Source organism: Marmota flaviventris, chromosome 13, assembly GCF_047511675.1.
Source record: "Marmota flaviventris isolate mMarFla1 chromosome 13, mMarFla1.hap1, whole genome shotgun sequence".
Classification (NCBI taxonomy): Eukaryota; Metazoa; Chordata; class Mammalia; order Rodentia; family Sciuridae; genus Marmota; species Marmota flaviventris.
The window spans coordinates 100,166,824-100,445,023 of record NC_092510.1 but is presented as its reverse complement, the minus strand read 5'-3'; the positions used below and the strand labels follow the sequence as shown (position 1 = coordinate 100,445,023).

The 278,200-nt window shown below is 49.1% G+C and overlaps 1 protein-coding gene across 1 annotated transcript; it reads left to right on the top strand.

Annotated features, from left to right (window-relative positions):
- The first annotated feature begins 64,267 nt into the window (after positions 1-64,267).
- Positions 64,268-247,691, top strand: Med27 (mediator complex subunit 27). The gene is made up of 8 exons (XM_027942550.3): positions 64,268-64,500; positions 66,663-66,807; positions 124,157-124,287; positions 185,315-185,408; positions 219,759-219,866; positions 228,125-228,166; positions 245,409-245,486; positions 247,301-247,691. Exons 1-8 carry the CDS (start codon positions 64,298-64,300, stop codon positions 247,433-247,435), a joined length of 936 nt encoding a protein of 311 aa, XP_027798351.2. The 5' UTR covers positions 64,268-64,297; the 3' UTR covers positions 247,436-247,691.
- The last annotated feature ends 30,509 nt before the right edge of the window (positions 247,692-278,200 follow it).

The window sequence follows — 278,200 nt, the reverse complement described above, 5'->3', positions numbered from 1 at the left end:
AGAGCCCTTGGGAGGCAAGTCTGCGTGGGCCTGGGATGCTGGGTGAGGCCAGCCTCTCTGTGGGGGAGGCAGGGCCACGAGCACTGGGTGAGGACTCTAGAGCTTGACTCCCTGGGTTATGCCTCCACCGCTGATTAGCTGTGTGACTTTGAGTTAGCTGTTTTTCTCTCTGTCTCAGTTTGCCCAAATGAAAAATGAGATTGCTAATTGTCTCTTCCTGACGTTATTGTAAGAATGAACTGAAAAGATGCACACAAGCACTTAGCCTGTGGAACATAGTAAGTGCTCAATAAATATGAGCAGCATTTGTAGGAATTTTTTTCTGGTTCTAACAGTGGCAGCTCTGTAACTAGATCAGTCTCTTCTCTTCTCTGGGTCTCAGTTTTCTCAGTTATACAATGGGATGATGAGCCAACCTCAAGTACTCCTTCCAGATCTGAATGAGCCCTGATGACAGTGACAGTGGGCGCTGCAGGTCCCAGAGTTGTGCATCCTTGGTCTCACATTCCTGCTCACCTTGGCCTATCGCTGTGCCCTTGAGCCAAGGATCCAGCTTGCCGAGCCTCAGTTGTTCCACCTGGAAAGTGGAGATTGTAATGGCATCCAAAGACCTAGGGTGGCGTGAGAATTTCATGAGCAAATGCTTGAGACCTATTGGGCATCCTGGAGGTGATTGCGCAGCTTCGTCCACCTGGGCGTGGTGCACAGCGGCTTGCTGAGGGGCTCCCCTTCCCATGTCGCTACCTCTTGGTGAAAAATGCGCTTATTCTCCCCATCGCTCAGATGAGAACGCTGGGGTGGACTCTGCCCGGGGTCGTTCCGTCAGAGCAGGGCCCCTAGTTTGACCCCGGACTCACTGTCTGGTCTGTCCGACCCTGGGAGGGAACTGGCATTGCAGGCTCCACTTGAGAGCAGAAGACACCAGGGCCAGAGTGTGTGGCGCCGTCCGAGGGCACATGGCAGGTGAGGCTCGAGAAGGTCCCATGGGCTCTGGTGAAGGGTGGCAATGCCACTGGCCACCCTGCCTTTGCCTGCTGGGTCTTTTCCCCCAACAGCCTGGTCAGGATGCCCCCATCTGTGGGGGCCTTGGGAGGCCTCCTTCCCGAGTCCCAGGCAGCATGAAACCAGGGGAGCTCAGAAGAACCCAGAGGCAAGCTGCCTGTGTACCTCACAAAAGTTTACTAAGCACCTACTGTGTGCCAGAGAGGTCAAGCCAGAGAGGCAGTGCAGTCTGAGAAAAGTGGTAGTGTGTATGTGTGTGCGCGCAAACACATGCATCTTCAGGCTGAGTGCAGGTGTGGCCCCCAAACACTAGACACCCCAAAGTTAACTGCAGAAGCAAGTCCTCCCTCAGGCTGGGGACGAGGAAAGCTCACCTGTGAACACCACCAACACCACCCAAGCTGCCTAGAGGACCAGACTTGGGCTCCTACCCTGCTGAGACGAGGTTTCCTCATCTGTCAAGTGGTGATAATAAGAGCACTGGCCTCCTGGTGTTGCTGGGAGGATTCACTGAGGAAATGTGTGGGTCACTCCATTGGGGACCTGCCAGTAGACGGTGTGTGCTTGGCCAGTGCTGCCTCTGACCCCTCACATTGGCCAGGGGCTCCTGTTCTGTGATGGCGGGAAGCCCACGGCTCCCCTGTGCTGTGTCAGAATCACAGACCAGTCAGTCACATCTGCCCGTGGAGCCCAGGGGTAGTGGGGAGACCAGTCCCAGTGATCCTACTCACAGACCGCCCTCCAGAATCTGCTCTGGGATCTGAACCCCTCCCCACACTCCCTCCCCTTCCTCTCCCCTCTGGAAACTGTTTCTTGAGGAGCAGGAGAGGGCCCAGAGGACCCACCGTCCCCCCCTCTGGCCACCCTGTAATGGTGCTGGTGGATGGGCAAGGGGCGCACCGGCAGGTTGGAGGACTGCCGAGAGGGGGCAAGCAGAGGGGACCGCGTCCTCAGCAGGAGGCCGCCTCCCCCGCCCGAGACTTCTCACCTAGAGGAAAACATTTTTCTTCCTTGTGGAGCAGGTGATCTGGGCCTCCAGGATGCACAGCAGATGTGGCCTTCCTCTCAGACATGTGCTGATCACAAAATAATTGACCCAGTTATGGAAATACCCGCTCCGCGCCCCAGCCCTCCTCCTGCTCTCCCAGGCCGCCCCGCGCCCCGCGCCCCCCTCGGCCCTTCCACGCCCCCAGTCCTCGACATCATTCAGAAAGAGCCCAGGTAGGCCCAAGCCCAGAGCACCCGCGTGCAAGAGTCCTGAGCGGGAGAGGGGAGCGTGGGCCAGCTGGGGGGACCGTCCCTCTAATGAAAGGCAGCGAGAATTCCAAAAGACACCACGGTGACAGGAGCCAAGGCCTTCCCGCGACTCCCTTCCTGGTCTCGCCCGCGTTGCTCCCCACAGTCTCCTCCCTCGGCTGTCCCTGGGGTCTCTCAGATCATTAGAGCTCTGTGACCTTGGCCCCGCCTTGTGCTGACTCCTGCCAACAGGGCACCAGGTGAAGCCCCAAGCAGCCCATCGTCTATGCCTCAGGCCACCCTGACCGTGAGGTGCAGTGGGACCTGTCCCCCCTCCCTGTGCTCCCTGGCTCTTGCCCAGCTGCTCTGCACAGAGAGACCCAGGATGGTGCTGTCTAGAGGCTGCGGGGCCGTGGCTCTTGAAGCTCGGCTCTCCATCTTGGGAAGAGCTTCCATCTCTCTTCAGCGGCACTTGGCCTAATGGATGGAGACAGTTCCCGATGCCACTAGTTCTCCACTCTGCTGACTTTGCTGGCCACAGCCAGTGACCTCTCCATTTTCCATACTTGACTCACACAGCCGCCATGTCCAGAAGGGCCCCCCGGCTTTGTCTTCACCTTGGACTCTCCGTGGAGCCTGGAGCCTCTTCCTCCCACCCTCTGTCCCTTGTCACTGAGCAAGTGCAGATGTGCATCAGGAAAGGGCTGCCAGGGGTCCCTGGACCAGGTGCTTTGCTCTTCATGTTGTCTGAGAGTTGGAAGAACAGGGCTTCAAATGCCCCACGCAACTGAGGATTCCCAGAAGCTTTTTCCTGTCAATCTGGGGACCCAGAAACTCTGGACTGATTCCTTGTATTCTTGGCCTAACTGATTCCAGAATCCAGCTTCACAGCGTGAGGCAGCTACCTGCTCTTCCTGCCCCTTTTGCCCCTGTGCAGTGGCTGGCCTGGGACCCTCTACATAGCTCTGATGACCTCAGCTCCTTATGCTGCTTTGGGAGATCACTGTGGGGCCCTCGGGGTCCTGAGCCAAGCATCTGTGGGGTTGTTGCTGGAGAAGCTGAGATGGCCCGGGCATGGTTCTCAGATGCCTGGTGTGCAGAAAGCCTGGTGTTCATAAGCTTGGGGTCCAGACCCTGACAGCCCGATCACAGAGCAGTCACCAGTATTAGAAATGCCTGCTCCAGTGCCTCAGCCCTCTCCCTCCGGCTGCCCTGGGGAGCCCATCCACCCTGGGTACAATCCCTGCACTACCACCTGAGTCTGGGGCACCCTCTCATCTTGGTTGTCCATCTGTGCAATGGGAACAATAATGACACCCCACCCCCACTGTAATAATGACACCGCGTCTGCAGAGTGCATACAGGGGCGTTAGCACCCCCGTGTGATCAGGCTGCAAGGGTCAGGCTGACCTTTGACCTTGGAGGGTGTCCGCAGTCTGAGTTGACAGGTCTTTGATTTGGTGACAGGAAGTGCTCACCCACTTCAAAGGGGGAAAGGCCACCTCTGGCTTTGCACTAAGAGACGTGAACTGGGGCAGCTCTGGAAGCCAAAAGAAGGGTACTCTCCCATCAGATAGGGTCCAGACTTGAGCTCTGTCCAGGGGACTCCTTCCCCAAGGTCAGCTTGAATCACCCACCCATGGTGACACCAGAGGCACAACCCTCTCTCCTCTGGTCCCTCTCCACATGGCAGACAGGGTCAGACCTTGGTGCAGTGGTCCCCGCCGCACAGACGTAAACCAAGGCTTGGGGAGGGGAAGGTCTTGCTCCAAGACCACTAGGATTCAAACCCAGACCTTGGCCCTGGCCCCACTACCACACTGGTTCTGAGTTTCTTGCCCCAATCAGTCCCCTGCAAGCTTGGGGACCCTGGCTCTGTCCCGGTCACCCTCTCGGCCTCGGGTCTTGCAGGCCCAGGAAGTGGGGCGAGCTGGAGTCCCCGCCTTGGCCGGCATTTTCGGCTGCTCGGTGCGCAGCCTGCCAGGCCCCTTCCCAGCGCAGGAGTCTGAGCTCGCCCAGTACAAATGTCTCAGGAAGGGCCAGCAGAAGGACAACTCCCCGAGGAGAGCAGAGACTCGGCCAGCAGGCTCGTTAGAAGCCTGACATTCACAGGTGAGACCCGAGCCCCGCAGCGGCCCTGGGGAACACTGGGCCACAGGCAGGCAGCCTGGCTCTCAGAATGGCTTTTAGTTTCTATTTTCCAAGTGGGCTCCAGAAATGTCTTTAAAAAATGTCGTGGGGCTCCTCTTGTGGAGCTGACTGGACAAGGAACTGCTGGGTCGATGCAGGGTCTTGAGCAGCAGAGGTGAGCCTGGGACTCCTGAGCGGTGGGGACCCCTTAGCACCAGGACTGCCACACTGTGGGCTGACACATCAAGACGCTTTGTGCAGCTGGTAGTTGGTGAAGTGCCACCACCCTGAGGCCTCCGGGCTGCCCCCACTGTTCCGTTCCTCAGGCTACCCAGGACCTCTCCTTAGAAACTTCTGGGTATCTAGACCTCCTACAAACCCACGCTCCCTGGGCTGATACTGCTCAGGACCTCCAGGTCACAGGGTCGAGCTCACCTGGCACTGCCTGTATTGGTCTGCACCTATGGCTTTCAGGTTGTTATCTGTTCTGACTATCATTGCTGGTCACACACACACACACACACACACACACACAGAGCCCACTTTAGGGTGGTGTAGTTCTCCACTGTCCACAGGACCCCCTGCATGTGTGCATGTGGCTTCAGGAACACCCTGCTCCCGAATTCGGGAGCAGCCCCCTTGGGGTGTTCCTATTGCAGAGCAAGAAGGTGACTTCTGATTCTCTAGGCACCTCAGTACAGCAGCCACCCGTGGAGTGGGTGAGTCCAGGTGGCCTCCAGAGCCCATGCGATCCCGCCCCAACCTGTCCCCCAGCCTCTCTTCAGGCAGGCCACGCCCCACACTGCATTTTGTAACTAGAGGAAGGAGCTGGTGGAGGAAGGCATTGCCCGCCGGCTGTGTGCACCTGCTCTCTCAACCCCACTACAGAATGGAGAAGTGCAGGGTGAAGAGGGGCTGATCCAAGCAGTGGCACCGACTACCCCAGGGGTTGCCTTGAGTGGGACCCCAGAGGAACAGGACAGAGTGCTGAGAGTGACTGGCCGTGAGTGTCGATGTTTCTGGCCTGTCTGGGGTGGGGGATGGCGACGTCGGGCCGTTCTGTCTGTGCCAGAAGGTGGGAGTGAGCCTCTGCCCACCCGTGGAGAGCGCAGGGCCTCCCAGACACAAACAGGTATGTGCAAATGCTGTGAATGGAGGGCAATATTAAACACGGACCAAGCTTTAGAGACCACACACTACGCGCAACCGCCTCGATGATAAAGTAGGAGAAACTGGAAGCTCAGGCCATCATTCACCCAGCCACCGTTCATCTCCTGCACAGTTATTTATTGAGTGACCACTGTATGCCAAGCTCTGTTGGAAGTTGGAGATACAGATGTGGGTCGGCTCCAAGGAGCTTCCAGGGAGCTCCCTGTGTGGGGAGACCCCCCAGGTGGGCACAGGTAGTGCATGAGCGGCCACGGTGGCAGCAGGGAGCAGGTAGAGCCCTGCTGTTCTCCCTGGCAGAGACGCCCCCCCCCCCAGGACCGCCAGGGTTATTAATATCCTGCTGAGTCAGGGGCTCTTGAGTTTCAGCATTGCAAGATGCACAGAAGAGCGAGTTAGATATCCTCGACTCCCGCCTGCCCTCGCCCTCCTCCTTCCCACCTGCCCCTCGTTGCCCAGCCTCTGCCTGCCTCTGTCTAGAGAGAAGACAGACAGCAGATGTTCATGGAAAGAGTCTGGTTTTAGAAGCAAGGGGTGGGGGGCCTGGGACCTTAAGCGGGGACATTGTTGGCTGGATGGCCTGGTGTGAGTAACCTCACCTCCTGAATCCTCTCATCTGCAAACAGGAGCAAAGACTAGCAAGCCAGCAGTATTAAAGGCCGAGGGCATTGCGCTTGGTAGCCCAGGGTAGGGGTTAAAAGGGATGGCCTCTCCTCCCACAGGTACACGTTGGGGCTGTTCCCTGGGCCTTATCCAGAGGAGTGACAGAGAACAAGATTGGCAGAGTTCTGCCCTCATGCACTTCACAAGGGGCAGGAGGCAGATGGTCGGATGGGCATGTGCAGGGGACCACAAGACTGAACACTGCCACCTGGTTCCTGAGCCCCTGGTGGAGGACCCTGCCCTCACTGTGCTGTGATTTCCTGTCCAGGGTCCCTTCTCCCCATGCTCCTGGGCTGTAAGCTCCATGCGGGAAGCCTCCGCCTGGCTGCTCGGATGCCGACCCCCTGGGCCTGGCCCAGGGCACGGGCTTAGTGAATGCTGGCCAGCTGACGCAGTGGATGAGAAGGACGAGGGGGGCAGTACTGTGGGATTTATATGATGCCCGTGCAGTCAGGTAAAGCTGAGTAATTGGTGGGTTAATAGGATCAGCAGAGATACTAATTGGAATGTTTCAAATCAAACTTCCTTCTAGCCCTTGCTAAGGCACAGGCTCGTCTCCCACTCCCCAACAGGATCGTCTTAACTGTCAGCTGTTCCCATGCGCATCACACCTTTGAAGGGGACGCCCGGGTGCCACTCCGTCTCACTGCTACCCAGAACAGTCCTCCTGACCTCTGCCCCTCTGCCTCTCGGCCTGGAACTCCCTCGGCAGGTCCATGGCTCCAGGAACTCCTGCCTGGCTAGTCAGTGCTGCCCTGGCCCTGGAGGGGAGCCCAGCACACCGGGGCTCCTCTCATCCTGCCTTGAGAAGCTCCTTGGGGCTTCACCTGCCTGGGAGGAGGTGACGTGGAGAAAGGAAGGCAGGAGGCGGTAGTGGCAGCAGGAAGGAAGGGCATGTCCTGATGCACAGGAGGGTGACCACAGAGAAAGCACTGTGCTCCCAAAACAGCTGCAAGAAAGGCTTTCCATTGTTCTCACCACCAAGAAACGACGTTTGAGGAGACTGGTATGCTCACGATGACCTGAACACCAACCACACAGTGTACACATGTACCAAACATCATGTTGTATGTACAGTGTTTATGGGTTGATCTAACTGCATGGCCTTGCCACCCACCCTCCTGTGCTGTAACCACTCGGGTGCCCTAGTTTAGAAGTCAGAACCCTGAGCACAGCCTCCGGCCCAAGGTCACCTAGCTAGTCGGAAGGGGAGCCCAGTCTGCTGATCTGAAGCCAGGACCCTGACCAACATGCACAGTGTGGCTCCAGAGCCTGGTGTGCCTGCCGAGCCCACCACCCCCGAGCCCAGCGCTCTCTTCCCAGACACTCTTTCAATCAAGTTCTAACAAGAGCTAAGGGGAGCAGAGGGGCGGTTTGGGGACCTGTGTCCTGTAGCAAAGGAGCTGACGTCTGGCAGGTTGGACCCACCTCCCTCTACTCCGGTTCTCTTCACACAGGGGGTCCCCATGACTGCCTCTCCCCCGCCCCCGGGGGGTCTGACTCAGCCGGTCATTCAGGAGCCAGTCCTCCAGGGACTGAGGTGAGGACAGAGGGAGAGGGAATTTGGCTGAAGGGAAGAGTGCCGAGCGCTTCTCCGGCGGCACTTGTGCTCGGGTGGAAGGCTGCGGTCCCTGGCAACAGCGCTCACACTTCTCTAAAATAAAAGCTTCTACCAGCTGGGCCGGCTGTGAAGCGGAGCCCCGGGATCAGCATATTCCCAGCGCGTGACACCGAGCGAGGCCGCCCTATCAGTGACCCCCTGGCCCTGCTCAGCCTCCCAGGACAGACCAGGGTGATGGAGGACGGCCAGGTGTTAGCCTGGGACCAAGTGCAGGAGGGGTGAGAGCTGAGTGCAAGCCCCTCGGCTGATGACCATGTGCTTCCCTGGACCGCGCTTCCCATCCATAGAACGGGTAGGATGGCCCACCGAGCCGCCGAGCCACCGAGCCACCGAGCCACCGAGCCACCGAGCCACCGAGGGCTGCGCACCGGCCAGATGAAGGAAGCGCAAGGTGCTCAGCACAGCCCGCGGTGGATGTGTGGTACTTTCTAGAACATTTCTCCAGAGAAGCACAGGTGATTTTGTAGGAATCCTCCCGTTGGATGAAGTAAGGGACTCTTCTAATGTTTGACACAATGTTGAGACTTTTTATGTCATCCAGTTCCCAAATATGACCAGAAGTTTTGTGAAAGAGGGGAGAGAGAGAGACCTCAGTTTCTGCTTCTTCCTGGGATGGGGACAAACGCCTCTGGACATTGTTGTGGAGGAAGTTAAAGCTGACACCTGCCTATCAAGAGCCCAGGTTGCTCAGTCTCTGGGAAGATAAGAAACAGCCACAGAGTGAGACCCTGGGACCAAAAAAAGAGCATTAGTGGGAGAGCAGACGACACCCAGAGTCCAGAGGAGTGTAGCTGACAACACAGCCCCAAGGCTGATGTCTTAGCTGTGACAGATGTACCGGGGCTGCATTGGATGCCGGCGGCAGCAGGGGATGCTGGGTGGAGGGTGTACCACCTTTGCAACGTTTCTGTAGATTAAAATCTCCCCCAGATGAAAGATGTGCCTGCGCACGTGACCCCACGCGCCACGGAACCATGATGTGATTCGCAGTGGACCACGTGCAGGGAGGTGCTCACCTGAGATTGCAGTGGCCTCTCACAGTCCTGCTCAGGAGAGGCACAGGTCCCAGCTGTCATAGTCCCGCTGGGCACCGCACTGTCACCTGCGCTGGGCATGCTGGTGCAGATGTGCCCACTGCGCTGCCAGTCATAGGGGACGTGGCCTCTGGGCATTAGGGACCTGCAGAGTGCTTGACGACGGTGGTACAGGACCTCGTGCAGGCGTGTGCATCTCCTGTGCTGTTCCTCTGGTCATCATTTTAGGCTGTACCTACTTCCACTTCTAAAGAAAAATCACTGTCAAACAGCCCGCGCCATGTCCCGCCGGCCGCACGCGCACTTCTTGTTCACGGAGTCTCCTGATGGAGTGAGGGGCCGCGCCCTCTGGGCAGGTGAGTACAGGCCAGGGCATTCACACCACCACAAAATCGCCCAACGACAGATTTCACAGGCCACGCCCTGCCACCAAGTGACCCAGGACCCTATACGTGGGCTGAGGAGCTGGTCCAGATGAAGGAGTCTAAAGAGGCACCGCTGGGGTCTTGCCCAGGCTCCTCGTCAAGGGAGAAAATGAAATTGCTGAAAAGAACAGAACTGGGGAAATTAACCCAGGAGCTTCCGGGCCACACACGGGACAGAGTATCCTGTCAGTGCAAAGTACCCCGACTCTGACCGTCCTCCGAGGCCGTGAAAGACAGAGTCCTGCAGGTGCAGGCCACGAGTAGCGATGGGGGCCCACGCCTGCAGGTCACCTCAGGGACTTGGTCAAACAGTAACACCTACCGTGGATTACGTGTAGACGGAGAGTGACAGGGAGACAGGTCGGCCATTGCTGAACCAGGTGAAAGGCCCCAGAGTGAGTTTGACTGCTCCTGAACAGACTTTGAGTTTTTTTGAATTAAAAAGTGAAAAATAAATACACCTAATTTCAAACAAACTAGAGCTTGCTACATAGAAGGCTCGTCCCATAAAAGGATGCGTAACTACCTACGCCCACACGACGAGAATCTTATCTTCATAGTTATCAATTATTTTCACAAATGGGCCTCGAACCCTTCTCCAGACAGAGGTGCAGGTGAATCTGCCCGCTCCTGCCCTTGGTCGGGTGAAGGCCCTGCCTGGGCACTGTGGCCGGGTGACAGCACAGCTTTTGTGCCCAGCTCCTGGGAGATGCCCAATCATGGGAAATGGCCACCAGAGAGCCACAGGACAGACTCCAGAGAGACACAGCCCAGAAATGGACCAGCAGATGTGGGAGTCAAACACCGGAGGCGTCCATAAAGTTCCCAGGGGCCTGGCCAGTACAGTGGGGGACTCCAGGGCGTCCCCTCCCTCCAGGCTGTGGTACCCTCCCCACCCCTGGCAGCCAAGGCCATAACCAGGGGTTTCCATTATTCTGCCACCGTCTGATCAGCGCTGTGCCTGGCCCGGGCTGGGGAGGGAGGGGAGGGGCACTGGTTCCCACTGAGCCCGTCCGCAGGGCTCGCCCAGTCACCGTGCCAAGGAGGCAATCAGGTTAGAAGGGCATAATTGGATAACTCATCTGCTTCCTTAGAGAGTTGCTGCTTAATTAAAGGGGATGGAAGAACGAGCCGGGAGGTGGGGGACCGGCCTGATCATCTGGAGACTGGGGCGATCTGGCAAGATGGGGGCTCTGAGGTAGACCCCTGTCTGGCAGCTGGCTCCACTCAAGGGCTAGGAGTGGATCATGTGGTAGCAAATTGGAAGGAGAGGCTGTTCATTTGCCTGAGGAGATAATAGGATCCACTGGAGTAAAGTGGCCTCAGAATCAAACGGCTTCAGATCAATTTGCATTTACATGAGCACCATGTCTCCCAGCTTGCTAGTTTCTAGCTGCGTGACCCCAGGAAGTTACTTTGCCTCTCTGGGCCTCAGTTTCCTCATCAGCATAAGGCTAGGAGTATACCTGTTAGTAAGTGAGCTATTCATTTTCGCCTTTCAGAAGCTTTTTAGCTGGGCACAGTGGTGCACGTCTGTAATCCCAGCAGTTTGGGTGGCTGAGGCAGGAGGGTGGTGTGTTCCAAGCCAGCCTCAGCAACAGTGAGGTGCTCAGCAACTCAGTGAGACCCTGTCTCTAAATAAAATACAAAATAAGGCTGGGGATGGGCTCAGTGGTCTAGTGCTTCTGAGTTCAGTCCCCAGTTCCCCTCCACCAAAAAAAGAAGCTTTTTAATATTAGCCAATTGCTGAACATGGCCGTGGAGTTCTGGGCAGTGTGTGTGTGTGTGTGTGTGTGTGTGTGTCCACCACCATGTACATAAGGGAGCAGGGATGATTGTCTATTATTTGGGATGGACCTGGTTAAATCGTGTTCTCGGTGCTGTGGACGGGGCTTCCCCACGCTTCCCCACCAGAATCTGTGAGCTTTCAGCCCTCGGGCGGGCCCCTGCGCAAGGCCAGTGTCTCCTAAGCATCTGTTATATTTAAAGAAAAAAACAGACTTAGCACATTAGACCTGGAGAAAAAGAGTTCTGCAAAATACCTAATGACCCCAGAAACCCAATCCCCAAACAGATACAGAAGTCCCCACGCTCTCTTGGTCTCCTCCAGATCAAAGACAATTGAGAGTTGGTTCTAATTAATTAGGGATGAGTAACTCGGTTATCATTCAGGAGTGAGTGGTGAGCACCTGCAGGGCCTCGCTCCATGCTGGACCCCAGTGAGCAGGCAGACACACTCTGCCTGGACCTCGGGGGTCCAGACGGCCAGGCGTGGCCCTAAGTGGTGGGAGACCCTTCTTGGGGGGCAGATGGGGACAAAGGAGCCGCAGGGTCCAGAAACAGGCAGAGGATGCAAGAGAGGGGTGTCTGTCCCCCCAGGGACAGGCAAACCAAAGAGCAAGGCCACATTCTCTCCACTTTGTCCCCTTCTCTTGCAGGCTGTCCCCTACGTCTTCCTCAAAGCACAGAGCAGCTGCTCCTGCCGTGACCCGTGCTGGGTCCATGAAGGTAATTTTTTAAAAAATGTGTTTATTTTTTGCCGAGCTGGGGACGGATCGCGGGCCTTCCACATGCTGGACAGGTGCTCTGCTGAGCTGCACCCCAGCCGGGTTAAGGTCTTTAATTGGCGCTTTCCGGCCTGGTCAGAGTGCCCCAGCTGGGGGCCGCGGGAGCCTGCCCCTGCGGGCTGCTCACTCTGCCTTTCCCGGCAGTGATTTTCTTTCAGTGCCCAGCTGAAGCGGCCCCTTCACTCCATCTGTGTCACCTCTCTGCTGCCATCTTATTAGGGAAAGCTGAGCCCTCTTCCCTGGGGTTCCACATTGTCCTCCTCCCCCCAGAAACCACCAGGCGTTTAGCCACAAAATAAACCTGTCCAAAGGCACATTCTGCCCGTCCTGGCTGGGGGCTGGCTGGGGCGGGCAGAGAACAATGGGGTCAGCTCTGCAGCAGAGGAATGGCGGGACCCTGGCCTGCTGCCCTCCAGGCGGACAATTTGGGAGAGAATCCACGCTTTGGAGAGCTTAGAGGAAAAGGCTAAAATGATGCTGTGGGGAGCGACATGCCCCCCACCCCCAGGAGTGTTTTTAAGGCTCATTAATATTAATAGTGTTGCTCCAAAAAGGACGGGAGCAGGGCCCTGATTAATCATGTAAGGGCAGCCTCGTGCCCGTTTTCATGCTGTATTTTAAACATCAACACATCTCCCAAGGGCCTTTGCCTTTGGAGTAAGAGCTGGAGGGGGCCGTTCCCGCGTCCAGGAACCCTGCCCAGCCTGCGATCTGCCCGTCGCTCCCTGGCCAGAAGACCCACGAGAAGACCCAGCAATTGCAGAGCTGATGGCCATGAAAGCATTTAAAAATACCTACTGTATACCCAGTACTGCCCGAGGCTCTAAGGACTCAAAGGTGGCCAGAGCAGCCACAGCCCCAGTAGCTGCCCAGGGCCCATCCAGAACCAGCCCCAGGATGGTCATGTATGACCAAAGCTCGAGCAATGACCAGCAGGTGCCGAAGGGCTTCCCTGGGGTGGCCAGGGAGCACAGGCAGCCAGGGAATTCTGGCTTTGTCCACCCGAGCCCAACAGCACAGAAGTAGCAGGGAGCTGAGCCCTGAAGTATGGACAGGAGTCCACCAAGGTGATAAGGGGAACAGGGCACAGAGAGGCACATGCAAAGGCCCAGAGGTGGAGGGTTTGAGAAATGCAAGTCTGACTGCAGTGCAAATCAGGTCTTCCTGCTGCACACTCATGTTCGAAGCACCATTGGCAACAATAGCCCCAAAGTGGAAGCAACCCAAGTGCCTGTCGTCAGAAGACAGACAAGCAAAATGTGGCCTGTCCATACAAAGGAATATTATTCAGACATAAAAAGGAACATCCATGCTTCAGTGGAGGAGCCTGAATTGGGACTGAGTGAAAGAAGCCAGACACGGAGGGTTCCGTACTGTATGGGCCCACTTCGGTGAGATATCCAGAATAGGTAAATCCACAGGAAGCAGAGTGGGGTTTCCCAGGGGCAGGTGAGGAGGAAGTGGGGAGAGAGTGCTAATGGATACGGGTTTGTGACGATAGCAGTGGTGGCAGTGTGACACTTGGAATGAGCTCAAGCAGGTGCACTTTCAAGTGGCTAATATAACGTGAATTTCACCTAAAAGAGAGTGGGGGAGGGAGAGAAGGAGCAAGAGGACATGGCTGCCTGTGGCCCGTATCCTTGTGGGTCCCCAGCCTGGGTCTTTAGAAGCCCGCAGGTTCGTCACCTCCAGCCTTGCCAGTCAGAACCCCAGTGTCGACATAGCCAGGTTCTTGGAACCACAATGCGCTCTCTAGAACCGCCGTGCTGGCTCGAGGTCCAGTGAACCAACCTGCACACAGTGCTGAGACAGAGCCCGGCTTGGCTCTGTGAGGTCCGCTCAGGGCAGCTGGGCCTGCTCCCAGGGCTGAGCCAGACCCTTCCCCTGTGTCCTCTCAGTTGACATCGGGCACTGTTAGCCTGACTCACCGACGCGGACACCAAGGCTTAGAAATGTGGAGTCACTTGGCCCAAATCACCCCGCTAAGTCAGGGACCCGGGTCTGGACCTCAGACCCATCCAGCTCCGAAGCCTCTGCTTGTCACCACAAGGCTCTGTCACTCCCTAAATTGTCAACTACTAAAAACACAGTTTAGGCTCCCTTCCCCGGGCAGCTCTGCCCCCGGGGCTATGTCATGGGGCACTTTCCTTCTGCTTCAAAGGCTGGGTTTATGGCCTGTCACCGTGCGCTCTGTGTGGACGCACAAGCCCAGGCCTGTGGACAGTCGTGTTCCCTTCCAGCCTGCCTCAAAAGCTACCCTGGGGCCTGTCCGATGTTGGAGTGACCGTCTTTACCACTTTATTGATGGCCCAAGGAGGGGGCTGCTGGGGCCTATGAAGTGGGGCTGGCGGCCGACAGAGGACCCCTGTATGGATGGCCATGGAGTGCTCGGCCTGGCTGCCCCCAGCACGGTCTCTCCCCGGCCAGCCAGTGGCGGGCGGTCGGCTTCTTCTGGGTGCCGTGCGTCTCTGTTTTGAAGGTGCCCCCTTGGGGTGGTCACAGAGGGTATCACACCCAGTCCCTGATCTCCAGGGCTGGTCCAGCACAGACCAGGGGCCACCATGGACTGCTTGTGACAACGGGTGTCCCTTATCAATCAGGACGAGGCTCAGCCACACAGTCCCCACCAGCACGGGAAAGGCACCCACGAACGGAACCGCCACAAACATAAACATGGAGGTCGTAGAGCTGAAAGAGGTCGCTGGACGAGGACAAGCTGGGCTCCCGTCACCTGCCCTTACGGCCCGGGGCCCTCCAGCACCAGCCCTTTTAGTGCCACACTTTTTAGCAACTCATTGGAGGGTAATCGACAGGCTTCGGGGCTCTCATTGATCTGAAATATAAATACTAAGAAGACGAGGGCGAGGGGACACTTTTATGGACTTGATTGTAAAGGAAGTCGCAGGACCAAAGGCAGGCGGCCCACGCACGGCTACAAATTTTGGATTCCATGGTAACCGACCAGGAAACCCACCGTCCCCCAGGTCCAGGAAACGCAGGAACCTGGTGGTGGATCACTCAGAGGTGACACTTTGTGGGGAGGAGAGGAGGGCTCTGGCGCTCAGGGCCACCCACACATGAGGGCCAGTTTGCCTGGACCCTGAGGGGAGGACACCAGGCTGTGGGGACTTAAGCGGGGCCGAGGATCAGGAGGGGCCCAAGGCCTCAACCCCAACACAGGCAGCCAGGAAGTGGCCAACGGAGCCTTGGGCACAGGAGCTCACAGCCGGCCACCTTTGCAGTGGCGGTGGCTCAGCTCCGGACCCCAGGGAGAGCAGCTGGTTCCTCCTGGCTGCCTCTCCCTGCAGAGCTGAGAGGCTCGTGGCTCTTGGCGTATCACTCAGAGGTGGAGGGGGGTGGGCAGAATCATGGGGGCTGGGGGGCGAGGCGGCTGGAGCACACAAGAATTCCATTAAGGACCCAGCGGATCAATACCCCGGCAACCAGGAAGGTTTAAAAGCTTTGCACAAAGGCGCTCCTTCACCGGGGAGAGGTGGCCGCCGAGCTGCCTGGGCCCTGCTCTGGGAATCAGCACCTCTCTGGCAGGGAGGGGACCTGGGGCGGGGGGACAGTCTGCAGCGGGGGCTGGGGAGCCAGCCCAGGCGTCTTCACTGGGAGGGATTTGGAAATCACCTCAAGGCCCTTCTCTCCCATTTTGCAGGTGGGGATGGGAGGCCCATGGGAAAGGGCTGCCTGAGGTCAGAGTGACGACTGGGTTCCCATAGTGACTCCACTTCAAGGCCTAGGGCGGTCCCCCTCACTGTTCCTTGTCTCCATCAACAGCACCAGCCATCTTCAAGCCCACAGTTCAGGGACCACAGCTGCACTAACTGGGGGCTGCCCCGATGGGCCTCGGCATCACCTGGAGTGAACCCGTCGTGGGGGCCCTGGGAGGCGGGGCGAGAGCAAAGAGGGCTGAGCCGTCCAGACACCGCGACGCTGGCCGGTCCTCTGGCTTGTGGAAAGCAAGAAGTGGAGACTCGGGGTTACAAGACCCGCCAAGGTCGTGCTGCCCTGTGGTCGAATTCCAGCTCCCATGACTCTGGAGCCCAGCGGCTACTAGAGGCTGCACAGTCACTGTCTTCGGGGGCCAACATCCAGTCAGAGGGGGTGCGGCAGGAAGGCCAGGCCAGCAGCAGCCCTCACCCATGCTCCCTGTGGCTCCAGGGTTTGCCGGCCAGCCTGATTCAGCCACCCCGGCCGCCTCTCTCGGTGCTGTGGCCCCTCGACACCTGGAGGTAGCAGAAGGGGGAGGTTTTCTGGCCAGCACGTCAGCCCTCCTCTGCCACACACTGTCGTGGCCAGGGCTGCTGGGAAAGAGTGCAAGACCCGTGACCTGGTCATCGTGTAGGTCGACCGGCAGGTGTTTGTGTCCCCCTTGGACAAGATGGTCTCCAAGGTTCTTTAGCTGTGTCACTCTAGGATTTGGTCTGTATGGTCATTGTCACCTGAATCCCAAGACCACTTACGAAGGGTGACCACTTACTTATTGTGGGCTAAACCCTGGCCCAAGAATGTGAGTGTGTTATCTCATTGAACACCCCTGACCTCTCTGAGAGGTAGATCCATCATTATTCCCATCTGACAGAGGATCAGACGGAAGCACAGAGGAGTTAAGAGCCCAGATGTCACACTAGCAAGTGGCAGGGCCCCGGGTGAGTGTGATCTCAGCCCTCGGTATCACCAAGAAAGAGCAGGTGTGGGGTTTGCTGATCTTGAAGCAGCTTAGGAATGGGGAGGCAGGAGGGGGAGAGAGTTCAAGGTTGCTTGAGAAGACCATGGTGGACTCTACGTCTTCTCTAATCCTCGGCCTCCCAGATGTGGCTCAGCAAGGGCCACCGGCATCCCACTGCGGGTGAAGAGAGGCCAGACCGGCATCCCAGAATCTGTTGGCACGTGTGCAGAGGAACAGGTGTTGGAACAGGCAAAACAGAGGAGGGGAAACGGCCTCCGTGGGCCTTGGTGAGAACAGCACATGTGATTTCATGTTATGCCACGTGGCACCGTGTGCTACTGAACATCACCGTAAGAATCAACCCCCGGGTCAGTCTGGCTCCCCTCAACCCTGTCTGAACATCATTTCACCATTATTAAAAGCTGTGCAGGTAAAAGCTTCACAATCCACTCTCTGGGAGAGGGAAAAAAAAAAAACACAAAAGCTTTGTACTGTTGGCCGATGTCTGTGGTATGAACGTTGCAGTCATGGCTGGTCTTGGCCTGCCCACACGATGATGTCGTCCAGCGTGGGGCTAGGAGGAGAAGCAGTATCTCCCCATGCAGACCCAGTGGATGCAAATGACCTCCAGAGCACAGGTAACGGCAAAGTACAATACAATAATTAGAAAGGGGTGAGTTTCGAGTATTGATTGCTTTTGTTTTTAATATAATTTGTTTAATTATAGTTTCATATAATTTAATTTTTAATAATGGCTGTGTTTAATCACTACATTAGTCAGGGATCTCCAGAGAGACAGAACTAACACACACACGCACACACGCACACACACACGCACCAGGAGACTAACTAGGGCACCTGGCTCACAGGATGATGGAGCCTGGACATCCCACGGAGGCCATGTGCAGGCTGGAGAGGCAGGGAGCCTGGTGGCCGGGCTCAGTCCAGGTTCAGAGGCCTCCGGGCCAGGGGAGTTGATGGCGTCACCCCCAGGGCAAGGCTGAAGGTCTGAGAACCAGGGAGACTGCTGGTGAGTCCCAGAGTCCAAAGTTGGCAGAACCTGAGTTTTCTTGATCAAGGGCAGGAGAAGAAGGGCGTCCGGCTCCAGAAGAGAGAGCGAAAGCACCAGTTGGCCTTTCCTCTGCCTTTCTGTTCAGGCTGGGCCCACCCAGGGGCTGAGGATCTTCTCCGTCAGTCCATTGACTGAAACACCAATCTCTTCCAGAAACACCCCACAGACTCACCCAGAGGTGAGATTTCCCAGCCATCTGGATATTCCCTAACCCAGGCAGGTTGACACCAAAGATCTCATCCTGATAACCACCACAGCAGGTTCTCAAGAATGCAGCAGTCAGGCCTGTCCAGCCGATCATAGCGGACTTCAGTACAGTGCGGACGCTCCCTAGTTACCGGAGCCTTCCTTCCTTCACGGTGGAGCGACATCTCTCTTTCCACAGGAGGAACTTGGTTTAAGGGTCCAGGGACCCTGGGATACACTGACTCAGGGCAGACTTGGCTCATGAGCTGACAAAGCAGGAGGCCACGGGAGCGGGGGGCCTGGCAGGGGAGGCGTCAAGTGAGGGTGGGGGCTCTCGAGATGAAACTCCTCCACGATCCTGTGCCCAGCTGGCAGTAGCAGGGGCCACTTGAAACCAGAATACCCACCTACAGACCTCTGATTTTGCTGCTCAGTTTCCACCCACAATGACCTCATGCTGTTTGACAAGCTGCGTCACAGCCTGGTGGCTCGGACAGCATCCAGACGTCACTGTGTTCCGCCATGGTGGCAGGGCTGGCAGGGCTCAGCTGGGCGGTTCTTTCTTGGGGTCCTGAGGGGTGCTCTGGGGCTCAGGTGCCTCACACAAGCTGGCCAGGTTTCCCGGTGAGCCTGCCCTTCCCTGGACTGAGGCGCCGACAGGAGGGACCCCCACCTTCACGGACAGGAGCTTTCACGTTGTCCAACCTGGGAGTTGCCGCAGTCTGGCTGGGCACAATCAGGAGCCACTTGTCAAAAGAAACTAACTTTATTTTTAGAACCACACACGCCAAACAAAACAGCCTCTCAGGAAAAACCCTCAGAGCCTCAACTGCCACCACCGGCTTTCCACAAGCCTCTCTCTCTCCCACCCCAGCTTCTCCCCACCTCCCACAATCCTCCTGCTCTTGAGGCCGATTGGCTGGGTCACGTGGGTGGAGCCAAAAGAGTCCCCCAATGAGCAGCTCCGTGGTCTGAAAGGGCAGGGAAACAGCCCAATGAGCATCACCACAGAGGAGCCAATCAGCTAGATGTTGCTGGGGCCGCTGTGAGCCAATCATCAGCCGGCAGCTGGAAGTTTGCTGGCAGCTGGAAGTTTGCTGGGGCCCCTTCGGCTGTGGCTCTCAACACTTTGTGGGGCTTCTGACCAGCCCTCTTGAAAGTCCACCCCTTCAGCTTCTGACATGGGCCACCTTCTCATGACACCTCGGGAGTCTCACTGCCTCCTGGCCCCGTTCCCACCCTGGGTCTGTCCCCGACTCTTCTCTTTCCCCACCCCTCACCTCCACCTCTGGGCCTCTGCTCACACCTCCTTTTGCTCGGCCCTCAGAACTCTGGCCCTCGGTGCCTTCCAGCTGGGCCCTCCCAGCCTGCCCCAGCACAGCCCCAGCTCCCCCGACGGTGCCCGCCCTCCACCTCTTCTCCCTGCGTCTTTGGCCTCCACGATCACTTCTCATCACCGAGGTCCCCAGGCTTAGGCCTGTCTCAGTGACCCCTGATTCTCCCCTGGAGTCTCGGCAAGGACTCGCTGACACCTGGGTTGTATTTCCAGCAAACTGATTTTGGATCTTTGACCTTCAGAATGGTAAGAGAACGAACGTGTGCTGTTTGAAGCCACTGAGTGTACAGTGGCCTACTGTAGCAGCAACAGCAAACTGACGTGGGTCCAGAATAGGTGCTTAGGAAAAGCTGGGTTCCTTCTCTCCTGCCTTCTAGAACCCTCCACCTGAAGCACCACCTTGTCACTCTGTCTCAGCTCACCCGCCCCCACCCCACCCTTCCATGGGGGGCCTTGTGCCCTAAGGCAGGGCTTTCTTGGTTTCTTTGTTCCTATGGAGCTGGGGATGGAACTCGGGGCCTTGTGGGTGCTAGGCAAGTGCCTGCCACTGAGCTGCACCCAGCCCCACGAGGCTGTATTTGGACACACAACCGTGACTCTGCCCTGTGGCTGCACATTTGCCCTACTGTCCCTCTCCCTCTGTCCCCCTCCCCATCTCCCCATTCCCTGATTCCACCCAGGGTCAGATGCCATAACCCTCCAGGAAGCCCTCTCTGCCCTGCTGGAAGCTGGGACTCTGGGGCCTCTGTCCGCACCTCTCTTGTGACTCAGGACACTTGGCCCAGAGAGAAGCCCCTTTCCCCCTGCCTGGCCTACCAGGAGCCAGCACTTCCAACTGGAGACCGCCTCTGTCCATGCCTTGCCTTCCCACGACACACAGCGCAGCGTGCAGAGGATGTTCAGTGAGTGCTTGTGGAGTTGTCCCAGGAGGAGGAGCTGGGAGGAGCCACTGGGGCAGTTTCCAGGGTCATGGTTGGTCACCGTCCTGCCCAGTTACTCATCTTCCTGGGAAGGAACAGAGCCAGAAAGCTAGAGAAAGGGCGCTGCCAGCGCTGAGCCCTATGAATACTTTATAACCAGAGCTACACAAATCAGCGGAATCCCAATCCAAAGGGAGGAGAGGGAGTCCATTTGTCAACGGAAAGGAGATCTGCTAAGTGCAGGAGAGAAAATTCTAGAAGGGCCTAGGGAGCTCCAGACACAAAAAGTCCACGCAGAAATCAGCCAGACACCTGAGCAAACAGAAAAAAGCAGGAGTCAGCTGTTCAGGGGGATGGCTCTGGCTGCCCCCTTGACCTAGCTCTGCTCAGGAACCCGCCACAGAAGGTGGCCCAGAGCCTGGGCCAGGGGAGTGGGTGTGGCCCCTGCCGGAACTCAGTCATTCAGGTCAGTGAGCACCCCTGGCATGTGCCCTGGAGCTCAGCTACCGGGGTTGTGAGAAGATGGGGACCTCCAAGATGAGAGGACAGTAACTAACCAAGAGGGACAGCAACACTGCACGTCCCTGGCAGATTGCAGCTGCCCTGGGGGGGTGGTTGGAAGCTGAGTGGGAAAAAGTTTTCCAAGATGAAACCACCTCTGCAGGACTCAGCCTCAGGGGCTGGCGAGTGGAGAGCACTCCCAGCCTCACCCCAAAGGGGGTCCCTGAAACCAAGGCCCCTGCCAGGCAAAATCTCTCCGGATCATGTTGGGAGAGGGCTGCGGAGCATGGAGGGAGGCCCGTCCCTAGGTTTGATGGGTGGAGGACAGTCCTGCCTGCTTTCAGTCCGGCACTAGAGCAGCCTCCTTGCCCCTGCAGGTGGTTCTCAGAGCGTTGCTGGTGGGAGAAACCATTTCCCCCTCATCAGGCCAGCCCCAGAGGGAGGAAAGCCAGGGTTAGCCTATAAGAGACTGATCTGGGGCAAAACCCTTCATGTCTTAGATCTTGGAACTAGAAGGAACCAAAAGAGATTCTCTGGCCCATAGAGGGCAAACATCCTGCCACCATTGCTTCTGCTATTACTGCAGCCACCGCTGCTATGGCCACGACTACGGCCACTATTGCTATAGCCACTGTTGACACCGACACTAAGCTACTATTGCAGCAGCCACCATCAGCCACCGACTACACCCGCTATTACTATTACTAGTACTACAACCCCCGCTGCAGTAACCACCGTGACTACAGCCACTGTTACCACAACTGTGACTACACTCACGATAACACAGTTACCAGTCCTACAACCACTAGGGCTACAGCCACGGTTGCTATAGCTACTGGTACTACAGCTACTGATATTGACGCTCTTATCATATAACCAGTAACAACAACGACAGTTAAGGAGGAGGACAGGGCACCAAGACCTCCCTCCCTGGCCATCTGTAGGGGGAGGGAGTCTGTGTGTTTCTGGGAAGACGCCCCCCAGCACTCCCACCACCGCCCACCTCCAGACCACAGACTGATCTCATTACACCCTTTATCCCCGCCTCCATCAGCTGCCCAGCAGCTCAGGGCTGCTGGCCCACCCTCAACCCTGGACCATAATCCCCCAATGGCTCTGGGTAGCCAGGCAACCCAGACCCGCCACCCCTCACCCCCACCTCCCGGGCCCTCTCCTGATGGATTCCCCTCGACCACACTTAACATCTGACAGACCACACATTTCACTTGTTCATTATGTCTTGTCTGTTAGTCACTGCTGTGTCCCAGAGCCCGGGACTGTGCACAGCACCTCTCAAGCGCTCAATAAATAGACTGCTCGTCTCACACCCGGCATCTCATCAGGCCCTCACCAGGTCCCCCGTGTCCCCCACTTTCCTGATGAGGAAATAAAGATTCAGAGAGGCTAAGGGACTCAACCGAGGTCACCAGCTAGTGAGTGGCTCTGGCAGGATTAAAATCCAAGCTCTCCTGAGCCCATCACTGTGGAGCAATTGACCTCACTTACAGCTGGACGCCGACGGATGCTACAAGTGTTTGTCCTGATTGCCAAAGGCAGATAAAAAATACCCAAAGAGGGATAGATCGGGGTCAAGGTTGCCCAGGTGCACCCTGGGAAGAGGGTGGGGTGAGGTGCAGTGACAGAGTAGGGGGCAGACAGGGAGCGGTTTCTCTCCTGCATTCCACGGTGCCCCGGGCAGGACGGGCGGAGTCCCACAGGCACCAGGGGAAGGTGTGCTAATTCTGGGAGCTGGTGGGAATCCTCCCTGGGTGCCCCCAGCCTGACCTCACCATGGCCTCCGGCCAGCCTGGCACACCCCACAGGAGAGGACCCATGTGAGTCTGCTGGGCTGCCCTAAAAAGTACCACCACGGCTGGCGACCTAAGCCACAGAAATGAGCAGTCTCGTGGTCCTGGAGGCTGGACGTCCAAGAGTCGGTTCTTCCTGAAGCCCCTCGTCTTGGCTTCTCCCTGTGTCCTCAATGGTCATCGTTCCGTGTGTGTCTCTTTTATGGGTCCTAGCATGTTGGCAAAGGGCCAGCCTAATGACCTTGCTGTAACCTGATCACCACGCTGGAGACCCCATCTCCAAAGGCAGTCACATTTTGAGGCGTGGAGAGTAGGATACCAACATACAAATCTGGGAGTCACAACTCAGCCCTACAGAGTCCGGGGGGCTCCTTCCACTGCTTGAGTCTCCGAGCAGGCCCTGAGGCCTGGACGTGGGGGCAGTTACAGGAGGGCAGGTCCCTGCTGCACACAGGGTGATACTGTCCCCTTGGACAGTCTGTGCCAGGTGACCTGAGAGTGAGCAGTGTTTACTGTGCTCCATTCTGGGCACACTGCCTTGGAATCCCCGCCCGTATGCCTGGGTGACTGTCCTCAGCAGCTGCCCCAGGCATGTCTGAACGATTTGCAGCGGCGCCCTGCCACCCACCTTTCCTAGCCCGAGGTTTCCAGGCACGAGTTGCAGCTGGCACTATTGTGATGCCCCCTGGAGTCTTTCTGGGCAGCTTGCTCCTTTCTGGAGTGGTCAGGACAAGACGAGGAGGGACCTGCACCTGGGCCCCGGGAGAGCACGGGACCTGCCTCTCAGGCGCTCTGTTGTGGGAGGGCATCTTCCTGCACCCACAGCCCACCCCCTCTATCCTCACCCTCCTCTCTGACCTTCATTGTTCAGCACGGCTGTGGGTACGGTGACTTCTCCAACAGCACTGACCAGGGCCAGCCAGGAGCCACTGCTGACCCAGGCAGGGCAGGACCTGCTCTAATGAGCTGCCCTCCTTCGCACTTTCATGCGGTCTGCACCCCCCTTCCCCAGCCAGACCCCTCTGACATGTGGTCACTTCTGGTAAAACAGAGATGCTCCCTCCTCCACAGACCTGCTCTCAGCAGAGCCGTCCCATGCTGGGCTTGGAACCCCACAGGCAGGCTACGCTCTGCAGGCCAGGGGAGCCAGCAGGGTTCCTGGGTCGCCCCCTCTCACTGTCACTGAAAGAGCAGCCTAGCTCCCTCGGAAGCATGTTGAAGGCCCTGTGGCTCCAAGCAGGGGAAAGGACCTGGCGCGGCCCTGAGCACTTGCTGGGCTTGCCCTGCACACGGGCTCCTCAGGACACAGGGAGGGGCCTCCGACTGGCGTTTCCCAGATGACTAGGGACCGCCCCCCCATGTGGAGTCGACGCCAGAGCAGAACACACCTGGCCCTCTGCTGAGCTGTCCCTGCCCTCTGGGGCCCCCAGCCCCCCTGCTGCTGTCAGAATTGGACATCTTGGTGCCACACAGGTGGCCCTTCCTACTGGAGAGGAGGGCACAGTCAAGTCCAAGGTCCACTGCCTGGCCCGGCATTGCTTCTAGTCTTTTGGCCATTCATCCATCAGCTGCAGTGAGCCAGGCATTATGTCCAGAGCTGGGGTCCAGCCAGGAGGAAGGTGGGCCTGGCCCCAGCTGAGGGACCTGACATTCCCGTGGGCAGGGGTAGAACAAGAGAAGTGAGCAAATAAAATGACGGCTGGTGACGAGGCCCAGCCAGGAAATGCCACCTGCAGTCTCTGACCCTGAAGATCTGCTGCATCAACCCTGAGAGGGGCACTGCTCCCCCCACAGGGAACTCTGCTGCCCAGGACAATCAGCCCAGTAATTACTCCTCTGACCCAACCATCCCCCATCTGAGAATCTACAGGTGTCCTTGCACAGGTAGGAAATGACAGGGCAAATGTCTTTTTTTATGGCACTGTTTTAAGAGCAGAAGATTAGAAATATCCTAGTGTCTAGCAGTGAGTGTCTAGTTGCTACACTTACATGGGGGAATACTATGCAGCTACAAAAAATAACGTGGCAGATAGTTATTGATATGGGGAACTCTCCAGAATACATCAGTAAGTAGAACACCAACAATGATGAAGATGTAGTTCAAAGCTAACATCTACTCCCTTCTGTAGAAGAAAGGGTAGGAAGACACTCATATCCACTATGATGGCTAATAAAAAAATGACAAATGTTTATGAGGATGTGGAGAAACTGGTACCTTTGTGTACTATTGATGGGAACATAAAATGGTGCAGCCACTATGGGAAACAGTATGGCAGTTGCCCCCCCCAAAAAAAAAATAAACTGAGAATTATCATGTGACACAGAAATTCCATTTTTGGATATGTACACCCAAATTGAAGGCAGGATCTCAAAGAGATATCTGTATATACCTGTTCATAGCAATTTATTCAGAACAGATAAAACGATTCAAGTATCTGTTAAAGCAACTCGAGTAACAGATAAATGGATAAACAAAATGCAGTATAAACGTACAGTAGAATATTATTCAGCCTTAAAAAGGAAGGGAATCCTGACACCTGGTACCACATGGACCATCCCCAGGACACCATGTGGAGCAAAAGGAGCCTGTCACAAAAAGACTGACACTGTGGGGTGAAATGGCAGCATGTCCCTGGTACAATGTTGGGTAAACTGGGCAAACAGAATGGGCCCCAGGATGTGACGGGGCTATATGTGCACATGCGCGTCTCTAGTAAAAGATGGTCCACTTACAAGGATAAAGTTAAAATAAATTTGTGCCTCAAGCCATACAGACAAAAAACTAACCCAAACCCACCCACAGCCCTCTTGACAAGACCCCCCCATGGCACCCATGTGCACTTGGAACCTTGCCTGGCCCTGGGGACAGTAGGAAAGCCGATGTTGTCTCCCACCCGCCGTCCGCCATCTGTAGGAAGTAGCACTTCTATTGAACATAGTTACATCTTACTCAAACTGCTGACAAGGAGCTCACCAAACAGGCCGCTTAGAAATAACACGCCAATTAACGCACCAACGACCGGTCCCCTGCCTCGGTTTCCTCTTCTATAACATGGGGCGATCTCACTCCAGGGCCTCCCAGGATCCAGAGACAGAGTACAACAACTAATGACAGCTAGCTAATGGCACAGCCAGGCTGTGTTGGCGTCACAGGGGAGCCAAGGGGGGCAGGCCCTGCTTCCTCACCTGGGCACAAGCGAAGACGACCCCATCAATTGCCAGTCTGGGTAGGAGTTGAACTCAGGCCCCGGAGTGATGGCCGGGCAGGGTCGTTCCTGAGCACCATCCTGACGTGAATGCCCCCTGTCTTCAGGAGCTGCTCCCCCCTCACCCATGACTCTGGAGTTCTGCGAGCCGCGCTCAGAGCCAGCCATTTGTTATTCCTGGTACTGGAGCGGCACTTTCCCACCAGTCTCTCCTGGGCTGATCCTTCTTTCCTTCCTCCTTATCTGTATGTTTAAATTATTTTTTTAAATATTTTTTTAGTTGTCAGTGGACCTTTCTTTAATCATCTAAATGTGGTGCTGAGCATCGAACCCAGTGCCTCACACATGCTAGGCGAGGGCTCTACCACTGAGCCCCAGCCCCAGCCCTGTGTGTTTAAATCTGTGCCGAATAAAAGATTGTGGTGACAAGGGTAAGAGCCACCAAGTCTGCTCTCTGTAGAGGAGGCCATGGAGGTTCAGAGGAGCCCCCACTGAGGCCGTCGGGGCCAGTAGCTGGCAGAGTCCAAGGAGGTGACCCAGCCAGCCTTGAGAGCTGAGCAACGCCTGGCCCCGAGCGGAGTTCGCGAAGAGGTGCGCGTGGCTCGCAGAACTCCCAAATGACGCCGTCTCCCGATTAACACCACCCACAATCGCTGTGTTAGAGCTCCTTTATCAAATAGCTTTACTGAGACATAATTCACATACTGTGCGATCCCTCCACTTAAACTGGACCTCCAGTGGCTTTTAGTATATTCCCAGGGTTGTTAATCCATCACCCCAATCAATTGTAGAGCATTTTCATTATCCTAAAAAGAAACCGTGCTCCCCTTAGCCGCCAGCGCCGTCCCAGTCACCCCCAAGTGACCTCTCCCACCCCTCCAGCCCTGGGCAGCCATTAATCCACCTCTGACTCTTCAGATTTGCCTGTTCTGGGACCCACAGAGGGTGCTTCTCTGTGACTGGCTTCCTTCGGGTACACAGCGTGACGTTTCCAAGATCCTCCGTGTTGAAGTGTGGGTCCGCCCTTCATCCATTTGGTCGTGGCTAGGCCCTGCCCTCTGCTGTCACTCCACTGTTGATAGACGGGTGAGTCTGAGGCCCGGTTTCTCCGTGTCCTCACCAACACTTAACTGTTACTATCATCCGCCTTTCTGATTCCTGCCACCTAGTGCGTGCGAAGAGCTTTCTCCCTGCAGTTTGGATGTGCGTTTCCCTGTTGACTAATGAGCTCAGGTACCTTATGATGTGCCTGTTTAATCAGGGCTCTTGTAGATGAAGGCACAGAAACCTCCCCCAATCTGCGTGAGCACCACAGCATGTGTGGTCTAGAAGAGCAGAGGGAGAAGTTGGTGGGAGGCCCCCGGGACCAGGCCCTGCAGGGGACCAGGCTGCTCTTCCCGCCTCCCTCTGTGGCTCAGCTCTGTGGTGGGTGCGCCCCATTCACCCAGCCGGAACAGCTACGGGCCAACGCAGCCTTAGGACTCCCTGCAGAGAGGAAAAGAAGACCTCCCGGGTTCAGATGGAGACTGCCAGGGAAGGGTTTCTACTGGCCGGCCTGAGTGAGGGGCCACTCTGGACAAATGATTGCCATTTCCTGAAGGCGGGGAGGTTTTGGTTCTGTGGAAGGGTGGAGGGTGCTGTCTGTCCTGTGTCTGCTGTGGCCCCACCTGGTGCTGGGAGGCGGGGAGCCAGGGCAGGAGGGAGGCCTAGACTGCTGTGGTCCTGCCCTGCCCCATCCCATTCCTTCTCCTGGTACCACTGGGGACGGGCGTGGGCTGCAAGCTCTCAAGGCCCATCTTCCACAAGTCAGACTCGGGTTTCCTGACTTCCCAGCGTCCCTTCATGTCCCTTGATGTATCCACGTACCAGTTGGACGCTGGAGAGCAGGGCTGCTGCTTGTGGAGGCTCCGTCTTGCCTTGACTGTGGAGCCTTCCAATGTTTAGCTTAAATATATGTTCTTTAAAAGGAAACTGTACGTCTCCATGGCAAATGGAAGAATCAGCACAACTTGCTACAACACAAGGTGATGATAGAAATGAGCATGGTGACAACCCAGGGTTGCTGTCTTTCCAGCGCCCAGCTCCTGTGGGAGCCCGGCAGCCTGAGGGCAGGGGCTGGGAGAAGGAGGAAGTTGGCCAACAGCAAGGCCACACCTCAAGTGTCCCTTCCAGCAACACGAGGCTTGAAAGGGAGGTGGAAAATGGAGTCCCTCTGGGTGTGTGATGTGATGTTAGGCCGCTCCGACCCCATTCCACATGCCATGTGCCCCCAGGGCCAGACATCCCACGGGTCGACAGAGAGGAATGACCGAGGAGGGGATTCCATCTGGGGTCCAGGTGCTAGATTTCAAAAAGCCAAAGTACCTGTACCACCCACCCGCCCTCCACTCTCGGTTCCTGGAGGGTGTAACCCATCTGAGATCTGAGTCGGAGCCAGAGTCTCCCCTGAGGGTCCTGGGATAGCCAGGGGCAGAGGACAAAGTCAGCCTGGTTTCCTCCTGCAGAGATTCCCATTCGGGCAGCGTTTCCCCTGTTATTTCAGAACCACACAACTTTCAGAACCTTCTGACACACCATCAGCAAAGGCTGATTAATCGGTAGCATTAGTATTTTGATAACTTGAGGCCCTGAATCCACTCACCAGCAGAGCCAACCCCACCCACGGCTAAATTATTAATAAAATAACGATGCGATCGGAGAAACTGGAATGACTCCTCTGTGGGCCTCCCCTCCAGGGCAGGAGCCGGTGTCACTGAAGGTCTTCATGGAGACAGTGGGCTGAGCTGGCCGCCACTGATCTCACTCCTTGCAAAGACATCAGTTCTCTGTCGCCTGTTTCCTATTTTATATTTCAGTAGTAGGGGGTCACTAGCAGGGCCGGAGGAAGTCCCCACTCGCAGAAACGCAAGTCAGTTTTGAGAAGACGGGAGCCGTAAGCTGGGGGCAGCTTAATGGCCGTCTAGGTTTATTTTGGGGGCTTGTGGAGAGAAGGTGGAATATGAGCCTTGCTTATTGAAAAGAAGGTATCGATTGCTGGAAATCGATAGCAGTAAAGAGCTCTGTCTGAATCGCTGGCTTTGAAGGACTCAGAAATCACTTCCTTTCTTGCTTTCTTTCCAGGCCAGGACTTGGACAGCGCTGTCCAAACAGGGAGCCTCGTGCAGACAGCAACCTTGCCCTCGGGCACCCAAATGGGTGGCCTTCCTTCTGACATCAGGTGGCACAGCATCCTTTTCTGGATGCAGAAGACTTTCCCTCCCTCAGGGAACCGAACACTGAGTTTCCTGATGAGGACCTTTGTGATGGGGCAGGGGTCTAATGGGCCGGGAAGCTGTGTGGTGGATCTGGAAGCCCAAAGCGCAGTAGAGGAGACCAGAGGAGCCAACTGTTTGCTAAAAACAGGGGAGGCGCTGTGCCACGGCTCCTCGTGGAAAGAGCTGCCCATCCTACCTCAGCAGCAGGCTGAGCGACCCGAGGGGAGACTGCTGGGCGCCCAGGAAGGCCGATGAAGGCGAGGAATCGCAGTTGGGCCGGTCACCACGCCCCAGATGATGCCGGTCGGCTGCTGTGCTCTTGCCTTCCTTTTCCGGCTTTCAACTTTCCTCTCCGGGGAGGGCCCGAGGGCTGGCGGGGCAGGCAGGGCCTTCTCTCTTGTCCTGCGGGCCCGGCGTGGTAGAGGCACTGGCTTCCCAAGGGGTGTTGGAGGCTGGCTGCGGAGGCGCCGGGAGCTGCCCTCACCTGGATCCCTCTGGGTAAACAAGTGACCATCAGCACAGTGGGCGCAGCAGCGTGCCAGGGCTCTGGAGGAGTCACCTACCTTCTTAGAATTTGGGGAAAATTATAAAGATGAAACCGGAAATGCAAAATGATCTGCATGTGGTACAAATATCTTGGAAAGGCCACAAGAGCCGCTCTGAGATTCGCTCACTCACACCTAGAGCTCCGGGGCTAAGGCCACCTCCCCACAAGGCCAACTGATTGGCCTGCTCCCTTTTTTCTGCTTAGGCCAATGTTTTAGCCACCCCTGCCCCCTGTCAGCCAGTTTAAGAGCCAATAGATTTTGGTAGATTTGATTGATTTGACAGATTTTCCCAGTGCAGTGACCATCTGTGGGGCAGAACAACAGGTTGTCTGTCCAGCCTTTGCAGATAGAGCTTAGTCCACCTTCAGACAAGACACCAGCTCTCCCCAACAGAGCCCGGGCCGTGTGCCAGACCCTGGGTGGCCTGTCCTCTTCCTATCTTTGGGCTTCCTGCACACAGTGACCCTGGAGATGGGAGTCATCATCTCAGGTCACTGAGGAGATTCAGGCTCAGAAAGTTAAGGCCAAACAGAGGCAGGATTTCCACCAGATGGGTCTGATCCCGAGTCGTTCTGTGTCAACTGGGTACTCTGCCACTTGATCTGGCTTCTCTCTCTACTCCAATGACCCACCAAGTTTTAGATGCAGAAGAGTTTAGAGGTGACACCTTGGTGTGGTGGCTCACACCTTAGTCCCAGCTCCCAGGGAGGCTGAGGCAAGAGAATCGCTTGAGCCCAGGAGTTTGAGGCCAGATTGGGCAACACAGTGAGCCCTGCCAAAAAAGAAAGAAAAGGAAAAAAACTGTGGGTTGCGGGGCCTCGTGTTAGCCGTCTTTTGCCCACTGCTCTGACCTCCTGACCACCTCTGATTCCAGCTGGGGTTTTCGTGAGTCTCTGGACGCTCCTTTCGTTCTGTTTTTGACTTTCTTCCCCTTCTCCATCTCCCCTTCTCTTTCTCTTTTTCTACCTTCAGGGCCTCCCAGGCATAGCGCATTTGGGACAGCAGATATTCACTGTCGATCTGCACAGACATTTTGTAATCGTCACTAAGTTGGATAATAATTTTTTTTATCTGCATGAGAATGACTTATATCAAAGTGATATAAGTGCAAAGTGACGGGGCAGGACATCAACCAGGCTACTGCTGATGAGGCTCTGTGGGGATGGGGAGGGAGGCAGGGACCGAGTTTGTGCAAATACCTCCTAGGCTTCCCTCCAACTTAGAGATCCCGTGTTTCAATGTTTGGGCATTCCTCGCCGATCTAACTTTATCTCCTACTCTATCTTCTTGTGTTCATATTTTAGATGAGGAATGTCTTTTAAAATGGACCACATTGAGAATTCTGCAAGATAAGTGCCTTAATGTTGTCCACAAACAAATGACATTTTAAAAAAGTGTGCGTTAACAGGTTAAGAGATTGAAGAGGTATGTCCAGAAAATACAACGTCTGGTCCCTGGGGAGGTCCTGATGCCAACCCACCAAACTAGAAAAAAGACACCTTTTACACCATCAGGGGGAAAGTTGAACCAGGACCAATTAACAGATCCTATGTCACAAGGAATTACCATTAATTGTGTTGGATGTATCCACATCCAACATGGTGTTTCTGTTTAAAAAGAAAGTCTTCAGGGCCGGGGCTGGGGCTCAGCGGTAGAGCACTTGCCTAGCATGTGTGAGGCGCTGGGTTCGATCCTCAGCACCACATAAAAATAAATAAATAAAATAAAGGTATTGTGTCCAACTACAACTAAAAAATATATTAAAAAAAAAAAAGAAAGTCTTGATCCCTTGGCGGTGCCTTCTAACATAATTGCTGGTGTAGTCATATGATGGCGGGCATTCGCTCTAGAGTGCAACCAGAGCAAGGGGGAAGGAAGGGGGGGATGCAGTAAGCTTGGAAACGCCGGCTGCCCACGCTGGGTAATGGCTGCTGGAGACGCGTTTCATTTGTCAGTTGGAAACTTTCCATAATAAAAAGTTAAAGTTTTCAAACACACGCCACGCGTCCATATTTCAACGTGTATCCTGCACCTGTCGGCACGTTGCCTTCCTCGGAATCCTCGGCTGCTCCTGTCTCCGCGTGCCGTGGGCATGTGGGTGGGAACGTCCTCTCTGCTCAGTTGGATTGTGGGGTTCCTGAGGACAAGGGCCACTGCTACGGCTATGGCTTAAGTGTGTCCCCCAAGAGTTCATGTGCTAAGCTTGGTCCCCAGTGTGGCAGGCAGGCTTGAGGTGGTGGGCCTTTAAGAGGTGAAACCTAATGGGAGGTGGTGAGGTCGTTGGGGGCCACTGTGCTGTCCTTGGAAGGGACTAAGGGAGTTCCCACAGGATGCTTCCCGCAAGCGTGAGTTGCTATAAAGGAGCAAGCCTGACCCCTTAATCTCTCTGGCTTCCCATCTTGCCACATGGTCTCTCTTGCACATGCTGCCAGCATGATGCCATCTGCTAGGAGGTATTCATCAGAGGTCAAATCAATGGAGCTGCCTGGTCTTGGCCTTTCAGCCTCCCAAGCTGCGAGCTAAATAAGCTGCTTTCTTTATAAGGTATCCAACCTCAACTACTTTGTTATAGCAGTGAAAGATGGACTAGGAACCTATACAGTCACCTTTTCCATTTTGGCATCTCTTCCCAGCACAGAGAAAGTCTGAATTCAGTAGAAATTGAATACATGTTCTTGACTGGCAAACCTAGAGGTGCAAATAGTCAAGGAAACACAGAAGAAGAGGAAGACCTTGAACTCCCCAGCAATGTGAGTTCCTATTGAAAGCAGGCAGGTCACCCAAGCTTATTCATTCTTCTGCTGAGCCCACAGATGCAGGGGTACTATGGATCAGATTAGATTATATTCCAATCATTGCCACTATATATTATGCAACTTTCCTTATGAAATGAATTCCAACCAGGGGGAAAGAACTCTGCAAATGGGAGGGAGCACACGGGCACAGCCCAAGACAGACGGCCGAGCACGTCCCTGTGGACGGTGTGTGCCATCGGGGTCCGTCCGACTCCCATTTAACATTTTTAATAATGATCTGGAAGATGGTGTCAATAGCATGCTAATGAAATTTGCATACGATCCTTAATTGGTTGCTGTCACCAAGAAGGGCAGAGAAGTAATGTAGATGCCTCAAAGGGGGCTAAAGACAAGGATGGAAAATAACAAAATAGGATTGGGCTCCAAGGGAGAAAGGCAAATTCAGTTGGGAGGGAAATCTAAAACAGGGCATTCCCCGGAGAGAAGAACAATGTGAAACTGATGCCAAGAGAGGTTCAGGCAGAAAGCAGTCTTAGCGGGGGGCCAGGGGGTACTGGCCAAGGTGATCAAGAAGGAGGAGCATGCAGTCCAATGGTGAGATCCCAGCCCCCACGGACCCCCTTGGAGATCCCAGGGACTCTATCTGGGACCATACTGGTCGCTAGGGCCTGGACCTCTGCCTGGGAAAAATGTGCAAATTGCCTTTATGAGATCCTCTTGGAGGCTAGAAACTTCTTCCTTGGGGTGGGCACTGTGGGCCAGGAAAGGATCGTCCCCAGAAGGCCTCTGGGCTCAGGACAGTCAGGATAACCCAACAGATGGGCCCTTTGTGGTTTTCTGGAAACAGGAGATTTTGGAAATGCTTGTCAAGACCAGGACACCAGGGAGACCAGGCTGTGCTGTGTTGTGAAAGACTCTGCCTTGCCTGGGGACATCAATGCCATTTCTGCCCCATAGAAATGCATTTTTGAGGACCCACAACAGTGTGGGTGTCCAACTTGAAGGTCCCTGTCCTCTTGGACTTCACACCCCAGCGAGTATTGTACTGGCCTTGGAGGCCACCTGCCTCCACCACGGGAGCCAACAGGAAGGTGGTGCTGTGACTGAACACTTTTCTAGAGAGCTATCCTCTAGGTGATCACATGAGTCCAAAAAAATTATGAAAAAATACAGGACACAGAGTAAAAAGCAATCAAGAGGTTAGCAGGCAACAGGCAGGGATTACAACATATTCCCAGTGGGGGCTCCCGGGGCGATGACATCGGAGGTCTCGTTTCACAATTCAGTGAGAGGACAACCCATCTATGACTCGGAGTTAGCTGGTTAACTGTGAGTTAATGGACTTGACGGGAGTCTGCAGACGGGAGTCTGGAGTTCAAGCGTTAACACTCCTGGTTATGTGACCTTTGGGAAGTCACTTAACCTCTCTGTGACATAGTTTCTCCTTTGCAGAACGGGGCTATCAAGGGCACCTGCTTCTTGGGAGTTGATGTGAGGTGTAAATGAAAGGATGCACTTCAGTAGTGGGTGTCTGACCTTGATGAGTGTTACGGTCTGCGTGTCCCCCAAAGCACGTGTGAGACAGTGCAGCAAGATTTAGAGGAGAAATGATTGGGTTATGAGGGTCTTAACCTAATCAGTGGATTGGTCCTCTGATGGGATTAACTGAGTGGTGGCTGAAGGCAGGTAGGGTGTGGCTGGAGGAGGGAGTGGGGGGGCGTGCTTTGGGGGCATATAATTTGTATCTGGAGAGTGGAGGCCTCGCTCTCTGTTTCTGATCATCAAAGTGAGCTGCTTCCCACTGCCTCACCTCTGAGCCCCGAGAAATGGAGCAGACCAAGACCTCGGGAACCATGAGAACCTAAGTAAACTTTCCTCCCCTGAAATTGTTCTTTTCAGGTCTTTTAGTCACAGCAGTGAAAAAGCTGACTGAAACAGCGAGCATTCAGTTCCTGTGACCTCACGACTATGCACAAGACAGCTGGCAGCACCAGTGTCCACTGCACCAGGTGCCAATCACAATGAGTGTTGCAAGAGACTCGGAGCCTGTTCACCAGGCAGGCACATGAGAGTAGACAGGAAACACGACTCCCAAATCCGCCTCCCCGAGGAGGGGGCTGGGTGCTCACGGGCTGAGGGTGGGCAGGGTGATTCAGGTTAACTGAGAACAGCGAGGCAGGGGACATCTTGGGAGCTGATTCGGGGTTCTTCTCGGTTTCAACAGCATTTTCTGAGTATCTTGGTGTAAAATCGCAGCCAGCATTTATAATTTCTGTCTGGCTGATGTCAGTGCAGCCACACCCTCCCAGGTGTGCACTAGCAGAGGGACACGTGCTGTGACATGCTTTCCATGTGGCACGCCGCCGCCCCTCTTCCTCTGTAAGGTCACGTCCCACAATCTTTATTTATTATTCACCAAACGCTTATTGAGCGCCTTCTCTGTGCCAGGCGCTGCGGGTACAAAGAAGCAGCAGCCCCATCCCTGTCCCGGGGATGCTCCTGGGGCAGAAGAAGCAGCTCCACCAACTGCCGGGCCCCTTATTTCCTGGGCGCCTCGGCCAGTGGCTTGGTTCCTGGAAACAGCACTTTGCCCTCCCTTTCCCCATCTTGGAAGCTGAGCTCCTTGGTGCTTGGTGGCCACCCTCCTGACTTCAGATTGCAAATGTCGTCAAGAGGGAATAGATGGGCTTTGAGTTAAAAAGGCCTGGGTCTGAAATCCAGCTCTGCCTCTAGCTGGCTCTGTGACCGTGGAGAGGGTCCTAAACTTCTCTGAGCCTCTGTCTTCTCGGCTGGGAAACGGGATGGTAGCGCCTCAGAGAAGTACTGAGAGGACTGAGTGAGATAAATCATTAGCCTGGGGAAGCCCACTTCCGGACCCGTGGGGACCTGCTCATAACAGCATTAAGCTGTGACTAAGCTCATAACTCTGGTCAAATGGCCTTAACCAAGACAGTGACATGCATTATTTTATTTACTAAAACTCAAGACTTGTTTCATTCTAATTAATTGCATTTTTTACTTATTTCCAAAAGGCTAGACTATCTCCTACCTATTGACCTGGAGCCCTTGTTATGGTCATGCCCTCTCTGGGCATTTGTAAAACGAGAGGACAGGTCACTCAACACTCTCTAAGGTCCCTCCTGTCCAAAGTCTAGGTGTTCATGGCTGGGCCAGGACAGGGAATGAGACCCCCGTCTCCTGACTGAGGTATCAGAACCGGTGTCGTTGGGAAGAGCGGATGGAGTGGCGGGAGGCGGGGAGGATGGCTGAGCCGGGTCGGAGGAGGCGAGATTGATGAGTTAGGAGTAGCAGATGTAGACTAAATATCAAGGAAGCCTCTCTGACAGTGAGAGATGGGCCTTCTTAGCAATTCTCAGCATTTACAACCCGGCCATCCTGAAGCAGGCTGTGTCTTCTGCAGAACATGAGACCGTGAAGCCCGTGTCGGCTTTCAGCAGGGCAGTCTGGGGGGGTAGGGTTGGGAGCCCCTATTTCAACCAGCAGGTAGCTCGGCAGGGGCGGGTGGGGATCCAGGCCCCCAGCCAGGCACCAAAACTCGTTCGAGTGGCTCTGGTCTTGGCTGAGCTTCGAACAGCCATACTGCTGGGCTGACCCCCACCCCACAGGGTCATCAAGTCCCGTAGCCACCCAACGAGGCAGAGGCAACCACCTCAATAGTACAGGTAAGGAGACTGAGGGCCGGGAGGTTAAGGGACTTGTCATGGCAGGATTCAAACCCACGTCTCTGTCCCTGAAGCCCAGGACTTTCCCTTGCAGAGAAGACACATCAGTGCCTCACCGAAGTGAGCAGGCGCCCCGAGGAGTAGCCCCGGGTGCCCTCATCCCAGCATTCTTTCCAGTTACTCCATTTTACAGGTGAGGCCGGCGGGGCCTGCAGAGGCTGAGCAGCAAGGTCTCCCAGTAGGCTCCGGCAGAGGCCTGGTGTGGCCTTCCTGTCCACTCCCGGGCGCTCGTCTTCTGCTCTTTCTTCTTTGGCTGTATCTGCTGTCATTCTCTCTAAACGGGAGCTTCAGGTCTGGTGAGAACCCCTCCTAACAGGGAGACTGTTGGGTCTGGAGTTGACCTTGAAGGAAAATAACCCACGAAGCGACCACCAAGGGGATAAGATAGAAGGAAACCACCAGGGAGCCAAAGGTGGGTGGTTCGGGTGGGACCTTTAACTCTTTGAGGTTCAGCCTTCTCTGTAGAATGCAGGATGATGGCCACTGGCACCGCCTCCGCTCGGACAGTCCCCCCGCTTTGCTGGCCCCTGTTGTAAGAAGGCAGCATGGGAAATGTCCACTGTGGCCCGCAGGTTGTGCCCTGGTAAGAAGAGGGCAGAGGGTGTGGCACCCCAGCGCAGCCACCTCCTAAATGGGGAGCTGCTGACCCCCAGCTTTGGGGAAGAGAGTCCAACTTCAGGAAGGCTGAAACCCACATCTGCATGGTTTTAAGAAGCCTCCGGACACAAAGGACACCAGGGGGGTTTGTTCCCCACTCCTCAGGGGCTTCCCATGATGACTAAACGGCAGGTCACTCACCAGGCCTTTAATGGCCAGCCTGCCCAGGGCCAACTGGCCGAGGACCTCCTGGGAACATGCACCTGGTCTCTGGTAGAGCTGAAAACCAGGGGCAGGGTCCCCGACGGCCTCCCATCCCCCGCCCCTCATGTGCCCCTTGATTTGGAGCCAGGTATATTTGCAAACAGCCGCAGCACACAATCAATATCACAAAAGATAAATCTGCTGCAATTGACTCCAGGCTGTCCTGTCACTAAGTGACGGTGAAAAATGATCAGCGCTTGAATACATTGCGTTTTCATCTTTAAATCTTTCTACAGAAGTGGTGTCAATACCCGAGCACTAAATAATCTCTAGATAGCAGGAAGATGCAAGAACATTTTTTTTTTCCTCATAGAAGATAGATGTAGCTTTTTCAGAGGCCTTAAATACTGAAGCAAGGAATTAGCTCTCTAAATGCCCTACACTGACTGGCCGCCTTGTGGGTCCTCCGAGGACGATTTGAATACCCAGCTCCACTCTTCCATCAGTGTTCTTTAAATAACAGTGCTTGGCTCTGAGGACCAGAGGCCCTGTCCAAGTCCTAATGAATGCATCAATCAGGGCTTACTGCATCTCCTTCCCCCAGCCAAGCTCAGCCAGCCAAAGGGAGAAATTGAGGCAGGGGGACGGGAACTTTTAGAGTCCTATCTAACCAAAGTCACTTTTAGTTTTCTGCCAGAGTCTACATCTACTATCCTTAGTTTTCTGCCAGAGTCTACATCTACTATCCTTAAAAAGGGCACAGTCTTACTTGAGGTCATAAGATGAAACTTATATACGCAGTCAGAGAGCTGGTATCGTCACCGTGCTTGCAGGGCCCTATGAAGTGTAAGACACCAGTAGATGCTAGAGGTGCTGAGAAGCCATCCTTGCTTTGAACTTATGAGGTTTCAGAGCGGATGGGCATTTGCTTAGAAACAATCAGCACCAGACATTGGGCACCAACAGCACCAGGCGCCACGCTGAGGGCTCTAGACACACGCTCCCAGCTAAGCGAGGCTCAGGAGGTGAACATCTCTAACCCTACTCAACAAAGGAGGCAATGTTGCCAGGACAGCTCCAGGGAAGGCCAGCAGACCCAGGCTCAAGTCCCAGCTCTGTGTGAGCAAGTCACGATGATGCTCTTTGGATAGCTTCCGCTTCAGTAGAGTGAGGAGAGTTGGAGTCCCTGATCCCCAAGGACCACAGCCTTTACAAGTAGTGGTTCTGTGAATATTCAAATAGATGGGCAGACTGTGCCCCAACTCCCAGCGTTCACTGGGTGCCTGCTGCATGCCAGGGCACAGGAAGTTAGAGAGAGCAGGTGCAGAGAAAACACATCTCCACCTGTGAGTGCTCTGGTTTGCAGACTGGCCAGTCAGCAGTACATGTCCTTGCTTGACAGGTAGAGAGAGAGGGATTATAAATACCCATCTCTTCCCATAAAGTTATTTCAAAAATAATTAATCAGCTCCAGTATGCCTGGCACTGTGGGGGGTTGATATAGAACATACAAAGGAGGAGGGAAAAGCAAAGTTTCTGTCTTGAAAGATTTAGCAATTATGCTGGAGAGAGGAGCCCAGTGCCCAGAGTAACATCCTGTACTACCAAGTGTGGGGACGGGTGGTGGAGGTGGGGCAGCACTGAGAGCCCCAGAGGTGGAGTCCAGAGTCCTCTGCGCTATGGCTGGTCATGAGGGAGCTGGGGCCATCACTCTGGTTTTGAAGCAGAAGCCCCTCTTACAATGCAGATGTAGGAAGAATCAGCATAGAACCTGTGAACTCAGACATGGCTTACGAATACCTTTCTGTCTTGGGAAATAATCAAGTCTAATCAAGGTGATCTGAGGACAGCCCTGGGACTGACCAGGAAAGTGGTCACCTAATGGATTTGTTCAGGGAGGAACTATTAAGAGGAAAGTATTGGTCAGCATCAAGCCTAGAAGGCAGGAAGGTGGGCATCTGGAGTTGGTCATTGTTTATCAAGTACTTCCCAGGGAGAGGGACACTGGCCAAGCAGCACTTTCCAATGTCCTTCTGCTATACATTTCCCTGTGATGCTCTAGAAAGATCCCAAGAACGGTGTATGTGGGAAGACCACATACCCCAACCCCTGAAGGCCAACAGGAGCACTGGACCCTTCCAGGACCCTTGCAGCCAAGAGAGGGTCTATGGTAAAGCAACCTACCAGCCTTGTTGAACCTGGCAATTTCTAAACCTAAGTGGGTGTGGGGTGATGGCTAACTTTAGGTGTCAACCAGACCATATTAAAGAACACCCAGAGACCTGGTGAAGTTGTTTCTGTGAGTATCTGTGAAGGTGTTTCCAGAGGAGATTGGCATGTGAGTTTGTGGACTCAGTGACGGAAATCACCCTCAGTGTGGGTGTGCACCAACACACAGACCCATACAGAGCAAAAAGACAACTTCCTCTATCCACAGTGTAGCTGGGATGCACTCTTGTCCTTGGGCCCCAGAATGCCCAGCCTTGAACTTGATGCTTTATGCTAGTGGTCCACCAGGCTCTCAGACACCATCAGCTTCCCTGGTTCCCAGGCATTTGGACTTGGCCTGAGTCGTGATACTGGGTCTCCAGCTTGCAGCCAGCCAATTGTGGGACTTCTTAGTCTCCATAGTCATATGAACCAATTTTCCCAATAAATCCTTTCAGTATGCATGTATGCATGCATGCATCCATCCTATTTGTTCTTTTTCTCTGGAGAAACCCTGAGGTGTTGTTCACCTGTGTTAAGGTGGAGTGAGGAATGTCTGGGAATATGAGACACGGTTTAGAAAAGATTTGGACCTGGGGTCAGGGATGGAACCCAGTAATGGAGCACTCACTGGGATGCATGAGGTTCTGGGTTTGATCCCCACCATGAGAAGAAAGAGAAGGAGGAAGAGGAGGAGGAGAGGAGAAGGAAGAGGAGGAGGAGAGGAGAAGGAAGAGGAGGAGGAGAGGAGGAGGAAGAGGAGGAGGAGGAGGGGCAAAGAAGTAGCAGAAAACAGTTTTTGGGTGGATGAAATATCTTAAATGCTAAACCAAAATATATGGTCATTGCTGACAGATTCCCCATATATACTGTATTAGATTTTTAAAAGCTAGGTACAGAAGAGTGTATAAAGCTTGCATTCATTATTTTTTAACAAAAAGGATGGGAAATATTTATATATGAATGTATATTATATACAAATATATATAAATAACACATAAGCTTTATAGGTACGCGCATCCCTGCACATATGAATATGAGATTAATAACACGGATTGATCACTTGAGGTAAGACAGAGGGAAAAGATAGGCTTTTCATTGACTGCTTTTTATTTTGACCCATGTAAAAGTGTTAGCAATTAAAAAGTATATTGATATCATTAAATGTGGATGAATTTTACAGTGTCTCTTACTAAGAGTCATTGCTTCTCTTAAAGTACTTCGGCGGTTTTTCACGCCCCTTGGGGTAGTCTTGCACAGTCTGCTCCCACGTCTCTTCTCCTGTCCCAATCAGCCTTTCCACTGCAGCCACAGTGAGGTTGTTGCAATCAGCTCCTGCTCCTGGAGTTTGCACAGAAGCTTTCCACTGGGGTTTGGGTAGGAAACCTGTGCTCAGCCCTGGGTCTCTCACTAGGTAATTCTAAACCTGCTGCTGCACGTCCCTGCGCTGAGCTCGGGTGTGCTGTCCGTGGTGCTGAAGACCCTAAGGCAAACTGAGCAGTCAGCTTGCTACAGTGAGGGAAACTGAACACACACATAAATAAGCTCACAATGCTTATCAATGTTCATTTTCACATTTATAGTGTCATTTGTACTATGACTTATACTGTCATTGTAACTATGAAAAAATAAAGCATGCAAAAAAAATGCATTGTCATTGCCTTGTGCACCAAGGTTTCCTGTGGCCCTTGAATTGACTGTGAAAACCAGACAACCAGAAACAGAAAATAAAGGAAAGGGGGTACATTAAAGCCCACTGGTGGGCCGGGGCTGTGGCACAGTGGTAGAGTGCTTGCCTAACATGCATGAGACACTGAGTTTGATCCCCAGCACCACATAAAAATAAACAAATAAAATAAAGGTATGGTGTCCATCTACAACTAAAAAAAAAATTTTTTAAAACCCACTCCTCTGAAAGCACAGTCTGTCCCTCTTGGGGATTACTTCTGCTCTTGGCCACTTTCCATAGAGGATATCTCTTATCCTGGCTCTTTCAACAGCCACAGGAACACTGAACTGCCACCAAGCCGAACCTTGATCCAGGCACAGTGGAAGTGGGAGTTCCCATCTTGGGGGTTGTCTTTGTCAGCTTTTAATTGCTGTGACAGAGCACCTGGGAAGATCCACTTGAGGGGGCATGTTCTTGGGCTCAGAGTTCACAGGGTTCAGTCCATGGCTCCACTGCTGTGGGCCAACGAGGGCTCCTCGAAGTGGAGCTGCTCGCCCCACAGCAGCCTGGAAGGAGAGGGAGGGAGGGAGAGAGAGAAAGAGAGAGAGATGAGGGGGTCAGGGACAAGATAGAGACCCAAAGGGCACAAGCCCAATGATCTTTCTCTTCCAGCTGGGCCCCACCTCCTCTAGTCTTCATCTGCCAAGAGTTCATTCCATTACGAATCCATCCATGGATTAATCCACTGATGAGCCTGAGCCCTCATGAACCAATATCACTTTGCAAAATTCCCACATATGAACATTTCACTGGGGACCAAGCTTTTGATACATGAGTTTTGGGGGACACTTCAGCTCCACGTCATTACAGAGGCGAAGATACTTTACATGGCTTTCTGTACGTGGGTGGAGAGTGCTGCTTTGGAAGTCTGGATGCAACGACACAGCTGGGGGCTAAGAGGCTGTCCTCTGGCGGCTTCTCTCCCTACCTTGTGAGGATGCTATCACTTTCAGTAATTGACGAGCCTGGACAAATGTCTTTCCACAGCTAGTCTTTCGCCCATTTTTTTTTCTTGTTTATTGCTGTGGTTAGGATCTGGAGCTGGTTGTTTCTTTTAAATTTGGGGGTGATGCCTCACAGGAGTGGGGAACATTCATTTCAGGGGGTGAAACTGAAAGATTCCGTGGCGATCAAGGGAGACATTCTATTTGTGTAACTGAAGGTCTTAATCATAATCAGGATCCCAGCCTGCAGGAATATCATTATCAGCCACAGTTCCTCGGGAGCATGTGCCTCCCTTATAAATACACGTGGTTCCTGATGTGGTGCCAGAAGAGCGTTTTGGGACAGTGTTTTCTCTTCCTCCCTGTCCCCGGAAGCTGCAGTTGACAGGCTGCGTTTGAGAAGTGAGCTGAGATGCGAATCTCTGGGCTGAGCTGTCACGGACAGCTTTCGCCCAAGCCCTCACCCACGACCCGCAGGTGACATCGAAGGTTTTAAGCACCCAGTGTCGACAGCCATCGTCTCTAGAGACCTCCTTGGTGTCATTGTTGTGACAGGGTGGGCTTTCGGTCGTTGAGTTTGGGCTCAGCTGTTGGTTGTCTTCAAGATCACTTCGTGAACACGGTGCACAGCACAGAGGTTTCTGAGACTTTGACGAGGAAAGAAACCCAGTGGAAGGAGAGTAGGCCCTGAGGTCACCCCCTGACCGTGTGGCCCTGGGCAGCAGAACCGCCCTGCCTGGAGGAGCTGCCTGGGGGACCACGCGTGGCGCAGGGCCGAGCTGTGCCCCAGTGCCCAGAGGCCGAGCTCTGTGCTGGCTTTTCCCTCGACTGTTGGGCCTTGGGCAGGTCATTTAACCCCCTGGGCCCAGTTTTTTCAACTGTACAGTGAAGGCCTTGGACTGGTTTCTGAGAGGCCCCCATCCCCGTAAAATTTTGTTTTTTTCTTATTTTAGGATTCTCAGATTCTGGAATTCTGCCATTTAAGATTCTCTGAAAGTCATGCTGTACGTCAACAATAATTTCATAATAATCCTTATGTTTAAAGAATGAAAAGAAAACAGACTTGGGAAGTTAGCTGTTTTAGATTGAGTAGTCAGACCCCTTTCTGAAGAATATGGAGAAAAGACTTGAGCTGCTCAAAGATTTGTGGAGAAGCATCTCTAGGAGAAGGAGGAGCATGTGCAAGAGCCCGGTGGTGAAGAATCACCTTGGTGTGTTCCAGGAACGATGAGTAGGCCAGCAAGGCTGGAGCAGCTTGAGCCAGGGGGGAGTGGCAACAGGTGAGAGGGAGGGGTGGGCGCGGCTGCTGTGCAGACTGCCAAGTTTGGGTTCTACTCTAAACGCAATGAGCAGCCACAGCAGAGTGATGAAAGGACCTGATTTATGGTTTTAAGAGATCCCCTTGGCCTCCATAAGAAGGGAGTACCATAGGAAGGAAGAGTAGAGATGAAGAGACCGAGAGGAAGGGGTAGCAGCACTCCAGGTGAGGGAGGACCATGACGCGGACCAGGAGGTGTCAGGGGAGGTGGTAAGAGGTGGTGAGATGAGAACACGGCTCCATGGATGACTGATTGGACGACAGGCCACACATACGAAAACACTGCAGCCATAGAGAACCAAGAGCAAGTTCTAACACTAGCCTTAAAGGTCAGCAGGGTGATCCGCGGAATGTCAAGGCAGACCGCAGCTGTGCTGCTTCTCCCGAGGCAGCTTCAGGGTGCTGCTCTGGGTGCAGAGTACCAGGACGCACTTATAGGCCAGCCAGTGCAGGTGTAAATAGAAATTAACAGGATATATATTAATAGTCCATGCACGTCGAAAGTGGAATTGTGAACGGTGTTCATTTTTCCCCGTGCACTAAGTTGTCTTTAATAGGTAAATAGGACTTTATAATAAGAAAAAAATCCAACCCAGTCCTATTACAGAGCTGTGTGTTGGGTAAGGGAGGTACCATACTTATTTCCCTTGCAGCTTTTGCTCTCTGCCCAGTTCCCAGTCCTCAGCTCTTAAAAACAGCCATTGGTGGTTTACCCGTTGGTCAACAGACTGCCCCGCCCTGGCGGCCCACCCTATGCTCTGCAGCTCTCCCTTGGGTGTGGGCTTTGCTCATCCCTGGGAAGTACCGAGAGGCTCCGGCGCTGACACAGAGCTAGGCACAGAGCTCGGGCAGACGCCACACTTGGCTGCCTGATTCATTCATTAGCTTAATGGTGACACATTGTCAGGAGGCTACGTTTTTTCCATTTCCCCGAAATGTTTTTAAGTTTTCCTCCTGACAACAGCTCTCATAGCAGACACAGTAAAAACAACCACATGACAGGGGCCACACGATGCTAAACACGCAGGGAACCTGTGGTTTCTCGCGGCTGTCCCCACAATCCTACCCACAGTGGAGGAAAAGGCAAGGCAGGCGGAGCAGCCCAGTTTGGCTTGGAGAGTGGGGCGAAGGTGGGAAGCCCAGCGCTGGGTGGACGGATGCCAAAGGCCTCAGTGGGTGTGGCGGCCACAAGACACAGGACCGGGAGGAGGTGCAAAGGTCACGATGTGTAAGTCCCTAGCCAAAGGCCTGCCAGGTCCAGGAGGAGGCCACTGTAGGTCCCAGGGCAGAGATGATCACTGTGGGGCCTCTAAGGCTGGGGCCCCCGGGCGGGGGACCTTCCTTCACAGCACAGCTGACAACGGCTCCTGGCTGCCATGGCAGCTCTGTTCATTCCAGGCCACGTGAGGCAGCGAGACTGAACGATGCGTGATCTTAGAGGAGACAGAATCAAGTTTTCTGGAGGTTCCTTTGGACCGTCGCGATTCCCAAGTGGGAAGAAGGGGTGCCCTAGAGAGCTTTTCTCATCTCCTTTCCATCCCACCTCCCACAGGTTCTAATTCTGCTGCCTTAGGGAAAAGTGGGCCCCACTGCCAGAGACAGCTACTATTATTGGCGGAAGTACATTAGTCATTCATTCAGGAGCCTCTCACTGGGCACAGGCCCCACAGCCGCGGCCCTCAGGTGCACTCGGGTGCCACAAAAGCGTCCTGAGCTTTGACTTGTGGGGGAAGCCTTGGTGGCAAGAATCAGGGAAACGTTAGAGCTGAGGTTTTGTCTAACAGGTTTTCTCGCTTTCCACCATATTTACTTTTTAAAAGGTGGAGGACAGATATTAGGGGCCACGAGGGAGGGAGTCCTTCCAAATGTGCCGGAACTCATCCACTCACATGAGTCTAACACAATGTCCAGTCGTGGATGTTGTTCTGTTTTGCAAATAAAAAAGCCAAGGCAAGATAAAGGTGAATAACTATGTGGCGTCGCACAGGGAGAACATGCAGAAGGACTTGAACTCAGATGTCCTCATCCCGAAGCACTGGCCCTGAGTGACCAGCTGCTGGACATCACTTGGGCTCTCCTTAGAAAGGCACTTACTCAGTCATGGTTTGCAATTTAATAGCTATGGAGGTGATTCATTTACACATTAACATTCGAGAAGCACTGAGCCGGGGAGCTCACACTCAACACACAGCCTTACTCTCAGACACGGGCACACCTTGGAACCCCAAAAGATTCATTACACTTCTCCACTGTCTTCCAGGGGTCCCTCAAATACTGCAGGACGAGTATTCCCCACACCCAGGCTGAGGAAACCGAAGGAAAGTGGTAAAAAGCGGCCGGGTCACCTTCACATGCTGTTGATGGTCCCATGTTACCTCCCTGTACCAATTAAGAGGGATTAGCAGTTGGAAGGAGGGTGGCAATCTTTATTTGCAAAGCTGAGCAGCTGAGAATGAACGTCCCAGCTCCTCTTTCTCACTTCTCAGAGGAGCGAGTGTGGGCCTGCTGGCCTTCATATGAGTCCAACAACCACTCAGCTCCATTTTGGGATTCAAAGACCCCAGTAAAAAAACCCAGAAATCATTGATATGAGGTTGCTCCCAGTTAATCTAATCTAAAGGCTGGCACCTTACAGGAAGTCAGAACTGCTCTTGACACACAGCAGCCCCTTTATGCAAGTTAGGAAAAGGGGCCTTTCCCCAACCCCATGTCAGTATAGCCCCGAATCATGTCATTTGACTCAGTGCTATGGATTCAGTGTGCCTTCTCCAACATCCATGCATTGCCAGTGAGGTGCCATAAATAGGTGGGCCCTTTAAGAGGTGATTAGGCCCCCGGGGCTGCTCACTTGCAAGTGGCATTAGGGTCTGTATAAGAGGCTTCACCCAGCCTTGGGTTTCCTACCCTTCCACCTTCTGCAATGTGAGGACTCAGCATTGCTCCCTGCGAAGGATGGCGCCATCTTGGAACCCGAGAGCAGTCTTCACCAGACACTGGACCTGCTGGCACCTCCATCAGAAGTCCCAGTCCCCAGAATTGTGAGAAAATAAATTTCTGTTGCCAAAAATTACTCAGTTACACGTACCTTATTGTAGCAGCACTAACAGGCTAAGACACTTGGTGGATGGATGGACTGAGGGGTGGATTTCAGCTCCCATGTGCCCCCTTGGCCTATGGTCCTTGTGCAGGGATTGCCCTGCATGCCCATGCATGGCAGCCTGGCAGGAGGGAGTCCCTGATGATGAGTTATGAAGTTGGATTGTCAGCTCCTCAAGGGCAGAGATGACATCTGTCTTGATCACCACTGTCTCTAAGCATCTAGCTCAGAGCCTGACTCAGAGTTGATACTTACTTAATTAAATATATGTTGGACAGATGGATGAATAAATGAGGAAGATGGGGTTAATGACTCACCAGGCTTCAGTGTGCAGAGCCAATGAGCTTGGAGAACATGGATGCCGGTGAGATCACCATTGTCACCAGCAGCTTGGCCTGGCTGCAAAGGCTCCAGGACTGCATGAGAAGCCCCTGTTGCAAGCTGGTCCTGACATTCTTTTAAGAAGGCAAAGGGGCTTTTGATGAAACGGTTGCATTAGGGTTGTTAATAAATACATCATTTGAGATTTGAAAAACGACTCTAGGAACAGAGTCAGGGAAACTACTTTTATTCTCTGGGTGGGGTGTGGCCTAAAAATTCTCATAATAATTTTTTTGAAAGTTGAAGAGAAACCCAAGAATTCAAAAAAGAATCAGAAGAATTGGGTGACCTAAGGTTCTATTTTCCACAACTCTTCCCCATGTCAGGCCATCAATTAAAAACAAGACACCTTCTACACATACCAGAAATCACATGACTGATACATAAAGAAAAGAAGGAGTCTGTCCTTCAAACACTTTGGGATTTCCAGGTTGGGCAAAGGATTGGGGGAGCCAGGAAGAGCAGAGATGTGTCCTCTGACCAAATAAGTTGCAGGGAGGTGTGAGGATACCCAAGCCCTTGGGACTCAGGGCACTTGGCCAGTGTTTTCCAAAGTGTGAGCATAGGACTCTAACCCCAAGTGTGGCTTCCTGAAAAAAGGCTCAACTTCCAGAAGGTATAACCTTTGGGATATTTACAAGGAAAATTCAAGTCTGAGCTGGGCTTGATGGCACACGCCTATAATCCCAGTGGCTCAGGAGGATTGAGAGTTCAAAGTCAGCAAAAGCAAGGCACTAACGACTCTTTATTAGAGACCCTTTCTCTAGATAAAATACAAAATAGAGCTGGTGATGTGGCTAGGTGGTTGAGTGCCCCTCAGTTCAATCCTCAGTACTCATTCCCTCCACACACAAAAAAAAATTTCGAGCCAGGGGTATTCTTGCCCATTTTCTTTGTTTAACCAGCATTTTCCAAATGATTTGATCCTGGAGACGTACTGTGACAAGCACACACTGCTTTTTAACATGTTACCCACAAAACCCATTATATTCTAGAACATGGGTTTGGATCCGGTGGAGAATCTGGGGAATCAGTACTTTTGGGGTTCAGGAGGGAGGAGTCTGCCATTCAAGGCCTCCACTCTGATTTTCCATCTGCTTTAGATTGTTTCTCCTTTGAAATGTGCTGTATATGCCTGAGCTTAGCATAACTTAATGGTGATCATCACCTTCAAAAGATGGACAGAGGAACCCACCTGGGGTCCCCTGCCATTCTCCTGTCCCCTGTCCATCACCTTTCTTTGTGACTATACTGAGCTCCAGACTGTCAGAGTTACACAACCAACTCCTGTCAGGGGCCAGCTCCAGTCCTTCCTGGCTCTGGGAACCTGGAATCCTGGCCTGCTGTGGCCCCACGTGACTGGGGGTGCACCAGGAGTTGACCCTTAGGAGCCATGTGCCTTATGGAGACAGCAACCACATTCCTTTGAGTTCCCCACGTCTCCCTGCCAGGGGCTGCACCCCCCTCGAGGTCTCTTCCCAGAGGGTGGCTGGACAGCCAGTTCAAGACTTTAGAGGACAGAGTGCCTCTGGCAACTGTGTCCAGACCCCGCTGGGGTTCAGAGGGTAGAGGACACGGGGTTCCATATGCAAAGAAGTGTCCTGTCCCTGCACACCTCCCGGCCCAGGTCTGTCCCAGGGAGCTTTGTCTCCCACACTGACCCCTTCACTGGGGCCACCAGGCCTGCTGGGAAGATTCTGAGCAGTGACAGGTGCCTGCCGCTCGTAGGGCCCTGTCCACCACCCCACCTGCTCTCAGGGTGGCAGCCAATGTGATTGCTGGAGAGAGCAGAGGGCCACGTGGCCTTTCAGGACCTCCCGCAGGTCTGATGTCCTTTGCTGAAATCATCTCCCACCATGACTTAATGAGGCTGAAGTCAGAGAAGACCTGGAGGGCGGGAGGGGCTGCCTCTTCCAGAGCCACCACCTTCTCCTCCTTCAGGGAACCTTAACTCCTTCCCTTTAAAAATTTTAAGTTAAACTGATACATGTACAGAGTGTAAAAAGTCAAACAGTCGTGTCCAGCTTGTGTGTCAGTCTTGCTCCCTGACCTGGTTCCTTGTTTCAGAAGCGGCCACCTGCAACTCATAGCTTGATCTTGATTTTTCAGCCTTAGGCATTGTCCAATTGGTGTCCTGCTCTAGAAAATGAAGATTTAACTCTCTTACACACACACACACACACACACACACACACACACACACAGTCTTACATTCCCCCCTCTGCTTATCGTCCCAATTTCATAAGTTCCAGTTAAATTAATATTCAGTATAAATATTGCTTGCCTCTGATCACCCAGTGCATGATGATTGCAATTTTTGGTCAATTATATTTTTCTGCCAGTAATTGGGGGTGTTCTTTAGTTTTCTGTGTAACTATAATTTGAATCTAAACTCTGTCATAACTCTAAAGTTCTTGTGAAAATAATGAAAACCTCAGAAGCCTGTCAGTGCCACATTTTGCTCTGAGCCCTCCTGCCTGGGCCCTGTCGTGCCTGGTTGCTGTGCCAGACCCCATGCGCACCTGTGGGCCAAGGCGCACCTGTGGGCCAAGGTACACCTGTGCTCTAGATTTCTGTGTTATATATGCCTCTCTCTTGTGTTATATCTTGTTTTCTATATTCTCAGTCCCCCCACCCCCTTCCTTCCTTCCTTCCTTCCTTCTCTCCTTTCTTAACAACTAAGCCATATCCCCCAACCCCCCCCCCACCTTTTTTGAGACAGGGTGTCACCAAGTTGCTGAGGCTGGCTTTGAACTTGCAATCCTCTTGCTTTGGCCTCTGAGTCTACATTGGCCAGTTTTCCATTTTCTGATTTACTTCCTCTTTTTGATGAAGCTCATCCTCAGGAGCTTTTGAGAAAGGGTGCCTGGGAGAAAGCACGCTGAGACCCAGGTGTCTGCAGTGGAGTCAGTCCATACTTACACTTGATTAATACAATTATGAAAGAATTCTAGGTTGAAAATGTTTTTTCTTTGAGATCATGAAAATTCCACCCATGTCTTCCAATTGCAAATGGTGATGTTAGAAAGCCCTCTACCTGACCCCGGAAATTTTCTCTTTGGAAACTTTTGATATAGTTCTGTGCTGAGCCCCAGAAGGCTCTTATAATATGGAAATGTGTGTCCTACAGTTTTGAGAGGTCACCTTGCTAAGACCTTGGGGTAGGAGATTGTCTTGGATTGGGCCGGAGGCCCCATGGAAACTTAAACATCCTCACAGGAGGAAGGCAGGAAGGTCAAAGTCAGAAGAAGGAGGCAGGACAATGGAAGTGAAAGTTGGAGCAACTGAGCTTTGCAGAGGGAGACAGGGGCCAGGAGTCAGGAATGCAGGTGGCCTCCAGAAGCTGGGAAAGGCCAGGAAATACCTCTCTTGAGCCTCCAAAGGGAACACAGCCGGGCGTCTTGCTTTTAGCCCAGCAAGAGCCATTTCAGACTTCTGACCTCTGCAACTGTACATGATAACTGTAGGTTATTTTAAGTCATTCGTTTTGCAGCAATTTGTGACAACAGCCGTAGAACACGTGCACAGGAACTTATAAGCACCCATTGCATTCATGACCTTCTGCTGAGGCTTTTCTGAGCCTTCAGGTCCAGCCCCACTTGGTCAAACCTTCCTCCTCACCTTCACTGCATCCGATGAAATCATCATGTCTGTGATCACTCACCTACCTCTCTGGTTCTCGAGGGCTGGGATGGTGGATCTGTTGATTTTATGTACCACTTTGTCCTTCAGATAAACATATGCTGGGTGAATGACCAAATGATTCAAATGAACCATCCCTGGTGACCCTCGAGGTAACCCTGGGAAGTGGGAAAAACGGTCCATTTCCCAGACAAGGAAATGAGGCACAGCCAGTCCCCGCCATTTTTTCAAAGAATGTATGGATTAGATAGGACAGAGCAAGGGTTTGAAGCCAGAATTGTCTGGCTGGGCCTAAAGCCCATGAGCTTTAGGTCTGAACATGTCCCCCAGAGTTTGTGTGCTGGAACTTAATCCCTAGTACCGCAGTGTTAAGAGGTGGGACCTACCGGGAGGTTTTTAGATCCTGCCCTTGTGCATAGGTTACTGTCATTATTGAAGGAGTAGGTGTGTGTAAAGCTAAGCGTGGCCCGCTCTTGCCTATGTTCTCTCCCTCTCTTGCCCCTCTGCCTTCCACCATGGGATGAGGCAGGAGGAAGGCCTCGCCAGATGCTAACTCTTCATCTTGCACTTCCCAGACTCTAGAACTGAGAGACACAGATCTCTGTTCTTCATAAATTACTCATACTTGGGTATTCTGCTATAGCAGGACTCTGACAGACGCTAAGCTAAAGATGTCCCTCCAGGCTGTGTGCCTCTGGCCTCTGCACCTAGATGGTCCCTAACCCCTTGCTGACTTCTGCCCAGAGACCTGACACTCTGGAGGCAGGAGCATCTTAATTAGGCCACTGTGCAGCTGTTAAGGGAGCTGCCTGGTCCCCCGTGGAGGTGGAGGTGGAGGTTTCAGTGACAAATCCCGCGCTCAGCTATGCTGGGGGCTAGGAGCTATAGGATTTGCCAAGTCGCTCTGGGATCCTCCAGAATGGGCTGTGTTCCAGAATCATAGTGTCATCATCGTTATTATTGTTTTATCTAATCTGTTCTGGAGACAAACCATTTGAAACTGGGCAAAAATACAGCCTAATATATTTAAACATATATATTTTTATTTTTATATAATTTAAAAATAAACGCTTTGATGTACATTTTCCATGTGCCTGCCTGCTGAATTCCTAATGTAATACAACATGACTCAGAGCTAAATTTAAAGAGAGAAGCACATATGTTTAAAGCAGGCACCAACTTTCAATCTGGGGAGAAACAGAGTCAAAAGTATTTTTTTTTAGCGTGTCAGTGGACTGAGTGCAGAGTGAATTATCTCCAAGCCATCTGGGAAGTCTGGTGTTTTTCGATGCCTTCACGACTCTAATTTTAAGCCGTTATTTGGCCTTTAAATAACAATATCTTTTCTTTCCATTGGAATTTGCACCAGATTCCGCATTTATTGCGCTATCGACTCCAAAAAGAGACCTATCTTTGAGAGCAAAAAGAGCAAAAGTTATTGAACGCATTACTCTGCAGATTGGCTCTGGGAAAAGAAACAGCAGTCTGATATTTTGCAAATGAAGTTTGACATATTCTGGGACGGCATATTGCACTCACCAAAAACAAGCTGGCTGTGCCCGGAGGGGAAAGCTTAATTAAAGCCCCCTTAACAGCATACAACTCTAGGAAAAAGACTCAGGGCGTCCTGTCCATGACCTTCAAGTTGTTCTTCAGGGTTCTCAGTCACAGTCTTGCTTTTAACCTACAAGAACGGCAATACAATCAATGCAATATGATTACAGGACCTTAGCTCTGGGAGGGCCCTGGTCCAATCTTCCAATCTTCCAAACAGTGCAGGGATCTCATGCATAGAGGCCTGAATAAATGCCCATTTGATTTCTGCTTGAATACCCGAGTGTCGGGGAACTCACTGTCTTTCTGACTGCAGGAAGTCCTTTGCAACATTAGGCTGAAATCTTCCTCCTTACAGCTTTCATGTTTCTGGTTCTTCTTGCTGTCCCTGGAAACCCCAGAAGGACTCTTCTCCCATTGACATGAAGGTGAGTTGAAGGTCACTGGCATGACGTTTTTCCTGCTCTCATCTTCTTTGCTCTGAGCTAAGCACGCTCAGCCCCTCTGAGGAGAGAACAAGAGGACTTTGGGCAGGTGCTTTCTTTGTTTGGGGTGGGGGGACCACCCACACTGAAGGACAGAGAGACAGGAGGACGGATGTCTTGTCTCGGTTTTGCTGGAATCTCAGCCCTTCTCTTGCTTCCACCACCTCTGTGCCACGCAGCTCTCTCAGAGGGAGGACTTGGCTGAGCACCAGATTCCAATTAGTGGAGAGGCTCTCAAGGGGAACGGGCTGCGGGCCATGCCCACCCCACCGCCCTCCAAGGAGCCCTCAGACCTTCTGCTCCAGCCATTTCTGCTCTCTATGGAAAAGAGACAAGCCCCAAACCTGTGAGAACCAACGTGCAGGGATTGAGATAATGGCTTCATGAGCTGAGGCAGCGCAAAGCCATGGTGGCCCAGGGGTGATCGGGCCATGGTATGCAGTGGCCCGAAAGCTCCCTCCGTGGGACCTGGCTGCCCACCACTTTGTCAGTCTGTCCTCAGCTCCCTCTCCTCTCGCTCCCACTCTGGGCTGCAGCCTCCCTGCTCTCCTTCCTCATCTTGGGCCCCTTCCTCCGGACTTTGCACCTGCTGTTCCTTCGGCTTGGATGCCCTTCCCGCAGACAACCCCACAGCTCAGTGGACCCCAGCGTCACATGGATGGCTACCGGAAGGTCTCCTTATCAGAACAACTTACGGAAATGGCCAGCTCCTTGTCACTCCTCCCGTCACCCTGCTTTCCTCTCTCTCTAACGTGCCTCACTCCCGGACACATTATAGACACATCTATTCTTCCGTATCGGCTGCTTTCCCTCAGTGGGATGTGGGTCCCGTGAAGCACTGACTGTCTAATTAAGTGTCCTGCTGCGTCCCTGGGGTCCGGATCGTGCCTGGCATGGAGAATTCAATTAATCAATATTTATTGGATGCATGTTTGAGGATCAATCTGTGGATCCTCAGATTGTGCTGCGGAGGATGAGAATGGCTGAACTGACCTCAATGCCACCTGCTCTGTGAGTCCTCTCCGACCCGCTCACATCAGGCGACTCTCCCTCTCCAAGGCCTCCTCAAACCCGGGCTCAGCACTCGGGGCCTCCACCTCCTAGCGCTTGAGTGTGGGTTGACGTGCGCTCATACGTCTCCTGGTAGGTTCCAGGGAGCAATGGCTCAGCCAGGTGCCAGCAGGGGCTCAGAGCACCCTAGGTTTATACAGGAGTGGCGTCCCCTCCTCCTCTGTCCTCCGTAATGGAAAGGGTTTGGAGATACTTGGAATCTGTTTTGTTCATGATGAAAATCTGTCATATCAGGTATCGTCAGTAGAGCGCCGGTTAGCATCTGGGTAAAGGGCAGTATCATCCATATCTCAAAGAGCTTTCACTTTCTGCTTGGTCATGCTCATTGGGATATCAGGTTCCCTTTAGAACTCCTAGAAGGAAGTCCTTTGCAACTCCACAATAAAAGTACAAATAACCTAATTTAAAAACAGACAAAGGATTTAAATAGACGTTTTTTCCAAAGAACGCACACAAAGGGCTGATAAGAAGAAGAAAATATGCTCAGCCTGATTAGTCATTGATCAGGCAAATCAAAACCACAATGAGCCGGGTGCAGTAACCACACCTATAAACCCAGGGAGCAACTCAGGAGGCTGAGGCAGGAGGATTGAAAGTTTGAGGCCAGCCTCAGCAACTTAGCAAGACCTTAAGCAACTTAGTGAGACTCTGTCTCAAAATAAAATAGAAAGGGCTGGGGATGTGGCTCAGTACTTGCCTAGCATGAGTGAGGCCCTGGGTTCAATCCCCAGGCCTGAAGAAAGAACAAAACATACAATGAGGTTTCCAGTTCACACCCACCAGGATGGGAGTACTTTTAAAAGGAGATAATAAAAAGTGTTGGGGAGGGTGTAGAGAAATAACCCTTATGTGCTGCTGGTAGGAGTGTGAAATGGTACAGCTACTGTGCAAAAGAGTTTGGCAGTTTATCAAAAATATAAGCAGTAACCATATGACCCAGCAATTCCATTTCCAGATAGATATCAAAGAAAATTGAAAATGTATGTCCTCATAACTTGTACACAAATGTTCATAGTAGCATTATTCAGAATAGCCAAAAAAGTGGAACCGACCCAAATGTCCATCAGCTGTAGAGTGGAAGAACACCATGTGGTCTATCCATGCCTTTCAGCCACAAAGAGGAGTGAAGTTCTGATCCATGTTACATGTAGAAGAAACTTGAAAACCTCTGCCAAGTCAAAGAAGCCAGACCCAAAAGACATATCGTAGATTTCCATTTATATGAAATTTGCAGAATAGGCGAATTCATAGAGACACAGAGTTGTGGTTTCCACGGACTGAGTAGAAAATGTTCTGGAATTAGATAATGGGGATGGTGGCACGACTTTGTGAATCTCATTATCCCTTGAAGCCATTGGTACCAGGATCCTTGAACACCCAAACCTGCAGGGGCTCCAGTCCCCTCCATAGAATGGCACAGCATTCGCATACAGCCTAGGCAAGTCCCCTGTGTACTTTAACTCATCTCTACCCTACTTATGACGCCTAGAACAATGTGATGCTAGCATAATGTGAATGCTATGTAAAGAGTTATCATGCCGTATCATTCAGGAACAATGACAAGGAAAAAGGACCACAAGGCTTCAGATATTTTTTACAAAAATATTTCCTATCTGGGTTTGTTGGATCCACGGAGTGGGGACCTATGATGCAGATAGTCAACTCTGTGCTGAAGCACCCAATTGCACACTTGTAAAAGGTGAATGTTGGCCGGGGCTGGGGCTTAGTGGTAGAGCGTTCGCCTGCCATGCCTGAGGCACCAGGTTTGATCCTTAGCACCACATAAAAATAAATAAATAAAATAAAGGTATTGTGTCCATCTACAACTTAAAAAAAAAAAGGGTGAATGTTGTATCTCAACGTGCCTGCTATTTGTTAAAAATAAACATTTTGAGTAACTAAAAGTGTGATAAATAGATCCCCATAGTTAGCTCTTGTATATTCAAATCCACTATGAATCACACACACACACACACACACACACACACACACATACACACCTGGCTGTTGGATAGTCAACCACCACTGGACGATCGTCAACTATCCCCTCCCAGCACAGTGACAAGACTAATGTTTGGGGCAGAGATCAAACACAAGTCACTTTCTCAGTGATGTTTTAAGGGACATGAAGTGATTGTTGGTGATACAGGACTATCTTCTTCTTTTTTGGTGAAGACCATGGTAGAGGACAAGGTGCAAGCTACTTCTGGTGCCCACGAGGCGACCTGAACCATACATTTCTACCAAGCAGTCACCAGAAACCAACACATTCCCCCAGGGACCTAGGAGCTGAAAAACTCAAGGCAGGTCCAAAACCCCATAATAACCTTTTAAAAAAGCACCCAAACTTTTAATTATGGAAAATACTGAACATGTAAAAGTAAAACCCCAGTATAACGAACCCCAGTTCCAACAATTTCACCTTTCTCCCATCTGCCTCTGCCCCTCCTTTATTATTCTGAAGCAAAGCCCACGTGTTGTATAACCTTACAAAGGTCTATGTACCTCTAAAACACGACTCTCTTACAGAGACACCCCTCTTGGAGCTAGGGTTGTGGCTCAGAAGTAGAGCGCTTGCCTTCCACTTGTGAGGCACTGGGTTCAATCTTCAGCACCACATAAAAAGAAAAATAAATAAACAAAATAAAGATATTTTTTGAAAAAGAAAAACACCCCTCTTTTATTACGAGCTTTTAAAAAAGTTTGTATGATATCCTTTTTGTTATTATCTCTATTCTCCATGGACACATGGCAACATGAATAGCCATTGATTGCCACCATCTACGAAAGCAGCTACCGAGAGCTGGATCATTTCCTGGATGCTTGCCACGTACTATCCAATGTAATATCTGCATCAATAACGGTGGGTTTATCGTTATCACCTACCCACCCCACCTCCCATCTCAAGGAGGTGAGAGGCCCTGCCCTGCTGGGGCAAACATGTCCATCACTGTGAATCTGAGCACTTGGAGGCCTCTGGCCCCACCTGTTTCCCGCTCACTCACACTTCTTTCTTCTCGGCCTTGACTACAGGGCTGCCCTGTCCAGTAGTGTAGCCACTAAGTGCATGAGGACACTGGGCACAGTAAGTAAAAAGTAACCGATGTGGCAGCCCAATTTAAGATGCCCTGTAAGGTACATAAAGAATTTCAAGGACTTAATTGAAAAATGTCAACATTTCATTGGCAATTTTAATATTGATTGCATGGGAAATTATAATGTTTTACATGCACTGATTCAATAAAATATAGTTTTAAAATGAATTCCTGTTCTTCCTTACTTTTTAAAAATTGTGGTCAAATAAACATGACATCAAGTTGACCCTCTGGACCTCCTGTTTTTTGGCTTGTTTAATGGTACAGAGATTGGACCCAGGGCCCTGAGCATGCGAGGGGAATGCCTATGGCTGAGCGTCAGCCAGCCCCGGACGACCTGGAAGTGTAGGGTTCGGCAGTATTAAGCACAGTGACTTCATTGTCACCATCCATCTCCAGAACGCTCCCGATGTCGCAAAGTGGACATGCCGTCCCATTAAGCAACTCCCATTCCATGAGCTGCTGGGTCCCTGGCATCCCCGGCTTTACTTTCTGTTGCAATGAATTGGACTATTCTAGACACCTCTTGGAATCCTGTAAAGCCAGAACTGGACGGTATTTTTATGGGTTTTGGTTAAATCTCCAAACTTTTCTTGCTCCCACGACCTCTGTGCTATGCGTCTTTGCCTTGAGGCGTGGCCTACACTGCAAGCATCCCCTGGCGGTTCCATTCCACTTCCGGTCTTTATGGCGTATTCTAGATGCTGCAGGTAAGGGCTGTCTCTGTCCCTTGGTGACTGGCTCATTCCACTTCTCATAATGTCCTCAGGGCCGTCCCTGTTGTAGCAGGAGTGGAATTTCCTTCTTTCTGAAGGCTGGGCAGCATCCTGCTGTACAACTGAAGCTCGTTTTATTTATCCCTTCATCATTTCATATTCCCACCAACAGCATACAAGGGTTCTGATGTCTCCACAGCTCAAGTCATGCCATTCTATGAATTCAAAGTAGCCATATATTTTGAAATTAGGAAAAGTAAAGCAGCATGTTAAAAAAATTGGACTCCAGCTTCAAAGTGAGTGACTTGCTTCTTTGCTGGGAACCTCATGTGCTTTCTTTGGTTGTTTTACTAAGAGTTGGGGATGGGGGAGCAGAGGGGTGTTGGGAGGTGTAGGGGTGCTGAATGGCAGCTCCAGAGATTAAGGTCCTGGTGGGCTGCTGCCTCTTGTGCCTTGGCCTCCCCTGGGAGCCTGGACACCAGGCCTTTGCCTTGGGCTCCCAGGTTCTGGGTGAGGGTTTCAGGGTTAGCAGTCTCTGAAGCTGACAGTGCAAGCCCCTCTTGATTAAAACGCACCTTCCCCATAGCTTAGGCATAGAGTCAGAGGCAGGTCCTCCCTCACATGGGCTGTGGTTGCGGCTGTACCAACAACTGTTTCTTCCACTTTGATTTGGCCTAATGTGTCGGTAAAAGGGTCCACTCCTCAGCTGTCTGGTACTTAATTACGTATGAACATGGCAGAAACTGGAGGCCCTAACAACACGGCTCAGTGGTTGATTAAGTGGGCATCCAAATAGGCAATCAATAATTTACTAAGATATTTAAAACACCTCCTGGTTTCCTGTGATGGGAAGAATACAGCTGGTGTGTGGTCCTCTGCCTGCTGCTCTGCAGGTGATGGTCTCCCCAGCTCCCCTGGTCGCTCTGCCTCTCAGCTAGGACCCTTCCACACACTCCCCTCACATCCAGAAGGGGACTTTCAGAAACAGATCTGATGACATGGTGCTGCCACTTAAAGCCATCTGTTGCACCTGCCTGGCCTCCACCTACTCAAGAGAAGCCACGTGTGAGTGTTACATTTATTTATTAAAAGCTGCTATAGTTGGGTCTGGAATGTCTCCCAAAGCTGGTGTCTTGAAGGCTTGATCCCTTCCCTAGTAAGAGGCCGTGGAAGCTTTAGGAGATGGGTCACTGGGGGTGTGACTTGAAGGAGCTGTCTGGAGCCTGACGCTTTCTCTCTTTGTGCTTCCTGGCCACCATGAGGTGAGCAGCTTTGGTCTACCACATGCCCCCCACCATGATGTTCTGCCTCGCCACAGCCCTAAAGACAGCAGCACCAAGTGACCATGGACGCAAGCCCTCAAAACCAGGAGACTAGCTGGGCGAGGTGGCCATGCCTATCATCCCAGTGGCTAAGGAGGCTGCGGCAGGGGGGTTGCAAGTTCAAAGCCAGCCTCAGCAACATCGAGGTGCTCAGCAACTCTGTGAGACACTGTCTCTAAGATAAAAATATAAAAAAGGCTGGGGATATGGCTCAGTAGTCAAGTGCCCCTGAGTACAATCCCTAGCACCCCCCAAACAAAGCAAACCATGAACCACAATAAACCTTTCTTCCTTTAAGGTGATTATCTCAGGTATTTGGCCATCACAATGGAAACCTGACAACACAATGCTGCCCACGGCCTTCCTGGGTCTTTGCCGCAGCCTCCACTACTTTATACACCATGCTGCTTCTTACTTGGGAGACCACTCAGTCCATCAGTCCTCCCGTCCCTCTACCCCACTTCATCTGGTTAGCCCTCTACCTCAGCAGAAAGGTCTCAGGCTTCCCCTCATTAGGAGGATATTCTGACCATCCTCTCCAGGGGTCCAAATTTCTCTCTGCATTTCTCTTACCTTGCACTTGAACCTCATTGGGTTCCTTGCTCCATTTGTGTCTGCCTCTCTTCCTAAGCTGTGGGTGAACATGTTTGATTTGGATTCTTATTTAATCCTTCTATTGGGTGGACGCCACTGAACAAATTTGGGAGTGCAGAAATCCTGGCACAGTGGTTATGATTAATGTTAATGCCTAATGATTCCCTCCCCGTTCTCCTCCTTGAATTAGCACAGTCCTTGGAATCTTAGACTATGGAATCCACTTCCTCCTTCTCTAGATGCAAGAACACAGATTTGGAAGAGCTGAGATGGAGACTCTTATCTAGGCTGATTTCTAGGACCCTCTTTTTTTTTTTTTTTGTGGTGCTAGGGATTGAACCCAGGGCCTTGGGCATGTGAGGCAGGCACTCTACCAACTGAGCTCTATCCCCAGCCCTCTAGAATCCTCTTTGGCTTTGGATGAGTCATCATAACCAGAATCAGCATCACATCAGAATTATGATGAGCAGGAAACAAGAGGAAAAGGTTCAGAGAGCCAAACAGGACTCTCCACCAGACTTGTTTTAGATTGATTATAATAGACCTATTCTAGGCAATTTAAACATAAATTGATGCTCTGAACCTTAACCAGGTAATCATGGGGGAGCATGTGACAAACCTCAGACAGCTTCAGTGATATTTATCAGGCTCAGCTGGACCCCTGGCTTCCCAGCTGTTGGCAAAATGCTGGTATGTTTATCGAGGGACTGATTGTGAGCTATGTCCCCAGGACTGTGTGCCGCCCAAATCCAATCCTCAGTCTTACCTGCACTGTCTTAAGTGTTATGCTGTGCTGATTACAATAGGTGGCTTAGCTACCTTGTAGGTTATCCATGGCAGATTTTGTTGACTCTGTCCAGTGACATTGTGCCCAACCATCAACACATTGTTCTGCATCTAGTGAATCCTTAATAATTATTAATTGATGAGGGCATTTTCTCAGTCTGAATGTTTAAACCACATGTTCTCTGAATATGATATGAGTTGCAGCATATTTTAATTAAATACTGACAATTTTAATTCTGATTGCTTATTCTAATACTCCTGAGTTGATAGCATCGAGCTAATGGCTTGTTCAGTTTGGAAGATATTAGCAGCAGGGTGCTTCCAATTACCCAAACATAAGATCATAATAATTAAAATCTGATATTGCTCAAAATGAACTCCTTTAAAACAATTTATATCCCACAAACACACACAGATGCAGGCATGTAAGTGCCAACGTTCTCAAGAATTTATAGCACCTTAGAGAAACCTTGTCCATTCCTTTCCAAAATGAAAAGTTTTCTGTTGATGTGATAAAAGACGCCTTACTAGGTTCAGGGGAAATGTGTATTTCCACTGATCAATTTCTGAGTTTCCCAGAAGAGGGGAGCCACAGAGAAATCCTGAAAACTAATGACTGTGGAAGCAAAGTCTATTTGTACTTTATTGCACCAATCAGAGTCTAAACCACTGAATCAGAGAAGGAGACAAAGGGAAGTCTCGTGTGTACTGGCTGGGAGCTGGGGTGGGGGGCTGGGGATAATGGAGAGAAGAGATGAGCTCTGAGCGTGCAGAGACGGAACAATTTGGAAAGAGGATCCAAGAAGGCAAACACACCATATTGCACCCATTCATTGCTTCCACAAATGAACACTGAGCATCTATCATGCCCCAGGCATTAGAGACCCAGGGTGCTTGCAGCAGAGCCTGATCCTATACCAGACATGCATGTGTGGGCTTTACTGGGCTGTGAGACCCCTCAAGTTCTATGCAAAATCTCATGTGCATGGGTATATATGGGTGAGAACAAAAATAGATGGGCACTTATTTTTTTTCTCATGGGGACAAGGTACACAACATGGATCACATTTTCCAATCCTCCAGGGACCCTTAAAAGGTAAGTAAACATGATAATAGAATATGCCTTCTCTAGTCTTTCTCTAGAAAGAATAAACAAACCAAGATAAATCCAAACAAGTCAACAAACATTGATGTTTTCCTTTCTTTTTTACTTTGGTAAAGTTAAAAAATATTTCCTATAGAACCTCTACATCCCAAAGGAAATATAAAGATCCCTCCCCCAAAAATAGAGCATTAGAGGACACAGTTGATTGACATGCTCTTGGCAACAGAGTTGTGTCACTGGAGATGATTTGAACGAACGGCCCCAGTACTAATCCTTGGTTGGTCGTGTAAAGAACCCTCCAGTGGACAGGCCAGGAGCCCCTTCTCCTAACAGCTGTGACTTCTGAGTGTTTGTTACATTCCAAGCCAATGTCAAAAGCTTTACCTGCACAGCACTGCTCCAGCTAATGCTACTTGATGACGGTAGAATCATTACTAGTCCTGTTTTACAGAAAAGGAAACAGGTTCAGGGACAATCAGTAACAGGTAAAGTTCTACAGCTGGAAGTTTTCTGTAATCCCCCTCAAGAAAAGTTATTCACAGCAACACCATGAAGCTGAGGTTGATGTTAGGAAACGAAAGCCACCGTAGAAACCCAAGTCCACCAGATAGTTTTCTCTCACATGAGACTATGAATTAATTTAAAGAGTGTTTAAGAGTTGTCTCCTGGAAAGCAATATCAGGGCTCAGATTTTGTGCAGAATTATTTTTTTAAATATTTTTTTTTAGTTGTAGTTGGACACAATGCCTTTATTTTATTTATTGCTATGTGGCGCTGAGGATCGAACCCAGTGCCTCGCACGTGCTAGATGAGTGCTCTACCGCTGAGCCAAAAACCCCAGCCCCAAGAATTGTTTTTCGTTTGTTTCTGTTAGTGGTAACTGAATACAGGAGCCCTCAACTACTGAACTGCATCCCCAGCCCTTCCTTATTTTTTATTTTGAGACAGGCTTTCACTAAGTTGTCTAGGGCCTCCTAAGTAGCCCAGGCTGGCCTTGAACTCGTGACCCTCTGCCTCAGCCTTCCTAGTTACTGGGTTTACAGGTGCGCACCACTGTTCCCGGTCTCAGAATTGACTATAAAGGTTCCAGAAAAAGTGGATTTGAACTGAGATGGTACCGTGGAGTTGTGGGGAAGTGGGGAATTCTTGAGGATGTAGGACTGAGAACTTCACAGTTTCAAAATCCTGGTCAGCATAGCCTGGCAGCATGGAAGCTTTTCTTACCATCTGGACTGTATTTATGCTTCCCCTGCTCCTTAAAACATTAAGTCACTTAAAACAACGTATTGTGACATTATTTCAAACCTACAGTTGCAAAAATAGTACAAAGAATTCCTGTACACCCTTCACCCAAATCCCACGACAGCTAACATTTTACCACATTTGCTCATCTTTCTCTCTCTCAGTAAACATCTCATCTTCTCATATTTTTTCAAGGAGACAAAATGATGCTCTTTTGCCACTCCTGGGTGTATTTCCCCCAAACAAGGATATCTGCTTCCATAACCACAAAACAACTGATCAAATCATGAAATGATCACAGGTAAGATACTAATTCTCCTACAGACCTTACTCAGATTTCACCAGTTGTCCCAGCAGAAGAAAATCCCAGTCACCCGTGGCATTTGGTTGTCATGTCTCTTCAGTTTCCCTCAGCGTGGAATAGTTCCTTGGCCTTCTTTGTCTTTCATGACACAGATATTTTTTTAAAAACAACAGGTAAGTGATTTTGTTGAATGTCTTTTAATTCGAGCTTGACTGACGTCCTCATTAAATTTAGATTTTGCACTTTGGGCAGGAGTATTGCAGAAGTCACTTTGTGTTCTTCTCAGTATGCCATTTTGGGGGTACATAAAACACCTCTCCACTCGTGATATCGACCTTGACCCCTTTGGTAAGCTGGTATCTGCAAGGTTTCTCTGCTGAGAAGGCACTGTTAAGTTACTGTCCCCCATCTTTTTTTTTCACTATTGTGGATTGAAATGAGGCCCACTCTACACTTCATCTATACCTCAGCTCCCTAAGACAAGGTCTTGCTAAGTTGCCCAGGATGGCCTTGACCTGGGATCTGCCTGCCTCAGCCAAGTAGCTGTCATCACAGGAGTGCACCACAGTGCTCCACCACTGCCCCTTTTAACATTACGGATTTTTAAAAAAAATTGTGGTAAAATACACAAAATTTACCACTTTAACTATCTTGGGTGTCCAGTTCCGTGGAATTACTACATTCACACGGCTCTGTGACCACACCACACCCACCTACAGAACTTTTCCAAGTCTGCATCTGCCAATATTGTGCTGCAATATTACATGGAAGCCCTTGTCCTTATGACTCATGTTACTGCCTCTAGGAAACCCAGAAAACTCTCCTCCCCGAGACACAAAGGCAGGCCGAAGGTCACCATCACAGTGTAACTCCTGTTCCCACCTTCTCTGCTCCAAGATGTGCAAGCTCAGCTCCTCTAAGGGACAAACACGAGGATTTGGGCAGGTGCACTCTAGTAACAAAGGACAAACACTTTCACAAACCTGTCCATAGTGGACAAGACCAAGAAAGAAGATGGCTTCACCTTCCACAGAGCCAAAAGTGTATTGTTGGTTTTGTTTAAACCCCAATCTTCCTTCTACAACCTATTTTTTTTTTCCCAAAGGTGTAGGCTTCACTGAAAACCAGTCCCTGGTGGCCACCAAGTTACTTTTTATCCACATGATTGTGACAACTCTAAGCTCTTCTTGTAAAAAAGTCATAGAGCATTTGTGTTTTTGTAACTGCCTTATTTAACATAACCTAATGTTCTGAAGTTTCATTCATGAATATCCCTGATAAAATACTATCAACTAACATACGGACCTGAGATTTTCATCTGATTAGCTTGTGTCCAAATTTCCTTCCTTAGTAAGGCTGGATAATGTTCTATTGGATGGAGATGCCACATCTTATTTACCGGCTGGTTGATGGACATTTGGGTTGCTTCCACTCTTTGGCTATTGTGAGCTATGCTGTCACGAACATGGGTATACAATGACCTCTTAGAGATCCAGTTTTTAATTCTTTTGGGTATATGTCCAGAAGCAAATTATTGAACCATTAATTCTCCTTTCTTAATTAATATGTATTTTGAGACTATGCAAATATACTGTAATTTTTGTCACACTTTTACCCACGAGTTTTAGCATCTGTTGATTCCTGAGTTGATTATTTGAACGACTGCCAAGTGGCGATTTTTTAATTTCAAAATTCCTTTGACATTTATTATTTTAGCATACCACAATAGGGAGAACCCCATCACCACCTTATTTATGAATATGGACTCATTTTATCCAGTGGGTTATAATCCTTGACTCCGGGACTTCATTCTTCCGAGCAATTCTTTTCTACGTGACTACCCAAAGCACAAGCTTGGGGAAACGCACGAGCTCACCCCGCGGCTCACCAATGAGCAAGTGCAGCCCGCCAGCCCTGAGCCCTGGCAGCTCTCCCGGCCACGCCCCAGCGGAGTGGGCGGGGCCCTCGAGCACTTCACTTCCCGGCGGCCCGGCGACGTCATCAGCGCGCGCGGCGCGCGCAGCCGACCGGGAGGGCCCGCGGGGGCGGAGGCATGGCGGACGTGTTGAGCGTCGGGGTGAACCTGGAGGCCTTCGCCCAGGCCATCAGTGCCATCCAGGCGCTGCGTTCCAGTGTGAGCAGGGTGTTCGACTGCCTGAAAGATGGCATGCGGAACAAGGAGACGCTGGAGGGCCGGGAGAAGGCCTTTATCGCGCACTTCCAGGACAACTTGCACTCGGTCAACCGGGACCTCAAGTAGGTACCGGCCGAGGGGCCGGCTCGGGCACCCGCCCCATCCCCAGGCAGCGCCCACCCCTCGCGAGTCCTACGGGTCAGGGCTGTTCCCCTTCCGTTTGCGCCGTCCTCTCCGGTCTCTGCCAGCCCCTCGGGGACCCCCTCACCCCGGGCCCCGCCTCCCGGTCTCCATTCTCCGGGCTCCCTAGTCCTGGCTGTTTCCCGCCTCCCTCATCTCGGCTGTGGTGGTCCGTTCCTGAAGAGGCGGCGTGCTCTTCGCAGAACTTCCACCTCTCCTCCGAGCTTAGCAGGTTTCCCACCTGTAGGCCCTCTGCTCCCGGTGGTGTCTGGTCAGACTGTGCTGAGAGTCCGCACAGGACCTGACCAGCACTGCTCAGACCCAGGTGAGTGCATTGGAACTGATTGACCCAGTTGCTCGCCCCCGAACTCATCAGTTGTACCTCACCTCACTCCCAACATGACAAAACAGGCCCTGATCTGTCGTTCTTTCTTCCTCTGCTCCTTCTCAACCATCTGCCCAGCACTGTCACTGCTCCTTGATTGGTCCTGTTCAGCAGATCTTCTTCAGTAGCGACCTGATCTGTAATTGTTAGCCAGCCTGTTCACTTAAGCGAACCCCTGCCCCCAGCAACTCTTAATTTGTGGTCCTTTAGGGCTAGGGATCGTAAATGCCCGTCTTTCTTAAAGTCAACTTCTGCTTCGAGTCTTAATTCATAAGAATTAAATGAGTAGATGTTTGTAAAATGCCAGGCACATGGTAGGTACTTGATGCTTAGGTCCCTAGGTCCCAGACTTACCTTTCCTTTTTTAAGGGAGTTAGTGCTTCCCAGGAAGATTCTTGGCTGGATTATTTTTTATTTGTTTTGATGGTGCTAGGGATCAAACTAAGGACCTCAAGCATGCTGGGCAGGTATTTTACCATTGAAATAATCCTCAGCCCAGATTTTTTTTTTTTCAATTTGGTCTCCTTAGTAACAGAGCGAAAAGAGTTGGGATAGAAGGTGGCCAAATGAAGGATACCTTTACCCCATTCTCAGTAGTTGCCATAAATCATATCCCCCTCCTCAGCTGCCACATCCACTTCTTGTTCTTAGGTGTGGTACCCAGCGCCAGTTAATACTTTCCCTACTTGAGGGAATTTCCTGGTTGGTGGTTCTTTGCTTCCATTTCCATTTTCTCTGATTTGCTTTCCTTTGCAATTGTCAAGGTATTATAACCCTTCACCATTTTAGAAACTTTAAAAATGTTAACATTACCCTTTTGCTTTCTTAAATCTTTGTACAGTAGTGTCAAGGAGAAGGAAGCTGAAGATTCTGGAAAGAATGTAGTGTGAGAAGCTGTGTGCTAAGTCTTTTGTTGGCAGTTGGGGACTGGCCTCTAAGAACATGCTCCTGTAATGTGCTTTTGCTTTTGCTGTTGGCTCATTTTCTCGAGCTTCTCCAGAGTTTTCCTGCTAGACTGAAGTGTGTTTGTTTGACATGGCCCCCTTTGTGGTGTCTTCCCATCTCATTTGTTTATTTTATCTCTTCTTTGTTTTGCTAAGTGTTACCATCTGTGAAGCATCATGTACAAATCTATTCCTATGTGAATGATAAATAATCATCATTTATTCAGGTACTTGCTGTTCTGCCAAATGCAGGGATCTGCACGTGGGTCTTAAAACCCTTAGTGAGAGGCAATGTTGTACCACATTGCAAAATTCCAGAAAGTCTCCTCCTACCGCGGAGACTTAATTCGAGTCGTTAAATCCTCATTTCAGCAGTCTTGCTGATTTTTGTGCCCTTAACCTTTTTTCTCCTTTGCAACAGCACCAGGGAGCCCTTTTTAAAATTAAGATAAAATCCCATAATGGGGTTTTCTTGGTTGTCCCTAATTTTTTGTTTTGTTTTGGTACCGGGGTGCTTAACCACTGAGCTACTTCTGAGCTCTTCTTTTATTTAGAGAGAGGGTCTCGCTGAATTGCTTAGGGCCTCTTCAAGTTGCTGAGACTGGCCTGGAACTTGTGATCCTCCTGCCTCAGCTTCCCCAGTCTCTGGGACAATAGATGTGCCACTGCCAGGCCCTCTGATGGATACTTTGGAGAGCAGCCTTTAGCCAGTGTGGTCAGCTTCTCTGGAGTTAAGTGAACTCAGGTTTATTTGCTTTATTTATTTATTTTTCAGTGAATTGGAACGTCTGAGCAACTTGGTAGGCAAGCCATCTGAGAACCATCCTCTTCATAACAGTGGGCTGTTAAGTCTGGATCCCGTGCAGGACAAAACTCCCCTCTATAGTCAACTCCTGCAAGCATATAAATGGTCCAACAAGGTAAGGAGACATCATAAATGGAGTTAATAGAGCAAAAGCCAATCGTTCTTGTCTTTCATAAACGCAGAGAGTGAGGATAAGTTTTTATTTTTTTTAAAATTTTGATTAACATAGTGTTATAGAGTTGGAAATTTTAGAATTTTCCTGTAAGCTATTTTGTAGTCCTTTTAAATCTGAGGACTAATAGTGATGCCCAGGTGATTGATTACATTTAATCAGCTTGAGTGTAGGCTGCAGCTTTCATAAGCTTTTGGTATTCTATGAGTGAATGTTGGGGTGTGTGCATTCTTGCCTGAGGAAGGTATTGTAGTGTTCACCAGATTCTTAAGAGGAGTTTATGACACCCAGAAGGGTAAGGACTGGGGTCTAAATGTTTAGCCCCTCACATTGTTTTTGTTCCTGTGTATCATTGTCTGGTCATGGATGGAACAACATCTCTAGCATGCTGTTTGTTAGATTATTTGCTAATTGTTTTAAATAACTGTAAAGGGAAAACTGAACTGTAGTCTAAAAATAACAGGAGCAGTTAGGCTCATAAGCTGGGAAACAGTTTGTTGACGGATGAGTTCCTTTTGTCTGCTATGTGTTATTGCATGTGTTTGTTTTCCTGTTGATAGGGAGCTAGAAAACAAAACAAAAAAACAAACTCTGCAAAAAACCTGAGGTTTGGAGAAGGCTTTATTGGGTAAGGGAACCAAAATGTTCAGGGAGTTTGTGGTATTAGGCTGAGCTCATGAGGAGCAGGGTGTGCAGGTGGTGTGGCAGGAATCTGCACACTCTTTCTTCCTGAAGGCCTTCTCTACTGTTGGTGTGATATTCTTCAGGTGCTGGAAAAGATGGCCTGGCGTTTTAGGTTTGAGCAACCCTTAAACCTGAAGATCTCCCAGAGCCTACATCAGGTCTTGAGAAAGGATCCTTGCCCTGCTTGGTAGGTGTCCTCAGAGACATGCGTTGAACCCTGATGGGCTTCTCAGCTTGGATCTCCTGGAGGACAGGAAGTGATACTCCTTGGGATTGGAGTTGGGAAGTTACCAAAAAGACAGTCGATTAATTCATTTTTCTTTTTTATAGTGAAATACCAGAAGCAGGCCAACTTTATAAAGAAAAGAATTGTGTTTAGCTTTCAGTTTAGGAGCTCAAGGGCAAGGTGCTGGCTTTGGCCTGACTCTGGTGAGATTCTCAGGGTGAATGGCATCATAACAGTGGGAACACACATGAGAGAAATAGATCACCTCATCAGACAGAAAGACACAGAGAGGCTGGGCTCCATAGTCTCTTCTGAGGGCATGTCCTCAGTTGGCCTGAGGACCTCCCACTAGGCTCCCACGTCTTAAAGGTTCCACACCATCATTGCCGCACTGAGGACTAAGTTTGAAACACTTGACCCTTTGGGGGGCACGTTTGAATATAACCAAACCATAGCAGAGGGGATCATGCAGACAAAAAAATTATAGATGTCTGTGTAGTTGTTGGGACATGGCACTGTTCTAGCCAATAGCCCTGCCCTCAGACTGTTCTGGGAGAGCTTTCTGCTTCTCCCAGGTGTGCTCTTGGTCATCTGCATGAGTTTTCCTGGTGATTGGTGCAATCTGGTCAGTAGGTTCATGGTGTGGATTTATTTCTGGTTGGATTCCTTATAAAATGTCTTGATTTTTGGTGTTGGGATAAGGAAGTCACTTTGATGTGTCACAGGGGTAAAGTTCTTGAAAGATGTTTAGAGTGACGAGGACTTTTCAGTGATGGGAAGATGTAGGCTGATATCAGAAGTATGAGTTACGGGGACCTACATGGGAAGCAACTGGTATTATGTTGACATGATGACACTGAACATTTGAGTGAAGGTTGTTTAATTATTTTTATTCACTAATTTTAATTGCTCAGCTATTAAAATAGAAGTCTGTGATCCTCACCCTTGCCCCAAGGTGGAAAAGAAAAAATATTATGTATATGGAACCTCTTGCCTTAGATGCTACAGGTTAAAAATACAGGTGATGAATCCTATACCAATGTGAGCACATGTGGAATTTTAGGCACGTCTCCAGTCTGGTGAGGTGATGCTCCTACAAAGTAAACTGTATTCTTTCACCAGTTTCCTAGTGCCACAAGCAGAGGAGTATAGTCAGAAGATTGAGCCTTTTGGGGAGGGCCCAGAAAATGGAGGCCCGGTGAACTGCCTCTTCCCAGCTCCCCAGCTGGACTAAAATTTGGGTTTCCTAACTTAGTTTGCTGTCATTTCCCCGCCCCCCCCCCCCCCCCCCCAAACTTGATGGTTAGTCTTATTTGGTTTAAGGTTTTCAACTATAGAAAACAATTTTTCCCCTTTTGGTTGCATCCAAGAAAGAGTTCACCTTACATTTTATTCATTCAGTCTGTGTGTTTTTTCCTAATTTTCAGTGCTTTAACAAAGAATGGAGATGACAACAAATGCATGTTACCTAGGTCCTCAGGCTATTACTCTTTCCAGGACAGACATCACTGATCAACCATTGCTTCTTTCCTGCTGATACTGTGTGTTGGCTCAGAATCCTTGCAACTCTGGTCATTGCCAGTTACTTATAGGAGGGCTGCAGGGAAAGCCTGTTTGTTATTTGTGTTACAGTAGGTAATTTCCTATGTGACTGTTGTTTATGCCTTACCTTACACTGGGAAGGAATTAAGGTGGATTATAAGAATCCATAAGACCCAGAAAGAAGAGGAAGAACAGGACAAGGATTCTGTATAGATAAACTCAAGAAATAGCCTGGAGAAATAAGCTAGCATTCCAATTTCCAGCTGGCGACATAAAGAGGCAAACAATTAATTATGTGTGTTTATCTTCTCTTGCAAATGAAAAGAGCTTTTTAATTGCTCAAGCTTTCACCATTCATCATTTTACCCTCAAAGATTTGAAACCAGTAAGTGCATTAATATATTAAGTGAAGTTTGGGGTAACTTGCCAATGTCAGCTTTCTGCGCTATTGGCTAAGAATTGAAGGAAGTGTGGGGAAGGCTTTGACACTGCCCGTTATGTGGTGAACTTTCTGTTTTATGTGCTGTTGGCCATAGAAAAGTCTGATGCATGCCTAATGACTAATTATTTTCTTTAGGGGATTTTTGTAATTTTTGTAAAGTCAGTTGGAATAATAATTACATGGAGTTGGTATAATTGTTAGAATAACACATTTAAAAATTAATCTAATTTAGTAAATGATGTCAAATAGCTTTGAGCAGCACTTTTCCTGTGCTGAACTGGAGAAAGAATTTAGCTTTTAACTATTATGCACCTATAGATAATTGTTCTGTGGAAGGATAACAAGCTCTCTTGACTAGGGCAAAAAATAATTGGCATCAACACTACTCTTGCTGTAAAATAGTTGGTGCAGCCTTTGTTGCTTATTATGTTCCAACTTGCTCAGGGTTAGGCCAGATTTACCATGAAGGTCCCTTTCTCTTGTTCCCAGTGTCCTGTCACCAGGCTTTAATTTCAGCCTTGACTTTATTTATTCGTGGCAATAGGCTAATCATATAAAGTTGTCCCTTGGTGTCTGTGGAAAGATTGCTTGCAGGAGTCCCCCAATCTCCAGGATGCCAAAATCCTCGGTTGCTCAAGTCCCTTATATGAAATGGTTATATTTGCATATAACATATGCATATCCTTCCATATGCAGTGTTGCCCAGACTGGCCTTGAACTTGAGTTCAAGTGGTCCTCCCACCTCAGCCTCCCCAGTAGCTGTGATTATGGGTTGATGCACCATTGTATCTGGCTCCTTCCATAGGCTTTAAATCCTCTCTAGATGACTTATAAAGCTTAATACAATGTATGGACTATGTAAGTAGTTGCTATGCTATATTGTTTAGGTGATGATGGAAAAAAATTTGAACATTTTTAGTACTGATGCAGTATTTTCCATTAGCAGTTTCCCAAGTCTTCAATGGGCAGACCACAGATAGGGAGCCAACCGCATTTGCCTGGAAAATCAGACTAGGTCTTTGCATTTCCCTAGTGATGCTGGGAGCAACAAAGTCCCCCAGAGCATCACTTTCTGCTGGGGTTAGCATGGGCCCAGTGCAAGATACTGTTGCTATCCCTTTTATTTTTACTATGCTTTTTTTTTTTTTTTTAAATTAAAGAGAACCTTTCTTTTTCAGATATAGTTGCTTGAAACTCTGAAGATATTTGCTTCATTCTATCCTCCTGAACTGTTATCAGCATCTAGTTACTCCGGAGCTATATGTTACTGTGGTGTTTGTTTCTCCATGTTTAAAGGTGCTCTTCCTGTTTTTGCATCCTGGAGTGGACAGGGTTGGAAGTGTTCTACAGTGCAGCACTGAGCTTTTCCTGTAGGGACCTTGTCCTCTTTTAAGGGTAAGCTAGAGAAGAAGAGAGGTACCGTGGCCCCCCTCTTGTTCCTTGTTTGGAGTTGCTGGCATCTAGTAAGACTACTGTACACAGTAAGCATGAAATTAAAATTAACTGAATGAATGAAAGAATAAATAAAAGATTTTTGTGTTGAATTTTTAATTTATAGCCCCTTTGGTGGCTTGTGTGCTTGTATTTTTGATGAAGTACGGTAAGGGCATTTCCATTTTCAGCCATTACTGGGAAGTCTAATGCTGTTGATAGATGAGAAAAAACTCTGAGTTGGTGTGATGATGACCAGGGCTGGCTTCCAGGATGGTAATTTGGAAGGATAGGGCTAGGTTGATGGTGATGCTAAGCTCTTTGAGGGCTGAGGTTGGCAGTTTCATCCATGTTGTTTGTCACTGTTGTGCCCTGCAAAGTGAGCCGAGTCAACAGCCAGTGCTTAGGAGGGGATGGGACTTGGTAGAAGTCTCTTGGAGTTGACTAAGTCAGGCTGATTTGAGCAACTACACCTGATACCAGGTGTTCTGTGGCAGCTGTCGCATTGACAACAATGAAAACACTGTCTAGAAAGGGCAGAGTTGACGCCATTGCTCTTGGGGTTGTTTCACTTTGTGAGTACTGAGAACTCACTTGTGTTCCTGTTGTTTTCCTGGCCACCAGGCCCATCTCTAACTTGTTCTCTCTGCATAGCTGATCCATGTTTAGGGAACACTGATCCATTCAGGATGTAATAGAAAAGAAAGTCACTTAGATGCTTTCAAAGCTTAGTCATCAAGACTTTAGGACCAGTCAGTGTTCTGGATTATCTTTGTTCAGGTACCATTCTTTCTTTTTTGGGGAGTAGTAGGAACTGAACCTGGGATATTCTATCACTGAGGTATATCCCCAGACTTTTTATTTTGAGACAGGGTCTTCCCAATGTGCTTAGGGCCTCACTAAATTGCTGGGGCTGACCTTGAACTTATGATGCTCCTGCACCAGCCTCCTGAGCTGCTGGGATTTCAGTTGTGCACCACCACACCCAGCTTCAGGTACCATTGTTACAGGTGCTCTTTCTCCTAAATCCTTCTTGATAGCTCCCACTCAGAGTGGACTTGCTATAGTGTCGTGGTTTGACTGCAGTATGGGCTGCTCTGGTAAGCCTTGAACCCCAAACCTTCCTCTTTCCTCCCACCCTCAAACCCTGACACCCCGGGAGCCATTATGAAAATAACAGAGTAAAACAAACAAATAGAAGAAACAATGAAATGAAACACGTCTCCTGGACTTCTAGACCCTGTAAGATTGAGACAGGTAACGGCTTAGGTGTGCATTCTGCAGCCAGTCTGCAGAAGGATGTGGTCCTTTCCGCAGAAAGACTGGCTGGAGGCGAGGGAAGCCTGGCTGGGAGTGACTGGGAGTTTTGGTGGGGAGTTGGGAATTGAGGGCAGTAAAGATGGGGGAGGGCCCTAGGAGAACTGCAAGGTGGGATAAGAAGACTGCAGAGGAGGGGAGAAGGGCACATCCACTTCAGGCAGATCATCCCTTCGAACTGAGGAGGATAAGACCTTCTTCCCAGGGATTGGAATTCTGATGGGTCCAGTAGTCCTTTACCTGGTGGGAAAAAGTGCTGTGGACCCTGTAGGATTTTTAGGTTTTTGTTTGTTTGTTTGTTTCTTTAGGAAATGGTTTGAGCATAAAACCCAGTTTGGATCATGTCCATGGTGTCACTTGGGTGCCTTTTACCAGCAGGGCGGTGGAGTCAGCTCTTGAGCTTTGTGATGGGGTGAAGGATGCCACCTGCCTGTGCTTAGCCTCTCCAGCTGTTGCAGGTGGGCCATGGCACTTCTTCCTGTGGGTGGTTTGGGGTGAGGGAGCCTAGCACATTCGTGGTGCCTAGAGCAGTGCTTGCGGGTGAACATGCAGTTTGATCCCAATGGCAGCACTTCTGTCAGGTCGTGTGTGTTCTGGGACACTGGGCAGAGTATTCCGGAGACTGATGTTTAGTCTTGGCCGTCCCTGGCCCAGCTGGGTGACTTCATGCCAGTCGCCTTACTCCTCCAGGTTCTACATCCTCGTTGGTGGACTGAAAGGTTGGACTGGATGACCTCTCAAGGCCCTTTTAGCTCTGACTTGGGAAAGTCCATCTGTTAGCGATGGATTCCTCTGGGGACAAAATGAAAGCCACCCAGGACCTGGAGGGAGTCTTTCCATTCCTTCTTGTCCAGGAACATTTTTGAAATCTGTTCTCCAGAGCATCTCATTGTGGCAGAGCAGAGCAGCTGCCCTCAAAGACTTCAGTGGAAAATTACCTGGCAAAGGTTCTCCAGCAGCCCTGGCCTCTTGTAATGCACCGGGTGTGAATGTTGATGAAGATCAAGTGACACCCTGGTAGTTTAAATGGTTTCCATTTCAAGGCTTTGAAGTTTTACTTATTAGTGGTGGCTTGTGAGAATCGTTAGTTTATTGTTGCTGGAATCAGGTTGGAACCCCCTCCTTGTCTTTCTGGAAGGGAGAACGGAGCTCTCCCTAAGCTTCAGTGGCCTGACCCTGCGCAGCTGCAGAAGCAGCTGACAGCCCTGCAGGACTTGTTCTGTTGTGGGGGCTCTTTAGATACCCTCTTTGGCTCTCTTCCGTTTAGCTTTTTTTGGACTGGTGAGGTTTGTGTGGTTTGTCCAGAACCTTCTGTAGACTTCAACTAGAGCCTCAAAAGGGTACTATCTCGTCTTTTCCCGGAATGTTAGGTAGAGAGGAAGACATTTTTCTTCATGCTTAGCTGCACGAGGCTAGTGGGAAGGACGCATGCCACTGTGTACAGGAAGAGTCTCTTGTCCTGCCTCTTGTCACTTGTCTTTTCTTCTTGGTGGTTTGGGCTAGGATTAGAGCTGCAGGGATATCAGTGCTTCTGTGGCTTCACTTAGCAGCCATGCAAGATGACAGCTAACTGTCACCAGCCTAGATCTCTCCTGAGATCCAACCTTTGTATGAAACTGCCTGCTGGAAACTCGCCCTTAGACGCTCACGGGCCTTATGGACAGAAGCAGCCCAGAACTAAAATACCCTCACCCCTATCTACTCCGTGTGGTGGGTGGCCCTGTCCAGCCACATGCCCAGACTCCACTGTCATCCATGGCCACCGCGCAACCTTCAGACCCACTGACTGAGCTCTGCTCTTCCCTCCTCACAGCCTCTCAGCTCCTCCTTCGTTCGGCCTGCTGCTGCCCAGGCGGAGCCTCGGTGGTCCTCGCTTGAGGCCATGCTCCAGGCTCCCCATCTGCCCTTCTTCCCCGCAGCTCTTGAGGGATCATTATAAAGTCAAAGTCTGATTTTGTGGCTCTTTGGCGACTCCTTCCATCTCTTGGGAGGCATTCTAGCAACAGTGCTCAGGAAGCTGGGTCTGGAAGCTGTGGCCAGATGACCCACCTCATCTGTGGCATGGGGCCAGCAGTCCTGCCTCTTCGGGTAGTTGTGCAGGTACCCGATTAGCTGCCCAGGTGAGTGTGTGCATCACCTGTTGATCATTGGCAGTCTCAGGGAAGCCCAGGCTCTCTTCACTAGCTACCTCTCTCCCTCCCACCCTTCTCTCCTCTTCCTGAGGAAACAGAAAAGCTAAAACTTCCTATGATGGACCATTTCAGATACACACGAAAGTAAGGGCTGGATAGTGACCCTCACATCCCCTGCTTCAACAGCCAAATGCATTTTGCCCATCTTGTTTCCTTATCTCCCTCCCCCTCCTGCTCTCCTTGTTGGGTGGGGTGGTAGGGTGGGGGCTGGAGTAATTTAGGGCACTTTCCAGATGTGGTGTCATTGTCTGCAGATATTTCAGTGTGCAGCTCCCTCCTTCCCACTCTCCCTGTGCTTCTTTTGCCAATTGTGTTCCAAAAATTAATTGCAGTTCTCCAAGGGGCCATGATCTGTTTGTCCCAGGGACTTTGCACATGTCCTCCCTCCTTTCTCTCTTAGTTATTCAGGGCTCAGCCTAGTTGCTACCTCCTCAGCAAAGCCTTCTAAGATGTGCCTCTGTTGTTGCTTTTACCCACTCGTTTATTGGCCTGTTTCCCTCACAAGGTGAAGCCTTATTCTGTTAGGACTGAGACTCGGGCCAAGTTATCAAATACCTGAGGGCCTCAGTCTGTTGAACCATCCAGTGGGCACAGTACTGATCTCACAGGATGGTTCAGAGCGTCTGATTAGGAAAGTACCGTTCTAGTCCCAGAAAGGACGCTAGTGGCATTTAGTGAATAGTAATTATTTGTGTCAGTTAGTTCTGTGTGTGCAGTATAGCAGTATTTGAACCCAGTTAAATTGAAGCCCTGGCCTCTCTTCCTCTCTCCTTTTTAGATTGTGTTTTTCCCTTCGGAGTCTGTTCAGATTGCTTCACCTTGACCTTTCGCAGACTGTGTGTGCTTGTTAGGTAAGGAGAAGTGAGAGGAAACAGGCATGGGCTGGTGCCAAGTCCGTCCCTGTTCTCTAGGCTGCCCTGGGCTGGGGTCAGGCTTTCTGCTGGTGCAAGGGAGGCCAAGCCAGGGCATCTGTTTTGCCTCCTGCTCACTGCGCTGTCCCTTGGCTTCTGGAAGCTGCATTCTGCCTTCCCTCTGTGCGGCCAGCTTTGCTGCAGTCACTTATTTGTTTTTGGAGGCCCAGCTTGCTGCAGTTTCTTGCTTGGTAAATCTTTTGCTGGGCTGTTCTGCTTGCTTTTCCTTGTTGACTTGACAAAGTGAATGGAACTCCTCAGGACCCTCACTTGGCCCCAGGAACAGTTTGCTCAGTTAGTACGTTCTGGCAAGTCAGTGACTTCTTGTTCGTGGTGCCCTGCTGCCTGAGGAACCTGAGCAGCTGCCTGTCCCTGCTGCCTGCCACCCTCTGCCTGGTGTGCCCTGTAGCTTTATGAGCACATTCTTTCCTGCTTCCTCCTCCAGTCCCTATAAAGCGTTCTTCAGAGCTGACTGAAGCTGTTTTTGCCCCCCAGTCTCTGGGTGGATGTGCTGGCCATGCTGTGCTGTGTGCTGTCTGAGGTCTCTTTTTCTCCAGGGTTGGGACTGTGGAGTCAGCTTTGGGTGACTGGAATCTAGTGCGTAGTAGCACTTAGTGATTGAGCACCACCCCACATATTTCCAGACACATTCGTCCTTGGACTGAGTTAGAGCTCACAGGAACCTCAGCTGTCAGGTTATCACACCTCATTTTCTAGAGGGAGTGACTAGTGTGTGGCCACACTGCTCTCCCTCTTAGTGGGACCAGCAGTATCTTGGCAGCTTGAAAAGAGAATGCCAGGTGGGTGTCCAGAACAAAAGAGGTTTCTTTTACTGTTGAGGCCTGTTAGATACTGCCCTTTCCCCTTGAGGGACCCACTGTGAGGGAGGCAGGAGCAGTGGTCCATACATAAGACATAACAGAATCTCCAGGGACAGGTGGGATGCATGACAGCTAAGTGTGTGGGACCCAGCCCAGGCTTGGGCATGGCCCGGGGGAATTGCCTTATGAGCAAAGTAGATTCAGGCCCCTCGGCCTCAGGAGAGACAGGTGTCCTCGCCTGCTTTAAACTCAGGACACCACAAATTGGGATCTTAGCAGGTAATTTGCATCTTTGCTGGCCAACTCATCAGAGAGAAAGGAACTGCCCAGGAGTTCCTGACTGCCGTCTCTGGCATTGGAGGGGCAACAAAGAATGGCTGTGTCAGGATAGGTGTCACCCCCCCCACCGTGCCTGCCCAGCTGCCTTCCTTTCTTTTCTGTGGTATGGGGATTGGGTCTAGGGCTGCTCTAGGTATATCCACAGCCCTTATTTATTATTTTTTGAAAGTAATAGGTCTTGCTAAGGTGGGTCTTGCACTTCTCCTACCTCATCCTCCTCAGTTGCTAAGATTATAGGCATGTGCCACTGTGTCCAGCCCCTTTGTCTTTCTTTTAAACAGGAATGGTGCTTAGTCCTGCATTGGGTTCGTGAGCTACTCTTTTCTCCATTTGTCTGTGTTAGGATTAGAGAGCTGCATTGTGCTATGTGTTACTTTCAGTCGGTAGGCTTCTCTGATTATAGACCAGTGTCAGCAGTTGCCACCACTGAGCATGTCCTCAGTGCCTCTCACATTGTTAGAGTTTGGGGGATGAGTGTGCAGCCTGAATGTGTGTGTGTGTGTGTGTGTGTTACACGCGCACGCGCATTCCATTGTGAAAAAATGGTTGCTGTTTTTGTCAGGTGCTCAGTTGTAATCATTTCCAAACTGGTTTTGGGTGCTGTGTTGTTGGCTAGGACATACCCAACCCATCCATTCAGTATATATTTGTTGAGCACATACTGTGTGCACTGTTGTAGACACAGTGGACAGAGCAGATGAATTCCCACCTTTGTGGGCCTAGCTTCATTCAGTTCTCTGACTTGATCAGAGGAGTCCAGTGCCCAAAGCACCTGGTGTTAGTAATTCCTGGGTCTCCTGCTGGTCCCACCCATTCCTTCACCAGTGGCCTTAAATGCCTCAGCTTACTGTTCCTTGTTCTCAGAAAGAAACGTAACTCACAGAGGACTGGGTGACATAACTGGCACATGCAGCTTAACTAGAAAAGTGTCTGAACATAAAGGCAGTTGTGCCTCGGCTGTCCAAGTATTTTAAATATCATCCTGTTTTATAGCTTGCTGCATTTTAATTCTGTCACACTCTGAACACAAATGCAGATTTCTTGCTAGCGATATACGGTGTTCTGGTTTATTTGTCCTTGGCTTGTCACTAGTTTGCCCTTAACTCTGTTCCAGCCCAAGACTGTGCTGGTTTGTTGTTGATTTCAAGACAATACATAAGAATACATCTGATATTTGTGTGTGTGTGGGGGGGGGTGGATGATCACTTGATCAGCGTGAGGGCGCTGACTTCCTTGCTGCTACTGACCTAAGACCTGACCCAGTTGGTCTGTTTCTGTCATAAGAAAATGTTCCTCATCTTGTGTGCAGCGAGTGGCGGGCCCTTTACGTCGTCTTCCCTCACCTGCAGGGGATGCACTTCAGGACTTCTTTGGAGGCCTGAAACTGCAGATAGTACTGGACCTGATAACTTAATCCCGTTTTCATCTTAACAGTACTGCACTGAGGTTGTAACTTTTGCAGTTTGAGATCCGACAGCAAAATGGCATACATTTCTTTTTCCTTCATAATTTCACGAATAGAAGATTTGTTCTTATGGTGGACCTTAGCAACTTCAGCATATGATTTTTTTTTTTCTTTCTTTATTAAGCTGAGAGCTTTTGCCTTTTTACTTATAGCTTGCACTCACAGCCCCTCTTGGGCATATCTGAATTGTCAGCATCACTGCTTTTGTGCTTCGGTCCATTATTAAGTAAAATAAGGGCTCCTGGAGCACAGGCACTGTGGTGCCCCCGTCAGTCTGATCACATGGCTGACATCCTCATGCTGCTCAGAATGACACTCAACTTAAAACTTGCAAATGGTTCATTTCTGAAGTTTTCTATTTAGTATTTTCAGCCTGCTGTTGACTGCGGGTCACTGAGACCGTGGAAAGCTAAGCTGCAGATGAGGACAGCTGTGCTTCCAGCTGCATCTGCTTAAATATCCTTGAGATCTGGGAGCCCGAGGCCTTTCTCGCTCCTGTGTGAGGTTTACCTTCTGCACCCACCTTGTGCCTCTCGGGGGTCAGCTGTGGTCCTTGTGTTTCCTCCCTTTGCCTGGCTGCCCACCTGCTCTTTATCCAGTTGTCCTGTCAGCAAGATTTGTCTACCTTGCCTTTTAAAACCACATTTTATAATTCAATATGTTTCCCTGAGTTGAACACATTGATCAAAAATAGTGCCTCCTATGTGGTGCTTGTGATCGGAATCACAATGATCCAAGTTTCTAGGTAGACTGGACCTAGTGAGCAGGAAGTGATTAAGTGACCACCAAAGGGCTCCGTTTGGTGATGGAGGGAGTGCATTTTCCTTCTGAAGTCTCTGCCATGGCTCTGTGTGCTGTGGTTCCTCCCCAGGTTTCACCCTCTTCACCTACAAGATGGGGTTGAGGACCTTTCTGTTTCTGGCAGTGAGTGCACCTGGCACGGGGCGGGCACACGGGAGGTACTCCTTGGGTCTTTATCTAGTCCCCTCTCCTGTGCCCCGTCCCCCAGACACTTCACTGAGCTGGTGGAGACTTTCCTGCTAACTGGATCACCTTCAAGCTTGATTTGGATAGCAAAAATGCCAGCTACAAGCGTCTTTAAAATGTTAAAAACCCAGCAACAACAAAACAAAACAGCAGTAGGTTATGGAGGCCACCACTCCCTGTCCTTTGTTGTTCCTAGTCTCAAACAGAGACTGTGTTAATTTTCATTCCTTGGATGCACTCAAACATTGAGATTTGAATGCATTTTCACAGTAGCTCAGACAGCGTGACCACATTATCTTGCAGGCAGTTTGTTGGAATCCTCGGCCAAAATGTTGTGCTGGGGACCTCATCTTGCAAAGCTGGAGTGTAGTAATTTCCAGCAAGATGTCTTGGGGGAATGTTGCCTTCCTGTTGAGACTTCCTCCTGACACTGAAATGTCCTCCGCAGTCACACAGCGATGTGCTCATATTGCTTTCGAGGAAGGATGGTGGAGGTGTCTCCGCAGAGTTGCATTATTCTTAGAAGTTGCGGAGTGGAAAGGGCCTGGCTGAGCTGCCTGGGTCCTGGAGGAACGGGACACTTCCTGCACCCTGGTGTAGTCTAGAGGGCGCTTCCCAATGACTGCATCTCCCATGGTTGACTCCATGCCTCTGTTAATAACAGGTATTTGTTGCCAAATTACTGAGCTGCCTCCCTTCACCAGGACATTGGCAGCAGCCTCCTCCCTGGCCTCCCTGTCTTTCCACTGCTAGTCTTCTGCCTGCAGTGTCAGAGTGACCTTTCAGATGCAAGTTTGATCACATAGCCCTCCTGCTGAGATGTGTTTCTGACTCCCTGTGCTCAGGATGAAGGCAAACACCATGGTTCTCTGGGGCTGTCTCCCATAGAGCACCACTCTGGCACCTTGTCACCTTGAGGTGCCACATGGTCCCGGTGCCACATCCTGCCAAAATAGGCCTTACCCTCTCCCGAATATTGCTTGACTTACTCCCTCATTTTTGCATATTTGCTTCTACTCACACATTCAGGAGTCTTTTTTACTCCTCCCAAATTAGGGTGAGGTGTTCCTTCTGAGCACTGCTGCAGCCTCCTCCCCACATTGCCCCATTTCCCATTGCAGCAGAAGTCCAAATTGCCTGGCCTGAGGAGAGGGCCCATGCTAGCTGGGCCTGTTCTCAGTGTAACAAACTAACCAAACACTTTTAGTTCAGTAAGTAGCTTATTAGTCCTCAGAAACAGTGTTATAACTTCAATTCCATTTGTGTTTGGGAGGAGGGGTCAGGGACAGAGCTGGGATTCCAAGTCCCCTCTGCTGAGGGTTGGGGAGGAGGTGGTTCTTCTGTGCCATTTCCTGCACGCAACTGTAGGAAGGTCTCACTGTGGTTCATGATTCTGCTCATGATTTGGCTTACTGAAGGATAATGCATATTAAGGTGTTTTTTTTTTCTTTTTAAACTAGTTTGGGGATACGAACAGAAGGCAAATTAATCTTGATTATTTTGAGGCAGATAGGAAAAGGGCAGAGAAAGGGTACTGTGAAAGTTTCAGAGGCGCCTTGTACTCATTTTAGCACTTTACAGTTCTGAAGCAGGGACACACCCACCATCTCCTCAACCAGGTGAGGCTCAGTTGGTGAAGTTAAGTCATGCTCCGGTGCCTGGGTTCAAGTTCGGCCTCCCCTTACTGGCTCGTGACCTTGGGCAACTTACTCCTTCTCCCCATCTATGAAATGAGGCTGATGACAGTATCCACCCTACAGTTATCAGGCACGTCAGGAGCTGCGTGTCTGAGGGTAGAGTGGCTGGCTCACATTAGCTGTTGGGATGCTCCTTGGCTCTCTGGGAGCTCTGACGGCTGGGGTGGGCTTGGCCTTAGTTTATTGGGGAGGCAACCGGGGTTCCTAAATTTAAGGTGACCCCCATTCACAGGCTTTAGATGGTTAAGAGTCACAGAGCTCTGCCTTCAGCCCCTTCTGCTCTGTTCTCCTCTGCTGCTTCCACAAGGGCAGGCGCTGTGCAGCTGCTTCCCGAGAGTATGTTACAGCTCCAGGATGAGGACATGGTCTGAGAATGGCTGTATTTTTGGGTGGAATTTCAGAACGTTTCCTTAATTTTGTGCAGAGTGTCTGGGTTCTCGAACATTGATACAAATCACAAGGATTACTGTCAATATTCTTATTTTAAGTATTCAGGTGGGTAGGTTATATGAGGTGCTGGCAAAGGAGAACCTCTAGATAAATTGTCATTTCTTTTTTTCTTTTTTTAAAGAGAGAGAGAGAGAGAATTTTTTTTTAATATTTATTTTTTAGTTCTCGGCGGACACAACATCTTTGTTGGTATGTGGTGCTGAGGATCGAACCCGGGCCGCACGCATGCCAGGCGAGCGCGCTACCTCTTGAGCCACATCCCCAGCCCCAAATTGTCATTTCTTAACATATCTATATCCTATCATACTTTTAGTTTCTTTTTTCTAAAAATTTGAGTTATTGAAGCATGCCTTAGCTCCCTAAGTCTTTAGGGCCATAGAAAGCATTTAGGGTACACTTGTACATTGCTGGTGGGACTGCAAATTGGTGCGGCCAATTTGGAAAGCAGTATGGAGATTTCTTGGAAAGCTGGGAATGGAACCACCATTTGACCCAGCTATTCCCCTTCTCGGACTATTACCTTAAAAGAGCGTACTACAGGGATACTGCTACATCAATGTTCATAGCAGCACAATTCACAATAGCTAGACTGTGGAACCAATCTAGATGCCCTTCAATAGATGAATGGATAAAAAAAAATGTGGCATTTATACACAATGGAGTATTACTCTGCACTAAAAAATGACAAAATCATGGAATTTGCAGGGAAATGGATGGCATTAGAGCAGATTATGCTAAGTGAAGCTAGCCAATCCCTAAAAAACAAATGCCAAATGTCTTCTTTGATATAAGGAGAACAACTAAGAACAGAGCAGGGAGGAAGAGCATGAGAAGAAGATGAACATTAAACAGGGACGAGAGGTGGGAGGGAAAGGGAGAGAGAAGGGAAATTGCATGGAAATGGAAGGAGACCCTCATTGTTATACAAAATTACATATAAGAGGAAGTGAGGGGAAAGGGAAAAAAAAACAAGGGGGAGAAATGAATTACAGTAGATGGGGTAGAGAGAGAAGATGGGAGGGGAGGGGAGGGGGGATAGTAGAGGATAGGAAAGGCAGCAGAATACAACAGACACTAGTATGGCAATATGTAAAACAGTGGATGTGTAACCGATGTGATTCTGCAATCTGTATACGGGGTAAAAATGGGAGTTCATAACCCACTTGAATCAAATGTATGAAATATGGTATGTCAAGAGCTATGTAATGTTTTGAACAAACAATAATAAAAATTAAAAAAAAAAAAAAAAGAAAGCATTTCTGATCTAGGTGATCCCACCAGAACTTATCTATTCCTATGGCTTCAACTAGCCCTTGGCAGAGACCTCATAGAAGTAACTGAAGCATTGGGTACTAATTGTGTGTCTGTGGTTGGGCCTTTGTTGGCCCATGAGTCTGTGGGCATACCTTTTCAGGGAGTAACCCCAGCATTCATCAAGGTTCTTTCATGATTTGTGACTTTGATAAGTGAGAACCATTACTGTGAAGGGAGAAGCATCACTAAGTTTATAAACAAAGAATTTGATTAATAAAATGTTTATACCCTTCTTAAAATACAACACATTTTGCGGTGATTAACATGATAAACTCTATAAAGGTTTATTTTCAAATATTTAAGCCAAAATGATAAAGTCCAAAATACGCCAAATCAGTTTCATTGCAAATTACTACTAGCATAAGGATGAAAAGAAAAATTTTAGAACTGAAAGCAGTAGACCTAGAGGGATGATTATTTTATACCATGGAATCGTCTCCAGTTCTAACTGTGTTGGGCTGCATGGACCCTCCTGGGTAGCACAGGAGGTGTGTGCCGCAAGTGTGGCATCTTGGTCTTCTGGGCTCCGATTTCACTTTCCCACAGAGAACTTATTTCCAAAGTTGAGGTTCAGCTTGCCTCCTTCAAGGCTTCCTCTGTGTGTCTTTGATCCCACCCTTCTGCCTTTTCTATAATGCCTATTAGTGTTTCAGAAGTGGTTGTGTAAGCGGGTCTTGTATCAGTCCTTCAGTTGGTGAAGGGTGACTGTGTTATTATGGAGAGCTCTCAGAACTTGGGACTCCTTGCTCTGAAAGGATAAAGGGAGGCATTTTGAAACATTTTGAAAATTGAATTTTACTGCTGAGCAACATAGTGTGGTTGGAGCGTATGTAGCTGGGAGAGGTGGTGCGTTAGGAAGGTTCCACAGATATGTGTCATTTACTGGGCTGGTGCAGTCCCTGACCCTGTGTGCTTGTGCAGGAAGGCCTTCAGGAGTTGGTCTGACAACAGCCTGGCTGCACCCATGGGTGTGGATCAAGGGTGTGTTCTGCAGCTTTTCCCGCTAACTTGCATTGGCTCCCTTGGGCCCAGCTTCTGCTGTGTCTGTGTGCGGTGAGACAGGTTCGCACTGTAACAGGGTTGTGCTTCCGCCACTGTGCCTCCTGCCAGGGACCTGCTTATTGTTCTACTGCTGATCTTTACACATGGGGCCTGTTTATGCTCATGGGTCCTTTTCATAAGGAATGGCAGTTGAGTCTTGTTAATTTGTTCTTTTTGTTTTTTTCACCATCTTCAAATGGGGATGACAGTGAGCTCACGCTGGGGAAGAACTGGGCTCGTGCTCAGGGCGTGTTGGCTCTAGTGAGCACTGACACGGAGACAGCCTTGCTGCTGCCCTTCCTCCAGTACCAAGAGGGGAGGTTGGGCAGGGCAGGGCAGATCCTGCGTCCCAGCAGCTCCTCTCTGCAGACCAGGCTCTCGAGCTGTGTGTTGGGCGAGGCCTGTCAGTGGTGGCTTTCCTAAGGGTTTATTTCCAGCCGTGGTGTACAGATGACAGTGGGTGTTCAGGCTGTAATGGATCTTGTGTTTAAGGTTTCCCTTGTCATGGCTTAGCAGAGCCCTCCCTCCGCCCGCCCCTCAGTTTGCTGCCTCTGACTCCGGAGAGTAACTGCATCTCTTTGGCCCCATCGCCTGCCAGCTCTGATTTGGTGGCTGTGAGCTGCAGCCTTGGAGCTGTTGGCAGGTTGGTCTTAAGAGAAGCGAGGCACTGGAGCTTGCCAGCACAATTTGTACTCTGATTAATTTATTTAATCTAACTATCTTGTATCAACCTGCGAGGATAATTATGCACAAATTACTATTTAAACTTGTAGCTTGTCTCCCTTTCACCAAGCCCCATGCCTGTCCATCGCTTTTCCCCGAAGTCTTTCTAAGAATGATGTTTTTCCTCTTGCCTCCCTGAGGTACCAGACTCTCCAACAGCACACTCTGATTTGAGTTAAAAGCTTTTAAGAAAGGAAAAGCACTGGTTTGGATTCTGATCCCATATGTCCCATTTCACAGGTGGAGACCTGGCCCCTTTTATCTTCACATGTGAGTTAAATTTCATTTCTCTCAGCAGTGAGGTTCTGTAGCTGGCTGCCACTGCTGCTTCTGTCTTTCAAGTCAAGTGGGATTTTCAGTATGGGGCTGGAGAGGTGCATGAGTCCTTGAGGCAGGGGAGGTGGTGTGAATGGTGTGGCGGGCACCCTCACCAAGTGGTTTCTGCTCTATTGAGTGTAAGATGCCGTTGACTGGAAGGTGCGTCGTTCTTCTTTGTCCCACTGCAAAACTGTCAAACTAACATTGTCAGAGATAATTTTCAGACACTGTGATTGTAAGATGTGTCAGGATTTCAGAACATTTTAAAATAAATGAAATATGACATTGGTAATGGGGCTAACTGTAAAATCCTTAGCTTTTGAGTTTCACTGAAACTGTAGAGATGTGGATTTGGAAAGCTTGGACATTTTCATCATTCAGTGACCTTCATTGACCTTCCAAGTTACTGCAAAAGGAGTAATGCACCTTGTCTCTCTGTGAGGTGGGAAGAGGGGGACCAGTAGCCTTATATTATGTATGAGAAAACTGGAACACATGGGCGGTTCCTGTTATGTCATGTTTTTTCTGACTTTCAGATGATAACACTCAACGTGTTTTCACAATCTGAAGTTTTTACTTTTAAAATAGGTGACCAAATCTCATATAATTCTTAGTGCTTAAAAAGATAGTACTGTCACTTGACAGTATTTTTCTCTTGAGGACAGAAAATTGTACTGTGCTTATTACTGTCACTTTGGGCCACATGGTGAAGTCTCTGTCGTCATCACCACCATCTTCATCATCAAGGAGGGCATTGACAACTCGAGAGTCTTGAAGGAAGGTCAGCTCAGGAAGTCTTTTCACTTGCATGAATGATGCTTGGGACCACCTGCTAGACAGTCACAGGCACAGACTTTCCAGGCACTAGTTCATTTAGTATCTAGGAAAATGGAATTCTGCTCTCTCACTGGCTTATGTTTATCTTAGAGAAACTGAAGTTTAGTGAGCTCCTACCTCAGTTATCCCTGGTTATTTTAGGCAGAAGGATGGTGGCTACAGATGTAAGAGAATATTTGAATGCCACACTGGGTGTGCCTGCAGCCCAGTTGGGATCCCTCTTAAAGGTACACTGAGCGCTTTCACACCTTCATCAGTGCTGTCCCTATGTGTGACACCGCCCCCTCCCCGCCTCCTTATGGAACAGGTCCTTTGAGCATGGTAGTCCCTCTTGGCTTGTCAGATGAGGACATCAAGACTCAGGGAAAGGAAATGCCTTGCCTGAAACCAAAGAGCTCTGAGGTGGTCGGCACTAGGCTCTTTCCACAGTGTTCTCTGTCTCTGCCAAGGTCCAGGCGACCAAACAAGCCCAGCCCTTTAAAATCACCCGGTTGGATGAAGCAGGCTGAGGATCTCGCCAGGTGATGCAGGCTTGCTTTAGTCTAGGCTCTTTGAGACATAAGGAAAACATTCACTTAGAGTTAGCCAAAAAGGAGCTTTTGGACAAAAGGGCAAACGCTTCCAAGGACAACTTCTTTGTGAGTCTTGGCATTCCAGGCCCCATGGTCCCTTGTTCCTGCCTCATTGTGCGTCTCTGTTGGCTCTGGCCCTTCTGTTTGTAGGTAGGAGCACTTGGAGCAAGGTGGACACCATACTCCTCAGCTTAGGTGTGCAATTGCTCTGTTTCTCAGGAGATAATCTGGATCCAGCTGTGTTGGTCACTGTCTGTGGAGTTGGGGTGGCACTCCTTAGAGATTGGGGTCATGGGGCTGGGGTTGTGGCTCAGCGGTAGAGCTCTCGCCTAGCAGGTGCCAGGTGCTGGGTTTGATCCTCAACACCACATAAAAATGAATCAATAAAATGAAGGTATTGTGTTCAACTACAACTAAAAAATAAAATATTAAGAAAAAAGAGAGAGAGATTGGGGTCATGCTAAGCTGTCCACGGCTTCTGCAAGGTCAGTGGTCCTTTCTTATGGTATGTGCACTTTCCCTGCTCCTTGGAAGTCCGAAAGTTGCTCTTCTGGAACAGCTCATAGCTGATCGGAAGTTGGCGATGTTTCCACCTGGCTGACGTCATCTCATTGTGGGGGTGGAAATTGTTGCTGTGTACATACCATGCATCAGCCTTCGGGTTTGAGCTTTGCTCTTCCATTTCCCTGTCATGACTGCTGCGACTAGGCATAGTGCCAGCACTTACTCTACTTAACAAGGTTACCAAAATGAAGACACGAAGTAGACAACATGTCTTGATTATTGTGGTGGCAGTTATGTTAGTTCTATCTGAGGGTAAAATCACAAGTGTAGGTGTGGAGTCTTGGGCCTTGCCCGATGCCATGTTCCAGCTGTTTTTGCCACTTGTTCCTGGTGTTCTGGACTGAGTTACTTAGTCTCTTGGTACCTCGCCGTAGCAGCCTGGAACGTTGTGAGGGTGCAGAAAGCAGTTGCTATTGCCAGGGTCGTCACTGGCCCCGCAGGGCTGGGGTGGAGATGTTTGTGTCATCTGTGGATGTCCGATCTTGGCTGCCGTGTGGGCTCTGGGGAGTGGACCGGTGATGGGGAGTACTCTGTACATTGATGTTAGCCCACATGCTTTATCCTTCCTAATGTTCTGTCTTGGAAGCAACTTATCAGTGCCGAGAGTGAGTGTGAGGCATCTTAATAGCAGATTTCATTTGTGGTTTGGAGTATGAGTTGACCCACATCTAAATCCTTCTTGATCTAATCGTCTTTGCTGTCCTGTTTGATCTTGTAAATATTAATTTAGTCTGTTTGTACATGTGGTTTTCAGCGGTCCCAAGGTTAATTACTGTATTTTGCTTATCAAGTACTCATAAGAGGCTGGGCACACGTGGAGGACTTAGAACGGACTTGTAGACTGCGCTAAAACCCGACGAACATGGGAGAGAGAAGGATGTCCAGCTCCGTATAGATTGAGCTGAAGAAATTCCTGCTCTAGTTCTTCGTTTTGAGAAATAGTTGGGGCATAAATAGCTGTTTGATACCTTTTGTCATTTGTTGGCAGAACTGAGGAATGACAGATCTTGTCTCCTCATGAGAATGCTCAGTGGAGTCCCAACATGGTCATTTAGGATTATGTCTCAAGGGCCCACTGTATGCAGAGCTGTGTGCTTGACCTTGGGGGACCTAGAATGGGACAAGGCCCTGCGGTCACAGTGCTTTCAGGACAGTGAGAGAAGGCAGCGATGCAGGTCCACATGGCACAGGGCAGAAAGTAGTAGGGACCCTGGGATAGCTAAAGAGAGGGCCCTGCTGAGCTTAGCAGGAGAATCCTGGCAGCCCCAGAAGGGTGTGTGGTGATCCTGAAGGGCACACCCAGGGTGCAGGAAGAGGGTGGGAGAACATTTCAGGTGGGAGAGCCAGCCTGAACAAAGGCTATAAGAACAAAAATCCCCAAAATACAGGGTTCTTAAGTTTCCAATCTAAGAAGTTTGATTCCATGTTACCATTTTGATCTTTTTTGCCATATTTCCATGCTGTCTTTATTTTTTGATTACTTAATATCTCTAAAAATAGATAAATGTTTTTGAATATATTTCCTTTAAAAAGGAAGCTTTATCACTATTAATTACAGATGTGTACATATATATTTTAAATACATATTATAACAAATGTATAGTCACTAAAATGAAACCAGAATTCCCCTGGGAACCACCCAGGAATGACCTGGTAGTTACTACTGGTGCATCTTGCACACTTTGGTGAACTCTGAATTTAGCTAATGAGACTTGACTGTTTTGCCTAGATTGAAAGGTACACGAAAGAGGAGGCCGAGCAGGAAGGTGGGGAGTAAGGCCCAGGATTAGGAACCTGGGTCTGCATATAGGCTGTGGGTCCAAGGCCTGCTTCTGCCATTTCCTAGCTTTGTGACTTCAGGTGTGTTATTTGGTGTCTTTGTGCCTTCGTTATCTCATGTAAAATGGGGTTGGTAGCAGTGTCTTCCTCGGGGTGATTATGAGGCTGAGGTGGTGTTGTAAATTGCCCACTCCATGAGTGGGCGCTTGGGAAACTAGGTTTCTGAGGAGAAAGGCACCCCGTGCTCCGACCCTTTCTCTCTGGGGTGCTGTATTCAGAGCCTTGGTGCCCATCCTGAAGAAATCAGCACCTTCCACCCAGGTGCTGTCTTTGTCCTTACGTGCTTTTCTCTGTAGTCAGGCCACCTCAGTTACCGAGCAGCCCTGCTGTGGAATCTGTAAGGAGCACACTCGAGAACAATGGAATGGACAGGTAATTGCGGCTAATCTGGAGTGCGGTGCTGTCTCTCCGTACTTGGGTTTGGTTGGGTTTTCCTGTGGAGAGCTTTTGTGTGTGTATGTGCATTTAAGTTCTGCCTTTGAAATGTGACTTCTATGAAGTTATTAGGCTTCATCCCGAAAGCTGTTGAATAATACTTCAAAATATGCAGCTTGCATAACTACCAGGTAGCCACTGAGTGGAATTAATCTTACTATTAAACGTCAGAATAGAGGCTATTTGCAGGTTAGACAGATCTTCTCCAAGATGCTTTGTTTGCTCCTGAAGCAAACAAATAACCAACCTCTTGAAAAGGAAACATAAAAGAGTAAAATTGCCTTAGGCCACTCTCTCAGAGTCCAGACCCCCAGGGCCCTGCCCATGCTGTGTTCCTGGGTGTTCCCTTTCTTGTGGGTGCCCGCCTCTGCTTGTAAGAGTCATGTTGCATCCTGCCCTTGTCACATAAAAGCTAATGTTTGGACTATGTGAAATAAGTCAGAAATTTGAATGGTAGCCGTGTCATTTTATCCTGTTGCCCTTTTCCCTGGACCATAGTTTGTTTTATTACTCATCTTTGGTGCAATTGATCATAAGCGCTCTTATCATAGTTAAAATGGCAAGAAAAGGAACCTGCTTTGGTACCCTAGTCTCCTGCAATGGGTTTCCTCTGGATTTAGTGTGGCATGTGACATGTTTATTTATCAGCAGAACCTTCTGTGAGTATAGATGTGTTCTGTAGCCTCACAATCCAGTATGGAAGCCACTAGCCAGCCATGTGTAACCTTGGTGCACTTGAAATGTGACTGCTATTACTGAGGAAATGAAACATTTAATTTCATTTAATCTTCGTTAAGTTTAAGTAGCCATATGGAGCGAATGATCACTGTATTAGCACAGATTTGGAGGCCAGAAAGAAACCTGGGGCACATTGACCAGTTTTACTCAGGTTTTTCATTGCTGTGACCAAAAGACCTGACAAGAGCAACCAGAGGAGGAGTTTATTTGGGGGTTCATGGTTTCAGTGGTCTCAGTCATAGATGGCCGATTCTGTTGCTCTGGGCCTGAGTGAGAACAGGACAACATGGTGGAAGAGTGTGGTGAAGGAAAGTGGATCAGGACAGAACACGAGGAAGCAGAGAACAAGAGGGAGAGCGCTCTCATCAGGGACAAAATAACCCCAAAGGCATGCCCTTAATTACCCACCTCCTCCAGCCACTCTCTACCTACTTACAGTTATCCCCCAGTTAATCCCTATGGGGGAGTTATACACTGATTAGATTAAGGCTCATAACCCAGTCATTTCGCCTCTGAATTTTCTTACATTGTCTCACACATGATCCTTTGGGGGACTCTTAATATCTAAACCATAACACCTGTATTTGCCATTTTCCACTTAGCTTTGCTGTTCCACAATCTTCATACCCAGCTCAGGTGGGAGTTGGAGGCAGAATAGAGCTTGGAAGGCTGTGGCTATGATGATGAGATGAGAGTCTCAGCCCGTGACTGAGACAAGGCCTCTTTCTTGGTTAGATTTTAGATAGTACATTTGGCATTTGAGTTAATCCTTTCAGAAATTCACATACCAGCTATCTATAATTCTTCCCCTTTCTTTCCCATTTAGGAGAGCATACTGAAATGCAAATGAGTGGTGGAAATAACCTTGAATCTGATTTATTAGTAAATAGTTGACAGTCTTTTTTTTTTTTTTTGTACCAGGGATTGAACTTGGCAGCACTCAACCACTGAGCCACATCCCCAGTCCTATTTTTGTATTTTATTAGAGACAGGGTCTCACTGAGTTGCTTAATGCCTCACTTTTGCTGAGGCTGGCTTTGAACTCAAAGTCCTTCTATCTCAGCCTCTTGAATCACTGGTATTACAGATGTGTGCCACCACACCCACCTGATAATCTTAACTGTTATCAGAAACATGTTATTTGGGATGGATGTACCTCACAATTGATTACAAAAACGCTGTTTGTTGACATTTCTGCTGAAAAAAAAAATCAGTTTGAGCATTTACAGAAAGCTCTGTGTGATGCGCAGTTGTGTGTATAGGTGTGTTGAGCCTAGGGTTTCCTGGACAGGTGATGATGGGAGAAGCACTGATTGAAGCCATCGCCTGCTCGTTTCAGTCATTGGCATTTACCAAGTGCCAACCAGATGCTCAGATACTGGCATTACGTAATATAGAGGCAAAGTCAGAGTCCTTGCCTCCCTCATGGGGCTTGCATCCATCTAGGGAGACAGAAGTGTAGAATTCGCATCAGGTAGTGATGTTTGGTCCTTTGAAGGTAGAGTCACGCATGCCGAAAGACCAGGGAGCTGGGGAGGGCACTTTAGATGGCTTGGGGGAGGCCTGGCTGAGGGGAGGTAGAGCCTGCGTGCAGGGGGCCAGCCAGCAGCCCTCTGAGCACAGGCAGCTGTAGGAAGTCTGGCTTTGGTGTCTTTGAAGGCATTATGCTAGAGTTGGAGCTCTTAGCATCTTTTAGTGTCGAAAAAGATGCTCTTTAGTCTATACTGGTTTCTTCCTATTCTTTCCCTTGTGAATAGAAGAGGCCTGGACCGGGTCTCCAATAGAGTGGCTTTGCTTGGTGGGCACATTCAGCCACAGTCAGGTGGTTAACTGCAACCACAGCCCTGTGGACTGGGCAGTGGTAATGCTGCTGACAGCCACCCTCCTTGCCTGGCACCCTGACTGCCTCTTATTTCCATCTGATGCCTTCTCTAGTCAAACTGCCCCATTTTCTGTCCTGGGGACATGGCTGTACTTTCCAAATTCCCCTTTTGCTGATCGATGTTGTGCCTCTTTTCCAGGATACCATTTTCCCCTCATTCCTTTGCAGATCCTAACATCCTTAAAGGCCTGCTTGCCCTCTCTTCTTCAGGGACATTTCTCGTGTCACCTAGTTGTAACTAGAACCGTACCACCTGATTGGCAGTGAAGTGCATTCTGTTACATCTTAAATAATGTCTCGGCATTTGTTAAGTTGGTAACAAGTATGATTAGGCCTTTTTCACAGTGTAAGAAATAGTTTACTCCTCCAGTTTCTTGGGGTTGAACTCCAGGACTCTAATGTTAGGATTGAGGAAAAAAAAAATTAAAACACTGTAAACACACACACACCCCTCCACACAGTCTGATTCTGGATTCTTTAGTAGAAATTTTACCTTGTTTGATTCTTTGAATTTCCTTTGTTTCTCTTTGGCAGTGTTTTCAATTTTCTGCTTTAGAGAGCTCAGATTGCTTTGTTTTTTCCCTCAGCCCTTTCTGGCTGGAAGGTCCAAATGTCCTGGATCCTCTGCTGTTTTCCTGCTTGGGCTGACCTGGTACTCTGCTAGATGTGCAACCACATCTTACCATCTTGCCCCTGAGACCTGCAGGGAGCAGGTAGGCGTTGACTCTGGCTGTCCTCCTGCTCCTTGTATGCTGCCTGCCCCACTCAGGGCTCAGGGGTCACCACGGTGCTCTTGCTTTACATCTGGTTCCAAATACAAGCACATGCATACAGAATCTCACCTCAGAAACACTGAAGTTTTTCCTTGATTTTTTTTCCCACCGTCTGCAGAGCCTGACTTAGGGCCGCACCAGGATTAAGTAAGATTACCAGCATCTCCTTTCCATCTCTCTTGTGGATCTTGTATGAATGTGTCCTAATAACTATTGATATCAAGTTCATCCCTCAAGAAGCCAAGACCGACCTTTAGTGTCCTGCTGAGGTTGCAGTTTTCTGATGTGTTTTTCTTGCAAGTAAAATCAATGGAGATAAATCTCAGGAACTTTTCCTGCACCGGGAGATGGGCAGGCCCCGCTGCCACGGTAGACTCCTCCATCCCCATGTTGCGGGCAAGGCCGTTGCACCCGCGTCGATCGGCTGATCCACTGCTCTTAAAGGTCACCCTTAATCACATTTCAGGAAGATGAAGAAGATGCCCTGCTGCCCAGGTTCCATGGTGACTTTGTGCTCTCCTTTGCTGCTATTTACTTTTAACAACACATCTCTAATTCACTAAGCAGTTACGCTGTGCTTAAAGGGCAAAAACTCAGTGTGCATTTATTATCCTAAAAATTAGTTACAGCTAGTCAGCTGTGGTTTAGAAATGGTGTAGTTAGCCCGTGGAATCCTAACGCGAAGGGGATGACACCCCAGGATGCTGCCAAAGCCCTGTTCTTCACCCCTGTGACATGGGTGTTGGATGAAGGATGGGCAGCGGCCAGAGTGGGTTGGCTTCTCCGAGTGGTTGGTGAACCGAGCTGACAGGTCCAGAGGGTTCTGCTGTTGGCCTTTCATGTTAGGCATGGTGCTATAGAACAGATGGAGTAAGGGGCCTCTTTGACAGTTTGGGAGGGTGGGGACCTTTAAGTTACGAGGAATCAAAAGAACAGTTTAGTTATTAGTGGCGCTCTGTGTGACAGCTTGACATTCTGTAATTGTCCACAGAGACCAAGCCGCTTTGGAGTGGTGTTCTTGCAAATGTGTCATATTAATTTTTTCTCTAATAAGGAGGAATGGTCTGATGTGAATAGTTGTGAACAATTTCACATTATTTATTAACCATCAGCTGTAGGAGCATTCCTCCCAGTGGCTGTGGAAATGAGAGCAGCTATGATTTCTGCACTCAAGAAATGCTTTTTCCCACTTTCTGAGAGAAAACTTTTACTTGAAAAATCTATATCATTACTTAGTATCCTAAGAGAGAACCTTGAGAATGTTACAAGATAGAAACAAATTTAACTTTTTGATTGTGAGGGTAGTTGATTGGATCTGCAAAGCAGATCTTGCCACTTACATACTCTTGACTTTTTACCTTTCCTTCTAGTCCTCTTTTCCTGGTAGATGTATATATGCTTAGCTTTGTTGTATTCATTCTTCATACACAATGACAACTGTCCCATCCCATTCCCTACTATATCCTAAGATGTTTTTAAGGATGTTATATGATGTTGTTAGATGGCGTTCAGATTTTAAATTAAAAAACCAGTATGGTTTCCCATACTTATTCTCCTGATGTTGGAAATTTTATTTTCTACTGTTACAAATATCAATGGGATAAATATCTTTATTTAGGAGAATTTCTTAAGGATAGAGTCCCAGAATAAATATTGGGTCAAGGAGTATTTTTAACCCCCACCCCCCCAGGATTTAGACAAGCTTTACTACATAATTATAGATTTCCCCTTAAATCACTGCAAGGTGCTAGATGGACCAAGACATGTGGGGAGTGTGTGTGTGTGTGTGTGTGTGTGTGTGTGTGTATTTCCAAAACACACAAAGTCAAACATTTTTAAATTGTTTTTTGGTTATCTTCTGCCATTTTGCAGATGGGTACCCATCATCATCCTAATGATCTGTATCTTATGTCATTTACCTCCCACTCTGCCTCACCTTTGAAGCTCAAAGTATGTGACATGCCATGGAGTTTTGTTTCTGTCATTTTCTCTGGAGGTGAGATGCAAACCTCTAAAGGAACTGAGATCCCTGCAGCAAGTATAATCTCAAGACACACACACACACACACACACACACACACCCCTTTATTTCTTTATGCTATATTTCAATCCCAATACTTTCTAAACTGTGCTCTGAAAGGTACTTGGAGATGGAGTTTGGTCTCTCTAGTGCTCTAATTACATGAAAGCAGTGCTCAGAATCTGGAAGGGCAGATGTGAAGGTGTTACATGGACACGAGGCTTTGCCCCTTCTATGCCAAGCATCCATGGGATAAATAGGCATTAAGAAAGCTCAAAGGTGATGATGTTGATTCTTCACTGCAGAATGGAAACCTGAGATGCCCTGTCTTCTTATCATCATATAGATGCCAACATGGTAGGACTGTAAGATGGTCACCTGAAGTAGCTTTAAAAAGTTCCATTCAAAAAGTTGATGGACATTTTGCTTTTATTTCTACACACAGTTCTGTGAATTTGAACTCGTATACAGATTCATGTAGATACCTATTGGGATCTGGAACACCTCTGTCCCCTCAAAAAATTCCTTCATGCTCTGCATTTGTGGGCATACCTTCCCCTCATTCATAATCCCCTGAACTATTACCTGTTCCTCAAACTACATTGTTGTCTTTTGGAGAATGTCATGAGTAAAATCCTTTTGAATCTGGCTTTTTCCCCACAGCACAATGCCTCTGAGATCTTTCCAGGTTGTGTTTGTCAGAGGTTGATTCCTTTTTATGTTTACAAGTATCCAATTTTATGACTGTACCACAGATTGTCCTTTACCCGTTGGACATTTGGGTTGTTTTAAGTTTATGGCAATTTTAAATGAAGGTAATATAAACATTTGTTTTTGTGTATGTGTGATTAAGCTTTTTTTTGTGTCACGTCTAAGAAATCTTTTCCTATTCCTAGGTCACAAAGGTTTTCTAAAAGTTTTATAGTGTACATTTTACATTTAGATCTTTGATCCATTTGAGTTAGTTTTTGTGTAAGGTGTAAGAATCTGACTTCATCTTTTAACATTAGAATATCCAGTTGCCCCTGCATCATTGTTGGAAAGACTATTTCTTCCCCATTGAACAGCCTTGATGCCTTTGTCCCAATCATTTGATCGTAAATTTAAGGATTGATATTTCTGGATTCTTAATTCCATTCTGTTGCATGTCTTCCATTGATCTATATTTCTACCTTATTTTAGCTTTATAGAATGTTTTGAAATTGTTAAGTAAGTTCCTTCCCTCCCTCCCACCCTCCTTTTGTCCTTCTCTGACCTTTTCTTTTTCCCTTCAGTTACATCATGAATCACTTTAAAAATAACACTTTAAATTATCAAAGTGGCAAGTTTATTATAGAAATTTTGGAAAATATAGCAAGTATGAGGAAGAAGTAACGCCACCAATTGGCGTGCGACCACAGTGGCTATGTCTTTGCCTGTGCCTGTGGGCTGGGTGGCTTTTTCAGGCCCCCTTGTGCATGTCACTGGCCTCATTTTGCCCTGTCCTCATTGGGTGGCTAGTCACTATTCTTACAGATCAGTCCCCTAGAGCTTTGACTTTTACATCCCGAGAATCATTTTTCATGAATGGTAAATTAAGTTACTGACCATCAGAATTCCTGTTTATATTTGTTAACAAGAAATTTTAACAAGAGATTATTTCTTAGCTGGGTGCAGTGGCACACGCCTGTAATCCCAGTAGGTAGGGAAGCTGAGACAGGAGGATTGCAAGCTCAAGGCCAGCTTCAGCAACTTAGCCATACCCTAAGCAACTTAGTGAGACCCTGTCTCCAAATAAATAATAATAAAAAAAAATGGGCTGGGGATGTGGTTCAGTGGTAAAGCAACTCTGGGTTCAATTTCTGGTACTCCCCCCAAAAAAAGAAAGGGAAAGAAATCATTTTTTTTCTGTTTACTCTTATAGTGTATATTTTCATTTGGTCTTCATAATAGGGGAATCAATGTTTTTTAAATAGTATTTTAGTTGTAGATGGACATAATACCTTTACTTTATTTATTCTTTTTTAATATTTACTTTTTAGTTGGACACAATATCTTTATTTATTTTTTATGTGGTATGGAACCCAGTTCCTCACGCATGCCAGGTGAGTGCTCGACCACTGAGCCACAACCCCAGCCCCTAATTTTTTAAAATTAGAGGTTTATATATAGAACTCTATAGATCACATATATGGAATATTAGTAATGGTGGGGTGAGTCCCCTCTGCTGCTGCCAGCCTCAGAACCACAGCAGGCAGTGTCCTCTGCCAGTTGCTGTGCCCTCCTCAGCAGAGCCCTCTTCTCCAGTTCCTGCGGCAGACCCTATCAGACGAATTCTGAATTTTGAGTTTATTTCTATTTTCTGAAGGCAGGTATCTATTCCTTTAAGTTTTATTTTTTTAGTTGTTGATGGACCTTTGTTGTATTTCTTTATATGTGGTGCTGAGAATCGAACCCAGTGCCTCCCATATGCTAGGCAAGTGCTCTTCCACTGAGCCACCACCCCAGCCCCTCTCTCCTTTTTTTTAATGGGAAAATTGAAGCCTTAGAAGGTTAAATAAGTTGCCCAGGCTCTGGCAATAAAAACTCTTGATTCTAGCACCTAACCCTTGGGCCAAACCCTCCTCCTCTGGTGCTCATGGGATATTCTCCTTGACCTTTACCCTCTTAATGAATATTTCTGAAGAGCAAGCTGAACTGTTTGCAAGCAGAGCTTTTATTGCTGAGATTCACATTTGCCTCCTCCTGATGTTATTGGAAAGCCTACCCATCCCTCAGAGGCTGGACTGACTGACAGTCCATGGAAAGCATGTAGTCCTGGCTGGAGCTGGTAAAGGTAGCATGCACGTGACTAAAGGGGGCATGACCATTCCTTTTCAACAATCAATACCATTGTTCCAGATGAATAAACATATCTTGGAAGGTAGCTAGCCTTTCCAGAAATCGAAGGCTGGGATTCTCCACTGGATCTGGTTCAGCCTTTTCTACTCTGCAGCTCACATCAGCGTTGGGATTCAGCGGAGAGTTAGCAGTAGAGCCCAGTGGAAGAACCTTGCAGTAAGCCTCCGTGCAGCAGAGCCCCTCCCAGAGCGAGTCCAGCCTAGAAATGCAGGGCGCTCAGTTTGTCTTTAGCTGTGGTGGTGACTCACAGTGAATGCAGATTGCAGCCACTGAGGATCCTAGGGACAGTAATCACAGGGATCTTGAGTCCCATAGGCCTCTGGGCAGTCTGTCATTCTGGTTACCAATACAAACTGGAGTCACACATGTCTTGACTCTGCTGCTCCTAGCCATGTGACCTGGGGCAAGTTACTTCACCTCTCTGAGCCTGGTTTTCTCATTTGTAAAATGGAGACAGCATTAGTACACACACTTGTGCAAAATGAGTTTAAACAAGATATAAACAGAGCATAAATGGGCTAATTTCTCTCTAGCCCTTATCTCAGTGCCTGGCACATGGTATGTGTTAACAATTGTAGTTGCCAATACTGATTACCGTTGTTATCGTCATCAAATCTTTAAGCCAGCCTCATTTTGCAGAGGTGGAAATGGAATTCCAGATCTTACGGCCCCTGGGACTAGTCAGTGGCCGAGCAGGGAGGATAGTGCCAATCTTTGGACTTCAGTGCACAGCGCTTTCCAGCCTGCCACCTGCCTGTCTCCCTACATCTCCAGATCACGTACTTGTCACCTCCTCTGGTTCTCTACAGTGCCGGCAGATCCTAACAACAGATGGTGCTGTTTTGAATTAAAACAATTTAACTCAAGATCCATCAACTGCCAACATCAAACACCCTTAAAAGAAGGAAAGAAACTCATTATCAAGAGTATTTAAGCAAAGTAGGTATTTAATCTATCTTAATCATTTGCATTCTTGAGAAGAAGAAAGCCAGTGGCAGCTGCCACCACAGGCCAGGCCCTGCGAATGCGCTTGCTCGTAATTGCTGCAAACTGAATGTGCCCCTTTGCTTCTCTGCCCCCTGGAACTCATTTGGACTCAGGTCCTGAAGAACAAGTTTTTAAGCCACACTGAATATTTAAAAGTAATCTTTCTTTTTTTTTTTTTTGCACATAAATCTGGGGCTGTACATCTTTTGATAGAACTTTGATTGAGCTTTGCCAAAATGCACATGTGCAAGTATTTAATAGTTGGGGTCATTTTGACATAGTCATGTGGAGTTGTGATTGCAGTGCTGGGCAGTAAGTGTGTATTAGTTCATTTTTTGTGACTATAATGAAATTCCTGAGGCTGGGTATTTATCAAGAAAAGGGGTTTATTTTGCTTATAATGTTGGAGACCAGAAGTCAAAATAGCATTGTGCCACCTCTGGTAAGCACTCCCATGGCTATATCACCTCATGATGGATGGCACCACAGTTGCAGGGGTGCCTGCTGGAGGGAGAGATCATATGGTCAGACAGAAAGCTAGAGGGCAGCTGGGGAGTCATCAAGCTTGTTCTCTTGTGACAGACATCTCTTGAGGGCCGACACGGGTCCCACCAGAGCTGCCTTAATTCTTTGTAAGGTACTTTCAGTGGCGTCCCTCTAGGCTTCATCTCTTAGCACCTCCCAGCACTTTCCAGCAACTCCACGCTGAGGACGACTCCGGAACCCTGGCGGATGTGCTCATGTTGCATCCAAACCATCGTGGCAGAGAAGCAGGTGGGCTCTGTGGACACTGCTCCTGTAGAGCAGGGTGGTTACAGCCCTGCCTGGAGCCAGTTCCTGTGGGTTCAATGTGCCATTGGTGCTGCTCCTCCTACATAGGCCACATAGAGTTTTCCCCAAGCCCAGGGACCACAGCATTGGCCCTCGTGTCCAGATCTCAGAGCCCACAGTGCAAGAGGTTGTGGAGGTGTGAGCGAGGGAAGAGGCCAATGAGCCTGTGGTGCCCCCACTGCTCGGCTGAGTCTGCTGGAGCCGACCTGGCCAACTGGGCCCACCTGCTCCCCTCTCCTCTGCCAGGGAGCCAGCTTCTCTGCTGCCCCCCCTAGGCTCCAGGGACTGGAGGACAGGAGGCAGTCCTCAGGGGCCCTCTTTCTTTTTACTTAGTAGGTTTAGCTGTATATGATAGTTGGGGTCATTTTGACATAGTCACGCATGCGTGGAATTTAATTTCCTTCCCTTCAGTCCCAGTCCGCCTACTCTTTTGTGTGGTGCTGGGGATTGAACCCAGGGCTTTGTCCCCGTTCTCTTTTAGCCTGCCTTTGTTCTCTTTGTTTCTCCCTCCAGCCCTCTTCGACTTTGTGTCCTCTTGCTTTTCTCTCCCTTTGTCCTCTGGCTGGGGATGCAGTTTAACTCCCCCCCAACCCCCATGGAAGGAAGCATCAGTGGTCTGTGATCTGAAATGAGCAACAGGAATGGGAAATAAAACTGCTGCTCAGCCTTTCTGGAAGATCCTGCAAGTGAAGGTGGGAGCTGAGCGCACATGTGTGGCACGTGCCAGTGCAAGAACCAGAGTGCTGAGGGAGCATCATACTTGTCACCTTTAATGCTCCTTGTTGGGACTTTGTGTCCTTGATCCAGATTCCAGACTGATGAGCTAAAAGGTCCGGGTGTGGAGAAGCTCCACCGTCCTCCGGGCTGAGTAAACACGCTGCCTTCGTATTGGCTTCTGCGCCATGCTTTCGCCACTGTAGAGATCTGAAGCCCTATTTATAGCTTTCCCATGACATTTGTATGGAAGCTCTTGTCAGGTGACGATGCCTCGGCTCTACCAGCGTCTTCCCCATGGCCCGTCTCTCAGCCCGACTATTGGGTTCGTGGGTCTTATAAACAGCTGTTCTTAAGGAACCTGCCGTGAGGTTTCTACCTAGTTTGGTTTAAACTGCTCTCCCACAGGGAAGTAAAGCCAAAAGGTGACGGCATTTGCTTTTTAATCTTTCAATAATTCATCTCCCTGCTGCAGGGAAGAGACTGAGGCTTCCAGTGGCTTGGAAGGCGGGGCTTTGTTTGGTATTGGTTGGCCCCTGTGTGGGGACAGTGGCACAGAGCGGACCAGATGAAACTAATGGGCAATCAATTTGTAGCTGACAACATTTTGAAAAGTGATGTGTAAGTAGATGATACTGGTGCGTAGCGTGATTGAGATTTATCATATCATAAAGTCTGGGTGAAGGGGAATATTGTATATTTTCTCTTTATCAAAATGTCCTACTTTTTTATTGACATTTTTCACCCTTCTGTGATACTGTGAAACAAAACAAGCAAGAAATGGAATGATGAAATTTCAAAGCAGTGAGAAAGACCAAGAGGTGCTGTCTTTTCTGAGAGAGGAGCCTGCGGTCACAGAGGTGAAAGGTGATCCATCTCCAGTGAAAGCCCCTAGAGTCAGGACCCAGTTTCTGGTGGTCTTTCCCCCTTAGGGCCAACATTGGGTACGGTGGGTGTCATGTGGCAGCTGCACATTGGGGAGCATGAGCAGGGGCACATCTTTGTCTCCAGTTCCTCTTTTGTTCATTCTTGGGACATGGCATGTCCGTTAAATCTCTGTGTGACTCATTGAAGTAAGTCTTTTATAAAGTATTCACTGGACTTGGGCAGCCTCTGACATCGGCTGGATGGGGTGGGGCCCAGCCTGAGTGCCTTCCTCTGCACTGTGGGATGGAGTAAGTCAGAGAACTGGGCTGTGCTGTGCGCCGTTTCCCTGCTGGGTGCTCCTGCCCTGGCCTCCACCACAGCCCCAGGCCTGGGCATTGTTGTTACCGTTTTCATTTAGAGGTCAGGAAAGAAAGGTGCACTGAGCTCAAGTTAGTGGTGCACCTGGCCCCAGCGCCTTCCTTGTCACCAGCTCCTGAGCTCTCACATGGGTAAATGACAGGCTGGGTGCTACAGTAAAGTTCAAACGTTTATTCGTTGGCTCTGCTGAGTGTTCTTTGTGATTTCTTGGCTTTGAAGCTTGGAAGGTTCCTTTCCATTTAGAAATCATTAATCGAGTATTCTGTCAGAAGATACATTGGCATGTGACATTCCTCCCCATCTAGAAGTCCAGGTTGAAGCCCTACGGACTAGAATCACACTATTTAATTGCACATGAAACGAAACCAGATTGGCCTCCATGTTCTTGTCCTGGCCCTACCATGGACTTGCTGGTTCTCCCTGCTCTGTGCTCGTTCTTGGCCAGCAGGCAGTGTACTTTAGTAAGGACACTTGAGTCTCCTGTCACTCCCCTGCAGTGGCGACCGTCTTGCTCAGAGTGAAGTTGGTGGTGGCCGTCCCTAGCCCCTCGGGGCCTGTCCTCTCCCTGTGCCCTCTCTGCTCTGGCCTTGGCCTCTGCTGACTTTCCAGGCAGGCCCGCCTCTTCACCAGGGGGCTCTGTGCTGACTCCCCTTTCTCCGGCTAGCCCAAATATTTGCACCCTCGTTTTCCATCTTTGCTTGCCATCTTCTCAGCGAGCACTGCGTGTGACCTCGCAAGTTCCTACTCTGAGTCCCCCTCCCTACATACCTCAAAACCCACGACACACTTCATCTTCTGATACACCGTGCACTTACTTTCAGGGAGCTCATCTGTGGTCTTTTGCGAGGAGGTGCGCATTGTTTATTTCACTGGTGTTTCCCAGGAGCTTAGAAAGATACTAGGCCCATTTTAGGGAGTGGCCCACAAGTATTTGGTGAATGGATGGATGGAAGTATAGCCTTGGTGAAGCCATTTTCTCTTTGGGCCTTACAAAAAAAGTTAGGTAAAATAGCCGCTTGTACTAGATGAAGTGTCATAACCTCCTCCTGAAACTCCTCTCCATCTGCATCTGGGTTGTGGTACCACGGCTCTCAGCCCCTCTCACCCTCCCCAGGATGTGGGCTTCTCCGAGCAGGGAGGATCCAGCTGGTGTTGAGAGGCAGGTGGCGTGTCAGTGCTGATCTGGAGCTCTCTGTGCTCATCTCCTTTTCGGGGTGGGGATGTGCTCTGGGGCAGCCACAGCTTCCACAGGAGAGTCACCTTGGCCTGGGCTGCGCTGCTCGGCAGAGGCCTGCCTGTTTATCCATTTCGTTTGGTGGTGGTCCCTGAGAGGCCGTGCTGCTGTCCTCTTCCCATCGCTGTGAGAAGCCCAGGTTTTCTCTGGGTGCCTCTGGAGCCCGCGGAGCCATTGCTGCTGTGGGTTTGTTTGCACATCGCGCTGCCATCTGTTCCTCTCCCGTCCAAGCTCTAGACTCGGAACCATGAACTGCCAGCCGTGCCACGCGTGTCGGTGGCTTACTGTTTGTTTTGTATGCCAGCAACTAGTCTTTCAGCTGTTAGAACCAGTGTCTGGGAAGCCTAGTTGACGCTTGGCTTGTGTGGGCGCCTTGGGCAGGTACTTGCCTAGGGAGCAGTCCCAGGGGTCTGGCTCCGCCGTGTCCTGCAGACCTATCAGGTTTTCATCCGAGGGGATGCCACATCAGAGGGTGGTTTGGCTAACCCCAGCACAGTGGCGCCTAGCTCTGGGTGCCATTGGTTTGCTCTGTGACTCCAGCCTAGCTTCTCTCTGGTGAGGGAATGTGAGTGGGGCAGTAGCCGTGGATGCTGCTCATCCCTGGTGGCATCTCCTGCTGCCTCCCTCCTTCCTGGCTGCAGGACCTGTCCCTGGTGCTGTGGCGAGAGGTTCACCTTTAGCTTCTTGGGCCTTCTTCAGCATGTCAGATTCCAGCTGACCTCTGCTTCACATGCTGCTCCTTCTGCCTGGCACTTCCTGGTGTGGATTTTTCGCACGTGCCTTCCCTTTGTGGCATTTGTCACAAAGGTTATTACTTTTTAGTTCAGGGCTTATTTGTTTAATGCAGTCTGTACTTAGAGGCAGAAGTTCCACGAGGTTTAAAGCATATCCCTGACACCCAGCACCACTGGCCTACACATGGAATCTCAGCATTTCCTCAGTGGACAGTGTCTTTCACAGACAGCCCTGTGAAGCATGCTCTCTCTCTCTTTTTTTTTTTTTTTTTTGCTACTGGGGATTGAACCTTGGGGCTCTTAAGCCACATCCCTAGCCTTTTTTTAAAAAATATTTTTAGTTGTAATTGGACCTAATAACTTTTATTTATTTATTTTTCTACGTGATGCTGAGAATTGAATCCAGTGCCTTACACATGCTAGGCAGTCGGTCTACCACTGAGCCACAACCCCAGCCCCCCATAGCTCTTTTGAAAATATTTTATTTAGAGACAGTGTCTCTCTAAGTTGCTTCGGGCCTGGATAAATTGCTGAGGCTGACCTTAAATTGCAATTCTCCTGTTTCAGCCTCCTGAGCTGCTGGGATTTTAGACGTGTGTTACCATGCCCAGTATTTAATTTCTGTTTTATATGCAAGGAGTCTGAGGTAGAGAGATTTAATACCTGGCCAAGGTCTCCAGGTAGGAGGTGGTAGGGTCAAGCCATTTAATTGTGCTCTTTCTCAAAAAGTATGGTGTTAGTGACACATTAATTTACTCAAAGAGCCAACAGAACATGTGGCCCAAGAGGGTGGGGCCTTCCTACTCACTAAACAGAGAATTAGCCAGAGATTACTTCTGTCTTCCAGCTCTTTCAGGTACTTCCAGACTGTCTGTTTCTCTAAACAACCCAGTACATGAATGCAGTTAGTCTTTTGTCTGTCTGTCTTTCTGAAATCAGCAGTCATCATTCAGAATGTCAGCTCACGTGGGACTGGATTGGAAAATGGTTAAGTGGGAGTGTGGGACAAATCCTGCCCTGGGACTCATGCAGAATTGCTTTATTGCCTCTGGCTGGTCAGGTGACAACGGCTAGTTGAGTCCTGGCTAGCTGAAGTTTTGGCCTTGTGGTGGCCATATGGGTGCTTAAGTCTTCTCCTTGCCCTTGCCATCTGGTACCAGTACTGAGGAAGCTGGGGTGCTGGGCTGTCCCCTGGTGAGTACTTGCTTCGGCCTTCACAGTTTTCTTAAACATTATTTTGAAAATATTTTCAGCTTTCAGAAATGTTACAAGAACAGTTCCTGAAACTCTAAACTCTTCACATGGCTTTACCACATTTGCTTTGTCTTTGTACTCGTGACAATTTTTTTCTAAGCCATCAGGGGGTAAATAGCCTGCATCCTGACCCTTTACTCCTATAGAACAAAGGCATCTCACCCACAGCCACAGAACACTGGCCAGACTTTTTCGAAAGGCCAGAATTTCATCCTTACTAGTCTTGTTTTTTAAGATGAACATAGTACATTTGCTTTATTTATTTATTTTTACGAGGTGCTAAGGATTGAACTCAGTGCCTCACGTGTGCTAGGCAGGTGAGCTGCTGCTTAACCACAATCCCAGCAACTCATTCCTTTTTAGTTTTATATGTGGTGCTGAGGGTGCCAGGCAGGTGCTCTGCCAGCTGTCTACACCCCAACCCAACTTGTTCTTTTTAAGCCTCTGCTTGGAGTCTGCCCCATGACCAGGTCCCCACAGAGGAAGTTTAGGTCACCTGCAGTCCTTATGACTACAACATGGTGTGGTGAAGATCTTGGCATACAGGTCTTTTGTCTGGGTATAAATTACGTTTTAGAGGAAGAAGCAAGGGTGGCTGCACTCACCATTTTGATGGGTATTGTCTATCTGCCCTTCAGAACAGTTGTACTGGCGTACACTTCCAGTATGAGAATCTGCCTGCCTATTTTTCTGTTTATCCCGTGTTTTTTATTATGTAGTTTTTAGACCTTTGTTAATCTAACAGGTGAGCAAAAACACATCACCATGTTTTCCTGTGTGACCAAGTGAAGGAGTGTATGTGTGGAATGAGGACTGCCAGAGGAGATACCTCTTGTGGTGTATCTTTTGTAAATTGGATTGGAGAAAGCAGAGGCCCAGGCTTGGGACCAACCAGGGCCACCCAGTGTGTAGAGGCAGGAGAGTTACTCTCCCACCCAGTGGGACCTGAAGGAAGAGAGGTGGGTGGCGTGGTGTGCCCTGTCCCAAACAAGGCTCCAGGCTCTAGGTCTTGCAGATGTACTGTGGAAAGTCCTCTGTGCACGTCCCCTCCTCTGTCTGCAGGGCTCCTTGGCTGCCTCTCAGCTGCATCTGCAGACTCCTGCAGGGGAAGCCTTCCCTGGCACCCTGTTTAACAGGATAGCCCTCTCTCTGCCATGGGCTTCTCCCTGTTCTCTCTGGACTTCTGACCTCCCGTACCATTTGCTAACGCCTTTTGTTTACTGTCTGCCTTGTTCCCCTTCAGGAATGTGTCCTCCACAGGATGGGGGGCTAGGTTTTCTTGTTTATTCTCAGCGCTGTCCTTAAGGCAGAGCTAGTGTTTGTGTGTTTTTACTCATATTTGTCTATTTCATAATTATTACTTATTACTACTCATCATCGAAAGAATGAAATCTAGAATGAAACTTGTGGGTTTGGGGCTCATTGGAGTCAGAATCAGCTCCGTGTCTTTGGGAAGTGACGACTTCTCCAAGGCTCTTTCCTTGGTGAAGTGGTCTTGTAAGGACCCTCCCTGCATGTGTCATGAGGATTTGGTACCTGGCACAAAGCAGAACCTTCTGAGGCCACTGTTCTTGTACTGTTTCATGAGTGACGTCATCTCTTTTGTTTACACACTGCTCATTGGAGGCAAGTGTGTACAGTTGTGTGCTCTGGTAAATCCAGAGTGACTGTGCCACTGCCACAGACTCAGTAGCGAGCTGAGTCTCAACATAGTCCTACTTGTTACTCAGGACATTTCAACGTTTTAAAACAAAGGCCTGTATGTCACCTCCTCCTGCCTTTAGCTTCTTTGTCCTTAACCTATACTTAGAGCCAGACAGAAGGAGGGCCACATTCAGGTCCTCCACCTGAGTTTGCTTGTGCCAGGAGAGGAGCTGTCCTGAGTTAAGCAGTATGAGAGACTTTCTGCAGCATGTCAGAAGCCAGGCTCTCATTCTGAAACTTGGTTCCTCATCAAACGTTCATCCTTAGCCATCTTTCAGACCTGAAAGTGAGCTGTCCCCTGTGATTCTTCTATACCATGTTTAGAGAATGTTTCTCAGGTTACCCTTTGTCCTTGGACAGAGCACGATGATGGCATCAAAGGCCAGGACAGGCTTTATTAGGAAGCCAGTTCTTGGAGAAGTGAGAAGTGAGTTTGTTCTGCTGTCATAATAGGTGACTTCAGTGACCCTAAATCCTTGAATCTGATGTGCTTTGATGAATATACAATCTTGATGTGTCTGTGAACACTTTTAAATTCTTCTTTCTTTTTTCCCTTGAATCTAATAAAGGTGATCACTTGTTTTTTGCTTCAGATCTGTTTATATTTATGAGAGTTAATGATATGGTGTGCCTTTGGGGAAGGAAGGAAAAATTCCTTGGGATTCTTGAGCGTGGAGTGGGCGGGGCTGTAAGCCGCATCTTCTGTTCCCATCTATTTAATAAAGATTGCTGTGGCTCGTGCTCCTGGTCTATTCACGTGGGGCTGCGTGGTGGCCTGTGTTGCTGCTTCTGAGGTTTGCACTGTTATATTATTAATAGCACTGATCACACATGCCTTGCATTTCATATAGAACATAAGAGGCTCACCTAGCATGAATGGAAAATCTCAAATTGAAAGTACAGATGTTATAAAATTTTTAAAGAAGGGAATGTGTTATGGTTGAAATTGTGAAATAAATATAGCGTATTTTTTATCACCAAGCTATGAATGACCTTGGATTCTTGGGTGGTGGGTTGGGGGAAGGACGGAAAGCACCTTCCTCTTACCAGTATGCCAGATAGGATTGAGACTGAAAACCAGGGATCTAAGTTACCCTGACAAGAGTGAAAGAAAGCAGCCTCAGAAAGCTAGTGCTTAGGAGGCGCGGTCGTCACCAAGCCCCCCAGCTCACAGAGCACGCGGAGATGTCGGGACACAGCTGAGGCTCCACACTCTGATGACATTTGATGGGGCAACCTTTGATGATGAATTTTCTTGCCCTTTTTAGGGGCGTAAAAGGAGAGGCGGGTAGAGTTTCACAAGACTCTAAATTTACCATTTTTTTTTTTTCAGATTTTAATTTTCTTAGAAAAAATGTCAAATGATTGTAGATCCAAAAATGCCTTTGCTGGCATTTTAATGGCGCTTTTGAGCCCAGTATGGAGTGCAAGTGAAAAGAAAAGCAGTTTCTTTCCGAAGCCCAGGACCAAACAATGTCCCAGGAATCGTCATGATTTATATATTGTATGTGATCTTTGCTTAAACATTGTTAACCTGTGCCCTTTACAGACAATGCTGGGTCAGAAAATGTCAGGGGAACTTTGGATTGCTTTCATAATCGTGTAAAGAAAATTGTTGTCCTCAAAAATCCAGAGACTGTGATGGGCATTCCTAATAGAGATGAACACAGCTCCGTGCCTGAGCCTGCTTTTGCCTGGTGGAGAATGAAAACTATTTGAGTGAGGTTCTTACTTCTGTTCTGGACCAATTGTGAGGAAGAAAATAGGTTGCTACCCGTCAGGCTGCTGTAGAGTCTGTTTGATTTGTTTGGAAGGTGAATTCTCAAGGTAGGAGGCCTTTGAAATGCTTACTCACACCCAGACAATTTATTGCAGACCTAGAGGAGGGCTTGCTGTGGAGGGCAGGCCAGGCACTGCCCAGGAAGAGAGGGTGGCTGGGTCACCTGCTGTGAGTAGAGGGGACAGGGGAGGCCAAGGAGGAGGGCAGGAGAAGACTCAGTCTTCCTTGGAGCCAAGGGGACCAGGAGAACTGAGACAAGTGGCCCCTCTTCCCTCCTGAGACTTGCCACCACCTCGTGTTTGCATAGGTGAATGTCTTCTTGTTCATCTCATCATTTAGGTCATTAAAAAAAGAGCTTAGTGTAAAGGAAGAAAGAGACAGTTCTTTGGCAGGACAGGCACAACATGACTATTTTCAACTCCTGTGTTTTGAAACAACATTGGTTACTTCACTTCAGCTCTTTCAGGAAGAAGGAAAAAAATCAAATGTGTGGGCTTGGTAGGTGGTTTTGGCAAATTGCGGACCAAAGTTGATCCAGAGTGGCGCATCATTTCTTTTCAAAAAGTTTACTTTCTCTGTAAACACCGAATGGGAGCCGAAAAAACCCACAATTTTATTCATGAGACAGTATGTCTCAGTGTTTCTAGAATTTTCCATCCTTTTCCAGTTTTCATGGTGGTTTCCATTATGTTCTCCGCATCTGTTTGCAGCCAGGGCTGGGCCTTGGGCTGGTGTCTCATGATAGCTCCTGCGCACCCTGGCCCGCACCCTGGCCAGTCCCTGCTAGCAGCACCCACCCCCTCCACCTTCTGATGGCAGCACTCACTAGTGGAGAAGCTCAGCACCTCATTATCTCTACAACCTGAGCAAATTTGCAAATTAATTGATGTGTGGGAGGGAAGGCATCTGCTATTGTAGAAACCTTTAACTGTGCAGTAAAGCTTGAGATAAAATTAAGTGTTGCTGTAGTAAACTAATAGCCCCAGGTGATGAGCACAGTGGGGGCAGTGGGCGTGGCTCACATTTTCAGGACCTGCTTTTACACTTAGGTTTTTTTCCCCAGCATAATGTTTATTTTCATCAAAGGAATACAAACACAGAGTTTAAAAGGCAAATAAGTAATACCATGAGATTTGTCACAGGAGCACAGATCCCTTGCTTGATGGTTCCCAAAGCCATTTCTCAGAGGTGACTCCTTTTATTCTTTCGGTTCTTGCCTGTTCCTAGGTGACTGGCCTCCACTGCTATTTTAGCTGTCATGGGGCTCCCCTGGGAAGGTGGGCATTCAGTCCTTGCCCCGCCCACATCTGTCTTATTTTGTTGCACTGTGGACCTGTGTAGGCTGAGCCGAACAGTGTACTAGAATTGCTCTTCCTCTTTGTAAAAGTTGGGTTATGGGGTGTCTTCACCATCTGTTGTGCAGATGTACCTGCTGTTTTCAGGTGCCCTTGAACCTTGGGCCTCTCTAGATCAGTCTCTCCAGGGAGGACATCACATGGTGCCTGATATGAATGGGGATCTGGGTGTTTAAAAAAGAGTTATCCCAGCCACCTGTTTTCACCCTGCCCTACACCCAGCCTTCCTTGATACAGGGTGCCTGTGCTCCCTCCTCCTCTGGAAATCTGCAGTGTGGTTCAGCTTGTTCTTGACTTCTCCCCCACTCAGCCCAATGCTCCCTTGTGCACCGGGCTTCGGTGGACTTCTCTCTGCTGAGGTGGTGCTGGCCCATCAGCTTCCTGTCTTCTAAAATTCAATTGACCTTTCTTTCCATGGTTATCTCAGCTCCTGTTCTCTTCGTCCTTGTAGGCTCCTACCTTTGTGTTTGTCTCTTTCCCATCATTTCAGTGGCTCGGGGGGAGCATGTTTGAACAGGACTCTGTTTTGCACATGGGTTCACAGCATCTTGACTTTGATTTTAGGAAGTACGCATTGATATAATGGCTCTGCGTTTCCACGAAGGGCTTCCTTTTCATCACGCGACTGGAAGACATCTGCGCAGACATCTGCACGATGCTGATTTGTAACAGGCAGTGGTGTCTCTGGGTCCCTAGCAGACCTTCTAAGAAGGGGTTTAGATGCAGCAGGAGGGAGCATCCAGCTCCCGAGAGGAAAGCGCTGGCCTTGCCTCTCTTCCTGTGTGGGTTTAGCCCTCTCTCCAGGACACCCTCTGGCTGTGTGGCTCTCAGCAGTTCACTCTTCTGCAGCCAGGAGTGCCTGCAGAGAGATGGCAGTGTTCAAAGCTGGGCTTTGCAAAGAAGCAGAGACCCTTTAGTGTTGGGCTGGGGGAGAGTGTGGCCTCGGTACCTGCTCCCCATGCAGTGACCCTACTTTGGGGTGCAGGTAGAGTGCTCGCCCCACTCCCCCGTTGGCCAGCCTGCGCCCCGCTCATATAGACAGAGAGGTGTGGAGCCTCCTCACATCTCTCCTTGGCTTTGAAAACCAGGGCATTGGCCACCAAGTTAAGGCACCTGCCTTTGGGAAGTCCTTGAATTTTCCATGTAAGAAACATGGCCTTTCCAGTCCACCTCCCTCTACCTCTCTCTGCCTCAACGGTAGCCCTGGCCCATGCATATTGGCCTGTATACCTTGAGGCTTTTGGATCATGCCCCCGCTTCCCCCTTTGTGTGCAAGGGTAATGTGAAATGCAGCTCACAAGCCTGTTTCCAACCTTATTAAAACATCATTTCCCCTGCCTTGTTCCCAGATTTCTGTGCTTAATCATAGAAAGGCAGCTTGTTCAAATATACATTATTCTTGTTTGAAAAACTCTGTTGGCTTGTCTCCCTACCTAGCCCCTCCATATTTTGTAACCCTGCCTCACCAAGGCAGTACTTATTAAATATCATAATTTGCTCATTGGAGAATTATTTGTAAACTTAATTAACTCTCTGTCAGTGTTTGAGTTAATTTTCTCCCTTTAATTTTAGCCTCCCTAGTCATGGTTTTTCAGATTCTGTCCTGTGTCTGTTAAAGACTTTGTAAACAGTTTTGAAATGCCAGTTGGTGATATATGGGCCTCTTTAACATTTCTTTGATTTATGTGCAGTGCTGTGGAAAAAGGCAAAGAAAGCAAATTATATGGCGAAAAATGTTGCCAATCTTCACTTTTTTTTACCCTTAGTTTTAAAAAGTACACTTATCAATCACATCTGATGGATTTTCTTTTTTATAAAGATTGAAAATTTAACTATTTAAGGACTCTTGCAATGCATGTTCTGTGTTTGCTTAATCAAGTGTAGCTTAGCACTGGAGTGGGGTACCAAAATTCCAAAAGCTCCTCAGTCTCTGTCCTCATCCTTTTCCCCCCAGAAAGGATATGCAACAAAAAGATCCAACTTCTGATATCAGTTGGAAAGGTGGAACATACCGGAAGCACGGTGCATCCATGTCTCTGACCCTGAATCCATGTGGTGAGCAAGCAAGAGCTGTATCCTTGTGACTGGCCCAAGATTTTTCTCCAAAATATACTTTTTGTGGCTTCTGGGTAAATTAAATGTTCACTCTCTGAACCAATCCATGAGACAGCAAATATCTTTGGAGATTATACTACAATGGTCTTCAGATTTTAGTGTGGCTCATGGGGTGCTTCTAACAATACTGTTTCCTGGGCTTCTCAAAGAAATTCCGATCTAGCAGATTTTCAACTGGACCCTGGAATCTGGATTTCTGGTGGGCGCTCTGGATGATTCTGATGCAGATGAGGCCCAGCTGGCATGAGCAGTCTTCCTGGCTCCCCTACCATCCACTGCATGGCAGAGGTTCACACTCCCTCCCCAAAGCTTTGTGAGTCAGAATTCATTTAGATTTTAGAATATTTTATATTATGGAAAGGTGGCGTGGTTCATATGCCACATTCATTTCTCCAGTAATGTCTGGGTCAGTACCCTGTAATCAAATGTTGTGTGACAAAAATGTCTGACTCTTCACACTAAGTGAGACAAATTAAGATTTAAATAGATTCACATCAGTTTGTGTCGGGTTTTGCTGCCACATGAGTTCTGGCTCCTATGTTGATGATAAAGATTTTGACTTTCAGAGCTTCTCTGCATTTTTACATTTTGAAAAGGAATTCTGGCTCTGAGCTGACAGATTCTAGCCCTGTCTTCTGTTCTGGGTATGTGACACCAGGAGGCAGTGAGTGATGCATAGGTGTTCTGGCCTCAGCTCTCACACTCCCCAGTCACCCTGGGAGGCTGGGGAGAGCCAGGACCATTCAAAGGTAGTTGGCTGTGTAGAGCTGGAAGCCGCAGTAGAGAAGGAGCCATGTTCCCTTCTATCTCGAGGCTTGATTGTGGATACCTCTCCGCTTCCCTAAGAGCCTCACAAAAAATCCTTACCAACCAGGTAACCTGAGTGTGACTTCTTTTTTTTTTTTAATATTTATTTTTTAGGTGTAGATGGACACAACACAATGCCTTTATTTTTATGTGGTGCTGAGGATTGAACCCGGGTCCCACCCATGTGAGGCGAGCACTCTACTGTTGAGCCACAATCCCAGCGCCATGAGTGTGACTTCTTGTACCCTGAGACCTAACTTAGTAACTAGAGGGACATTAAGTCCCTACCATCCCCTGGTTCAGAATTTAAATTCCTAACATACTTTGAAGCTTACTTCATATCTCCTCTGCCTCCCACTAGACAGATATTTGCTGACTCATTTAATTAAAGACTGTTTTTGAGAGCATACTAAGTTCTGGATAGCTGGTTAGGTGTAGTGCTTGCAGAGCAGGGACCCTGATGCCAGGCTGTCCAGATTCCAGTCCTGACCCTGCCAGGAAGCTTTCTGTGCCTCAGTTTCCTCATCAATGATATAGAGATGGTAACAGTAGCACTTAATCTCACAAAGCAGTTGTACAGATGAATTGAATTAAAAGAAGTAGACTAGGGGCTTGCTCACCAGGAACCCTGTGTATGCAGCAGCTCATGTCATTGCTGTCATTTAGGCCAAACCCTGTTTCACTCACTGGGATGTACAGTGAGGACTGGGGGCGGATCTGCTCTAGGGAGCTTATGTTCTAGGCAGGCCGGGGCCTTCTAGGAGCAGCGCTGACTCCATCACAGCATCCTGTTCTTGCAGATAGTTGTCACTCACCTACATAGCCCCTGGTGCCAAGACTGTTTGACCTCTGGGGCTCCTGTGGCAGGCAGTTGGGAGAGGAGTAAAGCAGATACAGAAGCTTTGCTCTAATGCACAGCAGTCAGCCCTGCAGGAGGCACTTTGGGAAGGTGTCTGGTTGAGCAAGCTTCCGTTCTCACCTCCCAGGCACTTAAAGAGAAAAGTAGTCTTTTTTTTTTTTTTTTTTAAGTGTTATGGACAAAATGAAACATTAGCTGTGGTACCGACTGCCTATTCTTATCTTCTCACTTCTGCCAAAGAAGGCTACTTCCCAATATCTAAGCTCTTCTCTGGATGAATGTGGTTGGTAACAGATGTGTTATTCATCTTCCTTTGTGGACCTTCCCATTGGCTATTGCTGATCCTCATTTTGGTTGCTTGTTTTTTTTTTTTCTTCACAGCAGGTTTTAGAAAGTTTGCATAGCACTGCCAAGTGTCATGGTCATCTTCATCATCTGGGGCAGTATGGGGCTCAGCTCTGTACAGTCTAGCCATCCCATGTGCGTCCCTTCCCTCAAGCCCATCAAAATTAGACCTTTTTTTTTTTTTTTGTACCTGGATTTGTTGAACCCAAGAGTGCTTAACTGCTGATCCACATCCCCAGCCCTTTTATGGATTCATTTTGAGATAGGGTCTTGCTAAATTGCTAAGGCTGGCTTTGAACTTGCAGTCCTTCTGCCTCAGCCTTCTGTGTCACTGGGATTACACGCGTGCGCCACTGTGCCCGGACAGACCTGCTTTTGATGGGTCCAGGCTCCTAAGTCCTAAGGTACTTTTCAGAAGCAAGGCCTTCTGGTTATTGGCGCGGCCTGGTTGTTAATGGCCTGACAGCCTCAGCCTGGTCACGGCACCCAGAGCTCGCACACCTCGATCGTGTCCTCACGCAGCCACTTTACTCAGCACTCCTCATGCGCCAGGTTCTTCTGGAGCAGTCGGCAGTGTTGAGCAGCAGTGTCACCACAGTGAGAGAAGAGAGCTGTGGCTTGGGGCAGTGGAGTGGCCTGCCTCTGTTGTGTCTCCAGATGACTACACACCTACACTCCTAGTTGAGAACTGCAGAACGCCTCCTCTGCCTAGGTCATGTTGAGTGTCCAGTAGGAGATTCACTCTCATCTATTGTTTGTTTTAAACCAAAAATATTCCCATCATTAGTAAATGTGTTTTGCATGGAAAAATCCTGTTACATAGGCCAATACCTGTGCCTTTCCTCCTCCTCCTCCTGTGTACACAGTCACAGTCGGGACTCAAGTTTCTTCCTGCAGAGGAAGAGACTATGCATAGCAGTCTGCTGAGGCCTGACCTTCTCATGCCGGTACTTTGCTAAGTGTGTAAGAAATGCTCCTTAACCCGACTGTGTCACGCCTCAAGGTTGAGCCCGTTTTCTGGGTGGTCAGGTTGTGTTAGATTAAGAGAGCAGCCTCCTCCACAGTTTGTTGGAGGGGCTTCCAGCTGCTCCTGTGGATCACCTTTCATTTAGTGTGCCCACAGGGCTTTCTGCAAGCCTTACGCCGTTGTTCCTCCTTTTATTGAGACTTTGGCTCAGGATCAGCATCTCCATGTGATAGATCATCTTCCTCAGTTATGTGGGAAAAATTTTGAGTTATTTCCTTCTCAATACAGCTACTCATTCAGAGGCCCAGTGGGTGCATTTTTCCATTACACTTACCAATTTATTATCTGACATGTTTTGGGTGACATTTGATTAAAAACTGATCGCTCTAATCAGTTTTGTTGGAGGAGGGAGTTTCTGGGCACGGCCACTCCTGAAGATCACGAGAGCAGCTTTGGTGTGCCTGCCTGTAGAGTGCTGGGCTCTGTGCTGGGCGCTTTGGTGAACATCATATTACTTCATCCAGCAACAGCCCTTCTTTGTCTTCTGCACCTGGAAGGGAGGCCGGCAGTGCCTTCTTCCATGGATAGAAAGAAAAGAAAACCCTTTAAAGTCCCCTCAAGCAGTGTGCTCAGTAAACATGGCAACACTCGGGGCTTGCTGGGTAGACATAGCTCTTCTCATGGGGCTAATGAAGAACCGGGATCAGATGGGAGAAGGAACCTGAGGTGGCCTTTGTGGAACTGGCCAGCTCACTGCCCCTGAGTTCAGCCTTTGCTGTGTTCTGGCAGAGTGCAGAGGAAGCAGTTGCTTCCTTGCACCCAGTGCCTCCTGGTGGTCCTGAGCCATCAGGCCTCATTTTCCATTTTCCTGAAGCAATATTGCAGTTGTGAAAAATGATCAATAAAAAAGTGCTTTCTCCCGTCGCTGGCCTTGCATGCCTCCAAGTGAAGCAGCTGTCCTCTCACTTCTACCTGTTACCTCCAGCTGTTTTGATATCATAGTTGTATATCTTTCCCATTTGGTGGCTTTCTGGCTCCCTTCTTTCTGTCTGATTTTTCTCTGCACTGCCTTTCCTTCTTGCCTACCGCCTCCTGCTTCCTGTTCCCAGTTACCAGGGGTGGAGGAGTGTCCATCCGATCCCTGACCTGAGCCATTGCCTCCTAATGGACTCTGGGTTTATGGGGGGAAGGTGGGGAAGCTGGTGGGGCTGCATTTGACACCTGGACTTAGTGCTTCAAGCAGAAGAAGCAGGTTTTTTATGACCCTGGAGGAAAGGAGTTCAGGAAGCTCCCCCATGAAATCTAAATGACCAGGAGGCCCATAGAGCACATTCTTAGCTCCCAGGGAGCCATCCCTTCCTTGCACTACCCATAAAAGAAGAAGTTTATGATAATTTAATTATAATTTTACTTTTATCAAATTGGTAATTTTTGAAAAAAATCATGCTTACTAGTTTAAATAACTTTGCAAATGATCATTGCTTAGAATTCGTGAGATGTAGAAATGTCCATTGGTTTTCATTTTACTCATTTCTTGGTTGAAAAACTCTTATTTTCTCTTTGGGGAAAAATATCCAGGGTCAGATCTGTTATTTAGAATGCTGGTTCTTCCCCATGCCTCACCTGTAAGTGTTGGGGAAGAATAACAAAGTACTACACGGATCACCATGTGAGCGCCTGGGCAGCTTTTGTACCAGAAACCATCAGGGCCCTTTCTCAACCTTCTCGCTGGCTGCCTTCATTGGGGACTTGTGGTGACTAGTAAAATGTTTGCATTTCATAAGTACATTTGAATTCCACCAGTGTTGATTTTTACACTGGGAAGTCAAGTCCACAGTGCGTTTTCATAGAGGAATCTTTATGCTATCATAGCATTTCAGTGTCAGAAGGGACCTTGGGCATAATTGTAAACTTGCTCTCACACTGTTGATCCAGGCATTAAGTTATTTATTTAAAAACTAGTATGGGCTGAGGCTGTAGCTCAGTGGCAGAGCTTTTGCCTGGTATGTATGAGGCACTGGGTTTGATCCTTAGCACCATGTAAAATGAATAAAGGCATTCTGTCCATCTATAAGTACAAAAATTAAAAAAAAAAAAACTAGTATTTTGCATTTCTGGCAGTCTAGCTAGGAATAATTCTGGTTGTGTCCTCTTCCCTGCTACTTTGGTCTTTGATCAGTAACAGAGAAGCATCATATATGCTTTCCCCTTTCTTGGGTACAGAAGTCTCAGATGTCAGTGGTGATTATTTTGGGGTGGTTCAGGCTTATTGGCAGTGGGGACTTGATGTCTCATCTTACTTGGACTTCTTCCTCTCATAGGTGTACATACAAACTTGCCTGCCATGTTGTCCCTTTTCAGGGGAGTTACCCTCATCCTTGTCACCACCCTTCAGTGATCCCTTATAGTGCTCTTATGACTGCATTGTCAAATTTTGCTATAAACCCGTTTCCTGCCTGCATTTTCCTAAGTGGCCACGTGTCTCAGGGTCGGGTGCTGTAAAGAAATAGAGTAGACTGAGTGGCATAAGCTACATGTGTTTTTCACAGTTTTGGAGGCCAAGTTCTGGAGGCCCAAGATCAAGGTGCCAGCAGATTTGGTATCTGGTGAGGGCCCTCTTCCAAGTTTGCAGCCTGCCACCTTTCGATATGTCCTTACCCCATTAGAATGAAAGAAATCTGGCCTCTTCCTCTTTGAATAAGACCTCATCTACCCCCACGTTAGTTCCCAAATAACGCCACTCCAAACCCCATCTCACTGGGGACTGTCCTTTGACAGGAGAGTTTAACGGGGACAGAATCCTCAGCCCCTAGCACTAGGCTGCTGTCCAGTGATCTTTCTTTTGGGCTGACGCTGCTCTCTGAGACCTTGTGGGGCACCTTGATGAGAGCCTGATGTGACAAGGAGGGCTGGCTGATGTGGGGCAGGGCGACAGGGTTCTAGGTCCCCTGGTTGATCTTCTCTTGTGTTGCCTGCTCTTGCCTCTCTCTTTAGGCTGCTTTCTCTCCCGTACAGACATCTCACAAGGGCTGCTCCTCCATTTTTAGCCACATTCACAGTTTGCTTTGTTAATGAATCTGTTCTGCTACATGAGTGATGTGTCTCCTAGCTGATTGGCATTTTGGAAGCACGATAGCATGCTACAGCTGTAGTGTAAACAGGAGCAGTTGTGGAGAAAGACCTATTAATAAACGTGTGAACTCAGGGAAGTTCCAGTGGAACAACTCTGCACAACCTAAACATTGTCACCATTCAGCAAGGAAAAGATTGCTGTCTGTTTACTTCTTTAGTATCTTTTGAAGTTTGGACATTTGAGGATTAATATGTAGGAAGAAAAGAAACCCAGATGGCATTTACTGAGTAAATCATGCCACAGTTGAGCAAGGAAGCACAGCCCTGATTGGGTGTCCTGCTTTCATGGTAATTGAAGGGCCCCAAACCCAGCTTCCCAGTGGAGAACAAATAGGCAAATAAATTGGAGGTTTCCTTTGTATGGTTTATTGGTACTGTTTTGAGCAACTAAAAAGATTATTTACCCATACAAGCTCAGATTTGAGTTTTTTTTTTTTAAACAACTATTGGCTATTTGAAAGAAGTGTTGGGAGATAAAAGAAAAAATCAAGCTAATATCATTATCTGGTATTTAGATTAAAATCTAAGCAAAACAATTAGACTTGGGTATCTTTCTGTAGTTGTTTTCCTTGGCACAGACAATACCAGGCAAGCTCGCCTGTTTTTTTGCTTAAAGTTTTTCTCAGAAAAGGAACCAGAGCTTTATTGTAATACAGGGCTCTTACTCATTAGCTGGAAACAAAATGTGTTTCAGTAATGAGGGGCAAAGGTCTTTGCGACTCAAAGTGGTGACGAAGTGTTCCTGGTTTTGCACGAATCTTGGTTCTAGTTGAAATCTAATGGCTTGGGGAAATAATGACTGAATGGGAATTTCAGATTAGCACCACCCCCCTGTCACCCCCAGTGTACCACACACATCTGTGCAGGGTGACTTGACCCAGTTGTGTGTGGCGTGCATCAGTCTAGGTGTCACATGTTCTTAGATTGTGATTATGGGTTTCTGCGTGTTCTGCTGGACCTTGAAAGTGTTTTCAGTGGACTTGTACCAGCGAGCTGTTTTGGTCACTGATTTGCAGAGGCAAAGTGGCACCGATGTCCTTGCTTGTTGCTATCATTATGTTTAATATGAAATCTCAAAGAAAATTCTCCAGTAAAAACAGCCCATTAGCAGTACCACAGTTGCCCCGTCTTAGAACAATAACTAGGAAGCATCATCAAAGCTGCTAAAAACATTGAATATGTTACAGCCAAGAGTAGAATTTAGATTTTCTGATAGTATTGAAGTTCCTATGGTTTCATAATTTTTTTTCTCTAAGGTTTTAATGCTGAATAATAAGACCTTAAAACAATGAGATTTAAAACTTCTCCCAAGGGACTGGGGTTGTGGCTCAGTGGTAGAGCACTTGCTTAGCATGTGTGAGGCTCTGGGTTCGATTCTCAACACCACATATAAATAAATGAATAAAATAAAAGTCCATCAACATCTGAAGAATTATTAAAAACAAAAACTTCTGCCAACTCACCACCTTGCACCTGATGCAGTTGGTAGTGGGGAGAGCCTGCAGCATATCAGGGCCTCCGAGAGGCCAGGCAAAGGGCACAGACAAGAGCTGCCAGAGTGAGTGACACTCACCTGATGTAGTTTCCTGTCCAGAAGGAATCACCAGGTGTCATTGCTTAAGTGGGCATGACAGGTGCTAGTTCCTCACATGTGAGGTGAGTCCTGGGTGGCCCACCTCCTCCTTCAGATGTGTGTGACCTTGGGCAATGACCTCTTTAAGGCTGGAGCCTCCTCATGTAAAATGGAGATGAGTGGGGTGGGGTTGGCTTCTCTCCTTTTCCGATGTTGGAAGAGGCCAATGGTAAGAGGACTGTTGGATGGAGCAAGTCTGTTCTCTAGATGGGCGAGAATGCCAGGCCAGGCCCGGGCAGTCTGACTAACCTTCCAGTCTGCCTAGCAGCCACTGTGTGCAGCCCACTGTGTGCAGCGGGATCACAGAGGAACCAATAACAAGGTCTGCACTCTCCTGGTCTTCCTGGGTGGCCAGTGTCACTGTTGGCCAAGGAAATAGCACAGGCTACCTTTCTTCTGTCCCACATCCCAGGACAATAGGAGCTATGTGTTTGGAGAGGGAATTGGCCCAGAGTGACTTACAGGGGGGACTGGGGGTGAGGTGGGGTGGGAGGTGTCCTTGCCCTCCTGATTTCTTTTTTCTGTCCCGAGGGCCCCTGATCTAAGCTTCCTACAGTGTGTTAGAGCTTAGTTCTGTCCTGTTCTTTTCCATAGGATTTGGTTATGGCAGTACCAGTGCACTGTTAATGTTCTTAGAAACATATATAAAGTGAATTCTTAAAATAAAGTGAAACATACCTTAAGGTCAGGAGAGTTCTTCCAGCACCCCCACTTGTCCCTTCTGTAAAGAAGGCCTTTGGTGAATCTTTGAGAAGGAAGTAATGCTTTTTTTTTATAGTGGGAAGAATCAGATCTTGATCGCTCTGGTTTATAAGTTTTGAGATTTTTGAATGTCAAATTCTCTTAAAGTGGGATTCCGGCCATATGGCACCGGTAGAAAGATGTTGCATATGGTGAGACACTATGGCATGGACCCCTGGGAGGTTCCAGCATGCACATCACCTCCAAGTACTGGGCCTGATTGAATGCCACTGGCTTAATTAGCATATTGAACATGACAAATTTCTTTTTAAACTTAGGTTCATTGGAAAATGAAAATGTTTTCTTTATCTATTTTGGAGCAGGTAGAAGCATTCAGAGCAATGTGGCCGACAAGCAAATGGAGAACTAACTAAGGAGAATAATTTGTTGCTCATTTGATTTTGAATCTGAAATTTTAGCCGGAACTTGCATTTGAATGCTGTTTTTATCATTTTCTGTCATATTTCCTTCCAGTATATGTCATTAATTATAATTCATAGCTTATTAAAGCTAATAAAAAATTTTTTTGATGGTGCCAGGCGTTGAACCCAAGGCCTTGTGCATGGTGGGGGCAAGCACTCCACCAACTGAGTTATATCCCCAGCCCAATCCAATTTTGACACCAGGAGCTCAGACTTTCTTTTTGAAGTGGAGGATGGGGGGAGGGGTGGCGGTGCTGGTGATGGAAACCTAGGACCTCTACATTCCAGGCAAGCTTTCTGCCACTGAGCACACCCCAGACCAGTTTAGACTCTTTCAAGAAGATTCTGTAAAGACCTAGGCTGCCCAAGGGAAGTTGTATTAAGCTTATTATAAGAATATAGTAGGGATATCACTTCACCTCTTTATGGTGAAGCTTAATGCCCTTTTTAGGAACACGGAGGAATTCAATTTTAGAATTTAATGGGTTCTTGAGGAAAATATAATGTTTGTTTTCTAGAAGAGGAAGTGAGATGTATGATCACATAGCAGTTACTAGTAGCAAAGCCCAGGAGCACATTTCTCAAGAGGATGCTTGTGTAGGCTCGCGGGCTGGGCATATAGAAAATATTACAGACCCTACCTGATGACACTTTGAGCTTCTCACATGCTTAGTATCACCAAGCAGTACTTTAAAAAATACCCAGTAAACCAAGATTTTCCTAATTCTAATTGGTCTTTCCCTCAGGTCATTATAAGGTGTTGAAATTTTCCTAGGTGTTGAGGGGATAAGTAGATATAATTGATTAGAAAAGGCTTTAGGTTGAGAACTGATGGAAGAATTCTACATCATTCATAGAAAATAGAAGGCTGAAATTAATAGAGCAGAACTGTACCTGGAGAAATACTCTCAAAACTCCAGAGAGCTCTGGGGTGTTGGTGCCATGGTGTGGCAGCCCTGTGGTGAGTAAAGACCCTGTCCTGCTCGCCATGCACACACCCTGTCTCCCCAGTGGTAGGAAGTGAAAAAAATAAAAAGAATAGATGGATTTATTTTTTTTCTTTTCTTTTCTTTTATTCTTGCTGCTAGTGAAATGATCTTGATTAGAAAATCACATTAGAACTTTAGCAGTTGCTGTTTGAAATAGAGCTGTTTCCATGCCACAGACGTTTGGAGAGGAGATTGTTTATTGAAATGTATTTTTATAGAAAATATTACAGAACCTGTAATCGGAAACTGATGGCACTGTTTTGTAGAGTGATATGTTCCTAATGCTGGTTGTGGGTTCCCTCTGAGCTCCCTTCTGCTGTTCTAGAACGATGAGCCGAGTGAATGTTCTCCAAAACTCTCTTCGGATCTACACTGAGCTTCATGGAACAGAGTTTTAGGTGCTTGAGTAATGTATAAATCCTGTTGGACAGGAGCTGCCTGTCAGTTTTATTAACTTTGACCTTTTCTCCCATTATAAAGGTGGTCCGGTTAATATTTAATGGGCCCCTTATAGATCTTGACAGTTGGAGCTGTGTTCCTGGAAACTGGGATCCGTATATATGATTAACAAATGCCACTTAATCACTATGAGTCAGCTTGCAAGGGCAAGTTTCATTCTGGGGGAAGAGACGTCCCTCCACCTACATGGGCTCCAGGAGTTGTGCTGTGGTTGAGCGCCTCCAAGATGGTGGGCTGCACAGGAACCCTGTAAAAGGCAGATGCAGTTAGCATATAGTTCTGCTCTTTTGTGTTTTGTTTGAGCAGACGATTCAAATGATGCCAGGTGGGCAAAATCCCCCTGCCACTCTGCATAGTTTGCAGGACTCTTCCTCTCCAAGTCAGCAGGAGTGGAATGGCTGAGTTTGCATGGATAAAGGAGAGCCAAAAGGAGAGATGATTTCTTGAGCCAGGAGGGGCCCTGCCAAGCCGTCTTTCCCTTTAAATTCCATAAAGCCCCATGCATATTGCACTCATTGCAAATTCTGGTGGGGAAGATCGAAACCCAGGCAGCTGACATTTTGAAACATTGTCTTTCAAACTTGTGCTGTCCCTTGCTTCCATTGATTTCCCATTTAAGAAATCTGTAGGAGAAAACCAAATTTGAACAAAATTCATTGGTCTAAGATGAGTTGTTAGAGGCAAATTATGCCCCCCTTTTCTATCCTGAGAAGAGCTCTATTTTTATTATGAAGGCAATATATCCTTGTCTTGTGTGGGACAGCCATAGACTGCACAGCAAATCGAACAAGTAAATCAAGAGCCTGTTAAGAAGCAGTATGGATGCTCCAAATACAGCCGTTTCAGTCTTGCTGGGTCACTGGTATCTTCATTTTTATAGCCACTTCCAAGGAGCAGATCATTTCAATTGGCTTTGTTTTCTTCACTCTGTTTGTGTGCAGCCCAGTGGCATTAGGTGAGGCCATTTATTTTTTAGAATGTTATTACCCTTCGCATCCAGGGCCCAGCCCTTTATATGTGGTGGTCAGCAGCTTCATTACCATGAGCTGTAAGTAGCTGACACGACAAAGAAAATCTATGCCTAGGAAGAACAGTTTGAAAAGAAATTGATCAGAATTTTAGAATGAATTACTCTTTGTACACTTACTTTATTCTAAATATATGTTTGAAAGATCTTGCTTAATTTGAGAAGAGAGGAGGAAACATTGGATGTTATAAATGGTCTCAGTCCAGATTCATAGCTTTACATTTGCACATTTGAGTGTTTTGTTTACATCTGTTCAAAATTGGGACAACTTTCAAGGCTGATTTTATTGTGAAGAGTTGATGATAACTCTTACAATCTAAAATACAAAGCCCAGAATTAAAAAGTCATCATTATATATCAAGCTGGAGAGACGCTTTATTTGGCAGTTAGTGAGAATGATGAGTTTTATAAATCCATAGGTCCTGGTGGTAGGAGTTGGGGGATTGGCTGCATGGGGCTGTGAGGGAGCTCTCTGCAGTGATGCAAGATTTCTGTGTCTTGATTTGGGGTGTTAGTCATGCAGATAAATACTTCTGCCAAAACTTATCAAACTGTACACTTAAAATGTGTGCATTTTACACAAACTGTTATCTTGAAGTGGATTTTTTAAAATTTCTTGTTTGGTTTAGAACTAGGCAGTGTCATTTCTCTTTTCCAATGGAGAAGGTGAAATACTGTAGAGGGTAAAATGATCTGTCCTGTAACTTCAGAGCTCAGCAGTTTGTCCAGGAATAAAGCAAAGGATGCTGGCACTGAGCCCACTTAAAGTATGTGCTTCCTCCCTGCTACTTGTTTCCAGTCATAGGTAAGTGGAGATGATATTGACTTCTTCACCAGTTCTCAACGAGCCTCTATTTGTATACATTTTGTCAGATATAGTCCTGAGTTTGTCCTTCTGATTGATGCTGGTACCTTAACCATGAAAACAGTAGCCGCGTGGCACTTGAGTGTGTGATGGTTGCGTGTTCCTGGCTCACTATGATAGGCTACGAGTTTTGTGGTTTTTATTGTATGGAAGATATGATAATAACATGAGTTCTCAGAACTAACTCTGTCTTTAAGGGAAACCTTGGACTCTTATTATTTTTTTAAAGTGACATAAGCTTTAAAATTATTTCCATAAAATATATGAATAAGAGTGAAAAATAAAGAAAAATTACCCAATTCCTACTAGTATTTAGAAATATACTGATAGCATTTTAAGTGTCTATTTACATGCAAATTATTTTTAATTCCACAAAATGATGTTGTAAAGTTCTTTTGACATTTTAACCGCTTTCCCAATTCACTGTTGGACAGTTTGGTTGAGTCCAGTGTTCATCATTGTGTAATGCTGCCATGAGCAACCTTATCCATATTTCTTTTCTATTAATGCACTTCTCTCTTTAGGAAAAATTCCTTGCAGCAGCATGTTGGTAGCTGGGTATGATATTCCTGAACTGGTGGAGCAGATTGGGACTGTGTCGTTTGGTGGTCTGATGCTGTTTCCTTCCCCCTTTGTTTTCTTCTTCTCTGTAGTTGCAGTACCATGCAGGCCTGGCATCTGGCCTTTTGAATCAGCAGTCCTTGAAGCGGTCTGCAAACCAGATGGGAGTGTCTGCCAAGCGTCGACCAAAGGCACAGCCCACCACCCTGGTCCTGCCACCTCAGTGAGTGATGGGTTTGGAAAATAACTTTCCTTTTGGGTGAACTCGACATTGTGCTTGTTTTGAGCTGCTGGAAAGTTATTTTTGTTTTCAGAATTGTTTCTTTCTTTAAAAAAGGAGTATGGTGGAAATAGAAACCAAGTGCTATGGTAACATCCTTTGCATAGATCTTTATGAAGCAGCTGTAATGCAGTTTGTAGTTTACATGTTTTGTATGTGACCTTTCCTTCTAAGACTTTTAGATGACACATAGCTTATCATTTCATTTGTTTCCTTATCACAGTCCCAAACTTGGCCGAATATGATTACCCTTGTCCTTATCTGACAAAGGAGACAGCTGAGGAACGCCTAGAGAATCAGCTAGAGCTGGCATTGGAAGCAGTTGGGTTGCTGCTTCTTTTGGGTAGTGACCATGTGCCCTTCTGCGCTAGGTGCAGCGAGGTTCCTAGGGCACACACCTCTGTGAGTTCTTTCACACATGTGGACCTCCACGTACTACCACTGCCAGAAGGCTGGAAGGGCCCCTTCCTCGCCTTGTTCCCAGCGTATTTGTGCTGCCTTCCTCCCTAGCCTGGCCTCTGAAACAGTTTGCCTACCCTTGAACTTCATATAAACGGAGCCGCACAACATGGCATCTCTGTCAGCTTGTGTTTGTGCTGGGGATTGAACCCAGGGCCTTGTGCATGAGGAGCAGTGTTCTGCTACTGAGGTGCGCCCGCCTGGGACCAGTGTATCCATATTTTTCCACTCAATATCTTTAGATTCAGCAGGCTGTTTGTACTTTTTGTTGCTATGTCTTCTTGTGAATATGCCATGTTGTTTCATCCGTTTACCTGTTAAGTTATTTTGTATCAAAAGCCCTAAGAGATGTGTTCCAAGGATTGCTTCATGATGCAGCTGTCAGTCCTTGCTGATAAAGAGGGGCCACACCCCCCCAGAAGGCTGGGCATAGACTTCAGGCACATTCCTCAACTGTCCTGCTGTCCTTAGACTCCCTTTTGCTTATGAACTAAAAGACAAACTACATTTTTACATTTCCTGCCCAAAGGAGTATTTGCATAGAAGACTTAATAGTTTGCCCTTACTGAAGATCTCATTTATTTTCTGCTTGGTTAGCAAATATTTATTGTGCCTACTGTGTGCTGGGGCATGGTCCATGCTCTGGAGATGTAATCACGAGCAAGATGGATACAGTCTTCCAGTCTTCTTTTGTTTAGTGGGTGGTGGTGGTATGGGAGTGGGGGTAGACAGGAAAAAAACTCTAAACAAATTTATAAGTTAGCACCATAATTTCTAGTTATAATCAGTGGAAGGGAATAAAGAAGAGCAAGGTGTGGGAGGGGGGAGCGTGCTGAAGTAGAGTAGCCAAAAAAGGGCTCTCAGGACATGACCCGGGGCAGACACCTGGGAGGAAAGGCCAGGGAAGAGCTGGGGTGGCCCCCAGGGATGCTTCCTGGGCCTTTGTCCAGCAGGAATGCACTCTTCTACCTCCATGTACACCTCTCCAGACTTCCTCCACATTTTGCGTTCACTTCCTGGACAGGATGAACACAGCCAAGGGAACTGGGCAAATTGTCCTCGAGTGTTGTGTGTGCTGGGTGCCATATTTCTCAAGAAGCAGCTGACTGGGGACTGGGGATGTGGCTCAAGCGATAGCGCGCTCGCCTGGCATGCGTGCGGCCCGGGTTCGATCCTCAGCACCACATACAAACAAAGATGTTGTGTCCGCCGAGAACTAAAAAATAAATATTAAAAATTCTAAAAAAAAAAGAAGCAGCTGACCACAGAAGCCCAAAGCTTCTTGAGGAGCGTTGCACTCTGTTGTTGCTTACGTGTTGGTCTGGGGGTTTTGCACAGCTCAACCTGCAGCTCTCTGAAGTCTGGTGGCCTTGTAACTTGTCACTTTCCATGCATGGATTGTCTATTGAGGCAAGATGTTGGCGAGGAGTGAAAGACTTTCTAATGGTCCCGTAAGACTGGAGCCAAAAAGTGTTTGTTGCTAACTCTCTTGACAAAAGTCAGTTCTTAGTCCATCTGTTCACCATTTGTTAATTTGCATTGGCTTGAAACCTGTTTACAGGTGACATGCTATTATGAGGACACTTAGAAACTATTTTAAGCACCAAGGCAATCAACAGACTCTGTTCTGATGCCAAAGGAAGAAAGAGAGAGAGGTATTCACAACTGTCATTATAAATTTATAATAAATCACTCAAAATACTTAGTTTCAAAGAGAAAAGTAGTTACTGTGTGTGTCCTAAGAATACAACAGTGAAATGATTTCCTATACTTAGTCACCTATTTCCTATGAAAACTGACTGCTGCTTTTTCACATCTTGCAGTTTTTGGGGCTTACATTATCCTGGAGTCTCTTCATAAAACTAACATCCAGTGGCAGGATGTACAGCTAAGACTCTCATTGCACTTTTGTTGAACACCTACTGTGTGTTACTCTTTGTGTTTGATATTAGCTAGAAATTCCATATAGCTACTGGCCTTACTGGGTTACAAAAACCCTTTTTAAAGTTCAAAAAAAAAAAAAAATATATATATATATATAAAATAGTAGTAATATATACATAATGTAGATTTTAAAAAACCCCAAAGATTATAAAAAAGAAAAAAGCTAATGTCATCCTAAAAAAGTTCTTACTAAAATTTCAGTAGATATTAATTCCAGACTTTTTTCTGTATATACATGATTTTGAAAACTATATTTATATTACAATATAATCCCAAAGAATTATATTGTAATATAAATATTCTCAAAGGTAGTTATTAGTCTAAGGTGGCATGATTTGATCTGTGGGATTTTAGAATTTGCGTATTGCTAGTGGGGTTATGGTTGTATTCTATAGATTCCTAATCACAACATTTTTATTATAAGCATGATAAGACCTGACGTTAACGCCTTAAATTCAAGGAAATTCCTTGAACCCCCTTTAAAAGACCCAAATTCTCAAATGTGGTCACAGAACAAATTGCTCACAAACTTAGCATTTTAACCACGTGCACATTATCTCTCACAGTGTCTGTGGACCAGTACTCTGGGATGGTTTGTCTGGGTGGTTCTGGTCCACAGTCTATCATCATGTTGCTGTGGGGAACTGGCTAGGGCCACAGTCCTCAGAAGACTCAACTGGGTCAGAAGCTCTGCTTCCCAGGTTGCTCACTGGTGCCGGCTGTTGACAGGAGACTGTGGTTCCTCTCCACAGGCTGCTTGAGCACCCTTGTGATATGGCGGCTGGATCCTCTAGAGGCAGCAAGCCCAGCCAGAGAGAACCAGGTGGAGGCCATCCTTTTCATGATCTAGCCTCAGAAGACACACGGGTCACTTGCATTTGTTCTCTTCATTAAAAATGAGCCATTAAGTGTTACTGACATTGAAAGGGGGCGGGGCGTTAACTCTCCTTTTGAAGAAAGAGTGTCAGAAAATGTGCAGACATACTTTAAAGCCACCTAGTTGCAATGGCCAGCTGAGCTCCCCCGTTGGAAGAACCGGCTCAGGGAAGGACTGGCTGAGCTGGCCAGCCCCATTTGCGTGTTTATTCAGTAAATGTTTTCTGCGGGCCTCCCAGAAAGATGTAATAATCTTGGCCTTCAGGAAGCTCTGAGGAACAGACAAGTAGCAGGACATCATGACAGCAAAGGCCAGGTCCTAATGATGGACCCCATGCCTAGGATGGCCATGCAGGGTACAGGAGACACACCAGGGGAGCCCGACTGGCCGCCGCTGCCAGCTTTCTCCCCCCCACCCCCCTGGGAAGGATGGAGGCTTTATCTTGTGGAGGGAGCTCCAAGCTTTCTCACATAGCCCCCAGTATTCTGAGGAAAGGTTTATTTCTAAGCAATAGAGGAAGCCAGGGATGTGCTGTAGGTGCTCCTGCACACCACGGCCCCTCCCCAGCCCTGGCCCCTCCCCAGCTCTGCCTGGCTGAGCTGAGACCACAGGGGTGGCGAGACCACAGGGGTGGGGGGAACGCAGATTTGTAGGATACGTTCGTTTTTCAAATGCACTTGGCTTTAACTGTAGGAGTCTTTGAAGACTCCAGTTCCCCCCTGAGTTCCATAGGATGATTTGATTTGTGAGATTAATGATCCATATCTTTCTTCCCCTCCAAAGAAGCTTGTAAGAAGATAAAGGTGTTGTTTCACCATGGAAGATATTTTGCAGTGTGTTAGTTTCAGGGCCACCGATGAAGCACCCTCCCTTTCACGTGTTCCTTAGTCTTGCAGGCGGGACAAGTCTTTGCATGCAGAGCCTGTCTCCCCTGTTGCTGGGTAAACCTCACGGGGCCTCTGACCCTCATTGGTCAAGGTCAGCCTCTCTGAGAACTGGGCTTATCAGATTGATCGGTAAGTTGTGTTTGCAGATATCTGGGTATATAATACCTGCCAGATTGGGTTGTGTTACTTGTGCTGTCTCTCAGAGCCTCAGCTTTCTGGTATGATTTTGGGGTGCTCTGTGTTAACATGGGATGTTGGTTTTGATGGAGATGGCCAGCCTGAGTGGCCTCTGTCTCCTGGGTCTCAGCAGCTGGTAGAGCAGGCTTTCAGTGGCAGCAGAAGTGAAAGGTTCTTCTCTGTTCTTATTTTGCACACCTAGGTTTCATTTAGGTTTGAGAGAAAAATAGTTTTTCAGAAGTTAGTTTAGAGAATACTGTCCCCATGCCCTGGAAGTTGAGACAGGCAGTTCCTTCTGTGTGACTGTCTTCCAGGAGAAGCCCCTTCCTGCTGAACCAAAGGCACGCTTTCTTTCATGGGCGCTTACCCGCAGTCACTTGGGTGGACTGTCCACGTTTCCTGTCCACTGAGCTCCATCCCTCGGCTGCTCTGGGCTGTTTCCCCATTGCTCCTCTTTTTCTCTCCTCTCCCGTTGGTCATTGTCCTTTCTCTTGGATCATTCCTGTGAGTAGACAGTCCACCTCCTGCAAGAATCCCCATCTCCGGATCCCACTTCCCTTGTCAGCTCCCACCTCGTTCCCCTCCTCTTCACAGCAAGCCTCTTTGAAGTCGTTGACCTCTTGTCTCTAGTTTATACCCCCCAGGCCACCACTCTTGAATCTCTCCCTGTCCCTCGCCTTGACTCCTCTAGAATGCTGCACTGGTGGAGTTGTGCAGAGTGTCGTGTTGCTCTCTGGCTTCTTCTGCTTCTTGACACGTCAGTGTCTCTTCCTGTTTTATTGCTCCGTGTTCTCTGACCCCACTGGTGGCGTTGCCTCCATGTTTGGATCTGCACCTTTGGAGGCAGTCTTCACGCCCTGGTTCCTGTCTGGCCCACCTCGGTTCTGAGTAACAGCAGCACCACCACAAAGCGGCATGCTCTGTTAAGAATCGCTGGGAGGAAGCGCCACCAACGCAGGAGCCCCCGAGTGATGAGGTGGCACTCATACCTGGGGTCCTGGTGTTGGAGCAAAGATTGCCTTCGGAAGGCCACTGATTGGCCCTGGGAGTTTAACTGCAAGAGGTGCATCTTGTGCCGCTGCCTTGCACTATTCCCAGGAAGATCATGGACTTGTGGTTACGCTGGGCAGAGGCGATGGATAGGATCCTCTCCAACATATGTGGGGACTGCTGCTCTGCTCAGGAGAGGCTCGTACTGTCTTTTGCTTTACATGAAGCCACTGGGAGTCACGAGAGCCCAGTGGCGGGAGCCTGTCCTTGGTGCAAGTCGTGAGTGCGGTGGGAGCTGCTCAGGGCTCTTGGTTTTAGAGAGAGGAGCAAGGCAGGCAGTTGCCGACGGGACACCCAGAGGCCTGGAGTCCCCCCTGACCACTGTTTCTTTATCTTTTCTGCTCCTGATTTGAGCCCTGTTGAGGAGTTGCATTTGTGGTTGTCCCCCCTCAGCTACACTGGTGTGAAGCTCCGCGTTCTGAGCTTCCAATGCAGGCTCCTTGACAGGACTGCCATTTACATGGAGAGGATGGACACGGGTTTTGAGGGACTGATTTTCTTCTTGAATACTTTGTTTTTCTGTGACTTGATACTTTATTGAGGGAATAATTGTGTGTATATAGTGATTAATTTATAACAAATGCATCAACTTGGTGATAGCAACGTGGAGAGAGTATTTGGCTTCTCTTTTTCTTAGAGTGAGTTCATGTGCCCCCGAGCAAAGTAACAGTGAATGAAGCACGACCCAGGAGTGCACCCGGTCCTGGTCATGAGCTGGACGTGCAGAGCCCGGCTTCCCAAAGCCCCTTCGTCTAGGGATGCCCTGTCACCCAGACTGACCAGCCCTGAGTGTAGTGGGGAACAAGCAGGTGTTTTGCCTGTACTGATGTCCCACAGAGGAGAGAGAGAACTGTGCAGTCCTAAGTTGTCTGAGGTTTAAAAAAAAGTCATCAAAACTTGCTTGGAAATTCGCTAAGTCCTTCTTTCCCCTACTGGCAAGTATTAAGTAACAATATTCATTAAATACCACGGAGAGGCTGTGTAATAAAGAAATAATCCTCAGCCTAGGTGGCTGTAGCTCTCCAGAAGAGCTGAAATTGAGAATATAATTAAAGATTAAAATGTTGTTTGCATTCTAGAACATGGAGAGATCTTTGCTCTCCATTGCGGGACCATATTAATAAGGAAGAGATCAGTTTCCAATAACTGACACTACCAAAGCTCATTTATTAACATCGGTCACAGTTAAGCATCTGACTCTGTGCTTCTTTTATCTTTTTCCTACAAGACTGGAGCCGTCTCCAGGAATGGTGAGGAATACCAGTCTTATCTCAGAACAAGTTATCCATGTCTGTTCAGGTCCTGAGTTGGAATAGGAATGCTCAGACAGCAGGAGTCATCTCTTTAGGAATCTTAAACCCTGCTATTCATGGCAGCCCTCTTTTGGCCACAGAATAATTTTCTGCCTATTAGTTTCAGCCGGTTTGTGTACAGAAGTTAAAAGGGTATAGGAATTATACCATGTATTGTTATTTTCAGGTTCTAAAATTGCAGCTGGTGAAGGGCCATCTCTACACAGGATGGAAGGAAATTTTGTGTGGTCAACCTCTGGTATCCAGAGTCCCTTGAAGCCACCTGCGGGCTCAGCCTCCCAGCGGAACAGCCTTGCCGGGTGGACTGTAACAGTTAACTGCCCAGGCCCCATCTCCTGCTCTCTGTCTTTCATTGCTGTTCGCACTGCTGTTGGCTGGAGCAGACTCCCGCGGCGTTTCCTTGGGGTGGGGGGGTGGAGGCTAGACTTCCTTCGTCCAGGCTCCAGTGTTGCCTTGTCCTCATTGCTCCTTAGAGAGTTTCTCATTTGCGGGCCCGGAGAAGACATGCCCAGTAGTGGTGGCTGAAATGTCCTTTTTTATGTGTTCATTTCCTCATGTTATTGGCCTGTGGAGGAGGGCAGTGTCTCTCCAGATCCACCTTGGATGGGGAAGGGAAAGTGCTCCAGCGCCAGGGAGGGAAGAGGCCGCCTCCCTCACCTGCCTCCCCCACCCGCATCCCCTGTGTGGCTCTAACACTGTCTCTGCATGGCGTTTGCCCTTCTTGCCCACGACCTGGTAGCCTGAGAGCGTGATGACCAGGGCTGTGGGCACTGTTACTGCCCAGCCCTCGTGCACACCTGTTGGCTGAACAAATGAATCCTGAAAGCTAGCTCCTTTCCATGCCGCTGCCTGGCTGCTGCGGACAGGGCATCTTTCTTCAGGATGTTTTGGGTGTGCCTTCACCGTGCTCCTAGGCAATGGAAGTTAAGTGTGTGAGTGGCTGGCTCCAGGTGTCATTGGACGGGCAGAAGCGCCCACGGGTGAGGCTGTGGAGTTGCAGGCTTGTCCCTGGTGCTGAGCTTTCCTGTGGACTGAGCATGGAGGGAGTTGCTCAGTGGCTTCTGCAGAGGGCAGGGCCTGAAAATCAGGCAGAGCCTGGGGGTGTTTTGCCCTGGGGAGAGCTGCTCCTGAGCAGGGCGGATATGTGGAAAGTGGTGTAATAGGAGGATTAATCAAGTGGCAGGTTGCAGATAAATAAGATAGTCCTTTGTAGCTGTTTAAAATATAATTGGCTAATGTTACTTATCTTTTATCCCCTCTCTTTGGGCAAGAGAAGAGTCTCTGGGAGAAATAAAATGAGGAATCCCTCATAAATATTAATGCAAAAATCTGTCTATGGAGAATAAATATGGGGACATTTTGTTTTAAATGCTGTATATCGTTGTGCTTCATTAGCATATATGTTGTAAAAGCGACTTTCCTCCCCTTGAGAGAACCACATTCTGTACGACTAATAGCCAAGACTGAAACCCAGTCTCTCAGGTTTGTAATACTTTTAGACAAAGAGGAGAACTTTATTCCCCTGTGTCAGCCAGAGGGGTTCCTTGGTTCCTTTGTGCTCAGAGGTGGCATGAAGGGAGAAGCCCTGAACCCTGACTTGCCATCTCTGCCCCTTTCTGGACCTTTGGTTTTCATTGCCTGGTCCCCCACTCTGTGTGTGTGTGTGTGTGTGCGTGTGTGTCCCTCTGAAGGGATTTATTCCGTACTTCCTGTAGGCCAGGTATGTGCTCAACCAGCCTGGGAATCTAAAGGTGCAGAAACTCCTGTGTGTACACAGATGAGAGAGAATGAGTTTGGCTTCAAGCAGTACAGACTGAGGTGCCCTTAAAGCTGGGGTGAACCGATGCGACAGACCAGATTGACTTTACAACAGTTTGGTCTCTTCTTCCTGGAAGTGTTGGGTGAGGGAAGTACGGTTAAAACATTGGCTGATTGCTGAAAATGGATAACAAGGACATTACTGTGGTGGGTCTTGGTGATGTTGTATTTTGCTATTACACTACCGTGGGTCCCACAGACTCTCTTATCGATTTTTGTGCCTACACGGATTCCCGTTATCTGCAGGAGGTATGTCCAAGACCCCCTGTGTATGACAGAAACCAGTCAGTATAAAACTGTGGTCATTGAAAATCTGCATATCTGGGATAAAGTTCATAAAGTACCCACTGTAAAAGATCAACAACAAATTAACAGCAAAATTAGCATGAATTTTTTACCATAGGGCTCAGCAACTTCAGCATACCTTTTTTTCCTTCCCTAATTAAGTCAAGAACTTTCACCATTTTGCTTAAAGGAAGCTCTTTACAGCTTCTCTTTGGCATCTCCAAATTGCCAGTGCCACTACTTTTATATTTTGGGGCCATTATTTAGTAAATGAAGGGTGACTTAAACACAAATGCCAGGAGACCGCAGTCTACCTGAAAATTCCTTCAGACCAGGAGCTCACTGCGGGGACTGGACAGCGGAAAGAAGAGTTAAGGAGAAGGGGGCTGTTGGATTGGAATTTTTTCACAATGAAATGTTTTTAAAAATATAGGTCTGGAACTTGGATTGTGGTCAATGAAGTAGAGGTTTGGAAATGAACAGTTGTAGGGTTGGCAGGAGAATTCTGGGGAGTGGATACATCCTGCCAGAGACTGTGAAGGGGAGACTGAAGAGGAGACTGGCAGAGCCCTGTGCACCTGGCCCTGCTCCTCCCCACCCGGCCTTGCAGGCACTTACAGCCCCCACTCGCAGCTGACCTGTCCTTTGTCTGTCTCATGACCCATCATGACATAGACTAAAATTTAAAAGTTAAAAAGAAAATGCACAAAATAGAAATCTGTAATAAAGAACCCAGCCATTAAGCAGTGAGTCAAATGTGGCAGCCGGTAGAATCAGTTTAAAAATGATATTTCATTGCACTCTAATTGTGTTTCTCTTTTGCAAAGGGATTTTATCCAGGAAGACAGCTGTCTGGTGTGGTTATTACATCACTCGGCCATTACTGGGAGAAGGAAGAAAAGAAATGGGTGGTTGTGTAGCCCAGCCAGCAGAGGGAAGCTGGGTCCTTTTTAAAATCCCTTTTTACATAACAAAGAACCAGCTTGGGATTGTTAATATCTCAACCTTGCCACTCCGCTGTGAGGGAAACTCTTTAAAAAAATACTTCCTTCTTCCCTGGAGTGGAGGGGGATTTGGGTGGTCCCCTTGTGTGTTCTGTCTCTTGAGGCTAAAATGGTGTGTTCCCACCATTTTAGCCTCAAGATCTACTTAGGATCACAAGTGAATAAGGCACTGTGAGCCAGTTTCTCTGTCTGCCTGTGCTGGAAGATTCCGGAAGCCCTCTCAGGGACGGTGATCTTGGCAACAACGCGAGGACAGGCGCTGAGTAGAAAGTGGCTCTGGCTCTTGGCTGAGGTGTTTGGGCAGACAGGCTTTGGCCTGCTGGCTACAGTCACTCTGCAGCACTCTGGCCGATGCACAAGAATTCTTAATAATAAAACATGAGAACGCTGTTTTCAGTCCAGATCCTACTTATTTGTAGCTTGCTGAGGCGTTGAATCTCTCTCCAGCTTCTGTTAGTGTGGGAAGTACTGGTCATTTTCTCTGTAGGGAGGCAGTGGTGAGGGCCTTGGGAATGGCCGGCTGGCCCTTGGGATGAGCACTCAGGCTGTCCCCACTCTAGGATCACTCTCTCACCTGGGTTTGAGTGCACCCTCTGGCTCCCAAGTCAAGGGACCAGCCAGCCAGATGTGGGAGCCACAGCTCTTTTCAGGAGGCTAGGCATCCTCTGGACCGATGGGTCCCAGCCTCAGCTGCAAGGAACAAGGAACCTCATGGGGAGCTGTTGGGGTGGCGGCAGTCGGGGCGGGGGGCTTGGCAGAGCATATTGTCCTGCAGCTGCAGATGGGCACCTGCTGGAATTGAAGGCCCAAGGAAGGTGGAGCTTGGGCCCCTTCCTCCGCAAGCCTGCCCCAGCCTTTCCCTGACTAGCTTTAGCTATGATCCCGGAAGAGGACAGACCTGTGAGATTTTGCTTATTTCCTTCCTTCCAGTATGTTCTTGTTTATATCAGCTGTCTGGTGTGGTTATTACATCACTTGGCCATTACTGGGAGAAGGAAGAGAAGAAATGGGTGGTTGTGTAGCCCAGCCAGCAGAGGGAAGCTGGGTCCTTTAAAAAATCCTTACGTCCTTCTAACTAAGTGTCTCTAAGCATGGATACTTGAAAATACGTAAACGAGACGCGCACAGTTTGGTTTATTATAGATCTGATGTGTATTCTTTTTTTCTTTACAACTGTATGTTTTAGCAGCTTTATTGGAGGTTTCAAAAAAATACAATAAATTGCATACATTTCAAGAACACAAATTGTGAAGCCTGTGAAACCACTGCCGTGCTCACTGTACTCAAGATGACTAGTGTATTTGTCACCCCAGATGTTGCCTCATACTCCATTATTATCCTTCTACTCCCTCCCCAGGCAATCCCTAATTGGATTTTTGTCATTATAGATTAGTTTGCATTTTTGAGAAGTTTATGTAAATGGAATAAAAAAACATAGTTTTTAAAAAAATCTGGCTTTTTAGCTCTGTATACATTTTGAGTTCATCAAAAAATTGTTGCATGTATTGGCAGATCATTTCTTTTCATTTTTTACTGCTATATAGTATTCCACCAAGTAGATATTCCCCAGTTTATACCTGCATCTGTTGGTGGACATTTGGGTTGCTGTTGCTATTGCATACAGTAAAGCCAGTATGAGCATTCATGGACTAGAATTTGTATGATAATGTGTTTTCCTTGCTCTTGGATAAATACTCAGGAATATTATGTGTAGGTCATATAGTAGGTGTATGTTTAAGTTTTTAAGAAATTGCCACATTGTTTTCCAAAGAGGAGATATCATTTGACACTCCCACCACAGGGGTGAAGTTTGCTCCACAGCCTCACCGACGTTTGATGTGTCCATCTGTTTAATGTCAGACGTTCTGATGGGCGTGTCGTGGTGTCTCCAGTGGTCCTAACATGCACCCCAGCATGCATTTGCTCAGTGACTTATGGGCACCTTCTCGCATGCTTGTTTGCCATTACTATATCATCTCCTTTGGGGATGTGCAGAAGAAAGATTGAGGCCTACTGTGTAGGAAATTACACTTGGGAAATGTGGATTTTCAGGATTTCTTTTGAAGGCTTTAAAAAATGCCCTAATGCAGAGCCAGTTATCAAATTATTATCTGTCAGCTGACTGGTGAGTCCCTGTTGTGGCTCATCATTCTGTCAGTTGCTTTGGGGAATGGCAGAGGAAGTGGTACAGACTGAACATCCAGGAGCCCAAACTCAGTTTTGTGGTGTTTCTAAACTATGTCACCTTCCTTCCTATATGGCTATGATAGTTGTAGATCTGCATGTGCCTGTTGGTGGTGACCAGCTTCTAATTAGTTTGTCCCGATTTATTTATTTATCTATCTATCTATTTATTTATTTATTCGTTCGTTCGTTCATTCATTCATTCATCTATGTGTGTACATGCTCATCTTTGAACCACTGGGGTCTAAACTCAGGCTGTTTGTATTTATTTGCATTTTGCTCTGCTTTTGTTCATTTTTGTGTCTCAACAAATAAAACCTGATGGCCACAGTGCTAGGTGCTGGGTTTCCAGTGATGACGAAGCCTTCCCTTAGAGAGCCTGGGATGTGCTGGGGAGGCAAGGAAGGCCGAGGCCTCTGGGTTCCACGGGAAGGACCGCTCTTCCCCACTTCCCCCACTCCTCCTTGCCTTCTGGGAACCTCATTTTTAACCTTTAGTAGCCAGACTTCAACTCAAAAAGACCTTCGCCTCTAGGGATTGGGCTAGGGACACATTCCCACATTGGGGAGACTCCATTATGGATGTGAAGCTGACCCCCCCCCCCCCCCAATCCCCTGCTGTGTTTTGGAGCCCAGTAAAGACAATCCCAGGTGTATCTTTTAGAAGAATGTAACTCTTGGCTCCAGAGATTTTTCTTTCTTTGTAGCTACCTGTCTTCCCATACAGGGAGTTAGATTTTGGGGACTTACTGTCCCCAAAGAAGAAAACCAAAGGTATCATAGTGCTCCAAAGAAAATGTCCTTATAAGTCTCTCACAGTCTTAAAATATAAAATTTCATTTCATTTTTATCACATTGTTAAGCCAGGATGAATCCTAAGCACAATAGCTCTCACAGCTTTCCTTTCCTTCCCTCTTTAGCATCCAACAAAATAGATTTTGAGGGTGAGGTGGACTTGGGCATTTTGGGGGAAAAAATTGAAACTACATAGTATATTAAGCAAATTAAAGCTACAAATTTCCTTTTCCTTTTCATCCATTTCCAGACCTCGTCCTGTTAGTTAAAAGGGACCCTTCCCCACTGTGGGCGGGTAAAGCTGACTTTACATAGCACTTGCTGGTCGGGCTGGGCTGGGCTGGGCTCCTACAGATTAGCCTCTCCTTTTTTTTAAAAGATTTTTATTTTTAACAAAGGAACACTTGGAATTTAAAGTCCACCATGACCAATTAATTCAGTGTAGTCTATTCAGGGGACATCTAGACAGTATGTGGCCTTGTCCTCACCTGAAGGAACTTCTGATGTTGTTGAGGAACAGTAATCAGGGTATCACGAAAACCAGACCTGGGAGAGCCAGGAGGCACCCCCTTTCTCCCCGCAGTTCATGGCTGTGGACACTAAGGGAACAGACAGCTTCTCAAAGAAGTTCTCAAGATTTTGAGCAGCAGAGCCAGGACTGGAGCCTCATAGTTCTGTTCCTCTGCCACCGTCTCTAACCTGAGGGTGAGACGGAGTGGGAAGAGGACAAAACAAAAGCCGAGACCCAGAGCGCAGGAATTCTTTGATGTCTGCCTGTTTCCAGGTGATGTTTTTGCCAGGTCTCATGGGATTGCCACCCAGTTTGCTGTTCTTAGATGTCCCTAAGTGTGACATCGCTTGCTTCCTGAGGCTTGGCTGCAAGCCCAGCAGGCACCGCCAGCCCTGCCCCTGGTCTCTGCAAGAGGAAGGGGCCGTCCAGGCTTGGCCTGGAGCTCCGCCCTGGGAGTACTGCTGTGGGCAGAGGATGCCCTTCACCAGCTGGGAGGAACAGCTCTTTCTGATTTACCAGTGAGACCAGCTTTAGAGGCTCAAGAGTTCAAAGAAGGGCAGGCAGCAAGAGTCTACAAGCCACTCGGCCGTACCTGGGTTGGTGCTGGGGCTCACCCGTGTCCAGAGTCTCCCAGCCCAGGAGTGGTGTGGCTAGGACTCAGACTTGGCACAGGCACTCCAGAAGCTGCATGTGTCAGCTGTACAGAGTAGAGGTGCCTCCTGTCCAGCTGTCATGGGTTAGGCTCTTGGAAGCAGGTGCTGAGGTAGAGTTGGGGTGCATGTGTTTGGTAGGGGTGAGCACCTGTGAGAGGAAGGGAGGAAGCAGGAGTGGGTGTGGCAGGGGGAGGGGACAGCCACGCAGACCCGACAGAGCCTCGACCCCTGGACACCTCTGGAACCAGTGTTACCAGTAAGCATGGCCCTGTGTTGACTAGGAGGCTGGCCCTGGTGCCCTGCCTCACTCCATCCCTAGGGGAGCTGGCTGTGGGAAGGCCAGGACTGCACAGCCAGGGCCGAGTGCTCTACCCAGGTCTTCACCCAGGTCTTCACCCAGGTCTTCACCCAGGTCTTCACCAGCTACAGTGTTATTACTGTATGGCTGCGTTCCAGAATGCTAACAATGGCTTTTTATTCCAGAAGTAGGGAGTGTGAGTCAAACTGCTGTGTTGTTCAGTATGGGCACATCTTGTTTCTTGGTGTACGTTCGGTGCCGCCTTTGGTGGTCTGCCTCACTGCTCTAGTATCCATTCTGGATTCTGTGCAGTCTTACCCCCCCAGTGGGGAGACCCAGTGCTTCATCCCTTCCAGGCTGAGTCCCAGTCACCTCCTCTGCCAGGGTGGACCCGGGGTACCCAGGTGGATTGTCAAGACTCCACGTGCTCCTCTCAGTTTCCACGTGACAGCAGCCTAGCCTCCTTATGATCAGAGCCAGTTACTCTGGCAAGGTGCTGATTCTTCTTTTTGCTCACTGGATCCTAGAGCAGGAGCCCAAAGTACCTACATGGCAACCTTAGTTATTTGCCATGTCTTCTGCCAAGTTTGTGCCCCTTTTGGGGATGAAGATCTCTAACTCTGTTGCCCGCGTGGCTCCCAGATCCATGTGTTCTTTCTCCCACGGGCACAGCATCGTACACAGGTTTCTGATTCAGTGTGTGTGCTGTACCTAGAGGACGGCACCCGGCCTTGCAGAGTGTACTTCCAGGATGGTGCATTGGCAGTGCCGTCTGCAGGCTGTACCGCAGGTGCTGGGTACGGGGTGTGCTGTGACCATTGGATCCCATGGTCACGGGTCCACTAGGCACAGTGGCTTCCTTGATCTTGTATGAATCTCTCCTGGAGGTTCAGAGATTCTCAGTACTCCTCTGATGGTGGTGCTGAATCAGGCCCTGGGAGCCAGAAATGCAGACTCGCAGTTGGAGGGTGAGCTGCTCCTGTGAGAGAGAACAGGGTAGCCTTCGAGGATAGAAGGAGCCCAGAGCAGTCCACCTGCACCACATGGACGGTTGGCCTCCCTGAGGAATAATGCAGACTGGATATTTATCAGTAACTAATCAGCTTTAACCCACTTTGTCTCATTGTCTTACATACAAAACAACAAAAACATGAACATATAATATGTAAATTATATAATAGTAAGAATGTAACTGTATTATAGTAGCTATGATGTAAGTTAATATTATACTATACATGAGCCCTAAATTATGATTCCCAACCTATGTTATTGCACCTGTGTTAATTTAGTTAAAATATTCACAGAGTTGAAAACTTGGTGTATTACTAATGGGTCAAAAGGTGCAAGTTCATGCAGTCTGCTCGTTTCTGCCACCATGGCCACCTGTTTGTGGGCCCGTTATGCCGACAGTGGATATTGACTGGAAGGTTGTTTTGGCTACCTGGTTGTTAAGTGCCTTCTCAATAGCACTCGCCACACGTCCATGCAGATGTTTACCCCAGGCCTTTTGTCCTGACCTCCTCGTCCTTTCCTTTCTAAGCCTTTGTTCTGAGCAGGCCAGCCACCCCTGCCCATGAGTCCACATTTCATCTGACCTGCCCCTCCTCTCTCCGTGAGACTGGCCCCGGCTGCACTGCTTGAAACCTTGCCAGCAGGGACGTTTCCCTCACTGCTCTCTGTCAGCACCACCCTGGTGAATCCATAAGGTGGCTCTTATCAGCCACATACCATGGTGCCCATCTATGAAGCGAGCTTGGGCTTGCTTTCTCCTCCCCTCTGGTTGATCGTGGAGGATTTCCTGGTACAACCATAGGAATGGGCAGTGGGAGGACGTGGGAGGGCCATGGCAGTTCTATTGTGAGGGCAGGAGAATGTCTTAAGGCAAAGCTCTAAGTGTGTTCTGTCCATTCCACGGACTGCGAACTGATTTGGGCCCTCCTTTTTGCTTGGGATAGGAAAAAAAATACATTCACTAAATCATTGGCTTAGTCTGAACCACAGGCCTGTTGATCTGCTCTGGCAGAGATGCCACAGCTGACAATAGATGCACCCAGCTTGGCCTAGCTCCCCACTTGACCCAGCCTGGGGAAGTCTGCATCTTCCTCCAGGATCCCTCTTGTTTTGCCACCATCAGACTAGTAACTTAACGGAGATAAACTGAGGACCACTGCCCCTGTATCCTTGAGATCCCTCCAGCTGATGTTGACCTCTGCCATTGCTCTAGGATGCAGTATTATTTTTGATGTGCTGTGTGGGTGTGCGTTGGGGGTGTGGCAGGAGCAGGGTAGTATCAGAGACTTATGCTGGACCTTCCCGACTCTGGTGCATCTCACCCCATAGGCCAACCACCTTATATGGTCATTGTGCAAACTGCTAAGTGTGTCACTCTCACACAATGTTTGGTGGGGCTAGATGCCCAGCAGAGCACCCATAATACAACTATAGCCTGGGCTCCATTTATTAACTACTGTCTGTGTGTCCCCACTCTTGGGGAAGCATGATGAAGTTTCAGTCTCCAGGGATAACTGTTAACTTAGGTGGCTTTGCAGCAGGCACTGTCCTTGAGCGAACTGGCAACACATGCTGTCTGTTCACCTCACAGCCAGCAGCAGGGCCCTCCTGAGGGATCCGAGCAGTATAGCTCCCTGTCACCACACTTTTATTCAACTGTGACATTATTGTTGTACAGATAAGATCTAGAATACTGGTATTAGCCAGGTGCAGTGGCACATACCTGTCATCCCAGCAATTCAGGAGGCTGAGGCAAGAGGATCATAAGTTCAAGTCCACCCTCAGCAACCTAGTGAGACCCTGTCTCAAAATGGGGAGGCGGGGAAGTAGAAAAACAGAATGCTGGTTTAAATTTTTTGCCCCTCCCTCCAGGATCTACTGTTTCTAGATAACTTTTCAACATGATAAACAAAGGTTTACAATGGGGAAAACCTGGCTTTTAAAAAAGTTGCTATTGAAATACGAATAACAACTGATGTTAAAGTGCTTTGTTACTGTATATGAAAACACGTAAGATAAAGAAGTTTAGGTCAAACCCACAGGCTCTGGAATGAGACTGTGTGGCTTGAACCCTGGTCTCCTATTCACCATCTGTGTGCCTCTGGGGACACTTTCCAACCCACCCCCACCCTTGGTCTTGACATTTATCAAATGGGACAATGATAAAGGAAGAATAGAATGTATCTGCTGTATGGTGGCCACTCACAGGTCATTATTACTGATGTTTACAGCGGCTGTAGAATGTGCCAAGTGAGTGTTGTGGGTAGAGTTCCTCAGGGAATCCAGCTGGGTCACAGCAAGGCTTCATGGAGGAGGTGGCCCCCACAGGGCTGTCTTGTAGGAGTGTGCATGTTCCCTGTCAGCAGAGGCCCTGCAGAGGTGCAGTGATGATTGCAGTGTAGACTGGAATTGTGTCGATTTTTAATCCTGTTGGCATGCCAGGTGTATTCTGCCCCTGTCCCAGTGGCAGAAACAGGAACAAGTCTTTCCTGTCACCTCAGTTCAAACTCAGATGAAATTACATCTCCTCTTAGTGTATATGTTTTCTGCTAATGAATATTCTACCCGTCCCCATATATGTATATGGGAGGACACTGTTTTCTTTCCAAATAGTGTCTCAGGACTTGAGCAATGAAGAAGAGTAAAATGTCATGACATGGGTCACTGGTTGAACTTAGACAAAGTTCTACTGACATGCAATCTTGGTAAATGTCTTTGTTACTGATAATTAATGACTTCAAGACACTGAAAAACCTGAGTTCCTTTCAGAACCTTTAAAGAAAAATTCCATCTTATGTAGTTTTTAATCATATTTTAATTTTGAAAGTCATTAGTTTATTCATCTTAAGGTGGTGCCTTAGAACAGGAAGTTAGGTGGTGATTACCCTAATTTTGTGAAAAGACAGATGATTCACAGGGTCCAGCGAAGATTGGCCTGGACCCTTGCTGAGTCGGCTTCAGACCTGTGCCAGATGTGGGTGGGAATCATTGTTACAGGCTTGCTACTAATGGTGAGTGAGAAATAGTTTGCTTTGAATTTTGCTGCAGCTAGTGCAACTAGCCTGTTCCTCTTTCTGAGGGGTTCCTGGCTGGGTGAGGATGTGGAGCTGACTGCTCTGCTCTGAAATGTCAGTTCTGAATGGTTGTATTTGAGGGTATTTCTCCCTCTACAGGTGCATGCAGACTTAGATGTCTGATGACACCTGTAGTTTTTGAAACACAGCTGTACTTTAACATAGCAAGCGCCTGTTGTTTTGTATGGATGCCTTCAAGATATTTGGGTACAAGGTGCAGTTATGAGAAACTGTCAAGAGCTGTCTTGGGAAGACAAACAGGCTCTTCTGGTGCTCTGGGTTATGATCTTCGAGCCAGGACTCCTGCGCTTAGCTCTCAAGCACACCCCAGGTTTCTCTTTGTCCCCTGCCACTGTAACGCCAATTAACATTGATTAATGAATTGATCACAAGTGTTTATAGATTTCCCACCCATGTCTGATTAGTGCAGAGTTATGTGCCCTTGACTATGAGGAACTTATAATCCAATTGAAGGATGAAATTGTGCTCAGAGGCAGGTGAGAGAATGTCAATTCCTAGTGATTTGTATAGATGGCCTGTCATGAGATTATTTCGAGCTGAAATCCCCCGAGAGGTACAGTGTAGACAGATCTCCTGTGCTAATGGAAATCCTAGATCTGGCTTTCAAGCTGTAGTGCCTCAAAAGGTCAGTGGTAAACTAAGACACCACCAACTTCTAGGGCCACTCTGAAATCAGTGGCCATATGAGCTGTGCAAGCAAGGCAAGGTCTGAAAGGACCAAATTAGTAGTTCTGCACCTGTTTGATCAGATACTCCTGCCCTTTGGAGAATCTGCAGGATGCTCACTGAACATGCATAGAGTGATCATGGATGAATGTGATGGTGCTACTGTTCAGGCGTCATGGGTCTGGGATGCACCATGAGTCAAGATCCCTGCTCTCATGAAGATAATAGTCGGTGGACGTACAGATACACATGTGCTTCCAGGACCCTCTGGGTTGATCAAAGAGAGGGAATCCAGGTAGAGCCTCATGCACAAAACAGAAGATGCAGGAAAGTTCCAGAAAGGGTTGACCTTGGAGCATCACCAAGTTGTTGGAGATGAGCAGCAGGTGTTTTATTGCAAGGTATCTATGGGCTCAGTATGGGAAGAGAGAGTGTTGTTAAGGGCCTGACTCCTTGCAGCAAGAGTGGAGCAGCTCCACTTAGAAAGAAGCAGAAACTTCCTGTAAACAGAGGTGTGGGAAGATGTTGGGGCTGAACCTGGAAGGACAGTCTCGGGGAGGTCAGAGCTGGCGCTCCTCCCATGGGGTTAGAAAGATGGTGAGTGGCCCAGTGTGTGCGGGGTACAGGAGGGTGGTGGCTGGATTCAAATGCCTTGGTTGCAGGCTGAGGTTAGGTTTTAACTAGTATACTGGTAGCTGGTAACTGGGTATTGTGTGCAGGGCCAGCTGGCTCAGTTACTAATGGCAGTATGCTGAAGCAGCCACAGAAGAACTGCTCATGGTGTCTGGGATATGCATTATTCTTTTTGGCTTTTTATAGAAAGTATGTTTCCGTGGAAGGGAGGGATGAATGAAACAGGAATTCAAGGTGCGGAGAATTGCCAGGGCTGGCTGACGGGCCCTTGTCCTCTGGGTGTGTTCTAGCCTCCCCATTTGAAGAAGTCAGCTCCATACAGGACGGCCAGGTGCACAGCAGTGCAAGTGGACCAGTGCTGCTGAACTATACATTTAAAGAGTGAAGATGGTGGTCATTTTATGTGTTTTCTTTAAACCATGCTTTTTTTTTTAAAAAGAAAAAGGTTAAAATTATATATGTTGCGTATGTCTTACCTACAGAGAGGTGATATCAGACTAACAACCACAGAACCTGCTGCAGAGGCCTCTGAAGAATGTTTTTTTGGATGAAAGGTCTCAGGGAAGTTTCAGGGTGGAACCCAGATCTCTTTCCTTGCTTCATGGTTTTCTAAGAGGAGACTCAGTTACCATTAGTGAAATCTGAACAGTGGAGCTTTTCCAAAGTGCTATAAATGTTGTTTAGTACTTACCAGCCACTCACAGGATGCTCTCATCCTGCCTTTCCTTGTCCCTGTGATAGAATATACCCACACCTCATTGTGTTAGGAAATTGAAATGAGATCACGAATATTTTAAAATCTAGCACTATTTCCATTTCCCTGAACTTCTATATCTTCAATCAGAACTAGGCAGGCAAGGTAGATGGCTTTCATAGAATACAGGTGACAGTGATGTGCTAAATAGCTGTTTCATTATGGAGACGTGCAGCCAGGTGGCCTCTGGAGCCTACTTCTCAAGATTTATTGTCATTTTCTAAAAATGAGAAATGAAACCACAATGTTAGAGAAAAATTTTAAAAGGCAAAAGAACTCATAATTTAACCTATTTAACATGGTGATTTTTGTTTTATTTCTTGACTATTGTATTTATAGAATTAATTTCCTAGTTTATACTTTAAAAAATTGCAAGCCTACGAGTCAGCCAGTGACATCTTCATGACGCAGCCTGTGTCCTTTGCAGAGAGTTTGTTGTTGCCCAGGCCCCCAGAGCATGGATGCTTTTGTGTAGCTGGGAATTCTGGGGTCCTGGCCGGGGGCGGGGGGGGGGGGCAGTTGCACAGGGGCAGGCAGTTCCCAGGGCTCGTTCTCAATTGAGTGCTATCCCTGCTGTCTCAGTGGAGTCCAGCACAGTTAGGTTTCCTTGTCCCCACCACAGTAGGGAGAGGCCCAGTTTCAGACGTGATTCTTGATGAATGCCCTAACAAAAATTAAAAAATTATTGGCTAATTTGTCAAAATATTGTCCTCCTGACAGTTGGGGTAATATAAACAGAAAGGAAGAAGGCAGAAAATTGAATAAATTTGCAAGAAAACAGGAATGACTTTGAAAGACTAAAAGACTGACTTAATATTATCAGTAAAACATGTTGCTCTCTTATATTGTCAGCTGCAGTATTCAGGGGAGGTAGTGATTTCTTTAGGAGGGAACCTGTGTGGAGTGAGTTTTCTCTGAGTTTAATGCTACCTTGGAAAGAACTCAGGATCTGCCTGTCCCTGTTTCCCCAGTGAGCAAAGCACTTCACGTCCCAGGAGGAGGCAGCTGCCCTCCCACATCTTTCTGCTTGTTCTCACCTCTGTGCCCGTGTCTGTTCCATGTTTCAAAAAACTTACTGAAATGGTTTCTGCTTGGGCCCCTGATTCTCTCTGCTGAAGGTGCAGCATACTTGACCTGTGGAGCTTTTTTAAAAAAAAAACGGAGGCTCAACCCCAGTGCTCGGGATCTCCCTGCTCCCATACTTCGTAAAAGCAAGAAGAAAAGTCAAATCTAGTGAAAGGTACCTGCACCAGTCAGTCACAGGAGGGGACTGGACCTCTTTGAAAGTGGGCTGCCAGGGGAGGTATCCCAGTGGATCACAGAAATCATTGCCTCCCATTCTTTCCATGGTGCTTATTCAGTGCCAGAGACGAGAGCTGGACCCAAGAATTTTATACTCAGCCAAGTTTTCTTCTGTAGAAAGATAGCAGCTTTTTTTTTTTTTTTTTTAAATAAAATGTACGAACTCCAGGAAAGACCCGTGAGTATTTCTTGAAAAATCTCCTCAATGACAGTGTGTGCTGAGTTCACTCATTCATTCAGTAAACATTTATCGACTGCCAAACCCTGTGTGGGGCATGGGGAATGGAGCAGTTCATTAGTGAACATTCTGCTGGGAAACAGGGAAGCCATTGGTCTCTTTAAATATGCAGCCAAGGCCAAATGCTTGGCAGGAATTATATTTCAGAAGGCAATATTTTAAAACAAAGGGGACGTAAAGATATTCACAGAGCAAACTGAATGAGGACTCCTGGTTGGTGAGTTTTCTCATTGCATTTAGGAGCAAGACATTATTTCTAAACATCAAGAGATCCAGGTTCTAGTACATTGTATAAAATTAGAAATAAACCCCTAAAAGAATTAGAAAGTAGATGTGATCTAATTCCCCCAGACAATGATAAAGGCAGTCTTCACAGCAAGGGGAGGAACCAGAGGTGGCAGGCGGAGCTGGAAACATGATGTAAGACGGCCAGACTTAGAAGACACATCTGCAGTATCAGGGAGACCAGGGGGGTCAGTACCTATGAAAGTGAAAGACCCTAGTAGGTACCACACAACAAGGGACGTTGAGTGGAGACAGGTCCTGCACAGCTCACCAAGAAAACTAGGCTTATAATCAAAACGGCAGAGTTCCAGGCATGTGGGACCAGTGGCTGTGAAGGGGAACTTGGAGTGAGTCTGCAGCCAGGCTGCCACAGGTAAACCCTGGTCAGGATGCCTTCTGGATCATCTGCTGGGGAATCGCACCGCAAATCAGATAAGCAGGGGAAGATTTAAATATCTCCTTAACTGAAATGTCTGTTACCTCCTCAGAGAGGCCTTCCATGACTAACTAGTCCAACACAGCTTCCTCCAGGCACTGCCAGTTTTATGCCTCTGGAACCCTCTGTTCTGCTAGTCTCTTATTGGTCATTATCTTGAACTTTATTTTTGTTATTTGGCCAAAATCTCCAAGAGAGAGGACCCCTCTTGTCTTGTTCATTGCTATAGAACCCCGGAACACTCCCAGCCAGCAGGACATTCTTGGTTTAATCCCTGCTGAGTGCCTGCTGGGAGCCTTTACTCTTCTGGTAACTCTAAATGCACCAGCAAGCCAACACAGCCCCTGCCCTCAGGTGCACACATTCTAGTGGAGAGTGCTGAAGAGGATAAAACAGAAGGTGGCAGTGCCAGGGGGCAGGAAGGGCTGGAGAGCTGGGCTGCTGGTTTGAAGAGAATGGCCAGAGGAGACTGCCTTAAGGTGGCTGCTCTGGAGCAGTCGGGGTGTAGCTGTGCAGGCCTCTGGGCAAAGTGTTAAAGCCAGGAACATGGAAGATGGGGAGCATTAACAAAGAATGTAAAGATAAGCTGGGTCCTGGGACACCCAATGAAGGGGCTTGGACTTACTCTTGAGTCTGGAAGTCAGAAATTGGTCCAATCTGTTGCTGGTGAATTAGCTGGAGCTGCAGAAGGAATTCCAGCTGCTCATGACCTTGAGCCACGCCTGATCTCAGGCAGCTTTGCTTGGTGTAAACAGTAGTTCTTGTTTTATAAATTGTTTTGAGGGGTACAATATGTGCTAATTTCAATTATTAAAATGTCCATTTATAACATTTATTAGCACAAATGAATTCAATTATTTCAAATATAGAAGCAAAGTATTGTGTGGAATGAAATATATGATATAATTAGACTATTAATGAAAACACTTACATACCTCTGCATGATTGAAAATGAAAGCTTAACAGTCTCAAAAGGCTGGTGCTAAATATTTACATATCTGTCTGAGATGCACATTTTTAGATGCTAAAAATATTCATTGTTAATGACTGGAAGGGAAGGCTGGGTTTAATGTAGTAATAAACTTCCACATATTTGTCTCACACCAAAGTCAAAGCCAATTTTTAAAGTATTGCAGTCAGCCTTTGAAATAGGAACTACTGCAGAAATAAAAGGAGATTCTCCCCAAGCAATTAACAGGACCTATTTTGTAAGGAAAAGCTTGCAGAATGACAGAACTATGAGAAAGTTGCTCAGTGGCTGGAGTTTAGCAAGGCTTTACAGTCAGGCCTTAGAATTGTCCTTCCCAGGTGTGATGGTCTAGAGAAGTGAAGGGGAAACCGAGGGGGTTGTATCAAGGTATCAAGGTACGTGCAGGAACCATGTAGCAGGGAGAGAAAGCTCTGCAGAGCTCTTCTTCCCAATAGTGCCAGGCCTGGGTGGCTCCTTTCGCCTTTCCCAGTTCTGTAAAATGGTGTCCAGATGAACTTTCCCTCCGGGGTTGTAAAGTGTGCAGTAGGAGAAAGCGCAGAAAGCGGCAGGCTTCAGGCCTGGGCCACAGAAGTGTGGGCTCCCTGGTAGCCCCTGGTGCCCTGAGGCCAAGTGTGGGCTGCGGCTCTGGAAACTGACTAGAGATCCACTCGCTGAGCTCCAGGAGGGGACTGCACTGTAACAGAATCCTCAGGTGGTTCATTAAAGCAGCACTTGGCAAACAAGGCCTGCTGGCTTCCTGCTGCTGTCAATAAAGTGTTCTTTGAGCACAGCCACGCCCATTCATTTACGGATAGCAGGTGGCTGCTTCAGTGCCAGAGCTGGATTGCACAGAGGTCAGTCATTGCAATAAAGGTCATCTGGCCAGCAGAGCTGAAAATATTTACACTTAGGACCTTTAAGAAAAAGACCAGCACTCCCTGATTTAGAGGAGCAGCCAGTGTCAGATCTCCAGGGTTCAAATCAGCCCCCTGCAGCAGCTGTGGACCACGTCACTTGTGTCCTCTTCCTCGGTATGTAGAATGATGCTGGCAGCGCCTGCTTCCTGAGTGGTTGTCATAATCAATGAAATGGTACGTGTTGAATCACTTGCCTTTTCCTTGGTAACCAATCATGCCAAAACTTAAAACAACACGTTTTATGTACTCATGGTTCTGCAAACTGGTCTGGGCCCAGCTGGTCCATGCTTCTTCTAGACTTGCCCCTGGTCACGGATGGAGCTGCTGTCAGCCCATAGATGGCTGGGAGCTGATATTCTTTCCCTATGGCCTCAGTCGTCCTCTCCCTTTCTGGGTGGCTTCTCCAGGTGTCCTCTTGAACAGAGGAGCTGGGCTTCTTATGTGGAGCCCAGGTTCCCAAGAGTGTGAAGACAAAAGCTGCTGAGCTTTCTTGATGCTTAGGACTGGGACTGACACCTGTCAGCATCACCACGTTTTATTGGTAAAAGCAAGTCACAAAGCCATCCTAGACTCAAGAGGAGGAGACATCACCAGGACAGACATACCACCAAGTGTTCTTCAGGGGCTGTCAGTTGGCAGACCACACACAGAAGAGCATGGGAGTTGTGCAAGAAATGGTGTCGGCTCTGCCCGCTGCTGCTAATGCACATTTGCTGGAGTTGGGAGTGGGGTCAGGTGGGGTTGGGGTATTGGGCGCACCCTTCCCCGGATGCTTCCCTCTGACTGGAATCTCCTTTCTGCCACTTCAAAATAAAGTAGAAAGAAAAATGGGGACATTTGTCAAATTTGGTAGGAAACCTAAGGCCTGTTTTTCATTTAGAAAGTCCCTTACCTGGCAGTGTGCCCCTCTTTGCATCTCTTGCTGCCTTTGGGTGGTAGCAGGATGACTCGGGGCCCGCAGAGCTGCGGTAGCCCTGTGTTCTCATTTCTTGGCTTCACTCTGTGACTGTGTTGGTGTGGTAAATTGCCTTTCTGCCATGGTGAGTGTGGACCAGCCTCAGCCCCAGGTTGGTGTAAACGATGAGCCCCTCCTGGTCCTCCTCCTTTAGACTGGTCCTTCCTTCTGGAAGTAGTGATGAAGAAAGAGCTATGCAGCTCGCTCAGCTAGGACTGGCTCTCACAAATGGCCACGTTTAAAATAAACCAAGAGAGAGGATTTTGGATCATCTGTGCATTTTCATATGTGTTTGACTTCTTCATTATCGGAGATTGTATTTTGGTTTCATTTTAGCACATGGGCCCAGATTCCAGGCAGTTATACACATGTCTTCTGCCAGTTTTGAAGGAAAACGTCTTTAACCATCACCCTTTGGGAAAATCAGAAGGATGTGATTTATTGTAATTTAGCCAAGACAAATAGTAGTTTTCCTTAAAACTTGCAACAATTGCTGTGAATGAGCAAATGTTTATACAAGGTGTGAAATTAAGTTTCATGTAGTAACAAAATGTGAGTCCTAGCCAACAGCTCTGAGATGGTATTTATATTTTGGGTAGCAATTTCAGTGGTGTTCTTTGTTGAAATTAGGAGTCCTGCTGCTTCAAGACATGATACCCTCATCCAGATTTAGCACTCAATAAAGAAAGCTATGCTGATTTCTTGTAAAATCCTGGAGTTTAATCCTTGCTTTTCAAACATGTAAATTCTGTCAAAAAATTTGGGTGACTTAAACTTTTCCCCCAGGGTTTTATTTTCTTAATCTGCTCCATTGAGCTGTTGAGAGTTGCCTGCTGTCTGCTGCCAGGAGTATCAGAAGCCACTGAGCTCAGAACGCTCCTTGGCAGCAGTGAAGTGGTTAAACCTCAACATTCTTGTGCCTTTTTTTTTTTCTTTATGGGACTAGGCAGGCTAATGTTTCTGTAGAGCTTTTCCAGCAAACAGTCACAGCCCATTTTAAGAGTTTCCAAGAAGAGCATGGTTCACAGAATGATTGAATATCATGCTCTTATTTTTAAGAACTAATTGGGAAGCATACCCGCCGACTGTCAGATTCTGCCTGATAAGTGGAGAGCGATGTGTTCCTGTGTACCCCTTACCTTTTTGCCCTGAGGTCCCATTTGTTTTATGGAAAGACAAAGTGCAGACACATGAAATGCTTGCTCTGTCTGGGAGCTGGTGCCTGCCAGTCTGTTTTCATCTCCTCGATGCTGGAATCTCTTCATCATCACAGCCTCTGCTGATTGCAGTAGTTTATGTTTTGAGGTCAAAATCAGTGTGCTCCAAATGAGAGGAAAAATTTGCCTGGCCAAACATTTGATATGTGATGAACAGGGTGGCTAGTTTATTTCTAAAGTGAACTAGGGCTCTTGTTAAGTGGCCCTCACGCCCTCTCCCCCCCCTTCCCTCCCTCCCCTCTTTAAAGTCCGTTTTCATGTTAGGGCTCTTACCTGTGTGTCAGCACACACATATTACTACTGTCTTCCCAAGAAACCACATTGTCCTGGTAGTGATATATTTGTACTTGTGGTTAATCAGAGACCACAAACCATTGAAAGGAACAGTTCAAGTTTGAGGCTGTAGTTCTGAATTGGAAAATTGTACAGTTATATTAAGTTTTAAATTAAAAGTTAAATGGTTATTTAGGTAGACCAAATAGCCTAAGGTTTTGAGGGTAAAAAGGTCCTGTAGAACCCTCAGGGCAGATTTCATCCATCCATCTATTCTGTCTTCTACTCGTTCACCCATCTGTCCATCTGTCCATTCACCCCTCTGTCCACCCGCCCAACCATCTACCCGTCTACCCACTACCTCTCTGGTGCGAATTGCTGCTCTGCAAAGAGTTAGTATGGACTAGTGGAAAGAGCCCATTCTGAGGGAAGGAATATCTAGGATTAGTGGCTGTGCCACTGAGCTGATGCTTCCATGGGAGTTTAACATGAACTTTCTGTTTTGAAACAGAAGAGTTAAGAGCACTCCTTCACGTGTCTTTCCTCAACAGGTGTTTCCTGTGGTACCTGCCATGTTCCAGGCAGTGTACAAGGGGATAAGTAGAGAACAGCAGGACCAGCACTCCCCGAGGGATCTGGTTTCAGCACTGACATTCAGATATTTTTAGAACATCTTTTAATATTTAGTAACAAGTAAGTAATGTAGCTTAGTTGGAAAAACAGTGTATGCTGTTAGCTTCCATTTTTTCTAATACTTAAAGGAAAACATGAATGTTGGTAAGTTCCCTAATCTGCTTAAAATAAGTTTGCAAAGGTATTCTGAGACTGGTTTGGTCAAATCGTTGGTTAACTGATATTTTTTTAAATGGTGAGACACAGAGGTCCGGTGATTAACCTAGATTGGGTGTCCCCGGCCTCCAGCCCCGTGCCTCAGGAGAGCTGAGTCAATACCCAGGGAGCTCCCGAGTCCCAGGACACAGCTGGGCAAAAAAGGAAACAGGCAGTGAGAGAGGGGGCACCTTCACCTCTGTGGTGTACCAGATTGTCATAAGGTAGTTGTAGCTCCACAATCCCATGGTCGTGACATTCAGGATCGGGAAGGGCAAGGATTATGGGAAGAAGGGTAGATAGGATCTAGCTCTATTATAGACAGCAGAAAATTGTCTCTGTGGAGAGTTCTCTGTGTACAGAATTAAAAACTGCGAATAAAGGGCTCCTTGAGGTGGCTTGCGCAGACCCGCAGTTGTGAAGAGCAGCGTGTCTAGCCTGTTTTAGCCCCGTGTGGAAGGCTCGGGTTTTAGGTCTGCATGGGTGGACTCGTGCACAGGACAGTCACTTTCTTAAATGCTTTTTTCTTTAATACAATTTCATGAGAACTTTGAATACAGAAGAGACAGAACATCATGATGAATGTGCGCATACCCAGCACCCATCAGCCTCTTGTGTTATTTTGAAACAAATCCGAGACGCATCCATAACTCCTTCACTAGGGGTCTCTAAAGTACAAAGATATGTAAAGGGTGAAGACTTTTAAGGAAGCATAACCATAACATGATTTTCCCGCCTAAAATAAAACTCCCGCAGTTCACAGCATCGGCTGCCCTGTCCTGCGAGCTTTCCACTTCCCGGCTCTCCCCCCGGGGTTTGTCATTTGCTCTATCTGAATTGGGTCCAGATACCATCCCCATCTTGTGATTGACATGTTTCTTGTGTCTCTTTATAGATTTTCCACTGTTCCTGTCTTTAATTTTCTGTTTCTTTCTGCCCTGAGAGCTGGAGGGGTGCTGGGCTGGGTTGGATAAATCTGATCTCTTCTTGAAATTGTGTTGTTGGAGGAACCAGGTTTTCCATCATCTGGGTTTTGCCGGCTCCACCCCCATGGTGTCTTTGGGCCTGTGCCCCTGTTCTCTGTGTACTGTGAGTTGAGGGCCAGATCAAGAAGCTCGGCAGGAGTCATGTTTTCACAAGGCTACTTTCTTATCAGGAGGCACAAATGTCTGGTTGTCTCTCTTTTTGATGATGGTAGCAGCTTGTCTGGATGCCTTTGGGTACAGAGATATGGCTATGCTATCCTCCCTGTTCCTCTGACAGCTGGAAGCTGAGGAACTTCCCATGCCATCCATTTGTGTTTGCCCTGTGGTATAACTGGATAGGACAAGCAGAGCAAATCCGCGATTCTTTCCCCTTGTGTACCAGTTTTCCTCAAAATAGAGTTGCTAACCCTTGTATCTTTTGATAGTGACCAACTCACCTTTTTTTCTAATCATTTTAAAAATGAAATTGTTGTAATTATTTTGGTTAGGAATTTTCCTTTTGGGGATGAGTTAGCCTTTACATGGACCTAGAGCAGCCTTAGGATATTGGGGAGCAGATGTGTACACTGCATTTCAGAATCCCCTTGAGAGACGGCCCCCAGCTCCCAGGGAAGAGGAGAGGCTGTCTGTCCTGGCCAGCCCGAGCAAAGGGTTGTGCTGCCTGAGAGCTGGAGGGGTGCTGGGGCTGGGTTGGATAAATCTGATCACTTCCACCTTGGTTTTCAGAGTTAGAACGCTCCTTAGCAATAGCAATCGTCCAGACCAACTACTTTTACAGACAAGGAAAATGAGGCCCCAAAAGATTTCCTGAGGCTACATAGTAATGGCAAGTGGTCACGGAACCTCAGTTTTCTAACTTGCAGGATCGTACTGTTTCTGGCAGGCTTTGACCCAACCCGTCTGGTTTCAGAGCTGCCACTTCCCTGCTTGGTCTGTTGTGCTGTCTCTTGACTGCTCCGTGACAGTCAGAGTGTTCTCAGAGAAGCACCTGTGGAGTAAGGCTGCAGAAGGCTGGCTGGAGGAGCAAGCAAGCGCTTGAAGGGCTGACCTTCCGACTGGCCCTTGTGGCGGGGCCATAAGGAATTCTGCTCAAGTTCATCCTGTTACTGAAATCAAAGCAGTACAGCTGCTGCTGGAGTCCCAATTAGTGCCTTTCCTGTTTAAATGGGGCTCCTGCAAGTTGAATCTTGAAATAACTGTGCTGTGATCAGGGCTTGGGAGAGCAGAAAGGAGGAAGGCCTCTGTTTATAATTATAATGTTCCTGCAGCATAATGATGTGTTTCTGAGTCTTTTCTGATTAGATAATAGCGTTGTCGATTAGAGACAGGCCAGCCTGGGCTGTTGCTGTGCTCCCTGGTACTTGGTTGGATGTAGCTCTTTCCATAACCACTGGGAAGGGTTTATATGTACAGATTATTTTCAAAGTAAGTGATGAAGCAAATTGTTCAGAAGTTTAGCTTGTCAAGGAAACAGAGACTTTGAAGATGTTTCTCCACTGACTTTCATAAACTGCCTGTCTTTCTTGGCAGGGCTGGTTTTAATTAGTTGGCAAGGCTGATCTGTGATGAAGATCAGGTGAGCGCTGGCATTGTTCTTGGTTCCGCATGGTTTTGGGACTAGCATTTAGGAACCTGGGAGGAGTCCCTTCCCTGTCTCAGTGATGAGCTAGCTAAGCTGATACGCTCCGCCAGTGGCTGTCACACTGTTCACTTTCCTTGACTTCTGCCCCTCAGAGCACAGCTTGCCGACAGCAGGGTAGAGTCCTGGGAGGGGATAACAACCCCTGTGTCCCAGGTTTTGGAGCTGGCCTGTGCTTATATTTGTGGACTGAGTGGGACAAGAGGCTGGTTTCATCTTGGGTCCACCCGACTCGTTCACCTCCGTGTCCTCCTCGTTAATTATGAGGAGCTGGACTAGTAGAGTTCTAAGGTCTCCCCGAATCCCCCTCTGTGTCATCACTCTGGTCCATGTAGAGTCTTCTGTCACAGGCATGACAGTTGCTGTCTGTCAGCCGTCTTCTCTGTGCCCCTGAACCCTTCCTGGAGAACCCAGAGCCTGCCATCTCAGACCCTAACGAGTGGAACTAGACGAGTGAGCCAGGGTGCTCCAGAGGGCACTGGGCCGTGTGGAGCAGGCGAGGCTGTGGCCACCACATCCCTGGAGAATCAGATAAAGCTGGCCAGGAGGTGCTGGCTGCTTAGGTCCTAGTTCCTGGAGGTTCTAGTCTCTGTCCCCTGGAGGGCTGGCAGCTTCCCTGTCATTCGGATCTGTGACACACATCTGGTGTCCCACCAGTGAACTCCCTCTTTCTCCTCAACTTAGTTTTGGTGTGTCCTGTTCCTCACAGCCAAGCCATCCCACACAATGTGTCCACACAATGCCCATGTGTTTGCCTTTGTCCTTCTTTAGCTTGTTGGCTTTCTTCATGTCCCGAGTTTTCTCTTTGCCTCGTAGCTGTGAACTGTTTGAAGGCAGTGACAAGGTTTGATTGACTTGATTCATCCAGCAGCTGTGACAGGATAGGGCTGTGGTGATAAGATAATGGATAGCTGGACCACTCCCCCCACCCCCCAATTAAAACAAGAAAATCCAAACCCCAGAGAGATGACTTAGAAGCAGAAACCGGATTAGAACTCAGAACTCTACCAAAGTGCTTCTCCATAGCAGTCGGTCTTAGTCTCCTTCCTTGGTTTTCTAGCTTGTGGCAAACCGCCGTCCACTTCTGCCATGCCGGTGGGAGGTGCCGAGGCCTGGTGGGGGAGCCCGCAGGTAGGAGGAGCAGTGACATGGTGCTGCCTGCTCTCTGCAACAGGGGTGGCTCTTTGCAGTGGGTAAAAGGGGGAGGGAGGCACAGGCTAAGTTGCCATTTATTTGGTGATAAAATTGGGGATCCATTCCTTTTTGAAAAGGTTGGCTCTAAGGTAGCCCAAGACTGAAGTATTCAGCAGACCTTCTCTAAATCACATACTTAAAGGAAAGAATAAATAAACATCAGTAATCAAAACAAGTTTCACAAATAACTAAAAAGTAATTTCTTTTTTTTTTGACTTTTTACATGGACTTAAAGGTCAATGTGAAAATAGATGAGAGTTAAACCTAGAATCGTGCACATTGGATGGGAAATCACTTGGGTTCCATTAAACACCCACAGCAACCTTTGTTTTGATATCTGAAACAATTTTCCCCCAAACCTTTTGAGTTTGCTGGTCTTAAAAAAAGGCAGATGCCCTTTTCTTTCTTTTTCTTCTTCTTTTTTTTATTTTTTTGTGGTGCTGGGGATTGAACCCAGGGCCTTAGGCATGAAAGGCAAGCACTCTACCAACTACTGAGCTCTATCCCCAGCCCCTGTGCCCTTAAGAACTGCTGGGAGATGAGAGAGAGAGATCTAGAGGAACATGGAGGAAGTGATTGCAAATGCAGTAACTAACAAAGGGACAAATAGATGATGTTCATTGGGCCCAGCTCAACTGACAAGATAGCATCCAGTGCAAAAATAATGTCTAAGAGATGACTGGGAGAACTCACAGTGACACATTGTCAAAGGTAACACTCTCTTAACTGCAGGCGGGCAGAAGAGGGCCCAGTGGGTGTGACGGGAGCCCAGGTCTGGAAGTTAGGAGTCCTGGGTTCTGATCCTTGCTTTATCACTGGCTCATTCTTCATGTTCAAGTGGGTCACCTCTCACCAACTCTAAGGCCCTTCTCACTAGAAAACACTACCTGGTCAGATATAATTTCATACCCCAGAATTCCCAGGGTCATTGAACTCTGAGACCAGTGCCAGTACTGCATGGCAGGAATGGCAGCCAAGGCGGGGCCAGAACGGCACAGGGCTTTAAGGTATTCCTGCTTGAACTGTGCCTCGGTTGAACTTTGCACTTTCTTCCACAAATATCAGCAACCCTGAAACCAACAAACTTAAATTAACAGCAGTAGTAGCCTAGTTGAAACAGTAGGCAGTTCATTTATAACATGACAATTTAGTATAACATGAAGTTCCAAGGTGGGGCAACTCTGAGGAGAGTGTAACATGGGTTCCATAAACTCTGAGTTGTTACCAGCTATAAGATGCACCCTTATTTTATGCTTCAAAATCTCTTACTTATAATCTCTGAATCTATAATTGCCAACTAAACAATGTCATACTATCACTTATAAAACACAGCTGGCTTCAGAGATGAATAAATGTGGAGGAAAGTGTATCTCAGAAGCCAGTGTAGTTGCGTACTGCAGTGGCCCCGGGATGCCCTTTCCACCGTCAGTCCACCTGGGCCGGCTCCCTGCCTTCTTGCAAGATGGCGGTGGCCTGTCCATTCCTGCTGAGGTGAAGCAGAGAACTAGGTGGCTCTGCCTCTTCTGGTGACCCCTGCTCAGGCACGGGAAACCCTGCAGCAGCATTCCCTATGTCGCATTGGCCAGAATGGCTGCCCGCCACACATGAGCCTGCTGGCATCCCAGGTATTGCCAAGCAACTTGAAATTACCCTCAAACTAGATAGAATCAGACTACTGAGGACTGTGCCTCCAGCTGGGGACAAGGTCACCTTCCCTGGAGGAGGACACCTGTTAGAGTCCGAGTCGTTCCGCAGTGGATGGAGGGATGCCTACTAAAGCGGGCCATGTACTGACAGGGCTCAGAATTTCTCCCAGGAAGGACTTGGTGACAGGATGATGAGTGGTGGGTAGTGTCAGTTGTCTTCCTTCTCTGAGCCTTTGAGCACGGGAAGATTTTGTTGCTATGTTAAATTGTTTCCCTTGTTTATAAGTTCTGTAATAGTAACTGCCTGCTACCCATTTCAGTGCATTCGGTTTTGGAAATCAAAAAAACTCTTGCGCTTCCAGCCTTGCGCTGCATGTTTGCGTGCTGGCTGATCACGTGCGTCGTGCTGGGGTTCCTGGATTCCTTGAAGGTAGAGCACCCCCTGCTTCCTCCCTGCATGCACTCAGGCTTCCTGTCATCCACTCGAAATGCTTCACAACCAAGGACTTACGTGCTTGCTTTTTCCATGTTCCCACTTGGTCTTTGGAACCTGCTTACCTACCCTCTACTTGTTTCAGGCTGAAAGTATTTAGAGAACATGGCCCTGTCACTCCTTGCATGAAGCTCCTCCAGCCTGCTCTCCCAGCCTTACCCTGTGTCCCTGCAGGACCTCTCCTTTTCCTCAGGGAGGGGAGGGGACCCGCCTCCCCACCCCTTTCTGGGAGGCTCACTGGGATTGAGTTCTGCGTTCCCTGTTCTCCCGTCTGAACGTGGTGCCTGATTTGTATTTGATTTTCCTAAAGGATGTATGGGGCAAACTCTGCTGGCTACCGTGCGCAGACTGCAGCTTTTGTGTGCTACAGTTCTTGTGATGACTGTCACCAGCGGTCTTCTTGACCTTGTTCCCCTAACAGCACTACCCCTCTGTCCGGGGCTTGGAGCATTCTGGAGGGAAGCAGGACCACAGGAGCCATTCATTCACTCAGTGAACGCTTACTAAGTCCTGGTGTGTGGGGCCTGGTGTAGGTCCTGTAGTAACAGGGACCTGCCACTTCAGGCTTCAGTGTGGCACTGTGGAGGAGACTTTGGCTCTTTGCTGCCTCGGGGTATTTCTTTGCTATATCTCTTAATTCCTAAGGATCTCTTTATGACTATCTGTATTTACAGTGCAGCATCCATGAAAACCAGCATTTAATAAAGGAATCACTGGACAGAATCTACCCACTAAAGCTCTTGCACTTTAACATAACCTAAAAAGCACTGCTCTATATCGAGACTGGTTCCATTTGTAAAATGAAATATCAAATTTGACCTCACTGTCCACATAGGAGAAGGTACTCCTCCTCTTTTCCCTCTTTCCCTTCCCTTGCTTTTTTATACCTGTATTGGGATTGAATCCAGGGGCACTCTACTACTGAGCTATGTCCCCAACCCTTTTCATTTTATTTTGAGACAGGGTCTTGGTAAGTTGCCGAGGTAAGCCTCAAACTTCCAATCCTCCTGCCTCAGCCTCCTGAGCAACTGGGATTATAAGCATGTGCCACCACACCTGGCTCTGTGTGTGTGTGTAGAGTAATTAGCCTTGAATTGAGGTCTCTCCCAAGGGTTACCTACACCATCTGCACACTTGTGGCTTCATTATCTGTTCATAGGGAGAGGCCTCCGCCCAGGCACACATAACCCAGACTTTGATAGTGTGTAAACCTGACCGTGCTCTGGAAATATCCTTTTAGAGATGCAGGCTCCCTTGCATGGAGCATCTTTTAGGACATAGACACAAGACTGCCAGGTTTCCCTTTCATTTCTAGGAAAAGGGTTAAATTCAGACAGATAGTTATCACATGGCCAAAAAGAGAAACTGCCTCCTTTTTTTTATGCACACCTGCCCACCCCCCACCCCCCAGTCTAGTCTGCTAGCAATATCTCTAACCCACCCTTAGAGGATCCCAGAGCCCACCCTTCCCTGTCTCCACTGGGATGGCCAGGCCAGGCCACCCTCCTGTCTGCCTGGAGTCCTGTGTACCACCTCTCCAGGGTCTCTGGTTCCTCTCTGCCTGAATGCACAGCAGCCATACCAGCATTTCACAGTGTGAATTTAATTTTGTTCCTCATGATTGAACACGAATCAAGTGGCTTCCCAACATGTTCAGGACAAATCCCAAGCCTTACTTTCTGTCTACTAAGGCCCCTCCGTTCCCCCAGCTTGTCTAGCTGCCTGGCTTTCCCTTGTTCCTGGAACCTCCCCACCCTCCTGAGCCTGAGCATGTGCCAAGCTCCCCTCCCACCTGCGCACAGCCCCCACCCACACATGCACTTGCAAACAGACATGGACGGAGAATAGGACCTGAATTCCCAGGGGACAGTCACCCCAGACCAGCTGGCTGGGTTTTCTCTCTTCCCTTTGTTTCCTTTCTGCTTTTGCTTTTCTGTGTCGCTGCTGAAGGCTTTAAGGCAAATCCCCGATGCCATGTCGTGTGCCTCTGAGTACTTGTTTCTACAAAATAAGAACATCGCTTTTATAATCACATGCCATCATCACGCTTAACCCACGCAGCAGTGATTCCCTCTTGTCATCCCATCCTACGGTCATACATCCCTGGTCATCTTGAAAATGCCTTCTTAGCTTTGTTTTTTTGAAATCAGGGTCCAAACAAACTCCACGTTGATCTCTGACCGCCTGCCCTGCATCTCCCTGTGCCTTCCCTGGTATCTCCAGGCGCTGACCTTTCCTTCAGTCTGCTGTCACCTCAGCGCTGCTCCTCACGGGGACTGGCTTTGCAAGCTCTTACCTCTTGTGCGCTTGTCCGCCTGCTTGCTTTGGAGAACTGCTTCGTGCTATTTTTTCAAAGCATTGTTTAGTTGTTTCCTTAATGTCTTTGTCTCAGTTTGAAATAATTGGTCACTATTGGCAGTTGCTGACCGTCACCTCCTTCTGACAAGAACCCTTCAGCGTCACCTCGCTTTCTCTTCCAACACTGGGTGGGGTGGCATCATGTTCCTGCTCTGCCCTTGGGTGGGAGGGAGTGTGGTAGCCTGTGCAGCCCTCCAGACCCATGCGCTGGTCCGGCTCTTGGAGCTCCCTGACCACCAGGCCTTCTAGGTGTGCTGGGGACTGGCCTTGAGAGGCCATGTATGCTGCCCTGGCTTGCTCTAGACGCTGCCCTCCTGAGCCTTCTCGCAGCAACCCTCCACCCCCACGCCCAGTTCTGCTCCCCACCACAAGCCCTCCAAGGATCTGCCTTTCTGAGTGAGGAGTCACTGAGGGTGCTGCAGCCCTTGGTGATCATATGCACTTAGGCCCTGAGAAGCCCCACTTTTAACAGCTGTCCCCAGACCTACTGGGCCAGGGCCCCACTTGGGTAGGCCTAAAACATTAGGAGGTGAGTATTTCCTGGTAGTTTGGGGATCTTGTAGGTATAGGGCCAGTCACTTGTCACTTGACCCCCAGTTGGCCTGCCCCACAGTGTTCGGGGGAGTTTTAAAGAAGATTTCATTCCTCTCTTGCTCTTATGGTTGTTTTGTCTGGTTACCAGGAGAAGATTTAGGGAGGTAAATGTTTCCCCAGAGGCCTTCTTGACTGCCTTGGTGGCCCCTCCACGTGCTGCCATCTCTCCCCGCTGAGCGCTGTGCATGGCTTGCATCACCTCCCGAGCTCTCTCTCCTTTCTTTAGTGAGTGTCAGGGCTAGCCTGCTCCATCCGCATCCCCCTGGGACTAGAGTGGTGATGGCCCAGTGTGCCGTAGGGGTCCTGCCACCCTGGAAGCTGGGAAGCTTCTTCCAAAACTCTGAACCTTTTTCCTATGATGATATTAGCCTGAAAAAATAGTCAAAAGAAAAATCTTTTTGTAAGATATTATGAGGGTTCTAAAAGATGCAAGAAGAAAAATCCATTTAAGATATTAAATTAGTAATGAAATATATACAGAATTAAGGACTGACATCGTTCTAAAAGGCAGACATCTTGGTTTCCTCCTGTTATGGAGTCCCTTCTCTGTGTGTGTGTGTGTGGGGGGGCGGCGGGGGGTACCTGCACTGTGGTTAAAGACAGAAAGTGATTAGTATGTAAGATCCCATGACCTCTAGATCCAGACCCAGTGCTTCAGTCATGCCATGGTGGGGAGAAAGATGAACTCAGAGCCAGAAACAAAGCCAGGGCTCGCTTGCCCACCCTGCCTCTGCCTGGTTCCTTCTTGACTCTTCTGGGCTCTGGGAACGAGGATTTTTGTAAGTATAAATATCTGTTTAAGACAAATTCTAATTCCCAAACAAAAGAGTCAAGAGACAAGTATTTTCAGAGTTGGGACCCTGCTGTAAATCCACCCCAGGGGTAGAAGCAGAAGGGAAGCAAACAGACACTCGGAACAATGGTGCAGTTACCCGTTGCGGGGGCCCTGGGTGTTCTGGTGTTGATTCCTGGTGCTGCTGTCCTGGGGGATATGGTAGAGAGATTTCTTGGGGAAGTACAGTTCTGAAAATAGTACCTTGCATTTCTGAAATTTTGAATTAACACCCACAAATTGGAATGGCCTGGGGTTTATATTTTGAATAAGCTTATGGCATAGTGTTTATTCTTGCACAGAATAAGGAACTCTGTGGGAAAGTGTTCAATAACTGATGGAGTCATGGTGATAGTGGCCGCGTGCTCACCTTGGGTGCTGAGACACCATGCGTTGTTGTTTGACCACACTGTGAGGAAGAGATTTTCCTGTTTTACAGATGAAGAAACTGAGACATGAGCATGTTTAACAGTGCCACGCAGCTAGTGAAGAACGAAGGTGGTCATGGCCCACACGAGCCTCCACCGGTCCTGCCGGGCACTGGGTCTCTTCTGCGCATTCTGTTTACTAATTCAGTTAATCCTCAAGAGACCCCCCATGTAGTAAGAGAGCCTCTATGACTTGCTCTGGTAGGGTCTGGAATGTTCCCCAAAGTGCTTGAGGGCTTGATCCCCATGCAGCAGGGTTCAGAGGTGGGCCTTTGGTGAAGTGATTGCATCATGAGGCTCTGACCTCATCAGTGAGGAATGGTTGATAGATAGTGATCCATGGACTATTGGGAGGTGGTAAAACAGCAGGAAGTGAGTTCTGTGTCCTTAGGAACTGTATCTTGTCTCTGGCCCCTTTATCTTTTCTTTCTGCTTTCTGGCCACCATGAGGTGAGCAACTCTGCTCTGCTGTGTGCTCCCTGCCATGATGTTCTGCCTCGCCACAGGCCCATAGCAATGGAGCCAGCTGACCAGGAGCCGAAACCTCTGAAACTGTGAGCCAAGATAAATCGTCCTTCCTCTGAGTTGACTGCCTCAGGAATTTTGTCCCATCAGTTACAAGCTGACTAACACACTTCACATAGCTGATTTTGATTCTGTCAGAGCAGGGATTTGAACTTGGGAGTCAGTGTCCAAAGTCCAGATTCTTACCTGCTGCATTGCATTGACCAGCATCAGTGTAGTAACTGACAGAGAGTAGCCAGAGTTTGCATTTTCAGTCATTTCATTAGAAGTAGTTATATATAGCATGAGGGGAAACATTAGATTTTCGCCGTGCTACATATAATCTGAAACTCGGCAAAACAGAATTTCCTCTTGCTGCTGCCTGAAGACTCTGCCTTAGTGGGGCCATTCACAGGAGCATACATTCAGTCTCAGGTGTCAGAGCCGCACTGCACAGTGGATGCACTCCCAGGCGCGTCCTTGGGCCCCTCTTGTGCTGGCGGTGCTTGTTTGCTTTGCACGGGTGCCTCATTGCTCTGGAAGGGTATTAATTTAGAAAAGAGTTTCCACTGGGCGGTGATGGTGGCCCAGGTCTGTTAGTGACATGTTTTTCTGAGAAACTCACAACACTTATTGATAAGTGGGAGTGACCTAAGGGTTTGTCATTTAAATGGAATCCTTTAGTTTGGGGTTTTGTTTGGGGAAAAGTGAGGTGATATCTTTGAATGGAAGGTAGGCCAAGATTTTAACCATCCCAGGAACACCTGGAGTGAAGCTATGCTTTGCCTCCTGCTTGCTGTGCTCCTGTGCTGAGCCAGAGCCAGCAGCAGTGCCTTAGGAACCCTCTGTGACAGAGAAGGGCCACAGTCAGCAGATCCGGCCTTGCCTCGTGGTTATTGAGCTGATTGCTTCCAAAGTCTTTAGTGGTTTCAACTTGAAAAGAACAAATTTGAAATAAATAAATTGATCCATTAACCTGTTACAGGACGGTTCCCACTGTGCTTAGCACCCCAGAATCATCTCAGATAAGGCGGACTAAGCTGCACTCTGATAGATTTTTCAGGGTAATATGTGGACTATGGAATGACCATTAACCTACCTGTTTTGTTTGTGAGAGGCAGGCGCTTAATGCCCCTGGCCCACTCTGGGGCACATCGCGCTGTGGCATGCCAGCTGTGAAGACATTGATCAGATGAAAACGGCCAGTTAGCAAGTGAGTGTTCCTGGGCTGTGGCCTTTATGAATAATGTGTTCTTCAGTTAAAAACAGCACTTTAAGCAATTGTTTAAACCTAACCATTTGGGATTGAGGGAGAGAGCTTCATGAATAATTTATTTTCAAAAGAAAAGATTAAGGGATCTGAACTTTTTCACCTTCCCAAACCTTTTTGGCTTAAGTAAAAATATCTACAAATACTATAGATCCAGATAAAGCAAAGTCATGATGCATACATGATATGTATAAGTTGTATACTTCTTCCTTTAAAAAAACCTTTATTGAAAGGTATAGGCATGTAAATAAGGGTTTCCAGCAAGAACTGGGTATGGAGTGGCTGGAAGGATAGTGGGTTTTAGATGTAGCATTGAACATGCATTAGCATAGTGCCCTGGGGAAGCTTGAAATATGGGTAGTATGTCCTTGTATCGAGAAGGACTCCATCAAAGCAGAGCATTTGGATCCCTTGTGCTTAAACATTACGCTTTCCACTTTCTAAACATTCTACCATCTTATAGGAGTTGTACGTCCTTGCTTGAAGGTTTATATTAGAGAGGTTGGTAGGGATTAGGTATCAATATCATGATACTCAACTACCCACCGGTGTTTTCTTCCTCTTGTTCTTGTGTCATTGAAAGACGCGTTTTTGTATTTGTGGTCCTGTCGGGTATGTGGTCTCAGTGATTTGCCCTGTGGATGAAGTCTCACTGACCTCTTGGCCCTGAGGGGATTAATTAACACAGGCACAGCTGAGCCCCGGCCTCCACCGCTGTCTTCAGATCCCAGCAGCAGAGTTGTTCCTGGCAGGCGCAACTCTCGGCCCTCAGCACTGCGTCGGATTCTGGGTGAGGTGCAGCAGTAGTCTTCATTTTATAGATGAGGAAATTGAGGCTCGGGTGTTTCATTGCTTGGCTGAGTCCTCCAGAACCGTGTGTCGGACCCTTGCAGCTTCCACACTGCTCCTCCCCGGTCCCCACCAGAGCTCAGGAGTGCATGGCTGGCTGGGTGAGCCATATCATATGCAGGTGCCCTCACTCAGTTGCTAGCCATTTGTTGACCCCATGAAAAGCTGGAATAGAATCAAGAACCAGGCATATGAGAGCGGGCCCAGCTCTGTTGTCAGTTTCCCAGACTTCTAGAGACCCTCTCGCACAGCCCATTTTCTCCGAGTTGTCAGGGCAACGCATTTGGAAACATGCGGCACACATACTAAGCACAGCTAGAGCCCATGCTTACATAACAGGAGAGGCGACGGAAGTGACAGCTACGAGGCACAGGGCTCGAGTTGATGTTCTAACATCAACAAAGGATTTTAATTGTTTTCTTGTTGGGAATAAAGGCAACTCTCTTTGTTTCAAGAAGACCCTCGCTGGGGAGGGTGAAATTAACTGGAGGCATTCATAGAGCCAGGCCGGAGATCCCTGCGCCCTTTGCTAATGAGGAGCTTTGCTTTCTTCAGCAGGGCGGCCGCAGGGAGGCAGTGGGGATGCCGTCCCGCTCCTGACAGCCATTGCGCTCATAAATCCTTCACCCGTGATGCAGGAATCTTGATTGTTCCCATCTTCTTTTTTGCTTGCTGCTTCTGGGGGCTTTAAACAATTTCGTCTTTAAGACAGTAGGCCTCCCATTTTGAGCCAGTCACACTTGAAAAATGTCCCTTGAAATTATCTGAACTTAATTTCTGGCCGTTTTGTTTCAGAAATACTAACCTCAGGGGGTCTTTGTTCTCTACACTAAAACTTAATCTATTTGGAAAAATTCCATTTACTCTCTGTAGAAATTGACTGGCCATGGTTCCCATGAATGATACGGTTGCTATTATCCCTGAGCACTGTAAAAATGAACTTTGAAACAGTTGGGTAGGACCCAAACAGAAAATGATGTATGGCTTGGAAATGGTTTAGTTGAACATTATGCTTCAATATTTTACTGGTCATTGCAGCACAGGTTTCAGAAATATGTTTGGCTTTTTGGACTTTTTATTTGGGGTTGGAAATTTTCTTACACGCCAACATAGATGAATCAAGTGTGTTTGAATCAATGCTAAAATGTCATCCACATCTGCAGAATGAAAATCATTAGCTGGTTACTTGAAATCCAGATAAAATGAAATATCTTACTATGAACTTCATCTGGCTTTTCCTCTTCACTGAAGGAAAGAATTCAGAGAGACTTCACAAAAAGTCGTTTAACAGGATTATTATTTTATTTTAAATGTATTCCAGAAAATACAAAGGCAGATCTTAGTTGAGCCTGGTCTAGCCCCACCACCTGGATTGATTTGCACGTATCCACACGTATACCTGAAACACCAACCTATTCTCTGTCCAGAGCATGTGCTTGAAAATAGATTGCGTTCTTAAAACCCTGTGGCATAATTTTAGGGACATTTAATTATGACCAGAATTTATTGTTGGAAAAGCAAAGTGAATAAGAACATAAAACACTCGTATTAAAAATGAAACAAACAAAAAGATACAATGGAAACTTTTTTACTCATGACTGTAAGAAACTCTTTTTTTCTTTTTCTTTTCTTTTTTTTTTAGTTGTAGATGGACACAATACCCTTTTGTTTGTTTGTTTTTTATTTTTATGTGGTGCTGAGGATCGAACACAGTGTCTTACACGTGCCAGGGCAAGCACTCTACCTCTGAGCCCTGTAAGAAACTCTTAAAGCTGTCTTTTGGAGAATTTGTTGGTTTATAATGCTTATTGGAAGCTACAATTTAAAGGTCTGTATCTTGGACTGTATTGGAGAAAAAAAGATTGAGAGGCTCTGATTCTCATTCCCACCAGCAGGCTTCACAGTTAGAGACAGACTCTCCATAAAGGAAAGAATTTGGGCTAGATACTAGCCTCTATTTGCCTTCCGTCTCGGGAACTGGCTGATCCTTTGGGAACTGTTACTGTAATTCTTTCTATCGGTACTTGGAATGTGTTTCCCAGTGTGATCCACGAACGTGCTCTCACCCCAGGGACAGAGCAGCACTGGAGGCAGCACAGCTTCTGTTGTCATCTATCAGCCTGAGCATGGTCAGGGTCCCCGTGGTCACCAACAGGTCTGGTGTCTTGAGGATGGAGGGATTGGAAAAAAGCAGAGCTTCCCCAGCACCAGAGAGACTCTGGAGCTAGTTAGTGGAAACAAAAGTTCTGTCCTGTACCCTGCTGCCTTCCTTAGGCCTCACAGCAAGGGGGTGGTGGAAATCTGGAGAAGGCCCTATTTCCCAGAGCTGTCGGCAGGCCCTTTAGAACTTTCCTGAAAATGATGAAAAGTTTGAGTCATGCTAATCAAGTTATATGGTTTAACAACAAGCAATATGCTGTAATGTTTTGAACTCAACAAAGAAAGAAACCTTTGAATTAAGGCAGGAAAGCATCAGAGAGCGTTCCAGGCAGGGAAGGAACGCGATTGGGTGATCGCAGTGTGCACTGCTGGGAGCCACCACCCGGCCAGCATGCCTTTCTTTTCTCTGAAACAAATGGCGCAGTGTTGAGGCTGGCCTGCTGCAGCCAGCTCCTGCAGGCCGCTTCAGTGGGGCAGGATGGGTTTCGATGTCTAGAGTTCTGCCCCTGGACAAAACCACTCCACTCAGAGGGCTAAGCGTGTTGATGAGCCGGAGTTTAACATCCATGCTTCTGTGCTCATTTAGGTGGAAAAAGACCTCTACCGCAGTGTCCCCTCTCCCTGAACTGTGGCAGGAAGGATTCTGCTGTAAGCCTGAGCGCCTGCGCAGGTCCACTTCCTTGCCGCCCCTGGCAGCCTCTTGGGTGGTGAAGTTTTGCCTAACATTTAACCTCAGTGTTCCCTGCTGTCACTCTCTTACTCTTCTCATCTGCCAAGAATAATGGACCCACTTGGCTCAGCGCCTTCCATTGTTGTGTTTTCTCCCATCTTGGTTGTAGGCAGCCTCCCCTCCGTTTGTGAGGCTTTGTGTCCCTGGTTTCCCCAAAGGATTGCTGTTTGAGCTGCTCTCCCACTTGCTGTCGCCTTATTATTAGTCACATTGCTGCTGTACCTGTTTTTATCAAAATATAACAATCACCTCTCACTTCACCATAACCTGCCATGTGAACACAGTGGCAAGCAGTGGACTGAACACCATCCCTGACTCATTCTCAGTGTGATTGACTGCAGTCTTAGTCAAGACCAGTGTGGGAGCTGAGCAACAGTGACTTTGCTCCCACCATTGGGAACTATGTCCCAGCTCTCAAGTAGTCCGCTCTGTCATGTGTACTTCCCAGGCCAGGGCTCAGGGTACAGCCTCCATAGGGCGAGTGCTTTGGTGGTTCTTGGAGTAATTGATGGGACACTGAATTGACAAGACTGCATCTGTTAACTGCAGCAGGCCTTCTACTATAAGAGTGGGTGTCTGAAATTTAAGCTAAGGACCTAGATGCTTCCACTCCTGGCTTCTATTTCTAAAGCCGTTGACATTTAAGGTAAATAATCATATTTATCTGTTCTATTCTAAGATCCTCCAATGAAAGACATGTTGGGTGTGTGCTCTTTAATTACACATGCCCTCTGAACATCCCACTCAGCCACATTAGGGCAACCTACTCAGCTGTAGTAAGTGTTCATTTGTGAACTCCGGTGGGCAGAGTCCTTCCTGTAATTGGTCTTGATTGCAAAGGTTCTGTTTCCTGGGGTTCTTATTAACGTGTTTGTCTTTTGTCCTCAGGTTTAGTTGCACTAGTTTTTTCTAGTTACAAGTTTCTTCAGAAATTTCCCTAGATGGTGGCAAAGGCAGGGTATTTTATGCCAGAACTGCACTTGGCATCGTTCTACTATTAAAAATACTGAAAGGTTTTACTAAAGTCCATAAAGAATAGTAGATTCCAGTTATTCCTAGTGGGCAAGGAATTGGGTGCTGTGATTAACTGAATTTTCCAGAATTATTACCGTATGTACTATTCAGAGATGAACAGTCCTTGGAACTGTATAATTGCTTCTTTGTGCATATAGTAGTTACTTAGGAAATGGGTATTGGTTGTCTAGAGCCAGAAGAACCCTAGCAATCATCTAATTCAAAGCCAAGGCCAGGAAGGGTAGATGCTCACCCTTCAGCACTATGCACAGAGAGCCAGGATGGAACCTTCATCTTTCTGTAGCCATACCAGGAATTTCTCTGCAAAACACACTGCTTTGGGTTAAGGTGAGGTGAGAGAGAGAAAAGAGTGACAAAGGGACCCTGTGAGCTGAATTCTGGGTGATTTGATGCACAGACTTCTATCATCACATACCTGGTTGCTGTGTGTACTGGGATTTGGGGGTGGTATTAGGAAATTGTTGAGTTTCTTTACATGCATTATCTTGTTTAGTCTTCAAAATCATCTTCAGATATTTCAAGATGAGAATTGAAGCCCAGCATCTCGCCCTTCAGGGTAGAGCTGGGGCTTGGAGCCCAGCAGCTGGATACCTGATCTCGTGACGTACAGTGCTGTCTTCCTGATTTGTTAATTGTTTCCTTTCGACATCAAAAGAATTTTTTTTTTTTTTCAGGTACTGGGGATTGAAACCAGAGTTGTTCTACCACCAAGCTGTACTCACAGCCCTATTTTTTTTTTTTTTTTCCTTATTCTGAAATATGGACGGTTACCCAAGCTGGCCTCAAACTTGTGATCCTCCTGCCTCAGCTTTCTGAGTTGCTGGAATTACGGGCATGCACCCCTACACCTGGCCAGTGTAGAAAGACTTTAATTCAGATATTGTTTTGAGGGAAATATCTTGCTTCAGTAGTAACACTCAGGTCTAAATATATCTAGAATATCTGTGTTCAAATGCATGTGAAACTATTTGTGGTGCACATGGGCAAATACAAAGGCCCAAAGTACTCCTCAGTACGAAGCTGTCCTGTGGACATTCTACTCTGGGCAGTGCTCAGCCTGTGGAGTCCCCCTCTCCTCTCAGGCCATCTACGAACACATCCACATGTCACAGCCTCAGGTGGGAGACAGTAATGATGAGGAAGCCAGGCATTGTGCCTGAGCCTTGCAGGGCCGTGGTTCTCCAGGCACCCTGCTCTTAGGCAGCTGCTGCCATCATCTGTTGCACCCTGGGCTGAGTGGAGCCGATGGTCCCCCACACTGATGCAGCCTGGAGAGCAGAGCAAACTGAGTTCTCATCTCTTCAAGCCCCAGAGAGGTCCTGCTCTTGCCATACCTCACCAACACTTGTTTTTACAAAGCACTTAATTTGGCTCTTGTCCCATTGAAACTGTAGACAAATGTAGAAAATTCAAACCATGTTCCAAGCATTTTTAAAATATTAACTTTTTTGAGGTCTAATTCACATAACATGCACCCATTTTATGTGTTTTGTTTGTTTATTGATTGATTGATTGATTTTCATTCTGGGAATTGAGCCCAGGGGTACTTAACCACTGAGCAACATCCCCAGTCCTTTTTATTTTTTATTTTAAGACAGGATATCCTAAGTTGCTGAGGCTGGCTTTGAACTTGTGATCCTCCTACCTCAGGCTTCTGAGCCGCTGGGGTTACAGGTGTGCACTACCACACCCAGCTCTTTTATTCTTATGAATGTACATGTTTCAGTGTGGTTTTGACAAACGTATGCATCTGATAAACATCATCCCAAACAAGACAAGAAAACATTTCATCACCCCAGAAATTTTACCTACCTCCCCAGCCGCCTGTGTCCTCCCAGCAGGTGCTAGTCTGCTCTGCCTGTCACTCTCCATTAGAGGTGTCTCCCAGGAGTGGGATATGTGTGACAGCATGTGCTGTGCCTGGCTGCTTTGCTCAGGCAGGTCTTTGAGAGTTCCTCTCTTTGCTTCCGTACCATTCACCCTTTCTTGGCATGCGCTGGTATTCCACTGTTGACACACTCCGCAGGTGGTTCATCTGTGCACCCTTCATTCTGGGCTGTTTCTGGGCTGAGGGTACCAGGGATAAAATTGCTGTATGCACTTCTCTACGGATGTTTGCGTGGAGGCCAACACCTAGGAGTGGAACTGCTGAGTCTTGATGCTTGTGTGTGTTTGCCTCTGTAAGAAACTTCCCAGCACTTTCCAAAGTGACTGCAGTTTTGCACTCCCACCAGCAGCGCCCGTGATGCCCTTGCTCCGCATCCTTACCCCGCGCCCGATGTTGCCATCTGTTTCAGTGCCGCCTTTGTTGAGTGCCTAGCGTGTGCGCATTTTCTTTGGCTGTTGGCACCCGCTGCTTCCTGGCCTCTGCTCTGGCATCGCCTCCTTGGTGAAGTGTCTCTTCTGATCTTTTGTTCCCTCTGGTCCTGGTCTACTGAAAGTCAGTTCGTTTTAATCATGAGCTGGGTGTTGAATTTTGTCAAAGGATTTTTTGGGTCTGTTGAGGTGCTCAAGGAGTTTTCAGTGCACAGTGCAGTGGTGTTTGGCATGGTGGCATTGGGCAGCCATCACCGCCATGGTCCCCATATCTCTGTTTTGCAAAGTGTGAGCCCTGTGCCCACTGATGTATAACTTCCCGTTCCCCTTCCCTGCCAGTCCTTGGCATCACCCTCCCACTTGCCTCTCTATGAGCTTGTGCTCCGAATACCTCATGCAAGTGCTTAAGTCACATAGCATTTGCCTTTTAGTGTCTAGCAAATTATTTCACTTGACTTGACATCTTCATGATTGATCCATGTCATAGCTTGTGTCAGGAGTGCCTTCCTTTTTACGTCTGAGTATTATCCATTGTGTATATATAGCACAGATAGTTTCGGCTTGTTTATTTGCAGTCCTAGTCATCAGCCCCAGGCCTTCACACTTGGTAGGTAAGTGCGCCACTAGCCACTACCGAGCTCTAGCTCCAGCCCTGATATTCTTTTTTTTTTTTTTTTTGTACCAGGGATTGAACCCAGACACTCTTAACCAAGGAGCTACATCCCAGTTCATTTTTATTTTTTATTTTGAGACAGGGTCTTGCTAAGTTGCCAAGGCTGGCTTTGAACTTGTGATTCTCCTGCCTCAGCCTCCTGAACCACTGGGATCACAGGCATCCACCACCATGCTCAGCTCCATGTTCATTTTTTAATGTTAATCAAATTTTCATGATCTTTCTTATATGACTATATTCCATTTGCTGATATTTCACAAGGAATCTTGTATTTTTTGTTCATGAGGATTTTATTTGTAATTTTATTTGTAATGCCTTTGTCTGGTTTCAGTGTTCGCATGGTGCTTGCCCTGTTAGATGAGCTGAGAAGTGCTTTGTCTTCCTCTCTTTTCCAAATTCCCGTAAGATCACTGTTATTTCTTCCTAAACATTTGACATAATGAATCGCTGATAAATCTATGTGGGCCTGGAATTTTATTTATGGGAAGGTTTTTGATAACAAATTCCCTTAAAAAATAGACATAGACTATTTAGATTTTTATTTATTCTTATATCAGTTGAATTTATATCTACAACTAAGACATGCATTTCATCTAAAGTTGTCAAATTTATTGGCATAAAGTTTTTCATAATCTCTTATCCTTTTAATGTGTCTAAAATCAGGACAGTGTCCCCTCATTTATTCCTGATATTGGTAGATTGTGTCTGTTTTTTCCTCTTTGATCAGTCTAGCTAGTGATTTCTCAATTTTATTGATTCCATTTCAGTAACCTATACTTGGTTTCAATGATTTTTCTCTTTTTATCCATTTTCTATTTCATTGATTTACATTACATATTTTCTTATAATCCTTTGTATTTAATTTCTATTTCTAACTCTAAAATGGAAGCTTAGATATTTGGTCATTAAGACTTTCTTCTTTTCTATATAAGCCTTTTAAAACTATAAATTTCCAATCTACAGAATGGCGGGGGGGAATCTTTGCTAGCTATTCTTCTCACAGAGGATTAATATCTAGAATGTATAAAGAACTACAGAAAACAAATAGCTCAATTAATAAATGGGCAGATGAACTAAATAGATACTTCCCAAAGGAAGAAATACAAATGGGCAACAAATATATGAAAAAATAGTCAACAACATTAGCAATTTGGAAAATTCAAGTCAAAACTACACTGAGATTCTATCTCGCTCCAGTCAGAATGGCTGCCATCAAGAATACAAACAGTGATAAATGCTGAGAGGAAGTGGAGGAAAAGGAACACTTTTACACTGGAGTATAAATTGCTGGGATTGTAAATTAGTTCAATCACTATGGAAATCAGTATGGAGGCTCATCCAAAGACTAGGCATGCAACCACCACATGACCCACCTATGCCACCCCTTGATATTTACCCAAAGAATTAAAGTCAGTACACTTTAGTGATATGTGCATACCCATGTTTCTAGCAGACTATGGCAACCAGCTTAGTTGTCCATCAACAAATGAATGGAAAAAGAAAATGTAGTATATACACACAATGGAGTTTTATTCAGCCGTAAAGAAAAATGAAATTAGGTCATTTGCAGGAAGATGGATAGAACTTGAGAATATTATATTAAGCAAAATAAGCCAGACTCAGAAGGTTAGGGGTCAAAAGTTTACTCTGATAGGTGGAAGCTAGAGAGGAAAAGGGAAAAGAAAGATGGGAGAATCTCATGAATATTTAATGGAGAAAAGTAGAGGAAAGGGACCAAGGGGAGGAAAGAGGAGAGGGAAAGAGGAGATACTGGGAAGTGATATTGGCCAAATAATGTCGATATATTGTGGTGTAGGTACGAATATGTTAACAATAAATCCCAGCATGTGTACCACTCTAATGCAACCATTTAAAAAGTGTGGAGACAAGAAAAATGGAAAAACTATGAATTTCCCTCTAAGCATGGCTTTACCCATGTCCCCAAAATTTGATGTACTTTTACTATCATTCAGTTCAGGGAGTATGCTAGTTTTCTTTGTGATTTCTTCTTAACCTATGAGTTATATAGTTATGAGTTATGTTGTTTAATCTCCAAATATCTAGGAAAGGGGAATTTCTGATATATTTTTGTTATTGATTTTAAATTTCAGTTGTGGTCAATGAATGTATCCTGTGTGATTTTGAGACTTGTTTTAAGATCCAGCTGATGGTTCACAGTGGTGAACGTTCCATGTGTACTTGAAAAGGTTGTGTCTTCTGTTTGGGATACAGAATATACCTGCAGTTTGGGTTAAAGTGTTCAAGCTGCCGAGTAGGTTGTGTACACCTGTAATCCCGGCAATTCTGGAGGCTGAGGCAAGAGGTCACAAGTTCCAGGCCAGCCTCAGCTACTTAGCAAGGCTATGAGCAACTTACCAAGACCCTGTCTCAAAAATAAAAAGGGCTGGGGATGTGTGTGAGAGGTATGGAGCACTCCTGGGTTCAATCCCTGAACCAAAACCAAGAAATAAAGAAATATTCAGCCCTCGGTGCTCTCACTGGTGTCCTGTCTACTTGTCCTATCAGTTGCTGAGGGTGTTACTAACCATTTGGGGAGCATACACCTCTAAGATCCCTCCATCTTCTGCATGAATTCACCCTTCCACTTTTTAAAAAACTCAGTCTTATGACCTTCTTTGCTTATAAATGATGGGCTTTGTTCACCTGAATTTTTCCCTTTGCCTGGGCAGAGGAGTTTCCTTGGAGTAGGACACCATGGGGGAGACATAGGAAGAGGGCCGGTGAGCATAGGTCAGTAGAGGTTCCAGGTGGTGGACCCTGTTTCTCCTCTGATGGACAGTATGGTGGGATCTGTGCGAGGATGCGAAGGGCTGCCACAGGGTGCCTGAGCTGGGGAGCTGTGACTGTCAAGTCTGGCATGTGGCGTGCTGCTTGCAGAAGGCACCCTCTCAGCTGGCTCAGGTGCGCTGTCCTCCTGTTTCACATGGAATCCTAGATTGGGCTCCACTGAGAGGAACTGGCACCATTTTATCTCCTTTCAAAGTGGTTAAAGAAGTGCAGAGCTGGGGCCATGTGTGCTGCTGATAGTGCCACGGTCACATTCTCTTAGGAACCTCACGCTGCAGGGTCCCCAGAGGCCTTTGCTGTGCAGTGCTGCCAACCTGGATGCTGCCCCTGGGATATGTGTCCCTTTCTCCTTCAATACCTCTACATGTAGCCATGAGGACCCCACCACCACCACCACCAAGGTATGAATGTAAAAATTCGTTTGGAATGGAGGGAAAATAGGCAAAACCTCTCTGAAGCTAAGCTATTTAATTACCTGCCTTACTTTAAAAAGCTGTTTCTAAACCCAGTCATTCACAAGCCACCTGTAGGATTTCTGTCATAACTTTTGATCAACTCTTCTACCATTTGCATATTTTGTTTTTCCAAATAAACCCACTTTTAAAACTAAGCCTTCCTGGGGGCATAGCTGAGCAGCGATATTTATGGAATCACAGGTTTTGTTTGCTAGTTGTATATTTTTCTATGTACATATATTAAAATGATGTTCATCTGAATGTCACCTAAAGTCAGCTCATGCACCTCTTTGTGAGTATGTGTGTTATATTTTGAAAATTGTTAGTCCAGGGAGAATGTGAATTTGACAGTGAACTTAGCAGGAACAGCACACTAGCTCTTGGCAGTGGTCTGGGAGGGAATGTTTTGTTCCTGTTACGAGGAGGTGGCAGGACAATTTAAGAAGAAAGGCGAGGGCCCAGCACTGCAGAAATAAAAATAAGAGAAGAACCGGGAAGTGAGGAAGGAGGCAGAAAAGCAGCCTGAGGTGCTGCTGCTCCCCAGGAGGCAGGTCCTCTCATTATGGTCCCATTATTCTTTGAGAATGACAGGAAATACTCCATAGTTAAGATATTCCAGGAAAATTTTGTTAAGTGAATATTGTTCAATCAAATAAGCAAAAGGTATGTGAAGTTTCACCTCATTACCAATCAAAGACTACTACTCTCATCACTGTTACCCTCAGTGAATTTTCCAAGTCACCACATTTCTCATCCCAACATGCAGTCTCCTCAGTCTAGAAATTGTCTCCCAATAAAGGTTCTTCCTAAAGAAACACAAGGCACTGAATCCAACACTGTAATTCTGCATGGTTTTGTCTGGGCTGCTCTCCACGTGGTCATTGCCATTCTGCGTCACCACCCAACCACTTGCATTCCTGTTGTCAGGAGGCAGGGCAGGGAGCAATCTACCTGTGACTGCACACTCCCTCACATGACAGTTTCTGGTTTTGAATTTGTACCTGCTATAGAAGAAGCAATGACAGAACAAGATTCTCTTTACTCTGAACTTTATTTTGCCTTGATTAAATCTGCTTATTTAATCACTGCAGTTCACCTAATGTGTATTAAGTGCATATTTTATTCAAAATTGCCACAGGACTGGAGATGGGACCTCAGACTCTCCCCTCAAGGAGTTGATTGTCTGTTGAGTGAAAACAAAATGAAATTGCTGTCATACAAGCCGTGTATTTGTCCCAAGAGGGATTTTGCGGTTTCCTGAAATGTGTTGACCATTTCTGACTACCGGTATGCATTTGCTTAATGTATTGTTATGACTAGAACAAATTATGTGTTCAGGAATTGATCGTTATCTTTGTGAAATCTACTACGTGCATCTTCAAGGACATTAAAAAAAATCCCAAGGAAGTGAAATCTTATTCTGTACTTATGTGTCACACTGTCACCACCACCTCAGAACATTGCCAGAAAGAGCCAACTGTGAGCAAGCCAGTCTGCACAAGTGACCAGTCCTCAGCTGCACCTGGGGATGAAAGGAAAGATCCTGGGGTCACCTTCTCATGGGGGGACAGTTGCATCTCAGTTCAGCACCCCTCTGAGCCTGTCTGGGTTCTGGGTGTCCTTTCAACAGATCTGACAGTGGTAACTATTGTTAATTCGTATTTTGGGAAAGGTGGGTATTTGTTGTTAGGAGTTCTCTCTGTTTCTCAGGCTTGTGAGGACTTGCAGAGAGGATAGTGAAATGATATCTTCCCCAGCTTAACATGTTGCTTAAATGTTTTAGGGAAAGCTGGAATGCACAAGCTGTGAATAAATTTGTAATGCAAGAAAACAGAAATTTAGAAAAACTGTGCATTTTAGTGATTAATACAAAATAAAATGCAAAGCAAATGGTCACTACTTTACTACTTCACTCCTTCCTGTGCCTGCCAACTTATACACCGAGTCACAAAATCAAAAAGCCAGCAGGAGAACCTGAGGAGATTTGACTTGTAAGCAAATGAACTGTAAGCACCCTGGAGGCAGAACCCCCTGAGTTCCTGGGCTCCTTTAGGCACTGTATGGGTAGTTACTGAATGACTGGAAAAGGAAAACCATCAGTTGATTTCATCTTTTTACCTTGCTACTAAAATTTGTCCTAGTTATTTCACAAGAAGCCTGGGTGATGACAAAATGAAATCTACATTTGCTTGGAATCCTCGCAGACCTAATGAAACCTGGTGGTGTGTGAAAAGGCCCTGGATGGGGAGTCCAGGCCATGGGCTCCCATCAGCTCCACCACTTAGCTGTGTGTCACCGTGGGTGAGTCACTGAACCTCCTTTTTTCTGTTGTTTATATTTATAAAAGGAGCTTTACACCTGCCCTGCTTACTTCCCAGAGGTGGTGAGAGAGTGCATGAAGTAAAGGGATGTGGACGTGCCTGGCACGGGAAGCCTGGCTGTTCTGGGCTCAGCCTCCACAGCTTTCCATCTTCCCGCCCAGAGCATTCCGGGCATGTGCTGTTGGTTGAGAATGGTGGGCCTCTGGGAAATGTTTGCTACTGGAGACATAGGCGTACTGTACGAACTCAGGTCTGTACCTCTCTACATCACGCCAAATGGTGTGTGAGAAGACGGCTGTTTTTATGCTGGGATTTGCACCATGGCCTACTTCGTGAACCCTGTGAGTTCACTGGGCTGCCTGTGGCGAGGGCGGGCAGCCAGTGTGTGCTGGTCTTTGTGGATTTGGTCACTTTTTGCAAATAAAGGGATGCTTTGTTTGCTTGCCTAGGTGGTTCTGCTGATCGCGTTCAGTAACACATGGACGAGTTTATGAGCAACCAAGGCAAGAGCTGGGCTCGCCTCCTCTACTCCTCCTCATGCCTGCCCGCTGTTTCACTTCCAGGATGCCACTCTGCCTCATGTTGCCAGCCTGCCTGCTCAGGTGTGGAGTCTCCACAAAGAGATTCTGAGAGACTCTTGAGTCTCTGTGGAAAGGAGCAGTCCGCCAGCAAGTGGGGCGCAGCAGGGTGGAGACAGGGTAGAATCCTGAACAAGGAAGGGATCCTATTTCTGTCTGCAGCGCACCTTGTCTTGCGGCTCAACTTGCAGTTTAGAAAGTACTTTTCATTTTCTTTGAGAGAATAACCAGAGATCGTTCACAGCCATGATGCAGGCATTTTACAAATCCTTGATATAAACGAGTTTGACCTACGTTTCCAGTTCCTTTCTTCAGCACCATGAGCTTGGTGGTTGTACTTCCAGTCAGTTTCCTTCTCGTGGAGTAATTAAACAGCCCCCATCTGTTTCCACCCACTGTCGGAGGCCTCTCCATCTCATGGTTGTGGACAGGTGCCGGGGAAAATCTTAAATCATTTTTAGATGATGCAAATAATTCCCTTCATGATAGCTACTGGCCATTACCCTTTCCCCCCCCAAAAAAGGTGCTTTATTAATATATGCATTCCTAATGCTTAGATTTTTTTTTGTATGGGTGGAGAAAATGAACAGCATGTATCTTACACACTGTGTGGGGTAAATGCTATTTAAATCCGGCTGGAGCTGCTAAGCATCACACCAACATGAGATTGCTGGCTGGGGGCCAGATTTTTTTGTTTTTTTTCTTTCTGAGGAGGGGTCAGACTTCAGAGAACTAAGCCATCTGTGCAACAAATTATTTTAAGTCTTTAATAACAAATAGTTTGCAGTGTATCTTAATGTGTATAGTAGAAAATGAATGTTTTGCAAAACTGATATCTTTGGGAATGTCTTCCACATTCTGTGCTGTCATTTGGTATTGTAATCCCAATTTGGTAGCACACTGCTTTGTATTAATATTTTGCAGAATTAATTAGTTCATTAAAAGCAAAATTTTACACTGGCATGCCAGTACAGTGCACTTCTTTAGAAGGCTCCTGCTTGTAAGAGGCATCGAGCTTTTACCACAACAGATGCCGGGTTTGGTGGCTGCTCATCGAGCCCAGGACTTCAAAGGGTCTACGCTGCTTTCTTTGAGGTTTGTTGTGAGGCGCTCTCGGCCGCTGTTGTTAGTGACTTTTGACGGCTGATATAATGAACTCACCCACACCTCAAATCTTCGTGGGCTAATGAGAAGTTTGCATTGTAGCTGTTTCGTAGTGGCCTAACTCGGGTCTCATGGCTGTATTTGAACATGCTGCCTACTTCTTCAGCAGGTACTTAGGGCCTGTTTGCTAGGTGCCAGGCCCTGTGGCAGGGATTCCACGTAGAAGAGGGCAGCCATTCCATCCCAGGGAGCCCTGGGATTCAGAAGCTAGATATTGAATAAACACTCAGGAGCAAGAGACTATAACAGCACCATTCCGAGGTGGGGAAATAAGGGAGTTCTGGCACTCCTGAGGAAGTGTTGTTTAAGCTGAACCCAAAGACTTGCAGCCTAAGGAAGAGTGACCTAGGCATAGGGGTGGGAGCAGCTGTGCAGAGAACCTTCCAGGGATCTGGAAGGTAGCAGCAGCCAGACGGAAGGAAAGGGTGTCCTTGGCCCTCTGAGGACTGGAGACTCTAGTTCCCACTGAGCTGTGCCTCCACAGAGGTGCAGAAATCAGGGAGCTCTTTCCTTGGCCCAGCAAGGAGCTCGTGAAGCAAGGGCAGCGCAGGGTGGTTTCCCATGCTCACATGACTTCACATGTTCTTTGACCTTGCCGGAGGGATTAACAGTGAGAGGCAGTTGTTCAAAATAAACAAATATGAAAGATAAATGTTGATGAGAAGTGGGGAAAAGGGGATGCTTGCACGTTGATGATGGAAATGTAAATTAGTACAGCCACTATGGAAACAGTATGGAGGTTCCTCCAGAAATTAAAATTAGAACTCTGAATGATTTAGCAGTCCCACTATTGGGTGTGTATTCACAGGAAATGAAGTCAGCATGTTAAGAGACATCTGCATTCCCATGTTCATTGTAGCATTAGTAAAAGTAGTCAGATATGGAGTCAGCCTAAGTGTTCATTGGCAGATTAATGGATCAAGAAAATGTGAGGTATACACATTTGAATAAAATTCAGCCTTTAAAAGAAGGAAATTCTGTCATTTGCAACAACATAAATAAACCTAGAGGATATTATTTTAAATTAAATAAGCCAGGCACAGAAAGACACCTATCACATGATCTCTCTTACATGCAGAATCTTTAAAAGTCAAATTCACAGAAGCAGAGTAGAATGGCAGTTAGCAGGGGCTTGCTAGGGGGTTGGGGTGGGAAGATGTGGTCCAGAGGATACAGAATTTCAGCTAGGAGGAAGCAAGTTCAGGAAATCACTTGTACAACATAGTGACCGTAGTTAATAACAATGTATTGTATTCTTAAAAATTGCTGAGAGAATAGATCTTAATTAATCTCACCATGCGCACAAAATGGTAAGTATGTGAGGTAATGCCTGTGTGAATTCACTTGTTATAGCCATTCCACAGTGTACATGTATTTCAGGACACATTATATAGGATAAATATATATAAGTTTTATTTGCTAATTCAAGATAAATAAAACTAACCTAAGGACTCCATCATGGAAACATGATTTTAAGATTACCAGGACTGTTAGATTTACTATACCCTCTCCCAGTTCAGTTGTGTTCACTTCTAGGCTGCAACCAAGATAAACGGATGGATGGGTGGGTGGATGGATGGATGGATAGATAGATAGGTGGGTGGATAGATGGATAGATGGATGCATGCATGCACAGGCACCTGCACCCCCACCCCACCCTGCCAGCATGAAAATATCCTCACTAGGGGAGGTAGCAGGGGACAAAACAAAACAAAAACCATTCAGAAAGCAACAAGAAGAAAACACCAGAGACCTGGGTTCTGGAAAGATTGGGCAAGGGCACTTAACATGAGATCCACACATGGACACTGGGATCTGTGAGTGGCAGGGAGTTGGAGTACAGACTTCCTGCAGATGCATGTTCATTTTCAGTACCTTCTCCGTGGGATTTGGGACCCAAGGAGGTTTCATATCATATACAAAGATATGAAAAATTGTGCTCTATATGTGTAGTAAGAATTGTAATGCATTCGGCTGTCGTGTATTTAAAAAAATAAAATCAATCTAATAAATAAATAAATAAAGCCACTGTTGAAAGAAATTGAAAACCCAAGAGTCTTTTATGTATTTGCCAAACATACTCCCCCCCCCCCCCCGAGGAAATATTTAAGTGTATTCCCTGCAAGTAGAAATGAGAGAACTGGGTGACGACAGTGGCAAGTGGCTTCCAAACAACCTGGCCATCCAGCAGGATGAGGCCTTAGGGGTGGTGTTATGGTGTTATGGTGCACCTACACAGACCACCTCTTGGAGGCACTGCTGAAGGCCTAGATCAGAGGGGACTTTGGGCAAGGAGACCTCTAGGTCCTGTTCTTTAATTCTCTGATTAAGGCCCTTTCTGGAACAAGAAGAGAACAAGACTTACAGGGGTACAGAAATCAACATTAGGGTCTGAGAATGGTGTGGTTGTTTCTGATACAGCAGAGACTGAAGCTCAGTCCCAGGAAACCATTGGAAACTTCAGTAGAGCAGGTCTGTCTGTCCTGGCAAAGATTGAGTCAGAAACCTTTTGACCATACTTAGAGAGCAGGGCGGGGAAACAGGACTCTGGTTGCTTTAGACTTAATTTTTTGACTGAAAATACTGAAGTTATGAATCACACCTTGATCCAAACCTGTGATTTCTAGAAGTTTGTGTTTCTATCCTGGTTGTTAGACTGTCAAACCAGCTTATGAGCTGAGTGCTTCAAGAAGGAGAACCAAGCAGCTCTCCATTTTCGAAAGGCTCCTGTAATGTAAATAGGAACAGCAATCTTTCCAAGTTATTACCCTGTTAACAGGTTGACAGATATGTGCAAATTGTGACTCACTGCTCAATTTGGCACTAAATTAATGTCTTTCCGCGCCGCGTCTGCTCAAGTGTAAACTAGTCACCACTGCTGTGTTACTGCTTGTTTGCCTATATTCCAAAGGTAAAAATTAAAGTAATTTGATTCTGCCACAGAACGGAGTGTGACATATGGTGGCAGTGTGGGAGGGGAGCACGCTGTTCCTACCTGTCCTCAGCCCTGCTCTCGCAGCGGGTGCTGCGGGCTCTGTGCAGACGCGCACCGCCCCCGGGGGCAGTTCTGGGAAGTGCTGCCAAGGCCACCTCCCTGGCCAGCCTGCACCCCCAGCAAGAAGAAGGTGCCATTTTTGTCTCCAGACTTTGAATTTGACGTTCCGAGCTTTCCTTATTTCTGACAAGTCACTAGTGGTAGATTTGTGTTTCAGAGTCTGTGTCTATTTTAAAATGAAGTGTTTTGATTTTTGCTTCTAAAATTTCGACATTGTTTTCCTCAGCTAAAGGTGCAGCTGACTTTCTCTCCTCCTCTTTTTAGCCAACACATAATGTCACCTATAACAAAGAAATTTACATCTCCTTTATGTCAGGCATGTGAATGAAAAGCAGTCTCCTTAAAATTCACTCTTGCCTAATGCAGTCTTTGAATCAAGTTTGCTGGGCATTATCTAAGTCACCAGTTGGGGGGAGAACCAACCCAGACCTCTCTGCTTTCCTGGTGCTCACTGCAGATACTTTTCCTAGGAACTGGTTTTCTCCTGCCGCTGCCTTCTCTCATAGATAAGATCTTCCAAGTAAAGGAATCCAGGAATGGCAGGGAGCATTTGAGACCTGCCCCGTCAGAACCCTGGCCCTTGCTGAAAAGGCAAGCAGAGTCAGGGAGTTGGTGTGGAATTCTGGAAACCTACACGCTGGGCTTTCCTTCTAGGTTCTTGTCACATAACCTACCAGTTCCCATTTTCCTAAAGAGATGGTGGTTTCCAGCGTGTATTCCAAAGTCTTCAAGGTGAAAGGCACAGGAGAAAGCAAATTATGATGTTGCCTTTGTGCTGAACTTCTGCATATTCATTTGCTTTCCACTTGTCCAGAGCTATGATGGCTATCGATTGAGGGTCAGTTCAGTATGCCTGCCTCCCCCTTTCCCCATTAGCATAGACTTAGCAGTGACCTCCATTCACACAGGACAGTGGACTTCTGCTTCCTGCTGAGTCTGAAGAAACTGGGTTTAAACCACCCACAGATTTAGAAAAGGAGTACAGAACTGTGAGAATGTTTCCCGTGACCTGGTATAAACTCTTGGCATGGAGTTTTTGTCATGTCTTCTGTCCTTGGAGCAGATGTTGGGCAGTGGTGAAAAGGAGTTGATTGCCTCCTTTCTTCCTCTATTCACATTTTTGGTGGCTTCTAAGCTTGTGCCCAAGGCTGTATGCCATGGGCTGTGAGTCTAGGTGGGGACTCCAGAGACAGCGGGTGGGGTCCTGGTCAGTCAGTTTCTTAGCCACCCAGGAGTGAGGCCTCACCTTTAGGAAACACTCACCTCTCCATGCCTCGTTCTCACGTTGTGAGCCCTTCGAGAGCAGGGAGAGAGCTCCTGATCACAGAAGCCGTTGTGTACTTGAGGAGAACTGCGTAGTCTCCTTCTTCTTCGCTCCAGAGCCTGTGCCCTCTGCACCTCCACTGCCTCTCATGCATGCCCCTTGGCTCCCATCTGCTCGCTGTCCTGGTTGGCTCCCCTCCTTCTCCAGCTGTCCTGTGCAGTAAGGAAGCCCGCCGGCTGTATTGGCAGGATCCCTTTCTACGCTCTGTCCTGGGTATGCTGGGGTTCACTTTTCAACAAAGGACATCATGCTGCCTGCCCTCCCCCAGGAGCCCAGCTCTAACTGCAGTCCTCTCATGTTGTCAGCGCAGGGCTTATTCCTCCTTCCCTCAGAGTATGCCTTTTACATGTCCCTGACTTAATGGACACGTGATTTAATTTGTCATAACTAACGGATAGGAAATCCAATGCCAAAGCCTTAATAGATAGTTTTGCATCTCAGCTATTATATTGTACATGCCCTTGTGCCCAGTGTGATTGCCTGGTGAGCACAAATACTCGTATGATTTTTTTCTCCAGGGACTGAGCCAGACCGGCTGTGTTTATGCTGTGGGTGGCATCCCCACAGTGAGCCTCCAGAGCAGAGAACTCATCCCACCAAGAGAGCACGTTTGCAGACTAGGCCCATGGTGTAGCAGAACTGCCAGCAAGAGCACTCAAAATCTTTGAGGACTTAATATGTACTAGATGCCATGCCAAGTGCTTAATGTTGTGGTCTCAGTGATTATTAATCCTCTCCAGATACAGGTTTTGCTTGGACCAGAAGAACAGGACTCCCTGTTAATGGAATAAAAATTGAACTGATGCTTGTCTGGTATATTTGGTTGTGGTGAGAGAGGTTTTAGGGTCAAAGAAGGGGACAGGAGTTGTGGCTCAGTGGAGAGTGCTTGCCTGGCATGTGTGAGGTCCTGAGTTTGATCCTCAGCACCTCAGCACCACAAATAAATAAATAAATATCCATTGGCAACTAGACAAAATATTTTTTTAGAAAAAGAGTTTGGGGGCGCTGGGGTTGTGGCTCAAAGATAGAGTGCTCACCTAGCATGTATCAGGCACAAGGTTCAAACCTCAGCACCATGTGAAAATAAAGATATTGTGTCCACCTAAAGCTAAAAAATAAATGTTTTTTAAAAAAAGAGTTTAGGAATAAAATCATAATAGGCAAATGAAAAACTAACCAAACCAAGACAAAACATAGATCTAGTAAAACAGAAGTCTGTACAAGTAAATAAATGTACTCATAAGCCACTGTGTGGCTCAGCTTTTTTCAAAATTATAAGCAGAAATTTTGGAATGTAACACAGAGTACTGATTTAAGCAGAACTTGTGGTATGCTGTGATTTTAAATCAGAACACAACTGAGGAAGCAGGAATGACTTTGGGTATTTAAAACAGAGGAATTTAATTCAAGGGATTTGGCTATCTGGGTGGTGGTGGGCAGCCCAGAGACGGGCAATAGCAGGAAGCTGTGGCCAGCTGGACTGGAAGGACAGACGGTGGAGGCTGCCTCCTAGAGCCCAGTGGCCTGGAAGGTGGCACAGCTGAACTCCCACCCCTGTTGAAGAAAGCTAATAGACCATGGCATAAGATGAATAGTTCAGAATGAGCATTCAAAACATTTTGTTGTTGTTTGTTAAATTAAAAGCCAAGTCTTAGTCCACTGTGGGCTTATAGTCCTTTGCCAGGGTTCTAGTTCACATGCATGTGTTTCTGATTCTCACCTAGATATGTGGACGACGTGATCAGCCGCATTGACAGGATGTTTCCTGAGATGTCCATCCACTTATCCAGGCCCAATGGGACATCAGCTATGCTTCTGGTAAGAGCTGCTTGACTATTTGTGGCGACATGTGGAAGAAAAATTGCCTTCAAAATTAACTCTCTGATCCTGTGTGGTAGGATCTATAGACTGGAGATTAGATCCCAGTTTGATGGTAAACAGCATGTTTTGTTTTTTAATTTCATTCTATAGGCTAACCATTCTACATGTTGAAACCTTGCTTTTGAACAGAATTTGCAGGCCCATGCAAGAGTTAACCCAAGTGGAAAGACACAGTGAGCCCTCCAGTCAGTTCATTTGCAGACCTGTCCCTGACAGTACTGTGGTGACTACGTTTTCTTTGTTCCCAAGAGTTGCATGAGATAGGAATACTGTTTAGCTATTGGATCCTACAATCCAAGAAAATACTCTTTAAAACAGAACCAGCTTTCATGGGACTCATTGATGAAATTCTTCTGTGTTTGAAGAAGGCATCTGCACCCTTGTCACCAATGGCTTCTGGTTTTGTTCTTTCTGAGTTGGGTTTGCTCCAGGCAGGTTGGCTTCATAATCTCGCCCCCGATGTTTGAATTTTCATAAATTCACCAGAGACTTTGTGTTTCAGAAATACAGTGGGCTGGAAACGCAAAATCATACAGCTAGCCAGAGATGCCTGGGCCTCCGCAACAAGGGTTCCTGCCATTCCATACAGCAGCAGGTGCTGAGGGGCCCTTCCCTGCGTATGGTTTTTCAGGAACCACCACCTTTCGTGGGTGGCAGGATTTGCCGGTTGAGAGCTGAGGCTCCGTGTCTGGTCACTGGCTGCCGCCTTGGGGCCCAGGGTGCACTCCCCATTTTCGCATTTTACTTGAGTGAAATCTTACAAATAGCCAGTCACCCAGATGGCCTGCTATTCATCAAGCCATTCATCCTAGAAGAACAGGCTTATTGTGTGTGCCTTAATGTGCTTATTTCGTGTTTTTCTCCTAAGGATGGAAAGGATGTGGGCTTGTTAAGCGTGCAGTGTTTCATTGGTGAGAAAAACATTAGTGAAGTTCATCTGGATAACGTGCTACTTTTCTATAAAATTCTTTCTGCTAAAATATAAAGGGAATGAAATAATACAGTGTTCTATTGATAGAAAAAGAAAGCAATTTTCTTTATATAAAAGGTATCTGTCTACACAACATGCAATATTTTCTGCCTCCATTAAGTGCACAAATTGTCTACATGTTAGGATCCTCTAGAGCTTGCAGATAAAACATAAATCCTGCTTTCAACATATTTGACAGGAACCAAAGAGTTAATGAAGATAAAAATGAGAGCGTCCTCAGTGAAATAGGTTTGTTCAAATTATTTCTGGGTCATTGGGCTTTCATTTCGTGATGAAGGCAGGAACCTGGCATTGGAGGGAATGGGTAAGCAGGATCGCAGGCAAACAGGCCAGAGACGCTGCAGTTACTTCCACCTGAGAAGGCAGCTCTGTCTCACCGTGACCTGTCAGCCTCCTCTGCTCCCGGGGAGCTGCTGTTCTGATAGACTGATGAGAGTGTGGGGTGCTCTTCAGAGGAAGGATCCCCATCACATAAACCATTTTTACCCCTGCAACAGCTCATTCAGATCTGTGTACGTTTAGCCAGCTAGTTGTTACCTGTCTTCAGTGACACAGGAATTCACAGCCGGTGGTGCTTATTTGTAGGGATAGAGGTGGTGATTAGATTGAGAATCAACATCCAGGCAGGGAATCATACTTTGAACATAATTGCTTTATTTGGCTTCTACTTTTAGAGGAAGGTGTTTCAGTGGCTTGCAGCTCCCTAGGCCATTTGCCTCTGCCACACCATCTTCTGTGAGGGACAGAGAAGGAAAGTCTCAGCTAGGAGGGACATCAGGACGGACAGCTACCCCCACCCACCACCACCACCTCTTCTAGTAACCTGTTTCCTGGACTTCAGAGGTAGAGGTCAGGGACCTATAGTGTAGTCAGAAGGACACCACTTCGGGAGCCACAAGCAGGAGTTAAAAGTGTTTTCCAGAGGAGAAGGCTTGAGCAGTGGTGAGCCTGGTGGGAAAGGCCAGTCAGGAGGCCCTTGAAGCAGGAAGGCCCTTCTTGAGCAGCCTCTGCCTGTACCTCCTCTCCCCTTCCTGGCCAGAGCTGAACCGTGCCAGTGCTTCTCCTCCTACAGCAGGCTTCCTTGGACGCGCCCCACAGAAACCTCTTCTGATTCACTTCAGCAGCGAAGGGGTTGGCTTTCACTTGGGTGTTGCTCTTTCATGATGCTCACAGCCTCAAAGATTCAGGTCACTTGCCAGGAGGCTCAAAACCAGGATAGGCACAGATACGGAACAGAACAGTGTCCTCTTGGGGCCCTGGGACCCAAATGATTTGTCATTAGGGCCTTCCCCCCTGCCATACAGCCTGGGAGGAGCCTGAAGTTGCTGGTCCACTTTTGTTGGGGGCAGGGGATCCAGCCTTGGCTGCCCACTGAAGAGGAGAGGAAGGGAAGTGATTAATTCCCCACAGGAAGAGGGGAGTTCCGCATCATAGTGGCTGGCTTGGACTCATGTGGTGCTCCCGGTGCCCCCCACCCCAGGTGGGAGGCTCCACCTATGTTTATCTGACAGGTGGAAAGCAGAGGCAATCCTCTCTTATTGCTCCCAGCTGGGACCCTGCCCAGCCCAGCCTCCAGGATGCTGTCCTCCTGATTCTGAGTGTAGCTCATGCTGGAGCCATGAAAAATTTGAATGGTGCCAGGCAAGTCATTTTTTCTTAAAAAAATTTCTGTGCAAATTGTTAGATACAAAGAAGTATATATAATGTTTGTGTAAATTATAAAGCACCAACAAACCCATGAGCCCACCACTTAATTTGAGAAGCAGAAGAGTGGCAGTGTGTGCTCCTCCCTGATATCTGCCTTTCTACTGCCCGAGGTCTCCTCCCTCCTAAGAACCCTCCTTCTCCTATTCTAAATGTGGTTTGCCACCTGCGTACATACCCTAAGGGTCCTTGAGTTTAAGCTTCATTAAAAAATAGTTTCCTGCTATGCCTGATGTTTCTGAGATGTACCCACCCTGTGACTGGTTGTGTGTTCGTTGCTCCCTTGCAGTCCATTCTGTGTCACCCACACTTCATTCTTTCTCTGGTCAGGGCATGTGGGGGTTCTTCCCAGTTTTGCATTTTAAATAAGGTCAACGTGAGCATTCTCATGCACACACCAGGATAACATTTTAAGCTTTGGTCTAGGCATGGTGCCAGTGCAAGCCTTACGTGGCTGGTGGGATGGCTTTTTCCCAGGAGTCACCTGAGTTGTGAAGCAATAAGGGTGTTGTCCCACACGGGTGTACACAGAGGTCCATAAGTGGTTGCTAATAATGGCCTAGGTTCCTCAGTAGCACCTTCCACTGGTTGCCCTGCAGTGTCAAGTCTCCTGGTGAGCGAGTACAGGGACTCTTGGGATGCTTGGGTGTCTGCATGGAAGAAGTGCACAGTCATTGCACTCCAGGCGGACCACCAATAAAAGGCAGGGTGCTGTGTCCTCCCTCACGAGCAGTTGTTGCCATGCAGCCACGGAGCCCCTGAGTGCCTGACCATCTGCAGTTTGGGAGCCCAAGGCTGTCTACTAATGAATGTAGAAGAAGTGGGGAGAACAAGGGAAATGACACTTTTTGAGGCTTCTATTTTAGGCAGCTGAGATCAGTTTGTTTCATCTAAAACCAAACCAGCTCTTCATTGTTGGCCTAGAAGCACCAGGGTTTCAGGCCCATCAGAAACAGGAACAGTCCAAGAAGCACATACTCGAATCTTCCTCACAGTTATCCCACCGGTAGTACATGCAGAGGAAATGAGATGGGGTAAGAGGAGGGATAGGAGGACAGATAGGTACCCAGTAAGTACTTGCTGAATAAAGACATGAATGGCCGAAATAAAAGCTTCTTAGTATGGGCTGCAGTGGAGCCCTGCTCTCTAGCTGCTCAGGAGAGCAGGAGTAAGACATTTATAACAGTCTGATCTTGAAACCAACAGGGCAGTTATTGCCTTAACTTCTTCTGGTATCTTTTGAGCCTTAGGTGATCAGTTGTAGCCAGTACCCTTCCAATCCCAGCTTCTGTGATAACCTAAACTTTCGCCTCTTACATAATCTAAATGCACGTGGCTCTCTCTGCTCCACTGGGGGCTATGCTGGTGTTGTTAAGTTAATAACTCATGATATAATGAATCCTGTTTCTGTTCTTTGGAGGAATGAGCTCAGTCATCCAAAAATAAATTTAGCGATGTTGATATTTAGTTTCAGTTAATCTACTGCCTAACATCCCATTATTAATTTTCTTGAAACAGTCAAAATATTGTAAGAGCTTAACTGAGTCAGAGACTGGAACAAGCTGCTGGCTTCTCAGCATTTAAAATATTAATCTACAATTTTTGACTGATGTACTATGTACAAAAATGTAAGAAAACCAGAAAAAGAAGCTGTACTGTGATATTTGAAATATACCTTGATATTTTATGATCTTTATTTAGATGTTATTTGATTTTTTAAAAAATAAAGTTCATTTTTCTGTCTAAACACACATTTTAACTAACCTTCAGTTTTTTAGCACATCCAGCCTTGCTTGAATGACATCTTTTCTGAAACCATTTGGATGCATTATCTCATTTTAACTCTGCCCCAAGTTGTTTGAGGGAGAAAAAACTGCTGAACTACTTAACCATTTGTGCTTGGATTTCTCCACTGAGCTCAAGAGTTGGCATCCTGAGTGGACCTGAGAGTCACCAGGGGAGTTTGGGCACAGTATGGCACATCCTGGCAAGCTGCATTGCCATCTCAATGTGTGGCCTTGGGGAAGAGCCCAAGAGCTGCACTTCCCTTGTCCCCAGGACCTCTCTAGGGACCCGTGGAACACAGTTTAAGAAATGTGATGTTGAACTCGTCATGCCTTGGACTTGTGGTGAAGTCTGGCCTTTCTTGGTTCATCTAAAACCAAACCAGCTCAGGCGTCAAGCTGGCCTGTGAGCTGTGCCACCGAAGCATGCATACTTATTCAGAAAACACTGCACCAGGCCAGAAGCACACATACTTAGGCATTGCTTGGTAAGAACCAGGCACAGCCCTATGTTCTTGGAGTTGCATTACAGCTCAGAAAACAGACCAGAGATATGATGTGATGTGGGTGGTGAGGTTAAGGTGAACAGAAGAGGGTGGGGGAGCTGGAGAGGGATGGGTGCTGCCGGGTAGGGCAGAAGCTGAGAGCTGAAGCAGTGAGCTGCCTGGAGGGCGGGGTCCAGGAGAGGACGGAGGAGTGGAAGAAAGCCTGCCTGCCGGGGACAGGGGCAAGTTCCACTAACACCAGGACAGCAGGGCACAGGGAACTGCGGGGGGAGCCACCCCCAGTGTGCAAGAGCTGGCCTTCACTTAGGAGGCTGGGTAGGATGTGGGGTTTCATGAGCTTTTTGTAATTTTGACTTCAGTGTATGAAATTGAATTCATCATGATCCTTCCTGACCCAGGCATGACCTTTTCATATTTATTTATTTAGTTGAATTGAATCTACCACCCACCCAAGAGCCAGGCACTGTCTGCAGCCTGGACTTCCCGAGTGCCCCTCCTGCCCCAGTAGGGACCTGTTTCCCCTCCAGGGGTTTATCGTTCTCTTTATCACACATATGTGTATTCTTTTTTTTTTTTTTTAAGTTTTTGTTTGTTCTTTTTAGTTATACATGACAGTAGAAACCATTTTGATATATTTATACAAGCTTGAAATATGTCATTCTAATTAGTATATTCTTAAATACATTCTTTCGTTTTTCTCTGTTTACAACGCAATGTATTTCAAAGGTATTACGTCTTCATGGACCAGTTTTTTACTAACTCTTAACTAAATTTTATTCAAATTGTATGTTTACTTATAGTTTACTCATGTTTACTGATATGAAATGTTCCATTATTTAAATATTTTCTAATTTAGTTTTCCATTTTCCATCAGTCTTCATCTGATTTGTTCCTAGGTTTGTGTGTTATAAGCAGTCCTTCTCAGACCATTCTTGTTTATGTTCCTTGGTCCCCATGGGCTGAAGTTTCTCTTAGATCTACTCCTAGGAGTGGGGCTGCTTGGTTCAGGAGGGTGGTTCTTAACTGCTGAGAATCATTGCCTCACAAGGGACCTTTGGCAGTGCCTGGAGTCATTTTTAATTGCCACGACTTAGGGGAGGGTGCTGTTGGCATCTACTAGGCAGAGAATAGAAATTCTGCTACATGTGACAGTGAATAGGAGAACCTGCCCTGCAAAGAATTATTCCCCCAAAATAAAAGTGCCATGGTTGAGAAACCCTGGTTTAGGGCATGCGAATGATCAACTTCCTGTGAAAATGCCAACATATTCTCTTAAACAGCCGTACTGAATTACACCCACCAGTCATTTTGGAAAACGGCTTTTTCCCAAACATTAAAAGACAATAGCTTTAGTTGCTCTCCAGACTTTGGGTTTTTTTGTTTTGTTACTGGGGAATTGGACCCAGCCAGAGGTGCTTGCCCCTGGGCTACATCCCCACTCCTTTTTACTTATTTATCTTTGAGACACAGTCTAACTAAGTTGCCCATACTAGCCTTGAACTTGCCATCCTCCTGCCTCAGCCTCCCAAGTCTCTGAGATTACCAGTGCGTGCCACCATGCCCGGCTCCTTCAGACATTTCTGCAGGCCATCCCAGGCCCAAATTCTGTGATGCTACCAGAGTGGTCACTTTGGGGATCTAAACCCAGGTTTTAACATTTTTTCACTACCTGGAATATTATTTGAATTCTTTGTTTAATGTCTTTTTTGTAAAACTGCCATTTTACGGACTTTATAGGAAAAAGTGGTCTTTATAGTTTCCCATTTTTGACGCACAAGAACAGTTTTACCAAACCTTCCCCAGAGACATCTATTTCCAAAAACCTAGTCCTCAAATTGTGATCTGGGGACAGTGTCGTAGAGACCTTCTCAAAGGACCCATGAGATCAAAACTCCTTTCATGGCAATACTAAGGCATTGCTTTCCTTTTTTATTAATTCACAAGTTTATGATGAAATTTTCCACAGTCTACATGATACAAAATGACATCACTGTGCTAACACCTAAGTGCTCATGTATTTTTGTGTTTTAAACATTTCTCAATCTTAATTCCTAATACATAAATACTGATAGCTGCAACCCACAGAAATAAGCCCTTTGAGGTCCTCAGTAATTCTCAAGAGTGTGGAGAGGTCCTAGGACCAAAATGTTTGAGACCCACTGCCTTAAGGATAAACATGTTCAGTTATTACAAACATTCAGCCAGGCATGATGTGCTCACCTAGTCCCAGGTACTCGTGAGGCTGAGGCAGGAGGATCACTTGAGCCCAGGAGTTCAAAACCAGCTGGGCAACATAGTTGAGACCCTGGGGGGGGGAGGGGAGTTAATCTCAAAAAAGTCATTCTAAAATGGCAGTAACATGATTAGCAATGTATTAGTGACTAAAAATCTCATAACACAAAGTCCAAGTAAAAAAATAAAAGCAAAAATGTTAAATATAAACCTTGTTCAAATTAGGATTTGAACAAACAACTATAGAACCTTTTTTAAGCAAGCCAAAGAATTTGGGCATAACCTAAATATGAAATTATACCAACAAATTGTTGGTAATTGTGTTGGGTGTATTAATGTCTTCAGAACTACGGAAGTGAAGGTCCATATCTTTCAGAGGTGGATATTGAAATATGTAGGTCTGTCTGAACTGACAGGAAATGTGAAGTTTGCTTTAAAATACTTTAACACAACAACATAATTTTTTAAAAGGAAGAAAAATTGGATAGACAGAACAGCTGTTGCAAAATCTTGATCATTTTTTAATTTGCACAGTTATTAAGTAATCTGTCTTGCTTCATGTTTGAAAATGCCCGTAACTGGGAACGTTACAGATGACAGCTGGGTGCAGTGGCACACCCCTGTTAATCCCAGCTGCTCTGTAGATGGAAGCAAGAGGATCAGAAGTTCAAGGCCAGCCAATTTAGTGAGACCCCATCTCAATATTTAGGAAGGGGGCGCTCATTGGTAAAGCACCCCTGGTTTCATCCCTAGAACAGGAAGGAAGGGAGGAAGATTGATGGTTATCTAAATCCAAAACTCTTCACATATCCTCCAAGCAGTACAGAAAAACAAGACCAAATAAAACTAATAAATACAACCAGAAGACAATAGCAGTGCTATGAATTATATGTGACTTTAAAAATGGCAGCAGGATTTGGAGGGGGAAACAAATCCTAGTGAGCTGTTATTATTGTACTCTCACTGTTAACCTTTGCTGAGTGAGAAATGCCTTGTACAAGCGAGAATATTTTGTATGCTTTCATCTGTATGAAGTTCTAGAATAGGCCAGAACTTGGTGAGTAAAAATCAGAGCAGTGTTTGCCTCTGGAAAGGAGAGGCAGGCACTGATTGGGAAGGGAGGAGGAAGATTTTGTGTGAGGAGTGCTCTGCATTTCAATGGAGGCATGGTCTACAGGGCTGTATGGATTTGTCAAAATGCAGAGAACAGCACACTAAAGATTTGTATGTTTCATTGCAAGCAAATTTTACCTCAAAAAAGAAATTAAAACAGGGCTGGGGTATGACTCGGTGGTAGAGCAATTGCTTAGCATGCACAAGGCCCTGAGTTCAGTCCCCAGCACAGATCCCTCCAAAAAAAAAAAGATTAAAAACAAGCATTGAACTCTACTTAACAACTTAACAACATGCTGCCTAGGTGCTCATGGGTGAGTATACTGGTGTCTGCAACTTCCAAATGCATCAAAAACAACCTGGATCAGTGGCTGGATGACGGGCCTATATGTGGTAAAGCAAGTAGAGCATAATGGACTGTAGAATCCAGCTCAGGCGAATCTTAGTGTTCCCTGCTCTTTCAACTTTTTTATTTTTTATTTTATATTTATTTTTTAGTTGTAGTTGGACACAGTATCTTTATTTGTTTTTATGTGGTGCTGAGGATCGAACCAAGGGCCTCGTGCTTGCTAGGCGAGCGCTCTACCACTGAGCCACAAGGCCAGCCCTCAACTTTTTAGGTGTTTGAAATTCTTCATAATAAAATGTTGAAGGAAGGAACACCTCTACTGAGGAACCCACCCCGCAGGAGAAATAGACCCGTCAAGGCAGAAGACAGTACCCAGCACCCAGATGGCTTCAGCTCAGCAGCATTTGGAAAGGTGAAGAAATCCTCCTAAACTCCGAAGCTAAGAAGAGAAACAGACGAAAGTATGAAGAAATGAACATTTGTTATACTCAAACAGAAGTGGAGGCAAATAGCATTATCTCAGAAATTGAAGACTCAACATGAAGACATTCAAGGAAAAAGAGATAAATGAAATTTAATAACGCACGTTGGGAAAAGGCAAACAGCCAAGAGAACCAAATGAATACATTTCATTGTTGAAACAGCCAAGATGAAAGACATGGAAAGAGCCAGAGAGAAAGCGATTGGAATGAAAAACACAAAGAAACAACATATGTAGAGTCAGAGGCCAAAGGGAGAAAACCAGAATGGATGTGGAAAACTCTAGGAAAGCTTCCTAGAAATGAGAGCAGGTCTGAGTCTATACTTTGAGAAGGAAGGAGTACTGGGGGTGGTCAGTCACAGTTGAGTCTAAGACACAATCTGATAGTATAGTCAGGCTTCAAAGATAAAAAATAATAATTTATAAGGACACAGAATCAGACTGATAACAGACTGCCTTGCAATACACAAGACAACCATGGAGCAGCATTTTCAAAACAGTGTGAGTCGAGGAAATGTAGGTAGGTATCTGTACCTTCCAGGCCAAAGGAAGACCATTTTAAATGAGCAAGAATTCTACACCTGTGAGCCCATCTCTAGGACTCTGCAGAGGATGGGCTTCCCTGTCAGAGAGCTCTCTGAATCCACCGTGAGGAGGAAGAACAAAGCAAAGAGCAAAGCAGGACGGGGGGGGGGGGGGGGGGGGGGGGGGGGGGGCGGTTTGCAACCTGCAGACATTACCAGGAGTTCAGTATGCAAACAAAAAACGCTGGGAAGTATTTGCCACATTCAGATACAGGGCCCTCAAATCTTTAATCAGAAAACAGAGGAAAAAGATCAAGAACATGAGGAAAAGTTCACCAAGATATAAATGATACTGCTTAAATAGATGAGAAGATGTTTAACCTCACCCATTATTAAAGAAATGCAAGTTTAAACTCACCAAGGTGCACCATTTCACACCTACCAGACTGGCAAAAATCAAAAAGCATAACAAAACATTCTGTTGGCGAGGCTGTGAGGAAACCGGTCTTTTCACACATTGCCAGTAGAAATTCCAGTGGGTCTGGCCATTTTAGAAGGGCTTCGGCAGTGTCTACTTTTGACCAGCAGTCCTTCTAGGAATCTGCCCTTAGGACATCAACATCTGACAGGATGGAAGGAGCTGTGCAGGGTGACCATTGCAGCTTCTGTGTGATTGCCAAGCACGGGAATCACCTGTTACAGAGTAGAAGGAATAGTGCCACGTAGCGCGCACCCCTACTTCTCCTTCTGCCTTTAAAAGTCAAGAGGAGGAAAGTGAGTACTAGAATATCCGAAATAAGCTTCCTTGTCTCAGAACAGAGCTATAAGACATCTGCTGTTTGCTTATTGTGGTGGGGAGACATAGGAAGATGTGAAGAGTTTGGTCCTGGGAAGGTAAATAAGAAAGGCCAGGTGGGGGCAGGGACTCCTATAGGGCAAGGCAGAGTGCGCTGGGCAGGGTGACTGGAGTTCTAGCTTCTAGAACCATGTTGATGTGCCACATACTCTAAAAATAAATAAATGAAATTAACAAGCCCCCCCCCCCCCGCAAAAATATGTGAGCAAAAATAAAGGAACTTAACTGAACCTCACTATAATTTATTTCAATAGTGTGTCTATGCCTGGGGAGAAGAGAGAATTAACCCTAGTAACCTTTGAATATGGCATTTTGGCTCTAAGCCTTTCATCTATGGTTACTGTGAACTAGTAGTAACACTTACTAGTTGGCAGGTCTTTTAGGTGGTTTGAATAAGTAATTCTGAAACTGTGTTACAGGATTGAGCACATGTGGAAATACTTTGTGATAATGGGAACCAGGTTTTGTGCTTCAGAGAGGGAAAGTTAAAATGTGGAAAGAATGTGAATATAAACTCTTGATATTGTATTACAACTTGAAGTATCAATATGAACTAATTGTTATTAGTATATAGAGGAGGTAGAAATAGGTATATCTCTTCACACACAAATGCACATGCGTGTACACACACACACACAACACACACACACGAGCATGTGTTCCAATGCTGAGAATTCTTTGGAAAAAGTGGCTAATTCCAACACTGGGGCAGAGAAAGTCCAAGATAAGCCTGGCGCATCTTGCTGGACCAGAAAGTAGGGGAACGCTGTCAGAATGACAAGGATGTGTCAAAGGACTCAGATGCCATTTTGAAAGGACTCCCACTAGCCAAACCCACATAAACCCCAATAGCGATGAATTATAGTTCACAGTACAATAATAATCTGTAAGTCCTATTTAAATAAATGAAGGAGGTGTCATTATACCATTACAGCCATGGGGAAATGGTTCCTCATAGTAGATAATGTGAACTTAATAAATGTCCAAGGAATCGAGTAACTGGGCAACCACAGTAGTATGATTAACCGCTGGTAGATGCTCAAGTCTGTGGGTGAAGTTGGATGAGAGACTGTGGAGATTGTGTCTGTGGAGAGCTGATGTGCACAGGTGGCTGCGGTGGGACCCTGGCAGTGGGTGGCTGGCAGGGCGTCGGGGGAAGGGTGGGCAGGGATTCTGAGACATCGCTGCAACTCCTCTGTTGTCTGAAGTTGTTCAAAATCTTTCAAAGTATGAAGTTAACATTTTAAGCATGCTTTTTAAGATACACACATTAGATGAGATTGTGTGTTTAGTGTAGAATCTAACCGTGGCTCCCCAACTCCCCCACTGCCATCACACTGTTCCAGGCCTCTGTTGTCCACCTGGATTATCATAGCAGCCTCCTACTGTCCTCCCTGTGTCCACCCCATCTTGTCTATTTTCTGCACAGAGCCAGGGAGTCTTTCAAAGGGAAACTCAAGTTATGTGTCTTCTCTGCTCAGAACCTGCAATGGCTGCCCACTTTCCTCCAGTAAAAGCCCAAGTTCTTGTAGTGGCTCCTCTGCACCTCTGCTGCCGCCGGGCCTTGGCCCAGGGATTCCCCAGGGCCTGTTCCTCATGGCCTGCAAGATTTGGCTCTTCTGTTCCTTCCCAGTGAACCACCCCCCTCCACCATGTGCGCCTCCCCACATTATCTCTTTGAATGGCCTTTATATATATATATATATATATATATATATATATATATATATATTTTTTTTTTTTTTAAATTGTAGTTGGACACAATTCCTTTATTTTAATTATTTATTTTTTGGGTGCTGAGGGTTGAACACTGCACCTCACTTGTGCTAGGCGAGCGCTCTACCACTGAGCCACAACCCCAGCCCTGGCCTTTATATTTTATTAGGATTATCACTTCCTAATGTAGTGTTTGAGTTCCTTGTCTGCTAGGATTATTGCTTTTTGTCTGTCTCCTCTAGAAAGCCTCAAGTTCCACAAGAGAGACCTTTTTTTTGTTGTTATTTATTGGTGTTTCCTCAACCCTAAAACAGTGCCTGGTGCACACTAGGTGCTCAGTATTATTTGTAAACAGTTGGCTTTCTCTTTGGAACCTATGATTCACATTCATGCATATAAGAATAAAGAAACTAAAATTGAAAGGTTTTCCTTAAAATACTGAGAAGAGTTAATAAGAAATGATATATTATCAAGGGGGCCTGGCCTGCAGAGTAAGTGAGTCCTGGCTGTGAGGGAGGTAGACACAAATTTTATGAAGAAAAAACTGTCCATCAGGTATGGAAATACTGGCCTGACCCAGAAGATTTCTTCAGGAAGTGTCTGTAGTGGGAGCTTCTCCCGTGCACCATTTCAAGTTTCCCTACTTGGGACCCCAGGAGCCCGGGGCACTGTCCCCACTTTGTAAATGAAAAAGCTGAAACTTGAAGAGAGAGGTAGCTCTTATGCAAGAGCATGGCCCCTGCCTGACGCCCATGACCCTTCACATCCTGCAACTCGGAGGCTGAGGCAGGAGGAGCACTTGAGCAGCAGTTTGAGGGCAGCTGGGCAATGTAGCAGGACCCTGTCTCAGAAAATGCTTTTTTAAGTTAAGAGCAAATAAGTAAAAACCAGGCACTCGGGGCTGTTAGGAGTCGGTGCTTTTTTAGGTACATGAAACACATTCCTGTGGGCTTAGGAGCTGCTTGTCTGGTTCTGTCACCAGTGGAGGACCCAGCCTCCCTGTGGCCAGGAGGAGGTCAGGACTGAGCAAACCAAGAGCAGGAAGCCCTGCAACTGGCATGAAGGGGGCTGTGCTGCGGTGGTTCTTCTGGACCCACTTGATTCTGAGGCTCCTTAGGCAAACACACGCCGCGCCCTGTGGAAGTCCACCCTCCAGAGCCACATTCGGTTGTTTCTTTTGAAGGCAGGTGGTTCCAAGCGCTGTAAGTAGAGGGCTCTGTGACGCGTGCCTCGTCATTTTGTGGACTTCCCTATCCCATTCCTCTTTAATGCTCTGTTGAAGTCACTGTTGTCCTAGTCTCCAGGCTCGTGCCTGGCTGAGCTCCTGGGAGGTAAGGAACGGGTGTCGGGAACTCTCTGAACTCCCCTGGTCTCCCATGTGGAGCGGACAGTGCCTTTCACTGGGACAGAGCAGGAACGGGTGCCGCCTCTTCACTGGAGCCCGGCCTTCCTCAGGCTTCAGCTTGCCTCCTGATTTGGCTCCTGTTCTCCCTCTTTTTCTATTTAATAGCCTGAATATTCATAGGCCATCACTTCCCGGTGGCTTTCAGGTGGCCTACAGGTTGAGGCCCAGTGTGAGACTCTGCTCTTGGGTAGTGGCCTGCGAAGGGCACCAGAGGGGCACAGCTATGGGGTGCCGGCTGAGGTGGAAAGAACACATCATGAGAACCTCGTTTTATTTTTGTCAGAAGTGTTCCATGTCAAGTTTAGGGACATAGTTTTTGTTTTTAGAACTAATCTCAGGCGTACTTGATGCCCTTCCCTCTCCCTTTCTTTCCTGCTTGCCCTCGCCAGGAGTGTTGTTTCTTTGAATTCTCTAGTTATTGGTGCAGCATGGTCATTCCTGGAAGTGACCAGGCACCTGCATCTTAGGGCTTTGGTCGTAACAGAGTTTCTCTAAAATGCCGTGAAAACAGTTTGTCTAAATGGTTAGCAGGCAAGTTAGGCAGCCTCAATTGTGCCCCTGCCAAAGGCTAATATGCCAGCAGCCGTCTCACTCGTCAACGCTGTGACCCCGTGTCCAGCCTCCTTCCACATGCTCAGGCAACGTGTGCCCGAAGGAGTTGCAGAGCTTGTCCTGCCACCCTGGCGGCTGTGCTTTGTGGGCTGGCATATGCATTAGGGAATCTCAAGGTTGGAGAAGGCAGTTCCAAAGGAGTTTTATTGACTTTTACCTTTAAAGTGTTTTGCATCCATTAGGTGAGATTGGTGTCTGGTAGAAATGGGAAGCTCTTGCTGCCTGGGGCAGGGTGAAATTGTGTGTTCAAGGTTTGGGCGGTGGGTTGCTGCCTCTACCGTAGTTTTGCTGGTTCAAGGCCATCTGGTTTGATTTGGTTCCATGTAACCGTTGGCTCTTTTCAGAGCAGCCTGCATGTTTTACACTCTGGCCCCAGTTGGGCTTCTTCCTGTTCTGATACTAATCTTCTTTCTTATAACAAATGCTTATTGATCAGATACCCTGTGAAGAAGCCCCAGATTACGACCTCCTGCAGCAGTGTGCCCCTCACCACTTGCGGTGCCCCTCGCTTCCCCAGTGTGCAGCCAGGCCCACCTCGCACCTCCACGGAGGCCTCTGCCCGGTCCTCTCTGCTCTTCTGCTGTCTGAATTCTGGCCCCCGCCTTGTCCTTGGTCTCCCGGTGCCCCTGTTTCTGGACACTGCCTCCTGTCCATCTTCCACTAGAGTCATCGTTCCAGAGATGTACTCTCCCTCTTCTGGCCCCTTGTTTGCAGGAGGAAGCCACCCCTCCTAGGGCAGCTTGGATGGTCGTCACAGCCTGGCTTCAGCTTACCTTACAGGCTCATCTGCTGTCTCTCCCCTGCCCATCCCGTGTCCCAGTGCTCTCCAGTGTTTCTCAGTAGAGGCACTAGGGGCATTTCGAAGGAGACAGTTCCTCTTTGTGTGTAACTGGACACTTTAGCTCTCCTCAGTCATTGCCACAAGCAAAAGTGTTATGGAAAGCACACTCAGCAAGAGACCAAGCACTACTTGGAGGATTGGAGAACTCAGGTTTATTTACGCAGGCGGTCACAGTTGAGGTAGTGCGCTGGAGTTCTGGGCCCCGAGCTGAAGTTACATGAAGCTTGTATAGGAAATTTGACATCATTTCTTAACCATTGCAGCATTGGTGGGTTTGGATTCTTGGCCTACTTGACCAAAGACCATGCACAGGGAATTTACGATAAGTCATTCACAGGTGTAGAACAAAAACAGTACAACACCTGCGAGTGTTATCCTGAAGTGGCCTTCACCACAGGCAGCAGTAACTCAAGATGACTTTATGAGTTTATCTCCCTAAGAGCTATAGTTCTAAGAACTAAGCTTACAAGGTTATAGTTTAGACAGCAGTTAATTGGCCTAGCAATTGAGTGATGTAGCTAGATTTCTACAGAATTCAGAAAGTTGTAAAGTATAGGAGAATTAACCCTTTACCCCGGCATTGGTTCTTCATCATGTTCTTATAATTTCATTTTTTATATATTTTTAGTTGTAGATGGACATAATGCCTTTATTTTGTTTTATTTTTAGTTTTTCATGTGGTGCTGAGGATCGAACTCAGTGCCTCATGCATGCTAGGCAAGCACTCTACCCATCAGCCCCCGCCCTAGCCCCTAAGGTCATTTTATAATTAAGTCTGGTGTCTGTATCACAAAAATACCTCCTTGTTTCTAGAGGCCCCTTAGGCCCCACAGGGTCCCCTAGGGACTCCCCACCAGCCTCTTCTGTGCTTTGTACCTGTAGTTCTCCTGCCCATGGCCCGCCTCTGTGGAGGCCTGCACTTAGGTCCAGGCTGGGGTCTCCCCTGCAGCCCTGTTGATGCCTACATTGACAGGGTGTACCATACACAAAAGTGTCATGGACTGATCTTAAATGGCTGGCTTTGCTTCAACGCCTACAGTATCCTACAGTGCTGTACACAAAGTCTTCATGACGATCCCAGAGGGAAAGTGCTGGGACCTGCCAGTCACCTGTCAGTCTGTTGTATCCTGCCCCAGTATGTAGCTTTGCATAGCCTCTGGTACTGGACATAGGGAACGTTGCAAAGCAGGGTTCTTTTGGGACTTCATAATTTCCATAGGACAAAGAGAAAATGTGAATTACTGTTGTTGATCTTGTTAGCAGAACAGTGGTACTCCTCAGTCGACTCTTTGGATCCCTTGCAGCTTGTTTCAGAGTTTGTGCTAGACCAAATGGACCATTTCTCTCAACACCAAGGGGAATGCAATCAATAATGTTCAGCAAAGTGATGTTACTCTTCCTGAATCATAATCTTTGTTTTGAAAAGTGATTAACACAGAATCCCAAACTGCTCTTGTCTTTAGACAATCAGGTTGTCCTTATTCAGATTTATACACAGCGATTGAATCTCATTAGCCCGGATTTACACCGTATAGACCAAACGTGTACATAATTGAGATCTTGAAGAACTATATTAAATCTTCAACCATTTTAAAGGCAGTTTATCTTGGTATTTTACTTTATTTCTTAATACCAGTCTACACAGTTGATTTTCCCTCCAGCTAATATTTTCATTGTGTCCATATATTGAGATAAAACAGTTGTTGGATTTTAATAAAAGTGACATGCACAGTCCATTGCTGATGGCAATTGAATTAAAAGATGAGTGTATCTCCACCAGTGCGGGCCGTGGTGGTGTTAATTGTATGAGCTCTGACGCTGGCTGTTAACGCACACTAACAGAACTACAGTGCTGTGAATAGCGAGGGGGAGTCCTGCCCTTCTTCCCGCCCGTCACCACAGTTAACCCGGCTCAGAGGGAATTGTAGGCAGCCTAGGTTCCGATTCTTGCCTGGCCATTTCTAACCAAGTGGTTGCATCATCACTCCTCTCTGTGCCACCGTTTCCTCTTCTGTGACAGGGAGCTGACAGCAGTCCTCCCCGGCAGAGCTGCTGTGTCAGCTCCTGGCCAACCAGGGCACTGTGGCCAGCAGGACAGGCAGTGGGAGTGGGGATCACAGTGGTTTCTACTGGGCTCTTGGTGAAGGACAGGAAGATTTTGTAGGCCTCCTTCGTGCACTTACTACCTGTCAGTTGCCGGTCCTAGACATGGTAAACAGAAGCAGACCCCATTTCCACTAGTCAGCCTGTGTAAGCAACGTGGGGCCTTCTGTAGACATAGGAGGGAAACATGGGTCTCCCCCATTCTTTTTTTTTTAGAGAGAGAGAATCTTTAATATTTATTTTTTAGTTTTTTTTTCAGCAGACACAACATCTTTATTTGTATGTGGTGCTGAGGATCGAACCCGGGCCACACGCATGCCAGGCGAGTGCACTAGCTACTGCTTGAGCCACATCCCCAGCCCTCTCCCCCATTCTTGAGTGGTGTTTTAGCCGAGATTGCCCGTAGCCATCCTGTCTTCCTGTGCGGTGACTCCTTGTCCTTATTTTACAGCATGTCCATGTGTCTCCAGTTCTCGCCATCACAGTGGTGATGAGGTTTGAGTTTGGGAGTTTGCCTCCAACCAGAGGTCATAGTTTCAGTTGCAGTTAGTTCAGATCTCCTCCCTCTTGGCCATGCCTTTTCAGTCTCCTGCAGATCCCTCATCATCGCCCCAGAATGTGGGTGTGTCCTGGGGCTCCTGTTTATACCTCCTAGGTGACCTCGTGCATCCCGTGGTCAACTGTCCTATTTGCTGATGACACCAGGTTTATACCCTTAGTCCAGGCCTCTCCCTGGGCTTCAGCCCAAACCCATCTGCCTGTTGATGCTGCCACTTGATTTCCATGCTGGCCTCTCCATCATTCCGACTGTTGCCCAAACCAGAATTTGTGTGTGTGAACCCTGGGCTTTGTGCACACTGGGCAGGCACTCAGCCACTGGGCCACACCACCAGCCATGCTAGCCAGAATACTGGGAGTTGCCCTTGCCTCTTGTTTCCCTCAGACTTCATAGCCAATCTACTGGCTGATTCTGTGGGGTTTCCCTTTGAAATATATCCAGAATCCATTCCCCCCACCCCAGTCTGGCTGCCACCCTTTCTTCCCTGGTATTGCCATGTCCTCCCCTCTGTGCCTCTGGCACTGTGATCTTCTACACTGCAGCAGCTCTTTTGAATGTCCTCTTCTGCCCCAGAGGCTACTGGTCTCCATTGTATTATTAGTCTCCACCCCAGAATGTGGGCTCCAGGTCAGCAGCTGCTCTGTTCACAGCTGTATCCCCTGAGCCTGAAACAATGCCTGGCGCTGTTGAGTCCCCCAAGTGCTTACCAAGTGAAGGAATGTACTCTTTGGCAGTGTGATCCTGTTCTAGCCCTCAGAGAGTACTGCGCAGAGGCAGAAGGACTTGCCCTGGCCCCTTGCAGATGAGCAGCAAAGCTGAGGTTTGGCCTCTGTCAGTCTGACTTTTAGTGCACATGCTTTCTGCTGTACTACACAGCCTCCCATTTCTGAATGTTTCTGAGCACTGCCAGATCTCTAAGAATTTTGCTGGGACTTTGAAGTCTTACCATCTTGATTTTGTTCGTCGTTGTCAAATGTTTTTGAGTGCCTGGTTTCCCCAGGGCTTGTGCCAGTCACAGAAGATAAAAGGAGAGTCAATGCCTGGTCCCTGCCCTTCTACTCTCATGCATGAGTACATCCCACCTCGACTGGGTGCTCCCCAAGAAAAAATGGAATTCTACTCAAGGATTAGAACTGTGCCTGGCACAGAGGAGGCACTCTTTTGAGAGTCGTGGAAAGAAGGGCGAGAGGTAGGAAGACAGGTACTGTAATAAGTGCTGCGAGGCAGCTTTTCAGAGGCTGCTTTTGGCCTCAACATTGGCTGCCTGTGCTGACCTGAACTGGGCGCCATGCTGGTGTCCAGAGGATTCCGACTCTGCTCTGGGTGCTGGTTAGTTTTTGTTGTTGTTTTGTTTTGTTTTGTTTTTGCAATGTTGGGTAGGGTTAGAACCCAGGGCCTCACACATGCTGGTCAAGTGCTCTGCCACTGAACTGTCCCCAGCCAGGGTGCTAGTTAGAAATATCAGTTTCACCCCAAACCTGATGGACCAAACGGGGTTGGAGTATCCCATCCAAATGGAGTTGAGCCAGGGCCCACCCCTTGAGAAGGAAACACTACCCTGCTGGAAATACAGACCCCCAGAGAGGCTAACAAGTGGGCCATCAAGGAAGGACAAGATTCTGCCAAGCCTGAGAAAGGGAGGAGTCTACCCTGCCACCCTGCAGCTGCTGCAGCCCCTACTGCACCTACTGCCTGTGGAACTCTCTGGCCTTTTACCATGTGCTATCTCCTTGGTCCCCTCCCGCCCCCCCCCCCACCTTCAGCAGAAGGTACTGTCACCATTGTGTAGGTGGGAAACAGACTCAGGTTGAGCAGCAAAGCTGGAATCTATGGAATGCCAGCATCCTGGTCTTCTGTCACCTCTGTTGCCATCCAGGAAAAGGTGGCACAGATCTTAAAAAGCAGGAAACTCCTACAACGTGTAGGTGACTGGGGGAAAAGTGTTGAAATGAGTTTTTGCTTTTTTTAAGCTTTTTAAAAGAAAAAGCATTTTGATAAAATTTAATTTTGGTAGAAAATGCTTTCTGAAAATACTGCAGACTTTCCCGGTTCTATTTTCTTCCTCCACACAGGCTTGATCAAATGATTGTTTTGCTGATAAATTTAGTGTGCAGTTGGGACTTATATGTAGATTGTACTTACCCTCAAAGGGAGAGAGGATTTTATAGTTTCCATTCATTCTCATTAAAATCAGAACATTTGCATCTTAACTTTTACATCTTGTTCCAGGAATTTTAAGCAGTCTGATTGTATGGAAGTGGGTCGTATTAATTGCAAATAGGCTCGACATCTGCTCACTAACATGGAAGGGTTTTTTTTAGCTCTGTTTTGTTTTTATATATGATCTACCAGCGTGATTAAGTGAGAGCTGTTGGTGGTACTTTACAAAGCTGGGTTTTTCAGAGACTTGTAATGTACCCATAAAAATGAATTTAAGAGTGAATCTTTGAAACTTCTTGAACTGGGAGCATTTAAGCATCTTGGGATTGATAAATTTTTATCCACAGTCAGGGAGCTGTTTCCTATCTTTGGAGCCTCGGTTGGTCTGTTGCACATGGAACCGGGTGCAGTGGGTTCCAGGCCCTGGAATAAGGGCAGGAGAGCAGCATTTCTGTCTTGCCTCTATCTGCAGGGAGTGAATGAGGTCAGGTGTAGCAGCAGAGGAGAAAATGGGATCCAGGGTACTGGTGACTGACTGATAGGCAAGTTATTTCTTTCCCGATAGTAATATAACAGTGCTTCCCAAAGTGGGAACACATCTTTAAAAAAAAAAAACAAAAAACACTAATTCTTAAGGAAATTAGCATGCTCAGTAAGTTGAGGAAACATGCACTGGTTAAACAAAACTAAGCAGTCTCCTTTGTAGAGTCCTTTTCCGAGCCTTGAATATACTTTCTCCACAAACTGAGTCTTCAAGAGAAGAACATTTCATGTACTTTCCCAGATATATTTGCCCTCAGACCCCTTTTCACAGAATACACTTTGGGATATGTTATCGTGGAGAACACTTCAAATACTTACCTTAAAATGAAGAACACAAGCATCTAATTACTACTTGGATGATGTAGTTTAATGTAGGGGTGGCTCCCCAGGGTGGCTGAAAACCTCACCCCTCTGGACTTTGCAGGACCTGGCTTTTTCAAAACTGTCAGTTCCAAGCCAGTGGTGTCACTGGCTCAGTTGGGGAGCCAGAGGGAAGGTGAGGCCTCTGCGTGTTTGTGCATTCCATATTTGACAAAGAAGAGGGTGACAGGTGATTAGCAGCTGCAGCCAAAGAAAGACAAGGAAAATACAGAAATGGTTCTAGCTAGAGTAACATTTTCCCTACAGTAGTTTCTTGACCCTGGCACAGCACCTGCCACCTAGAAGGTCTTAGTGTTTGTTGAATGAATAAATTGTTAGTTGCTCTGAGGTCTTTGCTAAAAGACTGCTAGGCCATCTTACTGTGCTTCAGGTTAGTTGCATGTACATAATCTTCTTAATTTTTTTTTTAATTTTTAGTCGTAGATGGATACAGTACCTTTATTTTATTTATTTATGTGGTGCAGAGGATCGAACGCAATGCCCCACACATTCAAGGCAAGTGCTCTATGACCAAGCCCCAGCCCCAGCCCAACATGTACATGATGTTTCATGCCTTCTGGAGTTAAGGGTCAGAACATGCCCTGACAAATGTCCTTCTCAACAAAAGTATCACTGCCTCGCTGCACAGCACGTGCTCCAGGCACGGTTACTCTAGGAGCAGGAAGCGATCTGAACCGATGGAGCCAAACACTTTCTCTGTCTCTTGGAACTAGTGACAGAGAGTTGACAGCTCTAAGAAGAGGTGTCTGCTGCTATGGGAGCCAGCAGAGTTGATGACAAGAGGGCTGACGCTGCAGCTCCAACCTTCGGCCTCCATCCCGTTAACTTCTGGCTTTGGAAGCACCAGCATCTAGGTCGCATTGCCATAGTCCTCCGAGGGTTTAGTAGCACCGATCTCCCATTTAGTCCCTCCTCCAGCAGACTGTCTTGTTACCCAAAGGAAGACTCACTCACTCACCTTTAATATGGGGAAATCATTTAGAGCACTTAATTTGGGTTGATTCTTTATTGGTGCACTATTGCAATTAAGTTAGATTAATGAAAGGTAAATTCCAGTCTATACATGAAAAAAAATCTCTTGTAAAGATCCTAATTAGAATGTGTGTTTATTTAGCCTCTCATGGTTTAATTGCATCCCATCTTGCTATTTACAAACAGGCATCATTAAAGAATAATGAGTATGTGAAGAGCATTAAAACTAGCAGCAGATGCGGTAACTGGAGGTGGGGGCAGGGGGCGAGGTGCTGGTTGTATGGGTTTGGAAAGAAAGGGGAGTGCAGGACATCCCTGTCACCCTTCGGAGGCCAAGGGTAGACCTTGTGCGTGCAAGGCAGCAGCTTATCCTTGTGTGAGGCAGCAGAGTTGGGCTGCTTTTAATGTCACAGCAGCATTATCTGTAGAGGTGAACAGTCAACACACACACTTAGCCAGGTGCTTAGGTGGGAAGCTGCTTCAGCCCCGTGCCAGGCAGACTCCAGATCCTGGAGGGTCCCTGGGGAGCTGAAGGCAGCGTGCAGGCTGTGGCCTTCCTAGCACAGAGCAGCCCCAGCAGGCCCTTCAGCCGGCGCACGGAAACAAGTATGAAATAAATTGAGAAATAGGTTTATGACATTTCTTGGGCACCCCTAAAATATCTCATTCCAGTTTTACAAAATTAACAGTTGCTTCTTGTAGTAACAATGCAATTTTGTCTTTAGGTGGATGCTTAGTTGATTATATTCTATTCTAACCTGATTTTAAAGGTAGGAAAGACTCTGGATAGCAGTGAAGCAAAAGCCAAGAGAACACACGGGAACCCACTAATAATAATATATTCCGATCATTTGTTGCATAATGCTCTCATTCTTTGTATAAAATAAAGTTTTACAGGGCTGGGGGTGAAAACTCAGTGGTAGAGTGTGTGCTTAGTTTTGCAAAGTCCTGGGTCCAATCCCAATCACCAAAAAATAAATCAATAAGATAATTAAGTAAATTTTCAAACTAATTGAATGAAAGTCATGGGTAGAAGTAGTGAATCTGAGAAGCATCTTCAATCCTGATTTTACAGAATTCCTGTGCCTTGGTTTCCCCTTCTGTTATGGTTATCATTGCAAACAGTTTTGTAAATGCATTCTTTATAAATGCAAATTTCTAGTATCCAAACTATATTAAAGCCTTAGATTTCTCAAGGGATTCCTAGGTGGGTTGAAGTCCAGGGTTTAATTTATTTAAAATTGGGTTATAGAAATTCAGTTTTTGGTATAGGTGTGTTATATTTTTCTTCAAGCAAATTTGGTTTAATTTTAAGTCACTATACAGAGAAGCAAAAAAAAAAAGTTTTTTGATATTCTAACTACCACATGTATTTAAGGACGCAGATAGCTGCATTATCAAACACAGAAGAATCCAAACAGGAATGTGTAGGTGTCTCTCTTGTAGTTGTTAACTTGCAACTGTTCCATTTTCAGCTCACAGAACTGTGGGGCATATTTTTCCATTCATATTAATTGGATTTTAAAGTGACCTTGTCCGTGTATTGATTTGAATTAAAATTTTCTACATCAAGGTCAAGTTGGCATACATCCTACCGATGAGATTAAAAAGCCAGGTGCTGCCTAACAGGGTATCAACAAAAGAAATGGGGATTTCAGGTTTACCCCAGAGGACACCATGGTGCCATCCTAACCCAAGCAGTGGGTGCGTGGGCACCACCTTTGCCTGGACTTGCCTAGCCTCTCATGGAGACAGCCCCTCTTGCAGTTCCTGAGCCTGACTCTTTCCAGGAAGAGCATCCCAAGCTCCTTTTAGCCTGGACGAATGTTGCTCAGGGTGCAGGCCACTGAGAAACAGGACTGTTTATTGAGTGGAACTGTCTCGCCAGCCCTCAGCCATGAGGTCCGATCTGACACCCACTCGTATTTCAAAGGAAGTGATTCCCCCTCCTCATTTCCCCTTCTTCTTTCTCATCTCATTTCAGTAAATGGCAGAACCATTTACCTCGTGTTCAAACCATAAAACCCTTTTCTCACCTCTCATACCCAGTCCCTCAGCAGGTGCTGGCGGTTGGCAGGCCCTGGCTTCTCCCTTGCCTGTTACCACCATGCCACTTGGAGCTGCCGTCTTCCCCTTTCAGGGCTTCCCCATTCCCTCTCTTGACCCCTCCACAGAGCAGCCAGGGCTGTTTGTTAAAGCACATGTCAGACATGTCGAAACTCCCCACATCACCAGGCAAGACCAAACTCCTTATCAGAGCCCCAGAAGCTTTTCCTACCTGCCTGGCCCTCCTTAGCCTCTCCTGCATGCCTGACCTGCTTTCTGCCCCTCCTCAGCTGGGCCACTCTGCCCTACCCCACATTTGCCCTGGACTACCCTGGTCTTACCCAGGAGGCTTCAGCCAAACTTGAACCAACCCCCTTGCCCAGCTTTCTTGTCTTCAGAGTCTCAGAAGAGTACATATTTTTGCCCACCACCCGCAGAGTGTCCAGTTGTAAGAGCTTTGTTGACTGTCCCATCGGCAGCCCTCGCTGCAACACCTGGCACGTGAACACTTGAGGGAACTAACAGATGAACAACCCGATTAAGGTGTCATTTTTCACATTCATTTCTAAACTGCCCCTTTTGTTCACTTCCTTCATAACTCTGCAATTTAGATTTGTTCCTTTATACACGCACTGGCCGCTTGGCTTCTCTAGGCCATTGCTTGTGGACGTCTGCTTCATTCATCTCTGTGGGGCCTAGCGCCTTACGTGCATATGACGGGCACGTGATAGATGGTTGGTTGGACAGATGGAAGGTGGAAAGGAACAGGCAGGCGAGCCTGTTGCAGCCCAGGGCAGTTCAGGTTTCCAGTGTACGTCTCTCTGCCTCCTGCCTTTCTCCATCCCTTATTTGTTCCCCTTGTGTCTGCATGGCTTCTTCCTTTTTGTTCCCCATTTACTCCTCATGTTTTCCTGTCCAAATTCTAGAAAGAGGCAGTTTTACTGACTTAAGCAGTTTGGGCAGGGCCTGCTTTCCCAGCCACTGTGTCATGCCCTGGGCCTGGTATCCATGTGTCGTGATGTGGATGTGAGGTGTCCCCCAAAAACTCATGTGTGAGACAATGCAAGAAGGTTCAAAGAAGAGAGATTGGGTGTGAGAGCCTTAACCCAGTTAGTGAATTAATCCCCTGGTGGGATTAGCTGAAGGTGGTAGGTGTGGCTGGAGGAGTATAAACTTTGGATCTAGTGAGTGGAGTCTCTCTCTCTTTCTCTGCTTTCTGAGTATCTTTTGAGCTGCTTCCCTCCACCACACTCTTCTGCCATGATGTCCTGCCTCACCTCGCGCCTGGTTGTCTGTGGACTGAGACGTCTGAAACCAGGAGCCCACAAATAAACTCTCACTCCTCTACAATTGTTTTGGTCAGACCTTTTGGGCACAGCAGTGAAAAGGCTGACTAAAACAGCTGCTGCCCCATGAGCCGGGAGTGTCCTGTGTGGTGGCTTCACCTGTGCAGACTCCTCTTCAGAGCTGTTAGGTATTTCCAGGATGTTCAAGAAAACCACGGCAGGTGCTCCTTCTGCCAGCTACCCTGTGTCCCGCCTGCCTGCGTAAGGTCCCTAGGGAATGGCGCTGTTTTTCGTGTGGCTAGGCCTGCACACACCTTTTCCCTCAAAGGGCTTGGGTGTGGATTTGAATGTATGCTTTATAAACTAAAGTGGACCGAATTTTACTGTGGCAGTTTGGGGGGATTTTGCATAACACTGCAAGGGAAGCCCAGAGGGAGCACCAACCAAGAGCAGGAAGCAAATTCTCTGTTCTTTTTGTTTCTTTATAATTGTGTGTGGATTTTTGTTGTGGGGAAGACAAGATAAGATCTGAACATTTTTTTATTTTTAATATAAAATGGGAAATTATTTTATAATCCTTCCTTATCATGAAACTTGGCAAATGGATGCACCCCTCTGAAGACATTTCCCAGAAACCATGACAGTTGGGATTGAGAAGAGAGGACTGAGTTAAGGCAAAATAAGAAGTGCCTGGATTTCGAACATTGATGGCTCATTAGCAAATGATTCCAATTTATTCATCAATGAAATAAGCCACCTAATGAAAAATAAACCTTATTAGGCAGGTGTATAGGAACTATTAAAAATAATGGCAGCAGTGATACTAATAATTGCTGCTGTGCGATGAGCACCAGTCGTGATGTGCTAGACCCTTGGTAGCACAGCTGTGCTGTCCTGCAGAGGATTCTGCCATGGAGCTGAGGAGGTCAAGGCCGCTGGGCTGCTCCCCAGCCACACTGCTCCATCTGTACACAGGAGAATCTGAACTTGGGTCCCAGATTCCGAAGCCCTGGCTCTTGCCTCTTTCCATGCTGCCTTTCCCTGTGATGAAGAGAAGCCCTGCAGGAGCCCTGACTGAGCCCCTGCCATGTGACAGTCATTCTCCTGGTCCACAGGTGAGGGAACGGGCTTGCCTGCCATCACATAGCCAAACTCAGGCCTGTTTTTCTCCAGATCTGTGGCCATGACTCTTGCTCTTGCCCTGCTGGTGAGTGGTTTCCTGACTTGTAGGTGGATAGAACCTGCAGGCAGCCTCCTTTTCCCTGGCCCTTGTCACAAGGAAAAGCAGGCTTGGGCTCTTAGAGCCACAAGGACGTGGTCCCTGTGTGGGAGTCGCTTCTGCTTTGCTTCCTTCCCCACATCGAATTGCTTCACAGGGTGTCACATTTTGTCAGCAGAGGTATCCCTGGGTCCCCCTGTTGAGCAGCAAAGTCAGCGGCCTTGAGCACGAAAGAACTGTGGTTTTCTGTGTGACAGTGCTTCCAAGTCACACTGCCCCATTTTCTTTTTATGGTGTTCCTCAGGGTCCAGTGGCCTCTTTAGCCCCCAGCAGACAGTCTTTCCTCTGGGCCTCAGCCTTGCTGGGGCTCCAGCCTTTGGCTCCATTGGGTCTCGGTTTCCAAGAGAGGCAACATTCCCACCCCCTTGCCTCTGAGTTCCCAGGCCTGTCACCACTACAGCTTCCCAAGCTGCTGTTCAGAGGACAGTTCTGCCCAGCCCAGCTCCTCCAGGGCTACCATACCAGCAGCTGTGCAGAATTCCACACGCTGACTTTAAAAAAAAAACATTAAAATTAGATGAAGTAGGTACTTTATTAGAATCTTATGGTGGGGTGAGGAGTGCATGTAAAAAGCCATTTGTGAGGGGACCCAGGGGTCCTGCAGAGCAGGATTTTGAGCCATTTAGCAGAGTGCCAGGGAAGATTGCTGGTGGCTGAAACATTTCAGTGACCCTTGAGTCTGGTCACCCTTGCTTGTGTGTGAATCATGGGGGCCAGGCAGGAGCTGGGGAAATTGCATGAGGCAGCTTCTGGCCCTGCCCTGAAAAACAGACACCTTGGACTCAAAGCTTTGGAAACCTCAGCTTCCTCTGTTAAGAATGGGATTGAGGGGGCCAGGGCTGTAGCTCAGTGATAGAGCGCTTGCTTAGCATGTGTGAGGCCATGGGTTTGCTCCCCAGCACCACATAAAACTAAGTAAACAAAATAAAGGCATTGTGTCCATCTACAACTAAAAATACTTAAAAAAAAAAAAAAAAAAAGGAAGAAGAAGAAGAATGGAATTGAGAGCCCTGCTTGGACAGCATCCCTAGTTCCTAGAGGAGAAAGCCACAGCCCCTGAGCACACCCCTGTCCTCGTTATGGAGCAAAGGGGGAGAGCTGTGTAATTTGGAAAGGAGACCCCAGGAGTCCGTGAGAAACCAGGGTGGCCCTGATGCTTTTTTCAGGCCACATCTGAAAGCATCTCTTGGAGGAGCGTCCGTAGGAGTAGGGAAGCTCGTCTATACAGCCACCTCTACCCTGACCCAAGCCTCCTCTGCTAAATGCCCTCTCCCTCGAGATTCCCCCTGGTGCAGCGCTCAGGTGCCCTCCACTTACCTCAGGCACGTTGGTCGTTTTTGTCACCTTTTTCAAGGTAGGGGCCATATTTGATACTTTTGACATCCCTAGACCTCAGTTTACCTCTTTAAAACATGGGAGAGTTGGGAAAAATGGTTTTCTGAATCCTTTGCAGTGCCACAGTTACCTACTCCTCTGACTCAAGTGTCTCAGGCCAGTGGCTCGCGGTGCAGACATTAGTTGAGATGTTCGCCGTGGCCTGCTCTCCCTTTAGAACTAGCACTTAGGGAAGCCTCTTGACACTGCATGGAAAAAAAAAACACTCCTAAACCTCCTTTAGGTCTCTTCCTGCCTCTCTTCTCACCCCTTTCTTTCTTGTTTTTTTCTTTTCTTTTTATACCTTCACTTTGAAAAACATCATTTGAGTGACAGCAGACCCCGTAAGGACGCCTGCACATCAGAGTCTTACCTTGCTTGTATGTGGAAAACAGCATTGTGGTTGGCTTTATGTTAATAATCGGCTTCTTTTTTAAAATGATATATCCCCTCCCCTAGCAGGCCCCAGACATGCAGCCAGTCTGGGTGGCAGGCCCTGCGCGGTCGCCTTCAGCTCGTACGCCCATGCTTCCTACCAGGGCAGGGTGCTGTCTGGACCTGGGCCCCTCAGCACTGGTCAGCACACCACCCTGGGTCCTGGCCACAGTGTTGCTCAGTTTGTAGGTGCTTTGCCCTGGTCAGCCTGCCCTTGGAAGGAATAAGGGTTTGAGTGATCTGCTTCTCTCACCTTGGAGGTGCACTACCAGCAGGGTAACATCTCAACCATCAGAAGTGTTGGGTTTTTTTTTTTTTTTTTTTTTTTTTTTTTTTTTTTTTTTTGTCATGCCAGGGATTGAACTCAAAGGCACTTAACCTCTGAGTTCTCTGAGCCACATCCCCTGCCCTTTTTTATATTTTATTTAGAGACAGGGCCTCGCTGAGTTGCTGAGGCTGGCCTCACGCTCCCAAGCTTCTGGGATTACAGGCATGGGCCACCACACCCAACTCTGTGTTGGTGGTAGAACCTGGCCAGGGGCTGGCAGTCCGCACTTCCAAACACTCTCAGGAAGTGGGGACGTACCGACTGCCTGCTCAGGAAGGAGGGTGCTCGCTTTGACTCTGTACAGCATGCCACTTGAACACTCACCAGCACCAGCCACCTCAGGAAGAGTGATGAGCTCTCAGGAGATGTGCAGTTCAGTCTAGAACAGTGTTGCCTTGGCAACAGCAGGCGTGCTTCATTACCAGATGGTGTTAGCGTTTATCTGTGGCTTCCCATAGCCGTTGCCAAAATCCAACCCATAACAGTCAGCGGGCATCTTGCTTCTGACCATGGTAGCATTGGCTAGTTTGTGGAAAGATGTCCATTGGCCTGTCTGTGACACATTGTCATATTAGTCTGTCAGAAGTCCAAGGTCACTACAACCTGGCATCCCCATACACTAGAAACTTGCACATTCCTGAGTCGTGAGAATCTGACTCACTGTGGAGTGACATTGGTGCGGGAAGGATACTGCAGAACAAGCCTGGAGCTCATCTTGATGGCACAGCCAGAGGGCTGGGTCTCCTGCCCTGTCACACCACACTCAGAGGCTCTGTTGAGTGCCTCGCCTCAGGATGTGCTTGATCTGGACCCCCTCTCAATCTCCTCAGCTGGCCCCTCTGCATTTCATTTTGCAGCTGTGCAAACAGGCATGAGCGGCTATCTGACTTGCCCTGGGCACACTGCCTGGATATGGCACCTGCAAGGCAGAACCATTTGCAAAAGCACAGGCACAAAATCTGTACACCAAGTGGTAGTCTCTGGGGTCAGCGAAACCTGGCGGATCAGTGTTGGCAGCTTCGCATGCCTGACCTGCAGACGTGCATGCTCCTGTCTGGCACTCACTCATCAGACCCCACAGTATTGCCCAACTTTCTGGGCCCAGCACCACCATCATCCCATCCCCAGCCACCCTGCGGCCAGCTATGACAGCAGAAGGGAAGATAAGTGGCAAGTTCACCAACATGGAGTTGGTAGCAGGTCTGGCTCCAGCCATGATATTAACTGGCTTCAAGTCATGCCACCTCAGGAAAGTGCAAACAAGGGCTCCAGCTGAGTGACACTAGCTTCCACTGAGCGCTTCCTCTGTGCTGCCCCCTCCGTCAGGGCATCATCTCATAGGACTCCTCCCAGCCTTTCTGAGATGGAGGAAGCTGACGTTGAGAGAACGTGAGGATCAGGGCCAAGCTCTCCAGGGGCACAGCCAAGTCTTAACTCCTTGTGTGTCTATTCCAAAGCCTTCAAAACTCTGCATGGTGTCACCACAACCATGTTATACATTCAGAAAGCCCTAGTTCTGTGCCTCTGCAGGGCCCTTATTTTTCACAAAGCTCCTTTCTGGCTTTGTGAAAAATAAAAATTGACAAACTTCATAGAGTTTGGTAGATTTGAAAGATGGTAAAAGTCAAACCAGTGCAAGACATCACGGCACTGATGGTCCACAAACCACTGCAGCCCCAAATGTGGTCTTGCCCCAAACAACCAAACCTGAGCCTCATCTAATTGCCAGTTTGTAGGAAGCCCAGAGTAAGAAAGAACATGTTAAAGTGCACCACAGGGACATTGCCAGCAAATCCAGCCTGGAAACCTCTAAAAATAATCCAGTTTCTTTAATAAAATGCAGTGAGGGAGGAGCCTTCCCATTTAGACGAGACTTAAGAGATGTGTTAACCAGTCACACCTGTGGACCATATATGGATCTTAATAGAAGCAAAAAAATTTTAAGTGACTGTTTAAGAGATTGTTTTCATCACTGTGACCAAAAGACGCAACAAGAGCAACGTAGAGGAAGAAAAGATTGATTTTTGGCTCACCATTTCAGAGGTTCAGTTCATGATCAGCCAACTCCACAGGTTGACTCAAGGTGAGACAGAGCATCATGGCAGAAGGGAGTGGTGAGGAAAGCAGCTCAGGAGATGGCATTCAGGAAGCAGAGAGCTCTGCTCACCAGGGACAAAACATGACCCCAAATGCATACCCCTAGGGAACTGCTTCCTCCAGTCACACCCTGCCTGCTCTTAGCCACCACCCAGTTAATCCATTCAAGTGGATTAGTTCCACTGATTAGATTTTGGCTCTCATAATCTGATCGTTTCACTTCTGAAAATTCATTGCCTCTCACATGAGTTTTTGGGGGACACCTCATATCCAACCTTATAACAGTGACATTGATGAGACTGGAAATCTGAATAGGCTCAACTGGGTGTTTGATGATACTGGAGAGGCTTTGTTTGGGTGTGGGGTGGCATCATGGTTATGCTCTTCTGTTTTCAGGGCCCTTATCTTCTAGAGATATATATGCAACTATTTAACTTAGAAAGGATAGCATGCTCTGGGGGTGTGGCCCAGTGGTAACACTCGTCTGGCATATGTGAGGCACTGGGTTCCATCCTCAGCACCACATAAAAATAAGTAAATAAAAAAAATAAAGGTATCATGTCCATCTACGATTTTAAAATATTTAAAAAAAAAAAAAAAAGAATGGCTTTCCTCTTAGGAAAAAAAAAAAAGATACCATGTCTATTAGTTGTTGCAAAATAACATAGGGAGGGAAAGGGAGATCTAGGTGAAAGGGGTTGGTAATTGTTGCAGTTTGAATGAACCCATGGGAATCCTTCATACTCTATCACTTTCTCTTGTATGTTTTTAAATCTTCTATAATAAAAGGGTTTATAAAAACTACATTGGGAGGGCTAGGGCTGTAGCTCAGTGGCAGAGCGTTTGCCCAGCATGGGTGAGATACTGGGTTTGATCTTTAGCATCATATGTAAAAAAATAAATAAACAAATAAAATAAAGGCATACTGTCCATCTACAACTACAAAAATAATAATAATAAATAAATACTACATTGGTGTTGGGGTAGATGTTGGATTTAGTATGTTTTATTTTGCTTCTGTTCAGTGACTTGCATAAATGGCATGAACAGAATGAAAAAGGTATGTGTGGACCATTCTAATTGGCTCTGCCCTTGTAGGTAGCAGTTTGGCAGATGGTTTCAGAAACCTTAAAATATTTGTACTGTTTGCCCTGGTAATGTCAAGTCTGCAAATGTACCATAAGGTAGAAACAGTCCCAAATACAGTGGAAGCTTTTTAACAGAAGTGCACATCGCAGCCGGGTTTTTATTAGAGGAAACTTGGAAGCAAGTTAAATTCCAACAACAGGAGAAGGATTAAAAGATCAGTCTGTCACCCTCTAGAACTGCCCACATCACCTCACAGTGCCTAGCAGTTGAGAGCAATGCCTGTCATAATTTTAAGTAAAATTCTGATTTGAAATTATGTGCATATAGTTTTAATTATAACCATCTAGAAATTCAGAAATCTTTGGTAATAAAAGTACTAAAGTGGGGGATAGAGCTCAGTTGGTAGAGTGATTGCCTAGCATGCACAAGGCCCTGGGTTCAATCCCCAGCCCAAACAAACAAACAAAAAAAACACTAAAGGGGGGCTGGGTGGTGGCTCAGTGGCAGAGCACTTACCTAGTGTGTATGAGACACTGGGTTTGATTTTCAGCACTGCATATAAATAAATAAAATAAAGGTCCATTGACAACTAAAAAATAAAAATACTAAAGGAAGGTCCCCAAAATGTGAATGGGATTATCTTTGAATGGGAAGAACAATTTATCTTCTTTTTTCTCTAATTTTAGAGTTTTGCATAATAACATTTTTTTCACTTTTTAAGCTTTAGCTGGCTTTAAAATACCAAAATTAACTTTAAAAAATTGTAATATAAAATTTCTGATGTCTTTAGGGTGTTTCTGAAATCCACCTTGAGAAACTTAAGAAATTATGACAATTTGACAGTAGTCAGCTAGATTTGGTGTTTTGAAGAAACAGTTTTTAATTATCCATGCTTCTTGCAAAAGAGGGTTAAAATATTCAGTTAGAAATGGTGGCCCTCCTGCAGAAAGTTTGAAGCCTGCCTCCACTCAGCCCAGGGCCAGGCCACCTCCCTGGTCCTCATTGCAACACCGAGACCCTGTTATTTTCCTCCCCTCCCTCCTTCCCTTACAGTAGGCTGCTTTTGACTTAAGAGTTGCTGACCCTACCACTGTGGTTTATTGGCATCCTTATAAGTAATGATTCTCAGTCACTCAAAAAAGAACCTACTGAATGTTACCTGGTGTGCACAGAAATAGGTGTTTATTAGCGCTCCCTTAAATGTAAACAAATGTGTTGCCTCCCATTCTCACCCTACTTCTTTTCTGTGCTGGTTTAGGCATATGGAAACAGGTGTCAACCCAGCACTCAAAATTATTGAAGGAGGGCTGGGGTTGGAGGTATAAGCTTAGTGGCAGAGACCTTGCTTAGCATAGCGAGACCATGGATTCCACCCCAGCATCACAAAAAATAAATAAATAAAGTTGTTGAAGGAGCCAGATATTGAGTTGTTCATGGGCACCCAAGAGTACTCAAGGGAAGAGGACCGCAGCCGCTAGGCCGGCCAGTTGAAAAACTGCAAGAAATAGGGAAATAAGGAAGTGTGGCCCAAGGTGGCAATTCTAGAAACTGACAGCAGGTTGGTGTCAAAGGATTGGTATTGCCATGTGGGACTGAGGCTTTTGTCTTTTGCAGACCAGCAGGGCCGGCTTTCAGCTAATTCTGTGATGTCAGGCCCCACGGGAACAACCCAGACCCGCAGGCCTTGAACGGGTCCTGGATCAGGTCTACCTCCAGGGTCTCATCTAGGAACTGAGAAAAAGACTTAGCAAAGTATCAGAAATTTCCCAAGCCCCTGGAGAAAGGGCAGTGCTGTTGCTATTCTTGGTGCTGAGTCCATCCCGAGCGAGCGCAGCGGGCTTCTCTCTCCCTGGCACATATGAAGGTGCACTTTTTTTAGGTGTTTTTTTAATCCATAATACGTGCTCAGGTTCTAAGAGAGTAAGAGCACTTAAATGTGTTTCCAGGATCATGTTTCTTTTTCTGGAGATAAAACCAAGCAACTTCCTTTTACCTTCAGACTGTATTTTGGTACTACTTCTCCACTTTCTACCAGCTGCTATAAATAGATGGTTCATCCGTGGGGTCCTTGTGCCGGCACTGACTCTCCGTATTGTGCACTCTCCATGTTCCCTGGATATAAATAGGGCCATGCTAGTATGAAAATAAATGTGCTCGCTGAGTCCTAGAATGCCAGAATTATAGGATCCTAGCCTTCGGAAAAAGATGATGAGTCTATCTTAAGATGGTAGGGGGTGGATACTTTATCTAGCAGATAGTAAACATACGCAAAAATTACCCAGAATGTTTATAAGCCAGAAATACAGATAAATTCAGGGAGGTCAGATGAGCTGGGCCACAGCACCCTTCAGTGGTTACAGGAAAATCCTGAGTTGTGGAGTGCCTCAGGCAAAGGCTCCATGTCCCTCCAGTTGTCCCCTGCAGCCTCACTCAGAAGCAGCCTAGCCAGGTAACTGTTGTTCTTCCAGTGCTGTCAGCTGGGAGTGATCTGCATGTTCAGTGTGTGCTTGTGTTTTGACAGGTGACCTTGGGGAAGGTGTTGAGAGTGATCGTGGTCATGAGGAGCCTGTTCATTGACCGAACAATAGTGAAGGGGTATAACGAAAACGTCTACATGGAGGACGGCAAGGTGAGTGCTCTGCAGTCTTGGGGTTGTGTAGTGCTGTTCTGTCTTGTTCTTTATTTTCTGTATTCCACAACAAATAGAGTCCCAGATGAATGGCATTAAAAACTAGCGATCATAGCCAAAATGATCGACAGACAGAGGTTTGTCAGCGTGAAGATGAACGTGTACAAAAACATTCCACTCTCTCTACTTGCATTTTTCATCAAGCTCCTGCTTTTCCTCTAAGCCTGATGCCCTTAGTTGAATTTCTAATTCATCACCTTAGACCCCGGCTGCCTCATTAAACATGTCTTCTGAGGAAATAGATTTTTTCCCCCAAAGTCAGTCCGTACATCAATAGCCCAGGGTTCAGCATTTCGCTTTTCCTAGAACCAAGAGGAAATGCGAGCTGATTTGACACAACTTGATGCCACTCTTTCCACAAAACTAACAAGGAGCCTTCAGGAAGTTGCCTACTCACAGCCACAGATGCTGACGCCACTGTGGAAGGAGGACACGTGCTGTCCAGGGTGTCTGTTCTGTGGGAGGCTCACCTGGGTGGACCCCTAGTCTCTTGTGACTCCACACTCTCCATATGGCTCTATAGAGCAGCCAGGGTCTTAATGGGAGCTGATAGCTTTCATTTGTGCTGCCTCCCAAGCGTAATGAGCAGCCTTTCCAGAGACTCCCAGGTCCTCCCAGTCCTCACGATGCCCCCTCTCAGGAGTCACCCCCACCGCCCCCCCAACTCTCACTCAGACTAAAAAGTTTGTTACTAGTTCTCACCCCACAGTGACCATGGTGCATTGAGAATAGAAGGTTCTTCAGAAACAGGTGGAAATGTGCTTAGCAAAGGACGTCGTATTACACGAGCTGCAGCCCATGGTGTAACGTCTGCGTTTTGAGCAAGTCACCCACATCCCAATGTCCATGTGCGTGCTGGCCATGTGGAGAGTCACTCGTCCTCTAGCTCTCATCAGTCTCTGCACCAGAGCAGGTCATTCGTTGAGGGGAGATTTCCGTTTTTCTTTGGGAAAAATCAAACTGTCCTTGGAGGAAACATGGAGGCGGGGGTGAGCAGTCAGGCAGGTGTGGCCTGCGAATGGCTCTAAACTCTGGCAGCAGCTCCAGAAGGAAGTCCATGCACTGTCCACAACTGACGCCTCTCCAGGTCGGTGCATACCCTGCAGTGGGACCTGGCCACTTAGAGGTTCCTTGGGTCTCTCCAAGGTTGATGACGTGTAGTCACACCTGGTCTGACTGACAGGTGAACTGGGAAGAAGGGTCAACTATAATCAGGACCATTCTCATCAGTCACCAAGTCATGATGCCAGTGAGGCATACTCGAGCGCAGAGGAGGACTGGATTTTACCTGCTTTGCCTGATACCCTCAACCTTTCATTGATTTAAGTGCCCTATACTGAGAGTGTCCAAAACAACATACAACCAGCACTTAGCCTCTGCCGCTTGGTCAGTGCCGGGTAGACGATGGCTAGGGTTCCTTTTATTCTGCACTTAAGCATGAGCATTGGACAGCCCTCTCTTATGTACACCTCTAAAACTTCTCCGATGCCCTCTTCCCACACCGCAGATACTTCTTCTCGCCCATCTCCTTGACCTGGGGCTCCCCAGGGTCTCCCGCCCCCTCCCCTTGGCCACTGTGGTCCAAACATGGATCACTCGTTCAGACCTCCTCTCCCTGACCCTCAGATCCCACCAGGCCAGACCCAGGCTCATCGTATGTCTCCCTACACTCACTTCCCTCCTCTTCTGATGTTGGTCACCACATCACCTCCTGACTGCTGGAACTTTGCTTCCTTCATCCCCCACGGCTGATCTGTCAGCTGGTACTCGCCCATGCATGCGCTCTGCTTCAGTGCTCATCATCTCTGAGCTGAACACCTGCTCTCCCTGCCTGGAGTCCCATCTCTGGTCTCCCTTCCCTCCCAGTTTGTCCTGCCCTTGGCTTTCGGGGCCGCCTCCCTAAAATACACATCCTCACAGGTGACTCTCTTGCTTTTTACCCTCCCCTGCTGCTTGGAACAGCCCTCCCCAAAGTAAGAAAGCAGGATGGCAGTGGGCGCTGGGCTCAGAGCAGTCCACAGTCAAACAAGCTTGAGAAACACCTGTTAGAGAAAGTTGGTCCTGTTTTTTGTTTGGGGTGCTGGGGATGGAACCCCGGGCCTCATGTGTTCAGCATGTACTCCCCCACTGAGCTGCAGACTGCAGAGATCCCAGGGCCGTGAGCGCTATGTGCCTTGTCTGGAAGGGAGCTCACTGTGCGCAAGATGTTTCTATCTTACTGGGTCACCGAGCTCCTTCCTCCACCCTTTATTCTTAGAGCATATTGTGACGCTGGCATTTTTCAGAACACACTTCTGAGAACTCCACTTGCAGACTAAACCCCATCTCCTCCTCAGGGTGCGCACTGGTGACTTGGCTTTCTCCGCCTCCTCTGCTGCTGTCTACACCATCCCATCTCACTCCCCGGCTTCGGGCTGCCCAGGACTCCAGGACATGCCCCGCTCCAGCCCACCTTTCCCTGGGATGGCTGCCCCTGTGGTCCACCTGACAAGGCCCTTCTCTCCCCTTTACACTTGCCTAACACAGTCGTCTTATCTGTCCCATTGTCCTAGGGGCCTGTTATGGTGACATGTGCTCATGAGCATGGGCTCCGGAGGTGGCAGAGCTGGGTGCACCTCCACTCCCGGCACAGAGGGGTCACATCAGACTCTTGAGCACCTGTTTGCCAGTTCTAGAATTAATTAGTATGGTGTGCTTGCTTACCTGTCCCTCTTGCAACTAATAGAAATGCCGGTGACAGTAGCATGTCTTGTCTGGTGGCATGACCGTTCAGACATTGCCTGCCTGGCTGTGGGCTCCCCAGCTGTCTCGTCTCGCAGGTGAAGGAATGGGCTGTAGGGGGGTGGATCCCTGTGCCCACAGCCTCGCAGAGCCAGGTCTCAAACTTGCATTGAGCTGGAGCTCCCAAGGGCATAGACCCTGTCCTGTGACTCTGCTGTGTCCCTAGGGTAATCCTCAGTGCTTGGAACACAGCAGCAGCCTGAGCACATGTGGGAGGCACGGGGAAGCAGCCTGCGTGGAGTATGCAGTTGCGTGTTGAAGTGTCTTGCACATTTCAAATGCAATGTAACATTTGGAAGGCACCATTGGAACCTAAGGCGTGGCCTACAAGAACAGATCGTCACTTGAGTTTTGTTATTGCAAAGATGCAGCCCTGCATTGGCTGAGTTGGTGCGGAAGTGGCTGGGGGGTGGCAGTGTTTTGTTGTAATCTCCCAGAAACAGCCTTAGGGCTCTGGATGAAGCTCAGAGGGCTCGCCTCTGCCTCTGCCCACCACGCAGCTGGCACTTTCTAAATGGTTTCATTATCCCCCTTACTGTGGGAGTGCTCCTCGCCACCCCCAGGTTGCAGACCCAGCAGGGCTTTTCGCCTGCAGAACCTGTCCCAGCAAGACTCTGCTTTGCCCTCTGCAGAACAGCCACCACCCTGACGCCCTGTCTCTTCACCTGTAATGCGTGTTTTGATACCGAACACCAGTAGCCTGATGGCTCTAATAGAAAACACAAATGCTGCTCCGACTCGCCCACTGCTCTTCACTGCCATCTGGGAGTCAGAGCCGTGGCCGTGACTCAGCATGTCAAAAGGCGGGATCTAGAGCAACACCTGGCCATTGTCCCGATCCTAAGCCATCAGGCTTCACTGAAAAAATTTAAGTGTCTCAGTTGGATTTGTCTTATTAGGGGATTTAGGTTATGTTAATGCTGTAGCTTCATTAATTACCCCATATCAATAAAAAAAAGGCAGCTTTTAGCCTGCAAGCCTAAGAGAGGAGAAGAAATGGTGGTATCAAAGGAAACCTTCAAAGACAGCCAGAGCTGTCTCCAGGGTAATTTCTGATCCCGCATTCTTTCACTTCAAAGTTGGGTGTGTGTGTGTGTGTTTGGGTGGAGGGGGTTGGGGAAGCTGGAATCTGATTTCTCTAATAAGTGTTGGCATCAGCCCCGTTTGATATTAGATGCAGGGAACATTTTGATTTGTTATAGCCTTTGAAATTGTTCAGACGACCTTCAGAAAAATGGCCTCTTGTTACTTCTAGGGAGAAGGGTGAAAGCCAGGAGAGGGGAATCCGGTTTAATTCCCATGCAGAGGGGGCCCTGAAATTGTGCTTTCAGCAGTTTTTTTAGTAACAAATGCGTGTCCTGATTGAAAGTGAAAAGCTGAAGAATAATAGACCTGCAACACCGCGTTCCTCCCCAGACTTCCTCTTCCTTCTCCAGGGAGGGCGGGCAGGCTTAAGGGGATGAGCACATGAAGTTTGCACGGTTTTGAAAACTTGAGAAGCCATGGAGAAATCTATCCCTGTCACTCAGGTGTCACATTCACCCAAACTGACGGGTCTGGTCACCTGTTGACCTTGCAAGACAGAGCTCCTAAATAAAGGCTTTAAAAGTTGAAACCCCTGTGGCTCGTAAGTTCTGTTTTGAAATGTCCATTTTAGATCATCTAAAATTCATTGTATGCATTGCTTTTCAAAATGAAATAAAGAATTGATAACTTTCTGAGAAGCTGCCAGAATTTCAGATACTGCTAAATGAATTTTAGTGGCGATGATTACCATGGCAGCAGGTCTCGAAGCAGATTTGCAGTGTTGAACTCTGCAGGAGAGTGCCCCCAGAAGAGCTGTGCAGGCATCAGCGTGGGGGCTTCCGAGTTGGTGGCCCATCTGAAGTCAAGCTTAAGGGCAGCCTCCGCCCCCAGGGAAAGGGGCCTCTAGACTCACCTGCTTCCAGACTCCTCCACACAGCAGCTATGTGGCATTGGACAACTTGTTTAACCTCTCTGGGCCTCAGTTTCCTCGGCTGTGAGTTGCAAATGATCTTATCAACCTCGTGCTGGGAGGACAGGTAAAGTACAGGCCATAAGACTCCTCAGCCAGCCATGCCTGGGCTCACCGGTTGTGACAGAGGAGACAGTGGTTATCATGGAAGTTAAAGTGATGTGCCAGTGATGGCAAGTCATGCTGATTGTTCTTTTTGGTCACTGTTTTCACTAGTTGCCCCTGTATAGAGAGGCCTTAGGACACCTCCTGAGAGCAGATGTGTCTGTGCTGAAGTTTTTGGTCATCCTTGGGAGAGGTGAAAATAGACCCTATTCCCACCCTAAGACACGTCTTCCCCTCCCCAGAGGCCAGGATGCTGCTCATAGGACTGCAGACTTGGCCAGCGGTCACCACAAGGTCTTTCAAATGCTTGCCAGCAAACCCAGGGAGCTCACCTTCTTACCCTGACACCGTGGTTCAGAGTCATTTTTAGTTCATCAGGCTGGAGGTGTGCAGCCTCACAATGCTCCTTTTCTGAATATTGCAGCCAGCAAAAAAACGGGTAGCCATACCCGCCCTTGCAGTGGGTAAGCTGGAGCTAATAAATATTCACGCAGCTATGGCATAGCTCCCTGGATGAATTTCTGAGATCTTCCTGGCCCTGAGGAGAGGTGGCATTGACTCCAGCATACTCATTTAAATGGCTTTCTTTGGCATAAATCTAGCGGAAAATCAAGTACAGACCACCTGCCGTGTGGTCCTGCAAAAGAGGGAGCCCATTGTTATCCACCCCTCTCAGCTGTGTGCACCAGGTGAAGGGACCACATTGTCCAAGGCCCCTGGCTCCCAGATGGTAGAGCTGTCCCTAGGGTCCTGAATAATATATTTAAACCTCCTTTGAAAAAGAGCAGCACCCTCACTTTGAATAAGCTAGGAGTGTTCTGAGAATCCACAATGAGCTGCAGAGCCCGCTCCTAATTAAACCTTTGCATATTTCTTCATAGATGATGTTTTCATTAAAACATTTTGAAGATACTGAAGGTGTTTTAAGACAATTTTGTGTTTAAGCAAACACTGATACTCTTTAGTTTGTGCAGATTCCTCTTCTGGCTCTGCGTTTGTCTTCTGCTTCCGCAGGGCATGACGAGGCAGGAAGGGTGAATGGCAGAGGGCTTCAGAAGCAGCAGCTGTGGGCTTGAGCTATAAGGAGAACTAGTTAGTCCCAAGTGCAGACATTGATGCTGCTCTTCCTAAAATGTAGATTTAGAATCTTTGGCATCTCCCTGTCATCTTGGCAGTGATTTGGGTAGAACTAAAAGATGCAAAAAGCCATTCATATTCACCCTGCAGTTCTGAAGAATCTTTAAGTGCCGCATTTGTTAAACCTTAGGCCAAACTGCTATACTGAGAAAGTAGCAGGAACCTGGCTTTGTTTCCCCTCTGTGACCAGCTGCCCAATGGTATACTTTAAAAGAATTGATAATGTGGGGAATTAATTTTACCTATTTCTTTTGAGGTTTCCTTCAGAGTTATCTTTGTCACTTTTCCCCTATAAATTGTTAACCTGTCAAATTAAAACTCTAGCGCCTGGAGTTTTTTAGACTCTTCCTCATCCGTTGGTTGAGGGCAAGGCTTGCTATGACTGCAGACTGGCCACATGGCCTTTCTAGGAAGCGATTTAGCAGGAGTGGAGGGAGGGAGTGGACCAGGGGCTCTTGTGGAGACCAGGAGGGACATGGTGCAGCCCTGGGACCTGCTCAAGGAGGGATTGCAGTGTGTTTCCAAGTGGAGGGCAGGAACGTGCCATCAGCCTCTTCTGCAAGGGCGCTGGGGTTGGCCAGCTGACCTCCTCCACCCCAGCAGGGGCCTGCAGAGCTGGGAACCGTCTTAGCCTTCTCTCCTGCAGAGTGTTCACCACAGTGAGGGTGACAGGAGACCAAATGTGAGCAGGAAAACCCTGGAGAATTGGATGAGTGCCTGGTCACAGCCCAACTTTTAATTTTCAAGGACTTTTTTTAGAAAGCCAAGTGCTGGTGTATTTCCTCAAAATAGAAGCCAGGTCAAATGCAGCCATTCCACTTCCTGTCCTCTTAGAGGAGTCTCCCCTGTGACTTGCTTCTCATTCTCCTGGTGGCTCCAAATCAACAGCGTGACATTCAGGCCCAAACAGCCCCGTCTCGGACTCCTGCGTGACCACTGGCCAACCCCAAAGGCAGGTTCCAAGAGACCCATCCTCCGGCATTTCAATTTGCTCAGCTCTTGACCTCGGATATTAAAGCCAACTTTCCAGCACTTCTGGGACTCGCTGAGAACTTCTTTAATCGTGATCCTTGGGCTGTCTCCAGCTCTGTACTGGGGTGATTTGGGGTTTGCAATACTTTACTGCTCTTGAAATAGGGAGAAGGCACAGGTCTGCTTCATTATGCAAACTGTGTTTGGCTAAGGTAAACCACAGCGAGTTCCCAGCCCATCGGCATCAAAGTTTACCTGGAACACCGCTGAAAAGACAGATAACAAAAGGAGAACACTCCAGGGGAGGGAGCCAGGAATCTGCACCTATTTTTAAATCCTACCTAGGGGTTCTGACCCCAACCAGGTTTAAACACCACCAGGTGAGGCTCTCTGTAGGAAGCCTGTCCAGGTAACCTTGGCTGTTGGACAGCTCTGGACCCGGACTCCTTACCTGGAGAGTGAGGCTGCTAATGGAATCAGCCACATCCGCTCATTCTGGGGATTAAATGAACCCATGTGGAGGGTCTGGTGGGGGCCTGCCGTGGGTCAGGTGCTCGGTAGCTGGATCCTGCTAGTTTTCCTCTACCCAGCAAAGACCTACTGACGCCCACAGTGTGCTTCGGATATGGGGAGGAAGAAAGGCCTCCTGCCATCGCCGAGCTTATATTTCTCTGAGCAAATCAGATAGTAAATACACAAAGAAATGATAGCACCTCGGGCAGTTTCAAGTGCTATACATTTAAATTTTTGAAAGGGTGTAGAGAATCAAGATGGCAGATACTGGGAATGATATTTTGATAGGTAACTGATAAATGCCTCTCTGATAAGGTGACATAGAGCTGCAGGACTTATAGGAGAAGCCATGGGAGAGCTTGTGGAAAAGAGTCCAGCAACGAGCTCAACAGGTGCCAAGATCCTGAGGCACATGAGATGCAAGAACCGCAGTGGGAGTCAGGGTTTGAGCAAGTGCTTGATTGCCTGTGTTCCTCCATTTGCCTTCCCTGTATTCATCCCTTCATTTGTTTTTCTGAAGTCACCTACAGATTGATAGAGAGGAAATTTAAGCAGAACATTTAAGATCTTCAACCCCAGATCCTATTCTGTAATCTGAATGTTTTACTTTTAGTAAGGATAATAGTAGTTACGGTATCATTTCTTAAAGGCTAGAATTCTGAAATCATTGCTAATGATTTTTTTCTTTCCCCAGTTGGATATATGGTCGAAATCCAACTATCAAGTATTCCAGAAGGTAAGTCTTACTTTCTGCTTCTCCTTCAGGATGTGTTAGCAAAACACGAGGGCATGGGGAGTAAGCATTGGTCTCCAACCAGAGGCTGTGGAAGAAGTTTAAAGAGCCAGTCAAAGCTGCTCACCGCGCACTTCCATCCACATGGCATGCCAAGGAAGCAAGACCTTAGGATGGAAATCCCCAGAGGGGTACAAGGGAAGGTGCTGGGACAGTGAAAATGCTCTTTTACAGCCATGGTCGAGATAACACAGGTGTGCATGTGTCAGAACTCAGAACTGCACACCTGCTGTGGGTAGGTTTTATTATATGTAACTTACACCTTAAAAATCAGGGGCTTTGGGGGCCGGGGCTGGGGCTCAGTGGTAGAGTGCTCACCTGGCATGCATGAGGCACTGAGTTTGATCCTCAGGACCACATAAAAATAAAACAAAGGTATTGTGTCCACCTATAACTAATATAAATATATATATATATATATATATATATATATATATATACACACACACACGTATATATACATACTATACATACATACACATACATACTTTAAAAATCAGGGGCTTTTGAGTTGCTCCAAGGTCAATTCCATTTTGCAACTCATTTCTCAAAGAGTTCCAGGTGCCTGGGGGTGGGCTGGGGGAGGCTTCACCCCCATTTCACACTCTGCTGGTAGCTTGGTCAGGCATTGGGCTTCCTCGTGGAAGGTGTAAGTGAATGTTATCCCCAACAAAGAGGGACGAGAGAAACCCCAGTCCCCAGCTCGACATTTCATCTTCCCAGAGAACCTCCACGCGCAGGGAGCAGGGAGGGCTTCCTGTGGTGCTTCCTTCATGGCAGCTCACCTTGACCCCTGACTCATTTGCCATGATAAGGGGCAAAAGACCTGAGCCAGGAGTGGAGAAGCAGCCTGGGGCTGGAAAGCACACCTTTAGGGAGCCTATACGTGTGAGCAGCCAGAATTCAAGAACTTACCCCAACTAAGTGCCGGTGAGACGTTCTTGATTAGATCTGTCAACAGCAGGTGCGCGGGCTGGAGTGCGTTGCTAGCGAGTGTCCAATGCTGGTCCCTTCACAGTGGAAGATGTTAGCAACAGCGAGCAGAGGAGGGGGCTGGGCCCCCGTTGGTGTCATTTACACCTCCTTACAAATACAGTGCTCCCAAGTCAAGAGAGAGTCACTGAGAAAGCCACTGCCTTGCCCTGCAGGGAGCTCATGCCTAGGCTTTAGTGCCAGGATAGCATTTGTGATCTTGGCATCCTTATCTGAGTCGCCACACCTAGAGCGGTCACTTGGACATCGTGCAGAACATCTCGGCCTTAAGCGCTAGCTTTGTGTGCTGGCTCGCCAGGCTTTGCCCCTGGCTCTTGGCTGAAAGCATTCTAGAGAGAGAATGCAGCTCATCATTGGCATCTTGTTTTGCTGGAACGGTGAGGGACATTTACAACCGCTGCTTTTTCCTTTAACCTGGTTCTTATCTTTGTGTCCTCTGTGAGGTGGCAATGAGTTACCTTCTCCCAGCTCCACAAAAGCCCTGTCCTTCACCAGGCAGGAGCCCTGCAGCCCAGACCCTGGACTTTAACATTGGTCCCATTTCCATTCTAAAGCCCTTTATGGCAGTGGGGCCTTTGCAGTTCTGGCCTTTGCATAGCTATCCCTCCCACACAATTTCTGGTAAAATTAAGTGTTTTTGAATATAGGCAGAAAGTTTAGTAGGGAATTGGGAAGTGTGTGCAATGTAGATTTGGTGATGCATAGATTTAAAGAGACAATGCTGCATCTTTATCCTGCCTCTCCTGAAAATGACCTGCGGGGGGTTCTTTGCATTTATTAAAAACTCCAAACACACACAGAAGCAGTGTTTAGGATTAATATCAGTCTAGTTAGAGAGGGTTAAGAGCACCCGCAGTTCCTTCCCTGTAGTTGATGCTATGTTTGAAGCAGTATGGTTGGGGACTGTGTATCAGCTGGGGAGGGCACAGAGTCTCCCGAGATTCCTCTGTCATCTCTGCCTTCCCCTGTGTTTAACTAAATGGACTTGACCTCCAATATGACCTGTACTAGATTAAAGAATCACAACTCGGGGCAGGTGACAGTGCCATCTGGTTAGAACTAAAGGCGGATAACACTGAAGTATTTTTTTTCCTTCCAGCAGTTAAGAATTAGTAGATGGAGCTGGGCATGGCAATGCACATCTGTGATCTCAGCAACCTGGGAGGCTAATGGGATTGCAAGTTCAAGGCCAGCCTCAGTGACTTAGCAAGTTTCTAAGCAACTTAGAAAGACCCTGTCTCAAAACAAATAAATGAAAAAGGCTGGGGATGTGGCTCAGTGGTTAAGCACCCCGGGGTTCAATCCCTGGTACCAAAAAGATAAAAGGGAATTAGTAGATGGAAGAATCCTCATCTCTTCCTATCAGAGCATTGCCTGATCGCTGCCAGATGAAGCAATGTATTAGAAAATAATACAGCACAGAATTAGATTAAATCCTTTCTCAAAAAAGCTTCCAACTGGTTCCCACCACATGAGCAGTTTGGCATCTTGTCGGAAAGTTCACGCTCCTTGCTTGCAGAAGGTAGTGGTGGAGTGATCATGCAGAACAGGCAGTCAGGGTCCCTTCCTGGGAGCTGGGGTGCACTATGCTGGTTTCACTGTGTTCACCTCAGCCAAGGTGAGGTCAGCCCAGTCAGATGGTGGCACTTCCTGTGCCCCAGCCAGGCCTGGCACTAAACAGAGCTGGGGCTGTTTCGTCTGCGGCAGACTCTGAAGCCTGAGCAGCCTGTGGGTGATGGTTAGCATCTCAAACTCAAAATGCCAAAATAGAAGGATCAGGCAGCAGTGTTCTAAACTTTGCTTTTTAGGACCAGCTATTTCTCAGAATTCTATTTTCTTCCTGTCCACCCACTTAAATCTGGGGTGTACTGATTGATGCTGCTTATAGCATTTTCCTGAAAGACCTTGTTCAAGAGCATGGAGGTAAACGTTCCCTTTCGCCCCTAACTGGCCTGCTTGCACCCAGCCATGTAGACTGGCCAGGGTGGACCTTGTTACCAGCATCGTCTGGATCCATGCATCAGGAGGTGGTGTGACGTGCACAGGAGGCTCTGGGTCTTCAGTAAGGGGGTGTCTCAGGCAGAAGACGGTGCCTAAATGTCCTGACAGTGGTAGATGCACAGCTGTGCCCTCTTCTGAGAGGGGGACTCTTTCCCCACCACCCTCTCCACACAGCTGGCCTGGGGTAGAGCCCCAAGGCTGCACCTCTCAGGCAGTCATCACATGGCTGTATTTACTGGAGGGGAAATGTTCCTGCTGGACAGTAGCAGCATGGCCACTAGAGCCTGCTAGGAAGGCAGGAAGCCCTCAGAGGTCGTCTCCTCCCTGTGATCCAGGAGGGGCAGTGGAGGGAACTACCTTGCAGAGCCAAAACTTTTCACTTCTGAAAAATGGCATCAGAGGCTAGACAATAGAAGCACACCCCTGTCAGATTCTCCTGGGGCCCATGCCTGCTCCCTAGTTAAAGCCACAGACCTGAGGTTCTATAGCAAATTCCACCATGGGAAGCAGACTTTGGCCTCCTTTTGTCTGCAGACGTTGACTGTCAGCGAGCCCTTTCTGTCGTGCTCGTTAGATCCTGTACCTGAGTGAGGAAGTGGCCGCAGGCCGGAGACAGCTTGCTGTGGGGCTGCGGCTGCTGACAGGTGCCTGCCATTCGCTGCGCTCCCCCAGAGGCTTCTTGCGCTTCATCCTGGGGCGAAGCAGCTTTTCATAGCCAGCAAGTCTCCAGCAGAGTAGATTCAGAGAATGGGACTTGGAAATAAGGGGACCCTCTGAAAGGGCAGAATCACAAAGGCCGGGAAAGGTTTCAAGCGTGTTAGTATTTTTCTGACATTTAAACTCTGCAGGGGCAGGCACTGTTTTGATCTTTAACCCCCTCATTTCACAACAGTGTGCACTTCCCTCCAGCAACTCAGGAGCGGGAGCCAGCCTGCAGCTTCTCACTGCGTTAATCTTGGCGGCAGGTGGAGGGCTGGGAGAGGGTCAGAGCCGCTCAGGTAAAGGGCAGAGCAGCTATGGCCACAGAGCTCCAGCACTTGCGCCACAGTCGTTCTGCCCACAACAGAGGGGAGAGTAGCCTGCTTGGGCCTGCTCTGTCAGGACTGGCTGTGGACAGGTGGACTGTCCAGCAGGGTGCTGCCACTCCTTCACCCCTGTGTTTGTTCACGTGTCCATTTTTTTCTTTGTTCTTTTCACTTACACACGACAGTGGCATGTGTTTTGACATACACTCATACAGGAGCATAACTTCCTGTTCTGTGGTTGCACAGGGCGTGGAGCTACACTCGTCCTGTGTGCATGTGTGAATGCAGGAAAGTGATGTCTGGTTCATTTTACTGTCTTTCCCATTCCTATCTCCCCACCTTCCCGCCATTCCCCTTCATCTAATCCACTGGACTTCTATTCTTTTCGCCCGCCCCCACTGTATGTTAGCATTCGTATTTCAGAGAGAACATTTGGCCTTTGGTTTTGGGGATTGGCTTATTTCACTTAGCATGATGATGCCCAGTTCATGCGGGTCCTGTGAAAGACCAGGCCCTGTCTGGGGACAGGCTTTATCCAGGATGTTTACTGAGCGGTCACTGGGTGCTTTTCAATAGAAGGAACTGAGTGAGCTCTCTAAGACCCAGTTCTCTGAAATGTTAGTGGAATCCCTAGTATTATTTTGGGTGTGTTGAGGATCTGCCCCTGCAACCTAGGCTAATTGAAGTCCTGAAGCACAGGAGCCTTCCTGGAGAACGGAGCCCTCACCAGCTGGGCTGGGTAACCCATGTTACCTGAGCACATCTGCTGTAGCACCTCACACCACCCAGACGCTCAGGAAACTCGTGAAGGACCTGAGGGAGTCCAGAGCTGAAAGTCCCAAGACCTCAGGCCATATTGGTCTGCATCTTCCCAGGGCCCTGTGTAGGAGACTCCCACACCTAGAGTGCCCACTGCCGGCGACCACCCAGAAGTTGGCAGAGGGTGTCTGCTCTTGCCAGGTTGTGTGCCTCTGACTGTCCCGTGCCTGTGTCTCTTGAGTGCTGTGATCAGCGTCTTCCAGTGAAGAGAGCTGATGTTTTAAAGATGGAGCGTCGGGTCATTTTCATTTTGCGTCTGTGCATTCTTTTGCTGCCTCATGAGTGTGTCTCAAACAGATAGAGCTAGGGGACAAATTTCACAGATGGGAGGGCAAGGGGGCAGCTTAATGTAGGCAGTGGATTCCCGTCTGTGGACTCTGACGAGTGACATGCAGGAGGAAGGCGTGCACCAGTAGTTGAATATTGACCAGTTTCAGGGAAGGAGAGGTCGGGTGGTCCCAGGGTCATCCCCGAGGGCCACCCTTTCTGCAGCTGATGACAGCTGGCCTGCACTGACCAGGCCAGATAAGTATATGCCTCAGTCCGGGGACCTGGGAGCCGAGGGCAGCAAGGAGGGGCCCTCAGGCACCTACCTGCTAGAAAGCCTGTGCCACCACCTTCTCTCTGAAGGCTCTGGACATATAGCATCTAAACCCAGGTCACACTTGATCATTTGTTTCCCTCTTGGGATCCCCCAGAACTTTCCCTCCAAGGCTCCCTTGGCCACTGCTGAGTGTGACCATGGCTGAGGTACCCACAGTCTCTTCTGCGTTGTAGTAGAAAGGGAACCAGGCAGTCCCGGCCTGGCCTGCTGATGTTCTCAAGGACCCTGAGTTGCCCTAGACATGGCCTGTGCTTCTTGCCATCAGAGGGATCACAGGGTAGTCACCTGTCAGCTCGGTGGCTTCCTCCCGCGGGACTACACAGGATGCACAGGACACCAGCTGGACTGACAGCTTCGTCTGAGAAGACCCCTACTCCGGCCAGCCTCCATCCCTCAGCTGAGCAGTCTGGAACCCTGAGCACAGGCTGCCCAGCTGAGCTGATCCCATTCCAAGCCTGACTTTCCTGTGTGCTCCACATGGAGATTGTCCCTGAGAGAGATCTTACAGCACAGTGGCCAGGAGCCATCTACAGGTGACCAGGTCCTGGCTCCACCGCTTACCCTTGGTGTGAGGCTGTGTTGGCTGTTTCTCTAGGGCTTACAAGGTGACCTAACAGCATAGTCCCTGTCCTGCTCAGCTTCTCAGAACTGCCTGTAGCCAGTGGCCCTCCTCTCCTGCAGAAGTTCCCCATCCCCTCCGTCCCCTTTGGCTGGGATTTTGCCCACAGGCTTCTCACCTCCTCTACTGCTTCTCCTTGTGTCTTTGCTGCCACCTCTGCCCATCTCTTCACAGTGGACACCACGGCTCAGAGCATGGACTCTAGATTTGTATCCAGTTCTGTCATGAACCATTCAGCCTCTCCCAGCTTCAGGTCCTTCCTCCATAAAAAGGGAGAAATTGTCATACCCACTTTTGGGGGTACATGTTGTGACGATTTACTGTGATAGTGCTGGCGAAGTGCTTGGCACTGGGTTGCCCATAGCAGGTGCTCAGTAACATGGTGGCTGCTGCATTGCCACAGGAGCAGGGAGTACTGGAACTCAGAATCTGCAGCCATCTATGCACATGGCCCATTTTAAGTCAGGTGTTTACGTAAACCAGACCAAACACTGACCTGCCCTAACAAAGCCACTTGATCCCACCAAAGCCATCTTTCCTTTGCTCCGCTCCTAGTTTCTCTTCCCCTGGACACAGAGGCAGCTAAAGAGGGAGTAAGATCCTGGAATTTCAGCCACACACACCTGGGTCAGTGTCTAATGTGCTGAGAGGGCTTGGGCCCCTCCAGTGACCCCCAGAAACACCTGAGATGGATGTATCCTGCCCTGAAGGCTTGTTCTGCTGGCGAAGCAGGGCAGGGGAGGCACGTGCAGTCTTTGTTCTTCCTCCTGCCATTGCCTGAGATCTGGTGGGAAGTAGGTGGTGCTGTCTGGATATTCTCAGGAGCCCAGAAGTCTTTGGCTGTTTCTCTCACTGCAAGGCATTCCTGGAGAAATAATGCCCTGTGCCGAGCGTGCGCGGAACAATGCAGGTGTCTCTGGGCCAGGACTTTCCTGGCAGCCAGCGACATTCTGGCATTTTACCATCTGGAAAGCATCGAACTTTTTTCTTTTTATCTAAATGAAAAGTCTTAATTCCTTAATCCTGAGAAATGTCAAGGACCCTTCATGTGTATCCCCCCTCAGCCCTGCGCGAGGCCTTGAGCAGAAGTGGAAGGCGGTCAGGACCCTGGAGAGCTCCACCACAGGCCCTCCTCCCCCGCAGTACTCTGTGCCCTCTTCTCCTCCCATGCCCTCTTCTCCTTCCATGCCCTTGCTCCCCTTCCTGGACCCTTACTGGCTAAAAATAAAAAATAAATACCTCTTCTCCTCATCAGAGTTCTCCTGGGTAATTGGGACCCAGTACAGAGCCACTCCCCAAAGGTGCTCTCCAAAACTCCGAGCTGAGCCTGAGAAGACAGAAACGTGGCAGGTAGGCAGTGTTGGGGTGGGGAAGTCTGGTCTCGGGTCTGACCAGGAACTGGCCAGGGTATCCTGAGGGTTGTGCTAGAAGTACAGGCCAGGGTTTCCCCACCTCAAGGGATGGAACAGGCTAGGGAAGCACCCTGGGCCGAGCCCTGAGAAGGTAAGGGCTTAACTGGATAAGAGCGTTCCAGACAGAGGGGTGGCCTGAGTTCAGCTGCAGGGACAGATGGCGCCGAGGGAGCTGCCACAGCCAGGATGTCAGGTGGGAGAGATGGGAGACAAGGCTGGAATCCAGGTCCTTGGGGCCTTACATGCCATGACTGGAGGCAGTCTGCCACCAGTCTACCCTCAGGGACCCGGGGAGTCTGGGCCTCCCTTCCAGGCAGCAGCGTCATCTTGACTGGAGTACAGAGGAAGGCAGGACTGGCATTCCCAGACCAAATGAAGGCTCGTTTATGGAGGCCCTGGTTTGTGCCAGACTCTGTTTTAAGCACTTTATACATGTGGGCTCCCTTCTCAGACACAGCTTGTTCTCAGGTGTGAGCAAGGTTCTGGGGAACAGTGGAGCAGCTGGGGCTGTTTCCACCTCTCCTTTCTGACCGGACAGTATGCTGGTTCCGCCCTAGAGCAGCTCGGCTTTGCCCAGTGATAGGTAGAAGGCTTGCAGATCCCATGCAGATGGCTCCTTCATCAGGCAGAGAGAGGAATATTGATCTCCCTGAGTAATCCCCAGTCCCCGGGCTGCCACGCTTCCCCTTCAGGCCCCCAGGCCTGCTGAGCCTGTGGCACACAAATCCAGGTTCAGAGGAGAGACTAGGGCTGCATAATAAAAGCTGAGTCCCCTGCTTTCGTCCCCACCTCGGGAGCTTCCTTCTGTAGCTCTCCTCATCACTTCCAGCACCACTTTCAGGGCTGAGGTCGTCACATTCTGATTTTGCAATAACTGTACCTCTTTTCTGTGGCATGAGTGCTTCTGGGATTGTCTGAAGTATTCTTCCAGAAGCCAGCGCACATCCTTGAGCAGTGTTGCTGGCCGGGGCTGCAGTCTCTCTACGTGCTTAACACGCTGCGCTGCCATCTTTGCCTCCAGAAGCCAGAGATTCCCTGGGCCCTTTTCCTTAAGGCTACATCTGTCTTTGGAAAACTCCAGGCCAGCTCTGGCTCCTGGGCTAATGTCCTCTGTTACGTTAAAGTATCTTTACCCAGTGAAAGTAAAGTTGACCTCTTTGGGTTGGGGACAGAGTGAGGGCATCCAGATAGCACATGCTCATCCTGATGCCTGTTAGCTGGAGCTTAGAGGCGGCTTCCAACTCAGAGCACAGCGCTCTCCAAGCTCCTCTACCCACCCCAAGACTGAGGACCTTGTGAAGATGGCAGCACAGCAGGTGGCTGCCTAGAGTGGGACAGGGACCTGGTGCCTCTGCTGCCACCCAGAATCTGCTGGGCTTTCTTTTTTTTTGGGGGGGGGGGCGGGGGTACCTGGGATTGAACTCAGGCACTCAACCTCTGAGCCACATCCCCAGCCCTATTTTGTATTTTATTTAGAGACAGGGTCTCACTGAGTTGTTTAGCACCTCACTGTGGCTGAGGCTGGCTTTGAACTCATGATCCTCCTGTCTCAGCCTCCTGAACCTCTGGGATTACAGATGTGTGCCACTGAGCCTGGCCTCTGCTGTGCTTTTTAAAGAACAGAGAGCTTCACCTTCATCCCTGGCAGGGCTGAGGGTAGAGCTTGTCTCAGGTCTGCTCTTGGGCCTGGAGGGTGACTGCCATCCATGGGGTGTGACTGAGGCAGCAGTGGCCTGCAGTTGTGTCCACTAAAGGACTAGAGGGACCTATAGGACCATGTGGCCCTGATCCCAGCCTCATGCTCTCTGAGGGCCAGCGGGAGTATGATGAAGCCAAGATCTCCCAGGCAATCAGTGACTAATCCAGGATTGAAGCCCACTGTCCTTGCAGTCCCCTCTGTCCCACCATGTGGCCTTATCCACCTTAACTCAGGTCTAAGAGAATTTTATCTTCACATTGTGTAGAAGCCAGCATTGGTTGGAGGGAAGCCAGAGTCTGGGTCTCCACCAGGCTTCCCTTTTAAATAAGCACCATCTGAGCATTGGGGTATTTAACTTTCCCCGTGTATTAATCGTGCGGGGAAATACTTTTAATAGTGGGAGGCCCCACTCTCCTAGCTGAGCAGGGGAGGCCTTGGGCTCCAGGGCTGTGTGCTACAGATAATGCAGCCTGGTGCCATCAGTCCATTGCATTAGGAAGAGCACCAAGGAACTGCTGAAGCCGCTAGTCCAGCTCAGGTCAGCGTAGGCGTGGCACTGCCCACCCCCAGGCCCGTCCCTGGTGATGGGAAGCAGGCTGGTACCCACAGTGGTCCATTTGCCTGTGGTTCCTGCTCAGCCTCACCTCGTGAAACTTGTTAACGCACCTAGGTCCTCCTACTAGACTTTGGGGGACTCACAACCTTACAAGGCTCAGGAGCCCCTGAAGACGGTCCCTGGTTAGAGAAATACAGGGACCCCTGTTTAAGAAGCCCAGGCAGGAATCGTAGATTTTCAATTAAATCAAACACTCCACGTTGAACATAGTTGGAAAATTCTGAGGAAAAAGGTGGGGAAGAAAATACAAGGCCACCCCTGAAACAGAGCCAGAGTCTTGCTGCAGAGTGTGTCACCTCCTGCCCTGGCTGGCAACGGGCCTCATGGTCCTTGGAACTCTCCCCTTCAAGGGGCTCAGTGGATCCTTCTTTTAACATAGGGAGAGCTGGGGCTTGAGGTCTGTTGAGAGTCCCCCTCCCTGTCCTGCTCCTCCCTGTGTCACCTGTGTCATCAGCACACCCTTTGTTCTTCCCTTACTGACGCAGAAGAACAAAGCGGGGCTGGGGTTGGCCATAAGGGAATGTAAGCAAAACGAATGTGGCCCCCCGCGGCAGAGTGGAGGGTTGGGGAGCCAAGAGCGGCTCTTGTCCCAAAGTCATCACTGAGGTCCAGTCTCCCCAGCCCCCTCACCCACTTCACTTTTATGCTACACTTTTTTTATTTCCCTTGATGAATCAGGGTACAGACTAGACTGGTGCTGCCACCTCCTATTGGCCCAGTTTCCCTCTTGATAACTCAGGCAGAGCCTTGTCCAATCCAGAGTCATCTTGAGGGCCCACTGGCGTCTGCATCAGACCTCGGGGGCTCTGCACCTGAGAGTGGGCAAGATAGGAAGAAGCTTCTAGCAGAGAAGTGGAGGGAACCTCTTCCAAGTGGCAAGAACATGGCTTCACTTGGGAGACTTGTACTACGGCCATAGCCCCCCCTAAGAGTGATGGATTTCCTTCCCCCCGGGGGAGAAGACGTGGATGTGATACCCCCAAGCCCCACATCAACCCCAAAGACCTGCAGTGGGAGCCGCCAGGCCTGGGGCTTCGCGTCTGGCACTCAAGCTCACGCGCCTGGGCCGTCCCTGCTCTGCGGCTTCACAGCTCCTTGGCCCAGGCAAGTCACTTGACCTCCTGGCAACTTTTGTCCCTCACTTATAAATGGCAGTTACAAGTCCCTCTGTTGTTAGATTTTGTGGAGATTAAGTGAGATGAAACTGTGATGGCTCACATCTGGTGGCTGCTTGCTCTTTGTCAGTCACTGGCCCGCCCTTGACAGTTAATCCTCACCCCAGGTCACCCAGCTCCTGCATGACCTGTGGTGGGGTCCCAAGGCTGGGCTCCCACCAGGCTGTGCAGCATACACCAGCCTTGCCCAGGCCCCACTGTCACCGACCTGCCTGTCACCAGTGTTGCAGGCAGTGCCGTTTTTGGTTTAGCTAAAATAGCTCTCAAGCCCTCCATCCCCAAACTCTGGGAGGGAGGCTGTCAGCGCTCCTTGCACACAATATGGCAGAGGAACTTGGTGAGACTGTTTTGACTGTCAGTCCTTCCCCAGCACGTTGACTGGCAGCTGGTTCAAGGACTCTTGAAAGAGGTCCTTCTCCAAGTTCAGCTGTCCTCCTTTGGAGTGCGCCTGACCTTTCTGGTGCCTGGAGGTGAGGGCGAGGCAAGGCCTGGCTGTGCAGGAGGAGAGAACAGAAAGTAAAGTCAACAAAGCCATGCAGGTTGGTGGCCAGGCCCTGCAGATGGTGCCTTCCCAAGTAACTCACCACAGTTCAGCTCTGAGCCGGGAAACCAGGCTGCAGGGTATGGCCATTCCATCTGGCTATGAGGTTCCGCTCTTCCCTCCTTCCCGCCACCTTGTCCTGTCAGCTCATTGTTCTGGTGGCTTCTCCTCCTTCCCTCTCCTAGGGCTCCCTGTCCACTTTGATCTTTTTACAAGCTTTGTTTCTAGCCAGCACTCAACTAGCAGCTGAATCCTCCCTCCCCCTCCTGGTAGCATTAGTGCCCTTCCCTGGCGCCTCGCAAAGCAAGGTGGCTTTTATCTCCCCGCAGAATCTCATTAGCTTTACAGCACAATGGGACCCGAACCTGGGCTGCCACTAAATTAGTTAATAGCAATTTTTTTTTTGCCTCAGGCTTGTCTTTTCCATATCTTCAATGTTGAGCCAAAAACAACTTTGTTGTCAAAAAGTGTAAAACAAAAATATATTGAAGGTAGAGTGCTTTGACCAAGAGGAAGATGGTTATAGGTAAGCCTCTCCGGTGCCCTTGCCTGGTGCTGGGGAGCTCAGCCTCCTCCGGGATCCAGACACTGCAGGGGAGCCACCAGGGAAGAGGAAGGGAGGAGAAAGCACATCGGCTGGCCTTGTTTCCCTCATTAAAATATTCCTGTAATTGGTGGTGGGAAATTGGGGAAACTAAATGCATCAGTGTTAGAAAAAAAAAAAAACTGCCACCATTTGGCAAGAAAAGATAATACTGTATACTAGGCCTTTTGAAAAGGAGACTGGATTTGACCAGAATGCCAAACAGTAAGAGAAAGACCAGTTGGATGCCCTCCCAGGAGTCAGATGCCAAAACAGCCTTAGTACGCAGCTCCGGCTGTACCTAGAGGGGGTGTCCCTGGTCACTCGGCTCGTTCTGCTCTTGGGCAGCCTGCTGCACAGCTGCCACCTGTGCATATCGGCCTGCACCTTGCATGTAACTCAGGCTTTCCAGAGACCTCACTGGGACACGGTGAGATGCTGCTAGGCACCAGCCTGCAGTGGGAGATGGGAGGGGTGGGGCTCAGGTCTTGCAGGATCTGTGTGCAAACGCCAACTGGGTACCTCTGGACGTCTTCCAACCTCCGTGATCTCTAAGACTTACAGAGCCACACCCGTGATCCCAGCTACTCAAAGGCTGAGGCTGGAGGATCGCAAGTTTGAGGCAACCTTGGCAATTTAGTCAGACTTCATCTTAAAAAAATTTTTTTTAAATAACAAAAAGAACTAAAGTGTAGCTCAGTGGTCGAGCACCCCTGGGTCCATCCCCAATATCCAGGGGGGGGAAATTACACCCCCTCTATTCTTGTAAGAGTTACTTTAGGGGCAGATAGAGCTTGGTACCTATAAGCTCTCATTCTGAGTAGCTCTTGTCAGTTGATAGACTATCCTGTGATCCTAAAATGCACCTTCCAGAAATAAGGAAAACCTGGCCACTCGGATGCAAGATCTTGTCACTAACACTCCACAGCACCCACTGTGAGGTTGGAGGGATCCTGTTCACTTCCATTCTTCAGAAAGAAACTGTCTTGCTTTGGAACTTCTTTGTGTCCCAGAATCCAATGCCTCTTCCTTTGAAGCCATTTTCCAGTAGGACCCAGGACGTGCTCCAGCCTGGCCTCTCGAAGCCAGGCCTTAGCCAGCAGCCTGGGTGTCGCCTGAAGGCAGTTGGAAATGCCAGGCCTCAGCCATTCGCAGCCTCCTTCATGAACCCCGCTTGCTGGCAGGACCCCAGATACTGTGTGTCTCTTGCTGTTCTTGTGCGCGCAGCGTCCCTAGTAAGAACCCCCGAGGCTCACTACTTCTGAGAAGCCTGAGAAGGCTTCTGCTCTTGGGCATATTTCAAACACGTTCCTAGGTGACCCAGCCTGCCCGCTCCAAGTGCCACATTCTGAGCAATACCTTGCACAGGGGGCTGCTTGGCCACAGCTCATCCCCCAGACAAGAGGCGAGGCTCCAGAGGGCTTTCTCTCGGGGCGAGAGTGCCTGCCTGGAGGAAAGCCACATGCCACCCAGCCAGCAGGCAGCCTGCCCCATCTGGTGACACTGTCGTGGAGAACTGGCATGAAGAACCCATGCTTGCCCTTCGCAGCCTCCAGGCAGAAGTAGCATGCACACTTCCTCTTCCTGATGCCTTGACTAGAACTGTCCACGTGGCCCAACCTTGTGGCAAGGGCAGCCGGAAAGTGTCCCCACGTGCCAGGAAAGGGAAGCCTCAACTGCCCTCATCCTTCATCCCCACCCTTGTCAGGCCCTTGCTCACCCACCTCTTCTGAGACCTTCTTGTTGGGGACTTGGCAGAGTTCAGTCAAGTTAGGGGAACTGATGCTAACCAAAATCTCTAACAACAAAAAGCCAGTTCTGTGGGTTCTGATGTGAAGAAATAGGAGCTAGACAGGAGGGGAGGCTGGCAAGGCGGGTGGGCAGGGACCCGAGGGTAGAAGTACAGGAGCAGGACCAGGGCTCCAGGGTCAGGGAGCCTTGGCCTCCTATTCCCTGGGAGGCAGGGACAGTTGTGGTGTGAGGGTGACCATATGTCTGCTGGATGGCGAGCACCTGCGCATCGTGTGCTGGTCCTCACGCTGGCCCCAGCCTCTCCACTTTCCTGGAGGGGGAGCCACCACTAAATGAGAGGACATTGCATACCCACATGGCCTTCTGAAGAGGCAGGACCAGGGTCCATGCCCCAAGCCCACACCCTTTCTCCCAGCGCTTGCTGCTGAGAAAGGACTGGAAAGAGCCCTCGGGATCTTCTGGTCACCCTGATAGGAAAGACGCAGCCTAGGCTGTGCAGTGGCAACAGGGGAGAGGACACAGGAGGAACAAGATATGTACCTGGGGGCTCTGAGGCTGCTGAGAGTGGTGGTAGGAAGAGGCCCCAGGGACAGCCTTGGCTCTGGTCATTTAGCAAGGCCACGGGGAGCAGGTCTGTAAAGTGCTTGAGATGGCCCTACGATGAGCACCAAGCCTGGCCTGGGGACAGCACCTAGTGGTGATCAAAACTAGGTTCATCTCATGGATGGCTTGGACAGCTCAAGTTCAGCTGGAAAGGTCAAGGTAAGAGGTGAGCTGAGGAAAGGAAAAGGAAGTGGACACAGGTCTATACCCCAGGGAAGATGCACTCAAGCGGAACTTGGGAAGCCAGGCGGGAGGCGCAGGGACAGCAGGGCTGGGCAGGGCTGGGTTAGGGCATCTTGGGGCCATGCTCTTGTTGGCATTTGAGTCGAGGCCCCAGATTCCAAAGACCACAGGCCAAGTGGCCCCATGCTGAAAGAAGCAGGCAGAAGTGAGACCCTGGGGGCATTGGATGAAGGTACGGGGCTCCATCCAGAGACCACCCCAATCCCGCTGAGGGTGGACACCTGCACAGGGTAGGGCAGAGTGAGGCCAGGCCAGGGCTGGACTTGTGTGGAGCACCTCACGTGGCCACACTGACCTGTGAGGCTGCCCAAGATCCCAGACCTTCAGAGAAGCAGGGGTGGGGGGGGCAGTTAAGTGAAGCTCGCAGATTCTAAATGTTGATCATTTGTGTTAAAACTGTGAAAAGAAAGAAGCCCAGCTGAGCAAAGCTTCCTGCCTTCGCCGTGCCTCTGGGTCATCAGCTCCAGCTGTGGGTATAGCAAACCCTGTGCCCTCCCGGGGGGCCACCCAGAGTTGGTGCAAGTGGACAGTGCCCTGGGTGGGAAAGGAGCCTTGCCCAGAGCACCCCAGCCTGGCTCGCTGCACACTAGAGCAGGCTGCAGCCAGGGCCTTGGAAAACCCCTGGGGAGGCCAGGAGAGAGCTTCCAGGAACCCTGTTCCTTTCTGTGACAGCACACGCAGGTACAGGGAACGTCCGTGGACCTCACAGGGTACTTCGTGGGCTTTCTTAGCCAGGGAGCTGGATGGGCAAGAACGAAGCCCAGGTTCAAGCCCACGGGCCTTGTTTGCCGAGCTTCATGCGGCTCTTCCCCTCACCCGACTGCCACCACCAGTCATTTTGCAAGGTTATCATTGCGACTGTTAAAAAAAAAAAGAAAAAGAAAAAAAGCATTGCTCATTTTAGAAAGCTGTCTGTCAAAATGCTTAAAATAAAGCAGGCTTGGCCCTTGGGGGAGAAAGCTCCACCCAGCTGGAAAGTGAGAATTCCCCAACAGCACGGGACACGAGCTGCGGCTGCCTTTGCAGGAAAGCCAGCCTCACGTTTATGGCAGTGGGCATTTTTTTCTCAACACATGTGTATTGAGCACCTGCTGTTTGCCTGGTGATATTCCAGGCCTGATAGTCGCAGCATGAACCAGGTGATTCCTGCTCACAGAGCTGATCACGTAGCGGGGCTCACCAGCTACCAGGCTGCCCTGGAAAGTCTGGTGGGAAAGAGGCAGGTGCAGGCCAGTTGGCCGGAGAGCCGGTGGGGCTGTTGGCACGGCTGGGCAGGAGGGCCCCTCCCATGCCACTCCTCCCAGCCTCCTGGGCCTACTGGAGGGTGTCACTTGCACACCCATTTTATCCTGGGGAAGCTGAGGTTATGTTCACAGGAGGCTGAAGACAGGGCCCTGGAAAGCCCAGCTGTGGAGGCTGTCCCCATACCTAGTGGTGAAGCCTCTCTGACGGGTGTGGGGACCAGTGTCAGGCTCACGCACAGCCCACTGAGTGGGGTCAGCACAGTGTTCCTGGCGCCCCCTGCTGGTGTGCGCGACTACTGCTCAGGCCAGCTGGTAATGAACACCTTGGACCTGTGTTTATTTTTGTTCTCAAATTCAAAGATTTTTGTCTAGAGTTTTTTGTTTTCTTGTGTTTTGTTTTGTTTTAACCACAACATTTATAATGCCAAGAATCCCTAATGAGGACAATCAAATAAACCATTAGTTTGAACACAACTATCAAATTAGTAGAATCTATTAATTTGCTGATGGATAGCAGGCATTAGCGATTCATGTTGTCATCACATTTCAGACCTGCAGAGAATCGCAGACCAGACCCTTTGTCTTTTGGAAAGGACTGAGTGGCAGAAAGGATGAATAGCTAAGTCAAGGTCAGGAAGCAGTGCCCTGTCCACTGGTCATGAAACTGCTATGGCAGTTTCCTGGCCCATGGAGTGGAGATGTGGGTGTGGCCCACGAAGTGCTGGAGACACCTGGGAAGGTAGCCACCATGAGGCCTGAGGAAGGGTCCTCATAAATCAGCAGTTCCCTGACCACCAGGCCCACGTGGCTACAAGTTAGGAGACAGGGAGAATCTAAGGGAGCAAGAGGAGACCCTGCGTGCTGCTGGGAGAATGGTCCCAGCATGGCCGCCAGGCTCCTTGCCTGCATCCTCGTGTCGGGAGCAGGGAGGCCTGTCCGCCCTCTGGTCTGCCCTGCCTTCTCCCCACTGGCCTCAGGCCACTGCCTTCCCACCCCTAGCGCTCCAGCCTGTCCGGGTTTTCTGTGGAGGGCCGTTCCGTACTCCGCTTCCCTCCGGGACTGTCCTTTCTGCCTACACACACCTCCTCCCCTCTCTGCCCCCAACTCTGCTACCTAATTTTCCTACTCAAGATTTTATTTCAGATGTCCTTTTCTCTGAGAGACATCCAAAAGCAGGGCTGGTGCCTGTAAAAGGAGGCGTCCATCCCGCTGGCCATCTCTGACTGCTGACTCCAGCCACTGTCCTTCATTTTCAGGTGACAGACCATGCCACCACTGCCCTGCTCCACTACCAGCTGCCCCAGATGCCAGACGTTGTGGTCAGGTCCTTCATGGTAAGTGGCTTCAGGAGCCTTGGAGTGTGCACACGCAGCTGAGGGGGGAAGCTGCACCCTCGGCCCGTGGGCTGCCATGGGAGCCGGGTGGGAGGTGGCACCGCGGGCTCCCTGTCGTGGCTGGACAGGCGGTCACAGAAGGATCCTCTAAAAGTTTCTCACATGGCTCTTGACCTGCCCCACCCAGGTCCTGTGCCTGGCCCCAGGCTTGCAGTGGTGAGTCTCGGCTGGCTGCACCCAATACAGTTCGTTCTCGGATTTCAGAGCAGCTAGCAGTGAGGGCAGCCCCCGGCAGCCTGGCAGCTCTTGAGGGGTGTTCAGAGGTTTGCAGTGCCTAGTCAAACTCTTCTGGCTTGAAACGGAACCCAGTGGGAGTACTCACACCGCAGCTCTGGGCAGAGACCACAGTCAGGACCTTTCCCTGGCATTGGCCTGACCAGGGGTGACATTGCGTTGTATGTCCAAGGCAGACCCTGCCAGCTCTTTCGCCTCGCACAGACTTGGCCGAATACGCTGGGTCACTAGGCTCCATCTTTCACTGCCCACAGAACTGCCTTTTGTCTTCTGCTGGAAAGGCTGCCTGGTAGAAACCCCCTCAGACTTCCCTTTAGTGAGTGCAAATCACTGTTGACAGCCAGGTGGGTGTCTCTGGTCCCATCCATCCTGTCACGTGGGCCTCCACCAGCGGGCTTCCTAGAAAGCCTGTCACGCACTGCTCAGAAGACAAGCCCAGCTCATCGCTTGGCTTCCTAATGTTAGGAGGGCAAACAAGGAGCAGTCCATGAAGGCTTCCTCCACATGCAAGAGGGCAGGCAGCCAGCAGCCACCCGGTAGAGGGAGGCCTGCTTTAGTCTCACATTCTGGGTCGTCCGTTCCCTTCAGCTCTGACTTGGGGATCTGGGAAGGATGCAAACGTGCTTGGCACCAGAGGATAAGCAGTGTAGCTGACTGATCCGGTGACCTCCTCGTGACTTGCTGTAGAAACCCCCAGGCCACCCTGCTGACGGAGGTGGCATGGATGGGCCGCACTCTGCCATCTCGAGGACCGCCCAGCTGAAGCAGGGGATTCATGTAACTCAGCTGACCTCTTCAGATAGCCGTTTTCTCTTGTCGACATAATTCAGGAGAATGTTAATTGATGAGAGTCTTGCACCCCTGCACAGTGAGAACTGGCTCAGTTGTCGTGCGTTTGGATCTGTTGGGTGTTTGGCTTCTTTGCTTTGTTTGGGTGGGGTTTTTTGGTAGCAAATCTCCTTGAGTTTGAGAATTGAGTTATGTGCATCTCATCCTTATAGATGATGCCCGAAAGCTCTCTGCTCTCTGAATTAAAGTGTGTATTTGCTGCTTATTATGTGATTTGGTGGCACTGGGGCTGTCTCCACTTACCCCTTCCCAGAGTGTTAGGCCACATCCTGACAGTGAGCAGTGACCTCAGAAATCAGATTAGAAGGCGCTGTGCCCTCCATGCAGAATTCTCCAGCCGTCAGCTATTCCTAGACTCCCTTGGCACGTGGCCATGCCCCCTACCTGGCAGCAGGCCAGAAGAGGGTCCTTGCCAGGCTCCGTGCAGCGTGGTTGGTGCTGCCCCAGGGCCTCCCTGCCAGGGAGAGTTGCCCTCTCTGTGCTGATAACTCGGGGTTGGCGGGGAGGGGGGCTTCAGAACCCAAAGTCCCTCGAGACAGCCTTGTGGGCTCAGCAGCTTCTCTCTGGGGCCAAAGCCAGCTCCAGGGCTCTGTCCTTGGGGCCACTAGGCTTGATGGGAGGGTATTGGGAAGCACCAGGGCCGTTGCATTTGTCCTCCCTTCTCTTTTCAGACCTGGTTAAGAAGCTACATAAAGCTGTTCCAGGCCCCATGTCAGCGCTGCGGGAAGTTCCTGCAGGATGGCCTGCCCCCCACGTGGAGGGACTTCCGAACACTGGAAGCCTTCCATGACACCTGCCGGCAGTGACCCCACCCACCCAGGCAGCCCTGAGTGACACTGGCCCTGACCCCTTGCTGCCCACTCTCTGTCCAGCTCTGGCTGTCATGAAGGACCTTCTAGGAGCACCACCGGGGGAGGTCGCCCAGCCTAGACTTGGTATTCGCTGGCAATGAGGGTGAGTCCCCCAGTTTGCTGAAGGTGACTGAATGAGCCCTGTCACACGGGGGACTTTGTTTTGTGCTTGCTAAGTTATTTTTATAAGCAATAAACCTTTTGTACCCAGGCAAGGCCTCGTCTCCTCCTTACAGCGCCTTCCACGCTGGCTCAGTGAACAGGAGCGGGTGTGTGGACGCGGCTCTCTGGGGGTACCTCCCGCTTCTCCCTACAGGGAGGCCAGCCTGGGTAATGCTCCCTTTCAAAGCCACCTTGGTGGCTTGATAAATGATGGTTCCCTTTGAGAAAGACAGCAGGAGGAGTCTCTTCCCCTTAAACCAGTCCCACAGGTTCCCAGGGTGGGCGCCACTGTCGGCCTGGCTCTGCCCCAGGCATTACTACAGGTCCATCCAGTTTCTGGACACCAACTCGTGAAGCCATCATCCATTTCTGTGGCAATCTCTGCCCTGGCCAAGGACTTGAGGAGAGGACGTTTCCCAGGGAGTGACATCCGGAGGCACTGCCGTCTGAGCCGACCAAAGAAGGTCCTGGCTCCTCCTAGGTCCTACCTGTCCCCACCAGGCTGGCAGGCAGAGTCGGGGGCTTCAGTGGTGGGGACACCTGGCCCTGGGCAGCCTGCCCCGGACCTCCTAGGCAGAGGCTCCAGGGCCAGGCAGCACCGGGCAGCCTGAGAAGCAGCAGTGACAAGCAGGACACCCGCAGCAGGCAGCCCCCACTGAATGCCACTGTTCACCAGATTTAAGATGCCAACACCCATTAGATGTGCCATTGTTTTATGAGCCTCCAAGAAAATACGCTGCCAATTAAGCTACTGCCAGGCCTCAGTAGTGACCCTGTGTGGCACATGAGCCATCACACCAGCCTGTGGTTGCTTTGAAATGGCTTTCCTGTGTTCCCAGGGAGGCCATCTCTCCTGCCCGGTACCGGCCACCCCCTGGATCCTCCTTTCATTGGTCTCCTGAGACTCTTTTTTTTTTTTAATATTTTTTAGTTGTTGGACACAATACCTTTATTTAACTTTATTTATTTATTTTTATGGGGTGCTAGGCAAGTGCTCTGCCACTGAGCCCCAGCCCAGCCCTCCAGAGACTCTCGATTGTTGGTTTGCAAGAAAACCCAGAGTGAGGGCATCAGGTGCGCTAGCGCTGTTTCCTGGTGCTCGTGTCTTCAAAGACCCCAAGTATGCACATGGGATGACGCTGGCCACGCACCACCCACTCCGGCCACACGCAGGGGAGGCAAGTCCCTGGGGACTACCAGCCTCAGAAGTGCTGGAACCCAAAAGAACCTGAGGTCAGTGAAGCCGTGGATGCCGACTCGCATCTGAGCCATCAGATGTCCAGCTTCCAACCGCAGCTGTCTGGGCGGTTGGTCCCCTGGGCGCCAAATGCTCTCGGACTCCCTCTTGTCCCTGTCTTCTGCACAGGTGATGGGCCAGTAAGTAGCCTCAGAGGGCTAGTTCATGTGTGCACCCAGGAGCCGGCGCCTTGGCCCTATCCTCCGTACCTGATTGCCGTCCACAGGAGCACTAGGAAGGGTCCTGGGGCAGGAGTACAGAGGTGCAAAGGGTTGACCATTACAGCAGCACGGAGAGAGACAGGTCCTGTCCTCTCCTCCAGTGGCAGAGCTGGGGTGAGCCGCTTCCTCTGGCCTCCTGTGAGGCAAAGGGTTGATCCCCGGTGCTGGGAGGGAGGAGAGGCCTGTAGACGGAGGCTGAGAGTTGGTCACAATGGAGGCCGGGCAGTGGAGACCCGGGCAACGCCTGCTCTGCTGTTTTGCTATATATATATATATATATATATATATATATATATATATATATTTTTTTTTTTTTTATAAGGAGAGAGAGAGAGAATTTTTTAATATTTATTTTTCAGTTTTCGGTGGACACAACATCTTTATTTTATCTTATGTGGTGCTAAGGATCGAACCCAGTGCCCCGCGCATGCCAGGCGAGCGTGTTACCGCTTGAGCCACATCCCCAACCCCTTGCTACATTTTTGACATTCCCTCACTTAAAAGGGGGCTGGGGACACGGGTCAGACCATTTAACCTTCGAGGCCTTTCTGTCTCTTCTATTCCCATTGCTCGGTCCTGAGAGAGTCTCCAAGGCAGTGTGCTCGAGATCCAGGCTGGCCAAGCCTGCCTGCTTGTGCTCACAGAGACGGACATGTCTGCTTTGTGTGTCAGCCATGGAAACAGGACAGACTGCACCTGAAAGGGTGCTGGGAACAGTTCCAAGAGGGTGGGCTGTGAGAGAGGCCGGGAGGCTCCCGCCGTGCGGACAGTCACTGAGTTCCTCTCGCTGAAAGGAACAGGTCCACCATGGGTGCTGTGGTGACGGAGCCAGAACATGATTTGGACTGTCCAAGGGGACCTCTAGGCCAGGTCTACAAGGTACTCAAGAGTGACTTAATTATGACCCTACGGCTCAGCATCTACTCTGCCAGGTGCTTCACACATGTCACCTACCCGCATGTCCTCTCCATCAGAGCGACCAGCCCTGCCATGCCGGGTGTGAGCCCCAAGTGTGGTCAGGACTCCTCTGCAGCGAGGCTTCCCCGGACAGCGCTGCTTTGCCCGTGCTTTCTGCTGTCTGAGGTGCCATGAGTCGCCCAGGCACCCGTCAGGAGCTGACGGAACAGAACACGCTGCCTGTGAAAGGTCGTCCAGACTCTCCCTGAACTAAGTTAGGAATCGGCCTTTTGGTATCGAGTGATGTTTTCACACTTCACACCACAGGCGGCATGAAATGATGATCTTTCAGTGTTTATGCACAAACTCGCCATTGCATTCGGAGTGTCAGAGAGTGGGCCTGATGCTAAATCGAGAACCTTTTAAGGTCATCCCCATCGAGGGAAGGACAGCTTCAGCCACCAGGATTCTCAGAAGATCCAGAACCCCTGCCCACCATCCAGGAGGCATCGTCCGTCCAGCCATTAGACCAGGGAGAGGCACGCTGACTGGTGGCTGTGGGCTGGCAGCAAGGGCGGGCCAGCTCCCCGCGCCTGTCCACTCCCAGTGCAGCGGCCTGCTGGGCTGTTCTGCGTGTGGAGCATGGTCAAGGCCACACGGTGCATGAGGAAGACAGCCAGAAGGGAGGGGCTGCACAAGCCGTCCTTGTGCCCAGGGACTGACTGGGCTTCAGGCGCTAGAACGGGCGGGCCCTGCCCCAGTCTCCACCAGCCCTCCCTGTGTCCCCAAATAGAGGAAAGGATCTCAGAAACTCGCTTTCCAGTTGAATTTTAAGTTGGGAGCGGCTGTTCCCTGTCATTAGTACCTGAAGAGCTCAACCTTAAAGTTCACGAGCACATCCCAGGGAGAGCGCCGTCTTGGCAGCTTGGAGATGATTAGTTACTCCAGAAAGCTCCGGACTCTCTGTGCTAATTGAGTTTGAAATTCCAGCCAGACTGGCTGTCCCCCAGGGCAGCGTGCACTGGAGTGTGGTGCCCAGGGAGCAGGCAGGCCTGCCCCTGCCGGCTTGGTAAAGACCATGGACCGTCCCTCAGGAAGGCGAGGACAAGGCGCAGGGAGTGACCTGGCACAGGTAGGTGGGGTGGAGAGGAGGGGAGGAGGCACCCCAGGCTGGGATGGCTTGTTGCCAACATGTCACTCACGTGTCCTTGGCTCTGTCTCAGTCATGGTCTTGCTTCCTTAATTACAAAAGGAATCCATGTGTTCCTTTTATAGAAAATCAGGTACCATGAAAAAGCGAAGAAAACAATACCTGTGACCCCCACGTGGTAGGTGAGCGCTAGAGCCCTGGGGCGCATCTTTCCAGGCCTGTGTGTGTGGCAGAAAAGGAGGTCATGCACATGCTCTTCTGAAACCTGCCTTGCCCCTGAGCAAAGGCCAAGCTGCTATGTCACGGCCCACAGCTACGGTGGCTCAGAGGCCACAGACACTGTCTCCCCTTCACCTCCAGGGTGGGGACAGAGCTCAGCTTGCCTAGCGACACGAGACTCTGGCTTCCGCCCCCTATCCCGGAAGAGAAGAGAAGCGCTCCAAGCAGCGCGGACAGTTCCACTCCGTGTCACTCAGGGTTCCTGGGCTCTCTCTTAGGACGTGGTCTGCATGGTGGCAGTTGTCACTGTTTTAGTCAGCCTTTTCAATGCTGTGACCAAAAGACCCCACAAGAACGGTGTTAGAAGAGGATAAGTTTACTTGGCACTCAGGGTTTCGGAGGCCTCAGTCCTTAGAAGGTCGGCTCCGCGGCTCTGGCTGAGGTGAGGCCACACATGGCGGAAGGTTGTGGCGGAGGCAGGCAGTCGGGCCGACCGAGAGCCGAGAGAGCTCACCAGGGACAAAATACGAGCCCCAAAGGCACAGCCCCAGTGACACCGTCCTCCAGCCACACTCTACCTGCCGACAGTTACCATCCAGTTGGTCCATACTAATGGATCAGTCCCCCATTAGGCTCCCTTAACCCAATCATGTCACCTCTAGCCCTTCTTGATTGTCTCCCATGAGTCTCTGAGGAGCACCTCATGTCTGACCCATAACTGACACATTCCCAGTTTGCAGAAAGGGAAAGGCACACAGGGATCATATGCCAGCATTTTGAGTGTCAGACCCCATCCCGGCAGGCAACAGTTCCTCTGCGTTTCGTTAACAAAAGCCCAGTGCCTGGCAGCAAGGGCTGCTGGGAAGCGCCTACCAACTGAGAGCGGCTGTTAGCTGACAGCGCCATTTCCTTGAGGATCACCCAAGTGGTGCCTTGTGTCGCCAGTCTTTTTCGTTGCCAAGTAATACTCCACAGTGTGTATGTACCACGCTGTTTAACTGCTTAACCCTTTGGGGGATATCTGGGTGGTCCTAAATTGGGGCCATTCCAAAGAAGCTGCTGAGCCTTATGTACTAGCCTCTGCATGAAAATAAGCTTTCCTTTCTGTGGGATGTGCCCATGCATATAATTGTTGGGTCATGAGATAAGTTCATTTTTAATTTCAAAAGGAACGGCCAAGGGCTGGGGTGTGGCTCAGTGGTGGTGGTGGTGGTGGTGGTGGTGGTGATGGTGGTGGTGATGGGGGGCGGGGGGCTCCTCTGGCACGAGAGGCCCTGGGTTCCATCCCCAGCACAGGGAGAAACACATAAAAGAAGCTCCCAGGTGGCTGTGCTAGTTGACCTTGCCCCTGCTGTCAGTGAGGCCCAGTCTTTCCACGCCTTCACCAGCATTAGTACTGTCTCTGCTTACTGTAGACATTCGGATAGGCGTATGGTGACATTCATTGGTTTGTACTTTTTATTGTTTGTGGTACTGAAGATGGAACCCAGGACACTCGACCACTGAGCCACATCCCCAGCCCTTTTATTTTATTTTATTTTTATTTTGAGACAGCGTCTCATAAGTTGCCAAGGCTGCCTCAAACTTCAATCCTCCTGCCGTGGCCTCGTTACCCAGGGCACCCAGCCTTGTGTCTTATTGGCTTTTCCCTGCTGGCTGATGGTGCGGACGGTCCCCTGGGCTTATCTGCCATCTGTGTGATGAAATGCCTTGCATCTTTTGCCCATTTTCCAGCCTTGTTTTCCTTGTTGGTTTTGGGACCTCTCTTCTATGTGCAATTCCTACGTCAGGGGCATGGGTTGCAAACATTTTCTCCCTTGTGTGGTTTGTCTTTTCATTGTCTTAACAGGTCTTTCACGGAGCAGGTGTGTTCAGTCTTGGCGAGGTTGCTCTTCTGTGAGGAAGCCGTTCCTCTCTCCTCCCTCTCCTGACCGTAGATACCCTCCAGTTCAGCTGTGACCGGACAGTCAGGATGGCCTGGGCCTAGAGACCCCAGCTCACCAGGACCAACCCCTCCTCAGTCAGCATAGTTTCCATGGCCCAGACTCCTCTCGGTGACACTTGACTGTCAGTGTCAGAATGAAAGCAGCCCCCTCCACACAGATGCAGGAGCTTGCTGGCAGCAGGCTGGCCCCGCACGTCAGCCAGGGTCCCGGGCAGCCACGCTCTGGGAAGGAGCGAGGGGCTGCAGGGAGCTCTCGCTCTCCTTGTCACAAGTGGGTGGTCAGGGCAGCTGCATGGCTGGATCTACCTGGGGAAGAAGGCATGCGACAAGCAGGGTACAGGTCTCCTTTGCCTCTGTCCCCCACTGCCATGTCCACCTCTGGGTCGCCGTCCTCTGCCTGGAACCTGCTCCCAGGGAGCCCCTCCTCCAGGAAGAGCAGTCTCCCGGTGGCCTTCAGCACTCCTGTCCCCGGGCCTTCTTCCCTGCTCTCCTGTGCACTGCCACCGCCGCCCCCACCCCATGGCTGCCGGGTGTGTTCACCTGGCCTCTGCCTCCCCCACAGTAGTGTCAGTGATGAGGGCAGGGGCTGTGGCCGCCTTAGGGCCTGCCCTATGCCCTTGCACACAGTAGGCATTTAATGAATATGTGCCGTCAGATAGAATAAGAAGTCAGGCTCAGAGGTCTGCGCTGCCGGACAGGGGCCTTGGGCCAGTCCCCTGGTCCCTCTGAGTGTGGATTCTCCGTCGTGAGTCAGGCTGGTGAGTCGCCCTCCACTGCAGGCCTCCCGTGAACAACCACCCAGGTATTTACACACCAAGTGTTTATTATACACCTACAGTTTACTAGATGCCAGGGGGATAATGTCCCTGTCAGAAGTGCAGAGGACCAAAAAGCGAAGCCACCCTGACTGAGACAGTGCATTGCAGGCATAAGCATGGACACCCTAGGGACACGGTCATTCATGTGGGACCTGTTCCATCCTCCATGGTGGCCTGGGTGACACCCCGTCCCCTCACCCACTCTAAGGGAAAGATCCAGAGGAAACACCTGGAGGTCAGTGGCCTCTCTGCACAGACGCCGTGACAGCCGTGGCTGTGGGCCCGGGCATCTCCTCGCAGACCCCACGGCGCTGCGTAGGAGGAGCGTGGCCTCCCGTGGCCCACCAGCATTTCTGTGCATGGCTGTACCCTGCTGCCCTGAGTGTCCCTTTCCTGGCAGCCCTTTGTTATTGACACTGCACTCGACACCCCTAGAGCTAACAGGCCTGGCCTCTGATTCCCAAGGGTAGTTGGTCAAATCAGTGTTCACCAGAGGCCGTGGCTACCTCGTTCTTGTCCTTTTCTTCCCATTAGTTTGCCAATCAGCAAAGTCCATGGGAACTTCCGAGCATGAAGGAGCAGGGGTCTGCTGAGGGAGGAGGCAGCTAGTTCTCGGCTTCTCTGAAAACCCTGGGTCACAGACAAGGAATGGTTATGGTTAGGGTTATACCGGCAACAAGCCAGCTGACCGCATGGCGACAGCGTCCTTGTCCTGGCTGTGGGCTCCACGGCTGTGAATGGCTGGCCATGTGATGCTGTTCAACAGTCCTCAGCCTCTGATGGCCACTGCCCAGAGGCACCAGGGATTTTAGTGGGGTACCAGGGATTAAACTCAGGGGCACTCAACCACTGAGCCATATCCCCAGCCCTATTTTGTACTTTATATTTAGAGACAGGGTCTCACTGCGGTGCTTAGGGCCTTACTAAGGTGCTGAGGTTGGCTTTGAACTTGTGATCCTCCTGCTCAGCCTCCTGAGCCACTGGGATCACAGGCATGCATGTGGCACGGTGCCCGCTGATCCCATTTTTTTTAATTGAAAGAATCCATATATGGCTGGGGGCATTTGCATCAAAACAATAATTGTGCTTATATCTGCTTGTTGTGACTTTGAGGGATTTCCTGCCTGTTGGACACCTAGAGGTTTCCTGGCAGCACTCACCAGGGCTACTGTGGCAGAAGCCACGGTCCCAGAGATCCAAGCCCATGCCCACGTTTGCACTTGCTCCCTACAGACACAACCTGCCGGTCCTTGCTGACACTGTTGCACGCAGGGCCTTCGCCCTGGGGTTGGGAGGTTCCCACTCACTCGCTGAATGCTGCCAAGGACCCTTAGAGAGCCCGCAACAGGTGCAGCAGACATGCATCAGGTGATGGCCACCCGGGGACGCTGACGGGTGCTCTGAGCAGTCACGGGTGGAGATGGCATCTAGAAGCTTGTTTATTCCCAGCCAAAGGATGAACCAGCAACTGGCAAAAGGAACAGATTGGACAAGGCCAGGAATTTTCCCACAGGGGGCACCTCTGGGGACTGGAACTGACTCCTCTTACACTGCTAAGGACCTGGTTCCCCTTTGTCCCAGAAGCCAGCACAACACAGGCTCCGCAGTGGGGACTATTTACACTTTGGGGCCCATTCAAGGCTGCTGGTCTTGCACCAGGAATGACATCCTGCCTCAAGCCATGTGTGACTACCCCGTGGGCATGTGATCAGAAGAATCGAGATGTCTTCGCAGTGTCCCCCTTCCCAGGATAGAGAGGAGCACTCCCTTGGCCTCCTGTCAATCCTGGACAAGAGTGAGACTACTAAACAGTCCCAGTACCAGATCCCTACACACACACACACACACACACACACACACGCCACTAATTGGCTCAGGGGTGGGCGTTTGAACCACCCCAGCCGAAGACATGCTTGTATCTTGCTGAGTGCTAAGAGAAAAGTAGCCACTGGTTTCCACTGACCTTGAAGAGAGCCAGGTGCTGCTGGAACTGGGAAGGAGGGAGCCTCCCTCTGCAGGAGTCTAGCTCACCCCTGAGTGTGGCCTGGCCAGGGTGGGGACGGGAAATCCCTTTCCTGCAATGTCTAGTGACCAGGCGTTGTGCCTGCAGGCAAAAGAAGACATTGAAAGGCCCAGATCCGTTTCACAGAGTAGGCCATGAAGGGTGAATTTGAGCTAAAAGGCAGCAAATTGATTGATCTTAAGCATGAGAGGTGGTGCTTCAGGGATCTCCTAAGGGGCTTGTGTTCCTCTCCTGGGTGTGATCTTGCTCAGAGCCCATTTCTTAATTTGAGACTTTTTTTTTTTTTTTTTTTTTGCCATGTAGAGAAGCTGAGAATTTGGGGGAATGTTTTGTTTTCAAACCCAACAAGTTTTTACTTCTTTGCATTTTCCTTAAATTTGCTTCAAAACTATTGTCTTCTTAGCCCAGCCAGCTCTCTCCCCCTGGGTTGTGATCCTCCTGCCTCAGCCTCTCAAGTCACTGGGATCACAGGCGTAGCCACCATGCCCAACTTGGTGACCTTTTAATGAAAAGATGGAAAAGGGGAATAGCAACTCACAAGTGGACACCAGCAGATGCCACCTTGCCGTCTCCAAAATGCCTGCCCAGTGCTCTTCACAGAGTGTCCAGGTCATGAAAGACCAAGGACACAACTAAAGGCAGCACGTGCCGGGTGGAATCCTGGGATGGAAAACACAGAGGCAGAGAAACGGCCAAACTAGATGAGCCTGGAGCTGGGTGGTGGCAGGGCACCACTGCTACTTTCTTAGAGGAAATGGGTGGGGTGTAGAAACCCCTATCTTTGTAACTCTTTTGTAAACAAAAAGACTTAAAGCTAAAAGGATTGGGGTGTGTGTGTGTGTGTGTGTGTGTGACAGAGTAGTTTCTCAAAATCACAGCGGCCATGGCTTTTGCTTATCAATCCCCAGTCTGGACAGGGCTGAGCAGAGAGGGCTCACAGGCCTCAGCTCCAAGGCAGTAATTACCTGGGGGGCTCATCCAGGGCAGGAGGGTCTGCCTCAAGCTGACCCCCGGGGGGCTGTCAGCCAGGAGCCCTGATAAAGCCAAGGACAGGGCCTTGGGTCGTCCCATGTGGACCCTCCTCAGGCTGCTTGGGCTTCCCTATGGTATGGTGCTGGGTCCCAAGCTCTTGTCCAGTGTACCCCGGCCTTGGTGTCACATGGCCTCACTCTGTCATACCCCATGGACAGCCACCATTGTGCTTGGCCCAAATTTAAGAGGGGCACAGAGGCCCAGTCCCTGGATAAGAGGAGTGTTAAGAAAGGATGGATGTGAGGGCTGGGCTGGGCCCAGTGGTAGAGCGCTTGCCCAGCATGTGTGAGGGACTGGGTTCAATTCTCGGCACCACATAAAAATAAAGGAATAAAATAGAGGTCCATCAACATTTAAAAAATTTTAAATAAAGAAGAAGGGATGGACGTGGTAGGAAAGCAGAACGGGGCTGGCCTCCTTTCCTCCTCGTGTGGCCTGCCGTCTTGCAGCCGACTCGCTCCTCACAGCACCCTGTGAGAGGCGTCTCGGTGCCAGCCCCTGGAAACAAGTCTGGACACAGCTTCGCTCAGGGGCTGGCTGGCCCCACCCCTAGGTCCTAGGCACATGGCAGCTGGGTAGGGGAACCCAGTGTGTTCCTAGAGTTTGTTCGTGGTCCGTGGGGGGTTGAGGGGTGAACTCCGCAAATCCGCCCCCCAGCCAGGCCCTGGGTCCAACCACAGGGCTTTAGCACGTGGGCGGGGCGGGGCAGCAGGAGGCCACGTGGGGGCAACAAGCTACAGTTTTCTGTCTGGAGAAGGTTTTCCATTTTCACACTTAGATGCCACCATTTCCACCACCAGCTCCACGTACTTTCAACCCTCTGCCCCTGCGTGTCCGTTCTAAGGGGGCCACATCCCTTCCATGGTCAGCCTCCCCTCCCTCCCCTGTGCTGGGCTCCGTCAGGTCTTACTTTGACCTAAGATGCAGTTTGGGTCTGGGCTGAGTGTGTTCTATCTCGGGGACCCACAGGGAGTGCTGGTCCCTTTCCAGTGTCCACACGTCCACACCTCTTTCCTAGCAGAGCTAGCCCTTTATAATGAATGAGGAGCAGCTGCTGAGGTCTCCACTTTTGCACAACTTCAGAAGGTATCCTTAGTAGGGTGGTGGTAGGAGGAGGGAGACCCTTTCTGCCCCTTCCTCCTCTTTGCCAGCTGAAGAGCAGATGTGATGGCTGGCACTCAGGCAACCATCCCGGACCTTGAGATAGAAGCTATATGCAGAAGAATGCAGAACCGGAAAATAGGAAGAACCTGGCTTTCTGACGACTTTGACCCTAGTCCTTGTCTTCTGCTATGTGAGAGAAAACAGATCTTTAAGCCACTATTGTTCTGGGTTTTGTCACTCACAGCTGATTTGATCCTAATGGACACAAGGATATCGGATGGAAATGGACTTTAAAGATAATCCACGATACAATCTTGCTTTCCTGATTCTCTCTCCTTACAGAAGACATAATGGGACTTCCAATTAATGCCCCTTTTTCTGTTCCTGAGTGTGCTCATCAGAGATGCACTCAAGCCCAGCCAGTGATGGTGGCTCTCCTCCTCCTTCCCCAATTGCCCCACCCCGATTCCGCCAGCCTCTTTGGAGAGCCATGCACCCTCCGTGTCTCCTGGTGTTCAACACTGCTAAAGGCTATTGGATTCATCTTCAGTCAGGAGAAGAAGGAATCAGCATATTTCTGCCTCGTGGGGAGAAAGTGGTTGCACAAGTGCAGGTGCTCTATGCTGCAGTCACCTCTCCCCGGCTGTGATCTAATTTCGTGGCCAGTGTTGGACAGACAGGGCCACCTGGCTCTCTCCCTCCTGCCCCCGGCTCCCTGGCCCTTCATGCATTTTTCATCTGGACTCACCACTCCTGCAACTCCTGCCCGTGAACAGCATCGATCACTGATGAAGCCATCAAGTCCAGCAAACAACTCTACTTCTTTAACCCCAGGCCCTATGGCTCTTGCCCCCCTGCACTGCGTCCCTCCCTTACACACTGCAGCCTGCCGAGGGCTTCCCCCGCCCGGCCCACCCTGTGCTTCTGTCCTTATTTGATGAGGGTGTATTTGAAGACAAATATCTAAGAAACCAGATTTTGCATGACATTTCACCTGTCATCTTAACACATATCTTGGCCAGAAGTCCTTTTTATTTGTTTTTAAACAAAATTAAACAGATTTTAAACAGATCCCCCTGTTTCCAGGACCTGTATAAAAGCAAAACTCAGCATTAGTTATCTATTACTGCGTAACAAGTTACTCCTAAACTCAGCGGTTTAGAACAAGCCTATCTCCCAGTTTCTGTGGATCAGGGGCTCTCCGCCTCTTAGCTGAGTGATTCTGCGTGAGAGTCTTTCAGGAGGTTGCAGTCAGAGTGTTAGATCTGCCAGCCAAAGCTCCCCGGGGCTGCAGGACCCACTTCCAAGATGGCGCACCCATGTGGCTGCCAGTAGGAGGCCTCATTCCCCACCAGTCCCCACCTCAAACACTGCTCCAGCCACAGTCTGTCCATCTGTCCACAGGGCTCCTTGAGTGTCCTCCAGGCTGGGTGGAGGGGCCACAAGAAGCAGGCAGGAAGCCGGTGCCTTTATGACCTCGCCTTGCCTACCAGGGCTTCCAGTTAAGGTCCTTCCCACTGAACTGCCAGCCAGGAACCAGGAACCCACCCGCCAGGCCCAGTGCTTAGCAGGTTAGGTGTGGGACAGCCACAGCAAATGCCACCCCTCCCTCCCTCCTGCTGCAGCACGGACACCTGGTGACTTCCACACCTAGACCCTGAATCAAGGAGCAAGGCCAGCTCCTGTCATCCAAGTCCCAGCTCAAGTCACCTCCCAGCCTGTCACTCGGTGATGTGGCTCAGTGTGGGTGCTTGGCCACCCCTGGCACTCTGAAGTCATTCTGCTTGTTTTCTGCTGCATGCTCACCCCCACAGGCAGGCGGTCCCCGTGGGGATCTGGTTCATCTTCTCACTACTCCCGTGAGCCTAGAGCAGGGCACGGCCAGCAGCAAGCATTCCGTAAGTACTCATGGAAGAACCAGAGTCACCAGGGAGGGGCCCCAGAGTCCTCCAGGTGCTGCAGGGGTTGGGATGAGGACTGGACGTTGCGTCCAGGGCGTCAGTGTGGTGTGCTCGGGGACGGTGACCGCATTGTGCCGCACGGAGAGAGCGTGTTAGGGTGTGGCCAGCTGCCAGCGGTTGGTGCACGCAGGTGGGGCGCATGAGTCACTGGACTCTTCCGGAGACTGCCGCAGGAGCGAGCTCTCAGAGTGGGAGGGAGGGAAACGAGCTCCATGCTCTGGTCCCCCGGGGTGGGGGGGTCCCAGCCCCAGGACTAGCCACCCTCTCCTGCGGGCTCTGCCGAGACGGGAGAGGCCTGCTGCCTGTCGATGCAGCCCCGGATTCACCAGAGCCCTGGAGCCTTCACAGAAAGGGAAAGGGTGTCTGCGCTGCTCGCAGGCAGGCCGTGGACACTGGGCATGGAGCCTCTCGGCGCCAGCCCGGCTGCCCAGAGGAGCTGTTCAGGAGCAGGAGGCCTGATTGGCAGCTCACCTCCCTGAAGGCACGGCCTCCTCCCTGGCCTGGCCCACCTCAGCCTTCAGACGCTCCGCTCCAGCCACACCCTGCCCAGCTGCCCTGCTTTGGTGGCTCCCTTCAGCTGGCCTGCTCTTCCCGGCCCTGAGCTCTGGGCTTCAGTGTCCCGTCCCCCCCCCACATCCTCAGCTCTGTCCTCTGACACGCCACCTTCAGAGCCGCTCATTGCCAACCCACACCGTGGTCTTGCCATCTCCGCAGACTGAAAGGCGGGGACAGCAGGGGTCCAGCCCGGGCGGGTGGCCTGTACCTATTCACTGAACCAGGGAGCTGGAGTTCCCGCTGGGCTCCAGCCACAGTTGGCGTGCACCCTGCAGAGCCCACCCCCCTGGCCGTTCACTTCTTGGACAGGGAAGGAAACTGGCCCCAGATGGCGGGGTGGGGGGAATTCAGAGACAAGGATGGGACCTTATTCCTGAGTCCGCCCTGGAGTGACACGGTCAGCTCTGGGATTTAGGAAGGTCAGTGTGGTGCGTCATGAGCAAGGATGACAAGCCTGGTCAGGCGCTGCCCGGTTCCCAGGAGGGCCCCAGGGGCCCTGAACAGCTGCTCCTGTCACCCACCTCTGCTTGGAGGTGGGGTGACTCCACGCACCATCTCTGCTGCCCACTCTGGCCCCTCGGAACCTCCTCCAAGGCCACCTTGAAGTGGCGGGAGGGAGGTGCCCTGGTCATGGGTGGCACAGGCGAGCCTCCCTGGGGGCCCACTCTCCTCACAGAGAAGCAGGTGGAGGAGCAGAGCTGGTGGTGTCCAGGACCAGCAGCTGCTTCCTGGAACCTTCCCGCCCCCCACCACAGGCTCCCCCAGACCACACCCAGGGCCCAGGACCACGTGTTCCCTCTGGATTTCATTCTCCCAGAGGTACTGCCCAGAGTGTCCCCCCTCTTGGTCCCGGGAACCACTGCTGTGCTCGCTGACCGTCACCCAGCAGGACCTTTCATGGCCAATTTCGAGGGGTTAATGGGACGGCGGGGACAGTACCTAAATAGTTGTGGCCGGGCACAGAGCCGCGGGCTCCCTCTCCCCTCGTGTCCTTTCTCCTGTTCCTAAATACCAAGATATTCTGGTCCCGTCCCGACTCCCCCAGGCCCTGATTCACGCGGCTGTGCTTGTGGGCAGTGTGAGGCATCCGTCACCTGCCGCCGTGAACTTGGATGGGCGGTGACACCCGCGAGGGCGCCAGGCAAGAAGCTGGCATTTGAGCTCAGAGCGATGTGGCTTCGCAGATGTCTTTGGGGCTGAGTCAAACCACCAGAAAGCATGCGTGTGACCAGTGACGTCCGCTCCCTCGCTGTTTGCTTTCTGGCCCCGAAGGGTGCACGTGGCTCACCTCGCTGGCTCCCAGGGTGTTGGAGGCACCAGCAAAGCCCCTCCCACAGCCCCTTGGTCTGGACTCCGAGTCTGGTTCCTCATCCTCACTATGACACACTCGAGTGCCGCCCTCAGCTGGATGCTGGGCTGAGGGACAGGAAAGCGGTTCGGGCTGTCATGGAGGGCCTGCCCTGTGCCCAGCTCAGGGAGACCTTTCCAGAGCAGGTGTTGAGATGAGAAGGGTCTTAGTCTGTGTTGCACTGCTATAACAAAACCCCAAGGCCAGGTCACTTATGATGTACTTGGAGGCAGGAGGGATGCCCCTAGGGAGTAGGCACCAACAGCAGGGGGCTGTGCGTTTGGGTGTGTCCAGGGCTCCCGTGGGACTCTGATAACAGCTGTGGACTCTCAGAAGAGAAAGACGGGTGCCCAAGTCACACAGGCTGTTTCTGGGCTGGTGGCCCCTGCAGCTGGCACAGGCTCCGCTGGCCTGGCCACGGAGACACGGGAGGAAGATGGGCGACGAATCCAGGCCCCTCCCTTTTCCCTTCCCCAGAGACATTCTGCCTCCTCTGTCTTCCCGGGAACCACCTGCCACCCCACAGCCCGGGCGTGGCCCCAGAGCCACGGCTGCCACCTCACCCAGACACCCCGGCCCTCCACACTGCACTCCTGGCCTCCTGCTGCCTCTTCCATGGCAGCCACCGAGACCTTCCCAAAGCCCAGTTCAGACCAGGGGCCTGCGTGGCCTGGCTACCACCCTGCCAGCTGCCCTGCCCTGCCCCTGCCCCTGCCCCTGCCCTGCCCCCACCGGACCTTGGTGGCACTCCCAGCTAGAACACGCACCCTCACCCTCAGAGCTCATCTGCCTTGTCCCCCTGAGGACCAGGCTGTGACCCTGCTGGCCTGCCACAAGCCAGGCTCTGTGCACAGCGTTGGCACACAGGAGCCCCCTGGAGGTTCTTGTCACCTAACGGGCCCTTCCTGAACCCTCAGGACACAGTCCCGGCTCCAGGGGAGGTGTGTGCACTCCTGGAGCAGGACCAGCTCCCTGTGGCCCCCAGAGTTGCCATCAGAGGTGTCTCATCTCATCTCAGGGCCGGAGGTGCAGGCTGAGCTGAGATGATCACGTGGGTTTTGTCACTGAGGTCTGAATCCAGAGAAGTGAGGGCCGGGCTGCTCTGCGGTGGTGTGAGCAGGGTTCCTCCTGATTCCCCGTCTCTGGTGATGAGAAAGTCTCCTGCCTTTTGGTGCAGGCAGGATGTCCTCCCTGTGGGAACTTTACTCTCCTCTCTGGAGGGAAAAGAGCAGGTCAGAGGGCCCGACCTGCACTGCTCTGTGTGCCCTTAGTTCCATGGGGACAGGGTGGCACATTCCTGGTGGTGCACTCTGCCTCCCTCCCGTCCATCCCCAGCAAGAGCCCAACGGGTCCTCACGAACCAAGAGCAAGGGTCAGAGCCTGGAGGACCAGCCCCTGGGCCGGGGCGGCGGACCTTCTGGGAAGAGCCCGACCTGCGGCTCCCTGGGTCTCTGTGGCAGAAGCCGAGCTGCCGTCATCCTGCAAAGTGGCCCCAGAGGTCGTGTGAGTCAATGGTGTGGCTGTGTGCCAGTGACACTTCACAGAAACTGAGACTTTAATCACTTAACATTTTTACACGTCAAGAAATATTATTCTTCCTTTGATTGTATTTAAAAATAGAAACCCATTCTTAGCCTGTGGACCGTCCAGAAATGGGCAAGGGACTGGATTCATCCCGCGGGTCCCAGGTTGCCAGGGCCTCCTCTTGGCTCATAAGGGCCAACGGTGCCAGGTTGTTTGGTCACCGGCATCTGGACCCCTTCCTGGGCCTGCAGAGCCTCCCCCTTCTGAGGCAGAGCCTCCTTCCCCCGTCACAGCCGACCCTGGCCTGAGCCCGGACAGCCCCAGCACACCGCCTCGACCTCGACCCCAGGGCTGTGGGGCATCTGCCCTGGTTATGGTGACCACCGAGGCCAGGTGTGAACGTGCCCCAAGAGGCCGTGCCGGACTGGTGGCAGTGCTAGTGAGAGGCACGCAGCCGCCCAGCCATTCAGCTGGCCACGTCCTTCCCTCCCAGCCTCAGGACTGAGCTGGGTCCTCCCAACACCGAGATCCTGGGAGCCCAGCACCGTCCAGCTGAATTCATGTTCTGCTTAAATCAGCTGGAAACTCTTCCATTGCTTACAAATAAGAGCTTGCCGGTCGCGGAATTTCTCTTCCTGGTTGTCTCTAGTGAATTTGCAGGGCAATAAAATGTGCTATAAAGTTCCTTTAATAAGTTTTTTTTAAATCATTGCATAAATAATACATGTTCACTATTTTAAAAAGCAAGAAATAAAGAATAACACAAAGAAGGAAAAAATTCAAAGTAGAGCAATGCACAAAAAAAGGGGGGTTGGGATCAGGGCTAGGGTGTAGCTCAGTGGCAGGGTGCTTGGCTAGCATGCACAAGGCCCTGGGCTTCATCCCCAGCTCTGCAAAAAAGGAAAAGGATTATACCAAAATACATATAGACACAGATAAAGATGCAGATATACACACCCTAGCTTGTAACTGGCCACTCACACCTACCAGAGTGTCGTGAGCATCTTTCAATGACCCCAGCCCACTCCCCTGGCCCATTGTCCCCGTTTGCATTAGAACAGTGCTTAGATAAGTGTCTGTTGTGGGCTGACTGTGTGTTCCCCAAAATTCACACAACTATTTGGAGACAGACCCTCTAAGGAGGTACATCACGTAAAATGTGGTCCTACAGGTGGCCCCAATCTGACTGGTGTCCTTATGATGGGAGGCGATTAGGACCCAGACCGAGGAAGGACACCAGAAGTCGGGCAGCTGCAGGCACAGAGAGGCCTTGAGAGAACGAGCCGGCCAGCCCCTGGACCTTGGGCTTCCAGCCTCCGAAACTGAGAAGACAAATTTTGTGGTGGAGTGCCAGGTCCATGCCGTTTCGTTAAGGCCACGGGAGCCAAGTCTTGGAGACATTCTTGATTTTTCCTCAGCCTGGAACCACAAAGTGGGATTCCTGGGTCAAAGTGAATGGACTTTCAGAAACTTTCTATCTTGAAACAGTTATGGAATCATAGGAAGTTGAAAAAACAGTACAGATTCCTCGTCCCCTTCTCGCGGCCTCCCCACGGTAACGTCTTGCCCAGTTCTAGTGCTGACCAGGAGGCCTGTCCAGTGCTGCTGCGGCACGGCCGCTCTCTCCAGGGCGCCTTCTCCACACCTTCCATAAATCGACCCCTCAGGTTTTGATTGTTTGATGCTGTTGTCAATATCTCTCTCCATCTCATTTCCTTATTGCTTCTGGATTAGAGAAACTGGAGGTAACACTTGTGTCCAGCACTGTTACTAAATTCACTTGATAATTCTGGCAGTTTGTAGATTTCTATTGGACTCTCAGTGTGTACAGTCTCATCACCTGGGAATGACGGCTGGTACTTTTCTCTCTCCACATTATGCTGGCTGGGACCATCTGTATAAGAGAAGCAGCAATGATGGTGATCATTGTTTCACTTCCAGATTTGAGATGGGCGTGGGGGAGTTTAACTTACCATTAAATGTAATGTTTGCCATAGATTCTCAGTCAATATTGTTTATCAAATTAAGGAAGTCCTCTTTTATTTCTGATTTTCTAAGAGCTCTTTTTTGTTCAAATGAATGATATTCAAACCTATTAGATAATTTTTCTCCATCTATGGAGATAAACACTTGATTTTTCTCCTTTATTGAGTTGTTGACTTTTGAGGGTTAAACCAACTTTGCATTCCTGAAGTGACTCCCTTACTGTGACATTGCTTTACTTGACTCGTGTCCTGCTGAGGATTTTTGTATTCCTTTTCACGAGAAGGAGTGACCCAGTATTCCTTGGTTATAATGTCCTCAGCTGGATTTGGCATCAGGGTCACACTGGCCTCATAAAACACCTTGGGCAGTGTCCTTTCTTCCTGTACTCTGGGGGATTTGGTGTGAGGCTGGAGTTATTTCTTCCTTAAGTTTACTTGCAGAATTCACCAGTAAGGCCATATAGGCCTAAAATTTTCTTTGTTAGGTAATTTCTAATTTTGGATTTGATTTCTTGAATAGACTGTTTTTCTTAGGACAGTTTTGGTAAGTTATGTTTTAAAAATGCTTCGTCCTTTTCATTTTATGTTCAAACTGATGAGCAGAGGGCTTTGCTGCTGTCTTCTTCCATTGCCAGGAAGCCTCAGGTCCCGCGTGATCCCCAGAGGACCCTGTGTGAGGAGAGGTGGGCTCCTTCTGTACGACCCTCTGTCTCAGCACCCGCAGGTTCTGCCTGCATCCCCACGTATGTGTCGGGCTTGCCACCTCCCCTGCCTGGCTGTGAACCCCCAGGAACAGGGACAGGATGGAATCCACTGGCCAGACGGACTCACAGTGGGCAGTGTGGAGCTGAGGCCAGGGTGGACGGCTTTGCTCAGGATTCCAGGACCAGCCCCACCGGCCGCCGGGCACCTGTGCATGGGCCTCATGAGCAGCTTCACGGGAGCTTTCAGCACTGTCGCTCCCGAGGGCGCCCCAGGTCCCCCCCAGGGAGAGTCATTGATAGATCAGTCTGAGTGAAGATTAATCGATGATTTATGCTGATGTTCCTCCTCATGCAGCAGAACGGCCTGTTTTGATATGATCTGACAGGGTCAGGCGCACCTTGGTTTAATTAAACCTGAAATGGAAAATTAAAAGAAAAAAAGATCACCAACCCACTGGCGAGTGGTCACCAAAGATGGCCTCAGTGTGCAATCAATGAGGAGGGACGAGGTGGCCGCGCAGGGAAGGAAAGTCCAGATTCAGCAGGCCCCGTGAGCAGCTGCCTGGCGGCTCGGCAGACACACCACGCACACATGCGTATGGCATCTCCTCACGAGTGGCCTTTCAGAGGCCGGCCACGTGTGCGTGATGATGGATGGTTTGTGGCAGCACAGCGCCCGACTGGAGGTCAGTGCCGCCCAGTCCCCTCCTAGGAGCTGGATGCTACACAGAAGTCCTCAAGCCGCCAGAGGAGCAGCCCATGAAAACTCAAGGTCAAGGCCTTCCCAGCAGGAGGGAGGCCTCCCCTTGCAAGGGGCCTCCAGGTCTTCTCCCCTTAGGGCTCCCGGCAGGACTGGTCTGTTGCCAATGGTCCCCTCCAGCCGGGGCGGCCCCAACACCACCTGTCCCCCGTCCACATCGGTACACCTCAGGCCCCTCACTCCCTAAGGATCAGTGGGCCCTGAACCCCACGTACAGCCCCTTCACTGTCGCCACGGTGACCACATGCTGTGAAGACCCCTGTCTGGGATCCTTGCCCCAAAGTGGACGTCACAGGTGGACCAGAGCTGGACTGCAAAGCCCTGGAGACCAAAGCCAAGGTCGTAGGTAGGCCTATTCAAAACCCACCTCTGGCCAGGCAAGGTGGTTCACGCCTGTACTTGGGAGGCTGAGGCAGGAGGATCACGAGTGCAAAGCCAGCCTCAGCAACTCAGAGAGGCCCTGTCTCTAGATAAAATATAAAAAGGGCTGGGGTGTGGCTCAGAGGTTGAAACCCCTGGGTTCAGTCCCTGGTACCAAAAACAAAAAACCTGCAGTCACAGCCATATAATGTTCCCGCCAACGAGGGACGGCCATGGCCCGTGTCCTAAGAGCCCATGGCCCTGCGACGTGGTGCCCACCTTGGCTTGTGCACACGGTGGGATGTCACCACACAGGGAGACCGAGCTGCGCCCCCAACCTGGCCCTGCGCCCTGTCCTACAGGAGGTCCTTCCCCGGGCTCTGAGACAGGGCAGCAAGTGTCCTCCGCGGAGCCTGCCCGGCCCTGGGAGCCCAGGGACCTGAGGCTGCAGACTGCTGGCCCCTCCTTGCAGAGGAGCTGAGAAGAGCCCGCCTCCCTGTCTGCCCGGCCTGGAGCTGCCCCACCAGCCCCTTCCACCACTGGCCTCTGCACCTTCGCCTTCTTTAAAAACTGTTGATGTTTGTGTGGTACAAGGTGCACGAAGTTCAGCACTTTGCCATTTTAAGGTGTGGTTTCAGGGGCGCCCACACCTCGCCGGGCAGCCTCACCTCCACCCCTCCTGGCGCTCTTTCCATCTCCCCAGCAAACTCTGCCCCCTCAGACGCTGACTCAGCCCTGCACCTTCCATTCCACTGTCTGTGTATGAATCGACTGTCCCAAGCCCCCACTTGTCCCCGGCTGAACTCACCTGGCAGGATGTCCACGACCTAGCAGGTGTCCAAGTCTCCTTCCTCTTCAAGGCTAAGTAGTACTCCATTGCAGGACGGGCACTTTCCTCTGCCATTCACTTGTTGATGGACACCTGGGGAGCCCACCTTCGGGCAATTGTGAATAAGGTCACTGTGACAAAGGCTGTGCCAACCTCTCTCCAAGTCCCCGACTGCAGTTCTTTGGAGTATTTACCCAGAAGCAGAATTGCTGGATCAAATGGCGATTCCGTTTGATTTTTCTGAGTAGTGTCCCCTCTCACGGTGGCAGCTCCGGCTTCCATTCCCGCCAGCAGCGCACAGCTGCCCCTTGCCTTGCAGCGTTGGCTATTTTGCTTTTCCATAGCAACCGTCCAGGTGGTGCTTCTGTTTCTGTGAGCCCCGCTCCTTCCTCAAACCCTTCCTAATGCTTCCCAACGCTGCTCTCTGTTGCTTGCACCCAGTGACCCCACCTGATCCACGAGGATCAGAACCTCAGGACCTGAAGGAGCCCCCCGGCCCTGGCACTCACCCCCGGGTGCAAAGGGCAGCTGCCTGCTACTGTGCACAAGCACAGCAGGAAGGAGGGAGCACCCAGCTGAGGTCCCAGGGAGGTAACTCAGCCCGTACTTGGTGAGCACCAGGTCCCTGCCAAGCACTGGGGTTATAAGGGTACAAACTGAGACCTCGTCCCTCCTCCAATGAAGTCAGGGAGGCAGAGACACTTCAGGGGAGACCACCCTCCTGCACTTCTTTGTTATCAGATCCTGTCTCCCAGGTGGAGACTAAAGATGCCAAACCCTAGCCTCCCTCACACAGCCATGGGCAGGTGTCCCAATTCTGTCAACTGGGATCTGAGTTCTGTTGGAGGCCTCTGAAAAAATGTTTCCTCCCTAACAAAAAGAGTATAAAATGGCTTTTCCCTCTCCCTCCCTACAAATCTATGAGATGTGATACTTAGAACCATGGCAGCCATCTTGTCACCATGAGGCAAGCCCCTGCCGTCATGCTGGGGAGGCAGAGAAATAGGAAGATGCTGGGCCCTTGCTGCTATCACTGAGCTGCTCGGTTGACTCTGAGCTTTCTGTTATGTGAGAGAAACTAAGCCCCTGTCACAAAGTCACTTTCCCCTGGATTTTCTATGTAGTGGAAGTCATTCTTTGTGATATGACAAGATTGATATAAAACAAAGAATCATGTATATAAATGGGAATTTCCGGCTGGGCTGCATCTGGTGAGGGAGCAGAGCGTGGCGCACCTCATAGGGGGTAAGACCTGGTCAGAGAGGCCAGGGCAGCCTCGCAGAGAAGGTGGCCACCAGCAGTCAGCAGGGCATTAAGAAGCAGCGTCGTGGGCTGGGCTGGGGCTCAGGGGCAGAGCGAGTGCCTAGCAGGTGTGAGGCCCTGGGCTCCATCCTTAGCGCCACATAAAAATGAACAGATAAAATAAAGGCTTCTGTCCATCTACAACCACAGAAACATTAAATCAGCAGCAGTGTGGTGGTCACGTCCCGTGGATGGGCAGGACGGGTCCAGGTGTGGGCAGCCTGGCAGGAGGAGGTGGCCTGCTCAAGTTCCCCGATGCTGGCCTTGACCCGCCAGCCCCTCCGTGGTTAACCTTGGGGAAGTCACGTCCTGTCTCGGTTCTGTTTTGCTCATCTGCAAAATGGGGGCCGCACCCTCCTGTGCACACTGGAATGTGGGGGTCCCAGGCCCTGACCCAGCCAGGGTTTGTGCCGGACTGTGCCCTGGCGGGAAGGTCCGAGCAGCCGTCGGGCCCAGGCAGCCTGTCTCTGTGGTGCCCCACCCGGGGCAGGGCGAGGGAGACAGGCCAGTCCTGGAGCTGAGGGCCACCAGCCCAGGAAGACGGGATCCAGCAGCCACCTGCGCCGGGAGAGAGGCACAGACTGTCACCTCCCAGGTTGCCAGAGGATGGTTGCCGCCGACACCCTGGTCTCGCTCTGCTGAGAAGATGAGCCGCAGCACAGCCCCAGGCTCCAGGCCCCGACTGCCCTGGCCCCAGTCCATCTCTCCTGCCCACTGATGCCCCCCAAGGCAGCAGTGCCCAGTGGCCCCTGGACCCCAGCGTCCCTGCCGGTACTTGGGGGAGGTACAAGGCCTCGGCCAACCCGCTCAAAAGCGAGGCCCCCGAGTCCTTGCGGCCAGCTTGCCTGGCACCAGGACAGTGACCTGGATGGGGAGGGGGCTCTCGTCGGCCCCAGGAAGCTTTGATGTTGTGGCTGGGACGTCCCGCACCCAAGGTGACCTTCTCATGACAAATGCAGAGGAGGCATCAATTATTCACACTGATCACCCTGGAATGCGCAGACACACGTGGGGCTTTTGGTTGTCGCCCCTCCCCTGCCTTTAAAGACATTTGTCAGATCTGCGCCTGGCAGAGGAACAGAGGGAGGGGGCATTTGGGAGGGGCGGGGCGGAGCGCCACGGGCTCTCAGCGGCCACATCTCTGTGCAGAAGAGCTGTCGGCCGGCCGCGGGCCTTTGATTCCTCCCTGACGGGTGCTGACGGATTGATCTGGCGCCCTACATAATTCATGAGCCCTGGAGCAGCTGCGAATTCCAAGCCTTCTCCAGCCCAGAGGAGGCTGGGCCAGAGAACAGGGTTTGGGGAGTGGGCGATGGGGGTCCCTCACCATCCCTCTGCTGCTGCCTCCAGGAGTTGCTCCTTCTGGGGTACAGAAGGGCCTAAGGGACCCCCGGGACTGGGGAAGGTGGGGATCACGGGGAGGGGCACCGCCCCATCTTCTCCTCCAAGCCTGAGCAGGTCCAGCACATGCCACCAGCCGGCGGACCTTGGGCAGGTTGGGGGCCTGCAGCCTGAACCCCTCTCTCCAGGCAGAAGCAGGGGTGATGCCCAAGGGCGGGGGAGCCTCTTCCTGGCACCTGGCCCGTCTTCCCACTAGGCTCCCTGGGAGAGTTCCCTCTCCTGGGCGTGGCCACAGCAGGGTCTCAGGCCCGGTTCCCACTCTGAGATAGAACCAAACCAGAAAGCACAGCATGAGCCACCAACAGCAGAGAAGCCCTCTCAGCCTCGGACCCACGCAGCGCGGGACTCGGGTTCCCAGGCCTGGCCACGGGGTCGTGCCACATCACCCAGCAGGGCCTTGAACTGCTGCGCCCAGAGGCAGGCCTGCCTCAGCCTGGTGAGTAGCTGGGACCACAGGTGCCTGCCACCACCCAGCCACCAGAGCCTCAAGGGGACCCCTCTGGACCTCTCCAGGGATTCAGATCCAGAGTCTGACTGGCTGGAAATCCCCGAGTCCTCCTCACTGACCCACGTGGCCACTGCCCAGAAGCAGGTTCCTGGGAAGAGGCCCGAGCCCTGTTCCACAGTGCGTTCCAACAGAAGCATGGCTGGAGGTGCCTTTGCAAATAATTGGATGGTTTCTTTTTTCCAACATTTCTGTTGGTTAAGAATATTGATTTTTTTTCCTCTCATAGTATTTGTTGTTGATAGATTTTTTTTCCAAATTGCAAAAGTAATGCACATATCAGAGTTTTAAAAATACATATATATTAGGTGCCAAAATAAGTGGGGAAATGAAAAGGTATAAGAAGGCTCTTTTCCACATTGCCTTCACTGCAGCACACTGGCGTGTTTACCCAGGACGTGGTGATGGGACCGTCCTGCCATATTTTGTTATATTTTTTAAAAATATTTATTTTTTAGTGATAGATGGACACCATGTACTTATTTTACTTTATGTGGTGCTGAGGATCTAACCCAGTGCCTCATGCATGTTAGGCGTGTGCTCTACCCTTGGGCTACAGCCCCAGCCTGTTATGATTTTTTTTAATATTTATTTTCAGTTGTAGTGCACACAATACCTTTATTTTACTTATTTATTTTCATGTGGTGCTGAGGATCAAACCCAGGGCCTCACGTGTGCTAGGTGAGCGCTCTATCGCTAAGCCCCAGCCCAGCCTCTTGTAATCATATTTTTATGGTGTAAAGTCACATAACATGAACGTCCCATCTCAGCCATGTTCAGGTGCACATTTGGTGGCACTGGGTAACGTCAGTGTTGTGCAGACACCGCCCATCTTCAGGGCTTTCTTATCCTCCCAAACAGAGGCTCTTTTCCCTCTGGATGGACTCCGTTCCCCATCCCCAACCTCTTAAGCTGTGGTTTCAGGGGGGATAGGGGAAGGAGCCTCACTGCTTTATTCTTGTGAATTAGCTGCAGGTTTGGAAGTAAGAGAGATCTGATGAAGACACCCAGAGCTCTGCACGAGAGCCCACAAACCTCACTAAGGGGGTTGGGCTGGGGCTGAGCCGTAGAGTGCTCGCCCAGCACGTGCGAGGCCCTGGGTTCCATCCTCAGCACCATATAAAAATTAAATAAATAAAAGAAAGGTATGGTGTCCAACTACAACTAAAAAAATAAAATACTTTTAAAAAATCACTGAGAGACGCTAAGGCCGATCTAACAGAGGGGTATACCATGTGCATGGATCAGAGAGCTGCGCTGTGGGATCTGTATCGAGTTCTCCTGCCGGATTTCTGTTCTTGTGACTAAAAGGCTCAGGGGTCACTCCAGGGGAACTGGGCTGACTGGGTTGTGCAAAATAACTGCACAAGAGACACAAATCCTTTTTCTTTGGGGGTGCTATGACGGCTCCTCTGACCTTAAGGGTCCACAGGAGGAGAGAGAGAGCACGCGCTGACCCCTTTTATTGAGGAGAAGCTATTCAAATGAGGCAAGGGGTCAGGTTTCAGGGGGCTGAGTCTATCTTCATGATGTCCACTGTCAGCAGGTTGACTGACACCTGGGTAGGCCACACCCAAGGGCACAGTAAGAGGAGGGGACACACACAAGGCACTTCCATGGAAGATTCTATCCTAAACAGGGCAAGGGGTTATATTACAAAGGAACAGGTGAGCGTAGCTCCACCCATGGGGCTGTAGGAAGGCACGCCCGGGTACGAAGACAGTCACTCGAACCCTAGAAGAGCGGGGCAGTCTAGCAGCATGGGTGCCTGACGCCACATGGCCCAGCAGGGGAGTTAACTCGGTCAAGGGCGAGGTTGGTCTCCCACATTCTCCTAATTGGTATTTACATATGATGCAATCCCAACCAAAATCCCAGTAGATTCCTTTGTTTTGGAAATTGATCCTAAAATGCATCAGAAAGACCAGAGGCCAAGAGGATCCAAGAGGATCCCAGACCGACTGAGAATCCAGGGTCGTCAGGACCCTGCAGGGCTGGCGCAAAGGAGGACAGTCTTAACAGGACACCAGAAGCACCACCCTCAGGAGCGCGAGTGGGCGTGGGCCCACAGAGAGAGCGCTGCTGATGGGAAGCGCCCCCGGGAGGGAAGGTAGCCCGGCAGGGCCATGCAATGAGCGTGGTCCAGGGCCCGGAACAGGAGCCCACAGCCGAGCAGGGCCACGGGGCTCCTTCAGTTGCCCTTGAACCAAGTAACTAGCAGAACAACAGATGGACTCAGCCTAGGAGGAAAGAGCAGCCACGGAGCAGCAGGCGGACAGGGAAAGGTGCGGCTGCGGCTGCTGAGGCCCCGAGGTTGGGATGGACGGCCTCGGGTCCCTCAGTGTGTCTCACAAGGGAAATTTCTTTAGTGGCTCCATCACGCGAAGGTACAGTTTGCTGGTGGTTGACCCCAGCACCCCATTAACACAGGGCTGACTTGGGCCAAGCCCTGAATAGGATGGCCACCCCCACAGTTCCAGTGAGGACCACGTAGGTCCTCGCCCATCGCGCAGGAGCTGAGCGTCCCACGTCCCACAGTGAAGACGGCCGGCGCGGGCCCGGCCGGGAGAGCACCGACCAGTAGTCGGAAGGGGGCTGTTGGCTCTGCCCTTCTTGCTGAGACGACCCCTCGCTCCCGAGCGCTCGTCCCTCGAGCCTCACGTTACCCCCCTGACAATGAAGTTCTCTCTCGGGGCTTTTCGTGTCTGACTCTTAATTCACTGGGACACGGGAACAGAGCTTGGGGCCTCACTCCCCACCTCCTTGGCACGAGGCCCCCTTGGAGTCCATCTGTTCCCAGCTGCGACCTGGGGGACATCAAGTGGACAAGGTGCTGCCCGTGTTTTGCTCCGTTGTGAGGTTCTGGAGATTCAGGTCTGAAACCTGGGAGAAGGTGGGCTCCAGTGAGACCCAGCGCTGGCTCAGGGAGGGGAAAGCCAGCAGCCCACACCTCCCTGGGGAGCCCTCCAGCCTCCCGCTGAGCTGGGGCCGGTGTGGGTGGGCCTCCTGCAAAGCCAGGGCTGCCCCCTCCCAGGGTTATAAAGGGCACCGGAGGCCGGCTGCACTGACCCCAGCCCTGCCCCTGGCTGGCTGTGTGATCTCAGGCAATTTGTACACACTCTCTGGATGCCCCTTCCCTCATCTGCAGCCCTGGACAGACAGCACCCACTGTGGCTGCTACAGACATTAACAGGAGCCATAGCTCCGCACAGCACCCGGCGCTGTGGCTGGCACGCATCATGATTCCAGTGTTACTCTTCTGACCTCTTCAACATCCCAGTCTCAGCACTCTGGGTGAGATCTGCAAGCCCACCTTTCCTCAAACATGAAATGTAATTGCTATAAAAAGCAGAAACATAGATTGCAGATATGAACTCTTAAAAAAAAAAAAAAGCCATATCATAGCTACGCATGATGGTGCACTCCTGTAATCCCAGGAACTTGGGAGGCTGAAGCAGGAGGATCGCAAGTTCAAGGCCAGCCTCAGGAACTTAGCAAGACCTTCAGCATCTTAGTAATAAAGCATCTAACTAATAAAGGAAGAACACACCTGGGTTCTATCCCCAGTACCCATAAATAAATAAATAAACAATGACCGCATTGTGAGCACAGGTACTAGGTACCAGATGCACTGTGCCACTGGCCGTCTGTCCCCTGCTTTCTGCAGCACGCACAGAAGCAGCCACCTGGATGGCAGACTCACTGGGGAGATGAGAAGCACCTGTCTGGGTTCCATGGGGGAGAATCCTCCCCTGCAGCTTTGAGATGCTGAAGCAGCCTCGGGGCTCAGTTCATGTGGCTTTAGGGAAAGGATGCGTAGACTCTAAGTGTCCCCACGCCTGTGTGCAGATCCCAGGGGAACCCTTCCCAGGACAAGACAGACACCTCCAGAGATGCTCTCCTTATCCAAACCCCAGCACCCTCCTGCCTGGAGCTGTCTGAATCGCAGTGTGGACAGGCTGGAGTGGTCCCCACCAGTGCCCAGTGGACAGCACCAACGCAGGGCTGCAGAGGGTGTCAGTCACCAGGGTCTCCCTGTCAAGCCCCCAGGGAAGTCAGACGGGCTCCTCCCCTGTGCCAGGACAGGGACAGTGGCCCCTCCTCCTTCTCCCTCCTCACAACAGCTCTTTCTTAGTCCAAAGCCATTTACCCCTGAGCACAGCAGCCCAGCCTCACCGTCTCTTGTCACGGATGCCCATGCCCCAAATGTCCCCCCTATTTCCCAGTTTCTTCAGCTGAAGGCTGCTCCCCATCAGTGCTGCCCCCGCGGGGAGAACCTGTTCTGTGCCTTGACTCTCAGTCACAAGAGGGGCCCTCTCTGAAGACAAGGGAGAAGGCTTCTGCCCCTGAAATGGAGGTGACGGGGACAAGGATGTCCTGCTTGGCGCAGGGTGGGAGACGGGAGCAGCGTCACAAAGGCCCATTCTGCACCAGGCGTTTCACCGCATCTCCTGGGAAGCACCCGTGGTGCCTGGCAGGGCCAGCGATGCCCAGCCCACTGATGAGGAACCTGAGCCTGGGGGCTCGAGTCGGCCGCTCGAGGTCTCGTGCAGGTTGGCATCCAGCTGGGCACTCACCCCGTGCTGAGGGCAGAGGCGGGACTTGGGGCCGTTTCCCTGGGAAGAGCCGGGGCGGCGTGGGCAGCCCGGGGTGAGCAGGGTTGGTGTCCTACGGGGACTGCTCTTCCTGAGGCTGTGCTGACCCAGAACACAGGGTGGCAGAGGGTGTCAGTCACCAGGGTCACGGAGGTCGTCGGGCTGGAGTGAGCCACTGCCACCCACCATGCCTGCAGCCCGTGGCCTGGACGCCTTCAGGTCCCCGCAGGGCCTCGCCCCTCCTGCCAGCTCGGGCAGCTGCTGCTTTGGACAGCTCTGGGGCCGGAGAGGAAAGTCCTCCCCTGCCCCTAGCCAGAGAGGGGCGGCGTCCAGGCTGGGGAGACTCACTGGCCCGCCGCCTGCCCAGCACCCGAGGAGAGGCCGCCTGCAGCCCAGCAGCTGCTCACACTCCCCACACGCCCCTGGGGGCGCGACTCCACTTCTCAGGGCCCCACTGGGCCAGCCCAGGGCAGAGCCGAGATCCCCACACAGGCCGAGTCACACCCTCCAGACCACGGGATTCCCCGCCAGGGACTCCCAACTCCTGCTAAGTGGCAATGGGCCTTCTGTGACAGGGTCCTGAGCTACAGGACCATCCTCCCCCCACCAGCTCTCTCTGTCTCTCTCACTTTCCACACTTTGTATTGGTGCATTATAGTCCTATATAAGGATGGGAATTGTTACTTATTCACACGTGAGCACAGGGGAGCTACACAATGTGGCCAGGGCCCCCCCAGCCCTGCACCCTGCACCCCCAGCCCTGGTCCCCTCCTCCCAGCCCTGGTCCCCCTCCTCCCAGCCCTGGTCCCCCCTCCTCCCAGCCCTGGTCCCCCTCCTCCCAGCCCTGGTCCCCTCCTCCCAGCCCTGGTCCCCCTCCTCCCAGCCCTGGTCCCCCCCTCCTCCCAGCCCTGCACCCCGCACCCCCAGCCCTGGTCCCCTCCTCCCAGCCCTGGTCCCCCTCCTCCCAGCCCTGGTCCCCCTCCTCCCAGCCCTGGTCCCCTCCTCCCAGCCCTGGTCCCCCCTCCTCCCAGCCCTGGTTCCCTCCTCCCAGCCCTGGTCCCCCTCCTCTGCTGACCTCCTTTGGTTTCCCTGCCCCCCTCCTTTCCTTTTCTTTCTTCCTGGGTAGTTTCTGCATATGAGAGAAAGCATCGGACCCTTGACCTTCTGAGTCTGGCTTATTTCACTTCACATAAGGATCTCAAGTTCCATCCATTTTCCTGCAAGTGACGCAACTTCTTTTCTTCGTGGCTGAGTAAAGCTCCGTTGTGTGCACCGCATTTTCTTCATCGTCCTTCTCTTGGTGGACACCTAGGTGTTTCCACAGCTGGCTGCTGTGATGGCCTTGCTGTCAACAGGGGTGGGCCTGAATCACTACGATGTGACCTTGATTCTTCAGGACAAAAACCGAGGGGTGGCACAGCTGGGTCACATGGTGGGTCCAAGCCTGGTCTTTTGGGGACCTCCACTGGTTTCCACATGGTCCTACTCACTGACCATCCCACAACAGGTAAACTCGCCCCTGTTCTCCACATCCTCCCCACACTTATCATTGTCTCTATTCTTTTTTAAAAAACTTTTCCTAGGGATGCACAGCATGCCTGTATTTTATTTGCTTATTTGTATGTGGAGCTGAGGATGGAACCCCGCTCTCCCACGTGCGAGGTGAGCGCTCTACCGCTGAGCCCCGGCCAGCCTGGCTTGGGTTCTGGTGACGGCCATTCTGACTAAATGAGACGGACCTCAGTGCAGTTGTGGTTTGCGTTTCCCTAATTGCCAATGATGTTGAACACCTTTTCTTATATTTGTTCCCGTTTCTGTTTCTTCGTTTGAGAGCGTCTGATTAGTCCATTTGCCCATTCATTAATGTGGTCATTTGGTTTTTTGGTTCTAGTTTTTTTTAAATTTCTTTGTATGATCTGGATATGAATCCTGTCAGAAGAGCATCCCCGTCGGTCGGTTCTCTGCTCACGTTCCTGTTTCCTTGGCTGGGCAGAAGGTTTTCACTTTGATGCCACCCGTCTATTGACCCTGGCATCACTTCCTGAGCTGAGGGGTCCTAGGAGAAGCCGTCCCTGTGCCCACA

Coding starts and splice junctions, on each gene's coding strand:
- Med27 (XM_027942550.3), top strand. CDS start 64,298: ATGGCGGACGTGTTGAGCGTCGGGGTGAACCTGGAGGCCTTCGCCCAG. Junction 185,409..219,758: donor GGACATCAGCTATGCTTCTG/GTAAGAGCTGCT, acceptor GTGTTTTGACAG/GTGACCTTGGGGAAGGTGTT. Junction 245,487..247,300: donor TTGTGGTCAGGTCCTTCATG/GTAAGTGGCTTC, acceptor TTCTCTTTTCAG/ACCTGGTTAAGAAGCTACAT.